Source organism: Xenopus laevis, chromosome 2S, assembly GCF_017654675.1.
Source record: "Xenopus laevis strain J_2021 chromosome 2S, Xenopus_laevis_v10.1, whole genome shotgun sequence".
Classification (NCBI taxonomy): domain Eukaryota; kingdom Metazoa; phylum Chordata; class Amphibia; order Anura; family Pipidae; genus Xenopus; species Xenopus laevis.
This window is the reverse complement of record NC_054374.1, coordinates 156381031-156669388: the sequence shown is the minus strand read 5'-3', so window position 1 is coordinate 156669388 and position 288358 is coordinate 156381031. Positions and strand designations below refer to the sequence as shown.

The 288358-nt window shown below is 41.2% G+C and overlaps 3 protein-coding genes across 6 annotated transcripts; all 3 read left to right on the top strand.

Annotated features, from left to right (window-relative positions):
* The first annotated feature begins 67319 nt into the window (after positions 1-67319).
* LOC108710013 (alpha-(1,3)-fucosyltransferase 4) lies at positions 67320-71311 on the top strand. Its single transcript, XM_018250354.2, has one exon. It carries the CDS (start codon positions 69983-69985, stop codon positions 71072-71074), a length of 1092 nt encoding a protein of 363 aa, XP_018105843.1. The 5' UTR covers positions 67320-69982; the 3' UTR covers positions 71075-71311.
* A 24776-nt stretch (positions 71312-96087) lies between these two features.
* piwil4.S (piwi-like RNA-mediated gene silencing 4 S homeolog) lies at positions 96088-177298 on the top strand. The gene is made up of 21 exons (XM_041584577.1): positions 96088-96192; positions 101601-101695; positions 102006-102090; positions 112997-113122; positions 118838-119049; positions 120664-120785; positions 121870-121950; positions 123193-123390; positions 123561-123672; positions 123970-124096; positions 139766-139883; positions 146925-147036; positions 147481-147665; positions 155352-155424; positions 162281-162481; positions 162562-162665; positions 164354-164424; positions 167084-167237; positions 170938-171063; positions 171765-171912; positions 176712-177298. Exons 2-21 carry the CDS (start codon positions 101606-101608, stop codon positions 176826-176828), a joined length of 2562 nt encoding a protein of 853 aa, XP_041440511.1. The 5' UTR covers positions 96088-96192; positions 101601-101605; the 3' UTR covers positions 176829-177298.
* Positions 177299-184925: 7627 nt separating this feature from the next.
* amotl1.S (angiomotin like 1 S homeolog) lies at positions 184926-277845 on the top strand. 4 transcript variants are annotated; one of them, XM_018250351.2, is made up of 14 exons: positions 184926-185043; positions 199105-199214; positions 207670-207720; positions 223478-224375; positions 230004-230292; positions 241241-241385; positions 243136-243225; positions 258082-258227; positions 260900-261049; positions 265436-265626; positions 266830-266952; positions 271915-272159; positions 273693-273953; positions 277424-277845. In XM_018250351.2, the coding sequence occupies exons 2-14, from the start codon at positions 199136-199138 to the stop codon at positions 277531-277533; spliced, it is 2778 nt and encodes a 925-aa protein (XP_018105840.1). In that variant the 5' UTR covers positions 184926-185043; positions 199105-199135; the 3' UTR covers positions 277534-277845. The 4 variants fall into 4 exon arrangements, with proteins under 4 accessions (XP_018105840.1, XP_018105842.1, XP_018105841.1 ...); XM_018250353.2 differs by lacking the exons at positions 184926-185043; positions 199105-199214; positions 207670-207720 and adding exons at positions 211622-211885; positions 223349-223377; XM_018250352.2 differs by lacking the exons at positions 184926-185043; positions 199105-199214; positions 207670-207720 and adding an exon at positions 211624-211885.
* The last annotated feature ends 10513 nt before the right edge of the window (positions 277846-288358 follow it).

Below are 288358 nucleotides of genomic sequence, written 5' to 3'. Positions count from 1 at the left end.
ATATAACAACATTAAGCAAACAATAGCATCAGTCCTTCCCAATATCTCACAGTTAATCTCGCTGAATGTCAGCTTCTAGACTCTCCATTAATTATTTCCTAGTGTATAAATGCCTCTTGGTGCTTATTCAGTGCCGGCTACTGTACATTGCACAGCCTTTCCCTTCAATAAGAAAAATATCGCAAGTAAGAGTCAGCGTAATCTCTATGCAGATATTGATTCATGCCTCACATATACAAATTGTAATACAGGAGACCGGAATTGGAAAACCTCAAGAAGATAAGTCATAACCAATTAAAATTAAGGGGTGCGTTTTCTGAAGCATGTGCTGTAAATCTGTTGCATGAGAGACGAATGATATTTCTTTCTTCTTTCTAATTTTGTCTGTATGTAATGGAAAAATTGCGCTCCACCACAGTATGTCAAAAATTCGAATTCTAAATGATGATCTGGAAAAATGGGATTGCTTAGCCCAACCAGATATGTTGTGAATGCTGATTTGCTAATCTAAACATACCTAGTGTCAAGAGCTTTGTAGCAGGAACCCTCGGACTAGTTGGAAGGTTGCACTCTTTAGTAAGTAGAAGAGCACTGCTGGGGCCGATCTACACCAAAATCATTTTCGGACCCTAGAACTTTCTGTTGTGAAATGACAAAAGAGAACCTGAAGCCAGTAGAATTTCATCCTAAGTGTGGTATAGATAAGGGTTAAACATCACAGTCAAGAAAGGCATTGATCAGCGATCAGAGTCTAAAAAAGGCACATTGAATAAGTAACAAGAACTGTAGAGCCAGCTTGGGCAATGAAGGAATGTCCTTTTAAAGGAGGATTATCACTCATACATAAAAACCTATAAAATAAAAATTCTTTGCAAGATAAACATGATGTCAGGTATTGCTGGGATTCGAGCCAGGGACCTTTGGGTTTCTGGCTTGATACCTTAACCTGTGTTACCTGGCCTCTACAGCCCCAACCCAACTGCTGCCTAGATGCAATCAGCCAATCAGGGCTGACTCTTCCCTATTTAAGGGCAGCACGTGGAACACTCCTTGCCAGAGCATTGCATTGTTTCTCCCTAGTATTGCGGCAGCGCCCTAACTAGGTAGTTCTAGCTCTTGCCCCTTTTCCCTTATTCCTCCTTGCCTTTGTCTGCCTGTCCTTGTCTTGTCTTGCTTTACCCTCTCTTGTACCTTCCCAGCCTTGACCTGACCCTTGCCTGTTCTCATTTCCTATTCCACCTTGTACCTTTCACTGACTTCATCTTGTACCTGCCTTGCCGGTTCTTGCTTCCTTACCTGCTCTGCCTTGTACCCTGTCTTGTTGTTTCCCTCTGCTCCAGTCTCCCTCTCCTGTCTTGCTATCTGCTCCAGTCCTGTCTTGCATCCTGCTCTCCAGTCCTCTCTCGCTATCCTGCTCTCCAGTCCTCTCTCGCTATCCTGCTCTCCAGTCCTCTCTCGCTATCCTGCGCTCCAGTCTCCCTCTCTCGCTATCCTGCTCTCCAGTCCTCTCCCGCTATCCACTCTAGTCTCCTTCTGCTCTAGTCTCCTTCTACACTCTATCCCCAGTTTGATCTGATCTACGCCCGCACTGTCCTGTCCCATCCAGTCTGTTCCTGTCCTGAGTCGTCGCCCTCTTCATCCAGCCTAGTCCTGATCTTCGCCCTCTCCGTCCTGTTCTGCTCTGCACCTGATCCAGACTGACTCTTCGCCCTCATCAACCTGTTCCTGCTTTTCCTTCAAGTGTTCCCTAGGCACATACAGCTCCTGCCTCAAGGACTCACCCTTGTATAGAGGCAGGCCAGTCAGTTACCTTCTCTTTCCATTCCAAAGAAGATGGGCTGCAGCATTGCCCGCATTGCGTTGTTTCTCTTTCCATTCAGTACTTTCTATATGCTGCTGCAATCCTCACCCCCCCCCCCACAGTCTATAATTGTGTAGCCTGTACATGGGCACGGTCCCCCATTTTGGGGAGATACTAAACTTACCTTAACTTGCACAAAATTGTGTCTGCTTGCTTGTTGTGATTGTGAATTCCGAAACTGAATAAGATTTAAATAATTTATATTGTGTAAGTAAAGTTTATTTTGCTCTATGCTTCAACAGTCCCAGCCAGCATCACACCTAGTAACCCAACCAGTTAGAGTAAAATATAAGTAAACATTAATATGTCCAAAATATTCTTAAAACTATAACAGTTAAACTACAGTTGGGCTGGTAATGCCCCATCTAGAAAATGCTGTGCGGTTTTGGTCTCCAGTGCTCAAACAGAATATTAATGAATCTCTGGAAGTCCAAAGAAGGGCAGCTAAGCTGATAACTGATATGAGATGTCTTAGTTTTGTGGAAAGGTTGGCCAAGCTGGGAATGTTAAACTAGTAAATACATGCTCTTGGGTGCTTTTTTGCCATAAAGTCCTTCCAGCTGTGAGTGTGTGAAGTTGTGGAATTATCTCCCTCTCTGTATTTGTACTGGTTGATACATTAGATAGCTTCAAGAAGTGCGAGTGAGAAAATATAAGATTGCTTAGAAGAACCCTTAGAACAAGGTTCACCCGGGGACAGTTCTGATTGCCCTAGGACTAGGCAATTAGGCTACAGTTAGGCAATTTTATCTTGGACAAGATGGCTGAACTTGATGGGCATGTGCCTTTTCTTTCAACCTACCATGTTACTTATGTGGGAATTCACTCAAATGTTAGCCCTAGCAATAACCTCTTAACATATTAATGCAACGACATTCAGGTAGCTTTAAACATAAATCTGTCTGTTTTTATTTCCAAAAGAATCACTTGTAACGCTGTGTAACAAAAGTAACAGTAACTCTCAGATTGTTCATTAACCAGAACAGCCTTGTTTACTATCAGACTGACCGCACAGGTCCTGCTGTTTACAGCAAGGCTGAAGCCCCACTTAGGGTAGTTAATCCATACCTTGTCCTTGGTTTTGCCAGAGTTTTCCGTAAACTTTTGCTTTAGGAAAATCTCACTGCCTTTCTCTCACCACACCTGCATTTATTACATGACATGCTGTGATTCACCAGCCTCTTTAATCCTTCTCATATGCTGCGTCTCATAGAGCATTCTGGGAGATACGTGTAGGTACCTTCCCTCTAGAGTTTTCCCAGCCACTGTGCCACACTTACAGCATTTATGAGTTGCTGCAGAGAAGAAACAGGAATATTTAGGGCGAGTAGTAAACTCTACCCTTATATTATTTTGCCTGTTTTGATGAAAATGAACTGAAACTTAATAAATATGGCACGTTGTACTTTCCCGCTGTTAAGAGAACATAAAGGCAAGGTGGGACATTCTACATGAAAATGACAACAGGGCTTCCAATTAATCAAACTGTGCCTTCCTGCTGTGAGACAGAGCATTATCAGCCTAGGAATTAAAGAACTGTTGTGCATAGAAGGCTGCCGACAGTTGCAGCCAGGATTAGCATACATTATAAAACAATGAATGGGGTCACAATGCACTCGAAGGCTTTTATGCTGTAGCTATTTCTAAAGTAAAACAGACAGAATAGCTAGAAGTTGATTTTTGCAATTGGTGCTTATACTGAGATAAAAAAAAAATAGGATAAACCACAATGTGAATGACAATGTAATGCTTAGCTTTGTTATGAAAGTTTTATGCTTTGTTGAAAAATGTCTAATCTTTGGAGAGCAACTGCATATGCATTTCTTTTCTAAATAATGAGAGGCAAAGCTCTGTGGACTTAATGCTGGAAAGTAGCAAAACAATAAATGTTTCTGAAATTCACTGACCTTAATTTGGGGTCATTTCATCCATGGGTGTCACTCTAAAACTTCCTTGAAAATGTTACTATACTGTGACCCTATTTCTGTTGATTTTTTTGCTTTTATAAAAAAAAGTGTTTCTAACAGCAAAGTCTACCTTGTCTACAAAGAGTTATTGATGTTGTTTCTTAGCCCTATAATCTTTATTACCACTCCCCAAAGCCCAATTGTAAATATAAGGTCTGTTGTTAATCTTTCATGTTGTGGCACATTGATAAGGTGGGTAAGGAACAGTCAGGTATAACTTCAGATAGAAACAGAACAAAAACAAATGGAAATGACAAGTAGGCACAGGCTATACAGGAGAAATATTTTGTTCCTTCAGATTTGAGGTTAGAACATCATCAAGTTATCATGTTTTTTTCATCTATCTTTTTGTCCATTCAAGGCCACTCTGATGCTAATTATGTTTATGCTTGGTTGGCCTAGTGCAAGGATCCCCAACCTTTTTTACCCATGAGCCACATACAAATGTAAAAAGAAGTTGGAGAGCAACACAAGCATGAAAAACGTTTGTGGGGATCCAATTATGGGCTGTGATTGGCTATTTGGTAGCCTCTATGTGGACTGGCATTCTACATGAGGCTCTTTTTGCAGTAAAGGTGGTTATACAAGGGCAGATAAAGCTGCCGATATCGGTCGTTTGGACCAATTTGACAACTTATCTGCCCGTGTATGGGGGCTTCCGACGGTCTTCCCGATGGATATCTGTCCACAATATTGATCGGGAAGGTTTGATTTTTAACCGACCAACCCGTCGGAGCCCCTTGGCGTATCGTAATTCGATCGTTCGGCCATACAGCCAAACGTTTGAATTACCCCAGATATAGCCATGTCGCCAAACGAGCGGATCTTTGAGTCTATGGCCAGCTTAAGTCTGTTTTTTATGCAACCAAAACTTCCTCCAAGCCTGGAATTTAAAAATAATCACCTTTTTTGAGGCCACTGAGGCCAACATCCAAGGGGTTGGTGAGCAGCATGTTGCTTGCAAGCCACTGTTTGGAGACCACTAGTTTAGAGATTAAATGATCAAACTTTGGGCCAGATTCAATTCAGTGAGGAAAAAGGTTTCTCACATGAAAACTCATGGAAAAGATTTTTCCATGAGATGCAATTCAATTAAAAAAAATATATCTTGTGAAAACTCTACTGAAATCTATGAGAAAAAAAACTTGGAAATAAATTAGAAGAAAAGTCTTTTCTCCTAACTGAATGTCATGCATGAGTTTTCACTTGATATACTGTTCTCATTGAATTGATTCTAGCCCTTTAATGTAAAATTACATGCTAGAGACCCTGGTTTGATTCCCTCCGGCAACTCCTTGAGACCCTAATTTAATCTCTTGGTGTCCGGGCATGAAGCACTGCGTAACTTGTCGGCAATATATAAATAAATAATGATAATAGTTAGTACACAATAAGGGCTACCTTGAGTGCTTTGAGTCCTACCGGAGAATGGTGCTATAGAAACAAGCAGCGTCGAACTGGAACACCAGGGGGCCAACAAAAAACCTTAGACCAGGGGCCCACTAATCTACTATTATTCTTCTTCTCCTCACTTAACCTGGTATCCCAGTGGGCAAGTCCATCACTGTAAACAATAATTTCCTGTCCTCAATAGCACAGTGAAAACCCCTTATAAGATAAAGACATAATGGAACCTTCATATAACGATACGTATACTTTAAGTGCTAATTCACCAACTGAATTAATAATATCCACTTTACTGTTCCTTTGATTAATGCAATATGATATAATGCTGCATTACAGTATATCAACAGGTTGACCACCTCTAAAGGTGTTTCTAAGCTAAAGAACCATCTATCCAAACTCGCTGACTTGATATAAATGTTTCACCCTGTCATCATTTATTCTCAATCATATAAGTTGACTATTATTTATAAGCCTATAGTAGTCTGGTATTTCTGGTTGCACAAGGATATACTTAGTTCCTACACCTATGCCCTACTACCTCTGTCCCAAATTATGATAGTTATATCTTGATTCCGGAGACACATCCAGCCAATGCAAGATCTCCTTGACACTTATTTGATATTTATTATACCCGAATACTGAAAAAAGCCAGAATCCAAAAATCCACTCATCTCAGACCTGTCAAGGTCCTGTATTACTCAATGGGAGAGGCACCTACTGTATCTCAAATTAAAGTTACGTGGGTCTTTGGGGGTTTTGGCCCGACTTTTTCAGGGATTTCTGGCGAGATCTCAAAAGTAATTCAGGAAAAAAAAACAGAAAGTTTCAAGCAATTTGAGAAAAAGCCAGAAAAATTTGAGCAATTCGGGTTTTCGCTTGATTTTTTTTTTTCCGTGATCCGATTAAATAGAGTTTTTTTTATTAATAAATAAAATCCAGCATGGGAGTTTGTGTTTTTTTTTTAATAAAATATGAGATAAATTTGTATTTTAGTAAATAACCCCCTTTGTATTTCCTGGTCTGTTGTTAAAGGAACAGTAACACCAAAAAATTTAAGTGTTTTAAAGTAATGAAAATATCATGTACTCCTGCACTGGTAAAACTGATCTGTTTGATTCAGAAACACTACTATAGTTCATATAAACAAGCTGCTGTGGAGCAATGGCGGAAATTGAAAAACGGCTATATGGCACAGGTTAACGAATGGATAACAGATAACACCATTAGACAGACAGAGCTTATTTGCTATCTGCTGTGTAACCTGAGCCTTTTCTCCTTTGAATGGCTGCCCCCATTGCTACACAGCAGCTTATTTATATAAACAATAGTAGTGTTTCTGAAGCAAACACAGCAGTTTTACCAGTGCAGGGCAACACTGCATTATATTTTCATTACTTTAAAACACTTTTATTTTTTGACGTTACTGTTCCTTTAAAAAACATTGCTCTGATGCTGAGGGTAAGCTTTGTGCCTTTAATTACATTCCTATGACTGGCTAGAGCTATAGAGTATGTGGTGGGAAGAACCTGCTGTTTTTAATACTTCATTTAAATCGAGGGCCCCAAAGTAAGGGTTACAAAGAGTCTCAGTACAAAAATATCCAATGATCTTAAATACGATGGACAGAACTGGAATCTAATGGGTTGATGTTGCTCAGCTGATGGTTCTGTTGTCAATATCTAAAGGCATTATAGACAAGATAAAGTTGGGGTTCTGACCTGACCCTTAGACACCAGTGGTGTAAAGATGGATTGATACAACAATACACACAGCACAATATTTATTTCCCAGAGAAAATGGGTGGTACTCTGGGTGCTAGATAATTTACTCCATCTGTAATTGGAATGTTCAGGACCCCATTTAAAATATTTTTCTGCCTGAATGTACAGTATGTGCCAGTTCAATAACATTTTGGTACTTTACAGTATGTTGACAAAATCAACACAAAACGAAGCAGAATTATAAATATATGATCATCAAATGTCTTTGGCAGGGGCACTGGGGGACAAGCGAAACACAGAGAAGAACATCTCTTTGAGGTCTTTGAATCCTGCTGCTCTCCCGAGGAACAGTCTTCTTGCCCAACCCGTTTATTATTCCCGTCATGGAGAAATCCAAGGTAAGAGACTGCTGGAAAAATGGCTACATCTATATTTTATAAGCCAAAGGTATACGATTTCATTAGGCAAACCCCCAACCTGCAATTGCCTGGTGCAGGCTGAAACCCGATTTCTCTGACTTTTGTGTTGGAAAACAAAAGAAAAGCAGCTATTCAAATGGTTGTGAGAGTTGAAATTTCAGCAGTTGGCAATGGTGAGCTTTATGTCCTTGATGTCACCTTAGCCCCAGTTGTATTGAAGGACTCAAACAATCTGATTGGTATGACTGATAAAAAAAACTGTTAATGAATACACAAAATGTGACTTTCAACTGCAGCTTTAGGCAAAGGGATGTTGGTCTTAATCTGACCTTGGGCTTAGGCTGAGCTTAGGCTGAGCTCTTCCAATAAACGCAGACCAAACAAACTATATATAGGTGTTATTTACTAAACTCCGAATGCAAAAATCCAAAAAATTCTTTATAAAATCGGACTTTTCAAAAATCACGAATTTGTGGGAATTTATTAAACCGAATCAGTATATCCGGCATCTCAGACCTGTCAAGGTTGCATATACAGGTAAGTCAGTGGGAGAAGTCCCAATGATTTGTAATGTGCACTGAATTTCGTGCAATGCCCCGAAGTTTTCAGGCAAAAATCTGAGTGATAAATCAGAAAATATCATGAAAATCGGATGAAAAATCTGAAAAAAGCAAATTATCGGGAAAATTTAATAATAAATAGGCGTAAAAAACACAAGCGGATTTGATCAGAGTTTGTAGCAGAAACATTGAGATAAATTTGGACATTGATAAATAACCCCTATAGTGTAAACTAAAGAACACTGCAATTAACACAGGGGTGTTTTCCGAGCACAACTGTCTAACTTACACAGACATAAAATATCTCCAGTGACAGTTCAAAGTCTATTAAGACAACTTCTGTGTTTCGGAGTGTCTGGCTTCATTCAATGCCAGTCTCAGAGTTGCTTCTTCTTTACATATCTTCACTTAATGAAGAGATCATGTAAGTGGTGCTAAGATGGGAATGTGGGCAAAGGCAAGTAAGAATTGAAACTTATCATCTTCTTTTATTCCATGTTTTCCATCACCTTGTTTCCTACTCTCCTACAGAGTCACCCACCACTGGTTCTTCTGCCTACTTATACCAGACAAAAGAAGTTATTGTTAACTAATCATGCCAAAACAGCTGTAACCTTCCTAACTATACTTACATGCAGTCTATTATTCCATGACCAGACCTGCTTCCTCCATGTCTCTAGATAAAAATAGGCTTAATGGAGAAATAAAGCCTAACTAAAGAAGTAGCTAGAAATGTTGTACATGATGTTTTGTGCTTCTGTACCAGCCCAAGGCAACCACAGCCCTTTAGCAGTAAAGATCTGTGTCTCCAAAGATGCCCCAGTAGCTCCCCATCTTCTTTTCTGCTGATTCACTGCACATGCTCTGTGCTGCTGTCACTTACTGAGCTTAGGGACCCACTCACAATATACAGTACACATAGAATAGAAATGTCACAATATAAGGCTGATTAGTAATTAATACAGATAATTACTACATGGCAGCACAGAAACCAGTGCAATTAGCATCAGAATTTAATAATCAGCAAACCTGTAGCATCATCTTATATTACAGGGGAAGCTCATTTTCTGCTGGATAATTAGTGACGAGCCCTAAGCTTAGCTTCTCAACAGCCAATCAGAGCCCACTGAGCATGTGAGTGTCACAGACACTTTCCAAGATGGTGACCCCCTGTGACAAGTTTGAAGTCCTGGATCATTGCTGTTATTGACAAGCTGAAACTTTAGCCTCGTGCAATAAGTTCACTATATAAAATACGGCATTTTTAACCATATTCATTTTTAGGGTTTAGTTCTCCTTTCACCTTAAAAGTTGTGTTTATTTCATGAAACAGTTTTACTTTACAGCTCTTATTGTCAGTCCCCATCTTAACCCAAGATACTGTTTAAAAATAATTGTATAATATTCTTCCAGCAGTCTCGGTTCCCTTACGCCTTTTCACACTAGTTTAGGGAGAAACAAGTCTTCACTTCTCCTCTAATATTTATTAAAGAGCTCTGTACTCTTGTATAGTCATTTTCCTTATCTTTTGAAGCTTTGAAGCTAGACTTTCATACTGCTCTTGGAAGAACTCTACTAAGTAAATAATTACCATCATTTTCTGTATCCCAGGACCTCTAACCTGCTCAGTCATCTCGATCTACCTTTATCTTTCAATGCGGTAGACCACCCTCAGCTCTTTTCTACACTCCATCAATTTGCTATTTAAAATAAAGCTGTATTCAACATATAGAACAATAGAAATTTCAGTAATAGGAGCTGCACAGATCAGTCTTGTGATTTCAAACGGCTATTAGCTCCTACGAGCTCATGTTACATTGTTATTGCTGCTCTAGCATAATAAAAGTAAACGTTTTTAGTGGTGGAGGTAGTTTCCTTTTAACTTAAAGGGGAAGTAAAGTAGAAATAGAATAAGGCTAGAAATGCTGTATTTTGTATACTAAACATAAACATGAACTTACTGCACCACAAGCCTAATCAAACAAATGATTTATGCTTTTAAAGTTGGCCTCATGGGGGTCACCATCTTGTAACTTTGTTATACATCTTTGCAAGACCAAGACTGTGCACATGCTCAGTGTGGTCTGGGCATCTTAGGGATCATCATAAATTATCAAAACAGCACAAGTCAAATAATATCTGCCAGAAGCCGATACAGCAAGACTGATTAATAATCAGAATATTCAGACTGTACTGGGTCCTGTGTTGTCATGTAATCTAATGTGGATTTTATAGTTTTTGTATTGTTTAATACAAACTTTCTCCAACTGTGCAGAACCAGTGGCTGCAGCAAAATAATCCTCCAAATAGAATCCCAGTTTATCTGTTTAAATCTGGCTCCATGATCTTTGTCCCTGCAGCTGGAGTTGGAAACAGTAAAGGGAATGTAAAGTCAAAATAAAATACAATACAAATCTCTACACAGTCGTCGACTGCTCTACAGGGAAACAAACAAAGCTGCATGAGTTCTGCATGGCTGGGAAGTAAGGCAGGTACTCCCCCTGCTGTACATAAGTATGATTGTTTCCCTGCAGAGCAGTTAGGGACCATCTGATAATTCCTATCCACAGGAGTAAATGAAGGGAAAATTTCACTGCATACAGTCAGGTTTCTTATACAAATGGTACACGTTTTTTAATTAAAGTCTATTTGAGATAGGTTTCTTTTTCATTAAAGTAAAAATGTGATTTTATTTGTTTGCCTTAAATGCCCTTTAATGGTGTCCCTAAGTCAGAACGCTGAGTACAGTGAGAATCCCTCCTCTGAAAAAGGAAACTAAATCACCACTTTGATGGAGCCATCAGGTGCGGAACCCCTACTGGGCTTATATCATTTGAAATTGCTTTCAGGTAGACCAGCTGTGAAAGCTAATCTCATTATATGGTAGTAATTGTTTCTAGAAAGATTCCAGATGAAGGCTTACAAAGTAAAGAAAGGTTCCATTAACTTAAAAGCATGTATACCGGAATCTCTCCTGTTTCTTCAGCGATGGTTCTGTACAGAACTTTCCAACTCGCTAGAATAAAGGAAAGGTTAAAAACACTAAATCAGAAAGACCTTTAACTGCATTTCAAATAGATTAATCAACAAAGATCATTTTACCCCTTCACCATTGTAAAAAAATCCCAACTTGGCCTTTCTCCATAACTAAAGGTGGCCATACACAGGGAGACAATCTAGCGGATCTCTCCCCAATATGCCCACATTGAGGTGGGCAATATCGGGCTGATTTGATCGTGGGCCCTAGGGCCCAATGATCGGATCAGAATGGAGGCCATACGGACGCCCGGATCACGAGACCGCATCAACTTTGACGCCGGTGCCCATTTCGATGCCGGCGAATTGTCGCCGGTGTCAGAATTGTCATTTTATGATTTTTTTGCCTGTTTCTCGAATTTCACAGGAAATTCGCAAATTTTGTGGCAAAGCGAAACGGACAAATTCGCCCATCACTACTGATGAAGCCTAATTGGAGAAATGTGTCAGGCGTGGACATCATCACAGGACACCAGGGAAGGAATTGTGGATGTGAAAGAAGAAATTGTGGATGTGAAGGAAGAAATTGTGGATGTGAAGGATAATGAAAGATAAAGATTTTTTTTTTATGGTCAATAATGTCAAATTCAACTAGGGAATTATCCAAACTCGATTTGAGCTTTTTAAAAAATGTGAATTTGATTTTCGAGATTTATCATACTCTGGCCCTTTAAGAATTTGAATTCTACTATACTATTCGTCACCTAAAACCCGCAGAATTCATGTATAAGTCAATGGTAGAGGTCCAGTGACCAATCTGGAGATGTTTGTAGCCTTCCTGTCAGTCGAGTTTTTATCAGAGAAAAAACTCGACTCGAGTTTGGTTGAATTCGAATCAAATTCAATTTGAGTTTTCGCATCGGTTTCATTTTTTTTATTAAATAACCCCCCAATTTAATTTTGAGTAAAATCTTATTCATTTGAGTTAAAAAAAAATCTCACATGAATTCGAAATTCAACCCTTGATAAATGTGGCTCTAAATCTTTATGGATGCTTGGTGTAATTGATTGGACTGCATCGCAAACGAAAAATACATTGTTTAGAATGCCCTCCCTGAAGTCATTCAAATAAAAAAAGTGGAAAAAATGGCAAACCCTAAGGGTAAGGGCACACCTGGAGATTCGGGGAGATTTAGTCACCCGGCGTCTAATCCCATCTTCTTTGGGGCGACTAATCTCTCACGAGGAAACTTTGGGCGACTTCGGAAATCGAAGTGCCGTGTGTGCATTGTTGCAGGCGTTTTTTCATTAAAGCAGGTGGAAGACACGGGGAAGCAGTTCGGGAGATTAGTCGCCCCAAAGAAGAGGCGATTAGTCACCAGGCGACTAAATCTCCCCAAATTTGCCCATGTGCCCCATGCCATAAGGCACCCCACTCCACTCTAACTTCATCATATAAACAAATTATATTTGTTTGACTTGATCTGTTGATTGGTTATAACTATGATTGCCACATCCTTTATTAGCTTAGTCTCTCTTCCCTGGACTTTTCTAGTTCAAAAAAGTTCCTTTTGAGCACCAGAATCCAAAAATGTACTGCATGTATACTCTATAGTGGAACGATTGCCCTCTCCTCCTGTGAACCTACATGCCTTTTAATACTATAGCAAAAGCTTTGACAAAGTCCCAGTAGATTCCATGTATTGCAAACCATTGCCTGAGTTCCTACATCAAACAATGCAAATGAATATGTCTGACACAATTTGTCTTGAATAAAGTCATGCTGATTATTTCTGAATATCACTCTTTAGATCTTTTATCTTAAAGGTTTAAATTTTGCAGAAGCTACAAGTCAGACTTACAGGCTTTTAATTGCCTGGTTGAGACATCAGAATTACATAAGCTTTTCTCCAGTTCATTGATACCATACCAGATGAAAGAAAACTAAAACTGAACTAGTCTTTGTGTCACAGAATGTTTACGTACATATTTACGTACCATATCAACTGAAAAATTTTTGAGCTAAGACTTTTGTTGAGCTAAGACATTACTACCCAACTGAAGGGCTTCTCTTGGTGGTGGGACTACAGCATGCTCACAATCCCAGAGGTGGAGTTAGCAGTCCTTCCTTCATTCTAGGCTAGATGGCTCTTGATCACTTATGCTCTAATACATTTGAGAACTAGTAATGTCTGCAAGAATGCTGTCCAACCTAATCTGCCACTCAGCATCCAACTCAAGCAGAGCAGAAATTTTGTTTCACAGGGATGCCAGTATCTTATCAGAGAAAGTGAATCAAACCAAAAACCCATCTCCTCTTCAGAAAAGGCCATCGGGTGATCCATCGATTTCTCCTCCCTGCCTTCCTTATAGGAGATAACCAGGGAGGAGAAATTGAGCGCCGCACAATGGATTGTCGCCCTGTCGCCTTTTCTGAAGAGGAGTGTAAGCAGAGAATCGGTAAGTTATTTCTAAATAAAGACTTTGCGAGTTTAAAGATTAATGTGTTGATGTTTTTTTTTCATATACAAACAATTTTTTTAAAAAAAATGTTGATGTTACTGGTCCTTTAAGGGGAAAAATCAGAATTTTAAGAGGAAAAAAAACTTGAATTTCTTGAGATTTAATATGCTCCAAAGCTGCCAAAAATACTCTAGCTCAAACCTGTCGCAAACAAGTCAATGGCAGATGTCCCTTTTACAATTGGAAGATATTTTTTTTGCCCCTTTGAGGGTTTTGGGCTGGTTTGTGTTCGTTTTTGGGGCACAATTTTGTCACGACTTTTCCCACACGTACAATTTTCATATAGATTTTTTAGTAACTTTAGCCAAATCGTGATTGGGAGTTAAGATTACTTTTTATTTTTAAAATAATGAGAAAAATTTGGGTTTTAATAAATGCCCCCATAAAAATGTATTAAATAATTGCATTTTTATAAATGCTACAAAGAACACTGTAACTGCCACAAAGAATATAACAGTAATCAAAGATACATTGCTTTGATAAAATTATAGCCGCTAACACTTTAGCCCAGCTTGCATCAACACACAGCACAACTGACTGATACTGTAGGCGTAAGATTAAGCAAATTTATATTTTTAGATTTTCCCCCTTGTCTTTAGAATTATTGTGCTGTGACACAAGTTTCATTTGAGTCTGCCTGTCAGAAGCCCATTGCCTAAAACAGTTGATTTAATCGGTTTCACGTGTGGCACTTTACAGATATAGGCTTAACCGCCAACTTCTTTTTATTGCTACAAACTTTTTAATTGTTTAATCTAACGTAACAAGGTTTATTATTCCTGTAAATTTTCAGACGGTGTTTCATGGTAAGTAACTTAAACTCTTTGGGTCCCGATCCTCCTTAATGATAATGCTATCTTTTGGGGCCATAGCAGCTTCCCATCTTGCTGCTCCCACGTCAACTCAGTCTTCCCAGCATCCCTTGTGGGGGGCACGCCCTGGAACAGTCACTCCATGTCCCTTCAGTAGTCCCACCACTAGTGTTTTGGTCATTTTGAGTTAACACACAGTAGGGCCCATTTACAATAGCTAGGTGAAGTGCTAGGTACTGATATCGGAACTAGTGATGTATGGGTTGACCCAAAACCCATGAGTTAGGCGTGTTCAGGTTTGCAATTTGGGTCACAGTTGGGAAGCTCTTCCTTTTGTGTAAGGGCACCTGGTTGTCCTGTGGTGCAGCAGGGACACTCGCCACACTCCCTAGAGGGACACCCTCATCGGCCGCCGCTTCTTCCTTGACATGTGCCGTCCTTTATTTCGGAACAGACGCGAGACGTTATCACTCGCGGCTCAAATTTTTAATATTTAAAGGGCCCTTTACCTACAACTTATTGCCCAACATAAGGTCTATTTTTTTAGTTTCTGGGTATGATTCCTAATGTTCTGATCTGTTCCTGACTTTGCCTGTCCCTGACCTTGTCTAGTCTGCTGCCTGTCCTGACTTTTGCCCGTGTTTTGATTACTATCTTGGAACCTGCTTTGTACTGCGATATTGGTGTGTTTGAACCGGCCTGTGACCTTGAATACGCTCTCATCTATCGAATCTGTGCTGCTTCTCCTGATGGTATTGATCTGGCCTGTCCTTTGACCAATCTTGTTCTCAGTTCCAGTTACAACATTCGGTTCCCTTGCCTGCCCAGAACACTCTCCCTGGTCCTTTCACAATAAGACCTGGTGGCACCCGTGTAGCGGAGGGCTCCTCCAGCAGCAAATGGTGGTTGTTATAGGTGGAAGAGTTAGCCACGACCTGGACATTGGAGCTAGTTCTGGGTTTGGGACTCTGTTCATAACATTTTGCCCCTGATACTGCCTTGGAACCAGAGGGTCACACAGAACTAGTGTATGTGGCAGGAATATGCAGGTATGGGTTAGATGCAAATACTCAAATGGCAACATATTATGGGTTAGGGTCAGGTGCAGGTTTAATTTTTCCTAGCCCTCTTATCACTAATTGGAACACATTTATGTCATTTAAGTGCTATACTGAAGTGTGCCTATTGATGCATGAGTTGTGAGGTGCATATCATAGCATGTCCTGGTTCAAAGGACAAATATACCTAACACCTGTCTTGGCCAGATGCTAAGGGTTTTTAGTTGCTACTTGGGTGCATGAGTTGCATGAAAGTCAAAGCATACTCTGTTGCAAGGGAGCACTATGCCTAACACATGCTTTGGCCAGATACCAGTCACAAGATTCCTTTGGCATATTGCGCCTATAGGTGTATTGAAGTGATGCCCCCTAACAGATCAACTAAAATGTATATGATTGAAGGGCATCTGACTGTACACCCATTTCTTGCCTGTCTACCAATGGAGTAAGCAAACAAAGTACTGGCACACAATAGCAGTTGCAATAAACACGTAGGGGTTACCCCCCGTTGCAACTGGTATTGTGTCTGCATAGAAAGGTGAGTTTCACTATTTTCAATACTGCCTCTCTACCACCCCTTCCATCAAAGGTGCAAGAGGTGTCCATTTACCCCAAGACACAGCTCCAAGGTGTATTAATTCACCAGCCTTTAACTTACATTGTAATTTCATTGTGTAAAATAGTGGTATAAATGTGTGTTATATTGACATACTCACTTTAAAAATAGAAGACAAGGAGCTTCAACATTTGAAATATACACTTAAGTACATGTTGTGTTATATTTAAGATGTTGGAGTTAATTTTGCACAATGTTTTTGCAGTTGAAGTTGCAGTTGGAGTTATTGGTAGGGTATGGATGGAAACTCTGTGCTACATCTGAAAATTTAGGATCACGATGCCCGAGTAATACTGTAGATGACGCACAATTTAACACTTTTACAGTCAGCCACTGGCTGGCATTCTTATACTGACTCCTGATATATTATTGGTGAAGAATAGTAACATAATAACATATTAAGTCTATGTATAACCTGCCTAACTGCCAGTTGATCCAGAGGAAGGCAAAAAACCCATCTGAAGTCTCTCCAATTTGCCTCAGAGGGGAAAAATTCCTTCCTGACTCCAAAATGGCAATCGGACCAGTCTCTGGATCATAAGGAATACGTTCTAGATGAAACATAATGCTGAATCCTTTTACTTCTTTGGACTGTAAGTTAGATTTGTTTGCATAGTTAATATCATCCCTTAAAAAAAACGTATAAAATCCCCTTTCAGAATAAACATGCTGCACATACTGTAGGTAAATCAGCCTACGAATCAAACCTTAAACATGTGTAATTTCTAGGTATCCAGTGATGATAACACAGGTGAGAAATTGCTATAAATGTATGTGGAATGGGTATGGAATGTAGGATGTACAATGAGTGTAAAATTAATATAATTCTGTTTTTTTTCTCAGCCCAACCAGCTATATCAAAGAACATCTCCAAAATGAATGTCAAGAAAGGTAATGTTGGACCTAAAACAATTTGGGTTCCTTGATAAGTGTCATTGGCTTGTTGACTTTGGCAGGTTCAGCAGTGGCTTCAGACTGAAATACACAATTATAGCTAACAAGATGGCAAGCTTAGAGGGATTCTGTCAAGATTTTTATGAAGTTGATTTTATTTCTAAATTACACTGTTTACACTGCAAATAATTCACTCTACAATATAAAATGAAATTCCTGAGCCAGGAAGTGTATTTTATTTTTATTTATAATATTGGTGTGTAGGTGCATCTCATTTGGTCATTTTGCCTGGTCATGTGCTTTCAGAAAGAGCCAGCACTTTAGGATGGAACTGCTTTCTGGCAGACTGTTGTTTCTCCCCCTCAATGTAACAATGTGTCTCAGTGGGACCTGAATTTTACTATTGAGTGTTGTTCTTAGATCTACCAGGCAACTGTTATCTTGTGTTAGGGAGCTGCTATCTGGTTACCTTTCCATTGTTTTGTTGTTAGACTGCTGGGGGGGGGATATCACTCCAACTTGCAGTACAGCAGTAAATATTGACTGAAGTTTATCAGAGCACATGACTGGCGGCAGCTGAGAAACTGACAATATGTGTATAATGCATTTTAAAAAAAAATCTTTCCAATAACAGTATCCCTTTAAACTAACAACCAATATAACATAAACCCCACAATGCGATTATGTATTCAGCACTTCACCACTTTACACCTACATAAGCTCTCAGCCACTGTTAAACTAGGAAATCCCAACCACCTACTGAAGTCTATTGGTTAACTTCTGATGTAAGTCATCACTAGGGGTTCCCAAATGCTGGATCCTATTCCCTAAACTCCTATTCTTTTTTTACCTGCTGGTCAGGAGTGCAACTTTCTAATGAAAGTCCATTGGTATCTTCATTATTGCTCACTAAGAGCCCTTTCCCTTGCTTGACCTGTGTATCCAGCAATGGTAAGACTGAAAGAATCAAAGGCAAAACTGATGGGCCCTAGAGCTACCTGCCTTCGTTTAACTGTTGTTTTATGAACCAGATGGGTCCGTTACAAATACGTGTGGGTGCTCTAGAATGGACTGAATGGAGACTGCATATTGATGCAATTCATGAAGATGATTTGGTCCAAACACGCTCCTGTGTTTCCACCTGGTCGCTAATACACGAGAAGTGTCCATCCTCTTCTGATTAGGGTTGCCACCTTGCCGGTATTTCACTGGCCTAGCCGGTAAAATACCAGCCAAGGCTGGGCCGGTATTACAAATCTAGGGGCAAATTCACCAAGGGTCGAATATCGAGGGTTAATTAACCCTTGATATTCGACTGGGAATTAAAATCCTTCGACTTCGAATATCGAAAAACTCAAAAATAATCCTTCGACCAAGGACCTTCCCCATAGGCTAACATTGAGTTCGGTAGGTTTTAGATGGCGAACTAGGGGGTCGAAGTTTTTTCTTAAAGAGACAGTACTTCGACTATCGAATGGTCGAATAGTCAAACGATTTTTAGTTTGAATCCTTCGATTCGAAGTCGAAGTCGTAGTCAAAGGTCGAAGTAGTCCATTCGATGGTCGAAGTAGCCCAAAAAACACTTCGAAATTCAAAGTTTTTTTTACTTCGAATCCTTCACTCAAGCTTGGTGAATTGGCCCCTTACTGTCAATTTATTAGCCGGTAAATTTGTAATCCCTATTGTTCCGCCTCAGATCTGCCCCTCTCAGCTCCCCTACTCACCTAAAGGTGGCCATACACTATTAGATCCGCTCGTTTGGTGAGGTCGCCAAACGAGCGGATCTTAACCCGCTATGCCCACTAACAACTGGGCGATATTGGGTGATTACAATGCTACGAATGGCCACCGACGGGTCACAGGACCACATCAACTAGCCGATGTGGTCGTGGATCATGGAAAAAATCAAATTTGACCAATTTATATCTGGCCGATTTTTGGACCCATCAGGAACCCCCGCACACGGAAAGATAAGATGCCGAATTAGTCTAAAGGGCCGATATTGCCATCTTTAATCTGCCCATGTATGGCCACCATAATCCAAGCGCTGTAGCGATGCAGCGCCTTCCTGGCCAAACCGGCATCAAAACTCCGTGACTCCACCCCTGAAACATCACAACCCCACCCCTGAAACGTCACAACCCGCCCATGAAACATCACAACCCCGCCCTTCTCTGGCCCACCCCCTACTCGCTACGTCACCGGCCGATAGGGCCAGAACTAAAAGGTGGTAACCCTACTTCTGATGAATGGTGCACAGATACTATGGGACCCTGAACCTGGTGGTAGTTTCAGGGTTCCCACAAGTCTTTGTTTTTCATTTTGTACAGAGTAGCATGTCAGTAAATTTAGATTTTGCAATGTTTCTACCTTAAATCAGATAAAGTAAATGTCACAATTTAGTTTGGCTTTTACACACTTTGTTTGCTAGCTATGGTCAAGCTAAGATTTGGCCACAGTAAGTTAGAGATCTGTGGTTATAATCATTGGCATTTGTGCCGCTTATTTCATACTGTATCCACTGCAGCAATTAGCTAGTGTGACATGCAGTAAAAAAAACCCATATAATTAGCCAAATGGATCTCTAAGTCCCAATTGCAGAAACATACATTTTGCTTTCACCTTTTCAACAGATGGCGTTGCTAGCAGGCGGTGGCCTTCAAAACCTTTGAAGAACAAAGCAGACCCATGTAACAGCAAGGAGGCTGAAGACAAGCTTCGTTCTTAGAACATTTTCTTCATGTATTTTATTTAAGATGTAAATGTGTTGTTTTTGTTGGCGTTACATCAGAAGCGAGGGAATCATTTTATAGAGAGAATATGATCAAGATAACAAATGCTTAAAGGAGAACTAAACCCTAAAAATTAATATGGTTAAAATTGCCATGTTTTATATAGTGAACTTATTGCACGAGGCTAAAGTTTCAGCTTGTCAATAGCAGCAATGATCCAGGACTTCAAACTTGTCACAGGGGGTCACCATCTTGGAAAGTGTCTGTGACTCGCACATGCTCAGTGGGCTCTGAGCAGCTGTTGAGAAGCTAAGCTTAGGGCTCGTCACTAATTATCCAGCAGAAAATGAGCTTCCCCTGTAATATAAGCTGATGCTACAGGTTTGCTGATTATTAAATTCTGTTGCTAATTGCACTGGTTTCTGTGCTGCCATGTAGTAATTATCTGTATTAATTACTAATCAGCCTTATATTGTGACATTTCTATTCGATGTGTACTGTATATTGTGAGTGGGTCCCTAAGCTCAGTAAGTGACAACAGCACAGAGCATGTGCAGTGAATCAGCAGAAAAGAAGATGGGGAGCTACTGGGGCATCTTTGGAGACACAGATCTTTACTGCTAAAGGGCTGTAGTTGCCTTAGGCTGGCACAGAAGCACAAAACATCATGTACAACATTTCTAGCTACCTCTTTAGTTAGGCTTTAGTTACCCTTTAAAGCAAATGCTAGAATACATTAAACTACACTGCCAGCTGCACTATATATTGGCACATCATAATAATTCAGGAATATGATCTATTTCAAGCAATAAATAAAACATTAATCAGAAAACCAACTTCCAACATACAATTTTGTGTTCATCATGAGGTACAAAAACAAATGGTAGCAGGAGACATTGCTAGCAGGAGATGCCCTCTGAAGAACAAAGGAGAACCCTTGGTGAACAGCAGACCTTCTTCTTCTTAGAATGTCCAGACTATAGAGACTATAATAGCATAAGCTTAAAGGAAATGTTATGTCATTCCTCATACCAAATGATACCGCTATTTTTACTATATCTATACACAGAGTAGCCGTGCAGGAATACAATGTCCTTCAAAAAAAAAAAAAAGAATTTAAAGGGTAAGCATTTCTTGAACATTCATTATGTTTATGTAAAATAAATGACTTTAAGGATAAGTAAACCTGAGGGTGATATGCTAAGCACTTTTGTCATTTACATTCATTCATAATTTTTTTTTAATTCCAAGATATTAAGGGATACGTGTACTGTTAATATAAATGAAGTTTTTTACAACAGCGCCACCTGCTTGTCAGTTTCTGACCATTCTAACCACCAAGTAGTCAAGGAAGTTTATCAGAAGAAAGAAAGAGGCCTGGTCTGATGATCTTCTTCTTTCCTAAGCAGAAGAACATCAGAGTAGCCTCTTTCTTTCTTGACTACTTTGTAAATTACAAAAGCCCCCTCATCAATTTTACATTCACTTATTTTAAAGGTTTACTTATCCTTTAAATCTGTCCTCTAATAAATGTTTAATTAGCACACCAGTGGACAAATTTGCTCCTACTTATCAACAGCTTGCATATGTCTATAAAGAGACTCAATGAATAGTTGAAGGGTGGGGAAAGGTTTTGGGGCAGGCATGTCCAAAGTGCGGCCCGGGGGCCAATTGCGGCCCGTTTTCAAATTTACACCGGCCCTCAGTCTCCATAATGAAATTAATAATAATGAGGCCCCCCAGCACAGTGCAATCAGGAATCCCATAGCAGTAATATTAAGGCACATTAGTTAAATGATCTGCCACTTAGTCTATACTGCTGCCTGTGTGCTGAAGGTGTTAGCAATAGACACGTACTGGCATTTAGAGACGCTCTGTTTTCACATACTTCTTTAGGGCTGAAGGTGTCAATAGACATACTGACGTGCCAGTAAACTATGGCTATAAAGTATGGCATCACTACGTTCCAGTACGTGTCTATTGCTAACACCTTCAGCACACAGGCAGCAGTATAGACTAAATGGCAGATCATTTCACTAATGTGCCCAAATATTACTGCTACGATTACTCGATTCCTGTAATTTAATGTTAATGGTTCAAAGAATGTCAGGCTGAATGGTCAGCCCCCACACATTTTCACCTCACCAAATCTGGCCCTCGTTGCAAAAAGTTTGGGCACCCCTGTTTTGGGGCATAACGTAGCAGAAAGGGCAATAGGGTTCAAGAGGGAAATTTGTAGACGTGTTTATCTAATGATGAATTCTCACTTTCACTCACTGTCAAAAATGACTCTAGAGCATCGACCAAACAAAAAGATGAGTCTTTCCAATAATCAGCAAAAAAGTTTAAAAATACAAAAACATTTATAAGGACATGAAGGACAAAAGCCTAACGCGTTTAGTGCCTACTGGGGCACTTACTCATACCCTATGACTTAGCCTAGAAATATCCTAGAATTCGCATTATTTTCCTATTTTTGTCTAAAAAATCAAGGAATAGAGAGTGGTAAAATTTCTCTTCCAAAATGTCTTCCAACCAATAAAATGTTCCATATAAGTCTCTGTATTTCACCCTTTGATCAATATCCCTCTATGAGATAACATACCTCCCAACATTTTGGAAATAGAAAGAGGGATAAAAAATATTTGCCACGCCTGTTTTTGTGGCCACACCCCCTAATTATAATGTTCATTTTACAAAATTTGCCAGGTTATGTAAGTTTGAACACATATCTGTGTTTTTTATGTCTTATTACAGGTTTGCTAATGAAGATGACTTGCCCGTTAAGTTGCAAATCACAGAGACGTTTATCTTAAATTGTTACAAAAGTATCTAAGTATGTATTCTGGGCTCTCTGCCAAAAGCCAATTAAGTTAGGAACTTTGTATCTTTTTCTGGCTGTTCAGTGAAGGAGATCAAAGAGAAAGTTGGGACATTTCAGTAACAAACCTGGGGCACCAGGTTGACTGCCCCGCTCAAAAGGGGACAGTTGGGAGGTATGAGATAAGCTGCTTTTCGATTCCAGTAAACTTAATGAAACATCCATCACTACTTTTACTTCACAATAAGATATTTATAATGTCAGGTAACTCATTAGTACTTAAATACTAATAATACTATGGTCAGTTGTTGTGAAACAAAATACAGTTGTTATGCATGTGTAGGAGACTGATAAATGTATCCCCCAATTTATAATGCATTGGTCATAAAGGGGACCCTTAGTCTATGGAAAGGGAACAATTTCTTACTTCCTGGGTCAAAGCATAACCCCTAGAGTTCCTAAGTTTAGCCACTAGATGGCACTGTGTTATGATATATAAGCTGATATATAAGCTGAGCACACATGCTAAGGGTCCATTTTGTAAGTCCCCTTACCTGAGCAGGCAGGAGGGGTTTCCAGTGGAACCTAGTCAAGTTCAAGACTAGCTAGTGATAAGCTACTCACTTTAATAGATCACTCTAGGATTGATAGACATGTTCAGGGCTTTTAAGCCAAGCAGCAAAAGCTTCACTGAGGCTCCACCGAGGGACTAGGATCCAGGATACTAAGTAGGGACTAAATATTGAGCCAGGGTTTAGTGAGATAACCCGGAGCTCTGCTTAGGGTACAGGCTGAAAGCTGGGGTACTTCTGTCTACTGTGTATTACCTCTCTTACCCTGCAGGGTTTATATGACCATTGGTGCTGTGAGTATATGCCTATCCACTGATGTTCTTTGTTCCTCCTTATCTCTTACTGAACTCCTATGTGGATTATGCTCTTTAATAAATAAGTTCTATGGTTAAGTCATAAGAATCACTGGCGCCCAATTATTGTGCACTACATATACTAACAGTTGTACTACAGCCTGCCTCCACACCGCTGTAATCGCTTACCCCCTGAGGATAGAAGGTCTCATCCAGAGTTGGGGTAAAGCTACTAGTTGGAGTAATGGTGCCACACATTTTACTATAGCCGCACTGTTAAATATCAGCAACATTCAATAGAATCACTTATATACTCCAAAATCAAATGGTCATCACAGTTTTATGTTTTCCAAGCCAGGCTATCACTGAAGGTACCTGAACGCAAGTGACCCTCAAAGAATCTGGCCTTAACACAATCATCTTATGCTGTCTCTTGTACTTGACTATTGATTATTGGAACACCCAGAAAAACAGGACGGGCCAGCAAAGGCAAAAAGAGGCTGGGTACTACAGCAGAGGAAAAAGGGAAAGTAAAGTTGGGAACGCTACACGCAAAACAAGGGACAAATATATTAAGAAAGAGCTATAGGCATGGGCCAGGGAATCACAAACTATAAATACAAGTGCAAAGAAAACAAGGATCAACAGGTTAGGTAAAATGCAGAGTAAAACAGAATTAGGAGCTACACAACATTTGGAAGAGGAAACAGGATCAGACAGGACAGAACAAATGATATAAATATAATAAACTATACTAAGAAGTGAATGAAAGCCTGGCTTAGGTTTATTTGGGACAGGCTTAATGAGAAATGTCAAAGAATAAATACAGGTGACCTGGGACCTGTTATCCAGAATGATCAAAACCTGGGGTTTTCCAGATAAAGGATCTTTCTGTAATTTGGATCTTTGTACCTCAAGTTTATTAGAAAATAATTTAAACATTAAATAAACCCAACTAGGCTGATTTTGCTTCCAATAAGGTTAATTATATCTTAGTTTAAAGCGTGCAGGGATGGGATCAGTTACCCAGAAATCTGTTATCCAGAATGTTCCAAAAGAAAGCTCCAAATTATGGGAAGGCCATCTCCCATAGACTTCATTTTAGCCAAATAATCCAATTTAAAAAAACAAATCGTATTTTTCTATAATAATAATAATAACAATAATAATAATAATAATAATAAAACAGTACCTTGTACTTGATCAAACTAAGGTAGCAGTAATTCTTATTGGAAGCAAAACCAGCCTATTAGGTTTATTTAATGTTTACATGGTTTTCTAGTAGACCTAAGGTGTGAAGATCTAAATTACGGAAAGATCCGTTATCTGGAAAACCCCAGGACCCAAGCATTCTGAATGTATCAAGGTGTTCAATATTGAGGGCTCTATTTAATTTTGGTTTAATTTATACTGTCGCCAAGGTACTTTTTATGTGGGTAATACAGGTATGGGGTCTGTTATCCGTAAATCCATTATCCAGAATGGTCCAAATTACGGAAAGGCCATCTCCCATAGACTCCATGATAATCAAATAATCCAAATAATCCAGGTTGACTGCCCCGCTCAAAAGGGGACAGTTGGGAGGTATGAGATAAGCTGCTTTTCGATTCCAGTAAACTTAATGAAACATCCATCACTACTTTTACTTCACAATAAGATATTTATAATGTCAGGTAACTCATTAGTACTTAAATACTAATAATACTATGGTCAGTTGTTGTGAAACAAAATACAGTTGTTATGCATGTGTAGGAGACTGATAAATGTATCCCCCAATTTATAATGCATTGGTCATAAAGGGGACCCTTAGTCTATGGAAAGGGAACAATTTCTTACTTCCTGGGTCAAAGCATAACCCCTAGAGTTCCTAAGTTTAGCCACTAGATGGCACTGTGTTATGATATATAAGCTGATATATAAGCTGAGCACACATGCTAAGGGTCCATTTTGTCAGTCCACTTACCTGAGCAGGCAGGAGGGGTTTCCAGTGGAACCTAGTCAAGTTCAAGACTAGCTAGTGATAAGCTACTCACTTTAATAGATCACTCTAGGATTGATAGACATGTTCAGGGCTTTTAAGCCAAGCAGCAAAAGCTTCACTGAGGCTCCACCGAGGGACTAGGATCCAGGATACTAAGTAGGGACTAAATATTGAGCCAGGGTTTAGTGAGATAACCCGGAGCTCTGCTTAGGGTACAGGCTGAAAGCTGGGGTACTTCTGTCTACTGTGTATTACCTCTCTTACCCTGCAGGGTTTATATGACCATTGGTGCTGTGAGTATATGCCTATCCACTGATGTTCTTTGTTCCTCCTTATCTCTTACTGAACTCCTATGTGGATTATGCTCTTTAATAAATAAGTTCTATGGTTAAGTCATAAGAATCACTGGCGCCCAATTATTGTGCACTACATATACTAACAGTTGTACTACAGCCTGCCTCCACACCGCTGTAATCGCTTACCCCCTGAGGATAGAAGGTCTCATCCAGAGTTGGGGTAAAGCTACTAGTTGGAGTAATGGTGCCACACATTTTACTATAGCCGCACTGTTAAATATCAGCAACATTCAATAGAATCACTTATATACTCCAAAATCAAATGGTCATCACAGTTTTATGTTTTCCAAGCCAGGCTATCACTGAAGGTACCTGAACGCAAGTGACCCTCAAAGAATCTGGCCTTAACACAATCATCTTATGCTGTCTCTTGTACTTGACTATTGATTATTGGAACACCCAGAAAAACAGGACGGGCCAGCAAAGGCAAAAAGAGGCTGGGTACTACAGCAGAGGAAAAAGGGAAAGTAAAGTTGGGAACGCTACACGCAAAACAAGGGACAAATATATTAAGAAAGAGCTATAGGCATGGGCCAGGGAATCACAAACTATAAATACAAGTGCAAAGAAAACAAGGATCAACAGGTTAGGTAAAATGCAGAGCAAAACAGAATTAGGAGCTACACAACATTTGGAAGAGGAAACAGGATCAGACAGGACAGAACAAATGATATAAAATATAATAAACTATACTAAGAAGTGAATGAAAGCCTGGCTTAGGTTTATTTGGGACAGGCTTAATGAGAAATGTCAAAGAATAAATACAGGTGACCTGGGACCTGTTATCCAGAATGATCAAAACCTGGGGTTTTCCAGATAAAGGATCTTTCTGTAATTTGGATCTTTGTACCTCAAGTTTATTAGAAAATAATTTAAACATTAAATAAACCCAACTAGGCTGATTTTGCTTCCAATAAGGTTAATTATATCTTAGTTTAAAGCGTGCAGGGATGGGATCAGTTACCCAGAAATCTGTTATCCAGAATGGTCCAAAAGAAAGCTCCAAATTATGGGAAGGCCATCTCCCATAGACTTCATTTTAGCCAAATAATCCAATTTAAAAAAACAAATCGTATTTTTCTATAATAATAATAATAACAATAATAATAATAATAATAATAATAAAACAGTACCTTGTACTTGATCAAACTAAGGTAGCAGTAATTCTTATTGGAAGCAAAACCAGCCTATTAGGTTTATTTAATGTTTACATGGTTTTCTAGTAGACCTAAGGTATGAAGATCTAAATTACGGAAAGATCCGTTATCTGGAAAACCCCAGGACCCAAGCATTCTGAATGTATCAAGGTGTTCAATATTGAGGGCTCTATTTAATTTTGGTTTAATTTATACTGTCGCCAAGGTACTTTTTATGTGGGTAATACAGGTATGGGGTCTGTTATCCGTAAATCCATTATCCAGAATGGTCCAAATTACGGAAAGGCCATCTCCCATAGACTCCATGATAATCAAATAATCCAAATTTTTATAAACGAATTCCTTTTTCTCTGTAATAATAAAACAGTACATTCTACTTTATCCCAACTAAAATATAATTAATCCTTATTGGAAGCAAAACCAGCCTATTGGTCTTATTTAATATTTACATGATTTTCTAGTAGACTTAAGGTATGAAGATCCATGTTACAGAGAGAACCATTATCCAGGTCCCAAGCATTCTGGATAACAGGTCCAATACTTGTAGTAAGTGTTTGAAGTTTACAGATTACTAATCTCAGCACTTTTCGTGCCCAAGTTTTTTTGCCCTTTAACATTAGGGAAGTAAGTCATATAACTTCAACTTTTGGGGTTCTGTCTTTCCTAGGGTTTAGTTCTGTGGTTTTGAATTTAGTTTCTTTGTGTTTTTCCACCATTCTATACCTTCCCATTTTCAGTCTATTTTCCATCACGCACTTTTCTGATTTAATTAATCGATAAATAAAATTAGTTTATTATGAGTTTGTGACACTTTAATTAACTTTCAGCTCTATAGCACTTTCACTCATTTCACTAATACCTACTGTATAAATAGAAATGGAGAACGTCTAACTCATTCCATATTAATAATGAATTTAAAGAGAACGGAATAATTGCACTTGACACTTTAATGTATTTATTCCGGCTTCTGTAAGTGATACGTCGGTGCCATTAGTCGGCTTGTCTTTCTGTCTATATAGATACCCTTGGTAGAAAGTACTGACTGGCTTCTTGGGTTAGTGAAATAACAAGCCATTTTTAGTATTGAAGAGGGAGGCTAATTGTGTGTTATAGTTAGCAACGAGGCTCTTATGTTTAGTATCTGATAAGCATATTATAAGTTGATTAATTAAAGGGGAACTCCATAAAAACATAATTTCAAGCAACTTTGCAATATACATCATTTAAAAAATATGCAGATTTTTCATGATTTTTAATGGATTCTGGCAGTTCCCTAAGCCTAATCTCTTGCTCTACTTCTGATCTGTCTGACTACTTTGCTGAGCTGGCTGACTACTGTTACTTTGTATCAACAGCCATCTATCCTCAGCCTGCATCCTCCAACCCCCACAATTCCCTGCACACGTGATTTCAATAAGGAAAGGGACATCACAGTGCAATGCATTGTGGGTTATGTAGTTCCTGCATGCTGTCTGTAAGCTGTGGAGAAGTTGTTACAATTTGTAACATCAGTGTTTAGTCCCTCCTTCCCTGCCAGGATTTCAAATAATGCAGAAAGAGAAGATTATTGTGAAAACCAAATAAAATATTTCAAACCATAAGAAAGAGAAGAACTGTTAAACAGCTGGATTGCAGCAGAGAAAATGGCACTTTTTTTTAAGGAACTGGCAACTGTGATGGGTATATTAGGGGTTTCTGTGTTATGTGGGCCTCTTTATCAAATTTTGGTTTGAAAGCCGGAGTTCCCCTTTAATGTTTATACTCCAGTTGACAATGCAAGGCAGGGAATCCCCTTGAAGAGGTTCTAGAGTGGGTTCTCCTCTCTATCACTCAGGAGATGATTCCTTTAGGCGGTCTAAATAAGGGATGGAACTGTTGGGCCATTTCCTTTCGACTAATGTGAGAAGATAAGAGTGGAGAGATATTTTACCTTAGAGAGTTGCCAAGGTGAGCCAAGGAGTTAAGCTGGCCATAGATGTTGAGATTTTTAAAAGATCCGGTCCTCATCGTGAGACCACGATTTTCTCGGAACGATCGTACGAATTGACCAGCAACTAAAAAGACCAATTTGCCAGGAAAACAAAGGGGAGCTGCCTGTTTGGCCCTACAGACATAGATAGATTGCACTGGGATCGATAAAGATTTTTTAACCTGGCCAATCAATTTCCTGACAGATGTCGGCCGAAAAATCGTAAGATGTACGATCGTTCGAAAGGGAAAAGAAAAAGAGAAAGACCATCTAGTTGAACAACTGAGGGTCTCGCCAGTCAGGGATCCAGTGAATGGGGAACAAGGGCTAGAAAGGTCCTGTTGCCAGATATAGGACACCCCTAGACACAAGCCAGAATCCTGGGCACAGTGTAGTAGAGTCCTGCGCGGAACCAATTTCTAAGACCCGAACCTGCAGCCCGTGATCCGAACCACAACCCGCATATTTACCCACTATGATCCGCCACCCGACTCAGACCCGCAACTGCCTTATCTGCATCCCGACCCGCAACCCGCTGACTACCATCAAACAGGAAGTGGTGTTGCTGCAAACCGGAAATGGCATCATCAAAAGTGGGTGGGGACAGAAACACGTTTTGTAAAATTTTAAAAGGACTAAAATATAGACAATATAAGATAAGAAATGAAGATGAGACCTGCAACCCGACCCGCAACCCGAAGACCTGCATCTACAGTATACCCTCATTCTGAACAGTACCCGCTTTTTTTGCCGGTAACCCTCGGGTACCCGACCCGCTGCAGGACTGGAAAACAGTGAGAAGTGGGGAAGCTGTGTTGGTGACTAAATAAAGCTGTGTTCATCTGTAAGACCAAATGGACCTAAATACCATGGTACACCATGTTACCAGCATATAAATAAACCGGTTTAAATAAACATATTATATGACCAACTGCAATTCCAGTGTTGCTTTTTCAATGTGTTACGAAAAAAAGGAATTTTACACCAGAACTAGTTCAGGTAGAAATAAAAAGAAGAAACGAAATGGGTTTTGTAAACACGTTTGCTTTGTTCCCACAACAGAACCATTTAAGTGTTTCAGGAGGGAGACTATCATACAGGTATTTGCTTGAGCGCAGCAATTTCTATTTAGATGATGCTCAATGCAAAGAGAATCATTTCTAGGGAACGTGGAACCGATCGCATGTTCTCTGTTCCGTTCTGATACAATGAGTGCTGCTGAATTCTTTTTCAAATAGCTGTTTTTCATTAGCTGAATCGATTTGCCACTGCGTCTTCAAAATGCAAAAAACAAATATTTCCTGGAATTACCTATTGTTTTTAACTTGACGCAATTCCTTTCAAAGGCTTGTAGTAAATCAGCAATGCACAGAGTAAGTCAACACAAGTGCTTCACAAAAGATCATTTACTTTCCTCCTGCTTTGCTTTTATTTCAGGTTTGAGAGCTGATCTTCCCAGACTCTTCCCACTGCTGCACTTGGAATTACAGCACGCGCTTTACACGTGTAACACTAATAATAGCACCGAGTGCCAACATGCCTTTTTTGGTTACTTCTTGGACAGAACACAGATACATTGCACTATTGTATACCTGGGGGCAGATTTACCAAAGGCGAAGTGGCTAACACTAGGGACAATTTGCTAGCGTTACTGCCCGCAGGGACATCGCCTATTTACTAATGGGTGCAGATGCCAATTCACTAGCGAAATAGACAGATGCTAGCGATCATTCGCACTGTATCGCCAGGCGACAATTCGCTTTGGCGAATGGACGTTACTCTGCAAATCCACTAAAGTGCGGATTTTATTGAGGGTTACCTCTTTCACCAGCGTTGACTTCGCCACCTCAGACCAGGTGAAGTGCATTAAAGGAGAAGGAAAGGCTAAAATTAAGTAAGCCTTATCAGAAAGGTCTATATAAATACACCAGTAAACCCTCAAAGTAATGCTGCTCTGAGTCCTCTGTCAAAAGAAACAGCATTTCTTTCCTTCTATTGTGTACTCATGGGCTTCTGTATCAGACTTCCTGTTTTCAGCTTAAATCTCCAGGGCTAGGGCTTGAGCATGCTCAGTTTGCTCCTCTTCCCTCTCTCCTCCCCTCCCTGCTGTAATCTCAGCCCAGAGCTATGAGTGAGCAGGGAGAGACTCGGGCAGGAAGTGATGTCACACCAAGCTAATATGGCAGCTGCTATCCTAAACAAACAGAGAGAGTTTCTAAAGCTGTTTACTCAGGTATGGTAAAGTATTCTACAGAATAAATATAGTGTTATAGCTTGCCGTATTGTGGCTAACCTATTGGCAATAAACTGCCTCAGCAGCTTTCCTTTAAAGTAGCTAGATGTTCCTCAATCTTCTGTCACTTATAGTGTCGGACTGGAATACAAGGAAAACGCCCGGTGGGTCCAGGTGTCAGTGGGCCCTCCTGCTTCACAACATTTGGCATATTTCATGGCCATTACCTATTAATATGAGAACATCAACTCTAAATAGATTATAGCATGTAAAGAAAAGAGACTAGTATAGAGTGAGGAATTATAATAGTACTGAGAGTGGGCCCCTGATCTAAGGTCTTTTGGTGGGCCACTGAGTATGACTGTATTCATGTCCTTTAATAGAATCCATGCTACTCTCTCTTCCATTTCTTCAATACTTACCAAACTGTCACCTTGCCCTATAATAGTTTGTACTAAACTATTTTTTCATCGCAACTGCCACCCTGTAATACTCTAATTCTCTGGAGCTACCCATGCTTGGCCATACACAAGCTGATATAAGCTACCAGCTTGGCCCTTCCTGACTTGATCAGTAAGATATTTATCTGTATATGGGCCCCTTTGGATGGCCTGCCCAAGAGACCTTTGGGAGAAAATCAAGCACTTTAGATAAACCCATCAGATGAGGGTCGCATTGGTAAGTCGATGCTGGTCTGATAGATCTGCATTAGGATGAGCCAATGATGGGCTGAATATGGCAAGAAATAGGGATCTTTATAGAAGGCTAAACATTTGGCCTATGTTATGCCCATTCCCTATTTCTATGAGAACAAAGAGGCTAAATAGATGGAATAAAAGATTATAGTATGTAAAGAAACTAGGAGAATATAGTGAGGAGTGGAAGAATAATAATACTGAGAGTGGGCCCCTGATCTAAGATTTTTTGGTGGGTCCCTGGTGTCCCAGTCCGACACTGGTCACTTACATTATATTCTGTGAGCCAATAATGCATTGCGTTTTTTTCCTTCTTTCAGCCTGATTGCCTGCAAATGACCTAACTTGAACTTTTTTGGGGTAACCGGTTTTCCCCATACATTTGCAAACATATGGAACATTTATTTTACAGTGGGCTCATGTGTAGGGCATTATATTAACTCTCTTGTCATTATTAAGGTTCCCTGGATGTGTATTTTAAAAAGTGTAATTTGTAAGTATATGCACCAACATTTAACATAAAGACGTCCATACAACTTTAAATTTCCCACCCTATGCAAATTGACCTGAGCGCAAGATCACTAGTGAAGTTTCACTAGGCAGAAGTGAACGCTAGCGCATCAACAAATGCTCGAATTGCCGAAGTAACGACAGTGATAAGTCGCCAGTGTTTGGCGCCCCCACGACGAAACTCTGCATTCTAGTGAATTTGCGTAGTCCGAGCAAATTATCGCCTGGCGAAGTGTTGCGCTGGGTACAAGGTGGACACTGGGGAATTTTCACCGCTTAGTAAATCTGCCCCCTGGACTGAACACTCAGGCGTGTATTCTGACAATAGTCACCAGGGCACTGACCTGACAAATATATTTTGATTCCAGGACACTGACCTGAGTAACAGAAGGAGAAAGTGAATTATTCAAATATATTTTCATTCCATTTATGTCCGTTTAGTCTTGATATTATTTAATTATTATTGACATTGGTGACAATTCTTGTGTAAAAGCAAATTAGTCTTCTGTATTGTGAGAGCCGTATCTGGGTATATAGAGTCAAATGTAATCCCTGATATTGTATGGAGTGGCTACTTATACACTAAGGGGTGGATTTATTAAGGTTCGAATGGTAAATTCGAAATTTTAACATTTTTTTGGGTCAAAAAAATCACAATTTTAAATTTTTATTTACCAACTCGAATTCGAAAGTGAGATTTATTACACCTCGACCCTGGAAACAATTCTAATTAGCATATTTGTCATCTAAAACATGCCAAGTTCATGTTACGAATCAATGGCAGAGATTCCTTGAACCATTTGAAGATGTTAATAGCCTCCCATAATAACGCACCAGTTAATAGTGCTGCTCCAGCAGAATTCTGCGCTGAAATCCATTTCTCAAAAGAGCAAACAGATTTTTTTATATTCAATTTTGAAATCTGACATGGGGCTAGACATTTTGTCAATTTCCCAGCTGCCCCAAGTCATGTGACTTGTGCCTGCACTTTAGGAGAGAAATGCTTTCTGGCAGGCTGCTGTTTTTCCTTCTCAATGTAACTGAATGTGTCTCAGTGGGACATGGGTTTTTACTATTGAGTGTTGTTCTTAGATCTACCAGGCAGCTGTTATCTTGTGTTAGGGAGCTGCTATCTGGTTACCTTCCCATTGTTCTTTTGTTTGGCTGCTGGGGGGAAAAGGGAGGGGGTAAATACAGGGGGAGGGGGTAAATAGTGATTGAAGTTTATCAGAGCACAAGTCACATGACTTGGGGCAGCTGGGAAATTGACAATATGTCTAGCCCCATGTCAGATTTCAAAATTGAATATAAAAAAATCTGTTTTCTCTTTTGAGAAATGGATTTCAGTGCAGAATTCTGCTGGAGCAGCACTATTAACTGATTCATTTTGAAAAAAAAAAAATTTTCTCATGACAGTATCCCTTTAACCATCATTGCTGCTAAACTCCATTCTGCAGAGCAAAGACCTGTAGTTACGGTGCTAAGTCTGGGGCAATGGCAAGTTGTTTTGCTCCAATTTGCCAACCAGGCTGTATATAGGGAAGGAGCACACCAACATAGACTCGGAATTGCCTTTATCACATTTTATTGCAGAAGCTGAAGCGCAAGCTTTTGGGCCCTTCCTCGGATGCAAGCTTGTACTTCAACTTCTGCAATAAAATGTGATAAAGGCAATTAGCAATCTATGGGGCAGATTCACTAACCGGCCAATATCACTAACGTGAGTTTCACCCCGGTGAATTTTCTCCGTCGTTCGTTTCACACCCATCGCAACACTTCGCCAGGCACAAATTCGCTCAGACTACGTTAATTCACTAATATGCGTCCTGGGCGCTGAACGCTTGCAACTTTTCGCTAGCGTTACTTTGGCTGTGCGAACATTTCAAAGCGAAGATGCGCTAGCGTTCATTTCTGCCTAGCGCAAAATTCGCTAGTGATCTTGCGCTCAGGTCAATTTGCATACGGCGGGTAATTTAAAGTTGTATGGACGTCTATATTATAAATTTTGCTGCAAATGGTTTAAGTTAGCGGTTTATATTACAAATGTCCAGGGAACCTTAATAAAGACAAGAGAGTTAATAAAATGCCCTACACATGAGCCCACTGTAAAATGAATGTTCCATATGTTAGGTAATGTCTGGTAAAAACGGTTCTCCAAAAAAAAGTTTGTTAGGACTTTTGCAGGAAATCACTGTGAAAATAGGAAAAGTCGCCAGCGTTTTTTGAACTTTAATGCATTTTCGGCTCACAGGATATGATGTAAGTGACAGAAGATTGAGGAAGATTTAGCTGCTTTATAGCACTTCGCCTGGTCTGAGGTGGCGAAGTTAACTCTCGTTACGTTCATTAAAATCCGCACTTTAGTGAATTTGCGGAGTAAGAATAGCGAAAAGTCGGCTGGCGACAGAGTGCGAATGACGGCTAGCAACGGTCCCTTTCGCTAGCGAATTTGCGCCTGCGCCTGTTGGCCTGTAAATTGGCGATGTCCCTATGGGCCCCTATGCTGGCAAATTGTCACTAGTGTTAGACACTTCACACCTTAGTAAATCTGCCCCTATGTTGGTGTGCGCCTTCCCTATATACAGCCTGGATGGTATATTTTGCCTGGAAGTGGTATGGGAAGTGAATGCTCCATATAGAGACAAGTATGTGGTGTGCTGGAATAAATGTCCTACATTTAGCACTTAGAAAATACAATTACATATACAAACACTGGAGCTGCTGATGCATCCAGTTTGCATCCATTTCCATACACATATAATACAGGTATGAGACCTGTTATCCAGAATGCTCGGGACCTGGATTTCCGGATAATGGATCTTTCAGTAATTTGGGTCTTCATACCTTAAATGTACTAGAAAATGTTTAAACATTAAGGTCGAAGTGAAAATTAGAATTTAAAAAATTCTAATTTCGAGCTAATTTTTGTGTACTTCCACTAGGGAATAGTCCAAATCTGATTCAAATTTGAAAAAAATTAGCAAATTCGATTATCGAAATTTATCATGTACTGTCTCTTTAAAAACTCGACTGACCATTCGCCATCTAAAACCTGCCGAGTTGCTGTTTTAGCCTATGGGGGCTTTGAGAAAAATCTTTGAAAAATCAAAGGTTTTTTTTGGAAAAACTTCCAATTTAATTAGATCGAATGCGCTATTCCTTCAATTCGTACGATTCGAATTCGATTGAAAAAGGACCTATTCAACCAAAAAAATCTGTGATTTAATTTCGGGTTGGTCTTTTTGAATTCAAATTTCGAAGTTTTTCAAATATGGAATTCGACCCTTGATAAATCTTCCCCTAAATAAACCCAATAGGCTGGTTTTGCCTCCAATAATGATTAATTATATCTTAGTTGGGATCAAGTACAAGGTACTGTTTTATTATTACAGAGAAAAAGGAAATCTTGTTTAAAAATTTGGATTATTTGATTATAATGGAGTCTATGGGAGACAACCCTTCCATAAATCGTAGCTTTCTGGATAACGGGTTTCTGGATAACGGATACCATACCTATATATATATATATGGAACATGGAGCACTCACCAAACAAAAACACAACATGCCTGGGTGCAGGTAAAACGAGTACAAAATAACAAAAAAACACCACCCTCAACAGGCTCAGCTAGAGTCAATAATTTCTTTTGATTGTCTATTAAAATCAGTTACTCTAACTGAGCCTGTTGAGTGCAGGATTTTGTTGTTATTTTATATATATATATACATATATATATATATATATATATATATACATATATATATATATATATATATATATATATATATATATATATATATATATATATATATATATATATATATATATTACTCTCTTGCATAGGGGCATATTTATCAAGGGTCAAATTTCGAATTGAAAAAAATTCGAAATTTGAATTCAAAAAGACCAACTGAAATTAAGTCAAAGGTTTGTTTGGGTCGAATAGGTACATTTTCAATTGAATAGGTCTGTATTCGGCCCAATTCGAATAGGAATAGCGTATTCGTTCAAATTCGATTCTAAGTTTTTCTCCAAAAAAAAACGTAGATTTTTTCAAAGTCCACCAATTGACTCCAAATAGGTTCTAGGAGGTCCCCCATAGGCTAAAACAGCAACTTTGCAGGTTTTAGAAAGCGAATAGTCAAAGTCGAATTTTTAAAGAGACAGTGCATGATAAATTTCAACTTTTTTTCAAATTCAAATCGAATTTGGACTATTGCCTAGTCGAAGTACACAAAATAGCTCAGAATTCTAATTTTTTTTAATTCAAAAATTCACCACGACCTTTGATAAATCTGCTCCCTAGTGTTGCAGTTGTGTTGCTCAGATTTTGGAAAATGTTAGGGAATTGTTCATCAACCAAATAGAAATATTTAATTCATGTTTTACTATTAAACCCCCATAAGGTGATATTGTAACCCGAGAGTCTACACTTGACAAAGAGGCCCATGTTATCGAATACAATAATTACAACTATTCTGGGGACAAAGGAATTCCGGCAGCTTGGGAAACCCAATACATAGATTCAATACTCAACTTGGTATTTGTTAAGGTGCTATTAATATTTTATTCCTATTTTCATTACTATCTGTTTTTTTGCTTTGGAAATATTGATAGGAATTTGTATTGTGAAACAAATGTCTCAATATCATATCTATTCATATAGAAGGTCTATGAAAAGGATCTGCTTGTCAATAATTCTAATTAATTATTATTTATTCATGTAGCAATTACCTGGCAGGTGATAGGTCTGATTCTCCCCACAACCTCAGGACACACCATCACTTATTCATTCCTTCTCCAGCTTTATACACTTTATATACGTTCCTACCCCCTTCGGTGATGTCAGCGATGGGTGGTTTTCTTTAGAATACTCCAACTCACACTTAAGTCTTCCTTGTAATTAGCTAAGTTAGTTTAACTAGAGACAACGAGCTCCATATAAACAACCCCCCTTCATCATTCATCCCTTGTTGTGACTGTTTTGGTTTACAGTCCATTATACAGAGGAGTTAATCTCATGAATTACTTTTCAAGAAAAAGGATATTAGAAACATTGAGTCGTTTTACTCTAGTATGAAAATAAATAAATATATATATATAAATATATATATATATATATATATATATATATATATATATCCATAACTATTTATTATTTCTAATAAGGGTGTAACGACCACGTTGTCAGGAACCTTGTTCGGTGACTGTATCTTGCGGACGCACAGGTGTTCACCGACGCCCTTTTGGGGCCCGGGCTTTCTGCTGCGGAATTCTGATAAGGAATTGCGTGGTACCGGCAGGGTTGAAGAAAAAAACGTAGTCAAAGTCGGGCGAAAGGTTCAAGGCAGGCAGCAGAAATCGTAGTCGAGAGTCAGGCAAAAGAGTCAAAAACCAGGAATTCAATAATAGTTACAAAGCTTCAGAAAACTGGAACCAGCTTGGGCATATTCAAAATGGAAAACTGGCACCAGAAATTCAGATCCTTGGGCAATTGTGAGTCCGTCAGGGCCATCAGTTAGTAGACTAGTGTGAACCCATGGGACTGCCAGTGAAGGTAGGTGAGATAATTTAGCTCAATATGATATTAAGAGGCAAACTAAAGGGGCGAAGTGACTAACGTTAGCGAAAATTAACTTGGCTAGTGAAGGAGATTGTAGCGCTACTTCGCACTCTTACGCCAGGCCAAGTTTCACTGTGGTAAAAGAGCGTTACTTTGCAAATTCACTAAGATGCGCATTTTCATGAATGTTACGTGTTCCGCCAGACTTCCCTTCGCCAGCTCAGACCAGGCCAAGTACAATGGAATATATAGGGCTTCTTCAACTTTTAGTTGAAAATTTTTCTAAGTCACAAAAAACGCTGATGTCTTTTACTTTTTCATGGTGATAGGCTGCAAAAGTCCGAAAAAATTATTTTTGGGTACCCGGCTCCCCCATACATTTTCTAACATATGGCACATAAACTATACACTGGGCTCATGTGTAGGGCAATATAACAATTTTATTACATATGGCACATAAACTATACACTGGGCTCATGTGTAGGGCAATATAACAATTTTATTTTATTTTATTAAGGTTCCCTGGGCTTGTGTAGTGTAATGTATTGGCTGCAACATATACGTCCATTCAACTTTAACTTCTCGCCGTATGCAAATTAGCCAACGTTAGCGCAACTTCGCCAGAGTTCGGCGCCCTGGACGCAACTTCGGACTTTAGTGAATTACCGTTGTCCTGGCGAATCTACGCCTGTTGCGATGTGAGCGAAGCTGTCGCTGGCGAATTTCCTGAGGTTCGTGAATTTGCCCCTTAAAATATAAATATTAACCCACGTGGCTTTTATGTTGTCAACAAGCAGCTCCTTCGGTTATGACTGAAGTCACTGATAATAAGAATAAGTGATAATGGTGCAAGTGAAGCAATATGTTACAGAATGACATTCTTATAAGAAGTTCTGATATGCGAGGAGTCAAAATGATTCCTTTCCTTTTTCAGACTCATCATATTGCATCTGCCAAGGGATATTTAAGGCAGGAAAATGTTCTGCAGGTCCCAAGGGACTGGCTATTTTTCTGTTCATGTGGCCCAGGAAGGATACAGTGGGGGTCATTTATCAACACTGGGCAAATTTGCCCATGGGCAGTAACCCATATCAACCAATCGGATTGCTGCAAACATTGTTCTACTTGCAGCTGGCTTTAAAAAGCTAATTACTGATTGGTTGCTATAGGCAACTGCCCGTGAGCAAATTTGCCCAGTGTTGATAAATGAACCCCAGTATATCTCTTTCACTTACAGTAAAAGCGGTGCTTATTAAAATTAAAGGGGCCATTCACCTGTAAGATTTTTTGTTTAAATAATTCAATCGTTTTCAAATATTACACCAGAAATGTTTTTCTTTTACTGTTAAAAATACCCAATGTGCATACCTCCCAACATTTTGGAAATAAAAAGAAGGACAAAAAAGCTGTCCAGTGTAGCGCAGCAAATTCTTTTGACCACGCCCATTGTTGTGGCGACACCCCCTAATTACCATGTTCATTTTACAAAATGTGGCAGGTTATGAAAGTCTGAACATATTTCTGTGTTTTTTTCCCCAGTTATTACAGTTTTGCTAATGAAGGTTAATTGCCCTTTAAACTGTGAGTCTAGCGTCTCCCAAGAGACCTGTTATCTTATATTGTTACAATTACTTATTTGCTTATCTAGAAATTGTTACAAAAGTATCATATAAGCAGCTGTGGCTGTTCTGGGCTCTCTGCCAAAAGCCAATTAAGTTAGAAACTTTGTTTCTTTTTCTGGCTGATCAGTGCAGAGAAAAACGAGACTTTCCAGTACAAACGAGGGACTGCAGGTTGAGCTGTCAAAAGAGGGACTGTCCCTCTAAAAACGGGACAGTTGGGAGGTATGCCAATGTGTTCCAGTAGCAGCTTGAGGTAAGAGGCGTCAGAAATTGAAATTATAAACTCAGAAAAATAGTTAAAAATAAAAAGCCAGCATAATTGTGACCATAGGGTCAGTAGGCAAACTTGCACACGATTGAGCAGAAGGAAAGGGCAGAGGCACTGAGATTTGGAAGAACAATAAGGTGTGTTTGGACCAGGTTCCTTGAATGAATAATGTCAATAAGTGCAACACTTGTGTCTATTTAGTGCAACCACCGGTTGGGTAATTAGCTTTCACTCTGCCCCCCTGCAAAAAAATCTTCAGAGGGGCCCAGTACACTCCGATCCCCCATCCTCCTGCCCACTTTCTGCCTCCACCAACTTCCCGCCCTGACTCCACCCACTCTCTGATGTAGGTAAGGGGTAGGGTTTTTTTAACTTTTGGGTTTGCCCAAAACCCACGTCAGTACAATGTGGTCTGGCCTTTCTTGCTTGCAGGCACCCACAACTCTACATCTACTACTGCCGCTACTTCTGTTGCTCACTCACTTGCTTCTTCACTTACCCATCACTCACTCAGAACTATGCCCCCCACACCAAGTGTGCCCTAGACCCATACATACTAGGGATGTGTTTGGTTGACTTGAAACCCTTGGTGACCTTGTGGCTTGAACACCAGTTGGGTGGGTTTGGGTTGAAATTTGGCCAACTATTACGGGTTAGGGTTGGGTGTGGGTCAGACCGGGGAAGTACACTCCTCCACCGCTTCCCCAATATTCACTGATTTGGAACTATAAGTGCGCACTGAAGTAGTGTACAGAGTAAAAAAAACATAGGTATGGGTCGGTGTGGATCCTACAATGGAAACATTGTAGGATCCACACACTGGCACATGTGGCAGGTGCAAGCAGGGTCAAGCCCTTGCGGTTTACTATAATGCACCTGCCATGTGTGCCATTGAATTGTTTGCCTGTTGAGTTTTTCTTGACCAGCACATCACTAGTATCTTCTCTGCCTACCCAAGTTCCAACCAAATTACAAACTATAAAAATATTATAAACCTGAATTTCACTTGACTAAGAAAATGTGTCCTGGATATTAATGAAGAATTCAATAAAGTGGTGTAGGAAAATGGAAACGGTACATTATAGAATGAATAAATATCTATATTCCAATAGTTCCAATAGGAACCTTTTGGGGAAAAATTATTATTAGTAGAAATGGCCGTTCCTGAGCGAAAGTATTAGGCATTCTGCATTCATTTGAAGCCAAGAGCATAATAATCATATTGTTCTCTTTGTCTGTCCATAGGCATTCAAAGTAACCGGAATACTAAACATATTATTATTCTATTCCGGCATTCATAGTGCAATTGGAACACAAAGCCTCGCTGGCAATGGGTTTATAACGGCCGCATTATGGGCTGCCACTGAGCTTTTAGACGTCACAGACGAAGCCTCCATAATACTTGAGTGGTAAAAAAGCAGCAATCTTATAGAATATTATAGAGAACGTTTTCTATAGACTTTGTTTGATTCTTCATTCCGGGCAAAGACCTCTTAGAAGTCAACGGCTTCCCATCTCATCATTGACAATGGAAAAAACAGGGAATCAGAACTGGATCCTGCCTTAATGCGCAGCTATACAAGCCTCCATCTGACGTGTCCTTCTGATGCTTCATACGCCTCAATGGTAGTTACTATTATAGGGCACATTCAGTGTCTTTGTGCAGCTGGGCTTTTCAATGTTTTGTTCCCCAAAAGCAGTTCAATGGAACGCCTTTATCACTCCCTGTAATTCTTACTTCTTAAAGGGAAACTCATCGAGATCAAGTATTTCTTTTTTTTTGTGCTTGAATAATAAATATAATAGTCAAGGAAAGGGATGCATCGAAACCACTAATTCATTGTAACTCTAGCCTCATGTTTAAATGAATATAAAAAAGGTTATAAAAGGCCAACGTTGATCTTATAACTTCAGGTCACTCTTGCTATAATAACAAGATGGCGGCACAGAGTAAATCTGAGTCTGGTTTCTGGTTGCCAGTGGTTTCTATAAGTAACCTGCCTTGGAACTCAATAAGGGAGACTCCTGGAAGAGAATTAGGCATCACTGTGTCTATTTATTCATAGTTACTCAGTTGGGTTGGGTTGAAAAATATACAAAAACAGGGGGTAGTGGGGTTTACCTTGACATAGTATGGCAGCTTCATGATCATAACTTTGTAACTAAAAACTAGGGATGCACCGAAACCAGGATTCGGTTTGGGATTCAGCCAGAATTCAGCCTTATTCATCAGGATTCGGATTTGGCCGAATCCTTCTGCCCGGCCGAACCGAATACTAATCTTAGTTTGCATATGAAAATTAGGGGCGGGGAGGGAAATCACATGACTTTTTGTCACAAAACAAGGAAGTAAAAAAATGTTTTCCCCTTCCCACCCCTAATTTACATATGCAATGTGTTCGGTATTCGGCCGAATCTTCCAAGAAGGATTCAGGGGTTCGGCCGAATCCAAAATAGTGGATTCGGTGCATCACTACTAAAAACCTGTTTCTGTAAACACATGCATATATTCTGATTTACTTATGAGACAGGGGACCAGGGAATGTGCATTCATTAATTGGCCAAGTAGCATTTCCATTGTACTTTAACATATTTTAACTTAGCCTTTGAGTGCTCCCACAACCCCCCTTTTTTGTATATTGGGTTGAAAAATAGACCGAAATCCATTAAGTTCAACCCATCCAAATCAACCTCAGTGCATATATATGTTCACAAACCTATACAGACATATATAAACGGTAAAAACAGATCTTGAATACCAGTTGGAAGGGACAAGCTGTCTGGGGCTTAGTAATTAAGTGCAAGTGCAAAAACAGGGGCAAACCACAATGTTTTTTGTACACTGGCCGTCTGCTCATTCTCATGGATTCCATGAATACAGTGATGCCTGTGTTTGTCAGCAATGTATTCACAAAGTGTGGATGGGAGGAGACAATAAGTCTTCCCTCTCCCACCCCCTAACTTACATGCCAGCCTGGACTGGGATTCGAAATAGACCCTAACATTTTAGGTACACAGATGCCCAAACAGCCCCCACAAGCCCAGTAAACAGTGACTGTCTATGCAGTGTCCACTGGCCCACCGGGATACCAGGAAAACTCCGGGTGGGCCCAGGTGTTAGTGGGCCCTTTTGCTTCTAACCATTTGACCAATTTCCAAGTCATTCCCTATTTCTTTGTGAGAAGTAGAAGTAATGGAAGAATAAGGTAAGTAGATATAATAAGAGGTGGAGTGAGGAGAGGAGAAATAACAGTTTGGAAAGTGGTCCCACATCTAAGGTTTTCTGGTGGGCCCCTGGCATCCCAATCCGACACTGTGTCCATGGCATCTTACAGCAGCCCCATGGAATTTGCCAGAATCCAAAGATGGAAGCTAGGAATCCCTATGGATCTGTTCCCTTATCTTCTGCCCTATAGCTGTGTTGTGTACACCCTCACTGGGCTCTGCACCCTACTGCTACTGTAATGAGTACAATTTCGCACCCCTTAGTCCTCTTGCATTTATATATGACCCCTTAGATCTCTAGATTTTCAGCTTTTTCAGGACCAAAAGGACTTTTTTTCTGAATCTCAAACTAGATGACTCGGCAGTAGTATAGCGCCAAGATGGCGTCAGCGTCATTTGAACTCCACTAATTTAAATATATTTGAAAAAGGGCTTTGCACAAAACATGTTGTGTAATTAAAACTTTTTGCAGTTAACCTGCTCGTGCCTGGCTCTACTCTCATGCTGATGCAGCTTTCTGTCAATCAAGCTTTTGTCAAGAAAATCCTAAAAATGTAAAATCCAATTAAAAAACTTCAAAAATATTTTTAAAAAAGTGAGTCCATGTCCACATTATTGTTTTGCTCCTGGACCTTCCACCAAATCTCCACACCCATTGCCATCTTTTATATGGTCTGTTTAAATGATCCCACTTTACTTTGACTTGTCTTTGCAACAAAAATCCTAAATCCCCTTCATTTGTTGTATATTCTGTTCCCATGAGCCAAGAATGTGTTGGACGTAGCAATGAGCACAGCCGTCCAGTCTTCTTTCTGTTAACCTGAAGAAAAGATTTTTTTTTTGTATTAGCTCTAGTTTTCTTTATCCTCCATAATCCTCTTACCTGTCTCGGTTTTCATAAACCCAATACGCTGCTTTATCTTCCTCTTCTGTATACACTTAAATGAAATCTCACTCATCCCTTTCAGAAGTTATTGCATTCTTAGTATATGAGAAATCGTTCCTCCTCTACTTACTGACCTGAGCAGTTTAGTTCCCCTTTTCTTTTTCCCTGTGGCTTTGGGTCTCTATTTGTCTTTTTTGTAGGGTATTGACTTACATGCCGAGTGATTAACCTGTTCATGTACAGGCTGATTGGAAGGACAAAGAGCTATGGAGCAGAGTGCAGGAGAGATGGAATACATTTGTGCGAGTTATAGGATAAGTAAACCTTTAAAATAATGTAATGTAAAATTGATGAGGGTGATATTCTAAGCACTTTTGTCATTTACATTCATTTATTTATTTATTTTAATTCCAAGATATTAAAGTATACATGTACTGTTAATATAAATGAATTTTGTTACAACGGCACCACCTGCTGGTCAGTTTCCCACCAGTCTGACCACCAAGTAGTCAAGGAAGTTGTCAGGAGAAAGAGGCTGCTCTGATGTTCTTCTGCTTAGGAAAGATTTGTGAAAGGTTTCTAATATTTTTCTTAAGCAGAAAAACATCAGAGCAGCTTCTTTCTTTCTCCTGACAACTTCCTTAAAAATAGTTCAGTTAATAGTGCTGCTCCAGCAGAATTGTGCACTGAAATCTATTTCTCAATAGAGCAAACAGATTTATATTCAATTTTGAAATCTGACATGGGGCTAGACATATTGTCAATTTCCCAGCTGCCCCAAGTCATGTGACTTGTGCTCTAATAACCTTCAATCACTCTTTACTGCTGTACTGCAAGTTGGAGTGATATCACCCCCCTCCCTTTCCCCCCCAGCAGCCAAACAAAAGAACAATGGGAAGGTAACCAGATAGCAGCTCCCTAACACAAGATAACAGCTGCCTGGTAGATCTAAGAACAACACTCAATAGTAAAAACCCATGTCTCACTGAGACACATTCAGTTACATTGAGAAGGAAAAACAGCAACCTGCCAGAAAGCATTTCTCTAATAAAGTGCAGGCACAAGTCACATGACCAGGGGCAGCTGGGAAATTGACAAAATGTCTAGCCCCATGTCAGATTTTAAAATTGAATATAAAAAAATCTGTTTGCTCTTTTGAGAAATGGATTTCAGTGCAGAATTCTGCTGGAGCAGCACTATTAACTGATGTTTAAAGAAAAAAACATGTTTTCCGATGACAGGATCCCTTTAAACAATTTACCAAATTCACCATCGTTTTGCACAATCTCCCAATGTTTATGGATAACAGACTTGATTTTCTTTGAATTGGCATTGTAAGTGGTCACAAACCCTACTGCAGATCCTCCCTTTTTTTTTCTGTGTCTCCACCTGGGACCTACTGTAACCCCGTTCTATGAAACTCATTGAGGCATTGAGTTCGTTCTTGTATTGCATAAATTATCATCCGACACAATGTACTGTATAGCAGGCTGCATTGTATGTGAATGGTGCAAAGAACACATTTCATCATGAGGCCCTATTGCAAAGTTTGCTAAACCCCCACACAGTTAAATCGCCCCATTGAGACCATTATACTAAATGTAAGCGTCTGAAGAAGTGCGCATTTGAATATATCAGCAATCAGCACATCTCCGATTGTATCTGAAATCATTTGAATTATTTATTTACCATTATTTTTCAGTCTTTTGCTTCTCCTCTGTAAGAGTGGCATTGGTTGGCACAGCAACATTCCCCCTCCAGGATTCGCAAGGAGCAAACTACTTGCATCTGATAGCTATTAAAACAGACGGCTTTACACAGATATTTGTTTGTCCAGATGGGCTTTGAGGGACAAAAATTTAGAACAGAATAGAATAGAGATGCTATACGTAGGGACCATAGGGTTAATGTGCCCCTATAGCTTTAAATCTCTACACTTCCTCATCTCCCTAGAGATTCAGGAAGCTGGGCAGATGCCCATGTATCTAGTTACTTTATTTACATGTTTCAATCATTGGTCTACTGGCCTATGACCACTTCCTGCCACACTGGAACATGCCTGTTAGGGGTGGATCTTCCTCTTTGGTTTCTGTTGCTGACCCATCCGGATGTTTCCAGGGAGCCTGGCTACAACAAGGCCCAGTACTCTAGATGGACCTGAACCTCTAGTGTGGAAGTCAGGGAGCAGTGACCCCATGAATGAGGCTAGTGAGTGGCAGGAATATAATTGTTATAGACTCTCTAGGAGAGTAAGACAGTGAGTCAAGAGAGAAAGAGCAGCTTTGTGCTCCATCAAGGAGGTGTAACAGGGAGTAGCTTCCCTGGCTGTAAGATTTGCCTACAGTGAAGGGACACAGTGGATAGGGTCAGGCTCCACTGGGTGAGATCCAGACCACATGTGAGGTATTTCTGCCTGGAGGTGCTGTACTGCCTTGACTACATCCTCAGGGAATGCACCTGCATCTGCCTCTGATATACTGTCTGAGCTGTGTGCCTATATATTCTGCAAATGCCTATGTACTGATGTAAGTAACCTGTGGATCGTTTGTCTCTGACAATTAAAGTTTATTCTGTTTGACTGCAAGAAGTTCCTGGCACCCATTTTTGGTTAAAGCACAGTGGCCTGTGGCAGTTGTAGTTGCACCTTCATTTCTTAAGGGCCAGGCTGAGCTCGCCACTCACGTGCACATGCGCAAGATGCCGCTCACGCACGCATACGCTAACCGAATCTGAATCCTAATTTGCATATGCAAATTAGTGGCGGGAGGAAGATCTTGTGATTTTTTGTCACAACACAAGGAAGTAAAAAATGTTTTCCCTTCCCACCCCTAATTTGCATATGCAAATTAGGATTTGGTTCAGTATTCACCCAAATCTGTCACGAAAGATTCAAGCGTTTGGCCCAATCCAACATAGTGGATTCAGTGCATCCCTACAAAAAAATGATCTAATGAAATGTCATTTATACCAATTTAAACCAATTTATCAATTTTGGTTTTTTTAAGGTGGCGTCTCTGAAGCAGGGCTTTGTGGGAAATGCCCTAAATCCAGTCCCGGCTTCATTATACAGATGGGTCACGGAATGTGACATTTTTAGCTTATCTCACCTACTCTATGGGATGTGCAGATAATGATAGCAGGCTGAAGAGCTCCTTCCTTTTCCTTTCAAGCAGGGCACTAAATCAGCTCATGTCTTTATATAGTGTCAGATTGTCTAAGCAGTTTGGATGCAGACATCTTGCAGGATTGGATGACCCACATCATGTATTATTAATGGAGCCACCTCTGCATGTGCTCTGAGCTTGTTATTCACTTCCATAAATCAGCATAACAGTGAGATAGAGGCAAGTCCTTATGCCACAGTTGAGTCTATTCTTTCCCTTTCATTTTTATTTTTTTACTTTGTTACAGCTTTTCTTGTTCTTCTCTTCTCATTTCTACTTTTCTTCTTCCTTTCCTCTCTAGCATCCTTCCTTGTCTTCCTTGTATACTCTCTCTTCCTATTCTGCCATCCTCTCTCCTTATTTTCTTCATCTTTTCTCCCATCCAACTCTTATTACATCTTTTGTATTCGTTTATTCTTCTCTTTCAACCTTCCTTTCTTCCTCCCTTTCTTTTGCTTCTTTCACTCACCCTTCCTTTCTTATTTTTCTTCCCTGCTCTATCCCATTGTTTGCCCCTTCTTCTCTTTCCTTTCAAAAGTCCTCTTTTCTACCTTTGTTGTACTTTTTCCTCCACTCAACTTATTAATCTTCCTCTGTTGCTCCTTTTTTATTTTTTTACTTTTTCTTTCCATTTTCTTTCCCATACAGTGCCCGTTCCTTTCTTTTTTCCTCTCTCCTTCTTCTCTTTCACTTCACCCTTTGCTTTCTTTTTTATATGATTGTTTAACCTTTCTTACCAATTGCAGGTAAAGCTGATTTGCCTTTTGGATCCAAAGTTCACCCACGAGTATGGAAATGCACTGGAAATATGTTAAAGCAGGTTTTATTTCTTAGATATCTTTTCAAATGATCACATTATTTTGTTTCTTATCTAACAGGTAAGTAATTATTTATTTATGTCATAATGAAACCAAAGCTTGGCAGACAAATATGTCACAATTATCCCACCTTCTGTTGATCAGCAGTAAATAATCAGTTCATGTAAGACAAATAAATCCGAATCAAGATATATATATATATAATACACAAAAGCCATGAATATCTTGTAAATTATATCCTTATAAACGGTGAGTTCTGATGTCATCAGTTATAAATGGTGAGTTCTGATGTCATTTCTGTCACATGACTCACTGAAATTTGTACCCCCAGTTGTAAAATATGAGGATATTAGAAGTTACCTCGGAGTTCCATGACCTGTATAAAAACACTCGGCCTTCGGCCTCGTGTTTTTATATGGTGATGAAACTCCTCGGTAACTTATAATATCCTTATATTTTACAAGAGGGGGTACTTTATTCACTATATATTGGCAGCTCAGATTCTGTCAGGAATAAATATTCAAACCTCTCCCATGTCTTATAAGTAGGAGCTAGAAATAATGACTTCAAACCACAGATACCAGATCTCAGACAGATCAGAGTCACAATCCACCCACCAGTGATACATGGCAGACAGATAAGAGCAACATAAATACCAAAAGCAGCAAATCAGCTGACAGTTTCTAAATGCCAGAAATAATAAACTTCTTAAAAGTAAATGCATCAATAAGTCTTGTGTGAGTGTGTGTCTAACGTTTATTTTCAAGCAGTGCTGTCTCATTTAACAGATGCAGCTCTCTGTCTGAAATAAAGATATATATATATATAGACATTTTCCATGAACAATTCAATCCATAACCTCACCAAGTGCAGAAATGTCCCCTTCTGCAACTGCCGCTCAGCAAGTGACCATAGGGCTCATTAACAGATGAACACACAAATTGACATTCTTGGATGGAAACCAACACAATTGTAAGTTTGTATAATCACTAAGGACAAAGGATTTGACAAGTTAAAAAACAAAAAAAGAATGTAAAACGATTCAGGGTGCTTTTCTAAGTACTTTTTTCCCACCAGTAACTGTACAATCAAAGACAGTCAAAGAGATATACCTTCAGAAGGAAAACAGCGGACTGGTCTGATGTTGCTCTGCTCAGGAAAGAGATCATTAGCCTCAGATGCCCTTTCTCATCTTCTCCCCTAAGATCTTTGGTTGGGTGGGATGTAAGCAAGGCCGGGCCAACTCACTGGCACGCCCAAGGAATTCCCGCAATTCTCTCTCATGACCCCATCAGCATTCATACAACCCCGCAGTGATGCACAGTGGGCTGGGGAAAGAGAAGTGACAGAGGTAGTGTGAATATCTTCTCCTGGTGGGCTAGAGATAGGCTGCCAGAAGAGGTATGTGCCTGCCACCCCCTTACCTTTGCACCCTAGGCACGTGCCTCTTCTGCCTACCCCTAGTTCAGACCCTGAGTGTGAGCCTGACCTTCTTTTACATTTATTTGGGGTGCCTATAGCAGTTTAATATACAAATGACTTTTAGAGTGAGCAGGTGTTTCATCCACCTGCAGCCAATGGGAGCATGACCTTGTTCATTGGGTTTGACCAATAGGTATGAGCCATTGATAACATTAGAATGTCTATACTTCCCAGTAAGTTACAACAAAAAAATATGGTGTTTCCCATAAAGAACCTCTTATACAGCTGATCTGCCTGCTCTTTATTCTAGGGGTAATAGTCTAGATCTGCACAGGAACCCTGTAATATATATATTTCCCAGTATTACAGGCAAATTGTGTTTACAGCCCCACTCCCGACACGCTACATAATCCAACCAAAGCTGATTTTTCTCTCTATCCAGATAATGAATATTTAATGTGCAGTGACCAAGTCAGTTGCAGCCTCACAGTAATTGCAGAACAAATGAGGTTGTTTTTGTACAGGAAATTCATGTTATTTATTTAATATTATTGTTATTATTATTAGGGCTGATTTCTAGAGGCCTTTCAGAAAGGTTGTGCGAAATCAATTTATTCAGATCCGTGCAACCTGCCAGGTCCTCTTACTTCAACTCCCAGCATCCCACTGACAGCAGAAGTTGGACAACTGTGATGTATACCATAACAAAATCTAATAATTGATCATCTCTTTTGCTTTTATTAATCCCCCCCCCAGGACTCTTTCTTATGCTACGGGCCCAAGGGCAAGTGGTCTCTCTCTTCACTACCCTAAAACCAGCCGTCATTATTATTCTAGGAACAGCACCGTTAATGGGGTCACTTTTACAACAAAAGTGCAGTAAATGTATTTGCCCTAATCTCCATAGGATTCAGGAGACCAGGCACCCTTCCAAAAGTGATGGCGGAGAAGCAAGACGAGGTGGGCCCTGCCAAACACTAGTTATCATTAATTACATTTTGTATCCATCAAGCGAGGCACATTTGCCTAATAAAGCTTCCCACGCTGCAGTCTGTAGGATACAATTTGTAGCTTTGGAGTTGGTAATTTTTCTGACTGAGTCTGTCTCAAGCCACTGATTATGAAATCTGTTCTATCACTGTAGAGGCCAGATGTTCTCATTATTTTCCTACCCTCACCTACCCTCAGAATTCTAGGCTCATACAAATACTAAATTTAGGAACCTGCACTGAAAAGGAAGGAAAGGAGCCAAGGAATGTGTGACTGAATAAACTGGTGAGCGGATGGATTCTGTACATCGAGGCTCAAAGCCTTTAGATATGAGGGCAAAAAGTCTCTTAGGCCCAATATATCAGTTTAATTATGGTTCTTAGAACTTCCATCATCTGCTGACTTCAGGGTACCTGCAGAAAAGGGTGCGCTTATCTCTTGGGATACAAGTACAAACTAAGATCTCACCGATTCTATTTATACCAGTAACTTATCTGAAACAGTTGGCCTTCCTTGTTCTTAATGGAAAAGAGGTAAAGAAGAAAAAATGTTTTGGGAAGCCCATAGAGAAGTGCTGTCCACTTGGAGGCTCCTGAGCTGAATATGGTTCCTTCAAGAGATTTTTATGACTGTTCAAGATCTCTATTGTCCTTTTTAGATGGCAAAAGAGTGGTTTAAGAGAAAAGTACCCCGCTTGTAACTAGCAAATATCAAGTAGTAATAGTCACTATGAAAACAGTTTAACACCTCTCAGTGGTTGAGAAAACATACAATTGTGTCTATATATTCAATATTCACTGAGATTATGGGGCCGATTCACTAAATTCGAGTGAAGGATTCGAAGTAAAAAAACTTCGAATTTCGAAGGTTTTTTTGGGCTACTTCGACCATCGAATGGGCTACTTCGACCTTCGACTACGACTTCGAATCGAAGGATTCGAAGTAAAAATCGTTCGACCATTCGATAGTCGAAGTACTGTCTCTTTAAAATAAACTTCGACCCCCTAGTTCGGCAGATAAAAGCTACCAAAGTCAATGTTAGCCTATGGGGAAGGTCCCTATAGGCTTGCCTTACTTTTTTTGATCGAAGGATATTCCTTCGATCGTTGGATTAAAATCCTTCGAATCGTTCGGTTCGAAGGATTTTATCGTTCGATCGAAGGAATTATCCTTCGATCGTTCGATCGAATTTTCTGCGCTAAATACTTCGATATTCGAAGTCGAAGGATTTCAATTCCTAGTCGAATATCGAGGGTTAATTAACCCTCGATATTCGACCCATAGTGAATCAGCCGCTAAAACTTCCTTCAAAATTCTTATCTTAGAGGAAATTAAGATTAAAGTGCAGTGCAATTAATATGATTCATTTAATAAATATGTGTGAGTGGAATTCATTTGCTAAAAAGATTTCTTTTTAAAAAATTATGACCAATGATTAGGATAAATTATTCAACCAAAGTGCTCAAATCTATTCGGTAGTTAGAAAAATTGGAAAATATAGATGGTGGAGTCCCAAAACGTACTGCCTATTAATTTACTAAACCTGGGACACCACAAAGTTGGAGACAGGGTAACCAGGACTGTGGCCTCATATTTTAAATTACCCTGATCTTTAAAAGTGGTTAAGCTACACCTAAAAGCCACAATGAAGTAGAAATGAAGGAAGTGTTGGAGAAATAAGAGAAAGAGGATTAGAGCAATGGTAACTTCTACCCACACCCGCAAAAGACCCTGGACCGAGCTGATAATTAAAAAGTTAAATAGGTTTAAAACAAGATAAGACAAGCAATCGCCAAGCAGGATAATATTATTTTTGTTAAATAAGTAAATAAGGTTATCCACCCATTTCTCATTTTACCGTATTAGATGACATTATGATTTTATAATTATCTAGTCCTTGAACATGTAATTGATTCAGCCCACTGTATTCACTATAAGTATAACAGTTGGGTAGCACTAATATAGAGCAACAACCACAAAACCAATGTGAAGCCTGAAGAAGACAAAAAATAGCAGCAATCTACACTTAGGGGCAGATTTATTAAGGGTCGAACTGAAAACTTGAGTTTGAATTTTCGATTTTTTTTATGGTCAAAACTGTTAAAATTGACTAGGGAATTATCCAAACTCGATTCAAGTTTTTTAAAAAATTTTAATTAGATTTTGGAGATTTATCATACTCTAGCCCTTAAAGAATTATTTGACTATTTGCCACCTAAAACCTGACGAATTACTGTTTAAGTAAATGGGAGAGGTCCAGAGATCAATTTGGAGATGTTTGCAGCCTTCCTGACAGTTTCAGTTTGATCTATTTCGAATTCGAGTTTTCAGGTTGTTTAAATTTGTCCGACTTTTACAGATTAGATTTTTTTAATAAATCTCCACAAGTCGAATTTCGAATTCATTTGAATTAAGGGAGTTTAAAAAAATTCCCATGAATTCGCAATTCTACCCTTGCTAAATGTGCCTCTTAATGTATGCCATGATGGAAAATGAGGGAGTGATCTTCTTTGATGGGTCTTCACTCTTGGAAGCCAGATGTAGAATGGTCCCAGCAAAAGATTATCTAGTAAGTAAGTGTTAACTATGGGGCAGGGTAATTAAAGAAGCCCAAGTCAGGTCAAGGGAATCCTGTGATCTTGGAACTATGAACTAGTGTTGTGGTTGATCTAATGATAAGCTGCACAAAGAAGAAATAGGGAGTTATTAAGCAGCCTATGGGCTATTCCAATGAGTGTGAGTGAGGTTAAGTAATTCACTAGTTTGGGGACTTCATTTAATAAATGGTGCAGATTTGCCTAGTAACTATAACAATTATAAAGACCCATTCCAAGACCTACTGGAGTTCATTAGTCAACTTTCTTGTTGTCTATCTAGATACACTATCTACTGCAAGCACCCTATCCAAGACCTACTAGAATGCAGTAGTCAATGTTCTTAGTTCTTAGTTCTAGATACGCCCTATCCACTGCAAGGGCCTATCCCGTGACCTACTGGAATGTTTTAGTCAGTTCCCTTGCTAATAGTCTAGAAACACCCTATCCACTGCAAGGACCGTAACCATGACCTGCTTGGATGAATAGTCAATGTTCTTGCTGCCTAGATATAGCCTATCTGCAATTGCAGGGCAGGAACTAGGGGTAGGCAGAGTAGGCACCTGCCTAGGGCGTAAAGCTGGGGGGGCCACCAGGCACCTTCTCTGACTCTCCTATCCCCTAGTCCGGTCCCTGATTGCCCCTCTGTCCTGTCCTTATTTTTGCGCCGCATCTTTTTTTTTTTTCAATCAGGGGTTTTGCGCATGCTCGGGCGGTCCCTAGTGCATGCGTTCTTCCGCACGCTCACGTGCACGTTTTTACGTACATGCACACCATTGTTGGGTGCTCGTACCGGCCAGGCTGCGTAGGGCGCCTGACTGGGCTGGTCCGGCACTGTGCAAGTGAGATATATCACTGCAAGATCCCTACCCAAGACCTACTGGAATGCATTAGTTAGCTTTCTTGCTACCAGTCTAGATACACTTTACCCTCTGCAAGGGACAAATCCAAACTCTATTGGGGTGCATTATTAATCTTTTTATATACCCTATCCACTGAAAGACCTGCTGGAGTACATTCCATACCCTATTTACTTTCAAGGCCCAACCTGCAAGACCTGCAGGACTGCATTAGTCAACTTTCTTGTTACCTACAGCTTCTGTTATGCAAAACTTCAGTTTGGGGTGGGGGGGGGGCAGGACAGTAGCCACCTGCTTTAGCAAATAAAGACATTGTTACTGGGTTTCATTATGGTATGGGCACAGGTTAGAGCAGGGTAAAAGGAGTTGGGGAGCAACACAAGCATGAAAAATGTTCTTGGGGTGCCAAATAAGGGCTGTGATTGGCCATTTAGTAGCCCCTATGTGGATTGTCAACCTACATTGAGACTCTTTTTGGCAGTGCACCTGGTTTTTATACAACTAAAACTTGCCTCCAAGCCTGGAATTCAAAAATAAGAACCTGCTTTGAGGCCACTGGGAGCAACATCCAAGGGATCGGAGAGCAACATGTTACTCATGAGCTACTGGTTGGGGATCACTGGGTTAGAGTGATCCCACAAGCTGTTTGTACAAATGAACTCTATAATATAGGTACAAAGTAAATCAGATGTCACTTACATGGTGGTATTGCAATGCAAGTAACAAAGGTAAACTTCACACAATCATATATGTAATTATTGTTGTAAAAAGAAAACTTGAGTCATTTTGCATTTTTATGACACAGAAACCACGGGAAACAGCAACCAGAGCATTCCCTGATGACGCTGACCTCTATGATCTTCTTATTTCTGCTAATGAGAACTGCTCTTTGCCTTTACTGCTTTGCCTTTGTAGAACTTTAAGGGGAACTCCACCAAAACAAAAATTTGCATAAGGAAAGAAAATATAATTATAAGCAAATTTCCAGTGTACAATCAATATAATTCTTCAACAGTTTTGAAGTTTTTTTTGTAAATGTAATGCAGCATTTGTCCCACTCTATTAACTGCACTGCTGGTCCTGACTATATGTACAACTGAAACCATGTGGCAGTAGCCAATTCTGCTCTAACGCAGACTCCAAAACCATTAAAGGAGTGGTTCACCTTTTAATTCTTAATTCTAAGAATGAAGTAGACTGTGATATTCAGAGACAATTTGCAACAGGTCTTTTTTTTGGGGTTTTGCAATTACTCAACAGTTCTCCAGTTTGGTAACTTGAAAAAGCGATTGGAAGACGATTAAAAAAAAAAAGGGTAAGTTACCCTACAGACAGGCCCAGATTTGTGGAAAGGCCACCATAGCCCAGGCTTAGGACAGCAGGATTTTAGGGGGCGGCATGATGCCCAACCACACCTACAGTATATTGGTTCAGAAACACTGGGGATGTGCAGGAGATACAATCGTTTTTTAAATGTTCCGCGCACCAATCCCCATTGCTCCGGTCCCGTAAACTTTGCCCAAATAAAGGGGAGGGGACCGACAAACGGGGGCGCCCACTATGTAAATCCGGCCCTGCCTACAGATGTTGCAGAACTACAACGTCTAGCGGGAGACTGTAAGTTGTAGGTAAACACTGTCTGGAGAACCTCCTGGACATGGTCAGGGGTACCATAACCAAATAATTGTAGATCCCAAAGGGCACCCCCTAAAGTTACCACCCTAGGCATGGGCCCTGCTGGTACCTATATCAAAAATATGGCTCTGTATGGTACCATTATTAAGACATGATAAAGTGTCAGAATCAGACAACAGACTGGGGCCAAAATCCTTCTGTTCTCAGACATCACAAGAAATGTCAGGTCTAATAACTCAGAACCAGAATATTAATGAGTCCTCTGAAGCCACAGGACCTCGGGCACAGCCAGTAACAGGAGGACGCGGAGCGACACTGCAGCTCAATTGCTTCAAATTCATTTTGTGCTGTCTTCATCTGAATGCGTGGGAATCACATACAATTTCACTCCACTCACAGCACTCTCTGTAGAACATATAAATATATTTATTAGGAATATATTAAAAGCTGGGAACTTCTGCAGGGACGGAAATGTTCATATCTTCCTCTTAAACTTGAATCGATTTTTTTTTATATAAGTTTGCCTTGTGTGGCCTGTCCGTGGATTCTCTCTTTTTCTTCTAGAAAGGTTTTGTGCCTTTACCTTGGGAGCTCAGCCTGAGATAGAGGAAAATGGAAAACTAAATCTTTTAATATAATGTTTTTAGATTTATTTAACTATTTAACCAGTTCTGAACAAATTTGCACCTGAGCAGTAACCAATCATCACTCAGGAAGGAGATGGGAAAGGGCATCTGAGGCTTCTGATCTCTTTCCTGAGCAGAGCAACACCAGAACATTTCTCTGTTATCCTTCTTGGAACGCAGATGCCACTGTTGTTGAAAAATGTATTCTATTGGCAGTTAATAAAAACTTAAATAGCTCTGAAACTGAAAAAATAATTAATGTAAATGTCAAACGTGATAAGAAAAGCCCCCGGAGCAATTTTCATTTTTTAAAAAGTTTATTCATCCTTTGAATTCCAATGGAAACTTCTACAAGTGTAGATGGAGGTCCAAATGCTTAGAACATGGTTGGGATAAAGGAGGAGTCTCATTAAGATCTTTGAAGGACATCAGGAACCAAGAGGTAGGTACTTCTTTCATAAGAGGCCCTGTGGGGGTAGATGGAACCTCTAGGTATGGCTAGCCAGCATGATAATGTATAATAATAATGAGTGCAGAGAACCTCCTGTCTTTGTCTGTATGAATTTTGCATTCACAGCTTCATTTGGCCAATAAAAGGGCAGCCATTTGGGAGTTATAACCTTGAAAGCAAGTAAGTTGCAGGTAAAAGTTAGTCCCTGTGTTAAATGTACAATGAAGAATAAGGGTAAGTCCACACGAGGAGATTCGTGGAGATTTTGTCGCCTGTGGACTAATTGCCTCGTCTTCTGACATAATCTCCCCCAATCTCCTCGTGTGGTCTTACCCTTAGAATGATGATGAAAGTGAGTTTGAGTTGGCCAGCTTGAATATATTGCAATATAAGGACATACAATGCCAGTTTTGTTTCAAAGGAGAGGGCATTTATATGTAGATCAATGCACAAAATGTCTCAATGTCCTTAATATATTGATAATGGGTTGAGTGCAGAGGACCTCCTTCTATCCACCCTATAAACAGACAGAATAATGAATACAGGTATGGGATCCATTATCCAGAAACCAATTTTCCAGAAAGCACCAAATTAAAGGGAAGGCCGTTTGCCATAGGCTCCATTTTATTCAACTAATTCAGAATTTTAAAAATGATTTCCTTTTTCTCTGTAATAATAAAACAGTAGCTTGTACTTGGTCCCAACCAAGATATAATTAATCCTCATTGGAGGCAAAACCAGCCTATTGGGTTTATTTAATGTTTACATTTTTTTTATTAGACAACATATGGAGATCTGACTTACAAAAAACCCATATATTCTGGATAGCAGGTCTCATACCTATACAAACGTCTGATTACCAGGTTGGCTGCACCATGCTTGTCGGATTTTTATTCTTGTCCCTGTTTAGTTCTCTAAGAACAAGTTGTAAAATAATTTGGGGCTGGTCACAGCGGCTAGTAGGATATTCCTCCCTGGTGTAATGAGTCACACACTGTCTCGCAACCTCTCTCTCGCGCGAATTTTGATGCCGGCCAGCAACAATTGTGACGCCAGAGACAATTCTGATGCCCAAGTCAATGGGCGTCTATTAATAGTCGCCGGCATCGGAATTGTCGACGGCGTCAAAATTTGATGCCGGCGACTTTCCGCTGTGATTTTTTTCTCAAATTCGCGCCTGGTGAATAAATTCGTCCATCACTACTTATTGGAAGCAAATGATCAAATTGATTTAATGTTTACATGATTTTTCAGTAGACTTTAAGTATATTGATCCAAGATTTCTTATCAGGGAAAACAGGTCCCCTACCTGTACAACTAGAGCTCAAACACAGTTTTGCACTTTTGAGCAATTGTGCTATTGATGCTGGGAACACTGGTTTTTATTCCAGGGTTCTTAGGGCAGAGACACATGTTCAGATTTGGGGAGATTAGTCGCCCAGCGACAACTCTCCTCTTCTTCGGGCGACAAATCTACCCAAACTGCCTCCCGTTGGCTCGAATCTAAATTGCCAGCGGGATGGCAATCGGTGCACTTGAATTTCCGAAGTCGCCCAAAATTGCCTCACGAGGAAACTTCGGGCGACTTCGTAAAACGAATCGATCCGAGTGCCATGCCATCGGTGATTTAGATTCTAGCCGACAGGAGGCAGTTCAGAGAGATTAGTTGCCCCCAAGAAATGTCGATTTATCACCAGGTGACTTAATCTCCCCAAATATGTGCCCTTACTCTTACAGGGTGCTGTGCCAATAATCACATTTACAACATAACTGCACCCAAAGAACAACATGCCAATACCAGTTTAATGGCACAACCCAGTCTCCGCCTTCCTAAATACTCCTTGTCATGGATTATTTGCGTGGCCACAATGCGTTGCCTAATGACCATCATGCAGCTTTTTAAATATTACCTACATGTCACACAAACTTTTATTGCGTGTATTGGAGATTAATTATTTTGCTGAGACAATTTGAAAATAGTTTTCATTTTTTTTAATCATGTGTGTTTTTGAGTTATTTAGCTTTTAATTCAGCAGCTCTCAAGTTTGAAATTTCAGCCATCTTGTTGCTAAGGTACAAATCACCCTAGCAACCATGCACTGATTTGAATACGAGACTGGAATATGAATAGGAGAGTCCTGAATAGAAAGATAAGCAAAAATAAATAAAGTTGTATTTTTACAGAGCATATTTTTTTTAGATGGGGTCACTGACCCCCCCCCCTCCATTTAAAAATTGGAAAAAACCAAAAGAAAAAGGCAAATAATTCAAAAGCTATTAAAAATAAATAATGAAGACCAAGTGAAAAGTTTTGACTTTTTGGCCATTCCATAACATACTAAAAGTAAACCTAAAGGTGAACCACATGTAGCACACTTAATATTTGCACCTGTAAGACTGCTGGGTAATGTAGTCCCCCCCGTGCCTTCCACTACAGTACAGAGGAACGAGTTAATGCTTCAGACTGCAGGAAGGAAGGGATTTTCTCCAGCCAATGATAAAGGAGACACTGTGCCCTGCCCTCACAGCCAGGAACAGGAAGAGGAAGCAGTGCCTGGAACAGGAGGAGGAGAGACCAGCCAGCATGGAGAGATGTGCTGAGAGATCTAGAGACTGGGTTTGTGTTCCAGCCTGCTGAGTGACCAGCCAGAGAGAGAGACTGCTATTAACCTGCAAGGGGAGAACACTGCAGTGTGCAGCCTGCTTGAAGCTGTTTGCTGCTGTTCCCTGGAGGAAGTTTTGTTGTCAGCACCATTGTGATCCAGGAGTACAACAGTCAGCCATCTTGATAAGGAGAAAGCCACAGTGTGGATAAAAGCAAGGTTCCTTGTCAACTGTAAGTTATTAACCCTTTGTGCTACCAGTTTAAGGAACTTTGGGAGTTCTAAAACAGACATTATCCTGCTAGTCCATTGGAGGGTGAGACATATTGTGCAAGGAGAGCTGACAGCATTGCACCATCTATACCCTTACCAAGGGACACATCACCAGTTCTTTTATTGTGGTTACATCCAGGGAGATAATTCAGTTGCACAGTTCAGCAGCAACCTAAGGTGGAATTTGCCATTCATTTAGACTGCTGTGCTATTTGCAGCCCATCCAGTTCTTTCAACTCAGTAAGGGGGCCCCCCATCGGTACACAACTGTTTCAGGACTTAGGTGTGCACACCAGGGTTTGAAGGGTCTTACAGGGGTTGTCTTTGTTAAATTGTCATATTTACTACAGTGTTAGCAGAGTACTAATTGTCATATTATTGTTTTATTTCTAACCAATCATCTCTTACAGCTGCAGCTGTTTAATAAAGTCAGGTTGTGCCTGTTGCACTGCCATCTTGTGTGCCTGGTTACTGGGGCCTTGGGGTGTCACCTGGTTAAGAAAAGCAGACTCATATAGACTACTGCCAACACCTACGGGTGCGCTACACTCTCCCCTTGCAGGTTAATAGCAGTCTCTCTCTCTGGCTGGTCACTCAGCAGGCTGGAACACAAACCCAGTCTCTAGATCTCTCAGCACATCTCTCCATGCTGGCTGGTCTCTCCTCCTCCTGTTCCAGGCACTGCTTCCTCTTCCTGTTCCTGGCTGAGAGGGCAGGGCACAGTGTCTCCTTTATCATTGGCTGGAGAAAATCCCTTCCTTCCTGCAGTCTGAAGCATTAACTCGTTCCTCTGTACTGTAGTGGAAGGCACGGGGGGACTACATTACCCAGCAGTCTTACAGGTGCAAATATTAAGTGTGCTACACACAACTTTATAGAAGAACCAAATACTGGGTCGGCTCCTAAGCACAAAACTATATTGGGAGCTATTGGGGTACATGCCCCCTGCTAAAGGTCCGTGTAGGGTCATTTGGCATGAGCCCAAAACATCATATGTAACATTTCTAATTTATGGCTTTGTTGAGCTTTAGTTCCCCTTTAATGGCAAGTTAAACAGCTTACCATAGGATAATCACATTTACAGTTTGCATTTCATTTCCCCAACAAGCAAACGCAGGGAAATATGAAGTGTATTATATGGAAACCTTCCTCTTCTTCACAAGCTCCATCTTCAGCCGATTCGGTAATCTTCGGGTCTTCTTTTGGCGCTTTTGCAATTTCCGTGAGTTTCAGCGCAGGCACAGTTGTCGCATGCGTCAATACGGCACTTACTTCCCGAAGATTACGAAAGAGAAGAAGATGGCGCCTCTGAACTCTGCTGGACAGAATCTGCACCGACGGGTAAGTAAAGACTTAGTGGCATTTGCCCGGGGTAACACTTAGGCTGAGGGGAGGAGGGAGGGGGTCTATGTAGGGTAGGGGTTTTTTAATTTAGGGTTTGCTTCTCCTTTAATGGGCCATCTATTGCTCAGTTTCTTGATATCTGACATTATACAGGTCCCACCCTGATATGAGAAGAGTCGATTGTAAGGGAGTAGTTGGTGATATGTTAAATTATTTAATATAAATGATTAGATACAAACATTGTACCAGCAGCTGGTTACTTATCCGTGTTGTGTCTGTGTGTGCATGATCAATAATAACATGGCATTACTGCTTTGATCTCATATATAATATATGAAAGTATTTCAGAGAACCATTCCCTGCCTCCTAGACTGGGTCCGTCTGCCAACATTTAGCACTTTCATTAGTGCCGTACGTGTGACAATATCATTTATGAAATATGAGCGTTTAGCGGCCTCATAAATCCTCACCTTCTCCCAAGGTTGAAACCTGTTTACTGGGTGCTAAACCTCCCATAGGGTGCTGTGACTTTCTCAATGTCATTTCACCTACAATCATTCTATAGAGATTTTCTACCTGGGCTCAGAGGAACGTGACGTGCGGACATGTTGCGCTGACATATGAACCCTTGGGTAACCCTTATCATATTCTATTGAGGTAACAGTGTAGTAAATAATATACACATTTATAAAGATGTATTGTTTAGAGGAGGAAAGCAACCCCTGCCCTGCAGAGCTTGCAATCCAAGTGGGTGGAAAACGTACTCAAATGTGTGGATAATTCATGCAGCCATTAATGATTGGGGCTTTGATCTCTAGAGGCAGATACACTGCTCCAAGTGGTAGGATATGAGGTTAGTTGTAAGGGTTGAGTAGATCAGCATCGCACTTGAGGGGGTCCAGATTCACTGGAGCAGCTGCATTAGGGGCCCGCACACCACCCCCCTAGGCCCCTAAGTGGGACATGACAGTCGATATGGGTGCATACCTCCCAACTGTCCTGTTTTCGTGGGACAGTCCCGAATTTGACAGCTCAACCCGCAGTCCTGGATTGTTACTGACATTTCCCCACTTTCTCTTCGATCTCCTGCACTGAACAGCCAGAAAAAGATACAACATTTCTAAAACGTAATTGGCTTTTGCCAGAGAGCTCAGAATACGTGAAAGGTGCACTTAGATACTTTTGTAACAATTTAAGATAAGCAAAGAAACAATTGCAACTATTTAAGATAAGCAGGTCACCTTCATCAGCAAAACTGTAATAACACATAAAACCTGAACACTAAAACCCCCAGAAATGTGTTCAAACTTTCCATAACCTGCCAAATTTTGTAAAAAAGGATGTGGTATTTAGGGGGTGTGACCATAAAACGGGCGTGGTCAAAACGGCTGTTTTTGTCCTTCTTTCTGTTTTCCAAATGTTGGGAGGTATGTGGGTGGTGTGAAGAGGTGACTCTGAAGGTGAGGTCAGGCCTAGATTTGTGCATGGCCCAAGGTGGGCTTAGGGTGGCCTGGCTTCTCTATACGGGGGACAGAAGATTTTGACAGTTTAAATCTCCCACTGTCCAGTTCAGGTTGAGAGCAGGGAGGGAGTGGGCTGGTGCTGTTGGGGGGGTGCACCCCTATGAAATGAGCCTGGATAACATCAGTATGTGTAGGAGAAGTTAGCAGCAGAGGGCACAGAAAGGCATAAAATGGGTTTATAATTTCAACATTCCATAAAGTATGACCAAATGCAACAAGAGTTTGCAGGAACTTCAACTTGCAATTAATTTAATGCAAAATCAGACCCTGCCCATCAGAACAGCAGCATTCCCTATTAACTTCGAACAACTCCGCGGAGCCGTCTGCCTTACTGACCAACCATAGTGATGGGCGAATTTGTTTGTGAAACGGCGAAAAATTTGCGAAATGCATTGAAGTCATCGGTCTTCAAAATTATTTTGATGTGCATCAATTTAGATGCCTTCAACAGTTTTTAGCCACGCGCCTATTTTGTCCAAATGCATTAAAGTCAATGGGTGATCGAATCATTTTGATGCACAAAATTTTTTTTGAAGCAGCGGTTTTTTTTTAGGCGAATTATCCCCACAGTTTTGCGAATTTATTCGCCAGTGGCAAAACGTGGAAATTCTGCTTGAATTTGCGCCTGGCAAGTTTATTCGCCCATCGCTAACCAACCGTATTGCAGCATTGTATAGTATTGGAGAACTTCAGAAGAGCAATGCAGAGGGCAACATGTAGCATGAAATTGCCCAGGTGCCCCAGCCTGTGATCATTGAAATGCACCTTGTATCTATGCCTCTTTACCCTATATATATATCTATATCTATATCTATATCTATATATTATATATATATATAAAGCAGCTCTTAGGTGTTCAGCCCTAGGCAACATAACAACTTGGGATAAACTTGGGACCTAACCAATGTTCCATCCAACTTCTTCTTGCAGTATGTACAGTAACTACACTGGGAACAGTTGTCACTGGGCTGAAGTCACTGCTCAGGAGAACAGAGGTGAAGCCCAATAGGAGGTAAGTTTGGGTTGGAGCAAAGAAAAGACCGGCACTCAGGACTCCATGCAAGCGGGCCAAGCCCTGCGTGTTTAATGCATTATCAAGGGCTGCTGATCCCTTTTAACTGAGCACCGGACCAACTGTTGTTTGAGAGGCCAGGGTGTGCTGGTGGGTTTTTGGAAATAAGATTGGGTTGGAGCACAGAAAAGAAAAAGTAATGGAGAAAGAGAAATACTGGTTATTGGGAGCTGGTCGGCCTCAGAACCCTATTCCAAATGTGGTTTAAAGGAGAAGTAAAGCCTAACTAAAGAAGTAGCTAGAAATGTTGCACATGATGTTTTGTGTTTCTGTACCAGCCCAAGGCAACCACAGCCCTTTAGCAGTAAAGATCTGTGTCTCCAAAGATGCCCCAGTAGCTCCCCATCTTCTTTTCTGCTGATTCACTGCACATGCTCTGTGCTGCTGTCACTTACTGAGCTTAGGGACCCACTCACAATATACAGTACACATAGAATAGAAATGTCACAATATAAGGCTGATTAGTAATTAATACACATAATTACTACATGGCAGCACAGAAACCAGTGCAATTAGCATCAGAATTTAATAATCAGCAAACCTGTAGCATCAGCTTATATTACAGGGGAAGCTCATTTTCTGCTGGATAATTAGTGACGAGCCCTAAGCTTAGCTTCTCAACAGCCAATCAGAGCCCACTGAGCATGTGAGTGTCACAGACACTTTCCAAGATGGTGACCCCCTGTGACAAGTTTGAAGTCCTGGATCATTGCTGCTATTGACAAGCTGAAACTTGAGGCTGGTGCTATGAGTTTGGTATATAAAATATGCCATTTTTAGTCATATTAATTTTTAGGGTTTAGTTCTCCTTTAAAATATTAAAACCTTTAGTGAATACATTTCTGGTGTCATCAGGCGTTTTCCTTTCTTTTACTATGCCCTCATAATGTATTCCTGAATATATTCTCACTCTGGCTGAAGTGGGATTTACAGCCCTGGGGAGCGGAGAGAAATAATCCTAAATTCAATACCTTTTTTTTCTGAGCCATCACTATGTTGAAGGATGAAAATCTGATATGGAGGCACAGCCTGAGATTGTTGGTATCTTAACATTCAATTTCAGGCCCGAAGCTGTGCCTCACAGGGCTTATTTACTATCAATATGGGATGTAATGCACAGAATGCCCAAGACTTGCCCGGATAAGGGGGTTTTCCGTAATGTGGAGCTCAAGGCACTACAGATAATAAACACATTTTCATATTTAAAAAAAAATTAAAAAATGATCAAAAATTAAGGATTGTTTGCTGGAAAGGACACTAAGGGGCAGATTTATCAAGGGCCGAAATAAAATCAACATTTTTATTGGCCAAATAGGTCAGTTTTCGATCGAATTCGAATCGGACGAATCAAAGTTTTCCCCCCAAAAAAAGTCCTCCAATTGACTCCAAAACAGCAATTCGGCAGGTTTTAGATGGCGAAAGGTCGAAGTTGAATTTTTAAAGAGACAGTACATTTTCGAATTTGGATTATTCCCTAGTCGAAGTACACAAAAATTAGCTCGAAATTTGAATTTTTTTAATTTGAATTTTACTTCGCACTTTGATAAATCTGCCCTAAAGGGAAATAGCAGTTGGAACCCCCTGGATAACTGGTTTTCAGATATTAGATTCCAAACCTTTATATTATTCCCTAGCTAACACCAGCATAACATAAAAGCAGGCTTTGTATATATACTAATTAAGTTTGATGTAGACGGTTTCCATTTTTTATTTATGGTTTTTGAGTTATTTCGTTTTTTATTCCGTAGAGCTCTGGTTTGAAATCTTATCAGTCTGGTTGCTAGGGCCAAAATTACCCTAGCAACCATGCAGAGATATGAATAAGAGACTGGAATATGAATAGGAGAGGCCTGAATAGAAAGATGAGTAATAAAAAGTAACAATAAAAATACATTTGTAGCCTTATAGATCATTTGTTTTATTGATGGGGTCAGTGACCCCCATTTGAAAGCTGTAAAGGGTCAGAAGAGGGCAAATCATTAAAAAACTATAAACATAAATAATGAAGACCAACTGAAAAGATGTTTAGATTTGGCCATTCTATAACAGACTAAAGGAGAACCAATCCTAGAGTTATACAGAGAGTGGCCCCTGGCAATACAGGAACAATGGGTGTTTATTGGGAAGTAGAATGACTTGAATCAATATGTTCAAACTACAGTCCTCCAGCTGTTATTGAACTACAACTCCACCCCTGCACCTTAAAGGGGTGATTCACCTTTAAGTTAACTTTTAATATGTTATAAAATGGCCAATTCTGTGCAACTTTTCGATTGGTCTTTTTTTTTTTTTATAGTTTTTGAATTATTTGCCTTCATCTTCTGACTCTTTCCAGCTTTCAAATGGGGGTCACTGACCCCATCTAAGAAACAAATGCCCTGTAAGGCTACACATTTATTGTTATTGCTACTTTTTATTACCCATCATTGTATTGAAGCCCTCTCCTATTCATATTCCAGTGTTTTGTTCATATCAGTGCATGGTTGCTAGGGTAATTTGGACCCTAACAACCAGATTGCTGAAATTGCAAATTGGAGAGCTGCTGAATAAAAAGTGAAATAACTCAAAAACCACAAATAATAAAAAATAAAAACCAATTACAAATTGTCTCAGAATATCCCTCTCTAGATCATACTAAACATTAATTTGAAGGTGAAAACCCCCATTGAAGGGGCTAAATGTTCAGGGAATAAAATTGTTTTTGGTCATGCTACATGCCAGAACTTCTTTTGTTGGCAATCCACAGGTACTGTTGGCTTTGGGTGCAGTGTCACTAGTGGAAAACCTCAAAAGCCCAATCATTATGATATTAGGTCTATGGCATTTCCCAGGCACAATTTCCATTGAATCCAACACAGAATCAGGCAGAAATCTTGTTCTTCAACAACCTGGTGAAACAATCAGATCTTCACATGTAAGGTCAGTGTTGGGTTACAAGTTCTGGGGAGGTCATGGCCACACCTCTGCCAAGGAGAGAGAGAGAAGATTAAATATTAGACCAGGTGCACTGCTACGTGAACAAAAAGAGAGATGACAGAAGTAGGGATTGTTAACTCAATATCTTGGTCTCACAGACTGAAATAAATAAGCATAAGCAGTTAAATCTGCAATTTGAGTGCTCTCCTTTTACTTTCTACTAAGATTTTGGAAGGCTGTTTCCATAGCCTCCATACTAGCTAAATTTAAATATGAAAAAAATCTGTAATAATAAAGCAGTTCATTGTACTTGATCCCAGCTGAGATAAAATTAGTACTTATTGTGTTTAACTTATGTTTAAATTACTTTTTACTAGATGTAAGGTATCAGAATCAAAATTGCAGGAAAATCCATTATTTGGAAAACCCCAGGTCCGGAGAATTCTGGGTATGTGTCCCCAGCACACAAATAAGACTCCAAACAACGGTACAAAGCAGCAATGAAAGGCAATGAGATAAATAAATAGGAAGGCCGGTATTTTTTTCCAGAAAAGGTGGCAACCCTACAGGCGAGTAGAGGGCTGGCATGTAGAAGGTAGGAGAGTAGAGGGAAGAGAGTAGAGGGCAGGAGACTAGAGGGCAGGAGACTAGAGGGCAGGCCAGTAGAAGGCAGGCCAGTAGAGGGGATGCGAGTAGAGGGCAGGAGAGTACACGGCAGGTGAGTAGAAGGCAGGAGAGTAGAAGGTAGGCAAGTAGAGGACAGGCGAGTAGAAGGCAGGCAAGTAGAGGGGATCCGAGTAGAGGGCAGGAGAGTAGTGGGCAGGAGAGTAGAGGGCAGGCGAGTAGAAGGCAGGCAAGTAGAGGGGATGCGAGTATAGGGCAGGAGAGTAGAGGGCAGGAGAGTAGAGGGCAGGTGAGTAGAGGGCAGGAGAGTAGAAGCCAGGTGAGTAGAAGCCAGGAGAGTAGAGTGCAGGTGAGTAGAGTGCAGGTGACTAGAAGCCAGGAGAGTAGAGTGCAGGTGAGTAGAGTGCAGTTGAGTAGAAGCCAGGAGAGTAGAGTGCAGGTGAGTAGAGTGCAGTTGAGTAGAAGCCAGGAGAGTAGAGTGCAGGTGAGTAGAGTGCAGGTGAGTAGAAGCCAGGAGAGTAGAGTGCAGGTGAGTAAAGGTAGCCATAGACGCAAAGATCCGCTCGTTTGGCAACATCGCCAAACTAGCGGATCTTTCCCCGATATGCCATTAACAAGCATGACTATATCGGGGTTAATCTGATTGTTCGGCCGTATGGCCGAACGATCCGATTACGATGTGCCATGGGCTCCGGCTGGATCGGTCGGGTCAAAATTATACCTGACCAATTGAACAAATCCAACAATCCGAAAATCGTACTAATCGAGGATAGGATCTGTGTGTCTATGGCCACCTTAAAAGGCAGGCAAGTAGAGGGCAGGCAAGTAGAGGGCAGGCGAGTAGAAGGCAGAAGTAGAGTACAAGGCAGGAGAGTAGAAGGCAGGTGAGTAGAAGGCAGGTGAGTAGAAGGCAGGAGAGCAGAGGGCAGTTGTGTTGAAGGCAGGTGAGTTGAAGGCAGGAGAGTAGTGGGCAGGGCAGGGTTAATACAGACAGGCTGCAGCTCGGGTTTCTCTTGGAACTGTTTGAGTGACAGATGACATCACGGAGGGGGCGGGACTGAGTGATGATGTGGAGCTGCAGTGTAAAGGCAGGAGAGTGCAGCACAAGTTCAGGGAAAGACCGTGGAGCTGCTGCTGCTGGTCGGGACTCCGGGGCTGGAACTGATGGAGGAATCGCGTGTGAGTGCCCGGGCCGTGCGACTGTCACATGCTGACACTTCTCCCTAATGTTTCTGCCGCCGGCTGCGAGGGCTGATGAGTTGCCTGAATGCGCTCCTGCCCCTCTCCTGAGCCGCTCACACTGTGCCGCCGACCCCGCTGCTGCCCTGACACCTAAATACTCCCTGTGCCACCGACCCCAGCCTCTCTCTGCTCCCAGACTAGTCCCACGTGTTCTGTACTGACTCCTACTGATCTTCTGTCATCCCTCTGTTCTACAGCTGCAACTGTCTGACCCACTTACCTGCTCATACTCTGCCAGTGACTCCTGCTTATATACCTGCCCCTCTACTGCCTCTGTCCTGTGATACCTACAGACTCTCTGTGCCCTGTGATACCTACAGACTCTCTGTGCCCAGGTGATACCTACAGACTCTCTGTGCCCAGGTGATACCTACAGACTCTCTGTGCCCAGGTGATACCTACAGTCTCTCTGTGCCCTGTGATACCTACAGACTCTCTGTGCCCTGTGATACCTACAGACTCTCTGTGCCCTGTGATACCTACAGACTCTCTGTGCCCTGTGATACCTACAGACTCTCTGTGCCCAGGTGATACCTACAGACTCTCTGTGCCCTGTGATACCTACAGTCTCTCTGTGCCCAGGTGATACCTACAGTCTCTCTGTGCCCAGGTGATACCTACAGACTCTCTGTGCCCTGTGATACCTACAGACTCTCTGTGCCCTGTGATACCTACAGACTCTCTGTGCCCAGGTGATACCTACAGTCTCTCTGTGCCCAGGTGATACCTACAGACTCTCTGTGCCCTGTGATACCTACAGACTCTCTGTGCCCTGTGATACCTACAGACTCTCTGTGCCCTGTGATACCTACAGACTCTCTGTGCCCAGGTGATACCTACAGACTCTCTGTGCCCTGTGATACCTACAGACTCTCTGTGCCCTGTGATACCTACAGACTCTCTGTGCCCTGTGATACCTACAGACTCTCTGTGCCCAGGTGATACCTACAGACTCTCTGTGCCCAGGTGATACCTACAGACTCTCTGTGCCCAGGTGATACCTACAGTCTCTCTGTGCCCAGGTGATACCTACAGACTCTCTGTGCCCAGGTGATACCTACAGACTCTCTGTGCCCAGGTGATACCTACAGTCTCTCTGTGCCCAGGTGATACCTACAGTCTCTCTGTGCCCTGTGATACCTACAGACTCTCTGTGCCCTGTGATACCTACAGACTCTCTGTGCCCAGGTGATACCTACAGACTCTCTGTGCCCTGTGATACCTACAGTCTCTCTGTGCCCAGGTGATACCTACAGTCTCTCTGTGCCCAGGTGATACCTACAGACTCTCTGTGCCCTGTGATACCTACAGACTCTCTGTGCCCTGTGATACCTACAGACTCTCTGTGCCCAGGTGATACCTACAGTCTCTCTGTGCCCAGGTGATACCTACAGACTCTCTGTGCCCTGTGATACCTACAGACTCTCTGTGCCCTGTGATACCTACAGACTCTCTGTGCCCTGTGATACCTACAGACTCTCTGTGCCCAGGTGATACCTACAGACTCTCTGTGCCCTGTGATACCTACAGACTCTCTGTGCCCTGTGATACCTACAGACTCTCTGTGCCCTGTGATACCTACAGACTCTCTGTGCCCAGGTGATACCTACAGACTCTCTGTGCCCAGGTGATACCTACAGACTCTCTGTGCCCAGGTGATACCTACAGACTCTCTGTGCCCAGGTGATACCTTCAGATAACCTACAATTGCTCGGTGTGCCCTGGATATCCCTACAACTGTTCTCTAGTTATTCTCAGAGCTGTACTGTGTGACCTGGCAATGCCTACTAACCTGAAGGAAATCTCATACACTCCTACAGTGACCCTATTATGAAATCAATTCCAGTATAGGCCAGTAAGTAAGTAGAGACCGTGAGCCACTCTGTCCCAAACAGACCACAGGAAATCCGTAAAGTGGCGAGTGTTGAACAGAAGGTGCAGTCATGTCTTGGGAAGGAGCCGTAGAGAGTCTCAGGCTGATGGGTTAAATCTCAGCTCAGTTTACATTCCTCCTGCTGCTGCACTGAAAAGTTCCATTGAGTCTCGTAGACACAGTGGAAGGACGGGAGAGCTGCAGTTCACTACAAGAGATGATGTGTAATAGCCGACACTAGGAAACAAGCTACAGGATGAGGGGGGACAGTTTGCTGTCGGTGGAGAGGCTGAGGTGCTGGAGACTTTGCAGGAGGAGCCGCTGGAGGTCTCTTAGGTCTCAACTACTGGCAGTCAGCTTGACTTGCACTGTCCTAGTGGTGTATGTCTGCTCTCAGGCTCTCATTGCTGGACCCATTAACTTCCCTTTACTTTGGGGGACCACTACCCCTCCCAAGCAAGTCACAGTCTTAATATGGCATGAGCCGTTTGGCAAACGCCGAAGGCTTGGGGATTGCCACATGCTCTTCAATGTCACGGGATGCCACATCACAACCAACAGGAGTCTTTACCAGGAAGCGAACGCCATCATGTTCCACCACCGGGACATTTCTGATTTCAGTGATTTTCCTTTCCGCAGGCGCCAGAGCTCCCAAAAGTGGATCTGGATGAACTTCGAATCTCCGTCCCATTCGCCCTGGCTGGCGAGTCTTGGGGGCATCTTCAACTGGACCATGTCCTACAGGGTGGACTCGGATATCTTCATGCCCTACGGATTCTTATTCTCCAAGAAACATGCCAAAATAGTCCTGCCCCGCAAGAGAAAGCTGGTGGCCTGGGTGATCAGCAACTGGAACGAGGACCACGAAAGGGTCCAGTATTACAACGAGCTGAGGAACTACGTCCAAATCGATATCTACGGCCGGTACGGGCTGGATTTAAAAGAGGACAACATTGTCAAGACCGTCTCCGAGTATAAATTTTACTTGGCTTTTGAGAATTCCTTGCACACGGATTACATCACGGAAAAGCTATGGAGGAACGCGTTGAAATCCAACGCCGTCCCCATCGTCATGGGGCCCAGTCGCTATAACTACGAGATGTTCATACCGCGCAACTCTTTTATTCACGTGGACGATTTCTCCAGCCCCAGGAAGCTGGCCATGTACCTGAAGCACCTGGATAAAAACATTCATTTGTACCGCAGATATTTCACGTGGAAGAAGCGATACGACGTGCATGTGACTTCTTTCTGGGACGAGCATTACTGCACCGCGTGCCGGAGCATCAAGGCAGCGGGGAATCAGCATCGGACTGCGTCGGACCTTGCAGGCTGGTTTGAAAGCTGACGAGAGCAAATCTCATCCCAATGAATAATAGAACAGACATTGTCACCCAGTTTTACGGTCACAGGGAGTGGTTCTGGCATAGCGAATAACAATATTTAATTTATTCAAACTTAATGGTTGCTTGTTGATCTCGTTATGACTGAAGTGAATTAATTTTTATTTAAATGAATGTGGCTAAAAATGCCATATTTTATATAGTGAACTTATTGCACGAGGCTAAAGTTTCAGCTTGTCAATAGCAGCAATGATCCAGGACTTCAAACTTGTCACAGGGGGTCACCATCTTGGAAAGTGTCTGTGACACTCACATGCTCAGTGGGCTCTGATTGGCTGTTGAGAAGCTAAGCTTAGGGCTCGTCACTAATTATCCAGCAGAAAATGAGCTTCCCTGGCTGTAATATAAGCTGATGCTACAGGTTTGCTGATTATTAAATTCTGATGCTAATTGCACTGGTTTCTGTGCTGCCATGTAGTAATTATCAGCCTTATATTGTGACATTTCTATTCTATCTGCAGTGTATATTGTGAGTGGGTCCCTAAGCTCAGTAAATGACAGTCGCACAGAGCATGTGCAGTGAATCAGCAGAAAAGAAGATGGGGAGCTACTGGGGCATCTTTGGAGACACAGATCTTTACTGCTAAAGGACTGTGGTTGCCTTGGGCTGGTACAGAAGCAAAAAACATAATGTGCAACATTTCTAGCCACTTTAGTTAAGCTTTAGTTCTCCTTTAACACAGGCTGTTTTTTTCTTTCTAACATACAGTTCTGTTTTTGCATATTTATAGATGAGATAAATGAAGAGGGTGCTGCCGTAGCCAACAAAGTGCCCCCAAACTGTAGCAAATTAATCTGATTCACTGTTATTATAAATTAATTTTGTTACAGTAGCACCACCTGCTGGTCAGTTTCCCACCAGTCTGACCACCAAGTAGTCAAGGAAGTTGTCAGGAGAAAGAAAGAGGCTGCTCTGATGTTCTTCTGCTTAGGAAAGATGTGAGAAAGGTTTCTAATTTATTCCTAAGCAGAAGAACATCAGAGCAGTCTCTTTCTCCTGACAACTTCCTTGACTACTTGGTGGTCAGACTGGTGGGAAACTGACCAGCAGGTGGCGCTGTTGGAACAAAACGCATTCATATTAACAGTACATGTATCCTTTAATATCTTGGAATTTAAAATAAATAAATAATGAATGTACATTGCAAAAGTGCTTAGAATAGCACTCTCATCAATTTTGTATTCATTTATTTTTAAAGGTTTACTTATCCTTGAAAGTTAGCTATACACTCGCCAATGTTTGGTCTGGGCTAGTGATGGCCGAATTTTTTCACCAGCCATGGATTTGTGGCGAAATTCTGCATTTCACCACCTGCAAATTTTTTGAAAAAATTTGCCATGGGAAAAAAAAAAGCCACAATGCAATGCATTTGGAGTGCGTCTAAAAAATTGTCGCGCTGAAATGTCTTTTTGACGCCCATTGACTTCAATGTGTTTCGCCAATTTTTCAGTTTGTCAATTTTTTTCGCAGTTTCGTGGAGGTGCAGCTTTGGGGTTATATTTGTCCCCTTATATCCAACCCTCAAGTCCGTGGGCCAATTACATACTATGCATTCTGTTCATCATGCACCTATTGCAACCAATTAATTCTGCTGTCTATCTGGGACTCACGGCATGAGTGCAGGGAAAAATATTGGGTTCAGCATCACTAATATGACATTAAATATTAAAAACCTGCAAGAAATAATTACAGAGACTAAACCGCTACAGTTTGGCACACGTTTGACTTCTAATGGCAGTTACCCTGTCGGTACTAATTAATAATATTTAATATTATTTTTATAATGATTTTATAAAATGATTGGACAGTTTTATGTTCACAGCACCAGCATTAGAATAAAATTGGAGTACGTTAGGTTGGGCTCTAATCATGCCATATCCCCATAGATTGTTTATTTCATTAATCTAATTAGGGGAGATTGATTTCCATCTGTTTAAAGGGGAACTTTTTCCAATTTTCAATCAATTTTTTTTTCAATCAATTTTCCCATATACATTCAGTACACATATTGAATGGCTTTAAAGTGATTTGCAAATGGATTTGCTATTGAAAGCAGCATCAGTCTGGTTGTTTACATTGCCTGCACTGCTGGCTCTTACTCCTGAAACAAGGTTGCAAACCATCTGATTTGGAGTAGAACTGACTCCTGTAACCACAAGGCAGAAAGGGGCAGACAGACACTGTTTTCAGCAGCAATTATATTTACAAATACTTTTTAAACCACTGGCAGATTGAAATGAATGTTTATGTATAAAGATGCTTATACTTTCATTATGCATAAAGCAAAATTAGTTTTTGGGTGGAGTTCCCCTTTAAAATAAAAAAAAGTGTTTTCTTAATGTATTTGAAATGGCAACACGTCGGCACATTTCTGCCTTTTGTATGTGTGTGTTTATTAGCATGGAACTGATATTCCAAGGGAATAATATCATTGAACTTGATGAGGTTTCCATAATGTTGCTGGGCTTTTATACAGAGCGGTTAAACTGCAACTCCCAGCGCAGCCTTCAGCTGTCATAAGGAATCTGGGAGTAGTATTTCTACAGCAGTTGGGGAAGGTCATGTGCTGATACAGAATATATGATTATTTTGTGAGTGCACCCAAATTTACAGTATTTCTGCTCCAAAGGGGCCGCATTTTCTGGCAGGTGATTTGCTGTTTTGGGATTTTTAGCAAATGTTTGGATTTGCACTCAAGGCATTGGGTATTGGCATAACAATGACGGTTCAGCTAATAATAAAGCAACATTCGGCCCGTTTGTGTGTTTTTTTTATTATTATTATTTTATTGTTATTATCATTATTTTTTATTATTATTTTATTATATATATTATTTATATTATTATATATTATTTTATTATTATTATTATATATTATTATTTCGTAATGTAAAGGGTTGCTTCACCTTTAACATTTAGTATATTATAGAATGGCAACTTCTAAGCAACTTTTCAATTGGTCTTCATTTTTTTTTATAGTTTTAGAATTAATTGCCTTTTTAGACCCCCATCTAAAAAAACAATGCTCTAAAAGGCAATTAAATGTATTACTAGTTTTTAATATCTTTCTATCCATTTTCTATTCATATTCCAGTCTCTTATTCAAATCAATGCATGGTTGCTAGGGTAATTTGGACCCTAGCAACCAGATTGCTAAAAATTGCAAACTGCTGAATAAAAAGCTAAATAACCCAAAATCCACAAATAATAAAAAAATGAAAACCAACTGCAAATTGTCTTAGAATATCCCTCTCTATAGCATACTAAAAGTTAATTCAAAGGTGAACAACGACCTTTAAATGATTTTATGACCAATAAATAGTTCATCACCCCACCCCAAAAAAAGCTTTTAGTATAATGAAAGAAAATACAGGGATGGGATCTGTTATCCAGAAACCGATTATCCAGAAAGAAGACTTAAGGTATGAAGATCCATATAATGAAAAGATCCGTTATCCGGAACACCTCAGGTTCCTTTTTTCTCTGTAATAACAAAACCGTATCTTGTACTTGATCCAAACTAAGATATAATTAATCCTTATTGGAAGCAAAACCAGCCTTTTGGGTTTATGTAATGTTTATATGATTTTCTAGTAGACTTAAGGTATGAAGATCCAAATTATGGAAAGATCCGTTATCTGGAAAGCCCCGAGCATTCTGGATAACAGGTCCCATACCTGTATCATTCTAAACAACTCTCCCACATACATTCATGAAACCTTTTCAGTTAGGTGTGAATGCTACTGTTAGCAGCATCTGTCTGCCTGTTTATGTTCTCTGCACTGCTGGTTCTAACTCCTGAAACAATGTAGCAGATGGGAACTGTTCAATAGAACCGGAGGTAAACTGACTTTTCGAGTCACAAGCCGAGAACAGAAAAGGATAAACAAAGATTGCTTTCGATAGCAGTGACATTACAAATAACTGTACCGCGGCTGACAATGTGGAATGTAGGTATATTTTGAAGTCGCTTAGAATTGCAGTTTCTTGCATAAAAGCATTTATTGTTTCTGGGTGGAGTTTCCCGTTAAGTGGCAGTTAAACCGTTAATGTGACAGCTAGGTGATGCCTATGCTGCGGTATCTTTTAGTATCTTATTGCAAATACATAATGAGCAAGTTTCGGAGTCACTGATCCTTTATGATGTTGCTTTGCTGTACGCTGAGAAATCCTGCTAAACAGGTAGTGCAGAAACGTCTGTTTGTCGTTTGTCTGGCATGTTTCCTATGAAAGATAAAAAACAATGAAAAAAACAGGGATTTCCAGCTTGCTGCTCTTTGGAGAACTACAGCTCCCTGATGCTCTCAGGGGATGCTGGGAGGTGTAGTACCTGCTGTATAGAGGGAGCCTGGAGCTTAAAGGGATGGTTCACCTTCATGTTAACTGTTAATATATTGTAGAATGGCCAATTCTAAGCAACTTGTCATTTGGTCTTCATTATTTCTTTTTTTTAGTTTTTTAATTATTTGCCTTCTTCTGACTTTCCAGCTTTCAAATGCAAATGCTCTGTAAGGCTACAAACTTATTGTTATTGCTACTTTTTATTATTCATCTTTCTATTCAGGCCTCTCCTATTCATATTCCAGTCTCATTATTCATAGCAAATCATGGTTGCTAGGGCAATTTGGACCCTAGCAACCAAATTGCTGACGTTGTAAACTGGAGAGCTGCTGAATAAAAAGCTAAATAACTCAAAAACCACAGATAATAAAAATACATCTGATTGGTTAATGTGGGTTAAAAGTATGGGGGGATGTAATAAAAGTCGTTAACTGAAAAACTATTCGCAATGCGAAAAGTTATGCTTTTGTCCAAATTTAATATGGCTTTTGTGAACTCGGAAACTGTTCCGACAGTGGACGAAAGTTTGCGCATTTTATAGTTTGCGCCAGAGCGTAGTAAATGTAATAAAACTTCTTAGTGAAAAAGTTATGTTTGCTCCAAAAGATTACGACACCTTCAAGCACTTCTTAATTGCAATTAAAATTTGCAATGCAATAACAGTTTAAAGGGATACTGTCATGTATCAGTTAATAGTGCTGCTCCAGCAGAATTCTGCACTGAAATCCATTTTTTTTATATTTAATTTTGAAATCTGACATGGGGCTAGACATATTGTCAGTTTCTCAGCTGCCCCCAGTCATGTGACTTGTGCTCTGATAAACTTCAGTCACTATTTACTGCAGTAAAAAAGTTGGAGTGATATCACCTCCTCCCCCCCCAGCAGCCTAACAACAGAACAATGGGAAGGTAACGAGATAGCAGCTCCCTAACACAAGATAACAGCTGTCTGGTAGCCAAGTCACACGGAGACAGTTACATTAAGTAGGAGAAGTAACAGCCTGCCATAAAGTAGTTCCATCCTAAAATGCAGGCACAAGTCACGGGACTGGGGCAGCTGGGAAACTGACAATATGTCTAGCCCCATGTCAGATTTCAAAATTGAATATAAAAAGATCTGTTTGCTCTTTTGAGAAATGGATTTCAGTGCAGAATTCTGCTGGAGCAGCACTATTAACTGATTACTGCCTAGGAGCAAATAAGTGCAGTTAGCACATGAACCTACACCTGCTGCCCTTGAGTGTAAAACAGAAGTCAGTGGGGCTTATTCATGAAAACTGGGCAAATTGGCACCTGGGTGAACCAATGAACCTGTAGTAAGTACCTGTGCTTGCATCAGTGGGAAACTGGAGGTGCAGTTTTGGGTGCCTCTCTGAAGGCTGAAACATGTAAGAGTTGGAGACGCCCCATGTGCCTTCAGCCGACATGTAGTGATGGGCAAATTTGTCCTGTTTGCTTTGCCAAAAAAATTGCGAAATTCACAAAAAACGAATTTTGACGCCCACGTCAATTTTGACACTCTCGTCAATTTTGCATCATTTGCGACGTTTTTGACGCGAGCAACTTTTCCGCCGCGCGTCCAGAATTTTTGACGCCGGCGGTGAAACTCAGAAATTCGCATGCGAATTCGAGCCTGGCTAATTTATTCGCCCATCACTACCTACATGTATTTTTGTGGTTGTTTTTATGAGATCGACTTGGATTTAAGATTTGGTGCCCACTTTGTGGTAATGGATGATGGGGAGATTTGTCACCTGCGATAGAAGCGCACAACTGTGGGCGATAAATATTCCGAAAGTGCTTCTCCACCTGGCAATAAATGAAAACTTTGTTAGTAAAACCTAAGCGTCACAAAATCGGCCAAAATTTCCTGGCGAGGCAACTTTGGAAGAAATTATGTGTGGCTTTGTGACACGTAGGTTTCACCATGAGATTTGTCGCCTGCAGTTGTGCATTTTTATCGGAGACAAATCTCCCTGTCGCCCTTGACTATAATATGCATGTTTATCACGCTATTGTATATGCTGCGCTGTTGCTTTTTACTGTACAGTAACAGTGCAAACGTTGCAGCACATACAAATAAATATTAACAATAGCAAAGATTAAGGGCCACAGGAGGAAGCTGCTCTGCCCCATAGAGCTTACACTCTTTCAGACTTAATACAGTAATATGAATTTAAAGGGACAGAACGCTGACTGATTAAGTATTAAGACACTTTGACCACTAGGGGCCACCGTTTCATCTTGAAGTCTATAAATGCAGTTCAGCATCTAAGCAATGGGCATGAGTAAGTGCAGGGAGATTGTTACCTAGTCAGTAAAACAATAGCTGCAGGGCATCATTTTTATACACTTAAATACATATATAATACATTATACATAGAAACGGTTCTATATTCCATTATATTCTTTTGTCTACATTTCCTTGCTCCCGGGGCTAATGCCTTCTCTCCCCTACCCTAAAGCCAGCTCTTTATATTCAACTCTCAATTATAAAAAATGTTTTAGACTCCTAAATACAACTCTAAATAAAACAAATTCATATTTTCTTAGAGCATCATTACAGAATCTCTAGGGGATTAACTGTGCTTAAAAATGTTCTTAACCCTTCTTCTATTCAGAGGTGAAGCGTACAATCAGGGGTGAGAGATGGAACCCATTACTTTCATTGGGGCTGACCTAAAAGGCATAGAAAGCAGCAGTGATCAGACAGAGGAAGCTTTGGTACAGCCCAGAAGGAGCCAGCTCATTTGGTATTAAGCTTCTATTATATTTATTAGGTAGAATAGTGCATGCCAGTCCCTCTGCTGCAAAAAGAACGGTTAAAATGTTATTTGTTATCAAAGGCACAATACCCATTCCCAAGCTGGGACGTTAATTTGTCTGCAACGTGTATTTAATTTCAAATAATCAATAGCCGCAGAATTGGCTGCCATGGGGGGATTCTCCACAGCATAAAAAAACATCACCTTTGGTTTAATTGAATTATTGGTGCAGAAGAGTTCTGTTGCATTTGAATCATTCTTCTTGTTTCAAGAGGCTAAGACCTTAAGTCAGTCCAGTGACCATAGCAATTAATTAGGTACTTGAAGATGTATGAGACAATTTAAAGCCACTTCCCTGTCCTTTTTGGCCATCCAAAAAACCCCACCCGCATTTAATATTTGATACTATTTATGTTGCTGGGGGTTATTTCTATGTCTCAAGCTATGGGAAGTGAGCACTAGGGTTGGGCAGAAAGGGCATTACTAGTGATGGGCGAATTTGTGACGTTTGCGAAATTCGCAAAATGGCGAAAAATTCGCGAAACGGCTTCCGTTTTTTACGCCGGCGTCAATTTTTTTCGGAAAAATTTCTTGGCGCCGGCGAATTTTTGCCGTGAATTTTCGCGGGTGTTTCGCAAATTTATTCGCTGGCGGCGAATTTCGCAAATTCGCCACGAATTCGCGCCTGGCGAATAAATTCGCCCATCACTAGGCATTACTCCTCTTCTGCCATAAAAGCCCCAGCCCAGGGTTCTGTTTGCTGAGCATTGTGCCACCATCATTTAGTGGCATTCTCGGCGTCCCTTGTTGGGCTTTGGCCAACAATGATTTTTTTTTAGAATTTCTGTACTTTGCAAGGACCCTGATAATAATTGCATTTTCATTTATTATGCAAAAGCACAGTTTCTGGTTGGAGGACCCCCCTTAATCAGTGTTGGACCAAAAAGGCAAGGGCATCCAAGTTAAGCCTTCGATCATCCCCCCAGCAAGGTGCTTGTCAAACACCTTGCCCCCACTCCTGGAGTTACAGAAGGACCTAAATTAGAGAAAAGCAAGCAGAAAAAGAATGTGCCTAATGCCCTTGCATTATTGCCCCTTAGTCACCTCTAGGGATGGGCGAATTTTTTCGCCTTGTTTCACCGAAAAAATGACACCCATAGACTTGTATGGCGGCGTGCGTCAAAAAAAAAAAAAGATGCTCGTCAAAACAGTTTCGCAATGCGACAAATTTTTTCTGATGCCCATAGACTTTAATGGGCGTCTGCGACATTCCGCTGGAGGCAAATTTTTGGCAAAACGAAACGGGTCAAATTCGCCCATCTCTGGTCACCTGCAGTGGCAGATTAATGTGTTGTGTGGCCCCTAGGCTACATCCCTTCTATGCTACTGCTGGGTCTGGATCCAGGCACATGTGCTCCCCAGCTGACTACAGAATGAGTTCGGTGTGCACCAATGATGTTACTGGATCCAGGCACACATCTGGGAATAAACCTGTTCCTTGACTGCCTTCTTCTCCCAGCAGGTGTCCCCAACCGGACCAAGCAGCACAAAAAAAGTAAATATTAAAAGAAAATAGAAATAATAATAATAAAACAACACCAGCTAGGGTTGACACCTTTTCTGGAAAAAATACATTATATATTATTGCCATTTTTTCCTATTAATTACATTGGCATCAAGCATCATTTTTACCAGCCAGGCTGGTAAAATATCGGCCAGGTGGCAACCCTAACACCAGCTAGACGCACCCCTGATCACACTAGGCCCAAAGGCTATAGCCTAGGGTTGCTTGTGCCTAGTTACAGCCCTGCCTTTGTTATTTATCAGTAGACACAAGCTTCCTTGTCACCCTTAACATGGGGCATCACCAGGTGGGCATAGTCTGATATCAGTGATCTTGTAGTTAATAGGGTAAGTTCCATAAATTGTGTGTGTGGTTCTTTACTCTTCTGTAAGATACTACCATACAGCCAGAGAATGTATGGTGAAAACTGTTTATTCTCTTCTGACTTTAGCCGGAGCCAATACAGCCGGTAATGGAGAAGTCTAGCCATAGCAGCGGGAGCTGAAACCACAAAGTTATATCCTGTATAGAGAAAAACCATAAACCTAGAGCAGATACGTGCATATTCTTCTATACTGAAAACAAATCAGCAGAAAGCCTTTGGTTTAAAGGAAAAAATCCACAAAATAGATCAACCTATTGAGCTAGTTAGGTTGTGGGCCAAACTGCCCAGTTATAGACTTGTTTGATCTTTAACAAATACGATCACAGGGGCCCCTTCTCTCAGCGTGGCCCTCACTGGAGTTACTGGAGGAAGAGATGGTGTTATTTATCTATAACTTTAATGCTGCAACTGAAGCACCAGTGGCTCTTAACCAGGAAATAGATGTTTATTTCACATAAATGAGATAAGTACTATGACTGAAGCTGTTCTGCCCCTAATACCTCATTCATGGGGTCTTTACTCTCAAACTTCAGTAAGTACAGGTATGGGACCTGTTATCCAGAATGCTTGGGACCTGTGGTTTTCCGGATAACGGATATTTCCGTAATTTGGGTCTTCATGCCTTAAATCTACTAGAAATTCATTTAAACATTAAATAAACCCAATACGCTGGTTTTGCTTCCAATAAGGATTAATTAGATCTTAGTTGGGATCAAGTACAAACTACTGTTTTATTATTACAGAGAAAAAGTAAATCATTTTTAAAAATTTGGATTATTTGGATAAAATGGAGTCTATGGGAGACAGCCATTCCGTAATTCTGAGCTTTCTGGATATCAGGTTTCTGGATACGGGATCTTATACCTGTAGTTGGTTCCTCTGGGACACAATTCAACTGAGGCCTTCTACACCAGGCTCCCCAGCAGCATCCAGCCCTGAGCATCCCGTCCTGGTGGAGTTCAATGAGTAAGAGCCATGTGCTCCCTCCCATTATATTAACTATAGACCCCTGGGCCAATAGGCACTTCCCTCCCAGAAGGCTTGGGTAATATTAACAGGGACTTTCTGAGACAACAGGGGAGTATTTTGTTGGTCGGAACCTGCTAGACCGGTATTTTGTGACTACCATGTCAGCCTCCCTTCGTACAAGAAGTGTTATAATGAATGTTATAAAACAAAAGGCATGCAAAGTTGAAACTGCATTAGGATTACAGGCTCTCAGAACATTCTTCAAGCTGGTTACGCAGAGATATGAACATCCATTGGGCCATTCCAGTGATTTTTTTGCCCATATATGTGACATGCCCCTTCCCCTTCTGCCCCAACCACACACATGGAAAAAATTTTAAGGTAAAAAAATTAAGGTATACGAGATCAGCGACTATGCAGCGGAGAGACAGACATAGATGTTTCTAGAAAAACTACAATACGTCTTATAATTTGGACTGCATAGACTTTCTAACAACAGTATGTGGATCGAAGTTGGGGCGGGAGACTACAGGCTAAATAATATCCCTTTACCTACTATACCTATAGTCTTTTTGCACTTGGTGGTGCTAAATGTTAGGCGCCCCCAAGTGATTGTATTTACTTATCTGAAACCCTGGGCCGGTGCTCCAATCAGCAGAAAACTCCACCGGCCTGGGGTTATACCAGTGAGCACCACGGAGCGATCCTCTTCTGTCTTCCTCTTTCTTCAAATATCCGGGGGCAGACGCATGCGTAGTCGAATGAATTAGCTGACTTTTAAGTTAAAGTTCGGCTTTTCGCTCTACTGCACAAGAGAAAAGCTCACTGGTATAACCCCAGGCTGGTGCAGTTTTCTGCTGATAGGAGCCCTGGTCCGGGGTTTCAGGTAAATCAATACAATCACTTGGGGGTGCCTAACATTCGGCACCCCCGAGTGCACGAACACTTTCCTTCTCCTTTAAATCATAATATAGGGTGTATTTTTCCTATAGAGGTTTAATGATGCTTTTGCTTTTGAAGGATAACTATACCCTAGAACATTGCAGGCTTATACAAATACAAAATTCCACTGCTTCATGTTAATAAATATTTTTCATGAAAATATATTTTACTAATGATATGTGCCACTAGATAATCTCATATTGATATACTGCCATTTTATGTGCTATAAGGGTTGTTCACCTTTGAGTTAACTTTTAGTTTAATGTAGAGAGTAATAATTTCCCATTGGTTTAAATGTTTTATTATTGATGGTTCTTGAGTTATTTAGCTTTTTATTCATCAGCTCTCCAGTTTGCAATTTCAGCTGGTTGCTAGGCTCCAAATTACCCTAGGCCAGCAAAAATTTAGGGGCGACATGCCGCCCAGCAGCATAGTGATGTACACTGGGGACGCACATGTGGGGCGCGGGCGTGCGTGAGATGCAGGCGGTGGGCACTAGGACCCAACGGCCTCAGGGCGCCACAGAGGAAAATCCTACCCTGTCAAGAAACCCATTATCCAGAAAGCTGTTTTATTACTACAAAGAAAAAGGAAATCATTTTTAAAAATATGGATTATTTGATTATAATGGAGTCGATGGGAGACAGCCTTTCCATAATTCGGAGCTTTCTAGATAACAGGTTTACGGATAACGGATCCCATACCTGTATAATTAGCAGCCTCTCTTGAATCTCCTGCTTATCCTGCTTACAGTCATTTCCCTGACCCCATCACAGACTCTTAAACAAAGTCTTCCCTATCTTTCTTACTGCTGGGAATAAATAAAACACAAGCAGAACCTGTAGAACGTAGGAAAGAATTCAGGACCCACCGGGACCAGGAAAAAACAGGACCCACCAGGAAAAATTTTCCTTTTTCACTAATATAAAATGTCTATTAACGCAGTCAGTGGTGTAACTAGATGATACTGGGCCCCAAAGCCAATTTATTTTAGGGCCCCCAACCTATCCAGAGGTTGTCATGTTTTATCAATTTATGTTGATATTCCTCATTAATTAAGGCTTTGTGAGCCCCCTATACCTCCTGGGTCCCCCTGCAGCTGCAAGGTCTGCTTCCTCTGTAGTTACACCCCTGAATGCTGTTGAGCATATGGCGTTTTCAGGGGAAAGTCATTGAGGGACATTGTAGTCACTTTTAGTAATTGCTTGGTACAGTGGGGCTCATTTACACACCAGTGCAGGGCCTAAGGTTGCGAAACCCAACTCCTAAACCCCAATCCACAACTCAGGGTCAGACTGGGCCAGCGATACACTGGGGAAAAAACCTGGCTCCCTGCACTCCCTCTCATTACTTCCCTCCCTGACCCCGGTCTCGCTGACACGCAGTAAAAAGTATGTGTGCACCTGTTTTACGCCCAGTGCGACACTTCCACACCTGATTGTCTCCATGGCTGAACTCAGAACACCCCTTCTCTGCACACAAATCCCCCAGACTTACAGACGGGAAGAGAGACAGAAGAGGTAGGTGCTTAGCCCCCTCCGATACCGACCAGTGCCTCTCTTGCCGACTCCTAATTCGGGCCTGTTACAAACACTGGTCTTAGCAACCAACACGCCCTGATTTGTGGAGAGGCCACCAAAGCCCAGGCTTAGGACAGCAGGACTTTAGGGGGCGGCATGCTGTCCAAAGACACCCATATTCGTTCAGAAACACTGGGGAGGTGCAGGAAATACAATCTTTTTTTCAATTTCCTGCACACCAATCCCCATTGCTCCGGTCCCGATGATGAAAATTTAAGCGAATGAACAGGGCAATGAACGTCAGTGGGCCTAGGGGTGTCCCCTATGTAATCCGGCCTTGCCAACCAATCAGCATTTTGTTTAGATAAGCCTCCTGCATGTACTGTAGAATAATGGCAGTGTAGGGACCCACCAGGTACCGGGAGTTGCACAGGTACACTGGGGTCCTGGGCACAAGTCAAGCAGTTTAGCCTGGTCACACACAGCCATAAAACACAGCACTAGGGATGTAGCGAACTGTTCGCCGGCGAACTAGTTCGCGCGAACTTCGACTGTTCGCGTCCGCCGAATGTTCGCGAACGTCGCGCGACGTTCGCCAATATGTGTTCGCGTTCGATTCGAACAAAAATCGTTTGACCATTCGACCATTCGATTCCTTCGACCGCTAAAATCGAAGGATTTTCGTTCGAATCGAACGATCAAAGCCATTCGATTGAATGAAATCATTCGATCGAATGGTTTCGATCGTTCGATTCGAACGAAAATCCTTCGATCGAACGATTAAAATCCTTCGATCGTTCGAATCGAACGATTTTGCGGATGTTCGAAGTTCGCGAACTGTTCGCGAACTGTTCGCATTTTTGCCGGTGTTCGCGAACGGCGTTCGCGAACACATAAACGGCAGTTCGCTACATCCCTACACAGCACAAGCACACTCAAGGGTGGGCTACAGCAGTATCTGAGTTCTGACTGGTTGCTATGGATTATGCACTGGTGCAAACATACTAAGCAATAATCAATAAGGCCGCAACTGTGTTACTTGGTATTCCCTACTGCTCCCATTTAATGCCTGGAAAAGCACAACATTCCATCTACAGATTCTTGATATAAAACCATGACATGATCAGTTACTATTTATCTCCCAGACCCAAGGGCTGCGATATTTACAAATGAATGGGGCTTTCATACATACATACATGTAGAGCAATAGACAAGATGAAAGAATAAGCTCCAGATTATCAGATAGGTCAGGTCTACTCGTTTGGCAATGTCGCTTGGCTGAGCAGAGCATTGTGGGTATCAATCTCACGGCATTCAAATGCAGGACTTCATTTCATTCATCTGCAATGGAAACATATTAATATGTGCATGATAACAATGAATTCCTTGTTACTTCAAATGAATTATTTACATGTTGTGATGTTACAGATCCTTTGGCAAATAACACGGCTACTTAGGTCTGTGCTCAAGATTCAGCGATAGTTATCACGGTGGAGGCTTAATGCAGTCTGCCGTGAGCACATTAGGCTGCTTGCCAAGAACATAAACCATATCCTCTGTTATTTATCCCAAGCACAGGCCTGGGAAGTTGTAAGGCTCATAATACAACCTCACATGAGCTCATTTTAAAGCTTTGTACCTGTTAAATGATCAGCATCTGCCTGCAGCGAGAAGAAGCAGAGAGTTGCACAGACTGATGTACACTATACACTGCATGGAAGGCAAGAATGCTGGAAATGTTTTATCATCTGGCACCGTGTTGTATTATTATAAATAATCATCTCTGTCCTTGCATGCAATTATTCCTATTGTTCACAATGTTGTACACAGAGTTTGTCAGAAAGGCCCTGTCCTACAGAAGACAATATCCTTTATTTGCACAGTGCTTTATAGAGATCATTCACACCTTCCCAGTGGAATTTACAGCTTAAAGGGATTCTGTCATGATTTTTATGATGTTGTTTTAATTTCTAAATGACACTGTTTACACTGCAAATAATTCACTCTACAATATAAAATTTAATTCCTGAACCTGCAAGTGTATTTATTTTAGTTGTAATATTGGTGTGTAGGTGCATCTCAGGTCATTGTGCCTGTCATGTGTGTAACACCCTCTTGGCGACTCCCCAGGTGCCAAGGTTGTACATCCTTACCAAACACCAGTGCAGATCCCGAGTCCCCTTTGCAAGGTGAAAGGGTACTGGGAAATTCTTCTCTGGCAGTGCCTCCACCTAATGGGATCTGGGAATACACCTAAGGGTGGCCCCATTATGAAAAACATTCAACAGACACTTTGCTTAATAAAATATCAACTTAATAATAACGAAAGTGCAGATTAAAGAGTAAGTAAAACTGTCATAGTACAATTATTTGCATTCAAATACCATGACCCACTACCCCGGGAACCCTGTAACAGTCCAGTCCTGGCACTTCCCTTCCAGTCAAAGTCCCGCACTGCTCCATTGGCAGATACAGAGTCTCAGTCCCTTATCCCCAATGAGCACAATTGGTCCCAGGTAGCACTAGTACCCAAATACAGTACCTCTCCTCGCGGGAACAGGTACTTACTCCCACGTGGCAGGCATCAACAAAGCCTGTGTCACAAACTGAAAACATGCTGTATCCTCTCTTTTTCTACCCTCCCAAGGGCACCACTCACCCTGGGATTCACTCAGATGGGTAGGCTCATGCAGAGCTGGAACAGTCATCCACAGCAATGAAATCCATTCCGTGAAGCACACGTGAATCACATGCAGCTTGCTTTATCCTCCAAACATAACTCCCAGCACTGTCCATAGCGTGAGCACACTGTTGCTAAATTCATAGCTGAACTGTAGCTCCCAGCACTGTCTAAAGCGCGATTCATTTGGGAATCAGGAGCCTCAAACCCTTCTGGTCTAGCTCCCAGGCATGGGGTTGCCGCACCCCAGCCTCAGAGGCAGGACTGAAGGGAATTAACAGACATGTGCTTTCAGAAAGAGCCAGCACTTTAGGATGGAGCTGTTTTCTGGCAGGCTGTTGTTTGTCCTACTCAATTTAACTGAAGGAGTCGCAGTGGGACCTGGATTTTAGGCACGTACCGCCTCTGTCACCTACCCCCAGTCCGTTCACATCTCTGCCTGACTCCCTCTGCCCTTTTCTTCATTCTGTGCTCCTGCGCATGCGCAAATTGGTACTTGCGTGCGGTCCCCTGTCTGCCAGATCATTTCTGGCCTTTTCTTCTATCTGCGCTACTGCGCGTGAACTTGTGTGCGCCAATTTGCGCATGCGCACTCATGCTGGCGCCCTAGGATGCTCGTGCGGTGCGGCCCTGGAGGGGGTTGATATCACTCCAACTTGCAGTACAGCAGTAAAGAGTGACTGAAGTTTATCAGAGCACAAGTCACATGACTAGGGGCAGCTGGGAATTACTCATGAAAAGCTTGGGGAGAACATACAAACTCTTACAGGTACAGGTATGGGATTCATTTCTGGAAACCCATTATCCAGAAAGCTCCATCTTCTATAGACTCCATTTTAAACAAGTAATTAAACATGATTTCACTTTTCTTTGTAATAATAAAACAGTGCCTTATACTGGATCCCAACTAAGATATAACGAATCCTTATTGGAAGCAAAACCAATCCAATTGGGGTATTTAATGTTTTAAATGATTTTTAGCAGAGTTAAGCTATGGTGATCCAAATTACTGAAAGACCCCTTGACAGGAAATCCCAACATCTCGAGCATTCTGGATAACAGGTCCCATACAGTAGTACCCTAGCTGGAATCAAATCCAGGCCCTAGAGATGCAAGGTAGCCATGATAACTATTCTGCCACCATTCTTATAGCTTTAAATAGTGTCGGACTGGCCCATTGGGTACCATGAAAACTCCCGGTGGGCCCAGGTGTCAGTGGACCCTCATACTGCAAAACATTTAGCCTATTCCATGGCCATTACCTATTTATGAGAACAAAGAGGCTAAATAGATGGAATAATAGATTATAGTATGTAAAGAAAAGAGACTAGGAGAAGAGAGATTCAGTGAGACGTGAAGACTAATAGTACTGAGAGTGGGCCCCTGGTCTCAGGTTTTTTGGTGGGTCCCTGGTCTAAGGGTTTTGGGTGGGCCCCTGGTCTAAAAGTTTTTTGGTGGGAACCTAGTCTAAGGTTTTTTGGTGGGCACCTAGTCTAAGGTTTTTGGGTGGGGCCCTGGTATAAGGTTTTTGAGTGGGGCTCTGGTCTAAGGTTTTTGGGTGGGCCCCTGGTCTAAGGTTTTTGAGTGGGACTCTGGTCTAAGGTTTTTGGGTGGGCCCCTGGTCTAAGACTTTAGAGTGGGCCCCTGGTCTATGGTTTTTGGGTGAGCCCCAGGTGTCCCAGTTCGACACTGGCTTCGATTGCTGGATTCTGCATGGCTTAATAAAGGTTCACGGATGCCCAATGCCTGTTTGGTTAAAAACTTTTAGCAGCTAAAACCTTCTCCTTACTGCACGTCCCTCACCACTGGCAGGTTGTTCTATAGAGTACTGCATGGATGTGCTTTGTTAGGCTGTGGCTCTATTCTCCAAGGAGCAGTCACACAGATAAATCTAATTAATGGTTTCTGATGAGCAAGTTCATGACTCACGTCACTGTGAAGAGTCTCTTCTTCCATTCTATCCATGAGGGATGTGGTCTCTTAGGATCTGCAGCTTGTACAGGATGACATGGATAAAGAATGGAAGGTTACTCGCCAGGTACATCTCCTCTGTGGGTTTCTAAAGGTTGCATAATTTCATTAACATTTAGAAGATCATTAAGCAGTTAAGTGCTGCCTGTGCTTTCGACTTTTGTTTCCTGGGAGAAGAAGGACTTTGTTGTTGTTTTGTTGGTTCCCATCTCCGTAACTGTCGGGGCATCAGTCATACATAGTTACAGTAGAAAACCCTATTTTACGTTGTTCAAGGGACCAGAATAAAACTATGTAAAATCAGGGAAAATGTAAAATCAGGGAAAGGTATTATGCATAATATATAGGTGGGACCACAGAAAGTGATGGAAAATTTAAAATCAGGGGATGTAAAATTGAGGTTTCACTGTATCTGGAATTAAAAGTTGCAGTATAAGTCCCTGTTCTTTTTTTTAAAAAAAAGGCAATTTTCCTATTACCGGTATATCCATATGCTGTATACGGTAACACAACCTCCAAATCATCAGAATCTAGTAGGTTTAAAAATAAGGGCACATTATGGAAATATCCCTTATCCAGAAAACCCCAGGCCCCAAGCATTCTGGATAACAGGTCCCATACTTGTATTATTTAATAGTATTGTGTTATTTTCAGTTACATTGGAGTTTATAAGATCGATGTTGAGCTCATGGTGCATTACCTCCAAATATGCTTACTAGTGTTGTGTGAGTCTAGAAATCCTCAACCCGCACCCAACCCTAACCCACCCCCTCCCAACCCAGACTCGGGTTTATTGACCTGCACCTGCCCTGTCCCACAGTGATGTCACCTGACGAAGGGGGAATGCCCCCGAAAACGTTGTGTCGCAATAAACGCACCAGGGGTATGACCCCGGTTTAACTCGCTGTGTGTGCTAGCCTGCTTTACTTGATTATTCGTTTTTTGGGGGTGCCGTCTCCCTAGGGCTTCTAAGCACCAAGCAGAATCACTACTGAAGGGCCTGAGTGTGCACGTGACCTTCCTTGTACAAAAGGGATGGGGGCAGGCACAATTCTATAAATTTAGACTCTGAAAGCCAGAAGCTGAAGACCTGAACATTTTGTGCAGTAGCCGGCCAGAACCGCCCAACTCGAGGGTAAACCCTCTGGTCCAGTGGGTTTCAGGCCGGCCCACACACACTAATGCTTACTCTGAGAACATATTTAGAACTAGATGCTGTAACGTATAGTATACCAAAACCAAGAACAAGCCCCAGGGTCCCATTAACAACCGCCTTTCACTGGTGGAGCCCTCTGCTATTTGGATGCTGCAAGGTCTTAAAGTGAGATGACCAAGGGGGGAGTTCTGGGCAGGCCAAGGAACTGTAACACATACAGAAGCAGAGAGTGCAGTCTTAGAACAGGCAGGCTTAATACCAGTCAGACAGGGCAGTGCAGGATCAGGAGCAAGGTGCGTAGTAAGAATAAACAAGCCAGGGTCAAAACCAAACAGACATCGCAGTACAGAATCAGGATCAGGCAAGGTCAGTTCAGGCAACAAATCAGCAAAGATCAAGGACAGGCAAAGAACAGTAAATCAGATCACAAGCACACCCAAAAACTATCTGAGAATAGACCTACATTGGTCAGCCTCGCCAGAAATCCGGGCCTTAGTGTAGGGGGTTTTATAGCCAGACTAATGGCTTACACAGATCACCTGTGGCAATAGGTTAAACAAGCCAAGCCTACTTGCAATTATAACTATAGAAATAGGAGTGAACCAGGGCCATAGCTGTCTCCTCACGTGGAGCAGAGGCAATGTAGACAGCCAGAAACCTCTAGGCCACTGGTTCTACTCCTGGCAGAATGTTACAGGTGCATTAAACAAGACATTTATGGAGGTCAAGTAGAAACAGGTGCAACATTTATACCAGCTCTAGGTTCATTGACCACAACAAATGGTACTGTTAAGAAAGAGAATTGCAAGGTTGAATTGAATTGCACATCATAGAACTTGAACATAAAGTTATGGACTTGTTGACTCCAGTTTTTGGAGAGAATTAACCTTCTTCTCATCTTTCTTTGATAGGATTCAGGGTGTGTAGCCTGCCTGGAAATCTTTAGAACCACCTTCTTGGGTACATTAAATAATTAAAACATGGAATATGTCTCAAAATCGAATTATATTGACACAATCCTCTTAGATGAGTATCATTTCTACTGGTTGTGGTTTGTATGGAAAGTTACTTTGTCTTTAAAAAAAAGGCATGAGTAATTCTAAACTGAAGGTTATTATTTATTCCAAACACAGTAATTTATAGACTGTAATTGTAATCTGTTTTCTTTGTATATTTGTGCTCTCTACATTCTGCCCCACACATGCTAAGTGCCCTGGGGTGAAGGCCCTTTACTATCAGTAGGAGAACTATGGAGACCATGAGTGGTTTTTGTTGAGCAGCCTTGATGTAGCTCAGCACTTATGCAACCTTCATAGTTTGTCTTCTCCTCTTATTACAATGGGAACACATATTTATGCATTTTGCCATTAAGTGGATTCTTTACATTGTGCAATTTGCAATTCTTGATGAAGCTGGGAGGTATCTGCATTGTTCTCTAATGGAAATGCCATGGGTGTGTCATGGAACGGTCAAAATAAGTGATTTAAAAGGGACAGCCCTAGACATGTTTCATTAATTGGTTACTAGCAAATGATCAAGCTCAACATTATTTAAAGAATAAGAACATATTTTATTTCATAACATGGAATATCATTTACTTCTATTATATGGACAGTATATAGACCAGGGGTCCCCCAACTGTGACTGCTGAGGGGCCCTTGAGAGGAATTCTGCTCCACCATCTGATGGTTCTGGTGATACAGAAACACTCAGTGTCCCAGTCTTTAGCAGTGGTGTAAGTTGTAGTTGCAAATATAAAAATGCAATAAATATGGCTGAACCTGTTTCATTGGGATTAAGGGGTCAATATGGAGTTTTGGTTACAGGAGATTAAAAAATGTGGTTCTGGAAAGGTTATAACCAAACATAGCGGGAATACAAATCTCCTATCTGAGCCCCTTTTGCCATCCCATATTGGATATTCTGGTCAATAACATGGTACTGTCCTGAAAAAGGAAAAAACTGTCAACACTCAGAACATTGGACTGTTAAGTAGCCCGTTCATACCTGCACTTCAAATACAAAAAGAATCAGCGCGGTTCCCTATGTTGAGTCCACGTGGAGCATATATACTGTTTGTAATTGATTTTTAATGCTAATTTAATAAAACAATATTTTTATGAAAACAAAAGCCTTGGGACAGCTATCTTTGGATAAAGGACTTTTTTATTTTTGAGCATATATACTGCCCCATATGTACAGGCAAAGTTTATTGTGGGTCAAGACGGGATCTATCTTTAATTCTAATGAAGTCTCTCTTGGGTCCATTTGTAATCTTTTTTGACTACAAGTGTTGTCTCTCTAAGATGCAGGTGGAGTCTCACTTGAGTCAAAGCTAACTATCTCTGCTGGTGGAGTTTCTCTTGAGTACCCATGCTGTGTCATTTTACATCCATGTGAAGTCTCCCATGGCTCCAGCTGTAGTCTTTTTTGAGGTCAGCTGGAAAAAAAATCTGAAGTTCCCGGGAAGGAAGGTAGGAAGTACAGTAACTAACTATAGAAATATTCAGTAATTATCTTAAACATTAAGATTAAAGATCTGGCACAAGGTGTGAGACAGGTAAATGGATATGGCTCCTTTGTACTCTATAATAATGCTCCCTAACATCTGAGTGATGGGGGACATCTCCATGCCTCCCCCCGGTGTCCTCCTCATGGATACAGCACTGCAAAATACAGTAAATAGGCACTGATGGTGGAGCAGGGTGCTAAAAACATGGCATCTTACATTTCTTCCTGTTCCAGCTGACAAGAGGTCACCCATTCTGATTAGAAGAAATATTTTGAAGGGGTTTGTTACAGTGAGAGCTGTGAAGATGTGGAATTCTCTCCCTGAATGAGAGGTACCGGCTGATACATTCGATCAGTCGGACTAGGGGTCCAAGGCCCACCAGGGCTGCTGTCTCAGGGCCCCGCACCTGCCACATGCTCCTTGCTTCCCCTCCCCCCCGATGTGGTGCTCAGTGCCGCGGTCTGGGCCCCCATGCCGTACCCTGCCCATTGCTCCGACCCCCCATGATGCGGTGCTCAGTGCTGCGATTGCACATGCTGGTGCGCACATACTTGTTTTTGTGGAGACTAGAACATGGTTTCTGCAGGGAGCGGGTCCACCAGGTTTTTCCCAGTGTCCCGCCGGCCCAGTCCGACCCTACATTAGATAGCTTTAAGAAGGGGGTTTGATGGCTTTTTAGCAAGTGAGGGAATACAGGGTTATGGGAGATAGCTCATAGTACTAGTTGATCCAGGGACTGGTCCCATTGCCATTTTGGAGTCAGGATGTAATTTTTCCCCCTTTAAGGCAAATTGGAGAGACTTCAAATGGTTTTTTTTTGCCTTCCTCTGGATTAACAGGCAGTTAGGCAGGTTATATATAGACTTAAAAAGTTGAACTTGATGGATGTGTCTTTTTTCAACCTAACTTACTATGTTACTTTAAATCAGTCCTACTACTGCCGCCATCTCGCCCAAATCTCCAACTGCAGAGAACCACTATGCACTGGCCACAAGTCCGTCACCCCTATTTGCCTCCCAAAAGACAGCTCTGGTAAAAGGAAAAAATGCAGATCATTTCAGGCCATTTTCTTCAAGGCTACATATACCTTATAGGGCTGCTGTATCGCTACTCACCTACAGCAGCCCCACTGCAAAAGCAAAAGGGTTGCTGCCCAAATTTTTCTCTATTCTTAAGTGCACATCACAGTGTTGACGTAATAAGCTCCACTGGCCCGAGACTTCTTATACCTGAACCATTCCGTGCAGATTGCCGTGTATAATTCCTACAGCTACTTGGGAATATTAGAACCATTTTGCGCAACAAAAACAATAACAAAATGTGTAATGTAGGAAAGTTGCACGGTTCCAGCAGAGAAGATGCCAGCGGCGCTCGGATGATGTTCCCTGGCACAATTAAATGCCTGCCAATTACAGAGCAGTAAGGAGCGCAATAAACCAGCTCGTCACACTAAATGGATTATAGATAAACAATAGATTCATCAGCCGCTGACGAGAAGGAGACACAGATCAGCGCATTCCTTCCTCTTCAACTGTCTCATTTGCTAAAGAGGCAGTTGCAGCAGGAACACAAATAAGGGGTAATTGAGGTCACTTATCTATTAAAGTGGATGATAAGATAATAACTGGCAGTCAGTATGATGCACACAATGGAAATCTAAGTCATTTGCAACTGGTCTTAAAGGAACAGTAACCATACCTCCCAACTGTCCCTTTTTCGGAGGGACAGTCCCTCTTTTGACTGCTCAACCCGCAGTCCCTCATTTGTACTGGAAAGTCCCTCTTTTCTCTGCACTGAACAACCAGAAAAAGAAACAAAGTTTCTCACTTAATTGGCTTTTAGCAGAGAGCCCAGAACAGCTAACAGGTGCAAATAAGATACTTTGTAACAATTTTGAGACACAAAAACACAGTTTAGATAAGGAGAAATATTTTCAAACTTTCATAACCTGCCAAATTTTGTAAAACAAACATGGTAATTAGGGGGTGTGGCCACAGAAAGGGGTGTGGTCAAAAAATTGGTGCGCTACGTGCGGAAAAAATTTTTTTGTCCCTCTTTTTACTTCCATAATGTTGGGAGGTATGCAGTAACACCAAAAAACACCAAAAAATTTAAGTGTTTTAAAGTAATGAAAATATCATGTAGTGTTGCCCTGCACTGGTAAAACTGATCTGTTTGCTTCAGAAACACTACAATACTTCATATAAACAAGCTGCTGTGGAGCAATTGCAGAAATTGAAAAACGGCTATATGGTACAGGTTAACTAATAGATAACAGATAACACCATTAGACAGACAGAGCTTATCTGATATCTGCTGTGTAACCTGAGCCTTTTCTCCTTTGAATGGCTGCCCCCATTGCTACACAGCAGCTTGTTTATATACAATAGTAGTGTTTCTTAAGCAAACACAGCAGTTTTACCAGTGCAGGGCAACACTGTATTATATTTTCATTACTTTTAAACACTTTTATTTTTTGACGTTCCTTTAAGATTTCTGGGTTGCAGCAGCCCCTTCTGCTTCCATTCACAGCACTGTGCGTCTCCCAGTGAGTGCCATCGGGGGGTGCCTTTTTTTTGGATTTAAAGTTTTCTGGGGATTCATGTAGCCTTTAATTTCTGATTAAATGAGCATGTAAGGAAAGAGTTAATCAGGACCATGCACGTGTGCCTTTACCCTATGGTAATGGCACATGGGGTGCTTTCAGGGCACTTTCCATTTTTAAATATCTGAATAACATGCTGGCAAATTGCCCAAAACCCCTATTTAATTGAACTGACATTGTCTGCAAGTGTTTGAACCAAGTGCCTGCACATAATTTCAGTGCAAGTCTATGGAGGGCACTTTCAGATGTTTGTGACGCCGGTGTCGGAATTGTTGGCCGCAAAAAAAAAAAAAATAAATAAAATCTTTTATGCCGGCGAATTTTCGCCAGCAAATTTTCGAGGCAACTTTGCAAATTTATTCACCGGCAGCGAAACGTGGAAATTGACCGTGAATTTGCCCTGAATAGAAATATGAGTAAATAAAAGTAGCCTTACAGAGCATTTGTTTTTTAGATGGGGTCAGTGACCCTGAAAAGCTGAAAAGCATCAGGCAAATAAAACAACTTTAAAAAAAAAAGAAAAATGAAGGCCAATCGAAAAGTTGCTTAGAATTAGCCATTCTATACGTGACACGTGTTAAAGTCAATGGGCGTCCACCTTTGAGATAACTTTTAGTATGATGTAGAGAGTGATATTCTGAGACCTTTTGCAATTGGTTTTCATTTTTTATCATTAGTATTTTTTGAGTTATTTAGCTTTTTATTCAGCAACTCTCCAGTTTGCATCTTAAACAATCTGGTAACTAGGGTCCAAATGACCCTAGTAACCATGCACGGATTTGAATAAGAGACTGGAATATGAATAGGAGGGGCCTGAATAGAAGGGTCAGTAATGAAAAGTAACAATAACAATACATTTGTAGCCTTACAGAGCATTTGTTTTTTTAGAAGGTGGTCAGCGACCCCACATTTGAAAGCTGCAAAGAGTCAGAAGAAAAAGGCAAATAACTATAAAACTATAAAAAATAAATGAAAACCAATTGAAAAGTTGCTGGGGCTGCCCAGGGCCTCACAGGGCCCCCAACACCATCCCCCGAGCCCCCCAGCCAAAAACAACTCAGTGCCGCCGTCATTGACACCGCCCCCTACCCGCGTGCATGCGTGGATGTGCGTATGCGAAAGTTTTGCCGGTACGGCAATTCGTAAGTTTTAACAGCATAACGACCAGAGAGGGAGTGCAGGATCAGGTCTAAGCAAGCAGGGCCCCAAAAGAGCCGGGGCCCACCGTGTATTTTCAGCCCCCCAGCCCTGTCCGACCCTGGAATTGGCCATTCTATAACATAATAAAAGTTACTTTAAAGGTGAAGCATCCCTCTAACTCCCTGTGATATATCAGCCTCTGCTCTGGCACAAAATGCAATAAAACTTGTTCCAAAGTCCACCATCAATTCCTCAAGGAATTAAAATTCCCACAAAATGTTCTTTTTTTTATTCTCAAATGTTGGTCAAATTAGCCTCTAGGGGGCGTTTATGTTACTTAGCCCTCTAATTAGTTTATTACACGCGGAGGTGGGCGTGGTTGGGGCGTTGGGTGTGACCTGGAACCGCGTGGGTGTATATAATTAGTGCGTAGACGTGGGCGTGGTTAGTGGCGGAGCTCTTCTTGGCTGGAGTAACAAACGCTGGTGCTGAAGTGGAGAAGCGTTGAAGCAGGTATGACTTGGTGATTATTCTGGGGGGATAGAATTAGGATGGGAATAGATCCCATTAAACTGCAGCTCTCAGTATCCCGAGACATCGGTGAGTTATCAGGGCGGGTGTTTAGTAGTTTGAGGGCAATGGGCAGGCGGAGGAGGGGAAACAAATCTGCCCTTTGCTTAAGCGGAGACTCTATTATGTGGAGCACTTTGATAAATGGCGCATATTTAATATAATAACCCCGGGGATGTGTTGGGGGATGTGTCCTATGTTTAATTGCAAAATCCTGGAAAGGCTGCGGCATTAGGAAAGGTGCGGATGTAGAGGGCGCTAAGTACAACGTGTATAAATTCCGCGGGGGAGGGTGTGGTCGGCTCCGCGTTGAGGTTCTGCTGCAGGTAACTGCGCAATTGCTTGTCTTTTATATAACGCATCCTATCTATGTGATTAAGGGCCCTTTTTTGGGTGACTGGTCCTTGTCTTCATTTAAGAGAATTTACATGATATTGTAGTTAGTGATGGGCGAATAAATTCAAGGCGAATTTCCGCTTTTCGCCGCCAGCGAATAAATCTGGGCGCCTGTCAGAATAGTCACGCACATAGAAATTGCTGCGCATAAAAATTATTCGGACACCCATTGACTTTAATGCATTTGGACAAAAAAGGTGTGCGTATAAAAATTGTCGCGGGCATCAAAATTGACTTGACCTCAATGCGTTTCACCCATCACTACTTATGGTATGAAGATCCAAATTACAAAAATATATGTTATACGGAAAACCCCATTTCCCGACCATTCTGGATAACAGGTCCCATACCAGTATGAATTATTACATTTAGGCAGGGCAATAGTTAAGGAGGGGAGGGCAAAGCATTACAGGAAGGTTGGGGCCCCAGTCTGAGTAGGAATGTTTAAATTAAGGATGTGCAACTTTCCCTGACTCAGTATTAGTGATGGGCGAATTTCTCCCGTTTTGCTTCGCTGAAAAATTCGGGAATTTTCCATGAAAAATTGGCAAAACTCGAATTTTGATGCCCACGTCAATTTTCGTCAATTTTGACGCCGGTTTTAAAGTCCATGGGCATCCGAATAATGTTGACACGCTGCGGTTTTAGCGCAAGCGACTTTTCTGACGTGCGTCCAAATCTTTTTGGACGCCGGCCGAATTTTCGCGGGAGTTTCGCGCCTGGCGAATTTATTCACCCATTACTACTCAGTATAACAAGGAAATCCCGTGTATCACTGAGGTTCAGTTATCTCTATATGAAAGTTATTGTTCAGTAGAACTAAGCAAGTATTGTGCCCAGAGCCAAGCAATTAAGCAAAATTATATTTTATTATAATATAATGACTAGAACCATATGATGGAAGTACAATCAGACCCAGACCCATCCATATACTGTAACTGTATGATACTTGCACTTACAGAGCCATGAAAAGACATTTACAAATGAGATGCAGTGTGAAGTGCCATTTTTGGATGGAAATCGTCATGTCTTTTGCCAATGGAGAATTTTCTCCCGGAATTCTAATATAATTGCACCTGCACCCAGTTAAATCAGAAAGAAATCTGCTCCTTTGTAGAAATTTCCAAAGCAGTTTCTCAAGGTGTGTGGCTTTAAAGGGTTCTTTGCCATAAAATGGGATGTCGACCCAAATAATTATTTTTTGCTAAGCACTATCTGACTTTTGCTTTTATTAGTTATGGGGGAATTTATTCCCCAGGCCCAAATTCACAACGAAACACTGGGAATAAATTCTCGAAATTGGTGCGAATTTTTGCGGGCGTCAAAATTTTTCAGATGCCAATTCCGGTGGCTGGCGTCAGAATTGTCGTCGGCGGCAGAAACATTTTGACACCCGCAAACATTTTCGCTGCAATTTCGATTTAGAAATGTCTAATTGACGTCAAAACTCGCTTTTCGCTACTTTTTCACAGTTTCCCGAATTTCGTGGGAAATTTGCAAAATTTTCGGCAAAGCAAAACAGGGCAAATTCACCCATCACTGGCTATCATCACTGATGGTTCCGACTGCTTAAATAATGTAGCAGAATCCAGGTGACAGACCTGTGGAGAAGAATACAAGGTGACCTGCCTTCTGTTTCAAAAGTCAGAACCAAGAGTGCAGAAGGAGACAGACACTGGTTTGATTTGCAGTTACAAATAAATGTATAATTTTGGGAAGACACAGAGGAGCCTGCACAGACCCACACAGAAAAGATGGATGAGGCAGGAATAATGGGCTCATTTGTGATAATGATCTGGAGGAAAGAACAAATGAAATGTTATTACAGATTCCTTTGTTTCTTTATTATGTACTTTATGGCACATTTAGTCGCTGCCCATAAACATTACACACAGTCGCTATTATTTGTTTATGATGATGATAAATACAATATCATTTATCACAATCCATAAATGTGCAGGGGAGTGAAAAAAGTAGGGGATTCGGGAATAAAATGAGAGTAATGAGCAGTCAGAGAGAGAATGAAGTGTTACAGAAACACGTTGCTGCAGAAGAAACCCCCCCCCACACCAGGTTTTTAATTTATCTTCCCAGATCCCACTTGGATCCCACTGAACAACTCTGCAGTCATAGAGTCAGCACAGGGGGCACAGGGATTTTTAGGGGTAGGCACCAATGCAGTTGGGAAAGGGGCAGGGGGAGTCTCAATGGGGGGATTAGTTAACACGGAGGGTGTAAGGTGAATAATTGGAGGCACATGAGTAAAATCCAGCTACAGGGGCTGTGCTAATGGGATTATATTGAAAATAAATGCAATATATTTTAGTAGTGTTCATTTCTTAGAGGTGAATTTTCAAGCAATCTGGTAGCCTTATGGGCATGCGGGTGCAAACACTAGAACTGCCACTTGGCACCCCAGGGTGACACATTGTGTATGTGCGAAGGAGCAGACTAATCTGTTAAAGGGGTTGTTCAATTAATTTTAGGGGTGCATCGAATCCAGGATTCAGCCTTTTTCAGGAGGTTTCGGATTCAGCCGAATCCTTCTGCCTGGCCGAAACAAATCCGAATTTGCATATGCAAATTAGGGCGGGAGGGAAATCACGTGACTTTTTGTCACAAAACAAGGAAGTAAAACAGTTTTCCCCTACCCAGCCCTAATTTGCATATGCAAATTCGGATTCGGTTCGGTATTCCGCCAAATCTTTCATGAAGGATTCGGGGGTTCGGCCAAATCCAAAAAAGTGGATTCGGTGCATCCCTAATTCATTTAAAGGGGGTTATTTACTAAACTCCAAATGCCAAAAATCCGAAAAATTCTTGTTTTTTTTTTAATATAAAATCCACGTTTTTAGTGAAAGAAAAAATCCAGAATTTTTCAGAATTTAATAAACCCAGAGGATGGAAAATCTGAAAATCCGGCATCTCAGACCTGTCGAGGTTGCATATAAGTCAATGAGAGAAGTCTCAATCATTTTTTGATGTGCGCTGGGTTTTGTGCAATACCCTAACGTTTATGGAGTTTTCAGGCAAAAAACACAAGAATTCAGAGTTTTCGGGTGCAAAATCCAAAAAAATCATAAAATCAGATTTTTTCCTGCAAAGGAAATTTTCTGGAAATTGTAATAATAAATAAGGGTAAAAAACCTGAGCGGATTTGATCGGAGTTTGCAGCAGAAAATGTTAAGATAAAATCGGACTTTGATAAATAACCCCCTAAGTGTGATATAGAGAGTGATATTCTGAGAGGTTTTCATTTTTTACTATTTGAGTTATTTAGCTTTTTATGTAGCAGCTCTCCAGTTTGCACTTTTAGCAATCTGGTTGCTAGGGTCCACATTGCCCTAGCAACAGTGCAGTAAATTGAGTAAGAGGCTGGAATATGAATAGCAGTGGCCCTGATTAGAAAGACGAGTAATACAAAGTAGCAATAACAATAACTAGTGTTAGCATCTTGATAAGGCAGCTTGCTTGTCTCTGTACAATATTGGGCCAAATATCTTCAAGGTGTATGTTGGGCAGTTTATGTACAGTATGTTGGTGGCCAAATTGGGTAACATGAATGTTTCGTAAAGTGTATTCCCACCTTTACTTGCCTTGTTACCAAATTTCTAATTCATGGTCTTCTGGTTTAGAGTAGAGAGTAGCAGTTCTGTCCCCAGAAGAATAACTATAGAGTCAGCAGTAGGGTTGCCACCTGTCCGGTTTTGACCCGGACAGCCCGGTATTTTGGCTGCCCGGGTCAAAACTTCCTACCCGGTTTTCCAAATATTGCCAATCGCTGTGTCATAGTCCTGCCCCTTGATGTCACACACCCGCCCAGCCACATCATGGCCCTGCCCCTCTACATCACAGCCTGTTGCTCTGGGGGGCCCCAGAGCAACAGGAGTCCTGGGAGGAGGGTTTACATGATTACATGCGAGCCAGTATCCTGGAATTATATACTTTATATAATGCCAGCATATTATGGAGAGCCCTGCTTATAGTGCCCTGCTAGGTCATTTAGTAGTTATAGTAGTTGCTCTGCTAGATATACCTGAAAGCCCAACTTGAAGGTCCAGCCGTTGCTGCCCTACATATGCGTGTATTCTGATTCACCCGTATTTTCTCATATTAGTAACCATTATCAGATAAGGGGGCCCTGACCAAAGGTTGGACCTCCAAACTAGGGTTGCCACCTTTTCTGGGGCCGGAAAACAGACAGGGGTTGGGCCTATGACAACGGAGGAGGGGTGGGGCAAGTGATGATGGGGACGAGGTGGATGATGTTGGAGACGAGAACGGTGACATCAGGGGTGGGACTGATGACGTTACCATCAGTGATTGGCTGATCGTCATGTTATTATTTTCAATGTATGTGCAAAAATACAAGGTAATGGGGAAAGGTAATGGGACTGGCCTCCTCCACCGCCAGTTATACGTATAGCAAAATAATGAAAAGCCAATAACTTGATCAAATGTGGGGTGTTCCCAAATTTATTGTAGTGCTCCAGACACGTGAGTCATCATGACTCACGTGTCTGGAGCACTACAATAAATTTGGGAGCACCCCAAATTTGATTAAGGCATTGGTTTTTCATTTTTTTGCTATTATTTTCAATGTTCTGTCTGGATTTCCTAATTTAGAAATCGGGACAGGAAGGTTCTACCAAATACGGAGCTGTCTGGGTGAAATCTGGACAGGTGGCAACCCTACTCCAAACTGGTTGTGGACTGAAAGGTCTGACAACCACCGCCTTACACTGTAGGCCCTGTGACTTCATGTCTACGTGACATTCCATTGGACGGCACTGCTGAGTATGTCAGGCAAGAAAAGTAGGGTGCAATAAAAGTGACATCGGGATGAGTATAATAGAGCAAAAATTGAGGTTTATTAGACCTGGGGCAAAGTTTTAGATATTTTACCCCACAACAGACTTTTTTTTTTAAGAAATATTTTTTTATTTGTGTTAAAGGATAAATGGCTCTCCAGGAAAAGCCAGCTGACTTCTCTCTGAAGAACAAAGAGCCAGGCTTGTCCCGTGATTCCCTTGGCCAGACGTCAAAAATGGTAACTCTTTGTCTCCCACATTTAATTTATTGTTACAATGTACTGGGCCAAAAACAGGATTACGGCGACATCTTATCGAAGGAGAAATGTGCCCGGTCAGTAGATAGTGTTTAACGTTTATTGGTTTCCTCTAATTAGACAGTAAATATTGGAGGTTTATGAGCCCATAGTAAACACTGCTGTGTATCTGTATTTACACATACGGCGTGGGGAGGATATTGCTGGTTACTTGGCTCTGCTCTGTGTATATATTAGTAAGGCAATGGCCTATTATTAATAGTTGTGCATTTCATTCTTTCCATTATGACAGGGCAGTCCTGGTTCTGTCTCAGGCGGCTTCAAAGATCTACAGGGAATCGGCAGAGGCAATGGCAGCGAAAGAGACAATGGAATGTGTATGTATTCCTTCTATCAATGTTATTCAGTTCATAGATGGGTGAAATAAGGGCCTAAAGGTGGTCATACACTGAGAGATCCGCTCGTTTGGCGATGTCGAGCGGATCTCTCTCCGATATGCTGATCCGGCGGTCGGGTCGCGGGACTGCATCAACGAATAGATGCGCCCGCGATCCAACGGGATTTTTCGTCCCATCTGATCTCGATCGGTGAAGCCCGTCAGGGGCCCCATGCAAGGGCCAATAAGCTGCCGACATGGTCTGTCGGCAGCTTTTATCGGCCCGTGTATGGCCACATTTAATCATCATAGTCTTCCCCTGGGCAATGTTAGAGGCAATTGACATTATGGGGGTTATTTATTAAAGTAAACCTTTAAAATAAATGAATGTAAAATTGATGAGAGTGCTGTTTTAAGCAATTTTGTCATTCATTATTTATTTTATTTTTATTCCAAGATATTAAGGGATACATGTACTGTTAATATGAATGAATTTTGTTACAACAGCGCCACCTGCTGGTCAGTTTCCCACCAGTCTGACCACCAAGTAGTCAAGGAAGTTGTCAGGAGAAAGAAAGAGGCTGCTCTGATGTTGTTCTACTTAGGAAAAATATTTGAAACCTTTCTTAAATCTTTCCTAAGCAAAAGAACATCAGAGCAGCCTCTTTCTTTCTCCTGACAACTTCCTTGACTACTTGGTGGTCAGACTGGTGGGAAAATGACCAGCAGGTGGAGCTGTTATAACAAAATTCATTCATATTAACAGTTCATGTATCCCTTAATACCTTGGAATAAAAAAATAATGAATGTAAATGGCAAACGTGCTTAGAATAACACCCTCATCCATTTTACATTTACTTATTTTAAAGGTTTACTTATCCTTTAAAATCCGATTTTTTTTTTTGTGGTCAGACTTTAAAAGGGAAAAAAACACGATTTTTTTCGTAGAAAAAAACTGATATTTATTAAACCCTGATGGTGTTAAAAGCCTGAATAAAAAAGTACTCCATCTCAGACCTGTCGAGATCATGTAGAAGTCAATGGCAGATGTCGCCTTGACATTTTGAACATATTCTTATCTGCGCTGGGTTTAGTTCAATAATCCCAAGATTTCAGGATTTCGGGCGTCAAATTGAAAATGTTGCAGGTTTTCACAATTTTCGCAGTCTTTTCATGCACAAGAAATTTTCGTGAACATGTATTAATACAGGGACAAAGTCTTTCTGCATCTCCTGGGGATCCCATGTTCTCTTACTCCATTATTTGCTATTGTTTTGGAGAGACAGGCCTGTAAAAAAAGAAGCTACCAGAGGTGATTATTATCTGTACGGAGGTATCATTTAGCGAAGAAGCAAACCGTGGAGAGGCGTCCATTGTTTTATGAGATCAGTTTCCAGTTTATGATGCGAGTTATATACCGGAGCTGTCAGGAGTCCCACCGGCAGACAGATCATTGCAGTATTTGATTTACACGTGTCGCTGTAATATAAAAAGCAGGCAAGGATAAACAACCTTGAAGTGTTTCGTTATGTACTGAGCTCCGTATATCTGTTCCATTAAAAACATTCAAACCGGTTCTCAAAGGAAACAGAGCAGAACCATAAAGGCCCATCTAGATGGACTGAATTTGTGTAGGTTGTGTGCTGAATAGAAACAAGTTGTGTTTAGGTATTATCTGGAAACCCATTATATAGAGAGTTCTAAATTACGTGTAGGGACCCTGAGATTTGGGTTAAATTATGCAGGCAGTTCCCCTTTAGTATTTGGACACCTAAGGGTCCTTTAGTTAACTCAGGCAGCTATGTCCCTTGCTGGGTCCAAATTAGTTCACGGAGATTGTCCACTAGATGGCACTGTTTGTCAATATAAAGGGGTTTAGCACCATGCGGACTGGGTCTGTCCTGGGACTTTGCCTCACTGTGAGGTACTACAGGTCCAGGTTTGCCGGTGAAGTTAGTTAAGTGTGAGTTAGTGATAGTGAATACAGTAATAGTCACTCTAGGAGTGAGAGTCAGCACAGGGTAGCTAGTGAGCAGATGTGGCTCCAAGGAGGAGAAATAGTGGGGTTAGGACCCTGTGGTATTTGAACCACTAGAGCAGGGACTACAGTGGGTGAGTTGAGGACCAGAAAGGGTACCAAGACCAAAGACCCCAGGCTGAATACAGTGGGTGAGGACCAAGTCCGGTGCCAAGATACAAGACCCCAGGCTGAGAAACCCAAGCCTTAGTGTTCACCAGAGGGAAAGTGCCGAGTGAGAGCGGTAACTATTCCCCAAGTCTGTTGTTGCTGTAACTTTGATACATATTGAATATTAGCCCGTCTGCTGTACCTTGTACCCCCTGGAGGGAATATTGCTGTTTGAAGCTATTCTATGACTGCTGTGAACATCAAAGTGCTTGTGAACTACTACCTTGCCACTGTTCTCTGTAAATAAACCAGTTATAGTTTACTGCAAAGGAACTGGCTGAATATCCTGCTGCATTTATCCACACCGCAGGGAGTTGCACGGTTACACTGGGGGTCTGGGCATACTACAAGCAGTTTTAACCTGGTCACACATCGCCTTAATACACAGCAAAAGTACACTCAAGGGTGTGCTACATACAGGAAGGCAGTCTCCCATAGTCTCCATTTTAATCAAATAATTTTGATTTTTAAAAATGATTTTCTTTTTCTCTGTAATAATAAAACAGTAGCTTGTACTTGATCCTAACTAAGATAGAATTAATCCTTATTGAGGGCTAAACAATCTTATTGGGTTTAATTACTATTAAAATTATTTTTTAATAGAATTAAGGTATGTAGATCTAAATTACAGAAAGATCCATTATCTGGAAAACAACAGATCCGTGAGTATTCTGGATAACAGGTCCCATACTTATAATACCAAGGAGTATTTAAAGCAGTAGCATATGTGAGGAGTTGTCCAAGTTCCCCACACTTACTTCGGGGAAGTGGTCCTCTAGTGTAGGGTGGTGGGACCCTGGTGACTGCTACTGGAGGCCACTGATGTGTTGACATGGCTGACTGAGCACCAATCACAGAAAGGCTAGAGCTGTTTGGGAGGAACCCAAGGTTGGCTGGGGAGCAAGAAGAGAAGAAGTGTTGACCCAAGTGTGTCGTGGGGTGCAGAACAAAATGGTGGAGAACATTTAGAGAAGACTTGATCAGAAGAAACCTGTTGAGAGAAGCTTGGCTTGTCTGTTATCTTTTGACCAAATATATGAGAATACATACTACATTCTCTAAATACTAGGGTACTTTGCTGTTCCTGGAAGTGCATCACAGATCCAACAACTGCATTAAAGTTGCAAAATGTATCTAAATATTAGCCCGAAAGAAGAATGCTCAACTATACAGTAATGTTTAAAGGACAAGTCAACTCAAATTTACATAGGGGTGCCCATATGAATATAATCACTTACTTTAGACCCTAGGCTTGCTCTCTTATTTGCTGAAAAGTGCACCTGCCTGGGGTAATATCCATAGAGTGTCTTACCACCATCTTTGCTGATGTCCCAGCAATCATCTGCACTTTCCTGGATAACGTTAACGTTCTGGTTCTACTGCACATGTGGGCTGTCCTGGGACAGTGGAGAGGATCGCAGATAGTGATAGGCGAATCTGTGCGAAACGGCAAAAAATTCGCAAAATGCATTGAAGTCAATGGGCGTCAAAAGAATTTTGACGCGAGTGTCAATGTTTATACGCGAGACTATTTAATCCAAATGCATTAAAGTAAATGGGTGTCCGAATAATTTTGACGCAAGACAATTTTTTACAAATTAATTCGCTGGCGGCGAAACGCGTAAATTTGCCGCAAATTACTGCCTGGAGAATTTGTTTGCCCATCACTAATCGCAGGGTCATTGGCAGAGATGGTGGCACGGCACTAACAGGACAGTACCCCGGTGATTGTCCTTATGAGTGAAGAGGAGCATTGGCCCACATTGGCACCCCCCAGTGAATTTGATTTGATTTGATTTGTCCTTTATTAATATGCCTAGCCAATATGTATGTACAGTGCAGCTCAGAAAGTTAATTTGGGGCAGATACACATGAGATATATAACAAGGGCTGGTAAAAGGATGGATTTGGCTGTGTCTAGACTTGCCCCAGCAGGGTCGGACTGGACCTGCAGGAAACCAGGAAAAAACCCGCTGGGTCCCCCGCTAGCATCGGTGACCATCAGAGCATCCGTTCACTGTGTCTTTTGCGAGTTTGCGCATGAATGCGGTGCATCTTGAGTGCATGCATGCGGTGTGTTTGGAGGTTGGGAGGGGGCCCCTGTTAACTACCACTGGGCCCCATATGCGCCAGTCAGACCCTGTGCCCAGTGCCATTTTTGCCAGTATAAATATGTATATTTTATTTTCCTGTGTGTTTATACCTTGGAACTCAGACTGTCTCAATGAAGCATCAAAGGGATGATATAATCTACTGCATAAAAGTAAATCAATTCCCTAAACATCACTTAACACTGCTCTTTGTTTGCAAGCAGAAGTAACCCCATTTTGCTTACATTGATTATACTGTTCCTTCAGGGTTTCTGTCTGCTCGACAGTCTTCCCCGCTTTGGATGAGAGAGGAGAGGCACAACACTGAGATATCTGTATTTAATATTCCAGCATCACAGGGCTGTGCTACACAGGCAAAGAAAAACACTCGTGGCACAGAAACCAAGTGTATTATCTGGGTATCTTTTGTTGGGAAACCCTTTTCCAAATCCTTTAGTTCACATTATTATTATTACTATTATTTGAATTTAGGAGAAATGTAATTTTTTTGTAACAATGTGTTTCAGTTGTGCCACATTTTGCAACTAATCCTTTTTGAATAATGAGTATGAAAATATAATTCCAAGCAACTTTTTAATACACCTTAAAGGGGTTGTTCACCTTTGCATTCAACTTAAGTATGACGTAGAGAGTGGGACCCTGAGATCATTTGCAATTGGTTTTCATTTTTTATAATTTATGGTTATTGAGTTATTTTGTTTTTTATTCAGCCGCTCTCCAGTTTGCAATATTAGCCATTTGCTATGGTCCAAATTCCCTTAGCAACCATGCATTGATTTGAATAAGAGACTGGAACACGAATAGGAGAGGCCTGAATGAAACTTAATAAAAGTTGCAATAGGAGGGTGACAGGAGGGAGGGATGGATGACAGAGGGAAGGAAGGGGAGTAAGACTGAGGGGTGCGGACTAGGGGTAGGCAGAAGACAATTTTAGAGGTAGCTTCCCAGCGCCTCCCTATCATTGCGCCCTAGGTAGCTGCCTCTTCTGCCTACCCCTAGTTCCGTCCCTGGGGTCAGTGACCCCCATTTGACATTTATAAATAATCAGAAGAAAAAGGTAAATAATTTAAAAACGATAAAAAATAAATAATGAAGACCAATTGAAATTGGACATTCTATAACATACTAAAAGTTAGCTTAAAGGTGACCCACTCCTTTAATTCATCATTTCAATGAATTTAAAGTTATGTATGAATATAAAGCAATGTAGCAAGGGTCAGCTCCCCTCTAACTAAAGGGGTCATTTGTAAAATACTTAAACTGCAGTCGTGCCGCAATGGAGGCAAATGTTGAGCTTGTTGTCGCCATTTATTAGAAATACGTTTGTGCAAATGGGCTCCATGCACTTCCATATAGTTGTGCCAAGTGTCTTTGCCTTCATCCGGCCTCGGCTGCAGAATCTCGCACAAGTTTGCCTGTTTACACAAGGGTGTCAGTAATTCCAGGCTTCCCAGAGAGGGATGTGTCAATAGGCGCAACAGACTTGCCCCAAAATAATTAAATGCTAGCATCATTTTAACACTGAGAGCTGTAAGTGATGCAGTCCCAACAATGTTGCCTCCTACGCAGCCATGTGCAAGTGCAATTGTGTGACAAATCAGAAGCAGCTCCCCATACAGCAGAAAAAACATGGCAATTTGTGTCCAGAATTGCACTTTCACACTGAACTTGCAATCATAAATTACTTCTTTACATAGTAACATAGAAAGTTTGGTTGAAAGAAGACACACGTCCATCAAGTTCAACCTTTTAGGTCTATATATAACCTGCTTAACTGCCAGTTGATCCAAAGGAAGGCAAAAAACTCCATTTGAAGCCTCTCCAATTTGCCTCAGAGGGAGAAAATTCCTTCCTGACTCCAAAATCAGACTAGTCCCTGGATCAACTTGTACTATGAGCTATCTCCCATAACCCTGTATTCCCTCACTTGCTAAACACCATCCAACCCCTTCTTATACCTATCTAATGTATCAGCCTGTACCACTGATTCAGGGAGACAATTCCACATCTTCACAGCTCTCACTGTAACAAACCCCTTCCCAATATTTAGCTGGAACCTCTTTTCTTCTAATTGGAATGGGTGAGAACTAAATTAAATTAAAGGAGAACTAAACCCCTCCCCCGTACCAAAACTTCCTGGCATTGCCCCCTCTCCCTCCCTGCAATGTGCATTAGTAAAAAAAGAAACCTTTAAAAATCTGGCTCTTAAATGCAGAGAAGTGCAACGGAGCTCCCACTCACCATCTTCCATCACTTCGTATTGTCTTTGGATCTCTTTTCTGACACGAAGCTGGCGGGAGCATGCACAGTTGGGCCAAGTCAGGAATCAGCTTCAGCTGCACATTGGTCAGCTTTTTTTTAAAGTTTTTTTTTTTTTTTTTTACTAACGCACATGGGGACAGGGGCAATTCCAGGATGTTTTGGGCTTTTGGCACTGGAGGCGACTAATCTCCCCGAACTGCCTTTCCACGGGCTAGAATGTAAATCGCCAGCAGGATGGCACTCGGATTGATTAGTTTTCCAAAGTCACGTTCAAAGTTGCCTCACGAGAAAACTTCGGGCGACTTCGGAAAATGAAACGGTCCCAGTGCCATCCCGCCAGCGATTTACATTCTAGCCGGCGGGAAGGCAGTTTGGGGGGATTTATCTCCCCGAATCTGACCGTGTGTCTCTGCCCTTACTGAAATGTCCAGAGTTTCGCTTTGACCTCGTGCACTGACACCAGAAAAAGTTTCTGAAACGTAATTAAAATACGAGGCTTTCTGGCAGAGAGCCCAGAACACTGAGCAGCTGCACTTCGATACATTTGTAATAATTTAAGACGAGCAAAGAAACAATTGTAACTATTTAAGATAAGCAGGTCTCTTGGGAAACTGTGACTCACGGCTTAAACGATTTCTGCTCCATTAGCAAAACTGTTATAACACATAAAACATGACTCTAAAATTCCCAGAAATGTGTTCAAACTTTCATAACCTGCCAAATTTTGTAAAACGGACATGGTTAGTAGGGGGTGTGGTCAAAAAATGGGTTTTTGAGATGATGTTTTTGTCCCCCTTTAGATAATTTCAAATGTTGGGAGGTAATGCAATGTTTCAGTGGTATCAGTAGTCAGGACAAGCACTGGGGGTGGCTATAAATATCCACATTCCTACACTAAAGTCACTAAGGGGGCTTTTGGCATCTAAGGCAAGATCTGAGTTTGCCGCTAGACTGAAATGGCACTGGCTTCCAGAATTTTTTAGCTCAAGCCAGTTTTAGGTTCAGCAGTTAGTCAGGGCCCAGTCTAAAAGGTTTACAGTCATATAAAAAGAATACAGTATCAGTTAAAAATTGCATGTGTTCACCCCCTTTAAAATGGACTTCCATGAATATCGAGGACCTACTGTACCTACTTTAAATGTTATTCAGGTCTGACTGATTAATTGGCCTTCACCCTGGATTAATCCACCATACCCAAAGCTCTGGATACTTGCAAATTATTTAAATGTACATATTAAGGGGAACTGCCCCTTTAATTGTAAGAAGAATTGTTCCACTTCTGTTGGATAAATATTTCTTGGTGTATTTTGTTGCCGGCCCTGCATCTACGGAACTGTGTGATATGTACCCAACCGATATTGCTACAGAATCCTAGCAAGGAAATACCATTCATCATTGATTCATCTTGGGACAAGACTGTCATATAAATATAGCTGTTGTTTATTGCCTGGAGGGATCGGAGAAGGAAATGGATTTTCCCGTCAGAACAGTGTTATATCAAAATATAATTGAAATGCATTCTTCTAGCAAATAAATTATAACTGCAGGATTCTTTGCACAGTTTGTTTCTGTGCAAAACTTTATGTAGTAGAGAATGCAGGGTATTGCCTTTGTAATTACATATATATATAAATATAAATGTGTGTATGTGTATTTGTCACACTGTCCTTTATATGGGATTACCGTATATACTCGAGTATAAGCCGAGTTTTTCAGCCCCCAAAATATGCTGAAAAACTCTACCTCGGCTTATACTCGGGTCAAGCGCAAAAACGGTCGCCGGCGTCCAAGAATAGTCGCCAGCACCTAAGAATAGTTGCCGGCGCCTAAGAGTAGTCTCCAAGAATATTCGCCAGCGTCCAAGAATGGTCGCCGGCATCCAAAAAAGAGACGCCGGAACCTCCAATGGGAGCAGAAATCCTCAATTTTTTGATTGAAACTTACCAGAAGCTGCTGCATTTCTCACCCTAGGCGTATACTCGAGTCAATAAGCTTTCCCAGTTTTTGGAGGTAAAATTAGGTACCTCGGCTTATACTCGGGACGGCTTATACTCGAGTATATACGGTACTCAAACATACAACGAATTCTAGCTCTGCTGCTCATGTATTTACCAAGGTTGCTAGGAATCAATCCCAAGCCCCCAAGACATAGGGGGAGCACACAATAGGCTGTGCTTTGGACGAGTGACAGGTTTTTATTTAAAGAGCACCTATAGGCCCACGATTAAATGTCTGAGATACGAAATGTTTGTGAGATACTAATTGTTTGTCTGTCTGGAAGATTGGTCTTTGAGTGCCTGCTCTACTACAATCCGGTGCTTACTAGGACAATTGATGGTGGCCCAAGCTTCTGTGGAACTAACTACTTAATTCCCAGCCAGAACCATGGCATTTCTCTCTAAACCTGGGACACTGACGGAGCCTCATGTCCACCATTTACAGTCACCATCAGAAACCAAGTTAGCCGTCTAGGGCCCTGTACAAGTAGTGCACCAGGGGCCCCATGATGGATTGGACTAGTGGCTGATTTTATTCTGAGAGAGCTATGTAGTCAAGGGAGCAAAAAGAAGAAAAATATAGTGTGTGAAATAGAAGGGACATGAATAAATAGATGTTAGATGTATAGAAAAGGAAGGAATGAGGTTGAGAGCAATAAGAAGAACTGTACGAGAGAAGTGTTGGGATTAGGGAGAATGAGATGATGTTAGAAGAAGAGGAGATGATGTAAGGAAAGAGAGGAAGGGAAGAGGGAAGTACAGGTGGACAAGGGTTAATAGATTCAACAGGAACCCGTATAATTCACTTTGGGGCCCAACTAAGGAAAATAGTTGTGGTTTTTTGCAGGTCTGCCTGTACACTCTTCACGAGAAGCAAATGCCATGCCAGGACTTTCAATGGCCTTAGTTGTCCCTGAGTAAATTACAGACACCAAAATGATGTTCTGTTGCCTTTTAAAGTCTATTGAGTCACTAATTAGCACTTAATTTTCATTAATAAAAAAAATGAAGGTGAGAATTTGCTAAACCCATCATAGCCATGTCAGCTAGTATATTTATGTGTTGCTTCATAGGGACTTGGTGGTCAGTGCACTGAATTCCCCTTATGTCCCAGTGCTTTCATTGCATTCTTACTGGTAAATTGCTTATGTTATAATACTGCAGCATATGCTGACCCTTTATAAATGTAGGTGTAGCATTTATAGCTGTCCATCTGGGCTAATAAATGCTCCGTGTGGACCAAGGCTAGAATAAACTGTACAGCTGATTCTGTAAAAGCATGGCATCATTATTTTTTATTTTTTGCTCTCTGTAAATAAGTAAATATAATCATAGATATTTTATATCTTTATGTGACTCTGGTGTGTGTACTGCTCCTGGGTGGGTGGCAAGATTGTGGTCTACAAAGACTGGTGCGTAAGGTTCAACGTTGATAAATGCAAGGTTATGCACTTTGGCAAAAATAATATAAATGCAAGTTATACACTAAATGGCAGTGTGTTGGGAGTTTCCTTAAATGAAAAGGATCTAGGGGTCTTTGTAGATAACACGTTGTCTAATTCTGGGCAGTGTCATTCTGTGACTACTAAAGCAAATAAAGTTCTGTCTTGCATAAAAAAGGGCATTAACTCAAGGGATGAAAACATAATTATGCCTCTTTATAGGTCCTTGGTGAGGCCTCATCTGGAGTATGCAGTTCAGTTTTGGACTCCAGTCCTTAAGAGGGATATAAATGAGCTGGAGAGAGTGCAGAGACTAAGTGCAACTAAATTGGTTAGAGGGACGGAAGACTTAAATTATGAGGGTAGACTGTCAAGGTTGGCGTTGTTTTCTCTGGAAAAAAGGCGCTTGCGAGGGGACATGATTACACTTTACAAGTACATTAGAGGACATTATAGACAAATAGCAGGTGATCTTTTTACCCATAAAGTGGATCACTGTACCAGAGGCCTCCCCTTTAGACTAGAAGAAAAGAACTTTCATTTGAAGCAACGTAGGGGGTTCTTCACAGTCAGGACAGTGAGGTTGTGGAATGCACTGCCGGGTGATGTTGTGATGGCTGATTCAGTTAATGCCTTTAAGAATGGCTTGGATGATTTTTTGGACAGACATAATATCCAAGGCTATTGTGATACTAAACTCTATAGTTAGTATAGGTATGGGTATATAGAATTTTAATTAAAAGTAGGGAGGGGTGTGTGTATGGATGATGGGTTTTCATTTGGAGGGGTTGAACTTGATGGACTTTGTCTTTTTTCAACCCAATTTAACTATGTAACTATGTACCCACACAGCTTTCAGGCCTCCATGAGGACAGAGCTCTATAATCATCACTTTTGGTCATTGCAGGCACCATCTCAGTTGGAGAGAATAGATATGTCCTTGCAGAGAGAGGACGTCGGAATGGCCGGAACCTACAAGATTTGGGGATCAACACCAGACAGACTATGGCTCACGTTAAGGATAAAAAAACAGGTACCCTCTCTCCAACATGTAGGGTTGCCAGCTTTTTCTTCTGGCCCGACTGGCCGGTGACGTAGATCGTGAGGGTTATGATGATTACGGGACAAGGTCTTTATTTTTTGGGGACGCAGTTGTGAAGTTTTAGCAGCTGAGAGAGGCCTGTGTGGGTGGATCTGAGAGGACCAGGGGTGGGCCGGGGGCAGATCAATAGGGTTTACAAATTTACCGGCTAATATCATACCTGTAAGTTTGTCATTCTGGCCATGGCTTGCTTTGACTGGCTAGGCTGGTGAAATACTGGCCACGTGGCAACCCTACCAACATGTTTTATTCTACTCCTGTCCAGTGAAATTGAAAAAGAAAGAAAACTTTTCTAAATAACTTAATATATATACCTTGCCAGTAAATTTGTAATACTGCCCTCCAGCCTTGGCAGCTGTTTACCGGTTAGGCCAGTAAAATACTGGCCGGGTGGCAAGCCCTAGATTGGGAAACTATGTCTTATTCTAAGCACATTCCCCATTATAACATATAAGGATATGAGGATTAGAGAGGGGACACAAGTCTGCAGGATTATACAGGTCATGGAATGCATTTTAAAGTAGGGCGCACATTATTTTTTTATAATACGTCAGTGAGTCATGTGACCTCACTATTACCATTTCTGAAGCCCTATGATAAATCGTGTTGCGGCCCTTTAACTGATCGCGTCACCCTTCCAAATGCATCAATAATAAAGCCGTGCTCTATTTTAAAAAGCTTATTCTTCAGCTTCTATTTGCACTCCTTTTATTTATACTGAGGTCAACAAGAGCCAAACCAGAGGAACATGCATTTGTTTTGCTGTGAATGTTGTTCCCTGCCTTTGACAGATAAAAACTCTTTAAATGAGCATAGTCCAGAGGTCACAGTAATAATGTAAAAAACAGCATAATAAGCAATATCTTCCCGCTGCCTGTACCTTTTGCAAACCCCGGCATCCTGCTGTCTTAATTGCTGAGCCATGTGGCCAGACCATTCTAAGCATCCAAAATAGTTATTTTCAAAAGGCATTTCCTCGGGTGCACTTACCCAGTCCTTGTTATTTCTTCAGAAGGGAATAGGAAATAAAGAGCCATGGGTAACCTGGGTCTTTTAAATGTCTCTCCATCTATTCTACAGTAGAGCACAGGTTACAATAAGACCCCCTTCTAGGAGGTGGGGCTGGAAAATGAAATAAAAGTTGCTTTATCCTTTGTAAGATCAGTATCTACTATACATGTATTTAAAGTACAAAAGATGTAATATATATATATATATATATATATAGTGAATAAAATACCCCCTCTCATAAATTATAATGATATTATAAGTCACCGAGGAGTTTCATGACCATACCAATACACAGTGTCGGACTGGGATACCAGGGGCCCACTCAAAAACCTTTGACTAGGGGCCCACCAATTAATCTTAGACCAGGGCCCCACTCTCAGTACTATTATTCTTCCTCTCCTCACTCAACCTCTATTCTCCTAGTCTCTTTCTTTTTCATACTATAATCTATTATTCCATCTATTTAGCCTCTTTGTTCTCATAGAATTTGGGAAAAGCCATGAAATAGGCCAAATGTTTAGCAGCATGAGGGCCCACTGACACCTGGGCCCACCGGGACTTTTCCTGGTATCCTGGTGGGCCAGTCCGACACTGCCAATACACACGTTTCAGCGAGTCATGTGACAGAAATGACATCAGAACTCAACATTTATAACTGATGACATCAGAAAGGATATAATCTACAGGCTATTCATGGCTTTTGTGTATTATATATATATATATATATATATATATATATATATATATATATATATATATATATATATATATATATATATATATATATATATAATCATAAGGTTCCTGCCCCCCCCTTGGGGGTCCCTGAAAATGTTACCAGCCCCAGAGACAATTCAGCCTTACCCCAATATAGATATTTCTACAGGTCTCCTATTCTGTGAACACTCTTCACCAGCCACAGATCCCAGGTGTATATAGGGATTTTTATTAAATTTAAATGCTTACAATAAAGAAACAAAACATAGTACAATTCTTAAACTAACATAGCAAAATTAACGGCAGGTTAAATAAACTTTAGGTACCCACCACCAGAAGACTCCCTCTCCATTCCATTTTGACCACCTCTCCTCCCCACAACCCTCAATGGAAAGCCAGCTTCAAAGTCTTATCTCTGTCCAAATTGGCTTCCATTCCTCTCCACCAAAATGTACACAGCCCACACCCTCCCTAAACCCCTTACCCCAACCAAAAGATGAAGAAGACCCCAAACTCAAAACAAGGCATCTGCCATAATAATAAACACAAAAAGGCTTGAAATCCATTGAAAACAGATGACAAACAAAAATACAAAAAGAAACTCACTATAAAAACTGCCTTGGCCCAGGGCTGCAGAGTAAATCCCGTCCATAATGCAGAGGTATACAGGAATGAGCTGATGGGCTGATGGGGAGGCAGTAGGGTAATATCAGTCCAACTTTCAGTGCAGCAATAAAGAGTGACGTTTATCAGATCACAAGTCACATAACTAAGGTCACCAGGGAAACTAACAACATTTCCAACCTCAATGTCAGATTTCAAAATTAAATATTAAAAATAAAACCTGTTTTGAGGTCCATGAGGGGGTTTCAATACTAGAGATTTCAAATCATTCGAAGGAATGGAAGACACCATAGCAAGAATTATATCAGTAGGTTTCCTTCTGGACAGCTTGCTAATCACTCTTGGCTTAAGTATAGGCATGGAGTACTGATTTGATAGATCTAGCCAAATCATCAGTTTATTTGATGCAATACACTAATTAGTACCAGTTTTAAATTGTGTTTTTATTTTAACAGTCAGCTCTGTTTGGCATTAAAAGAACATGAGGACAAGTAGACACATCACCTGACGCGTTTCAGACAGTCAGGACCGGACAGAAACAGTCATGTGATTTTATTGTTTTGTATTTATTACGGCTTTGAAGATCAAAGCCGTAATAAATACAACACAATAAAATCACCTGACTGTTTCTGTCCGAAATGCGTCGGGTGACGTGTCTACTTGTCCTTGCGTTCTTTTAATAGCCACAAATAAAATACATTTTTAAATTTTCGTATATGTGCGGTCCATTTTCCACTTTTGTCTTGCTGATTTTGGTGGGAGCAGCATTCCTATACACAGAACCACTAATACTGATGTAAGAAGGGGACTGAATCCAGAGTGGTCTAAATTTCTAAATGCGGTCTGGTCTGTTCGGCAGTATTTCACATTATTACACATCTGTCTTAAAGAAGGTGAATAAATTGCCTGCGCAATTTTCAGATTAATTTGGAAGTGGCAGGATAAAAGCTCCGTTGGGTTCTCTGAGGCACAGTGACATGACAATGGAACCAGAATAATGATTCCTGATTATCCAAAATGATCATTACCAGGCAAAGTAAGGGATAATTGCTGAAGGATTTTCTTTTTATGTCTTATGGATTTTGTTCTCATAAAATTCACACTTTCCCTCCACAAATTAGAGGTATTTTTTTGATGATGATGATGATTTTGACACCATTAATAATGCTTCACTGGTTATTAAAACATTACTTCTCTGCTGCCGAGTTCCGGGGATAATAAAGACTAGTAACAGGCACAAATCAATGTTCATAGGGCGTGCAGTCGCTGTATTAATGATAGGAAAATGAACTTTAAATGCTTCCAAAAGATATTCCTAAAAGCTTAATTACCTGCATGGGTCGTCTTTGGTTTAAAGTAGGAGATTTCCCAGTTATGCCCTAATCCACCCTGATCCTCCCCAATCCTACCCCCTGGCCAGCCTGTTCTAAACTCTATCCTGTGCCCATCCACAATTCATCTTCTTACATCCTACCAAGTACAGGTATGGGATCTGTTATGTGGAAACCAATTATCCAGAAATCCCCGAATTATGGGATGTCCATCTCCCAGACTCCAATTTAATCAAATGATTCTAATTTTAAAAAATAATTTCCTTTTTCTCAGTACCTTCTACAGGTATGGGACCTGTTATCCAGAATGCTTGGGACCTGGGGTGTTTACCTTTCTGAATCTTTATAACTTAAGTCTACTAGAAAACCATGTAAACATCAAATAAACCCGAAAGGCTGGTTTTGCTTCCAATAAAGAACCTTAGTTTGGATCAAGTTCAAGGTACTGTTTTATGAATACACAGAAAAAGGAAATCATTTTTAAAAGTTTGGAATATTTGGAAAAAAACTCGTCTATGGAAGACAGCCTTTCCGTAATTCGGAACTTTCTGGATAATGGGTTTCTGGATAACGTATCCAATACCTGTACTTGATCCCAACGTAGATATAATTAATCCCTATTGGAAGCAAACTGTATTGGGTTAATGCTAATGTTTACTTGATTTTTTAGAAGTCTTAAAAGTAAGGAGATCCAAATTACAGAAAGATCCCTTATTCAGAAAACAGGTTTCGGGCATTCTGGATAACAGGTCCCATACCTGTATATTTCAAAAGTAATTGTGGAAACCCTTCCCCCCCGCCAATCTTACCGAATCCCACCAAAATTCTGCTAAACCCTCCACTTATTCTGTCCCAGAAATGGGGACCGTTTTGTTTAATCAGAGATGGGGGTGATATTCAAAACAACATGATCACATTTCCAATTAAACACCAATAGGGATAATTTACTTTGACCCCAGATGCAAGAGCATTGTGGGGCACAAAAGCCCCTTGGTGTTAATTTAAAAATCACTTGTTTTGGGGGTCTGGCTGCCCTCTGCCTGCTGGATTCAAATCCAACTCTACCCCAAAATTGCAGGCACCTTACACACCCATTCATTTGCTATTGCTTTAAAAGTCTTTATAATATATAATGTGTGTGTGGGTGTATGTATATATATATATATATATATATATATATATATATATATATATATATATATACACATATATATATATATATACACAGTATATATTATATTATATCTATACAGCGTATGTAAGCTTATTATGAGCTAATGAGTCCCCATACTAAACGTCAGACAATCACTGTTTTATAGAAAGAGCAGGACACACAAACATAAATTTAGCTTTTTGAAAAGTAAACATAATTTCAAGCAACTTTGCAAATTACATCAAATTAAAAAATATGCAGACTTTTCATGATTTGTAATGGTTTCTGACAATTCCCTAAGCCTAGCCCCCTTCTCTCCTGCTGATCTGTCTGACTACTTTGCTGAGCTGTATGACTACTGTTACTTTGTATAAACAGCCATCTGTCCTCCGCCTGCATCCTCCAAACCCCACAATTCCCTGCAAACGTGATTTCAATAAGGAAAGGGACATCACAGTGCAATGCATTGTGGGTTATGTAGTTCCTGCATGCTGTCTGTAAGCTGTGGAGAAGTTGTTACAATTTGTAACATCAGTGTTTAGTCCCTCCTTCCCTGCCAGGATTTCAAATGATGCAGAAAGAGAAGAACAGCTGGATTTCAGCATAGAAAATAGCATTTATTCATACTTTTTGAAGAAACAGATAACTGTGTTGGGTATATTAGGGGTTTCTGTGATATGTGGGCCTCTTTATCAAATTTTGGTTTGGAAGCCTGAGTTCCCCTTTAAAGATGTATTTTATTTCTCTACCAAATGTGATTACAGTGGCATCTATAGATCAGATTTATAATACACATACACTGATTTTCAGGTACCAGCGGGATGCCAGTGAAGCTCATGACCAATCTCTTTGGTTTGACTTTGTCAATGGATTGGCGCCTGTACCAGTACCATGTGGATTTCTCCCCTGAAATGACTTCTAGGAAACTGAAGACTGCTCTGCTCTATACTCACGGCGAGACCTTAGGGAGAGCCAGAGCATTTGATGGAGAGACCCTCTTTCTTTCTGATAATATAGGCAAGGTAAATGTCGTGCCCCTGTATTCTTATGTCTGACATTTCCCCCGGGAAGGGATGCACATTAAAGGATAAGTAAACCTTTAAATTAAGTGAATGTAAAATTGATAAGGGTGATATTCTAAGCACTTTTGTCATTTACATTAATTCTTTTTTTTTTAATTCCAAGATATTAAAGGATACATGTACTGTTAATATAAATTCATTTTGTTACAACAGCGCCACCTGCTGGTAGTTTCCCACCAGTCTGACCACCAGCACATTACACAACCCTTTTGTACTACTGCTCCAGCACTGCATTACCCAACTCCTGGTGCCAGTGCAGCAGCAGCTCTTCCAGTTAATCTGAAGAATTAGATAAAAATGTTACCTTGCAGCACTATGACAACAAGATTAAACATGCAATATATACACAGAGGCCCCATGGTTTTTGTAGCAGTATTTAATACAGGTCCCACTGATGTATTGTAAAGTGCACAGCCCATCAGCTGCAATAATATGTTACATGGCTTCAAGTGCTTGGTTTCTCCAGTGAGCTGGGCAGATCCAGGAGACAATATCACTGCTGATATAGTGGATGGGCTCAGTGTAATAAAAAGACTTGCACATAACCTACCACTCAAGTCATATCCAGTCTGCAGATCTGTAATACTATTTGCTGACTGTGCTAATAATAAGCTACTCAGCAGTTGTATTCTTGATCTGCTGATCCTTGCTCATGTGGCCTGACAGGTAGAGGCCAATTAATTTAATTTCATGCAACATTCTCACCTGTCCAGAAAGCTTGGAAGCAATCACTTGATGCATAATGACTTGGCATAATAAAAGTAATTTTTAGCTCTCACACATGCGGCGTCACAGAATATAAATGCTTTCAGCAATGTTACCGCTGGGTTTTATCACCTACTGAGGTCCAGACTGTTTGAAAGGATTCTTCACCATGAAAAAGTCATTCTTAGCAACTTTCAAATAAGCGTCCATTATGTATTTCCATGGATTTAAAGTTATGTGCAAAGGCGATTGCAATTAAAAGCAGGATTTCTTTATGTTTTTTTATTCTCTGAATTCACTTCTGGTTCAGAGCATAAAACCAATGTAGTAGAAGCAGGGTCGGACTGGGCTGCTGGGACAGCGGGCAAAAACCCGGTGGGCCCCACCAACCCAGACACATTCCCTACTGAAAACTGTAGGCACTTGCCACACTCCCCCTGACCTCCCTTCTGAAAATGGCTACAAAAAGACAGCAGTGAAAAGGTACAAATGGCTGGGGAGGAAGAGGAGGGTTGCGGCCTCTGGAAGAGTCAAGACTGGGATGGGGGCCCCTGAGTTGTTAGCCCCAGTGGGTCCCAGTCCAACCCTGAGCAGAAGTCTGGTCTGCTAATTAGTTAGCTTTTGCTACATTGTTTCAAGCGCCAGAAGCAGCAGTGCAAATAATGTAAAACGCCAAGGAAACACTGCAGATATACTCCCCTGTCTGGAATTCCTCTTACTTCCCTGTAAACCCCTCTGCCCTTTTTGGGGGGTCTCTCCCCCAGCCAGTGGGACCGTAGGAAGGTAAACGTATGTCCTATCAAGTGTCACTATATGAGCTCACCCAGATCTCTGTGGATTTATCTTTAGCTTAAGCATCTGGAAAGTACAACTAAAAGAGGGGAAACTGTGAAAATAACAATCACTCTGACCAACCAGCTGCCGGCCGACTCCCCCGTGTGCATACAGTTTTTTGGCGTCCTGTTCAAGAAGTAAGTCACGTTTGATATGGGTCTGGGAAGAACTCTGGAGCCTGAACAGCCTGAATAATTCTTTGTGTGGTTTTATTTTTTATATCGTGTATCATTAGGGTTGCCACCTGTCCTGATTTCACCCAGACAGCCAGGTTTTTGGAAGGGCTGCCTGGGTTAAAAGTGTCTGTTTTTAAATGATTTAATCCGGTCAGGACATCTAAATGAATGACATGGCGATCAGCCAATAGCCGATTGCTACCTATAGAGGAAGATCTAACTGTGTGGCTAATTGGTAGGCAAAATAATAAAGCATTGCACATTTGCCTTCATTACACACGATATTAAAAAACAAGTCTAATTTAATATAACCTTTCTAAACTTCTGCAACGTCTCTCCCCAAAATGGTCCGGCTTCCCTCTTCTTCCTAAGGAGAGTTGCCCAGAGGGGTAGACACCATATCCAGCCACTGGCATCTTCTTCCTTGGTGCTGATGCTAAAAAAAAAGGCTTGCGTGCTGGAAGTCAATCAGGTCTTGGCTACTAGCGTTTATGCTCCTGGTCAACATTTGCCACCAGGGAGAAGAAGTGAAACAATGGAACATGATGGCCACCAACCCAGCTATGCAACTTTGCTGTAAAAAGTCTGGTATGAGGGAGCAGAACCGTTTTGGAGAGTAGGTTGCAGCTGAGGCAGTTAAGTGGGAGGGTAATCGGTGCAATGTCCTTGTGTTGGATAAGTGAGTTTAGTTGTCAGTTAAAATATATTTGTTGCCCAGATCTGTAGTAAGACATAAAATGATCTGTAAACTTGAAAGGAACATCAATGATTATTTTTTATATCTGCCCCTCGGTTTTACTAGGAAAATAAGTCTGTCTCGATATGGGATCCAGGATCAGGTATGGGATCCGTTATCCGGAAACCCCAGCTAAGATACAATGAAGCAAAACCAGCCTGTTTGGTTTATTTAATGTTAGATCCAAATGACAGAACTGTCCATTATCCGGAAAGCCCCAGGTCCCGAGCTTCCTGGAGACGAGTCCCATACCTGTATATAAATATTAGCTTTTTCTTTTCAGCTAATGTTACTTTGTTATTTTCTTAGGGTCCTCAAAAGCCTTAATATGTACCAAGTGGGGCGCAATTACTATAATCCTGCAGAACCGGTGAACATTCCCCAGCACAGGTAAAAAAGTGAATACATGCTGTATAATTTGTATGAATAAATATATTTGTCATTTGTTAGGCCCTTGGATCATTATTGGGGTTATGTGTATGATTTCTAGTCAGGGAACTTTGGGGGACCAAGGACAGACAGCTAAACACATCATGCAAGTCCGGTCCTAGTGCCTCTTTAAATAAGACTTTTAATTCATATACAAGTTTATACAGAGAAACTGATACAGATTTTTTTATGTATTATCTCTACAGTTATTATTTTAGTCCTATTTTAGTGAACCTGTTAAGACTACACTATATTTGCATATGTATATATCTGTACCATATACTTTTTCAGTTGAACCAATAGGTCATTATATTCCATATTTAATGAGCAGGTAGAGCTAACAGTCTCAATTAAAAGGTCTTAAAGGAGAACCAAACCCTTAATTATAAAAAAAAACCCTACTCCCCTACCCTACATAGTCCCCCCCCTCCGTGTCACCCCCTGCCTAGGTGTTACTCCCGGTAAATGCCCCTAACTCTTTACTTACCCCTCGGTGAAGATTATGAGCAGTGGAGTTCATGGGCGACATCCTCTTATCTTCGGTAATCTTCGGGAAGAGAGTGCATGCGCAGTTGGAGCAATCTTCCGGTTCGCGGCAACTGCGCATGCGCCAAAAGTGATGGAAATTGCCAAAGCGCTGGAAGAAGACCTGAAGATTACCGAAGAGAAGATAGCACCCGTGAACTCCGCTGCACAGAATCAGCACAGAGGGGTTAGTAAAGAGGTAGAGGCATTTAACGGGGGTAACACCTAGGCTGGGGGGGAGCAGGGAGGAAGGTCTATCTAGGGTAGGGGGGTAGGGTTTTTTTAATTAAAGTTTTGCTTCTCCTTAAAGGTGGCCATTCATGCAGAGATCAACTCGTTTGGCGAGTTCACCAAACAAAAGGCCCACATTGAGATGGAAGATATGGCCCTAGAGCTCAATGATCAGATCACAACGCTGAAAGTACAGGCAGTCGAACCAAGGACAGCATTAACAAACCGACGCGGTCCTCGAGCAAACAGGGTTTTTAAACCTGCCTGATTGACAATTTGCAGATTTTCAGCCAGATATCGATCGATAAGGGGAGCTCATTTTAGGGCCTTAAAAAAAGCCTGTCAGCAGCTTAGATTGGACTGTGTATGGCACCTTTATTGTCACCTTTATTGAATAATGCTTTCCTTACCATTGTAGCCACCACCAACATTTTTATCTCTTTTTAGGTTAATGCTGTGGCCTGGGTTTGTCCTCTCTATAATGAAACTTGAATCCCAGCTGACTCTTTGTGCCGATGTGAGCCACAAAGTCCTGCGGAATGAAACTGTTCTTGGCTCCATGAATGCTCTTTATTCCAAAGTTCCCAAAGAGAGATTTACGGACATGTGTGAAAAAGAGCTTCTTGGGCTTGTTGTGTTAACCAGGTATATTGCACTCAACAATGCAGATGGGAATGGGACAGAACAGAGAAGGCAGAGTATGCAGGGAGGATAATTACACCAATGGGGTGTCCAATCTGCAGTACACAAGCTGTTTCACTGCAACTTCAAGAGTCCCACCAACTCATATACTCATGCCATTGTATTTTGCTTAGGTACAACAATAAAACCTACAGAGTTGATGATATTGACTGGTCTACCAAACCGACAGACTCCTTTCAGAAGAAGGATGGATCAGAGATTACGTACATAGACTACTACAGTCAGGTACGTACATGAGGTTTTATTTTAACAGATCTGCTTAATTCCCTGCATGCAGGATTGTGCACTGGTCACTTTAAATTACCGGTCTCTACATTTTCTGTGTCCATAGCACTCCCATAGTTCCCCATTTTTACAAACCCAGCACCCACTGTACTTTCACCCACATCTATGTTTATAGGTATATTGATGACACCTTCCATTGTCTCTGATAGTGTATTTGGCAATATTGTGCAGTATTATATGTTGCTATGAACAATGTTCACTGACTTCCTGAAGACTAAACTTCCTGTTGTTATGCAGCAATATGACATAAACATCACCGAATTACAGCAGCCCATATTGGTGAGCACCTTGAAGGCTAAAAAGAGCGACAGTCTAGATGCACCTCGTGCCGTCCACCTTATTCCTGAACTGTGTTATCTCACAGGTAGGATTTATTCAAAGCCATGTTATTGCCATTAAGTCTTCAACCATGTTAAACCTCTCACTATGACCTTTTTTCAAAGTGGGTATATAGCATGAAGGAATGATCAGTAACAAAAAAAGGCATATGAATGTTGTCATGAACTGAATGGGCAGTTAAGACAATAGGATATAGTGCCTGAAATATTTCTTGACTCACTTATTGGCCACATGGAGCTTAAGAAGGCTTGGTATTGATTATGAATGAATAGTTGCCCACTCTGCCGGTGGCTTAAGTAAGAGGATCCTGCTTCATCTGTTTTAGGATTTTGCCATGTACTGTATCTCATTGAAAACTATGAGACCCTGGGCCACATTGCCGACAATAGGCTTTTTTCATTAAATAATAAAAATCATGACATTAGAAGTTGCCTCTAAAGAAATTTCCTTTTCCTGTTTCATCTGGTGTTTTGGATTAACATCTCCCGAAATCTATAAAGCCCAAGCTTTAGTTATCTTAGGCTGTGGCTTTAAAGTTAGAAGAATAATTGGTTCCTCAGTATGAGACCTGGATGTCAATCAAGGTAAGTCTCTAGTAGCCGAAGGGCTTAATCGGTAACAGCCAGTCATTACCTAAGGATGCCTTAAAGGTGAGATGGCAGGTGCTCCTATCAGAAGAAAACTGCACCAGCCTGGGTTTCTTCTATAGAGCACCACGGAGCGATCCTCTTCCGGCTTCTTCTGTCTGCTTGCGGCTACTTATGTGCAATAGAGTGAAAATCCAACTTTGACGAAAATGTCAGCTATTTCATTCTACTGTGTATGAGTCTGCCAAGGGAAATTTGAAAGGGAAATTTAGCCAGCACTCACCAAGTATTTCAATTTCTTATTGGTAATCTGGTGCACATCATTCGGTGTCCACTCCAACCGACTTCAAATATCCAAACAAAATGTAGCAGACACCACCATCAAGCTTGATAAAGGGCCATTGTTTGGCTTGAAACCCTGTAACAGTCCAGATTGTAGAGCCAAAAAGTAGCAAATTAAGGCTTTTCTAATTGAATTCCTTGACGGTGATGTCTGCTACATTTTGAAGGGAAATTTGATACCCAAAAAAGCAGGAAGAGGATTGCTCCGTGGTGCTCGCTGGCAGAATTCCCAGACCAGTGCAATTTTCTGATAGGAGCACCGGCTCGGGGTGTCAGGTAAGTAAATATAAGCACTTGGGGGTGCCTAACTAAGTGTAAATTGCCTTTCCTTCTTCTTTAAGTCCTTGTAGGTTGACATTGGTTTTACACGACTTCCCGGGGGGGGGGGGTTCGTTCCCGGTGGCCATTATTAATGGCTCCGTTGGAAAAGTTTAACCCTTATCTAAAAGAGTTGAATTGTTTGCTGAACTGCCCATTGGCGTGTAAAGGTGCAGAGGGTGAGCGATGTATAACACATTTATATCTGAAAGGTTCCGTATGCTCCTGTATTTTACCGCTTCTCGGTCTTTTACAGTATATTATTCTATGTATGTGCTCACTGTCTGTGTCATTTCCAAGTACAATTTCAATATCATTCTGACCACCAATATTTATGATGCCAGCTTGCTCAGTTCTCTGTATTCTCTGCACGTTATAATTAGGACTGAGCTTTAGAACTGCCGGTAAATAAAAAACACATTTTTTGGGAGAACATTGCCAGGTCTCAAACTGTTAAACATAAAAGTTTTCATATGAATCATGCAATGTCTCCAGCTTGCACAGTCGCTAGGGGTATCGTTTAATTGAACTGATGCTTTTTAATGGTTCGGGCCTTCTTTTTTCCCCAGAATAAGTAAATAAAAAGGTGAATTGATTAAGGAATTTAGAACCATTAAAGGGCACCTATCACAGCCAAAATCAAACACATATTAACAATCTGATCAGTACAAGCTAAACACGTTTAATCAAACTACATATATCGTTTTTTTTTTTAAAACTGCAGGTTTTAAAAAAATCCCTTACTTTGTCAAATGGGTTATTTCACTGAGGGAGGCCATACTGAGACTATAACTGAGACTCTAATATGCAAATTTCAGGAGCATGCTCAGATTGTAACACTGCTTTGAGTATTCTACCCAGATTGCCTTGTTTTAGTAAACTCCTCCACTAGAAGTATCAGGAGCTTTCCCTATCTTGTCCCCTGCTGGTAAAGTCATTATGCAAATGAAGGACACACAGTAACTTCCAGCAGGTGGCAGCACTACTGAACAGCAGCTAACACACAGGTTTGGTTGAATTGAAAATAGCTTAGAAGGGTTGATAAGCAACAAGGAATTTCAACTGAGCATGTGCGAGATTTCAGAGCTACAGTTGGCTGGGAAGATATAGGTAGGAGGAGCCAGTGAAATCCAAGATGGCTGCCTCAGCTAGAACTGCAGGGGAGATAGGGGAGATCTTGCAGAAGGAATAGTGAGCTGATCATTTACATTATACAAACAATTCTTACTGTAAAAATCGGATTTCTTGAACTTTCACATAGTGTATTTACTTAGTAAATGATTTTGGTCATGATTGGTGCCCTTTAAGCAGCGCAACAACTTGTTGCAAAGATCATTTTTCTGACCACACACCTAAAGCAAATACTGACAAAGCATTGTGTTCCTTGGCAAAGGCAATCTGTGTATAGAAAATCTCATTATGATAAGGCAAATATTCATATCCACATATTGTAACCTTCAGGATCATGTAGGGTTACCACCTTTTTCTTGAAAAAAAAAACAACCTTCTTATATATTTATCTTTTTTCCCCTATTAATAACATTGGGATCAACCATAATCTATACCAGCCAGGTGGCAACCCTAAGATCATGCAATATCCATATACAGCCCATCTAAAGATGTGTGAGCTGCACATTTAATCTGTGAGAACAATATTTAACCTGCCTTAAAGGCAAAGTCCTGGGTGGAACCAATTTTTGAGACCTGGACCCAAACCTGCAACCTGTAGCCCACCACCCAAGCAGCAATCCGCATATTTACTCACTTGGATCTATTACCTGACTTTGCCCGCAACTGCCTTATCTGCAACCCAATTCGCAACCCGCCTACCACCATTAACAGGAAGTGCTGTTGCGGCAAACCAGAGTAAAATATAGACAATATAACATAAGATAAGAAATATAGATGAGACTTGCAACCCACAGAACCACGACCCCCTAATCAACTTAAATTGGCCATAGACATTAAATGGATACTGTCACGGGAAACCATGTTTTTTCAAAAGGCATCAGGCAGACTTCTGCCCTGAAATCCATTTTTTTTTTAAACTCATTTTTTATATTTAATTTTGAAATCTGACATGGGGCTAGACATATTGTCGGTTTCCCAGGTGGCCCCAGTCATGTGACTTGTGCTCTGATAAACTTCAATCACTCTTTACTGCTGTACTGCAAGTTGGAGTGATATCACCCCCTGCCTTCCCCCCTCAGCAGCCAAACAAAAGAACAATGGGAAGGTGGTCTAGCGGCAGCGAGGTCCACGCCGCGTCCTCGGTGTGGACGCCCGTCACGCTGCTTCCTTCTCCTGTGCCGGCTTCCACTAGGGCGCGCGCCGCGCGCACGTTCATTATTTACAGGCGCAGTCGCGCTGGCGTCATCACCCCAGCGCGCAATTGGCGGGAAGTTCTAAGGTATATAAAGCCCATTTTGATTACAGGACCTTGCCCGTTGTTAGGTTCAATTAGCTTGTTCCTGGGTGTTTATTGTGATTCCTGTCTTGATCTACTGTGTTTGACCCTTGCCTGCCTGCTACTACTCTGATCTCTCCAATCCTGAAACCTTGCCTGTTCTCCGACTATTCTACGATCTCTAATCCTGATTCTGGCCTGTCTGACTATTCTACTGCTTGTGCTGGCCTGGCCTGCCTGTCCCTGGTGTCTTCCTATCTTCCAGCATCCTTGTAAACGATCGTGCCCCTTTGCTCGTCCAGAACCGTTAGCTTTGCTCCTCTCTCTGTTAAGACCTGGCGGCATCCAATTAGCCGAGGGCTCCTCCCGAGGTGAAAGGCGGCGGTTAAAGGCAGAAGTGAGAGCCGAGACCAAGGAGCTTAGCTTGGGTTCTGGATATAGGGTGCCGAACGTGACAGAAGGTAACCAGATAGCAGCTCCCTAACACAAGATAACAGCTGCCTGGTAGATCTAAGAACAGCACTCAATAGTAAAATCCAGGTCCCACTGAGACACATTCAGTTACATTGAGTAGGAGAAACAACAGCCTGCCAGAAAGCAGTTCCATTCTAAAGTGCTGGCTCTTTCTGAAAGCACATGACCAGGCAAAATGACCTGAGATGCACCTACACACCAATATCACAACTAAAAAAATACACTTGCTGGTTCAGGAATGAAATTTTATATTGTAGAGTGAATTATTTGCAGTGAAAACAGTGTAATTTATAAATAGAACTACACCATAAAAATCATGACATAGATTTAAGATTTTTCTCTCCCTATCGTCGGATGAATCTGTCAAATTATCGTGAGTAAGATAATCGATCGGTCAGGTTAAACATTTTCATCACACACAGTGAAATTTATCCTTTGTCCAATTGTTTGCAGGGCCAAGCAGGCAGCTCCCCACAGTTTTCCTGACTTCAACTAGACAATATCACTTGAAATGGTCTTTTTAGTTGACAGACAAATCGTACATTTAAACGATCATTTCAGAAGAAGCTTGGTCTTATTATGATAACGAAAAGATTTTTTAAAAATCTTAACATCGTTACTTTCTGGATGGGTGATAAATGTGCTCTTCGGAATTTTCTAAGGGTATTTAGAGTTAGTGAATAAGGTTTGCTTCAATGGCGTCATACTTTGAGTCTGGAAAAGTATTAGGACTGGTAATGGTATTCATAAAGGCATTTAACATTTAGGGGCAGATTTATCAAGGGTCAAAGTGAAAATTTGAACTAAAAAAATTCCAATTTCGAGCTATTTTTGTGTACTTAGGCTATCGGAAAGGCCAAAATTAGATTTGAAAAAAATCTGACTATTCGAATATTGAAATTTATCATGTACTGTCTCTTTATATCTTTGCCATCTAAAACCTGTGGAATTGCCATTTTAGTCTTTGGAGTCATTTGGTGGACTTTGAAAAATCAAAGTTTTTTGGGGCAAATTCAAATTCGATCGAATGCGCTAAAACTTCAATTCGAATACAGCCTATTCACCCCAAGTTAAAAACTTCGATTTTTTAAAATAGATTTCGATTGGTCTTTTTTTATTCGAATTTCGAAGTTATGGGAGTTCAAAAAATATAAAAAAAATGATAAATCTGACCCTTAATAATAGTTTTAGGCTTGGTGCATAGGGTCTCACTTATCTGTTCTAGGGTTTGTCTTGAAGGCATTTTTCCAGAGATTTTTTCCAGGTATTTTCAAAAGAGTTGATGGGTTTGCATTAAGGGATTTGTCTCCATAACACGAGAAAACATCTAAGAATTTTGCCTGAAACACTGCTTTGCTATTGGTCATATTTTATAGTGAGGTCACAAACTCATGGGCAGATTGGAGGCCACATGGCTTGGTAGAACCCCTTACAAATGAATTTCTGTTGTCTGAGGGCTTCATGGACATGTTTTCAGGTGGCCTCAGCATTGTAGTAACAGGTAATGCAAATGTTGAAATAGGTAAATACACCGTTTTCATTTAAAGGAGAACTAAACCCTAAGATTGAATGTGGCTAAAAATACCATATTTTATATAGTGAACTTATTGCACCAGCCTAAAGTTTGAGCTTGTCAATAGCAGCAATGATCCAGGACTTCAAACTTGTCACAGGAGGGTCACCATCTTGGAAAGTGTCTGTGACACTCACATGCTCAGTGGGCTCTGATTGGCTGTTGAGAAGCTAAGCTTAGGGCTCGTCACTAATTATCCAGCAGAAAATGAGCTTCCCTGGCTGTAATATAAGCTGATGCTACAGGTTTGCTGATTATTAAATTCTGATGCTAATTGCACTGGTTTCTGTGCTGCCATGTAGTAATTATCTGTATTAATTACTAATCAGCCTTATATTGTGACATTTCTATTCTATGTGTACTGTATATTGTGAGTGGGTCCCTAAGCTCAGTAAGTGACAGCAGCACAGAGCATGTGCAGTGAATCAGCAGAAAAGAAGATGGGGAGCTACTGGGGCATCTTTGGAGACACAGATCTTTACTGCTAAAGGGCTGTGGTTGCCTTGGGCTGGTACAGAAGCACAAAACATAATGTACAAAATGTCTAGCTACTTCATAGGCTTTAGTTCTCCTTTAAATCCTATTAAGAACATCTATCTCTTTATGTGGCATGTGTTCATTATTGTATTGTGATATATACACTATAGATGAGGGTATTTCTTGGAACCAGTAATACTTAATGATCCTCGATGAAGGACACACTTTTCTTGCAGACAGACGAAGGTGTTTGTTAAACTCCTCCCAGCCTTTAATTAAAAAGGTTTTAATGATGGCTAACAATACAAATCAGCGATCACGCAAAGTAAAACAGCTTTCAGCAAGAACAGATGCAGTTTCCTTGAGTGTACACTATTGTTAACATAAATACAGTTATTCCATCTGATTACACCCCTTCATTTGATCATTCTATAATAGGCTGGCTTCACAGATGGAAGAATTATTTTGAAACAGATAAATCGGGCTCCATTCCACCCATGGATGAACTCTTTTACTTTGATTTTCCTACAGAAACATGACTATATTCCCCAAGCCTCGCTCATTTTATCACCCCCCTCTGTTCCCAAATTTGGAACAGGAAGGTTGTCAGGCAGTTATTATATAACATATATAAATATGTTGAATCGCTCAAATCACAAAGATAAAGGAGATTATTTTAATTAGACTTGGTGCCAAGTCCAAGTTCCCAACGTATTCAGGGATTTAATTCGACACCATTAAAACAATGGGAAAATACTGAGTTTGGTTAAGTTAAAACGTTGTTGCAGTTCTACCAGTGATATAATAAATATTCTTTGTTTGAGGACCATTAGTAGTTGAAGTTTGCACAGCAATTTATATTAGAATATAGTAGGGATGCACCAAATCCACTATTTTGGATTCGGCCGAACCTCTAAATCCTTTGCGAAAGATTTGGTCGAATAACAAACCGAATTTGAATCCTAATTTGCATATGCAAATTAGGGTGGGAAGGGGAAAACATTTTTACTTCCTTGTTTTGTGACAAAAAGTCACATGCTTTCTCTCCCCACCCCTAATTTGCATATGCAAATTAGGATTCAGTTCGGCTGAATCCTGGTGAAAAAAAAGCAGAATCCCAAACTGAATCGTGGATTCGGTGCATCCATAAAAAGTAGCAATAACAACAAGGGGCAGATTTATCAAGGATTGAATTGAAAATTCGAAATTTGAATTTTCAAATTTTTTTATGATCAAAACTGTCAAATTTGACTAGGGAGTTAAAAATTAGAATTCGATTTTTCGAGATTTATCATACTCTGGCCCTTTAAGAACTCAAATTTGACTATTCACCACCTAAAACCTGCCAAATTGTTGTTTAAGTGAATGGGAGAGGTCCAGGGATCAATTTGGAGTTGTTTGCAGCCTTCCTGACATTCAAGTTTTTTCAGAGAAAAAAATCTAGAATTGAGTTTTTAAAATTTGAATCGATTCGAGTTTTTGGATCGATTCCATTCAGCCTAATTTAAAAAATTTGATTCTATTAATAAATTTCGATTTATGGGGGAATTTTTAAAAGCTCATTTGAATTCGAAATTCGACCTTTGTTAAATGTGCCTCTAAATTTATAGTTTTACAGAGCTATTGTTTTATATGGGGTATATATATAAGAGTCAGAAGAGAAAGGCTTCAAAACTATAAAATATAAATCATGAAAATCAATTGCAAAGATGCTAGGAATTTGACATTCTATAACATATTGAAAGTTACTGCAAAGGTGAACCACGACATTTAAAAAGTCAGATGCTAGATATTTGTATTGGTTTAATCCAGTTCTTGTAATGTGCAAAAAGAGGCCCGACAGAGAAGACAGTAACACAGTGGACTGGAACATGGGCCAGTGATGGAGTAAGGTACTTGACCGATCCTTTGGAAGTGGTTAAAGGAGAAGGAAACCTAGTCGGCGCAAAAACCCTCCTCCCCTCCCATGTGTTGCCCCCCCTCCCTCCTCCCCCCTGGCCTACCTGTCCCGCTGGGCAAATGCCCCTAACTTGTTACTTACCCTTCTGCGCAGGTCCAGTCTACGGAGTTCACAGGCACCATCTTCTTCCACGAGATCTTCTTCCTGCTTTGACTGGCGTTTTGGCGCATGCGCAGTAGGAGCATTTCGCCGGTACGGATCTACTGCGCATGCGGCGAATGTCACAAAGTTTTCCGACTTCGTGACTTTTGGCAAATGCGCAGTAGATCGTACCGGTGAAATGCGCCTACTGCGCATGCGCCGGTCAAAGCAGGAAGAAGATCGATTGGAAGAAGATGGCGGCGGTGAACTCCGTAGACTGGACCTTCGCAGAAGGGTAAGGAACAAGTTAGGGGCATTTGCCCAGCAGGACGGGTAGGCCAGGGGGGAGGAGGGAGGGTGGGCAACACACGGGAGGGGGGGAGGGTTTTTGCGCCGACTAGGTTTCCTTCTCCTTTAAAAGGAGCCTGGCAGTTGCACAAGAGGAAGAACTGAAGGGGAAGCTAACTGCAATCATTTGTAGAAAGTGGACAGATCTGGTTTAGCAGCCCCCGCCCTACATGTCTGGTAATTAATGGGCGGTGTGAGCTGATAAGTTCGTAGTCGCAGCAGTGGAAGTCTGGAATTTGGGTAGGGGATGAATAAAGGGGTTTATAGATTTGTTGGTGGTGCCCAGGGCAAGTTGGGGAGAAAGCTCCCTCTAAATGATTAGTAGGGCTGTGTTCCTAATGGAACTATCTGTGGTGGCCGTCAAGCGGTTGTGTGGTTTAACGTTATACAAATGATACTAATACAAATATGTGTTGCTTCGGTTCATTTGTGCATTTTAGTTGTTAGTATACATAGCTACCAGGGCCGCTCCAGCCATGAGGCAAGCTGAGAATCTTGCCTCAGGCGGCACGGAGCGGGCAGTTACCAAGGTCGGCAAAAAGTCGCCTCCGATAACTTCAAGGGACGAATTTCTGTTTTTTAAAATGGAAATTCGGCTCTTCTAGTGCAGCGAGCGCAATATTGCTCACTGCACTAGCGATGTGGCCCCTCCTCCACCCGCTCCGACGCTGGATGTTAAAAGAGCGGAGCAGGAGGGGGGGCGGCATTGGGGCTTCTGCCTCAGGCAGCAGCAGCCCCTGAAACGTGCCTGATAGTTACATAGTAAATTAGGTTGATAAAAGACACACGTCCATCAAGTTTAACCTTTTAAGTCTATATATAACCTGCCTAACTGCCAGTTGATCCAGAGGAAGGCAAAAAAACATCTGAAGTCTCTCCAATTTGCCTCAGAGGGGAAAAAATTCCTTCCTGACTCCAAAATGGCAATGGGACTAGTCCCTGGATCAACTTGTACTATGAGCTATCTCCCATATCCCTGTATTCCCTCACTTGCTAAACACCATCCAACCCCTTCTTAAAGCTATCTAATGTATCAGCCTGTACCACTGATTCAGGGAGACAATTCCACATCTTCACAGCTCTCACTGTAACAAACCCCTTTCCAATATTTAGGCGGAACCTCTTTTCTTCTAATTGGAATGGGTGACCTTGTGTCAGCTGGAAAGACCTACTGGTAAATAAAGCATTAGAGAGATTATTATATGATCCCCTTATATATTTATACATAGTTATCACATCACCCCTTAAGCGCCTCTTCTCCAGCGTGAACATCCCCAATTTGGCCAGTCTTTCCTCATAGCTAAGATTTTCAATACCTTTTACCAGCTTAGTTGCTCTTCTCTGTACCCTCTCTAATACAATAATGTCCTGTTTGAGTGATTGAGACCAAAACTGTACGGCATATTCTAGATGGGGCCTTACTAGTGCTCTATACAGTGGAAGAATGACCCTCACCTCCCGTGAATCAATGAGTGAGAGGGTTTTTTTAGGGAGAGGTATTGGAAAAAGATTGTGGGGTGGTCAGTTATGAGGACGGTGGTCAGTATTGGTGCTGTGAGTCAAGTGCTGCCTGCTCTGTATCTATGAAACAAGCCTTTGGATTGGATGATTACCAGGCATTTCCCCATGATCCCTCAGTGTTGTTGCTGCCAAAGACCATGGGGTCTGATTCTGCCAAGACCGGAGCCGGAGGGAAAAAAATATGTATTTTTCTTGACACTGGTTCAGAACGCTGCAGAAGCATGTTTTATATCCAGCTTTTGGAGAAGAGGCAGATGATGCGTCTTGTTCTGAACAGCCTCCCTCTGAGAAGTGCCGATGAATGAAGTCTTGTAGGTTTTTCTTCAATACACAGATGATGTTGACACGCCGTGCAGCTTAAAGAACTGTGTCGTTAAATATTTATCTAGAGCTCAGAAACAAACACAGCTTGCATTTTGCCAGGCTTTCTGTCACTCGCCCACTCGGCCTGTATCAGAACGTGCCAGTGTAGAAAAAATACATTCAGCTTTTATTAACACCACTTTGGTGCTGTGCTTCATGGCGCCAGAGCTATACTCTACTGTACAGCTGGAAGGTCACGGCTGCTTAGTTTACATCATGGGGGCAATTTTCGCCAGCGACCGCTTCGCCACACTATGCGCCACTGTGCCAGGCGCAAATTCATTACAACTATGCTAATTCACTAATATGTTAATAAGTTACGTCTCAGCAGCTGAACGCTGGCAAATTTTCACTAGTGTTACATCGGCTGGGCATTTCATAGCGAATTTTTGCTAGCGTTCATTTCTGCCTAGCGAAACCTTGCTAGCACTGTTACGATTGGTTAATTTGAATAGGACGGGTACCTAAAAGTCATACGGACGTCTTTATTAGTAATGTTGGTGCAAATGCTTGAAGCGCCCACTTTTTCAAACACATGTCCAATGAGTCATAATAAAGACAAAATAGATCCTCTAATGCCCTAGACATGAGCCCACCCTTAAACAAATGTGGCGTGCCCCTCAAATCAGTTTAAAAAAACTGTTCACACATAAATCTTTAATAGTTCGGACTTTTGAAGGCAATCCCGCTTTAAAAAAAGAAAAGTCTCCAGCATTTTTTACAACTTTAATGAATTTCCGGCATACAGGATATGATCTATAACTAGGTTATTGGCGATAGATATATTAGCATGCTGGGCTCCTCTAGTGACCAATCAGAGGTGCAACATCATTGTTTCCAAAAAAAAATCCCACAAGCATGCTTAAAAGATATAAAGTGTGATTTTATTAAGTCATTTTAAAATTTCAAAAACTCCCCACATGGAGCCTAACGCATTTCATGCATAGGCAATCTCTGAAATGTCAGTTATTTCTGATACTTAAATACCATCTCTTATAGTGCCCATGTATCATACTTAGGATTGCCACCTGTCTGGTTTTGACCCAGACAGACCAGATTTAGAAGGGCTGCCCCGGTCAAGACTGCCTGCCTGGTTTTCCAAATTAGGAAAACCGGGCAGGATTACCTATGATTGATGCCGTGATCTGCCAATCGCAGATAACCACATCATATCCCTGCCCCTGAAATCACAACACTCCCCCCGCATTGTCACAAACCTGCCCCCATTGTGTCAGGGCCCTGCTCGGATTCAATCGGGCCAAAAGGTGGTGTAGTGACCCTGAGGTTCAGGTTATTTACTTAGGGTGGGACCACCTTAAGTGGTTCTGCGTCTCCCCCAGGGCAGCGATGTCTATGGGTCCTTAGGAGTTAAGCCACCACTAGATGGCAGTGTGTAACAACATAAATAGAAAAGAGCACATCTGCTCCAGGTCTTTCCCTGGGACCATGCCTCCCAGTGAGGTGCCACAGGGCCAGGGCTCTGGTTCTGGAAAGATCAGGCATTAGACAGTTGTAGTAGAAATACTGTGATAGTCACTCTAGGAGTGAAAGAGAGTTCAGTTATTGAGCAGTCGTGGCTCCACGGAGGAGCATTAGTGGGGTTATGACCCACTAGATTAGGGATACCGAAGGGTCAGTTGAGGACCAGATAGGAGACCAAGACCCCAGGCTGAGCACAGTGGGTGAGGTGAGGACCATATTGGGCACCAAGAGACCAGACCCCAGGCTGGGATTTCTAAGATCTAGTGCTCTCCATCAATAGTGGATGCTACCTAGTGAGAGGGGAGTTATTCATTGTAACTGTGAAATGTACTGTTCATTATCTGTATCGCATATTGAGTGTTTTGAAGCAACTACTATCCCACTGGAGGGATTATTGCAGTGTTCTACTACCCTGTTCACCCAAATAAATAAGTTGAAGTTTACTGCAAAGAACTGTGTTGGACTGCCTTTCCTATTGCAAGGAGCTACAGAAGGTACTGGGAGTTGCAGGGAGTTGCATGGGCACACTGGGGTCCTGGACATATTACAGGCAGTTTAGCTTGGTCACACTATTCCACAAATCCACGGCAGAAGTACACTGACGGGTGTGCTACAGTGGCAACCCTAATCATACTGCACCTATAGTATAATATAGTAGCCCTTTAGTGACTTTGGAAGCCAGGACCAGATCAGATTCCAGCATACATACTCCGTGCCAGAGATTTGGCTAAATGTATTCACTACCAACCCAATGCATAGCTTTTGCCTTTCGAGTTCAGCTATAGAGGAGAAGGGGAGTTTTGAGAAGCCGTATGCTGTATGAATGCCTTTGCTTCTCCTTTAAGAACATCTTCCGAAGGAAAGAATACGGAAGAAGAGAGAATAATCTGCCACTGAAATAATGTTATAAAACGACAGAGTAAATTGTGCTTTCCGAACGACACAGACCTCCTTTCTCTTCCTCGCGGTTTGCATGATAATCAGCCAATTACCTGTATCTCCCAACAGCATTGCACATATAATAACAAACGGTCTCTCTTGAGCGGCTTTTCAATATTTTCTTCTTGTTCATCACAGCACCATTGCATTCTTTTACTCTCAGTCACTTTGTTTGTATTTTGTCCTTTTTTCCTTCAGCATTAAAGTCATTATAAATGTAAAGGTCTCATCCCCAGTCCCATCTCCCTTTGGAGAAGAGCACAGTCAGGAAACCTCCCGGCCTAGAGATTCACAGGCTGATAAACCAGCTCCCTGCCCAAGATAGAAGCAGAATATTTATAGAACAGGATTTAATGGCAGATAATAAGCTTTTGACCGCTCTCTTTGTATAATTCTCCAGGTACAAGGCTTTCAGAGCATTTGACAGCTGCCTCAGATTATTCAATGACACTTCCACTCCCCCTACCAACCTGCCTCCTTTCACATACAAATTCGGACCCACTGGAAAAATATCATAGAAACCCGTCCCATTTATATCTTTATTTCCTAGTCTTTTCAACTATGTATGTCGTAAGGTCTCCCACCAAGGTCATATAACTGCCCGTTGTAGTTGAGTTGCAACTAGTGATGGGCAAATTTCTCCCGTTTCACTAGGCCGAAAAATTCCGCAAATTTTTTTTTTACCCCAGCCATAATTCCGACAATTTGATCTGCTTTATTAAAGTCAATGGGCGCCTTTGACGTCGGAATTGTCGCCAGCGTCAAAAAGATTTTGATTTTCGCTGGTGAATTTTCGCAGCAATTTCACCAATTGATTCGCCGCCGGCAAACCGCAGAAAATCGCCGCAAATTGGCACCTGGCAAATAAATTTGCCAATCACTAGTTGCAACATATAAAGGAAGTAGTAGTTCATCTAGTTTAAACTCAATGGGAAAACTACCTTTATGGCTTCATAACAAAACCGCTTCACTCACAATTAATTATTCCAAAAACGATCTGTGGTTATGCCATTACTTTCACCAGTAAATCTTCTTTGATCTCCTATCTGCATAGGGCGTGCCATATATAGATTCTCCTTCTAGGCAAGAAACCTTATGATAATACTGACATTTTCATGAGTCTTAGGAGGTTATTTATCAAAATCCGAAATTTTGTCACTATTTTCTGAAAACCACTCCGACCAAATCTGCATGAACTCCACCCCCCGCCCCCTATTTATCAATACATCTTTCCGAAAATTTGTGCGGGTAAAAACTTGGTAAAATCGTGAAAAAATACTAATTGTAATGGATCTTTCTGTAATTTGTATCTTCATACCGTAAGTCTACTAGAAAACCATGTCGATATTAAAAAAAACTCAACAGGATGGTTTTGCTTCCAATAAGTATTAATTATATCTTATAAATCAAGCCAATTAAACTCGGTATCGTTCCTCATCCATAAACAGAGAGCGCTACCATTAAACCATCTTTTTAAATGGATGCAATGCCCCTCTAAACTAATATTGGACTATTGATCGAATTTCTAAATTATTTAGCGTATTCCGCTCACGCCTGTTACACAATGACCCGTGACTACGACCTATGACTACGTATCGTGGATACGAAACGCGTCAGGACGTTTGATGTTTTTAACTTGTTGGAATAAAGTTCATCGTTTTAACTTTACGAGTGGATTCGGAGTGCTTGCCGACTTCATCTTTAATTCTATCTTAGTTTGGATCAAGTATAAGGTACTGTTTTATTATTACAGAGAAAAAGAAAATCATTTTTAAAAATCTGGATGATTTGGACAAAATGGGTTCTATTGCAGATGGCCTTTCCGTAATTTGGCGATTTCTGGATAATGAGTTTCCAGATAACGGATCCCATACCGCTACTAAAAAATTGTTTATTTTCCTTAAAAATCAAGTATGCTGACGATCTTGGAGTCAGGAAGGATTTTTTTCTCCATCTGAGGATTTCTGAGGCTTCAGATGGGGTTTTTCACCTTCCTCTGGATCCACTAGGCAGGTTTATTCCAGACAAAAATGTTAAACTCAATGGACATGTCTTTTTCTACAACCAAAATCACAATGTTGCTAATAAGTTACTATGTTACTATGTTGCGATTTAAAATAATCTTTTATTACTTTAATGCATTTGGACCAAAAAGAGTTGCGCGTGTAAAAATTGTCACGCACATAAAAATGTTCACGCTTCAAAATTATTTTGACGCCCATTGACTTTAATGCATTTGGACAAAAAAGTTGTGCGTGTAAAATTTGTTGCGCGTATAGAATTTGTTGCGTCAAAATTATTTAGACGCCCATTGACTTCAAATACGTTGATTAATCACTATTCTGTAGTTAATGCTCTATTAATACTATAGTACAGGTATTTGACCTATTATCCGGAATCATCGGGACCTGGGGCTTTCCGGATAACGGGTCTGTCCGTAATTTGGATCTTCAAACCTTAAGACTACTAGAGAATCATGTAAACAATAAAAAACCCCAATAGTCTGGTTTTGCTTCCAATAAGGATTAATTATATCTTAGTTGGGATCAAGTACAAGTTACTGTTTTATTATTACAGAGTAAAAGGAAATAATTTTTAAGATCTTGGATTATTTGATTATAATGGAGTCTATGGGAGACAGCCTTTCCATAATTCGGAACTTTCTGGATAATGGGTTTCCGGATAACGGATCCCATACCTATATTAATAAAGATGTTGACATTTATTTTCCCTATTGAGAACAAGATACATTTCCATAATGGAACAAGTGTGATCTGGGGATTATCTTCATTCATTTAATTTATGTATATGATCCTTTTTAGGTTTGAGCAGCCGTGCACTTGCGGATTTCCGTTTGATGAAGGATCTGTCTATGGAAACCCAGTTAGACCCTGAGAGGAGGCAGCAGAGGCTGATGAAACTGGTGACCAACATTCAGAGGTAATTCATTGAGTCACCAGGGACCAAAGTACTTCTGAGATATTCTACCAGGATCAGAATTCACAGCTATGAAATTCCTTAGGTGGGAAATCAAGAAGAGTCTGAGAGTCTAATGCTAGAAATATAGCCACCAACATTTCCCTATTAATATGCACTGCTCTGGGAAGAGCTTAAAGGAGAACTAAACCCTAAAAATGAATGTGGCTAAAAATGCCATATTTTATAAAGTGAACTTATTGCACGAGGCTAAAGTTTCAGCTTGTCAATAGCAGCAATGATCCAGGACTTCAAACTTGTCACAGGGGGTCACCATCTTGGAAAGTGTCTGTGACACTCACATGCTCAGTGGGCTCTGATTGGCTGTTGAGAAGCTAAGCTTAGGGCTCGTCACTAATTATCCAGCAGAAAATGAGCTTCCCCTGTAATACAAGCTGATGCTACAGGTTTGCTGATTATTAAATTCTGATGCTAATTGCACTGGTTTCTGTGCTGCCATGTAGTAATTATCTGTATTAATTACTAATCAGCCTTATATTGTGACATTTCTATTCTATGTGTACTGTATATTGTGAGTGGGTCCCTAAGCTCAGTAAGTGACAGCAGCACAGAGCATGTGCAGTGAATCAGCAGAAAAGAAGATGGGGAGCTACTGGGGCATCTTTGGAGACACAGATCTTTACTGCTAAAGGGCTGTGGTTGCCTTGGGCTGGTACAGAAGCACAAAACAATGTACAACATTTCTAGCTAATCTTTAGTTAGGCTTTAGTTCCCCTTTAAATGGGTGGTTCGCCTTTAAGTTACCTTTTACTATGTTATATAATACCTAATTCTAAGCAACTCTTAAACTGGTCTTCATTATTTTTTATAGCTTTTTCTGCCTTTTGCTTTTCAGCTTTCACATAGGGGTCACTGACCCCATCTTAAAAAAAAAACAAATGTTCTGTTAAGCTACAAATGTATTGCTATTTCTACTTTGTACTACTCAACTTTTTACTCAATCCTCTTCCATCCATATTTCAGTCTCTTATTCAAATGAATGCATGATTGGTAGGGTAATTTGGACCCTAGCAACCCGATTAATGAAACTGCAAACGGGAGAGCTGCTGAATAAAAAGCTAAATAACTCAAAAACCAAAAATAATAAAAAATGAAAACCAATTGCAAATAGTCTGAAAATAACACTCTCTAATCATACTGAAAGTTAGCTCAAAATTGAACAACCCCTTTAAATCAGTATAGTCCCTTCTTCAATGTATTGGTGCCATTCCATTTCCATTTGCATACTCCTGGCTTCTTGGTGTCACCACCAGTCTTATTAAATACAACATTGCCTAAGCCATAGTAGCAGCTATTGTGAACGTGGTTCCCAACTGCCTGGTAATTATACCGGCTTTTAAAAATAATTCTTGATGTAGATGGCAACTCTATTGTAAATAAGGGATGAAGCACAACCGTATTTTATTAACACTGGGCAGATTTGCCCATGGGCGGTCACCCATAGAAACCAATCAGTGATTAGCTTTTTTTTAAAGCCAGCTGCAAGTAGAACAAGTGGGGGCACATTTACTTAGTTCGAGTGAAGGATTCGAAGTTAAAATGCTTTGAATTTGAAGGTTTTTTTTGGGTACTTCGACCATCGAATCGAACGATCCGAACAATTGTTCGACTATTCGACCAATCGATAGTCGAAGTACTGTCTTTTTAAAAAAACTTCGACTACCTACTTCGGCACTTTAAACCTGCCGAGCATCAATGTTAGCCTATGGGGACCTTCCCCATAAGCGTTTTAAGTTTTTTTTATCGAAGGAAAATCCTTCGATCGATTGATTAAAATCCTTTGAATCGTTCAATTCGAAGGATTTAATCGTTCGAGCGAGCGATTTTTCCTTCGATCAAAAAAAGCTGAGAAAGCTTATTTGATCGAAGTATTTTCGTTAAACCTTCGACTTCAATATTCGAAGTCGAAGGATTTTACTTTGATGGTCGAATATCGACGGTTAATTAACCCTCAATATTCGACCCTTAGTAAATGTGCCCCTTAATGTAGCAATTTGATTGGTTGCCATGTGTTACTGCCCATGGACAAATTTGTCCAGTGTTGATAAATGACCCCCAATGTCACCCGTATTCTATCAGCTGCTATTGAGAGCTCATTAAATCCAGGGTGAATGGTCTATCCCCCATATGTAATATAAGACGCTAAGTTTGCCCAGCAACAGTAACTCGTAACAACCAATAAGATTCTTGCATTTAAACAGGTGACTAGTAAATGCTACCTGCTGATTGGTTGCTATGGGTTACTGCCCCTGGGCAAACTTCTATTTGATGCCTTTTATTACATAACTCCATGTGACAACGCTGCTCATATTCACCTCCATGCACCATTTACATGTGATTTACAATGAGAAGTAAATATTCCAGCGTTATTATTGCATCTTGCACCTAGCCACCAGTGCAACATTTCTTGGTCTGCACAAGAATCCTCTATTTTGGATTCGGCTGAACCCTTCATGAAAGATTCAGCGGAATACAGAATCCTAATTTGCATATGCAAATTAGGGGTGGGAAGGGAAAAACATGTTTTACTTTCTTGTTTTGTGACAAAAAGTCAAGCGATTTCCCTCTCCGCCTTTGGCTTTGGTTCAGCAGGGCAGAAGGATTTGGTCGAATCCGAATCCTGCTGAATAAGGCCGAATCCAGAATCGAATCCTGGATTTGGTGCAGCCATCACCATAAACCATAGCTAATTGCCCCATTTCAGTGGGGTAACAAGGTGTTACTGGACCCCACAGAAAGTTAATTTTAGGGCCCCCCGACATATCCAGCGGTTGTCCTGTTTTACCGATAGATGTTGAAGCTGCTCTTTATTTGGCTCATGGGGCCTCCTATACCTCCTGGGGCCCCCTGCAGACGCTGGGTCTGCTGGGTCTATCTCTGAATGTTTCCTACTGCTAATAAATAGAAAACTAGAGTTTACAGTATATAGAGTATAAATCAATGAAGTATCAGAAGGTCACTGTGCACATGAATCCAACCTGAATTCAACTCGTCATGTGACGCAGCAGACACATACGTGGACCAGCCTATGAGAAAATGATTTCATGGAAGTCACTTGCATTTACAATGAGATTTTTTGCTGTGCTCACTCACTATGGCATTAAAAGGAACAGTTTCAAATTAAAAAGACATTTGATCCATCTGCCCCAAGTACAGAACATTTCCCACATAGGAAAGAAAGAGGCCTTTTCATTGGAGTCATGAAAGCATGAGAGAGAAATTGGCATGGCAGAGGTGTTCTGGCCAGGGAAAACCCAAGGTGAGGTTTCTAAGTGTAGCTTGGACTGTTGCATACAGAGGGTTGCTCAAAAAACAATTCTCGTTTGCAACATGCATTGAAACTGATTGCTAGTGATGAGCACATTTTTTCACCAGGCATGGAAATGTGGCAAAAATCTGCCGCAGCAAAAAAGTCACCAAGACAAAATTGTTGCCAAGACAAAAAAGTCACCATAAAAAAAGCAAAAAAGGTGCCAACCCTAAAATTATTACAGCTCACTCTTTTAATATAAACTTCTCTGATGAAAACCCTGTTTTTTATTGCATGTAAGGTGTTTTTTATTTTGTTAGCTTTTGTTTGGTTACTGGAACGAGCTCTAAAACATCTGCTTGGAAAGGGAGCCCCACTAAAATATGTATTAGACCCACCTGTCAATCAAAATCTGACCCAGACCTCTGCATGAAGAGAGCCTTACGAGAGACAGGTTACAGAGAGTGACAAGTTGCAGAGAGAGACAAGTTGCTGAGAGAGACAGGTTGCTGAGAGTGACAGATTGCTGAGAGGGACAGGTTGCTGAGAGAGACAGGCTGCCTGAGAAACAGATTGCCGAGAGACAGGTTGCTGAGTAATACAGGTTGCTGAGAGAGACAGATTGCAGAGAGACAGGTTGCTGAGAGTGAGCTAATGAAGATTAACTTGATTATTTCATGAATTGCATAGAATTTTTAATTGATTATATTTAGAAAAATATAATATGGTCTTATATTAGTGAGATACAGATCATATTAAACGTTCATTTTCGCGATAGATCCGTCTAATAAGGTCAGAGTGTGCAAATGCTCTGCATGGCACAAGTCCTTTTATATCAGGCACAGTCTAATAGATCTCCAGCAGGGGCACTTTGGGTATAAATATATATATGGTTTGAACTGTTTCATGGTGGCCTTAGCTTTATGAGTAAGAAGGCATGATTTCCAATCATGGAACACTCCCCACACTGCCTTTTGTTCTGCACTTATTCCTACAGCCCCTCCTCGGCAATAGGCCACCGTCATGGGGCCTTCACGTGTGTCTTTGCTTGGTTTTTCTGCTCATTGGCTCCTGGTGTAACTCATCCTTCTGGAATTTACCTCATATCTGCAGCAAATAACTTTTTCTCTTACCATGGGGATTCCAAGGGAAGATCTGTTTAGTGATGTTGGTTGCAGCTGTAAATAGGAATTGATAAAGGTCTGGACTTTCTTAGAAGTTGTTACTGTTGCAGCCCAATTTTCTTCTCCATATAAGAGAAATGTTAACCCAATTTTGGTATTTTCCTTTCTGTTTGTCAAGACTAACTTGTGCTGATGTAGTTGCAACTGTGTTAGCCCTAAGTTTCTTCTTGTATCTGTTGGTGGATATGCGACAGTAATGCTAATTATCTGCTGAATCCAGGGCATTATGTAGGCCACCAAGCCAGGTTGTTGGTCTCGTAGATTTGACCTGTCTGGTCAACATTGTCCCATTTAACACTTTTCCAGGTATGGATAATTCTAGTATGAAATGAATTATATGGCCACCCTAAATACACAGATACTCAGGCCCATACCTACAACACTGCTCTTTAAATGGTTTTGTGATGAAATTAAGGGTAATATTGCAGGAAAATACACTACATACTGGGCTGTTTTAAAGGTTAGATCATTGTTCTGTGTTATTGTGGTTAAGTGTTATATGGCAACACAGGGAACGAAAAGTAACAGAAGCGATATTCAACTTCATTGAATATCTATGATGATAACCATAGCTAACTGTCTTAACAGTTCCTTTGTAAACAATAGGAATGATGTGCCAATAAAGCTATCACTTTTACTCCACTTTTGTTCTTAAACATCAAATGTTTTATCCTGTAACAAAGGTAAAGGCTGGTAGTTAAGCAGTTTTCAATGTAATAAGCTCAACATTGGGTGGAATGGGATCTTGTTTAGCCTCCTGCCTTTCTACACCTTGTAAAGCGATTGTTTTATATATAGAACAAATGTTGCTCCTGTGAGACATTTTCTACACCTGCCTACGATCATTTCTCTGGTTACAAGCATGCGGATAATAGAAATACACAAATATGAGCAAGTACAAACTTTGCACTTTGTTGGGCTGATTTTGAAAAGCCAACTGATCTTGTTGTTCTCATTCAGATATCCTTGACTTGCTTTCAACATCTCTTACATGTAGAGGGTTTGAAACCAAAACAAGGGTTTCAGCTCCAATTACTCATTTCACACTGAACCTTTTCTTCCTGCTCCTTATAGTTGATTGTCCCAGATATGTATTGACTCATCAGGTAACTAGCTTCCGTGGCCCTCACTGAGGCAATCTCCCTACCTTAGGGCACATCGGCCTACATTGCCTTAAACTGAAGGCACATTTGAACCTCCTCCAGCAAATGGAGTCCAAAGTCACTGAAGCCCAGGATCCTCTGATTTAGAGACTAGGGGACTCATTTGAAACCCCTGGTCAATGGAGCTTTCCACCTTTCCTCAGGGTATGCCTTAACAATGAATGGGGACCTACTCCCCACTTCCAAATCTCTCACCCAGCCTCCTGCTTGAAATGAACCCTAATGGGTAAAAGAAAGTTTGAAACCTTATTACCCTAAACAAATTTCAAGTAGGGACACACCAAATCAAGAAATAGGGTCAATCTTTAGACAGACAACTGCATTCTTTACAGGATACACATTGGGTTGAATAAGTGTGAGGCCAAAATAAGTCCAAACCGTTTTATTTATGAGACTTTATTATTTAGCTCAGATTTGAATAGGCAAAATGATTGTTCGGATTCAGATCAGTATTCGGTTGTGAATGATCATCGAGGATTTAGTATTTGTCTAAATCTTATCCCTCCAGCGCTGTGTTAATATAAAAGTGATAGCGTTCAATTTCAAATGAAGCAAAAGGGCCAAATAAAAACATAAATTTAAAGGTATTAAGAATAGACCAGATGTGCGTCAGATGATATTGTCCAAAAATGCCCGTTTTCATTACTAAGTAAAACTGATCAATATTAATCAACCAGTTCAGCAAAGATACTGCTCTTTGTTTAACCGCTTGTTCAAGTCCATTGACCGCAGAGTGACCATAGAAGTAAATGTCTTTTATTGGGTCCTGCTAATTGGAAGAGTTTCTGTACGGCTGTTTCAATAAATCCTTTCAGTAATGCAATTTATTACTGTAAAGAAACAAGTCTTGGGAAATAGAAATGGTACTCATATAATTGCTTGGGAATCAAAAGAGTCGGAGTAATAGAGGGAGTTTAAAAACCTTGCCTTGCTTTTATAATGATCTATAAAATTATCAGTATTGTGCACTGAAGGAACCGTAGAGGTCAACAAGCCTGATTTATAAAAACAACTTGGTTTCTGCAGGAAAATGCATGGTGTATGGACTGCCTTGATAGGCAGATAGCTAATGGTACGTTGACTGGGTGAAGCAGAACCCATATATTTGTGGTTGAATACGTTGGATTTGAATGGCAGGTCTTAAAGACCATTTGATGAACCCACCTTGTGTAACAGATATAAACAGCCAAGGTGGGAGGTGTAAACAAGGTATCATACACGCAATGGGGCTCCTGTTCAGCCCTACTCATTGGAGAGATGAGACCACTGCATGGTGTAAATGTGTTGCATCCATGGGGATGGATGTGCCTCCTCCCTATGCTACACTTATCTCAGTGCCACCAGTTACATAAAACTGTTAATTTGTTGACTGATGTCGTTTCCACAGACACCCGGAAGCCAGTGCAGAGTTGGAGAAATGGGGCATGCGGATGGATAAGCAGATATCTGTCACGGGTCGTATTATCCCACCAGAGAAAATCTTTATGAGGGACAACGTAGTAAGTGCATTTCATGCTGTAATCTGGTTTACTTTTACTCAGTTCTTTTTTTGTTTTTATAACGTCTAAGCTTGACTTATCTCTATTCCTGGTCACCATTTTGGAATGCTCTGGGTTTTGGCACTTGAGCCTATGTCTGGTACAATGCAAGTGCATTCTGCAAACTGGAGTTGGTTGCACTCAAATGCAAGGTAGACCTTTACTGAATTCTTCTTATAGTGCTTTCAAATGGTGCACTAGTGGAATGGGGGGGGGGGTTATTGAAGGCACTAGAGCTCCTTCCACTGTCAAGTGTCTCTGTAATAGGGTCAGCAGTGGTTGGAAATACAATTGTGGGAAAGAAATACATAGGGCTTTGCATTGTTTTCTTTAGTAAATTAACCCTGTGGTTGCGTGAAAATACGTTAGACACCTTCGCATTTATATAAGTATATGTTTTTTCAGTGCACCCCTGGATCTCCTGCTGACTGGTCCAGGGATACCAGAAACGAGAAGATGATCTGTGTCCAACCCTTGCAGAACTGGCTGATGCTTTTCAGTTACCGCAATGCCGACATGGCTGAGAATCTCCTGCAGTGCCTGATGAAAGTCGGTTCTGGAATGGGATTCCACATTGAAGAGCCCAGAACGTAAGAAACAAGATTATTTTTTCCTACAAACAGGTCATACACCAGGTCATGTAAAATTATTGTTATAGAAGCACTAGGCAATGTATCCTTGTGTCATACACTTTCTGTTGTACAATAGTCTGGCCTTCGATAGGTCAGGCACCCAACTTTCCATATTGAGAGGTGCACAAGATCTCTGGAAAACAAAGGAACTTCATGTTCCAGAATCCAGTATTTCACAATGGAACAAGGTGAGGGAGAAGTTGGATCAATTGGGGGGGGTTGGTCTGGTCCCCGCAACTATCGCACCTTTTCTACTTAAGTCCAACTAAATGTCTGACTCATGACAAAAAATGGTTATGGTTTCCTTTTAAATAGCGATTGACACAAAAGTTTGATATATATGCCATTAAAACTAGTTGCATTGTTATAACCAGGCAGGGCAAATGTTGGGGGGAAAAGTAGAATTTCTATCAAGGGACCAGTCAATAAAGTGGGCCCAAGTCTTCTATAAAAGGACAAGGGCTTCCCGTTAAACGAGTGAAGTTTGGGCAGATCAAGCAAACTAGCAACAAGGTCCAACCTCAGATATTGTAGGAGTCCATTTTGGTGAAGCCATCTGTTTTTTTAAGGGACTCACACCTATATGTCTGCAAATAACAGAAGAGGAATGTTCTGTGTAGTAGTTCACTGTCCATTTAAGGGAATGTATATGGATGATAAACCCTACTTAAAAATAAAAGGTGTTGCCTGTGTGGAAGCAGCCCAGCTTTGGGTTCTGATAGGATCTGTGTATCCAGCCTAACTAAGCGTAAAGTATTTCTGAACTGAGTAAATCCAGAAGGTTGTTGATATAATTGCTGGCTTGGCACAAACACACGCACTGTTATGGGCGCAAGCTCCAACAAGAAATTATTTTAAGCTTCAGATATTTTTCTGCTTGTTTGCAGAGGTGCAGAATTCCTCCTCCGTCTCATGCCTATTTAATTGACAACAAGGAATGCATGGAAAAAAAAGGTGGCCCCTGGCAAAGCTGCTGGTTAGGGTCCTATGTGAGGGTTGTAAAATTACACGAATCAGGGATGTACCAACTTTATACCTGCAGCTGAGTTAAATTACAGCACTGTGTCAGCAGTCAGAACCACCAGTGTGGAAAGGTACAGACAAAACCTTTCAAATCTGGGGCTCTGACTAGAGTCCGACTGGGCTGGTGGGACACTGGGGAAAGTCCTGGAAGGCCCCAGCCTTTATGGCCTCCACTGGCCCAGACCTGCCCCCTGTACAAGTGACTGCAAGTTTTTAGGCAAGTAAGGGGAAGCACAAGATACAGACAGGCAGGTGGAGTATTGCAGAGTGGGCATTGGAGCATTGGGGATAGGCTTGCAGGGCATTGGGTTTGGTGCATTGGGCAGGCGGCTGGATGTGTGCAAGAGAGTTTTGTCATAGGGATAGGGCATAGGCCTTTATAGTTGGGACCTGGTGGGCCTGGACCCCAAGTCCAACCCTGGCTCTGACAATATATATTTACCACAGCTCCGTCTGTTTCAGGGGTCTTGTGGTATCCAATTTGTACTGGGCCCCAGAAGTGCAAGTAAGTGTATGTCACCCCAACCCAAGGCTGAGCAAAAGACCCACATGTACCATGTTTGTGTCTAATTAGCATATAGTCAGTTTTGCTGCATCACATACATGCCAAAAAACAGTTAAAACACCATCAGTTTAATAGTGCCGAAAGGCTGGTTGAAGGATTAGTAGTAGATAATGGGAGCTGTTGTCAAAAATGCCCGGGACCTGGAGTTTTCAGGTTAATGGATCTTTCCATAATTTGCATCTTCTTACTAGAAAATCATGTAAACATTAAATAAACCCAATAGGCTGGTTTTGCCTTCAAGAAGGATTAATTATATCTTAGTTGAGATGAAGTACAAGCAACTGTTTAACTATTACAGAGAAAAAGGAAATCATTGCTAAAAATTTGGATTATTTGGATAAAAGGGAGTCTATGGGAGACAGCCATTGGGCAATTTGGAGCTTTCTGGATAACAGGTTTCCGGATAACGGATCCCATAACTGTAGTAGTAGTAGTGAATCATTTGGCCCAAATCACAGATCTCTCTGCAAATCCTGGGAAAAATTGGTTGTTGCAAACTGATATCATTGGCCTGATCTTGTTTTAGGGCAGAGACACCCGTGGAGATTAGGAGAGATTAGGAGAGATTTAGTTGCCCGGCGACAAATTGCCTCTTCTTCAGGTGATTAATCTCCCCAAACTGCCTTCCCACCAGCTGGAATCTAAATCGCCGGCGGGATGGCACTCGGAGCACTTCGTTTTCCGTAGTCACCCTAAGTTGGAATTCCACTTTGGAAAAGGAAGCACTCCGAGTGCCATCCCTCCGGCGGTTTAGATTCTAGCTGGTGGGAAGGCAGTTCGGGTAGAATAGTGGCCTGAAGAAGAGGCGATTTGACGCCGGGAGACGAATCGCCACGCGTGTCTCTGCCCTTAAGGTTCTTTGCTTTATCTGGACTGGGGGAAGTTTCCATTCAAATAGTCCAATGCACATTTAAAGGGAACACAAAGAAAGAGTAAACTTTCTTTTTGGCCAACAGAGTTAAATTTCTCTGGGTGTCAAGTGACCTTTGCGACCAATTGCATTCTAGTGCCTTTGTTGCCTTAAAGGAGAACTAAAGCTTAACTAGAAGTAGGTAGGTAGGTAAATGTGCATTGTGTTTTGTGATTCTGTATCAGCCCAGGAAAATACAATATATTTGTTTGTAGTCAATACTCCTTGATTTAGATCATTTTCCGATTTAGGCTGTCTGCTTAAAGGACAAGGAAAGTCTAACTAAAGAATTAGCTAGAAATGTCGTACATGATGTTTTGTGCTTCTGTACCAGCCTGAGGCAACTACAGCCCTTTAGCAGTAAAGATCTGTGTCTCCAAAGATGCCCCAGTAGCTCCCCATCTTCTTTTCTGCTGATTCACTGCACATGCTCTGTGCTGCTGTCACTTACTGAGCTTAGGGACCCACTCACAATATACAGTACACATAGAATAGAAATGTCACAATATAAGGCTGATTAGTAATTAATACAGATAATTACTACATGGCAGCACAGAAACCAGTGCAATTAGCATCAGAATTTAATAATCAGCAAACCTGTAGCATCAGCTTATATTACAGACCAACCTCAGTGAAATGTACAGTGTGAGTACAACTGCATTATCTGTGTCTGTGCCGAGAGTGCAGGGCCCTACCCACAGGAATGATATGTTTTCCAACAAAAGGGAATTCACATAACAAGAAGCTATTTCACTCTCTACTGATCAGCCAGTCGTAACGCAACAGTTTCCCTAGGGATGACTATATTCTCTAGCTTGTTATTGGGAATAAGTTTCCAGATGGCAAAATCCTGCTGGTTTAAAAATAATGAGATGTGGTATTACCATTAGGACACCCTAATATAGGCACGGTTACTAACAATTAGTAGCTATTAGGGTTTCCACTTGTCCTTCCTACAGCTGAAATTAAAAAACAAATAGCAAGTGAACACGAGATCTTTTGTGAACCAGATCCAGGAGGTTATTGGCCATGTCCTGGAATGCAAGAACTAATCTTGTTAAACCTGAGCCAGTAAGTCCAGCCATGCCCAGTCGCTCCCTAACCACGTCCCAGCTCTGCCTCTCATATAAAATCTGGGTGCCTGTTTTCCAGTGGACAGGCTCAACCAATCATGTCATGTATTTTTTTTTAAAGGATAAGTAAACCTTAACATGTTACATTGCATAAAATAGTGTAAAATTGCTCAGGGTGCTTTTCTAAGCAATATCGATAACTTATATTTTTGTTTCCAGTTTAAGCGCTATTTACAATTTTATTAACTGCCAATACTATGAATTTTAGACCACCTGCTGGTCAGTTACTGTAACTATACAGTCAAAAATATATACTTGAGTAGGTGATACCTTTTAATGGCTAATTTAGTAGAATACAAAATGTGAGCTATTGGGAATAGAGCAGAGTAACATCAAAAACTTATTTTTTTCCTTATATCCTTATCCTTTCCTTATCTCCTTGGCTGTCTTTGACTGCACAGTTAAGGTCAGGGCACACTGGCAGATTCAGGGAGATTAGTCGCCAAATCACCTCTTCTTCAGGGCGACAATTTCCCTGAACTGCCTTCCCCTACCTTCCCGTCGGCTATAATGAAACACCGCCAGTGGGATGGCATTCGCGGCCCTTCGTTTTCCAAAGTCGCCCGAAGTTTCTTCGTGCAGAGTGCCATCCCGTCAGCAATTTACATTTTAGCCAGCGGGGAGGCAGTTCGGGGAAATTAGTCGCCCCGAAGAAGAGGAGATTTGTCATGGGGCCACTAATCTCCCTTAATCTGCCTGTGTGCCCTGACCCTTACAGGAATTGACCAACAGGTGGCGATGTTGTTACAAAATATATCATATTGGCAGTTAATAAAAACTTAGATAGCTCTGAAAGTGAAAAAAAAATATGTAAAATGCAAAAGTGCTTTGAAAAGCATCCTAAACAATTTGACATTCAGATTATTTTAAGGTTTACTTGCCATTTAACATCTGCACCCTGCGCCATGCCTTGTGCTGCATTCTGCAATTTACAGCTGTTTAGTGAATGAGCATTAAAGAGTGTCATTTTGCAAGATTTATTGCTCTAGCAATATTGTCAGGGCCTTTTCTTTTTCCTATTTCACATTCTTATTGAATGCCCCTAGTGTGTAGTTCAGCCCTTCTCTGAATTACCATAAAGATAATGTCATGTCTGTGTTTTTCCATAACCTCTTGTCACATTTCGTCTGCTCTAGTGAGGGAATAGCTAAACACATGCATCAGCTGAGCCCATCCATCCAACAAGTTCTGCTTATCCCAACAGGGAGTTGTACACTGTGCCTCCCTTGTACTGCCCATAGAAATCTTCACCGCTGCCCATTTATTCCAAGTACAAGGTTCAGTAACACACCCTTCAGCCAGGAAAATTTGAACCATCTCTGCTTTGAATTTTTTTCCTAATTTTTTTTTTTTTACGCCTTGCAGAGCGTTCCCATGAAAAAGTTAACCCCAGCCAACCTCAGTATGGCTACGTTTCCCTTCCAAAATAAAGGAACCTTAAGTAAATGCAGGTATATGATCCACCATCCAGTGGTTATCCTGAAAGCTCTAAATCACAGAAAAACATCTATAGACTAAATTTTAATCAAATAATTCTTATTTTTAATATTGTTTTCCTTTTTCTTTGTAATGATAAAACAGTACCTTGAATTTGATCCCAACTAAAATGGAATTAATCCTTATTGGGTTTAATTAATATTTCAATATTTTTTTTGTAGACTTATGGAGATTGGAGAAATGATGGATCTATAAAACCCCAGGTCCCGAGCAGTCTGTATAACAGGTCCCATACCTGTACAGGGGTATAATAAAAACTTTTGTATATGTTCTTCAGTTTCCTAATTTCTGCAATTGGAGCCAATAGGCTACAGCAGGGGTGCCCAAAAGGTAGATCGTGATCTATAGACCTTTAGCTGGTGGCCTGTAGATCTCAAGACACTGTCAACAAACAACTTGTTTAAACCACCCTCCTATTTCATGCTTTTGAATCAGATATTTATTATCTTAAGGTAACATGAGAAATAGTTGTTTCTTAAATATAACAATATACATTTTCCCATAAATAAATATTTAGGTAATATTTTCCATGGAACAGAATGCTAAAAATGCTTTTATGGATGTAGATCATAATGGGAGAACATCACTAAAAGTAGACGTCACGTTAGTAAAGTATGGCCACTCTTAGGCTACAGACTAGTTGGTTTTTATCTATTCTCATATCTACGTGAACTCTATTTTGCTTGCAGTAACCTGGGATATTGTGGGCACATCAACTAAAAACAAGTATTTAATGTAATGTTATTTCATGAGCAAGTTGGATGTAAATGGGGCTACAGTAGCCTCTCTTAACAGTGCCATTGTCACACCATGGGCCTCCAGTAAGGCAAATACTAGTGCAGTTCCACTCAGAACTTCCCATAGTCAGAAGGTACAGGTTCCCAAGACGGGTTCCTGCTCAATGAGCCCTGACCCAGTCTTCAACAACATTCCTGCACAACCCAGTCCCACAACTCACAAAAATCACCCCCCAGCTGTACCTGACCCCTCACACCTCGCCCACTGTCCCCCTGCTATGCAGAGACATGTCTAAAGCTGGCCATAGACGCAACTTGTAGGGGCCCTGGCCACCAATTTTTATTTTATATAACTTATAGGGGCCCTTGCCACCAGTTTTTATAATATAACTTGTAGGGGCCTCGTCCAGGAATTTCATTTATATCACTTTTTATACTATGTTTTTATTTTTTTAAATAATTTATAGGGGCACAGGCACTAATGTTTTTTTTTTATAACTTGTAGGGGGGTCCTGGCCACTAATGTTTTAATAACCTTTAGGGGGTGCTCCATGGCCACCAATTTTTTAACTTGTAGGTGGGCCTTAAATATTTTAGCACTTGTACCTGTGTAGCCTTTGTACCGATGGGGCCCCGCAATTTCTCATGGCAGCCCTGCTCATGGTACTGGTGGAAGTAGGCACTTGCAGTTTGCCCATCTGGAAACTTGAAGTTTTCCATCATTTGGTAGAAGCTCTCTTGGTTGTCCTGGATATTGAGTTGTGCTCTGATAGCAGTAAGTAGATGTGAAATATCCATTATTCCTGCAGACGTGGGAAGTGGCAGCAGAGCCAAAACCTAACCTTATACCCACGGCTAAGAACCAGAGCTCTGTTAGTCAGTTACCACTTGAAAAAATGAATTAATTTCTTTTTCCCAGGCATCTGGTAAAACTGGTGGCCTCCACTCTTTTCCAGCTGATTGAATGGAAAGCTCTTTATAGATCTGAGGGCTCTGTGTTATTCTGGCAGCTGGAAGTGGGTGCTTTGTTCTTATAACTGTCGACTTGCCACCCCCTGTCCTCTTTGTAAATCGTCAGCTCTCAGTCTCGCAGCCAACGGAAAGTTCCAGTATTCTAGTAACAGAAGCAGCAGAATTGCCGATTTCTTTGTGAATTTCTACTTTGCATGGAAATATCCGTCACACCCCCATGCCCAAATCTTTTCCTCAAAGTATAGAACCTGATGATTAAGGCAACTTATTCCCCTGGAATTCCATGTTTGTGTGTTTTGGGTGAGTGGGTGGGGGCACGTGGTGCAACTGCAGCGCAAGGGAGACATAAGAAAACACCTGTAAGTTAAACGGCAAGTCAATTTTGAAGGGGCAGGTAGTTCAACTTAAAATTAACTTGTACAAGGTAGTATTTAAAATATAATAATATATTTAAGTTATATATACAAGTTGGTCATTTTAGCCTCTATCTGTTTTTTTTTTTTGGGGTCGTATTATCCAGCCAGCAACTTTAAAGTCAACATGGAAGATGAATAATCAAGGGCTAGAGAATAAAAATAGGATAATATATAGTGAATAAAGTACCCCCTATTGTAAAATATAAGGATATCATAAGTCACAGAGGAGTTCCATTCGTCCTCGTGCTTTTATACAGGTCATGGAACTCCTAGGTTACTTCCAAGATCCTCATATTTTCCAACTAGGGGTACTTTATTATAATACACAAGTTTTAGTGAGTCATGTGACAAAAATGACATCACTACTCACCGTTTATAATTTGTCCTACAGTGTCCAGGTGGAGGACAATCCGGTTTCATTCTTACGTTCGCTGCAGAAAAACGTAAAGCCCGAACTTCAGCTGGTAAGATATTACTTTTAGGTGGGGAAGGTAAATGCTGATTAATGATGAAGCGAAGCCAAAATACAGGGTGCAGAATGACAATGATGAGAGCTGCTGTTATAAACATGGGTGTTGACTTGATTTATTTGATTTAGGGATGCACCGAATCCACTATTTTCGAATTCAGCCAAACCCCTGAATCCTTTGCAAGGATTTGGCCGAATCTGAATCCTAATTTGAATATGCAAATTAGGGGTGGGAAAGGGAAAACATTGTAACTTCCTTGTTTTGTGACAAAAAATCACGCAATTTCCCATATGCAAATTAGGGTCTCCGGCTGGTCAGAAGGAAAGTGGCAGAATCCTGGTCGAATCCTGGATTCGGTGTGTCCCTAATTTGATTTGATTTTATTATAAATTATTTTATATTTGGTATATCAGTCTGTCATCTGCTCTTGGGGGGGGGGCTGCGCTCGGCAGATGGCAGGCTCTAGGACCTGGTGGCCTGTCCCACAGACAGCTGAAGGCCTGGACTTTTGTGTGATATTTGAATGAACTATGGCTTTCACCTATGACTGGCAAGTTAATTCTCCTATCTAGGAACATCTATAGAAAGCAAAGGAAGTCCCACCCTGATAAATTACAGAACAGAAAGCTCACCCTGAACGGAGAAGGGTCAGATCCAGTGGTGTAACTAGAGTGCGCCAGGTCCCCCTGAAAAAAAAAATCTTCAGAGGTGGCCGCACACTCCGATCCCCATCCTCCCGCCAACTTCCCATTCCGTCTCTGCCCCACCCACATCCCATCTCTGCCACGCCCACATCCCACCCCCAGGCCGCCCTGCAACTGCAGGGCCTGCTTCCTCTATGGTTACACCACTGGTCCGATCTGTAGAAACCTTATGAAAATATTTACTGAAAATACAGGTTTCAATTCTATATAAACAACTTGTTATCATTGCAACGTCTGTAAAAAAGAAATCATCTCATATCTGTGAACAGTGAAAGTTGCAGCGACAGGCAAATGTAAAATAGGAGAGTCTGGGGAGTCAGCAGATGTTACTGTAGCAATTTGTGTATTTATAAAGCTACGGACAAGTTTTCATTGTAAAATATCACTCCCAGAGCCACTGATTATGCAAAGGTTCCTCTGGAGTCACATTCGCTTCAGGCTTCCTCAGCCATTTAACTTACATCATGGCTTTTCCCTTGCCAACTGCAAGCTACAGAGCGGGTCATGGCATATTAATAACAGAAATAGGCCTAAAACTTGCTGTAAATTGCTCTTTTACATGGTTATTTTAAGCCATAAAACTTTAAAAATATATTTTATATGTATTGATGGAAACATCGAAGAATTAAAGCTCGACTGTAACGCAGTGGAGATTTTGATGCATGAAAGTCAACGCTGCAAATAATTCAAATAAACCCATTGAGGTTTGTGAGTCTCACATGTCAATCCAGAAAGTGATGAGTAAGGGCAATGGAAGATAGTGATAGGGTTCCCTAACATGTTATTCACATAGCACCAAATTATAGAAAGGACATCCCCATTTTAAGCAATCATTCTAATTTTTAAAAATGATTTCATCTGTAATATTAAAACAGCACCTTGTACTTGATTCGGCACAAATCTATATTGCTAAATTGGTAGTAAAAACTTCCTATTGGGTGTATTTAATGTTTAACTGATTTTTAGCAGACTTAAAGTATAAAAAATTCCCAGGTCCCGAGATTGTGGCATAATAAAGCCTCTACCCTCTAGTAGCAGTGGAGATAATAGTCTCTGGGAAGGGAGTGTGACTGTGGGATAGCAGATATAGTAGGGAGAGATGGTGCCTATAGTAACAGTGGGATAATAGTCTCTGGGAAGGGAGTGTGACTGTGGGATAGCAGGTATAGTAGGGAGAGATGGTGTCTATAGTAACAGTGGATAATAGTCTCTGGGAAGGGAGTGTGACTGTGGGATAGCAGGTATAGTAGGGAGAGATGGTGCCTATAGTAACAGTGGATAATAGTCTCTGGGAAGGGAGTGTGACTGTGGGATAGCAGGTATAGTAGGGAGAGATGGTGTCTATAGTAACAGTGGATAATAGTCTCTGGGAAGGGAGTGTGACTGTGGGATAGCAGGTATAGTAGGGAGAGATGGTGCCTATAGTAACAGTGGGATAATAGTCTCTGGGAAGGGAGTGTGACTGTGGGATAGCAGGTATAGTAGGGAGAGATGGTGTCTATAGTAACAGTGGATAATAGTCTCTGGGAAGGGAGTGTGACTGTGGGATAGCAGGTATAGTAGGGAGAGATGGTGTCTATAGTAACAGTGGATAATAGTCTCTGGGAAGGGAGTGTGACTGTGGGATAGCAGGTATAGTAGGGAGAGATGGTGTCTATAGTAACAGTGGATAACAGTCTCTGGGAAGGGAGTGTGACTGTGGGATAGCAGGAATAGTAGGGAGAGATGGTGCCTATAGTAACAGTGGATAATAGTCTCTGGGAAGGGAGTGTGACTGTGGGATAGCAGGAATAGTAGGGAGAGATGGTGCCTATAGTAACAGTGACCATGACATAATTCTTAGGGAAAGAGAAATCATTAATTAATCAATCTGCCTCTGCAGAATCTGGAGGAGGCATGGACACTTGCTCACTAAATTGCATATTGATATTTCTAGTAACTAGCAAATATTACTATGAAGTTACAGATGGCAGGGTTACAAAGGACTGACTTAACATTCAGTTAAGGGCCTTGTGCCCAAACGCTCATAGATAAACAGCAACTGTACAGCATTAATAAAGGGCAAGGCAAAGTTGGGCAAAATATGAAGATTAGCCTATATGTTCAAGACCCTTAAGGGTAAAGAGATTGAACACCCGGTTACCTCTTATGACACTCACCAGCAGACAAAGCCTTCATACATCTCCCTTACTATAGCAGAAAAATCTGCATTATTGAAAAGAAACAGGAAAAAAGGTGTTTCTAATAATTACATAGCAGACCCCCTACTTTCCACACAGACATATGATTATTCCCAGGCCGTGCCATAAAATAAAATACTCAACAGGAAAAACACGGTTATATTGCAAGTGCATCAGGAAATATTCGGGTCCCTGTAGGCAGAAAGCATGACTGATATTAGGTCAAATAGCATAGGACGGGCTGTTTTGCTATATTGGTTGTATGTATGTGTGTGTATGTGTTGTCACATTTGTCTCCCCCCTGATTATTATTTACAAACCCCTGGCTCCCCGTGGTGTCTCATTGCAACAGGAACCATAAATACATATAAATAGGGCAAATAATGGATTATACATTGCAGTCAGGAAGGTGAAATGCATTGTTTATTGGAGGAATATTAAAAGGTATGAAAAGGTTATGGTACCTTGCTCCAATAACCAACAGCAACCTATCAAATATTTGCTTTCTTTATTTGTAACTTCAGAAGACCAGTAAATGCTAAATATTGATTGGTTGCTGCGGTTGAGTACAAAGTTTTACTGTATTCCACCCCTGATCCATAAAGGAAAAGGCCATTGCTATGGATACTGGAAGCAGGTCATCCAGATTGTCAATAGATCAACAGCAGGTAGTCATCCCAGGTGCTCCACTAGAATAAATGACTAGTACACAAACTACTTTTTGCCAAGAGAATTCTTTGGAATATCTCCATTTTTTTAACTAGTGACCATCTAGGTTCAACAAATTGTCCCATGGGATTTTCTATAAGCAACTCAGAATCCTTCCACCTCCATGTTCTCAATGGCAGGCAGACACTAGTGCCCATGAATAATGAACATGCACCCCTCCCCTTAAATAAATAGGGAACCGACCAGTAGCAACTTCTGGTAAAATCTTTAAAGGATAAGTAAACCTTTACAATACGTGAATGTAAAATTAATGAGGGGGCTATTCTAAGAAATTTTGCAATATACATTCATTGTTTATTTTGTTTTTATTCCAAGATATTAAGGGATACATGTACTGTTAATATGAATGAATTTGTTCACAAACAGCGCCACCTGCTGGTCAGTTTCCCACCAGTCTGACCACCAAGTAGTCAAGGAAGTTGTCAGGAGAAAGAAAGAGGCTGCTCTGATGTTCTTCTGCTTAGGAAAGATGTGAGAAAGGTTTCTAATATTTTTCCTAAGCAGAAGAACATCAGAGCAGCTTCTTTTTAGTTGAGGTTCATAGCATCAGCCATGGGATGTTCTGCAATCAAAACCCTGCTTTTTGGAACCTTATCAATGGGGCTTGTGATGTGGGAGTCAGGAAAAACTGAAGATATACTCGGCCCTAAACCACTAAACCTTAACCCGCAAAATGTTGCCGTTGTACGACCAGCACCCAAACCTGTACCTGCATTAACTCACTGTGTAAGCTACTTCTGTGCATGTCTTCTAGTTCCAAGACAAGGAATTTTCAGTAGGAGTGTAGCCCTAACTAACAATGGTTAGCCAAATTTTAACTTGAACCCTCCGTAGGTCACCCCAGGTTTGAGGACAACCTGCCCATCATTGAATGGGGCATCTCAGTAAATGTTGTCAGTTCTGCGCCAACCCACTTGCAGTGACATGATGGATGAGCAATAATTATTTGGTGAGGACAATAACTGCAGATGTAGAAAATGCTTTCAGTGTAGAAACTGAGGAATACAGGTATGGGACCTATAATCCAGAATGCTCACGACCTGGGATTTTCCAGATAACGGATATTTCTGTAATTTGGATCTTCATACCTTAAGTCTACTATAAAATCATAGAAACATTAAATAAACCCAATAGGCTGGTTCTGCTTCCAATAAGGATTAATTATATCTTAGTTGGGATCAAGTATAAGCTACTGTTTTATTATTACAGAGAAAAAGGAAATTATTTTTAAAAATTTGGATTATTTGGATAAAATGGAGTTTATAGGAGACGGCCTTTCTGGATAATGGGGTTCCGGATAATGGATCTGATACCTGTATCTGGAATATCATGAATTTGTTACATGTGAAACAATTGCTGATGGGTTATGATGCCGTAGGCAGAGCAAAAGAGGAAAACCTGGAGGGACAATAGGAAGGAGATGGATGGGGGTGGAGGGGCAAACAATAAAAATGAGATAGGCAGTGTTTGATGTTTTGGAGGCAGAGAGCTAAAAAATATAAATTCAGAATATCAGATGTCATTTTTTATTGACACTATTATTGTGAAGTGGATGAGAAGAACATGCTGTCACCAAGTAGCATTGTGGAAAAAACCTCCAAAAAAAGTAGTAAAGGGCATTTCTAATTCTACACATACCCCCCTACAGAATGTTTTCATTCTCTGTGCTCTTCAAAAATAAAAGATTATCTTTATTGTGACAAGTTCTGGAGCCTTGCTGAAAAGCAAGAACCTGACGGTGGGTTATTTTATTTTAGCTCATCTAAATGAAACATAGATTTTAGTGGAGTTGAAGTATGTACATCAGCTTGCAGGCTTCTTACTATAGACAGTATGATGATGTATTCATTTCTACACAGCTAGAAACATTTAGGATTTCCAGACAGGGATAAACATTTTATGTTTTACCATTTGCTATAATATAGACATCATTATTCTGAGACAATGGGCAATAGACCTTAAATTCCATACCTCCCAACATTTGAAAAACGAAATGAGGGACAAAAACTTGTGCTGTGCTATGTTCCGGTGAAATGGTTGACCACTCCCATTTATGGTGACACCCCCTAATTGCCATCTCCGTTTTACAGAATTAGACAGGTAATGAAAGTTTTAACACATTTCTTGGAGTTTTAGTGCAATGTTTTATGTGTTATAACACTTTTGCTAATGAAAGTGAATTTCCCTTTAAGCTGAGTCTCAGTTCTCCCAAGTGACCTGCTCATCTTAAATAGTTACACTTGTTTCTCTGCTTATCTTAAATTGTTACAAAAGTATCTAAGTGCCCCTGCTCGCTGTTCTGGGCTCTCTGCCAAAAAGCCTCTAATTTTAATTAAGTTTAATAAACTTTGTATCTTTTCGAGTAAGTGCAGGAGATCAAAGGGAAAGTTGGGACATTTCAGCAAACAAACTGCGCACTGAGCTGTCAAAATCAGTTGAGGAGGTATGAAATTCCTGTATGATAAATGGCTCTGTAACGAATCGGCACCCTAAATCCAGAACCCAAGCTAAACTCCCTGGTTTCGGCTCTCACTTTCGTCTATAACCGCCGCCTTTCACCTCGGTAGGAGCCCTCGGCTAATTGAATGCCGCCAGGTCTTATTTGAGAGATGAGCAAAGCTAACGGTTCTGGACGAGCAAAGGGGCACGATCGTCTCCCCAGGATACTGGAATGGAAGAACACCTCAGGAGGGCAGACCAGACAACACAGCGTGGAATAGGCAGAAGCAGATTAGAATAGTCAGACAGGCCAGAATCAGGATTGGAGAGCGTAGAATAGTCGGTGGACAGGCAAAGGTTAGATTGGAGAGTTCAGAGTTAAACAGGCAGGCTATGGTCAGGAATGAAGATATCAGAGTATTCAGGCAGGCAAGGGTCAGGACTGGAGAGATCAGAGAAGTCAAGAAGGCAGACAAGGTCAAACACAGAATATCAATCAGGATTCACGAGGAATAAACACCCAGGAACTTGCTAATAGAACCTAACAACGGGCAATGTGTAAAACTACAAGGCCCCTTTAAATAATTAGAATTTTGCGCTGTTGCGCGATGACGTCATCACGCAGGCGCATAACCATGGGAGCGCGTGGCCCCGTGCGCGACATAGAGAAACCGATGCTGCAAGAAGAAAGATGTGGCAGGTGTCCCAGCCAGAGACATGACGGGGGACAGGTGTCCCCACCGCCCACTAGAACACCACGGTAAGGTTTCCTTACAGGCTCTATCTCTTTGCCTCTAGGTATTTTGTGTGATTCCCAACAATCAGAAAGACAGCTACGACTCCATAAAGAAGTTCCTGAGTCTGGATCACCCCGTCCCCAGCCAGTGTGTACAGGCCCGCACTCTGGGCAAACAGCAAATGATGATGAGTGTTGCCAACAAAATCGCCATGCAAATGATCTGTAAGCTCGGAGGGGAGCTGTGGGCCGTGGAGATCCCTGTGAGTAGCAATTCCTTAGGACTGTTGTCTTCATTACCGAGTATTTTATTTCTAACCTTTGCTGTTGTGTCTTTCCAAAGCTGAAGTCCCTGATGGTGGTTGGAATCGACGTCAACAAAGACGCAATAAACAAGTCCATGTCTGTAGTTGGATTTGTAGCCAGTACCAATGCCAGGCTCACTAAGTAAGAGCATATTGTACCATAGCCATTGAGCTTTGTTTCAGATATTCTAAGTGTAGCTTTGTTTTTATTTAATGGATATAGAATTGGATGACAGTTTAGAAAACAGAAAAGATGGAAAACTGCAGTAGAACCGGTGGCAAATACACTACAATGAACCCCAGAACATAAGCTTGAAAGTTAATATTTTTATACACACCATAGGAATAGGGCCACCGGACCCCCCACAAAAAAAAAATCTTAAGAGGGGACCAGCACACTTAGCCCTGCTAAGCACCCACCCGCTGCTTTCTGACGCTGCCCGCCAGCTCTCAATTAGGAAAGTGGCTGAAGAGGGGAGATTTACACAGAACTTTAGGGGAAGCAATTCTGGTACATTAAAAGGGCTGCCTGTAAACACGGTCTCTCTTCTTCTAGTAGCTGCAACTTTTAGTAATGCACAGTAATGCTGTGTATTACCAAATGAACGGTTTCCCCATGGGTCGTAGGGTAAATGAACACTAAGGGTAAGGTCACACTGGGAAATTCGGGGAGATTTAGTCACCAGGGACGACTAATCGTTTTTGGGACGACTAATCTCCCCGAACTGCTTCCGCCTGCTAGAAAGAAAAATTGACTGTTACATGGCACTCGCGGCACTCCCCCAAAGTTGCCTCACGAGGAAACTTCAGGTGACTTCGGAAAACAAAGCAAAGCAAGTGCCATGCCGCAGGCGATTTCTCATTCTAACAGGGGGAAGCAGTTTGGGGAGATTAATCGTCCCAAAGAAGAGGCGACTAAATCTCCCCAAATCTCCCAGTGTGACCTTAACCTTAGTGTTCATTTACCCGACGACCCATGGGGAAACCATTCATTTGGTAATTAGTGTCTGGTCTAACTAACATCGGACTGAGGGGTTTAGGCCCCATTGGGAGGGGTGTTGCCTCAGTGGCCCCCTTAGGGCCCCTTTCTCGAATCAGAAGCTGATACCACATGCCTGCTGCCCTCACAATAATAATTATGTCGATTAAGCTGGCCATAGACGCAAAGATCCGATTGTACGAATCTAGTATTCGTACGATATTCGGACCGTGTGTGGAGAGTCTCGACATTTTTCGTCCGGCAGAGATCGGTCGTTTGGTCGATCGGACAGGTTAAAAGATTTCTGTCGGCTGCCGATAATATCTCTGCGTGTATTGCCGATCGTACGATTTTCAGAGGGAGACTGTCACTAGCTTTTGTCGGACATAACTTTCTTACGATTGCTGTCAGGGGCAGAACATCGGCTGATCTGTTCTTTTACTCCTTTATTTAAACTGAAGGTTAGCGGCAGGTCGGGAGATGGGGAAGTCCGATGGTTTGAGGATTCGGATCAGATCTTTGCATCTATGGCCAGCTTTAGACCGTTCCAATATGGCTGCAATTGGGGGGAGCCACAGCAGTTTGCAGCAGGGAGTGGGTTTGGACCAGCAGGATTCACGAAGGCCGGGGCCCATCAGCATATTTCCTAGTGAACTGCCGGCCCAAAGCGACCGTGGATCTAACCCAGACTCTCTAGCATCAATATATCTGTATATCTCTCTCACACATGCATACCTGGCTCCTGTGCCATTAACCTCATGAGATTCTGCTATATCAGGTCCATTTCTGGCTGTGTAACTGCACAGATCATTCACCGCATGCTGAGAGACCATTGCGCTTCTTTATTCCAGGTGGCATTCTCGCTGCATTATTCAGAAAACGACGTCGGATTTTGCCGATTGCCTGAAAATGTGCATGAAAGGTAATTTCTCCAGTCAGCCCCTGGGCAGTGAGATAGCAGGGAAAGAACATTCGGCCACGCAGCATTTATCCTTTTTATGTCCCCTTAAAATATCAGGTGGCGGCTGGCAGTAAAAGCCCATTTAGGATGAATCTGCTTAATGTTTTCTTTGTGTGATGACTGGTATTTGAGCACTGAAATAAAACCTTTATGTATCATAAAGAATGAAAGTGTGGAGGTTACATTTCTAGAGCAGCTAGGATGCTTTTAGTAGTTAATAGGGCTGGGGGTTGTTTGCTTCTGGGCCCCTGCCAGGATCAAGTAATATTATATAATTACAACAAATTATATCATTTATATTAGCAGCTTTCCATCTGTTTTTGAAAGGGGTTGTTCGCCATTGAAATAACTTTTAGTATGATGTAGAGACAATTTGCCATTGGTTTTCATTTTTTATTTATTTGTGTTTTTTGACTTATTTAGCTTTTTATTCAGCCGCTCTCCAGTTTGCAGTTTCAGCCAACTGGTTGCTAGGGTCGAAACTCCCCCAGCAGCCATGCACTGATTTGAATAAGAGACTGGAATATGAATAGGAGAGGCCTGAATAGAAAAGATGAGTAATAAAAAGTAACAATAACAATACATTTGTAGCCTTACAGAGCGTTTGTTTTTAGAAGGGGTCAGTGGCCCCCATTGGAAAGATTTAGAAAAAAAAGGCAAATAATTAAAAAAAACTATAAAAAAAATAAATAATCTAAACCAATTTAAAAGTTGCGTAGAATTGGCCATTCTATAACTAAAAGTTAACTTAAAGGTGAACCGCCCCTTTAATTGCAAGTCCCAGAATGTGATCTGATCAGGATCTAGCCAAGGTTAGGATAGTTTGGGGGCACCTTAAAGGAATAGTTCCGCGTGAAAATAAAAACTGGGTAAATAGATAGGCTGTGCAAAATAAAAAATGTTTCTAATATAGATAGTTAGCCAAAAATGTAATGTATAAAGGCTGGAGTGACTGGATGTATAACATAATAGCCAGAATTCTACTTCCTGCTTTTCAGCTCTCTAACTCTGAGTTAGTCAGTGACTTGAAGGGGGGCCACATGGTACATTTCTGTTCAGTGAGTTTGCAATTGACCCTCAGCATTCAGCTTAGATTCAAAAGCAACAGATATGACCCATGTGGCCTCCCTTCAAGTTTCTGATTGGTTACTGCCTGGTAACCAGGGTAACCAGTCTGTGTAAACCAAGAGAGCTGAAAAGCAGGAAGTTGGGCTATGTTCTGTTATGTTAGACATCCAGTCACTCCAGCCTTTATACATTACATTTTTGTAACTATATTAGAAATATTTTTTATTTTGCACAGCCTATCTATTTACCCAGTTTTTATTTTTACACTGAACAATTCCTTTAAGCAGTGGTGTAACTAGATACTGGGCCCCACAGCAAATTAATTTTAGGGCCCCCAACATATCCACAGATTGACCTATTTTACCAATATATGTAGAAATTGCTAATTAATTATGGCCTCATTGGGCCCCCTGTACCTCCTGGACCCCCCTGCAGCCGCAGGGTCTGCTTTCTCTGTAGTTACACCACTAACCGTAGGGTAGGGTAAAAAAAATATAGCAGTAGAGAAGTAGAAGAGGAAATTATATACTGGGAATAGTAGGGGTTACATTTTGTATATGACATGGTCGTGTCCATTACCCATTTTTAAGGCACTAAATATGGGAGACATTAATGTGACTGGGTGCAGGGTCATCAAGTAATCTCCATCCCTTTAGAAAGATCCGCACTCACAGGTCTTAAAATTAAACAACTTACTTTATTGTAAAGCAAAAAAACAAACTATTCCATATATAAGATATATTTGTCCCGTCAATTCATATTTTGTTCGCCCGTGTCCACACCTGATGTCTTCTTCACCTTTTTTATATTGTAAGTCCAAAGTAGGTCTGATGCCTCCTATATTCATCAGTTTATGTCCTTTGTCTGTTTAATGTTTGTTTAGATCCTTTCTATTGTACGGCGATTTGAAATAGGTTTATATTGCTTTATAAACAATAGATTGGAATGGTGTGTGGATAGTCCCCATGGATGAAAGGGTCTTGGCGTTTTATTGCACTGTACTGCTCGCATGGAGTCAAAGAGGTTAGGGATGACTGTACATTGTTTAATTGTGTTTAGCCTGGTGGCAAGCATATGCATCTTTGTCCAGTCTGGCCACCCAAGCGTTGGCCAATATCAACAACCAACAGTCGGGTCCATTTTAGGACCTCAATAGACCTGTGAGTTTATACGAACCAAAGCAGTCCTGAGTTGATAGGATTTTCTTCCCAACCCAATCAATACCTGTTCAGGGTACAATCTGATATTTATAAGAAGAAGAGATTGTTGGGAGCCCTACTTATATCATTGATCTACTGATATACTAAAGTCTGATATCTGAAATAAATTATCATGAGGCAACTTCGCGCCTTTGGAAAACAAAGCGCTCTGAGTGCCATCAGTGGAGGCATTTAGGGGAGATTAGTCGCCCAAAGAAGAGGTGATTTGTCGCTGGGCGACTAATCTCCCCAGAATCTTAGTATGTGTCACCACCCTTAAAGCAGCTGTTTTCTGACTGCCACCCTCATTGTGCCGGTAAACACTATGTGTGATTTGTATGTTTGCTTTCCAGGAGCCATCCAGACATGGCAAAAATGCAACAGTGACCTCCCAAACCGAATCATTGTCTACAGAGACGGCGTAGGAGATGGGCAGCTGAGGATGGTGGTGGACTATGAGATTCCTCAGCTTCTCAGTAGCTTCAGAGAGACCAGGACAAGCTACAGGTAGGTGTATGATTGTAGTCAACCAGCCGGCCTTACCTATAGCATTGTATGACTGATAAGTCCGGCAGTGTTTGCTGAGCTGGACATTTCCACCCCAAGTTTACTCATACAGTGTGAGAAGAAATGAAAAACCTTCTTCTGCAGAGGGCTGGCTTCCTTATCAAAAATGACAAAATCCAGCGTCAAATTGGGGTGTCCAAGCACATTGAGACTGCGGCCTGGCTCCCAGCCGCAACCCCTTCTTTGTCCCCCCCCCGGGGCCCCCCACCACAACTTTAACCCCTCTCCATCCAGTCTCATGTATCTTTTTGAAGCTGAGCAGTGCTTCTTGGTCACCGAGGCCCACTGGCCAAGTACGACCCTGATAAAATGAGAGAGCTAAACCAGGTCAAAATCATTACACCCCATATCTGCTTTGCATAAACTGGGCAGTAACCCCAAGTTAGAACTTTAAGGGCCACATTAACTATTAGCCAGCACAGGGATATAGCTTGAAATCCACCCAAACCCCATGCACCAGAAGCAATTGAGGGGACACAATGGGACATATTATGGTCAGGGCAGCCTACCCACCACTGGCAGGTGCTGCACTAGACAAAATCAGGGAGTATAGTCTTGTTATAAGTGGTGTAACCAGATGTTACTGGGCCCCACAGCAAATTAAATTTTTGGGCTCCCAACATATCCAGAGGTTGGCCTGTTTTACCAGTATACGTTGAAATTGCTCTTTATTTGGGACACATGGGGCCCCCTATACCCATTTATATGGCGGGCGCCCATAGGCCCACTGATGTTTGTCCCCCTTATCCCCTCCCCCTCCTTTGTGCACATGCACAAATTTTCATTATCAGGTCAGGAGCACTGGGGACTGGCGCATGGGAAATTTTAAAAAACTATTGTTTCTCATGATCAGCCCCAGAGCTTCCGAACCAAAGCTGGTGTTTTTGGGCTTCATGCTGCCCACTAAAATCCTGCTGCCCTAGGCCTGGGCCTTGGTGGCCTCTCCACAAATCCGGGCCTGCCTATACCTCCTAGGCCCCCTGCAGCCGTAGGGTCTGCTTCCTTTTTAGGTATTTAGGTAAAGGAACATTAACATCAAAGAATAAAAGTGTTTCAAGTAATAAAAATATAATGCAGTGATGCCCTGCACTGGTAAAACTGCTGTGTTTGCTTCAGAAACACTACTATAATTAATATAAACAAGCTGCTGTGTAACCATGGGGGCAGCCATTCAAGCACAGGATACACAGTAAATAACAGATAAGTACTACTATAGTTTATATAAACAAGCTGCTGTGTAACCATGGGGCAGCCATTCAAGCACAGGATACACAGTAGATAACAGATAAGTACTACTATAGTTTATATAAACAAGCTGCTGTGTAGCCATGGGGGCAGTCATTCAAGCACAGGATACACAGTAGATAACAGATAAGTACTACTATAGTTTATATAAACAAGCTGCTGTGTAGCCATGGGGGCAGCCATTCAAGCACAGGATACACAGTAGATAACAGATAAGTACTACTACAGTTTATATAAACAAGCTACTGTGTAGCCATGGGGGCAGCCATTCAAGCACAGGATACACAGTAGATAACAGATAAATACTACTACAGTTTATATAAACAAGCTGCTGTGTAGCCATGGGGGCAGCCATTCAAGCACAGGATACACAGTAGATAACAGATAAGTACTACTATAGTTAATATAAACAAGCTGCTGTGTAGCCATGGGGGCAGCCATTCAAGCACAGGATACACAGTAGATAACAGATAAGTACTATTATAGTTAATATAAACAAGCTGCTGTGTAGCCATGGGGGCAGCCATTCAAGCACAGGATACACAGTAGATAACAGATAAGTACTACTATAGTTAATATAAACAAGCTGCTGTGTAGCCATGGGGGCAGCCATTCAAGCACAGGATACACAGTAGATAACAGATAAGTACTACTATAGTTAATATAAACAAGCTGCTGTGTAGCCATGGGGGCAGCCATTCAAGCACAGGATACACAGTAGATAGCTGATAAGCTCTGTAGAACATAATGTTATCTGTTATCCACTGTTAATCCTGTGCCATATAGACTTTTTTCAGTCTCCACCATTGATATTCAGCAGCTTGTTTATATGAACTATAGTAGTGTTTCTGAAGCAAACACACCAGTTTTACCAGTGCAGGGCAACAGTACATGATATTTTCATTACTTTAAACCACTTTCAGTTTTTGGCGTTACTGTTCCTTTCACATATATTTTAAGATCACTTCATTTAATTATGAAGAGGCTCTCTTCACACACAGGATTTATACCCACAGATTGGCACTGGATGTGGCATCATGTACATCTTTATATCCTATTGCAGTTCTGCTTTATCTTTTAGTGGGGGGCTAGGCTTGATGTATGAGCAGCGCTGGGGCCATTAGGTTCATAATCAGAGGAGTAGCTGCCTTACTGCCTTTGCTGCTTCATAAAAATCCTCATCTCCAAGAACATCTGCTGAGAATTTATAGACCCAGATCCAGGGTGTAATATAAATAAGGTTGCACCACTTTAATGGTGGAAAGAATTGATCTGCATAATATAGAGATGGGACAAGCTTGAAGGCAAAGTAAATAAAGTCTTGGTTTATTGATCTTATGGCAGATAGTTACTGTGTTGTATCAAAGTACAAAGAGCATTGCTCCAATAATGTCCTTGCAATGCATTGCATTCCTTCTCCTGTCCTTCTGAGCTTACTATCACTAGTGAGACATAATGCATAGTGCACTAGCATACCTCCCAACTGTCCCATTTTTCGCGGGACAGTTTCAATTTTGACTGCTCAGCCCGCAGTCCTGTGTTTGTTACTGAAATGTCCCGCCTTTCTCTTTGATCTCCTGCACTGAATAGCCAGAAAAGGATACACAGTTTCTAACAAAATTGGCTATTGGCAGAGAGCCCAGAATAGATACTTAGATACTTTTGTTAGGGCTCTTACAGACGAGTGTTTTTACCTGCGCTCCCCTGCGTTCCGGTTTCATGCGTTCAGGCACAAGGAGTAGAGGCACTGAATTCTTTTCAATGTGGCTGTACTCACACAGACGCATATAAGTGCTGACGCAGGTAAAATGCAACATGCTGCGTCCCAACCTGCGTTCGGCGCTAACATGCGTCCGTGTGAGTACACCCATATTGAAAAGAATTCAGTGAGTATACTCTCTGCGCCTGAACGCATGAAACCGGAACGCAGGGGAGCGCAGGTAAAAACACTTGTCTGTAAGAGCCCTAACAAAAGTATCTAAGTATCTATTCTGGGCTCTCTGCCAATAGCCAATTAAGTTAGAAACTGTGTATCTTTTTCTGGCTATTCAGTGCAGGAGATCAAAGAGAAAGGCGGGACATTTCAGTAACAAACACAGGACTGCGGGCTGAGCGGTCAAAATTTAAACTGTCCTGCGAAAAATGGGACAGTTGGGAGGTTTGCTAGTGCACTATGCATTATGTCCAGGTATAAAAGGGCGGGGCTGTGCCTAAGGAACCAGTCTGATTGGTGGGTCATTAAATTGACAAGCATTGCAGTTCCACTAGAACCCTGTACCATTATTATTGCAGACCAAATATTTACTTGGGAGGTCGCTTGCCCTTGATCACAAAAGCATCATCCGTCTGTATTAAAAAGAGAATTTTGCGTGTGCCCATTATTTGTTCACCTTAGCCCCAGACTGTCGGTAATTGTGGTGCGGAAGAAGTGCATCTCGAGATTCTACAAGCAGACCGACAGAGGCATCCAGAACCCGGTGCTGGGGACTATTGTCGACTCTGAGGCCACAAGACCTGAATGGCAAGTAGCAGCATCATGGGGACAACAGTGTAGATAACTAAAGGGGAAGTAAAATGTCTGGACTGCTAGGGTAGAGTCCTGCAGCGGGTCGGGTACACACGGGTTACGCGCAAAAACCGCGGGTAGAATTTATGGTTGCGGGTATAGACGCGGGTCTTCTCAATAGAGATTTTTACTCCTTTTTTATGATCACTCCTTCTTCTGATGATGTCACTCCGGTTTACAATGACAGCGTTTCCTGACTCTTGATGGTCAGCGGGTCTGGGTTGCGGATAAGGTACTTGCTGGTTGGGTAGCGGGTCTAAGCGGGTAAGAATGCGGGTCCGAGTTACGGATTGCAGGTTGCAGGTACAGGTCGGGAACGGGTTCCAAACAATGGACCGCGCAGGACTCTATGCTAGGGTAGAACTCCATGGGCGATTTGCTTTGACGCACAACGGTTTTGATGAGATCGACTTTTCCAACGCGCTTCTATTTGCCTGCGAATTTTCGTGGAAATTTGTTCGCCGGCGGCAAAACGTGCAAATTGGCTGCGAATTTGCGATTGCCGAATTTATTCACCCATCACTACTGTACATTATTCTCTATAGAAATGATACATCTAATTTTTTTATTCTATCATCGTGTATTTTACTCCTCGATGTACTCGTGCCTAAGACTTAATTGCAGAGCCTTACCGACTACCCGCGCTTGTTACACAGGTACGACTTCTACCTGATCAGCCAAAACGCACGGCAAGGGACGGTCAATCCAACGTACTACAATGTGCTGCTAGATGAGAACAGCTTGAAACCGGACCATATGCAAAGACTGACCTACAAACTGTGTCACCTCTATTATAACTGGCCTGTGAGTATCACATTTGCCCTTACACTGCCACTGTCATTGAATTGAATATCTATATATAATCTAACAAGCTGTCTAGGCTCCATTTCTGTCAGGCTTTTATGGTGACTGGGGTCAGTGACCCCTCAGCTGTTCTGTTAAAATGTCACTCTCTGTTCCCATTAATATTACAGGTATGGGACCTGTTATCCAGAATGCCTGGGGTTTTCTGGAGAAGGGGTCTTTCTGTAATTTGGATCTCCATACCTACCTTACTAAAAATAATTTAAACAAACACAATAGGATTGTTTTGCTTCCAATTAGTAATGCACCGAATCCACTATTTTTGATCGAACCCCCGAATCCTTTGCGAAAGGTTCAGCCGAATAACAAACCAAATCCTAATTTGCATATGCAAATTAGGGGTGGGAAGGTGAAAACATTTATACTTCCTTGTTTTTTGACAAAAAGTCAAACAATTTCCCACCCCTAATTTGCATATGCAAATTCGGTTCGGCCGGACAGAAGGATTTGGCCTAATCCGAATCCTGCTGAAAAAGGTCAAATCCCAAACCAAATCCTGGATTCCCTACTTCCAAAAAGGATTAATTATATCTTAGTTGGGATAAAGTACAAGGTCCTCTTCAGTTGAGAAACTGCTCCTGGTAATTAAAGGGGAACTATCGTGAAAATGAAAAAAAGCTTCATCATACTGAAATAAGAAACTTTCTACGTACAATTGCATTGTTTATGAAATAATCAAGTTTATCTTCACTATCGCTCTCACAGCATCTGTTTCTCTTCATTCTGTCTTCATGCATCAGTTGGGTGTCAGATATTCATTGACATTTAGATCCAATATATCTTATAGGGGGGCTCCTTTCCTATCAGATATATTAGAACTCACTCAAATAAGTGATTCCAGTACAAAGAAAATCTACAAAATAACTGCCTTTTACACAAATTCTGCATGTAGAGAGACATGATGTCTGGTGATTTTAATAGAATGACCTCTAATACATCTTCTAGGGCCGCCCCCCTATAAGATATATTGGATCTAACTGTCAATGAATATCTCACACCCAACTGCTGCATGAAGACACAATGAAGAGAAACAGATGCTGAGAGAGGAATAGTGAAGATGAACTTGATTATTTCAGAAATGGTACAGAATCTTTAATTTATTATATTTAGAAAACTTCATATTTCAGTATGCTGAAGCTCATATTAAATTTTTGGGATAGTTCCCCTTTAAAGAGCCGGAATTCCACTTTTTAATTCTGAATTTTTGGCTCTTCTATCGATTCGACCTCCCCTTCGTCCCACTCCGGTGCTCGGAGAGATAACCGCCGGGTGTGAGGGGGCCGGCGTCTCAAAGTAGCGAAGATCCCTGAAACGCCCCCTGACTGATTTTTTAATACATAGAAAAGGGAAATATTTTTTTAAAAATCAAAATAACGGGTTTCCGGATAACGGATCCCATACCTGTACTACAAACAGTGAATCTGCTTCTCCCCCCTAGCAGAGCAAACTTAGAAGCACATTGTTGAGAAAGAAAGTAGGCTTCAGTCATTGCTTGGGTGCTGCTGTCTCCCCTTCGTATTATTATTAAAGAAACGCATTAATATCGAGTGAATATAAGACAAATTAGAAGACACCGTCTCAGAATATTTCGCATGCAGGGAGAACTTGAGCAGAAAACCTGGGATCTGATAACAAAATGTCATTTAGCCTGAGTTTCTTCACGCCGGCGATTCTGTACAAGGCCTTACGACTGCCGACAGCGTGAAATATTTTAATTTAAAAACAAAGATGGATCTTCGATGGGATAAGAAATCTCGTTAATATCAAATGAGTGCAGATTGTATTTCTGTATTCAGTATGCTGTGCTGCAGAGCCCCCTGCTGGCGGAGGACATACAATGCAGGGGAGTGCTGAAGGGGAACCTTTAAAGGAGAAGGAAAGCTACCGAAGCAGTTTGTTGACAATAGGTTAGCCACAATAGTGAAGCCATAAAACTATCAGGGTCGGACTGGAGCACAGGGGGCCCACCGGGTTCCACATTTCCGGGACCCCTTGTGTGCATGTGCGAACACCGGCATAAAAGCTGGTGCATACCGCACATATTTTTCTTGGGTCTTTGCAGATTAGGAGAGAGGGCCTGGGCCAGCAGGAGCCCATGAGGGCCAGGGCCCACTGGGTTTTTTCCCAGTGTCTCGCCAGCCCAGTCCGACCCTAAACACTATATTGATTCTGCAGAATGCTTCACCATACCTGAGTAGACAGCTCTAGAAGCTCTCTGTTTGTTTAGGAAAGCAGCTGCCATATTAGCTAGGTGTGACATCACAGAGAGAGAGGAGCAAACTGAGCATGCGCAAGCCCTAGCCCTGGAGGTTTAAGCTGAAAACAGGAAGTCAGATACAGAAGCCAATGAGTACACAATAGAAGGAAAGAAATGAGGTGTTTATTTTGATAGAGTACTCAGAGCAGCATTACTTTGAGGGTAATAAGGGAAAGTTTTGCTCACCAGTAATTTCTAAAACCATTAGGCGGGGTTGCAATGAGGCTGTGACCACAAAATACACAAATACAGAGATGCTGCTGAGAAATGGATCAACTAAATGTTGCAGAATTGTAACAGTTCAGAATCTGCACCTGAATTACTGAGCTGCCAGACTCAAACACCAGAGACACAAACATTCACCGCTTAGGGGGTTATTTATCAAAGGCCGAATTTATCTCAATATTTTCTGAAAAAAATTCAGACCAAATCTGCACGGGTTTTTTTTTATTAATACACTTTCCCGAAAATTTTGTTTTCGGGGAAAAAATCCTGAAAAATCAGTTTTTCATGATTGTTTCATCTGATTTTCATGATTTTTCACCCGAAAATTCTGCATTTTCCCTGAAAACTTCGGGGTATTGCCAAAAAATCAGCACACATCAAAAAATCATTGGGACTTCTCCCATTAACTTATATGGAACCTCAACAGGTCTGAGATGCCGGATTTTCAGATTCTGACTTTTCCCTCTCTGAGTTTAATAAATTCCGAAAAACTAGTGATTTTTTTTAAAAGTCCCATTTTATTAAAAAAAATAAAAAAAAAATCGTGATTTTTGCATTCGAAGTTTAGTAAATAACCCCCGTAAAAACGGTAAAAAATAAATATTGGAAAGTAACTGAAAAAAGTCTTTATTTCTGGGGAACAATTAGGGTTGCCACCTTTTCTAAAAAATTTTACTAGCCGGTGGGGCGGGAACAAAAGGGGGTGGTCTGTGACGTAAAAGGGGCCGATTCACGCACAGTGATGTAAAAGGGGGCGGAGCAACATGTGCGATGGCCAGAAGCCTGAAAAAAAAGGTTTTGGAAAAAGAAAAAAGTGTTTGGAAGGTGAACAACCCCTTTAAGGACATTAAGGGGCCGATTCATAAAGCTCGAGTGAAGGATTCGAATTAAAAAAACTTCGAATTTCGAAGTGTTTTTTGGGCTACTTCGACCATCGAATGGGCTACTTCGACCTTCGACTACTACTTCGACTTCGAATCGAACGATTCGAAGTAAAAATCGTTCGACTATTCGACCATTCGATAGTCGAAGTACTGTCTCTTTAAGAAAAACTTCGACCCCCTACTTCGGCAGCTAAAAGCTACCGAAGTCAATGTTAGCCTATGGGGAAGGTCCCCATAGGCTTGCCTGAGATTTTTTGATCGAAGGATATTCCTTCGATCGTTGGATTAAAATCCTTCGAATCGTTTGATTCGAAGGATTTAATCGTTCGATCGAACGAATAATCCTTCGATCGTTCGATCGCAGGATTTGCGCTAAATCGTTCGACTTCGATATTCGAAGTCGAACGATTTTAGTTCCTAGTCGAATATCGAGGGTTAATTAACCCTCTATATTCGACCCTTCGTACATCTGCCCCTAAGACATTTTATGTATTAAATATATGTATAATGAAGCAATCAAATTCTATATAATGAATCAGATGAAAATTGAGTGTAGGACTGGCCAGATATGGGATGACTTTGACGTAGTTGACCAGCTTAAATATATTGCAATATAGGGACCAACAATCCCTGTTTTGTTTAAGACATTTTTTAGTAGCTGAATGCACAAAATGTCTCTCTTAAATACTGTATATTGATAATGGGTTGAGTGCAGAGTGCTTGGGGCTCATTTATCAATGCTGGGCAAATTTGCCCATGGGCAGTTACCTTTAGTAACCAATCAGTGATTAGCTTTTTAAAGCCAGCTGCAAGTAGAACAATGAATGCAGAAAATGGATTGGTTGCCATGGGTTACTGCCCATGGGCAAATTTGCCCGGTATTGATAAATGACCCCCCTGTATTTGAACATGCTTGACCACCCCTCCCTCACTCCCACATGTCATTCATTGTTTATTCTTTTCACCATACTCGCTTCCTCCATTCCCATTCTGGTAACACTGGTATTAGGGCTCTTACACACGGCGGTTTTTCCTGCGTTCCCCAGTGTTGCGCTTTCTTCCGTTCAGCCGCAGGGGAGCTCAGGATTAGACGCACTTAATTATTGTGAAGGGGGCTGTACTCACACAGACGCATGTAAGCGCACGAATGCAGGTGGGACGCAGCTTGTTGCATTTCATTTTTTCAAATTCGAATCAAATTTGGACTATTCCCTAGTCGAAGTACACAAAAATTAGCTTGAAATTTTTTTTATTTTAATTAAAATTTTCACTTTGATAAATCTGCCCCTTAATAACATTGAGATTTTGGGGGAATGCATTACTATGATGGATATTGATGATTTCTAATACTAGAATTGTATTTTTCCTTGCAGGGAGTGATCCGTGTGCCAGCGCCGTGCCAATATGCTCACAAACTCACTTTCCTCGTAGGTCAGAGCATCCACAGGGAACCCAGCCCTGAGCTCTCCCACAAGCTCTTTTACCTGTGAAAAATCCAGAAACGCCTGTCATTAGTGCGGAAATCTAACATTTGCCTACAGATATGTTATTGTATTGCTCCTTGTTCATCTGCAGTATTTATACAGTTTTTTTTAAAAAAAAATATAGCTATTTTTTTATTTTATTCTATTTAATTTATTTATAAAGAAAATTTTGGCCGATAAAACTGACGAATGTTCAGAATTTATACAGTTTTTATAAAGAATATTGCTATTTTTTTTATTTTATTCTGTTTTATTTATTTATAAGGAAATTTCGGCCGATAAAACTGACGAATGTTCAAGTGAACGTCTCAGTCCACAAAAGCTTCGCTGCCAGAAAGCATGATGGTTCCTTCCCACTGGGTGGGGTGAATCCAACGTTTATACTCTTGCTGTTAGTCTGTTGTTATTATGTTATCATGGCTGATTTGTACTTTTCTGCTCTTTCAACATATTGAATAAAACTAAATTACACTTTCTGTCAGTGTCTGAGGAGCCTTCCATTTGCTACAAATATTTCACTGTAGTATGTAAGTTTTAGATACAGCTAAGGGATCCGTTATGTGGAAACCCGTCATCCAGGAAATCCGAATTACAGTTTGCCATAGATTCCATTTTATGCAAATAATCCAAATTTTTAAGAAAAATTATTTCCTTTTTCTCTGTAATAATAAAACAGTACCTTGTACTGGATCCCAACTAAGATATAATTAATCTTTATTGGGGGCAAAACCTTCCAATTGGGGTTATGTAATGGGGAACTCCACAAAAACATATCTTATTGAAAAGTAAACATAATTTCAAGCAACTTTGCAAATTACATCAATTAAAAAATATGCAGACTTTTCATGATTTGTAATGGTTTCTGACAATTCCCTAAGCCCTAGCCCCCTGCTCTACTTCTGATCTGTCTGACTACTTTGCTGAGCTGTCTGACTACTGTTACTTTGTATCAACAGCCATCTGTCCTCAGCCTGCATCCTCCAAACACCACAATTCCCTGCACATGTGATTTCAATAAGGAAAGGGACATCACAGTGCAATGCATTGTGGGTTACGTAGTTCCTGCATGTTGTCTGTAAGCTGTGGAGAAGTTGTTACAATTTGTAACATCAGTGTTTAGTCCCTCCTTCCCTGCCAGGATTTCAAATGATGCAGAAGAGAAGAACTGTTAAACAGCTGGATTTCAGCATAGAAAATGGCATTTATTCATACTTTTTGAAGATACAGGTAACTGTGATGGGTATATTAGGGGTTTCTGTGTTATGTGGGCCTCTTTATCAAATTTTGGTTTTGGTTTGGAGTTCCCCTTTAATGTTCAAATTATTTGTTAGTAGACTTAAGGTATAAAGATCCAAATTACAGAAAGATCCCTTATCCAGTAAACCCCCGATTCCGCAAGCATTCTGGAAAATAGGTCCCATACCTGTATTAAAAAGCATCCACAGAGCGGCAATTTTTAGTCTCCTCTTTTGTGAACATGGGGGCAACAGTCTCCTCTCAAGATACTCGGATTTTGTCCTGACAGTCACTTCTAAAGGTAAGTCATTCAAGCTTTCCACCTAGAGTCTCATCTAGAAGTGAGCCAGTCACAGCTTTGCTCCAGCAGCCTCATCTCAGCAGGTTGAATCTCGTTGGTGGCACTGACTAGCAGATGGCGCTGTTGTTTTAAATACATTATATACCCCTACCCCTAGTTCTGGCCCTGTTCAGAAGGTATACATATATGTACTGTAGGAAGAGCAGGACAAGCATGTTTTATAACCATGTTGCATTGGAGTCTATGAATGACACTGCATTCTTGTAAACAGTATGGCTGCCTCCAGTATCGGATTGGGACAACCAGGGGCCCACTTAAAAACCTTAGACCAGGGGCCCACTCTCAGTACTATTATTCTTCCTTTCCTCACTCAACCTCTATTCCCCTAGCCTCTTTTCTTTATATTCTATAATCTATTATTCCATCTATTTAGCCTTTTGTTTAGAAATAGGGAAAGGCCATGAAATAGGCCAAATGTTTAGCAGCATGAGGGCCACTGACACCTGGGCCCACCTGCACTTTTCCTGGTATCCCAGTGGGCCAGTCTGACACTGGCTGCTTCCTCTTACTTTGGCAAATAAAAATGCAAGAAAAACATATAAATGTTGTATTAAACATTCTGTCTGCTACACTGCTGCATGCAATTTCTGAGACTGAATTAACAAAACAGTAGAGGAGGTGCAAGAGTGTGGCCCTTGGTGCTCAGATCAATTTTGCCTGAGGTCTGGCTGCAGTGACACGGCACCGGATACAAAACAGGTGGAGAGCTACAGAATACGGGCAATAAATACAGGTTCCACTGCGGCCTGCATCTGCCACCACACCCTAATTTTTTATTGTGAATGACGTGCAAGTTAGGGGATTGTTAAGGGGATTGATGGAGGATGTCTATGTGCCACCCCCTCTCATTCCCTGTATGAATACAGCTTTGCCAAACACAGTCAGCACTGTATTCATGGGGCACCCACAGGCCTCCGAACTCCAAAATGGTTCCAACTGAACATATAAACTACATTATACAAATATAACATTTTAACGATGAAGGTGACAGAAAATAAAAGAACAAAAAGCTCATGTAATAAATTAGTAGCATAATTAAACAAGATAATTATGTTGACAGTATTCCCTTCAAAACGTATTCAATCTACCTGGGCAGTGTGTGTGGCCAGTTATAGAGAGTGACCGGAGTTAATGGGATACAGGCCCCAGTATCCACGGCAAATCATACAGAAGAGCACACAGTTAACCCGTAACTCAAAAACTTCCGAAAATGTTGTAAAAAGTTTTATTCCAAATTCCATATTAAAAGAATATACTATATATATATATATATATATATATATATATATAATATACTGTAAATATTAATATATATTTATTTTTTAAACGTATATTTGATATAAATTCATTGTTTACCCTTATTTTAATAGGTTGATTCACCAATACCAATCAGTATTTGAATTACTTAAATGGGAAGCAGCTTTTATGTTCCGTGGCTGCCACTAGGCCGTGCTCTAGAGCTAAATTACGTAGTTAAACAAGAATTAAGTGTTCTGATGGTAAGTACTGTACATATATATGGAAGGGTTTCCTCTATTAAGCAACCAATAAATGGTATGAAATTCTACTCTTTTTGTGAAATTGTCCAAGAAAAGACCTACATGATATTGCCTGATAACATTTAAGAGGAAGCAGGTGATTTGCTGGTAGTTTGGGCATTGGTAACACATGACTAAACTTTTGACTTGTGCCTTGACTGGATGAAGAATCTTTGATATTCTATAAATTAGGGGGAGAAGCATATGGAGAGAAGGGGTGCAGTAGGGCTTGGAGTGAGAAGGTGAGTACTACTTGTAGTAAGATGGAATCAGGTGAGTAAAGCTGGTGATACTCTGCACTAGTGCACTTTGGAAATTGATGCCGACCACTGTGAGAACCCTGGAGGGAGGTGTCAGTTTGGAGCAGGGGGAAATCAACGGCACCAAATATATAGAAGTACAGCCTTTAATGAACTGGATTTTCACACAACTGTGTGTGGCCAATTAAAGGAGAAGAAAGGCTTTTTTGCACTTGACATAAACATAAATTCATAGGAATAAAATTCATTAGCTTTTCGGCATCATGCATTTAAACTTTTCCCCGTCTCTGGGGTTCTCACCATTTGAGAGCTCTTAACTTTTTTGCGCAGGAGCAGGTCCAGGGGGACCACATCGCTAGTTCAGAGAGCACAATTGCACCCATTTACTGTGGACTACTTATAATTTCAGGCTAAATTTTGTGTACTTCGACAAGGGAAATAGTCCAAATTTGATTAAAATTTGAAAAAATTAAATGCAACAAGTTGCGTCCCACCTGTGTTCGTACGCTTACATGTGTCTGTGTGAGTATAGCCCAATAATTGAGTGCGTCTACTCCTGAAGATCACCTCTACACTCTTGGCCCCCTGGCTCCATATTCTTCATAATGACAAGATAATTAACCATGAATAATATTGCAAATAAAAATATTATTAGTTAGGCATAAGCACTGGCAAAGGTTTAAAGTAGGGCAGTTGGCAAAATATGTAAAAGGACAATGTAAAACAACTGACGTTTTTTTGTAGGAGCTGATTCCATATTGTCCAAGAAGACATCCAGTTGGGGGTAAGAAGACTGAATTATCAACAGAGCAAATATTGCATTACATGTAAGAGTGATCAGGTTATTGAACTCCCTTAGAAAAGTTGTTAGAGAGTCAATGGTTGATTAAACATGTGTTGGAATATCCTGCAAGTTTAGGGCCAAGAACGAGACTATCCTCCCTATTCAATGTTCAAAAGAGACATCCAGAATGACTTCTAGATTATAAATATGATCCACCCACCCCTTATTGATCTTGTGATGTGGATTCCACATCTCCCAGTCTGTGAAATAATGATGATTATAAGATAAAAACCCTTTTCCCTTCTTATACGAAAAGCAAATGTTTTCTTAAACTCGGGAGTGTGTGTTATTTAATGAACCATTCATGCAAAGCTGAACAAGCGGTGACATGTTTTACTTTGATCCATTGTAAGAAGCACATGTTAAGAAGCCTTTCGAATCTAGGCATAAGATATGTGTAATAGACACACCAGGCTTCATATTTTCTACCCTTCAGACAGATAAATATCTCAAAATGCTGATGTAAACTTGCAGTCAATAATATGGTTTTAAAGACAACTATAGACAAATATACAAATATTTTTATATTGGGCTGGGACAGAGCTGGGGACATGTATGGGGCATAGCTGGGTATGATCAACATGTAACAAAAAGGTTTTTGCTGGAAGTTAGAGATGGTGGTCAAAAACCTCCTAGAGGTTACCTCCATCTCTGCTGTCTCAACACTATCAACAATACAATACAAAATCACCAATAGCCAGGTCAACTGCCCTACATATTATTCAGCAGCTAAAACTAAAAATGTGTGTTGTCTTTTATCTGAAGAAGGGAACCACTCCAACTACCCCTGGAACTTAGTGAGTGTGTCCTGTCCTGAAAAAAGCCAAGAGAGTTGACATTTCTGTGTTGGGTTTTATTGTTGCACAGATATGATTTCTGAGACAAGGCTCTGATTTGTTTCCAGAACCACTTTATACTATTGAAAACCAGCAATCAATCTTACTAATGCCAAGCTTAGGGCTGGGTTTTAGGGGTGAGATCCTATGAGGGTACAGAGTTCCTTGGGTAGAAACTTCCTTAGGTATAGAGGTTCTTGGGTCGAAAGGCCCTTGCGAGTAGAGGACCTTGGGAAGAAAGACCCTTAGGTAAAGAGATCCTTTGGTATAAAGGTCATTGAGTCATGGGGCTTATAAGTATAGATGTCATCTATACCCAAGAGGACCTTGGTTAGAGAGACCATTGGGTAGAGATGCCATTGGGTAGAGAGGCCCTTGGATAGAGAGGTTCTTTGGTAGAGAGGAGCTTTGTTACGGAGGAGCTTGGGTAGAGAGGTTTTTTAGTAGAGATGAGCTTGGCTACACAGGCTCTTTGATAGAGAGGACCTTGGGTGGGTGGGGACCTTTGGGCAGAGAGGTCCCTGGGTAGGGTAGCAAGTACAAAAAAGTTTATATCAAAAAAGATATATATCCCAAGGCCTTTTAGAGTAAAAATAAGAATAATTTATTGAATTTCACATTTAAAAAGTATTCAGTACATACCACCCCACATATCCCACCTTACGCGTTTCGCACCTTCCGGCGCTTAGTCACAGGTGTGTCATAGGTGTGTCTTAGGGTAGCAAGTAGGCAAATGGTCTATGTCTGTTCATTGTTTTTATATGCCTTAGCTATAGCTATGGTTCCAATAAACAGACCAGGGAGGGATATGCATATCTCGAACAATGGGCATGTCTTTGTATCAAAATTGTTTGGGTGCTTCACAGAACTTTACCAAGCTGCTTTCCAAGAGGTAAAAGGAACAACAAGTTAGAACAGGGCAACGGTGGTATAAATAATTAATAGCGATGTTTGGAGAAGAACTAACACAGAACTGATCTAAAGGGAATATGGGAACCTGTCTGGGAGGGAAATATATTAGAGATGTCCACCCCAACACTAAAATCAGCCCTGACAAGGAACTGTCATAGTGTGGGAAAAAAAACCGCCAACATGGTTTCTCTAGTCTTGTTTGTGCCACTGGGAGTGTATTTTTTAATTTTGGCTTCCTGCTAACAAATAAAATACAAGGCATCTCCCACAATGCAATGCTCTTACTTTCCCAACTCCTGGAGGCAACTGAATAGTGTGTTTTTATTAGAGAAGGACGTCTCTCACCTGGCACGCCCTTTGCTAATTTCTAATTCTCACAACCTTCAACTTCAGTTCATTTATTTGACCTGCTCCTCCACCTCACACTGATAATATACAGTTGTACAGTGCTATATACAGTAATACTGTGCATACAATTTATTTTTATATCTAGCAAGTTGAACGTACTGGCTGTGTCTCAGGTCGAGGGGAGGCCATACTGACCATATTGTTAGACAAGTAATCAGTAGCCTCCTTCTATCACTAGAGCAAATGACTATAGTTTTTAGGAAAGCATGCCACCAATAGGGGTGTGACAACATATAACAGTTTCAGGTATTACATTATTGTTTGTATTGTGTTTCTGAAAGAAAGATTCCACATGATTTTTGTTGGATCATGCACGAATTCCAATGTACTGACCTTCACTAGATTTCCATAGTGAGTATCTCCCTACAGCATATTGACAGGAGGTGAGGGAACCCACCAGCAAGATGTTATTGGAACTTAATCCAACCTGTTAGACTTCTCTCCTCTCAGGGTGCCTGGAACAGTGATTGGAGGTTCAAAGTCAGTTTGGGGAGGATGCCTGTTGTCTTTTCAAAATATACAAGATATACCTGGAAGCCAAGTTTGAAGGCCAGCAAGAAGGAGGTTTGAGGTGATATTTGCTGCCCTAGATATTCCCGAAGCTGTAAAGTTATTATGATCTAAGGGGACCCTGACCATTTGTTGGATCACAATGGGGTTAAAACACAAACATTCAGATATTCCAGTCGATGAATGGACATTTTTCTTTCTTTCAATATGTGTACATCCACTGGCTTAGTCAATTTTCGTTAATTTTAGTTAGTTGTCAGTCTCTTAAAATGGTATTTAGTTTTTAATAATACTATGCCACTGAATCGATTACAACATGTCTTTCTTCATCTGCATATTTGCTGTCATACTGTTATTCTTTTTTTAACATGAAAATCAAATAAAATATTTTCAAACAAAACACAAACATTAACACACCACTGCTCTAGAGTAGCCCCACTAGTAAAGCAATTCCTGCCTGGGTGTTACCCATGAAACCAGACAGGACCTTGTGAATCTCAACAGAAAATCCCACTCCTGAATGGCATGTGTGTTACGGATAACATCGGTTGTATTCTACATTTCCAAGGGTCTCAGTCTCTAGGCAGGTTTTAAACGGGTCAACTATTTGGAATCAAGCAACACAAAAGGAGAGCTAAGGGTTTCGTCCAAATGATACATAGACCCATTCTTGTGCAGAGGTGCAGTAATTAGGGGTTCCACCAGCACAGAATCATGCTGCATCTAGCAACAATAAACAGTGTTTTATGCAATACAAGTGTAGCACCTTATCCAGAATGCTTGGGACCTGGGGCTTTCCGGATAACAGTTCTTTCTGTAGGTAATGTTTTATTATTATAGAGAAAAAAAGGAAATCATTTTTTAAAATTTAGGTAATCTGGAAAAAATGTGCAGCATTCTGGATAATGGGTTTCCGGGTAACAGATTCAATACCTATACTAAATAATCATTGTTTCCCTGCAGGATGCATCAAAATCAAAAGTGACCACGTCTAAAAGGATAGGTCTATTCTTTTTAATAAAATCAGTGCACTGTCTGAGTCTATTCGACTCATGTGGATGAAATGGTTTATAAAACACAAGCAAAATATTTTGGCACCCACCGAGTTGACTGCATGTTAGAGCATGGCGAGCCTCTTTTCATATTCAGAGCAATCGGCTGATTTGCAGAGGTGACGTAGTGAATAGGGAGCAAGCCCAGGCAATGGCTCCATGCATATTTCTAAATGTTAGCATTACTCACAAACCCACATTTCACTTCCAGTCTCTGCTGAAAGCTACAAGCCCAACAGATTTCTAGAACAAGCAACTAAAGAGGTAATTTAAAATGTTTTTTCAGCCCTAATACTAAAAATGACATTGAATTGAGAACAGGAACCTCTATCTATTTAAGCATTTGAAACATAGATCCTTTGTTCTCGTGTGTTTAAAGAGATATACTGTATGTAAGAAGTTTGAGTTTCTGCTTTGTCTAATGACTAGAGGACCGTATTTAGCAAGTTCTGTAGGCACCACCTCTAGTCCGTAGGTTTTAGTTTTATATGGCAAGGCTTTATGGAATGGGTGTTAATTTACTTTGTATATAAGACCGATGACTAAGGGCAGAGACGCACGTGGAGTTTCAGGGAGATTAGTCGCCTCTTCTTCGGGTCGACTAATGTTCCCGCAATGCCTTCCCGCTGGCTAGAATCGAAATCGCCGTTGGGATGGCACTTGGTGGATTTCGTTTTCCAAAGTCACCTGAAGTTTCCTTTTGAGGCAACTTCGGGCGACTTTGGAATATGAAGTTCTCCGAGTGCCATGCGTCGGCGATTTCGATTCTAGCCGGCGGGAAGGCAGTTCGGGGAGATTAGTTGCCCGAAGAAGAGGCGATTTGTCGCCGGGCAACTAAATCTCCACGTGTGTCTCTGCCCTAATCCATTATTAAACTATGCAATGGAGGCAAAAAACAACTTCCTTGCAGTTCTGGAAAGTAAATTTTAAGGTCATGTAGCATGCTGGTGTTAATTGTTCCCAAAATAGTGAGGGATTATGCACTACAGGTATGGGATCCCTTATCCGGAAACCCATTATCCAGAAAGTTCCGAATTACGGAAAGGCCGTCTCCCATAGACCCCATTATAATCAAATAATACAAATGTTTAAAAATTATTTCCTTTTTCTCTATAGTAATAAAACAGTACCTTATACTTGATCCAAACTAAGATATAATTCATTCTTATTGGAAGCAAAACCAGCCTATTGGGTTTATTGAATGTTTACGTGATTTTCTAGTAGACTTAAGGTGTGAAGATCTAAATTACGGAAAGATCCGTTATCTGGAAAGACCCAGGTCCCAAGCATTCTGGATAATAGGTCCCATACCTGTACAATGAAACTGAAAGGATAAATAATGTATCCTAATGCTACAAATGTATCATTAAACAGATAGCAGATAAGGAAGAAGTTAGTGAGAAATATGCAGGACTCTTGCTTATAGGGTTGGTTCACCTTGAAGTTAACTCTTAGTATGTTATACAATGACCAGTGCTTCATTATGTATTTTTTATAGTTTTTTGAATTATTTGCCTTCTTCTTTTGACTCTTTCCAGCTTTCACTGACCCCATCTAAAATCAAATGCTCTATAAGGCTACAACTGTATTGTTATTTCTGCTTGTTATTACTTATATTTCTATTCAGGACTCTCCTATTCATATTCCAGTCTCTAATACAATCAATGCATGGTTGCTAAGGTAATTTGGACCCTAGTAACCAGACTGGTGAAATTGCAAACTGGAGAGCAGCTGAATAAAAAGCGAAATAACTCAAAAACCACAGATAATAAAAAATGAGAACCAATTGCAAGTAATTGTCTCAGAATATCACTCTCTCTACATCATACTAAAAGTGTGCTAAGGTGAACAACCCCTTTGAGGAACCTTAGGTTGCTTTAAAAAAAACTAGTACAAACACACTGCTTTGGTGCGGTTGTCTTGGCGTGGAGTCATGGATGTAGCCAAGATGATGTTTTTGTGTAGTCGGAAGGGTAGTCATTGAAGGCATTCCATAGCCACCCCCTTTCTTCCACATCCAACACCATTATTATATCTTAGAGGGCATAGCCTGCGCCCGGAATTAAGTAGGGTGCAGCAGTTAGAATAGGAAAACCTGCCAGCTATTAGTCCAGTGGGCTGCTGGAAAGTTTCCATATACAAGCTAATAGGCTAATAAAGTTATTAAAGCCAGTGGATAACCTCCTTTTGACTGTAAGCTGATAAAGGAGAACTAAACCCTAAAAATGAATGTGGCTAAAAATGGCATATTTTATATACTGAACGTATTGCACGAGGCTAAAGTTTGAGCTTGTCAATAGCAGCAATGATCCAGGACTTCAAACTTGTCACAGGGGGTCACCATCTTGGAAAGTGTCTGTGACACTCACATGCTCAGTGGGCTCTGATTGGCTGTTGAGAAGCTAAGCTTAGGGCTTATAATTGACTATGAAGATTTTCATTCATCCAGGTCATGGTATACAGTATCTATTATAGGTCAATCTAAAAACAACTTGACTAATCTCATTTAATCTTCCACCATTGTAAATGGATTAGTGGAAGAGTTTATATGCCGAGAACTTCCCACACCAGTCAGTTGAACTGAAGAAGCTGCTCGGATGAGTAGTGAAACGTCTTCATTGATTACTCAGCAAGTCCAGTTGTTTTTAGATTGACCTATACTAGATATCTGTATTAATTACTAATCAGCCTTATATTGTGACATTTGTATTCTATGTGTACTGTATATTGTGAGTGGGTCCCTAAGCTCAGTAAGTGACAGCAGCACAGAGCATGTGCAGTGAATCAGCAGAAAAGAAGATGGGGAGCTACTGGGGCATCTTTAAAGACACAGATCTTTACTGCTAAAGGGTTGTGGTTGCCTTGGGCTGGTACAGAAGTACAAAACATAATGTACAACATTTCTACCTACTTCTTTAGTTAAGCTTTAGTTCTCCTTTAAAGACAGGGAAACTTGACCCTTAAGAGTAGCAAGAGTAACAAAGGTAGGAAAAATCTGATCTTTCAGGCCAGAGGAGGCATCAGAGGAGCCAAAGTGAAGGTTGGGGAAGGCAACAGGTCAAGAGTCAGACAGGAGGGACACATTGATGAAATGGTAGAAGGCTGGAAGGGTAGAATAAATAGCTAGAGAAAGTAAATCTCGATGAAAACAAGATAATATATCTATAGATATGGAGTTGCCTTCTAATTTACCTTTATTACATGAATTTTAGTTTAAAAAATTCTGAAACTGCCGGTTACTTTGTGTTCAGGGAAGTTCATTACTCCCCCTCACTGTTATTCCTGAAATTATGCCTATTTTTATAGCAAGGTATTCAGATCACCCTTTCTAAACCCCCCCCCATTCATATCAATTAGAGTCAGTGCGATAAGAAGGTTTAGCAAGATTAAGCAGTCAACCTAGTTACAGTATGTGTTCTGAAATAACTTAGGAAAACCAGAAATATGTTTACTTATTCATGTAGGATCTTTTATCTGGAAATCCATATCCAGAGTCCTCCAAAATATATCAATAACAATGCTTGTTGCATGTTAGCAGACAATTCTTTTTCTTTGAGTTCTCTTATTAAAATGTAGAATTAAACCATCCTCCTTTGAATTATTCCATCATTCATAGATTTAGGATTAGGATTCCTTTAGCTGTTTCTTTTAGTGGATTTGCTCTACATGTTTTGACCAGTTCCAGGTTAAAAATAGAAGTATAATATTACAGGTTAACAAATACTTAGAAGTGGAAAGAAGAATGAATATGTCCTCATATGGTGTCACATAAGGATTTGATCACACCGTAATAATAAATGATTCAATGACTAAGGGGCACATTTACTAACGGTCGAATTTCGAAAGTGGTAAAACTTCGAAATTCGACCATCGAATTGTAGAAATTCGAAAGTCAAAGTTTTTTTTTTGATTAAATTTAGCCATTTTCGATCGAATTCAAATCGCTTGATCGAACGTAGAAATCGTTCGAATCAAACGATTCGAATGATTTAATCGATCGATCAAACGATTTTCAAAAAAAAAAAACGTAGCCAAATACTGGCTATAGGTTCTAGGAGGTCCCTATAGGCTAACATAGCAATTCGGCAGGTTTAAGGTGGTGAAGTGTCGAAGTTTTTTAAAGAGAAAGTACTTCGAATGTACGATTTTCGAATGGTTGAATATTCGAAGTTTTTGCAATTCAAATCAAATTTTGGCCTATTCGATGGTCGAAGTACCCAAAAATTACTTTGAAATCCAAAGTTTTTGAATTCGAAAATTCACTTCGAATTCACTTCGACCCTTAGTAAATGGACCCCTATATGTTAAACATATTGTTTATTTGCCTTTACTATATGCCTGGCCTAGACATTGCTTTCATTGCTGTTTTAGGAAATGATAAGATCATTTTCCCAAGCCCCTACTTCAGCCCCTACTTCAGGAGTGCCCATACTTTACTAATGTGAGGTCTACTTTTAGTGATGTTTTCCCACCCATTGTGATCGACATCCATAAAACCGTTGTTGGCATTCTGTTCCATGTTACTTAAACTGATTTATGGGAAAATGTATATTGTTATATTTAACTATTTCTTATGTAACCTTAACATAATAAATATCTGAATGAAATAGGAGGGAGATTTAGGCAAGCTGTTTGTTGACAGTGTCTTGAGATCTACTGATCACCAACTACTGGTAGATCCCGATCTACCTTCTGGTAACCCCTGCCCTACTTTATAGGCTTCTTGGGGGAAAGCTCAAAGGACATGCAGATACGTTTGTGTCAGTCAAGTAACCTATCAGCAGGTGACATTTATTTGTCAGCTGTATGTAAGGAAACATCTGATTGGTCGCTATCTGCTCCTAGATACTACTATGGGGTCATTTATTTGGACCCAAGGTGGAAATGCAAACAGGGGTAATTCTGGCCCTTAAAGGGGATGTAAAGGCAAAAAAATAAAATCCCATTTTTACTTTCTTTAAAGTAAAAGAAATCTATCTCCAATATACTTTAATTGTGGGCCCCATGGACCCCATCTATCCAGATCCACAACCTACTAAAGATGCTGTGTGCTCCCCCAACTCCCTCTATCCCTCCACAAAGAACAAAGTTGTGACATTGGGCACTGCCAGGGGGGCCTGATTGGGTGTGGGAGCCCCTGAGGTGGCAGCTTCTGTGTGTCCTGGACCCCAGTCTGACCAGCAGGCACAGGGTACTAAGGAGCCCTGTCCTTACAACTTGCGCTATGGAAGGTGGTAACCACAGGATTGCTCTCACCAGCACCGCACTCTCCACCTAATGTCAGTGTTATTAATCCAGCACAATGCTCACTCTACATCAAGTCTCTGAATACAAGTGCTTATTAGTGGTCTAACACTCGCATCCAGGGCCTTTATAAATGACCCCTTAAAATGTGACTAGACTATACATATATATATGTATATATACACTATAATATATTTCAGCTAAATTTTAAAAAGTGCTCAGAAGAGCAGAGAATTGGGGCGATTTACTAAAGCTTGAGCCCTTCAGCTTGACCAATCATAAAGGAAATCCTGTGGGAGCAGGGCTTTGGCGGGGACCTCATTAGTTGATGTATTTTACCCCCAACAGGCTTTTAGGTGGGCTTGAGCATTTGAAAATCACCCGCTCTTGCAAGGAAAAAAGGATAAGTAAATTAGCTCATTACTTTCTGAGATCAAGTGAGTGTAGGAAACAATCACCTTCGCCCTTACATGAAAATGCCGTCATTGTTCATTATAACATAAGCCATATTGACCGAATGCAGAGGCTGAGCTCATAAGTATTAAAATCATGTATCGCTGCCAACCTGTATAAATAAATGACATGTTTGAAGCTGCAGGGTGCAACGAGCAGACAATGAGGGGTGTGCATCACTCAGATGCTGGCTAGTGGCCCAATGCCAGGGGCAATATAAAGTGTAACTCGCTCCCATGGCCTGTGGGATTCCATTCATATGACCCAATGAGCTGTTCATTCCCAGTCTGCCATAATCATTTATATGAACTGAACAGAACACTTCTTTTATTATATGTGGGGGCAGTAGCTGCTTAAAACTCTCTGCAACAAAACTGCACTTTTTGTAGGTTGTCCCCTTAAATGGGCTGAAAAAAAAAAGTTCTGACTTTAGCATTTGTGTGTTTATCATATAGATGCCTCTATGACAGCAGTCTGCCTTAAAGGGGTTGTTCACCTTCAATCTAACTTTCAGTAGAATGTAGAGAGTGATATTCTGATACAATTTGCAATTGGTTTTCATTTTTTATTATTTGTGGTTTTTGAGTTATTTAGCTTTTTATTCAGCAGCTCTCCAGTTTGCAGTTTCAGCCATCAGGTTGCTAGGGTCCAAATTCCCCCTAGCAACCACACACTGATTTGAATAAAAGGCTGGAATATGAATAGGAGAGGCCTGAATAGAAAGATGAGTAATAAAAAGTAGCAATAACGATACATTTGTAGCCTTACAGAGCATTTGTTATTTAGATGGGGTCAGTGACCCCCGTTTGAAAGCTGGAAAGAGGCAAATAATTCTAAAATAATTCTAAAACTATAAAAAAAAGAAGAAATGAAGGCTAATAGAAAAGTTGCTTATAATCTGCCATTCTATAACATACTAAAACTGAACTGAAAGGTGAACCACCCCTTTAAAGATGCAGTAACACTGCAAAGTGAACATATTTTTGCAACATTGAAAGTTTGCGTGTGTTTGTGTCTTAATTTGTATGAAAAATAAGCATTGACCCCTGTTTATATTCACTTTATAATTAAAACCCTTGTGTTTTCATTTGCTTTACTGTTCTGCTCAGTAAATGTGGTCCCTACTAGGGAGCCACATCGGGGGATGGACAGTATCAGCACATTTATGTGGTCCTCTCCAGAATGGTCTCTGTAGGCCCCATTGGGATCTAATCATTGAGTTTTCTTCATTTGCCCAAGCGCTTTGGTCAGGTAAATACCCCCTCATTTGGTGACGTCTAACTGAATCATATAGTGTATTCCCAGCTTTACTTTTAGCTCTCTAATTCTCTTCATGGTTGATAATTCTCATCTCATAGATATCGGACTCATTTCATTTGTCAAAGACTTAATTGCAAGACTTTCTAAGTAAGATTACAAAAACATTACTGATTTTGTTTAATAACTCCATATACCCTTTCCTCCATTACCCTTTCTTCTTAAATAATTCACTAAAACCAAAATTTGATCCCCACCTCTCTTCACTTGTCTCCTTTCATATTAGAGATCCAATACTTGACTGCCCCTAGCAACTACGACAACCTTACTATGCAAAAATCTCCTTCCCTCCAGTCTCAGTGGATGGTGTCTTGTCATGAGCACTTTCCTAAAGAATGTCATAATCAGCACCCAAAATCAGTGGGGAACACAGAGACCTTGGGCACTCTTCTGTCTTCAACTTCCCCATGGCTTGAGCCTAGCTCCATCATATGATAGAGAATGACACTACAGTAGAGAGCTTGAAGATCAAAGGGGGCCTGGAATATGTTTTAAGTGACCTCCTAACATAGTATTCAGGTCAAAAAACATGGCATATTAAGTTTTAAGTATTTTGTTTCTTTCACAATTGTGTTTTTTGGTCATGGGATAGTATTTCTAAGAAGCTTTAATTATTGCCAATAGCAGTAGACTACAAGTATTAAAATACTGGCACTTGTGTCGGTTATTGCCTATGTCTATATCAGTGATCCCCAACCAGTAGCTCGTGAGTAACATGTTGCTCTTCGACCCCTTGGATGTTGCTCCCAGTGGCCTCAAAGCAGGTGCTTCTTTTTGGATTCCTGGCTTAAAGGCAAGCTTTAGTTGCATAAAAAACATGCATACTGCCAAACAGAGCCTCCTGTTGGCTGCAATAGTCCAAATAGGGGTTACCAATACCCAATCACAACCTTATTTGGAAGCCCTGGGAACTTTTTGCATGCTTGTGTTGCTCTCCAACATTATTTTATACTTGAGTGGGGTTCATGGGTAAACAAATTTGGGGACTCCTGATCTACATGGTCCAGCATATGCCTCAACCTCTGTTGCAATATATTTGTCTTTCCTCCTCTTTGTCAAAAAGATGTTCAGCTTTCATGCACGTTTGGGATCTAAATAATGACTTCCAAGAGCAAGAGAAATGATGACCTATAAAGTACCTAGTGTTAGGTTCCCTTATCTTAAAACCATTACAACTGACAATTATAATTCTGTAGCACGAAGAGTGCAATGTGCACTTTACAAAAGATTAAATTAAAATTGAATCTTACAGTCTAGGACGGTGCTCATCTGACCGATGTGGTTGAGCCTCATCTTGAAGGTCTCACTTTTGGTCAAGGCCTCCCTGCAGTTCATAGCAAGATAATAATGTTGGTGTATGGGAGACTTTTTCCAAAAATATCTAGGACATCATATAACTATTCATTTAAATCATACCCAAATAATCAAGATGGGATTTTACTTGTATCAAAAGAAGAACAGCATCTAGACTTACTCTTCCCTAATCTGACCCAAATGAGCCTTCAAGTTGGGCTCCCTCCATCACCGCTCCAGGACCAGGCACACAGTCTGGGCAAATACGATGCAGATCAGGGTCCCAAAACAAACTGCATACAATGAACTGCTTTAATTTCTGAGTCAGTCTAAAGACATTTCTCCATCTTTTAATAACCCTCTTAGGAACAAATAGAATTATAATGATGCGTTTATTAATATGCCCAAAGAGAGAACAGTGATTATAAAAAAGCACAGGCTGCAGCTTGTTATATCAGAATTCTATTAAACCAAGCAAATAAAAAAATTGCATTTACATTTAAGCTATTTCAGCATTTAGCCCTGAAGCTTAATAACAGCTTTGCCCCATGTAATCTACAGCAATAATGTCCTTGAAACAAAACTTGAATAAAACAAGTTCCATACTGGAGGGATGAAAGACAACATCACTAATGATATGGGTATAGGTATTTTATAGCTGACAGTTTGTTGGCAACCCTAGTGGAATTGTGAAACTCTAATTCTACTTTCTCTAGCCCCTGAAAGTTCTTATATTCTGACTGGTATTCAAACTTTTCCACCCTTAGAGAGCCAACATTTGTACAGCGGAGGATCATACCATGTTTAAGTTGGGGGAGATAGGAATTGTCCTTTAGCTAGCAAAAGCTAGGGAGTGCTAGGGGTTTTGGGCTTCATTGAAGCTGACAACACTTTACTGTGCACTTTGCATTACATTTTAATTGCACCTCATAAGACTCCAGCACATTCTGTACAATACTATTAGGACTTAGCTCTTATGCCTTGATACCATCCTCCTTTCAGAGCAGGGTAAAATAGTATTGGTGCCTAAGGTAATACTAATAATCCCATCCACCACCATTTACTCCCCTCTGATTGTGCCCATCAGCCTGTTTTGCCTGAGCAATGTGCCTCTGTTGCCTACCCCTGGTTCCTGCCCTGCTGAACTCATAACTATCCCTTATGTTCTTGTTCATTGGGCATATGTAAAGAAAATTTTATACAAAGTCTGATTTTCTATGCTAAAAATATATGCTATCATGGCTCGATTTTGCCCTCAACCAGACCAAGCAAGGATACTGTAGCTCTCTTATATACAATAATAATTACAATCAGTCACTCTTATGTCCTTCCATTCCCTTCAACAATAGGATCAGTTACTTCTCTGCACTCTCAGGATATACCAAGTTCTGAAAAAGCAGATTGCATCCACCGACAGAACTCCATCCTTAAGGCCTCAAGACTATGGACACACAGTGTCGGACTGGGATACCAGGGGCCCACCAGAAAACCTTAGGCTGAGGGCCCACTTTCCAAAATTTTATACCTCCTCTCCTCACTTAACCTCTTTATTCTCCTAGTCTCTTTTCTCTACATACTATACTCTATTCTTCCATTATTAAACCTCTTTGTTCCCTTAAAGAAATAGAGAATGACCATGAAATAGGCCAAAAGTTTAGAAGCAGGAGGGCCCACTGACACCTTGGCCCACCGGGAGTTTTCCTGGTATCCTGGTGGACCAGTCCGACACTGGACACACAGGCTTAACTGTTGTCACAAAAACACTTCTCTCACCAGTGTGAAGCTCCCCAATTGGCTCCCGACCATCACGTGTCCAAAATCCAGCTCCCTGGCAACAGAGCGTCCTCACAACTTTCAAAAACGGATTTCCATGGCTCGTTTTTCGTGATATAATAAAAGCTTCTTTATTTAATGTTATATTATTTGCATGTCAGCCTTGACACAGTGCACATTATCGTTACTACTGACCGGTTTCGAGAAGCAGATCTGCTCCATGCCCCTGCTCCATTGATTTGAATCTGATCAGCCTGTGTGCGATCACACACAGTGGAGCTAGGGTTGCTACCTGTCTGGTATTTTACTGGCCTGGCCGGTAAAAATGTTAGTTGATCCCAATGTTATTAATATGGAAAAAAGATAAATATATAGGAAGGCCGGTATTTTTTCCAGTAATGGTGGCAACCCTAAGTGGAGCTGAAGATGAGGTCAGTCCAAATACATGAAAGGAGGCATCTCTGGAGGTCAGCCCTGACCTCAGCTTCAGCTCCACTGTGTGTGATCGCACAATGGCTGATCGAATTCAAATCAATGGAGCAGGAGCACTGAGCAAGAGCCAACAGCCTTAAAGGAGAAACAAACCCTTAATAAGAAAAAACCCTACCCTGCTACCCTACATAGACCCCCATCCCCCCCAGCCTAGCTGCCCCCCCCAGGCAAATGCCCCTAACTCTTTACCTACCCCTCCGTGCAGATTCTGTCCAGCGGAGTTTATGGGCGCCATCTTTAACTGCTTTGGCAATATTCGAAATGAGACCAGCGAAGCGCTGCAAGTCTTAAAGCTTCTGCTTTCCCCTCAATCACAATTTTCTCCAATTCTCACCCACATTTTGTTGTTTTCTAGTCTCAAGACTAGAGCTTCCCCCTCTTCATTCATACAGTCCTGCCTCAAGCTCATTATCATAAAGGCCAAACTGACTTATCCTTCCTTTCTATCAGCCCTCTCACTTCTATCTTTATCCCCTATATTCCTGGAACATATTCCTAACTTCCTTCTTGTCTCCAATACATGTTTACCAATATCAGATCCAGACATTGCTTTAAATTGTTCCCTATTAGTGTGAATGGAATTAGGAGAAAACCCAAAAATAGCTGGGGAAGCATTCATTTTTAACATATTCTTATTATTCTCATTCACTATAATTGGAAGTAAGTCCAAGAGGAATTGTTATGTCTTCTAGCCATGTATTTTGCAATTTTTTTTATTGAGCATAATGAGAAACCATTTTACACCAATATATTTATACATTGTACAGAATGTTAGATTATAACAGAGAAATAAAATGTTTTAAACAAACTGAAAACGGTGTCTTTATTGCCTTCCTAACACTCCTTAAAGGATAAGTAAACCTTTCAAACAAGTGAATGTCTAATTGATAAGATTGATATTCTAGGCACTTTTGTCATTTACATTCATTATTTATATGTTTTAATTCCAAGATATTAAGGGATACAGGTACTGTTAATATAAGTTCATTTTGTTACAACAGCGCCACCTGCTGGTCAGTTTCCCACCAGTCTGACCACCAAGTAGTCGATGAAGTTGTCAGGAGAAAGAAAGAGGTTTCTTCTGGTTAGGAAAAAAAATTAGAAACCTTTCTCAAATCTTTCCTAAGCAGAAGAACATCAGAGCAGCCTCTTTCTTTCACCTGACAACTTCCTTGACTACTTGGTGGTCAGACTGGTGGGAAACTGACCAGCAGGTGGAGCTGTTGTAACAAAATTCATTCATATTAACAGTACATGTATCACTTAATATCTTGGAATAAAAAATAAATAAATAATGAATGTACATTGCAAAATTTCTTAGAATAGCCCCCTCATCAATTTTACAATCACTTATTTTAAAGGATCTTTGAAGGTATTCCAATATCCTCCAGGGTTCGATGTTGGTGCCAAATGGTAATACTATCATAAGCTAGGTCTTGTCTTAACATGGGCGAATTTTGTATACATAGGAGAGGCGCCAGTTGGCGATCTGTCTGATTCTATGTCGGGGGATTGGGAGGAATTCAGAGATCGTTGGGGGTCATCTCTGCCCACTGTCCCAAGACCTTCTCATATTTTTTAGGGCAGCCTCTCCTGAGATATGCAATTAGTTTACAGAGATACTGCTTTGTTGATCATATTTTCCCATATTGTTAGGGTTGGTCCTCTGCCTGATTTCCAATGCAGTGCGATTGTTGCACAGTGTTTTTATGTTGTGCTTTATGGGGTGATACTTCCACAACCTGGTTAAGTAAAGTCACTATGGGGTCCAGTGGGAGTGTAATATCTGTTCTGTATTATATATATCTTTCTAGCCATGCTTTTATCCTTGGGCTAATGGTAACAACAAAGCTCAACTGATTAAAATCCCACATGTGCTATTGCCCTCCTATAACCCCAAACTGCAAAGCCAACATTTTCTGAAATACCCTATTTTTAGGCTGAACAAGATTATTCCTGTCTCTTCAGAAAATGTTTTCCCTTTATCTCACGGAGGAACAAATGTAACTTTGTTACTGATTCACATTGCTTTTCTCTGACTATATTTATTCTTTTTCAGCTTCTGTGGCTTCTGTTCTCTCTATAAAAGTACTTTATTGTCATAGGAATCTGGCCTCCACCTCGTTAGCTTTTTGACTTTTCAAAATGAGGTCACGCCTCCAGCTCACTTCCTGATCAATTAGTCACACCTAATTAGTTACTGTATGATTAACATTAGGAAGCTAGGAGTTGTGGAATGGGAATTATACACATTTAAAGAAAACAACTGTCTTGTCTTATATATATACTACTGCACAAAAAGTAGGCACTCACATGTTTTCAGTTCAGCTTGTATGGGTGCAGTTCCAGTGAATAATATGGTCTCGTTGTCGAAGGCTGTTATTTCTCCTACTTAATGTAACTGAATGTGTCTCAGTGGGACTTGGCTTTTACTATTGAGTGTTGTTTTTAGATCTACTAGGGAGCTGTTATCTTGTGTTAGGGAGATGTTATCTGGTTACCTTAACATTGTTGTTAGGCTGCTGGGGGGGTGATATCGCTCCAACTTGCAGTACAGCACTAAAGAAAAACTGAAGTTTATCAGAGCACAAGTCACATGACAGGGGGCAGCTGGGAAACTGACAATATGTCTAGCACCATGTCAGATTCAAAATTGAATATAAAAAATCTGTTTGTTCTTTTGAGAAATGGATTTCAGTGCAGAATTCTGCTGGAGCAGCACTATTAACTGACGTGTTTTTAAAAAAAACATGTTTTTCCCATGACAGTATCCCTTTAATGACAATTCAAATTTCTTTATTATGGGGAGACTAACATTTCGGCTACCTCCGTAGCCTTTTTCAAAGAGAGAAAAATACCAATTAGAAAAATACCAATAAATTACTGGCATCAGCCATGTTTCTGATTTTTTTTTTCATATTAGCTCTGTAAGGTAATTTTGGTCTTTTAACAAGAATGCTGGTTATGTAATAATAACACGGGCAAATGTTTGCTCATCTCTCAGTAGGTTTTATTGGCCTAATGCAGTCAGAATAGTGCAGGGATATATCTGATTGGCCAGTTTAGCACACTGGGATGGTACAAACCTTTCCTTGTTATAACATAAACCTCACTGTAAAGTGCCTTTTTAATAGGGATGCACCGAATCCACTATTTTGGATTCGGCCAAACCACTGAATCCTTTGCGAAAGATTCGGCCGAATACCGAACCGAATCCTAATTTGCATATGCAAATTAGGGAAAGGGAAGGGGAAAACATTTACTTCCTTTTTTTGTGACAAAATGTCACGAGATTTCCCTCACCGCCCCTAATTTGCATATGCAAATTGGGATTCAGATTCGGTTTGGCCAGGCAGAAGGATTCAGCCGAATCCTAATCCTGCTGAAAAAGGCCGAATCCTGGCCGAATCCCTAACCGAATCCTGGATTCGGTGCATCCCTACTTTTTAATGCAGTTAAAACTTTCACCAAGCCTATTTATGACAGTGCATATGGTTGCTATGCATTTTACCATGTGTAGTAGCCAATGAGCAGAATTTTTGCCCTGACCTAACTTGCTTGCCTACCAAGTCCCCTAATCCTATACTGGGCTGTTGTTAGGGTCCAGAAATACCAGGAGCACAGAAGCACACCCAAATTCCTTCAAGGAATGTCTCACTGTCTACATGGTTTTTGCAAAACAGACATTTATGTTACATAAAAGAAAAGCTGGAACTTGCAAAAGTGATGTGTAACAAGTTGTTATTCGTTTAGATCTCAGGTCCATACGGAGCTGCTAGGGACAATGGAGGAGAGATGGACATTGGATGAAAGGACAAGGTTGCCTTATACAGGGCAGCATCACCATCTTGGTGCTCGAAGAGGTAAGACCACTAGGATTTCTTTTAAAGGATTTTTTGTGCTTTTTGTGCCCTGCTATACCTGCTATCCCACAGTCACACTCCCTTCCCAGAGACTATTATCCACTGTTACTATAGACACCATCTCTCCCTACTATACCTGCTATCCCACAGTCACACTCCCTTCCCAGAGACTATTATCCCACTGTTACTATAGACACCATCTCTCCCTACTATACCTGCTATCCCACAGTCACACTCCCTTCCCAGAGACTATTATCCCACTGTACTATAGACACCATCTCTCCCTACTATACCTGCTATCCCACAGTCACACTCCCTTCCCAGAGACTATTATCCCTCTGTTACTATAGGCACCATCTCTCCCTACTATACCTGCTATCCCACAGTCACACTCCCTTCCCAGAGACTATTATCCCACTGTTACTATAGAAACCATCTCTCCCTACTATACCTGCTATCCCACAGTCACACTCCCTTCCCAGAGACTATTATCCCACTGTTACTATTAGAAACCATCTCTCCCTACTATACCTGCTATCCCACAGTCACACTCCCTTCCCAGAGACTATTATCCCTCTGTTACTATAGGCACCATCTCTCCCTACTATACCTGCTATCCCACAGTCACACTCCCTTCCCAGAGACTATTATCCACTGTTACTATAGCACCATCTCTCCCTACTATACCTGCTATCCCACAGTCACACTCCCTTCCCAGAGACTATTATCCACTGTTACTGTATTAGACACCATCTTCTCCCTACTATACTGCTATCCCACAGTCACACTCCCTTCCCAGAGACTATTATCCACTGTTACTATAGACACCATCTCTCCCTACTATACCTGCTATCCCACAGTCACACTCCCTTCCCAGAGACTATTATCCACTGTTACTATAGGCACCATCTCTCCCTACTATACCTGCTATCACACAACCACAGACCCTCCTATCTCCAATCCCAACCTGCAGTCCACCTGCAGCACTAAAGTAGGTAGTTAACTACAATTCCCAGCAGTCCTTGGCAGCCATTAATTTTAGGGCTTGTAGCAGACATGGAAGCACTGTTCTTAGCAGAGAGGGAGATGTTCTTTTTGTTATTCTTTAAACTCAGAGCACCTGGATCTAATTATTCTGTCTTTCTTTGCCTCGGGCTTCACATTATACAGTCATCCTACTGTGTTCAGTGCTGCCTGTATTGCATTACCAGTGACTGGGGGCCAGGCAGGCCTGATAGAACTTCACTGGTTAAACAGAATCTTATATATTGTTTTGTGTTTGGGGCAAGTCAGTTTGAATTACAAGCACATATCTCTAATATGGTTTATTTTTTTGCTAAAATTGCACATTTTACAAAAACAATGGTGTTTCTTGTTATTGATTTCTTAAAGGGGTAAAACACATTGTATTCAAAAGTAGTGTTTGCCTTCTGTTGTTTCCTTAACAGTTAAAGGATGAAAGATCTCTGTGTTTATGGAACATTCCCTCTGTGTATGTATTGCTAGGTTTCCCATGGATCTGGGACATAGACCCACCACTGGTGATGGGGAATAAATTCGTCAGGCATGGATTTGCGATGAATTTCCGTGAAAATCCACCACAACAAAAAAAATGTTGTGCCTTTAAAATTGGTGCACGTCATAATTTTTCGGACGCCCATTGACTTTAAAGCATTTCGCCCATCACTGCCCACTACTTTAGTTTATTCATTCGCTGCTCTTCAAGCCTAATGTATAAGTGGGATCAGCCATAGTGTTTGCCTCAACAGACACGATCTATTGCTGATAATAAGACAGGGATGTTCTATAGCTGGATAACAAATAGTAGCCCCCCAAAGGCTCAGACCTATAACCTCTATTACACTATCAATAGCATATTACAATTTAGTTGTAGTTAAACAAGATCCAGTTGTTGAATTATGTTCTATACAGGCCTATAGAAGGCCTTAGACAAGATAATAGAAGCTTAGATCCATATCCATAAAAACTATGCAGACATGGGATATATAGTTTATCAGTTTATATAGCAGTCTGTAATGCCATGGTTTATATGGATTCCTTACTCTTCCACTAGTGAATCAGTCAGGGTCACCTTGTTGCAAATATTAGAATGCAGAGGTCCTTAGAAACCATACTCTTACCAGTTATGCCTTCTTTCTCTACAGATATATTCATGACATCATTCCTATCTTGTTCAACTTAAAGGAAAACTATACCCCCGAAATGAACACTTCAACAGATAGTTTATATCATATTCAGTGGCATATTAAAGAATATTACCAAATTGGAATATATATTTAAGTAAATATTGCCATTTTACATCTCTTGCCTTGAACCCCGATTTCGTGATGGTCTGTGTGCTGCCTCCGAAATCACCTGACCACAAATACTGCAGCTCTAACGGTAACAGGAAGAAGTGTGGAAGCAAATGACAGAACTCTGTCTGTTAATTGGGTCATGTGACCTAACAAGTATGGTTTGTTTGGTATGTTTGTGTGCACCGTGAATCGTACATTCTCAGGGGGTGGCCCTTATTTTTTAAAATGGAAGTTTTCTATTCATGATTAACTAATGGCACACAGTACTAAAAAGTATATTATTACGAAAATGGGTTATTTACATGAAGCAGGGTTTTACATATGAGCTGTTTTATGCAATATCTTTTTATAGAGACCTACATTGTTTGAGGGGTATAGTTTTCCTTTAAAGAAGATGAAGCTCTTAAACACTCCGGTGGGGATGACAATTTGGCACCCCCAGTGACTAGCATCACTAACTTTTTAACACCAGCCTTCTTTTACACCTCTTTCTTAGAGTAACCCAGAGTACTTTTTCCACAAGTGCCTTGTTGTAATTTTCTCCCCATTATATGTCCTTCTTCCCACCCGACAATTCTGCACTAGTGATACTCAACCAGTAGCTCGTGAGTAACATGTTGCACTCCAACCCCTTGGATGTTGCTCTCAGTGGCCTCAAAGAAAGCAGGTGCTTATTTTTGAATTCCAGGCTTGGAAGCAAGTTTTAATTACATAAAAACAAAGTATCAAGCAAAGTAGAGCCTCCTGTAGGTTGCCAGTCCACATAGGGGCTACTAAATAGCCAATCACAGCCCTTATTTGGCACCCCAAGGGACTTGCTTGTATTGCTCTCAACCTTACTTATATGTGAATGTGGCTCATGGGTTAAAAATGTTGGGGACCCCTGCCCTAGATGAATATGAAGAGAAACATTATTCCACTGTTCAATGCTCTGTCGCCAAATAAAACCAGGTGATAAACCTTTTCTGCGACAAGCTGTTCATGTGGTTCCTATGTTGCAAATTGAGTTTGCTTTCCTGTTCGTCCATCATTAGGGCAGGAAAGCAAATAGGAAAACAGAAAACATGGATGCTATTGATATGAAGAACTGAAGCTTCCTTAGGACAAAAATTCGAAGGTAGACGGATAAATGTTGAAAGTTTTTTCAATATCAAAAATGGGTGTTCAATAAATATGGCCTTCCTTAAAGGGGTTGTTCACCTTTAAATTAACTGTTAGTATGATGTAGAGAGTAATATTCTGAGAAAATCTGCTATTGGTTTTCATTTTTTTAATTTGTGGGTTTTAAAGGACCAGTAACATCAAAAAAATTTTTTAAAAAATTCGTTAGTACACAACGAAAAAAAACACATACACAAATTATACTTTAAAAAAGCAAAGTCTTTATTAAGAAATAACTTACAGAAACTCTGCTTCCTGTCTTCTACAGAAACGGCGAAAGGGCGACCATCCATTGAGCGGTGCTTGATTTCTCCTCCCTGGCTCTCTGCTGCTGGATCCTTCAGCTGCCACATTCTGTGCTTTCTGTAGTGCAGCGGCGCTTCCAGCAGGAACTTGAGGCGGATCTGCGGTGCCGGTGTTCCTGTGGGCCATGATCTCTCTATCACTGCTGTAACAGCTCAGGCCCTACAAGATCCCCCTCCGCCGGGGGAGGTGAGTCCTGGTCAGTTCCCTGTAGGGCGGCTGTGTGGCAAGGGACAGTTTGCTGGGACAACCGGTAGTGCGCCCTCGCAGCTGCGCACACCCGCTGCAACTGTTTCTCTCTGGCGCTTCGCAGCTACCGACAAAACTACAAGTCCCACCATGCATCCGTCCCATCTGCTTCTCCGAAAGCGTTACCGGCAGTGGGACGCAGGGACTTGTAGTCAGCTGGATGCAGAGCCCCGCAGCTCAGCAGTGCCTGAGCTGTTACAGCAATGAGAGTTTTGTCGGGAACTGACCAGGACTCACCTCCCCCGGCGGAGGGGGATCTTGTAGGGCCTGAGCTGTTACAGCAGTGATAGAGAGATCATGGTCCACAGGAACACCGGCACCGCAGATCCGCCTCAAGTTCCTGCTGGAAGCGCCGCTGCACTACAGAAAGCACAGAATGTGGCAGCTGAAGGATCCAGCAGCAGAGAGCCAGGGAGGAGAAATCAAGCACCGCTCAATGGATGGTCGCCCTTTCGCCGTTTCTGTAGAAGACAGGAAGCAGAGTTTCTGTAAGTTATTTCTTAATAAAGACTTTGCTTTTTTAAAGTATAATTTGTGTATGTGTTTTTTTTCGTTGTGTACTAACTAATTTTTTAAAAAAAATTTTTTGATGTTACTGGTCCTTTAAGTTATTTAGCTTTTTGTTAAGATACTCTCCAGTTTGCAGTTTCAGCAATATGGTTGCTAGGGTCAAATTTACCCTAGCAACCATGCATTGACTTGAATAAGTGATTGGAACATGAATAGGAGAGGTCTGAATAGAAAGATAACTAATAAAAAGTAGCAATAAAAATACATTTGTAGCAGCTTTAAGGATCATTTATTTTTTAGATGGGGTCAGTGACCCCAATTTGAAAGCTGGAAAGAGTCAGAAGACGTAGGTAAATAATTAAAAAACTATAAAAAAATAACCTTGTCAACAAAATCCTTCCTGCCATCAGACTTACCTATGAAAGCAGAGGCTGCCCAGCCAAATTTGAAAAGCTATGGTCCCCTTGGTTAGATAGCCACCCAACAGATAACGATAATCATCAGTAAATCATAAACGATCCCTGGCAATCTGTGAAATGCAGAATAGAAATTCTGATTAACTCTGTATTCAATGTATTGGCTGATGTGATAACTATTGCTGTACGATACGTTTACCAGATGTACACCATCCTTCTTACTCTTGTCAATGTCATCTTGTTATTGTTAAGAACATTCAATACAATAAAACCTTTAAAAAAAACTATAAAAAAAAAGAAAAAACGAAGACCAAATGAAAGGTAACTTAGATTTAGCCATTCTATAACATATTAAAAGTTAACTTAAAGGTGAACCAGCCCTTTAAGTTTATGGTGTCTTCTTTTACATTAATGACAAGAGCATCCAATGGTTCAAAATAATGTCTGAAAACTATAGTGAGATCCCAGCATAGAACCACCCAATTATTCAAAGGTCTTTAAAGTAAAAACATTTTTATAAACCTTTTGACCAAGTCTAAGACTTGTAGCAGAACATTGATTTAAGAAGATGCCTCTCTATAGGTCCCTGGTGAGGCCTCATCTGGAGTATGGGGGCAGTTTTGGACTCCAGTCCTTAAGAGGGATATAAATGAGCTGGAGAGAGTGCAGAGACTAAGTGCAACTAAATTGGTTAGAGGGAGGGAAGACTTAAATTATGAGGGGAGACTGTCAAGGTTGGGATTGTTTTCTCTGGAAAAAAGGTGCTTGTGAGGGGACATGATTACACTTTACAAGTACATTAGAGGACATTATAGACAAATAGCAGGGGACCTTTTTACCCATAAAGTGGATCACCGTACCAGAGGCCTCCCCTTCAGACTAGAAGAAAAGAACTTTCATTTGAAGCAACGTAGGGGGTTCTTCACAGTCAGGACAGTGAGGTTGTGGAATGCACTGCCGGGTGATGTTGTGATGCTGATTCAGTTAATGACTATAAGAGGGACTTGGATGATTTCTTGGACAGACATAATATCAAAGGCTATTGTGATACTAAACTCTATAGTGAGTATAGATATGGGTATATATAATTTGTGTGAAAGTAGGGAGGGGTGTGTGTATGGGGCTGGGTTTTCATTTGGAGGGGTTGAACTTGATGGACTTTGTCTTTTTTCAACCCAATTTAACTATGTAACTATGTAACTATTGGCCTTCAATAAGCTTTGATTGAGGAAATTTAGCACATAAACTGGGGGCAGATCTTTGGAGCTACACAAAGTACAAAGAAAACCTTCTATGTGTATAGGTAGATTGGGGTCTCTGCTACTTTGTAAGAGGATCTGCACCACTGTTTCAAAAGGATGCATTTGTGAAATTAGATCCCTCACAGTCTATAGGCCAGTGATCTCCAACCAGTGGCTCCTGAGCAAAGTGTTTCTCGACAACCTATTGGATGTTGCCCTTAGTGACCTCAAAGCAGGTGCTTCTTTTTGAATTCCTAGCTTGAAGGTGCCCTTTACTTCCATAAAATCCATGTGTACTGCCAAACAGAGCCACCCATATGCTATCAATCCACATAAGAGCTATCTTTAGCTAATTACAGGTAATTTTTGGCAACTCCAGGAACTTTTTGCATGCTTAGGTTGCTTTCCAACTTTTCAAAAAGTTTGGATCAGAGATGAAATCTCGGGTTTGCAATAACATATCATAAGTGGCAAGAGAGGCTGGATCAGTCAGATGACTATTTCCATAAACCAGGCTTTTCTTGGCCAGTAGAAGGCTTATAGAATTATAGAGCAAGTGAAACAGAAGAGAGGGTCTTCACTCAATTCACACCCTGAATCTGGTGTACAAAGGAAGCAGGCATAGAAGGTTTTTCTTCTTTAAACCATGTCAGAAAGATTCTTCTTTGTGAGCCAACTTGTCGAAGGTCCTTCACAATAGTCTTCGCTATATCTTACAAGACAAGACTCACAAGAACTTTGTTTAAAAAAAAAAAAGAAGTAGCAAATGGCAAAGGCTTCCAGATTTAAGCAAGAATCTTGGACAAATAACAAGCCATCATGGTAAAAGCATTGGAGGTGGAAAATTCCCTCAAACCTCCTTCAGGATCCAACTAGATGATGACCTATGTATCCCCTGAGAAAGCCCAGAGAAAAACAAACCGTTAGGATAAAAAACACTGTAGTCTATATGAGTATGCTCCTTAGATATGGAGAAAATACTTCTTATATATAGAATTTATTTTCTTATTAAGCTGAATAAGGTTTCCTCCATAAATGTAACTGACAACACGGACTTTAATTGTAGGCTGTTTTTGATGGCAGCCGGCATATATTCAACAATACTTTAAGCCCACCCTTCCAACATCATAGCAACAGAACAAAAATATTGAAGATGTTTAAAAGAAAGCAAAGAATGCATAACAATTGATTGGATTGTAAATGTGTGTTGGAATAGCATCTGTTGCTAGGTAACCGGCAGTCAGAAAATTGCAGTAATTTTTGTGCCTCTCGTGAACAGCAGTTATTTCCTGGCAGCAGAAAAACTTGGGTGCAAGTTGGTTATCCAGCGCCATGGCTTTGTAGGTACTAGTGTCTCTTAATTCATACAACACATTAATCAGTAACGTAACTGGAGGGGGGCGGGCCCTGGTGCGGGACGTGCAGCCTCACCCCCACTCCCCTCCGTACCTGATTATCTGCCCCGAAATCGGCCGATGTGGCCGGAAATCAGCAGTGCGCGAGCTGCCGGGTTGCCCTGAGGGGTGGGGGCCCTGGCCCAATTGCACCCCCTGCTCCCCCGGTAGTTCCGCCACTGACATTAATCTCCCACTGAAAGCCCAAACCTACAGTAAGGGGCAGATTTACAAAATTCGAGTGAAGAATTCGAATGTAAAAAACTTCGAATTTCGAAGTATTTTTTGGGTACTTCGACCATCGAATTGGTTAAATTCGTTCGAATTCGAACGATTTGAACGATTCGAAGTAAAAATCGTTCGACTATTCGACCATTCGATAATCAAAGTACTGTCTCTTTAAAAAATACTTCGACCACCTACTTCGGTAGATAAAACCTACCGAAGTCAATGTTAGCCTATGGGGAAGGTCCCCATAGGCTTGCCTGTGATTTTTTGATCGAAGGATTTTCCTTCGATCGTTGGATTAAAATCCTTCGAAACGTTCGATTCGAAGGATTTAATCGTTCGATCGAACGAAAAATCCTTCGATCGTACGATCGCAGGATTTGCGCAAAATCGTTCGACTTCGATATTCGAAGTCGAACGATTTTAGTTCCCAGTCGAATATCGAGGGTTAATTAACCCGCATCGGAGCTCACAGGGCCATATCAGCGCATGCGCAGTTGGAGCAGTTTTCCAGTTTGTTACAACTGTGCATGCGCCGAAAGTGGCGAAAATGACCAATCGCCAGAATAAGACAGCAACAATCTGTATATAATGACTAGATGGCCTATAATATTGTTTGTTATTTCAATTAACAGGAAGTGATACCTCCAATCCCATGTCACCGGAGTTTTGGCAAGATCCGTCTGGTAAGTCATTGTTAGGGGCTGACACTCTAATATATACTGCATTTTATTTCATTAGAAATCCTTAAGTTAAGAGGGAGAGGAGCTGAATCCATATATATATATATATATATATATATATATATATATATATATATATATATATATATATATATATATAAATATATATATTTCACTGGATTCAGCTCCTCTCCCTCTCTTGCCATGTTGGGCAATGTAGGCACACATTAAGTGTACTGATCTGCTAACCATCTGTCAGAAAGTATTTTAAGGAAAACTAAAACACTTTGGGATAAATATGCCGCCCTGTTCCGCACATTTTTTATTGTGTATAGACAGCTGTTCCCCCCATGAGTTAATCTCAGCTGGAACAACTCCAGACAGACAGTAACTGTGCTGGGCCCAGGGGCTGCCAATCAGTGCTGGGACAAAGAAAAGCTGGTTCTGTTATTATTATTATGAAGCAACCGGCGCAGATAGAAAAACCAGATGTGCTGAGATGCCACTGATTTTTCCAGCAAACTGTCATCTGAGTGCCTTGCCCTCCAGGGCTTGAAATAATATGTACATTTGTCTCCATGGCAAATCCTGCGCCAGCCATAGAGCTGCTGACTAGAACATGCAGAGAGCACTTTATTTGACATTCGGTTGCTCGCTGATGGACCATCTGCTGGGCCCGCTATGTGCCACTTTATATTCAGTAACTGCCGCTAAATATCTCTCTGCAGTAATAAGGCACCCTTGGTAGTCCGCCTGCGATTCCACACGACCTTCGTTTAAGGTTACTAGTTAGCTGGAAGTGAAAAGGATTTTTCTGAAAGTTTAATATTTCCACATGATGAAAAATGTCAATTTCTTTGTTAAAGTGGAAGTTAATTTCTAAAATGTTACAAAATGTTCTAAAACAATTGCATCGGTATCACTAAAAACAATGTATCTCAACACGTGAAAATCAAAAAGTCAGCATATGTTGCCCACGTGGAGGCCCATAGGCCGGATGTGGTCCTACATTAAAGGGATTCTGTCATGATTTTTAAGGTGTTGTTTTTATTTCTAAATTAAGCTGTTTACATTGCAAATAATTCTTTCTACCATATAAAATGTAATTCCTGAAGCAACAAGTGTATTTTTTTTTATTTGTGATATTGGTGTGTAGGCGCCATCTCAGGTCATTTTGCCTGGTCATGTTCTTTCAGAAAGAGCCAGAACTTCATAATGGAATTGCTTTCAAATAGGCTATTGTTTCTCCTACTAAATGTAGTCACAGCGGGACATGGATTTTTACCATTGAGTTCTATTCATATATCTACCAAGGAGCTGTTATCTTATGTCTGGGGGCTATTGTCCTGCCCCCTTCTCATTGTTCTGTTGAGGAGGAAAGGGATGGGTGTGATATCACTCCACTTTGCAGTGCAGCTGTAAAGTGTGGCTGAAGTTTGTTCGAGCACATGACTGAGGGCACCTGGGAAACTAACAACTAGCCTCATGTCAGATTTCAAAATTAAATATAAAAAAAATCTCTTTTGAAAAGCAGATTTCAGTGCTGGAAAGAGTATAATAGATCTCTTTGGACAACATGATCATTCTTTTTATAATCTGGCCCCTAAACATGTAGTATAGTAAATACAGTAAGTGGCCCTTTATATGCAGCCATGTCAATTCCCCCATATTTGTCGGGAGTCTGACGATTTTAAGCCCCTCCCCCAGGTTTCCCGCGGTAAAAGATCCACCTATTGCTGTCAGTAATTTGCCCACGAAACCTAAATTATCTGCTCCATTGAAATGCATAGACCTGTCACCAAAAGTCCACCAATATGGTTGGGAGCAGTGGTTCAGAGAGAGCAGGGGTGGGGTGTGGGAAGCACAGGGTAGGAATAAGTGGAACAGGTGTGGGGCTAGAGGATAGCAGGCATATTCCAGATTCCCCAGATCATGTTGGATCCAGTTTGGCATCTTTCTATATGGATGCATTTGAGTATCATTGTACTAGAACGCCAGGTATCCCTTATTATAGCCTACTCATACCCAGGCACAACCCAAGTCCATCCAAAGTCCTCCCCCTTTCCAGTAAACCATTCTTGTTTCTGGGCACACTACTAAAAAATGAGTCCTAAATTGAGCACAATGATCATACAGCTATGGTTTTTTTATTGTATATTTTTCTTAAGTGCAACTTATTTGCCCCTGGCCACAGGCTGCTTTATACAGAGCTTCAAGCAACAAAAGGTCCATGCACCAAAGGATTTAGTGAATAAATAGCTCTTGGGCAGGAGTGAGTTTAAGCAAGAGATCCAGTCATGTTTACATTGCCTCTATACTACTCTCTTTGCGTGTTGGTGCTATGTACAAATGTTGATGTTGGTGATATTCTTGAGAAGAACAAATACAGATTTTTGGTTTATTAGAGAGCTCAGTTCTTATATATTCAAAAAAATAAATTGAAACGTTGCTTAGACATGGCAATGCTATAATGTACTAAAAGTTAACTTAAAGGGGAACAACGCCTTTGAGGGAGCCTGTTGAATGTAGAAGAAGACTGTAGGAGCCAGTTGTGGATTGGGACCTCTGAGACAATGACTATAGAAAAGCAATAGGAAAATTGTGGTGACAGCTGTAGTTTTAGGACTATGGAGCATTCAGCCCAAAGCACCCCTGTCCATCTGTCTTCTTCACTCCTGATAGTAATAAATAAAAGGGCCATACTGGATGCACACAGAGCAGTGACTGGTGAACCTTGGTGCCAAAGTGTGGGCAGAGGGGTATTTTGACTGGCATTGATCTCCACTAGAGGGCAGTAGCAATCAAAATGCCTGTGCGACAAGCCTTAAATGATCGCTATAGGCAGGACTCTAGGGTAGTTGACTGTTGGTAGAGCATTGGCTCCTGAGCTCTGGGGCTGGAATCAATAGGGGGTCCAGAGCATCTGAAAGGGGGCCCAAACTAAAGGCCACTTGGCTTCAAAAGGCTATTTTGTATATACTATTTTGGATTCCCTGGAACTAGTAGAGTCACTGTTTTGACAGGTGACAGGGTTTTATTCTATCTGTAACCTGGTTCTAAGCTAAGGGACCCAACCGTACGTTAGATCAGAATCTAAATTGTATGAAGTGCTGTCCACTGGTATAAAAATAAATACAGATGTGCTGTGGGACCTTGAGGAAACCAGGTGTATACGGTATCTATAATATAAGGTAGTTGGACCCTAAGGGTCATGACTGCAAGTAACTTGTAGGCAGAGTAGCAGAGAGTAGGAGGCAATGGGACCCAGGGGAAGCTGTTTGTGACAGAGTTGTAGGCAGCAGGACCCTGGAGAAGCCAACTGTAAATAAAGTGGTAGACAGTAGGACCCTGGGGAAGCCCACTGTAGATCAAGTTATAGGCAGTAGAACCCCATGGAAGCTGATGTATAAAGGGCAGCAGTAGATAGATGTAGAGTTTTAGGTTGTATATAGGGGTAGCAGTAGATAAATGTAGCTAGAGTTTTAGGTTGTATATAAAGGTAGCAGTAGATAGATGTAGATAGAGTTTTAGGTTGTATATAGGGGTAGCAGTATATAGATGTAAATAGAGTTTTAGACAATAGGACCCTGGGGAGCCGAATGTAGATAGAGTTGTAAGCAGAAGGACACTGGAGAAGCCGGTGTATGTAGAGTTCTAGGCTGTAGGACTCGGGGAAAAGACGACGGTAAGAGTTTTGGGCAATTGGACCCCAGGGACACTGGCTGTTGATTGAAATGAGGGCAATAGGACCCTGAAATGAGGGCAATAGAAGCCGGCTGTAGGTAGAGGGTAGGCGGTAGGACCCCGGGTAAGCCGGCTGTAGGTAGAGGGTAGATGGTAGGCAGTAGGACCCCGGGGAAGCCGGCTGTAGGTAGAGGGTAGGCAGTAGGACCCCGGGGAAGCCGGCTCTAGGTAGAGGGTAGGCAGTAGGACCCCGGGGAAGCCGGCTGTAGGTATAGGGTAGGCAGTAGGACCCCGGGGAAGCCGGCTGTAGGTAGAGCGCTGCACATTCCTCCTGTTCCTGCTGCTGCTGTTGGTGGCGGTTCTGGGCGGTGAGTCGGTGCAGCGCATTATGATGTCCCACACACGGGGCTCCTGCTCCTCCTGCAGCTCAGTGACGGGCTCTCCGGCCGGACCGTAGGAAGTTAGAGCAGGAGTCGCGCTGTAGGTGAGTGAGTTGTGTGTCTGTGTGTGTGTGTGTCTGTGTCTGTGTGTGTGTGTGAGTGTGGAATGAGTCGCACTGTGCGGGGAGTCAGACTGGGGTAATGTAGCGGCACTCAGGGCTCTAACAACCCGGGGATCCGGCCGAACTCACTCGCTACAGGGTCACCCGCTCCTACATCCTCCCTCCCCGCATGTCACTGACACTGACCCGGCTCTCAGCTCGTTATTGTCCCCTCACTGCTCCTACTACTACTGGGCTACAGCTGCGCAACATCTGGAGAGATACAACATCCCAGAGCCAATGAGAAGCTTCCATTGGGAATAGCTACTTACCTGCACACTGGGTGACTTCCACTAGACACTTACCTCTCCCACCAACCTGTCACCCCCACAACTACCATATCCTCTGATACCTGAAGGCTGCTGAGACTTGTAGTTCAGCAATAGCTTGGGGTAAGCGGCTTCTATTTAATTCTAGAGGGAGCTTTAATGAAAAGAAGTGGCAACTCTAAAAGGCAATAAAGTGTGTGTTTAGGAGTCTTTAGGGGTGCGCTTTATCTTTTTTTATTTATATATTTATGGGCTTGGATACTTAACTATTCCACTGCCTTATAAAACTACAATCTGGGCCATGTATTCAGTCTCCTCTGAGTTACAGGAGGTTTCCCAGTGGCCCCTGGATTTGTGCTGTTAGGGCCCATAGTCACTTAGCCCGAATGTAGAATGGGGGCAGCTGTCGGGACGTGTAGGCTTGTGGCCAATAGTTATACACGATTGTAGGTTATTTAATGTGTTTATATTGGGCAGCTTTTGGCTGCCACTCTGTGACCCTGCAACTGTTGTTATCCCTTACTCCAGGTATAAAGACAGGGGGGGCTTCACATTTCGTTATCCATGCTTTCATTTGTATCACAGGTAAAATAAATGTCACATAAAAGTCTATAGTACATCTATCCGGAGACCCCTTATCCAGAAAGTTCCGAATTACAGAATGGTCCTCTACCATAGACTCCATTTTATCCAAATAATCCAAATTTTTTAAAATGATTTCCTTTTTCTCTGTAATAATAAAACAGTAGTTTGTACTTGATCCCAACTAAGATATAATTAATCCTTATTGGAAGCAAAACCAGCCTATTGGGTTTATTTCATGTTTACATGATTTTCTAGTAGACTTAAGGTATGAAGATCCAAATTACAGAAAACCCCAGGTCCCGAGCATTCTTGATAACAGGTCCCATACCTGTAGTACTAATAGTACAAGCAGTGGATTGTTACTGAGGGACGCTAGATTGCTAGAGCACACATCATTTATTATGAACAGATGCTGTTTGGAGGGTGCTGGGTAATGTTGGAGGGTGCTGGGTAATGTTAAAGGGTGTTGGGTAATGTTGGAGGGTGCTGGGTAATGTTGGAGGGTGCTGGGTGATGTTGGAGGGTGCTAGGTAATGGTGGAGTGTGATGGATGATGTTGGAGGGTGATGGTGGAGGATGATGGGTGATGGTGGAGGGTGCTGGGTAATGTTGGAGGGTGCTGGGTAATGTTGGAGGGTGCTGGGTAATGTTGGAGGATGCTGGGTAATGGTGGAGGGTGCTGGGTAATGGTGGAGGGTGATGGGTGATGTAGGAGGGTGCTGGGTAATGTTGGAGGGTGCTGGGTAATGTTAGAGGGTGCTGGGTAATGGTGGAGGTGCTGGGTAATGGTGGAGGATGATGGGTGATGTTGGAGGGTGCTGGGTGATGGAGGGTGCTGGGTGATGTTGGAGGGTGCTGGGTGATGTTGGAGGGTGCTGGGTGATGTTGGAGGGTGCTGGGTAATGTTGGAGGGTGATGAGTGATGTTGGAGGGTGCTGGATAATGTTGGAGGGTGCTGGGTAATGGTGGAGGGTGATGGGTTATGTTGGAGGATGCTGGGTAATGTAAGGGTGCTGGGGACTCTGCGAGGGGGGTTGTGTGTCTGTACTTGTAGGAACACAGGAAGGAAGGGAGAGGCAGGAGGGGGCAGGATGTGAAAGTGGAGGGGGGGGGACATTGTAAAATTACCCTTCAGTGTTGGCTTGGCACTGGTGGGATCTATCGGAGGGGGGGGGGGATAAAGAAACCACAACAAGCAGTTTTTAAAGGGAAACTGGTATTTTTCAGGTTTATTTTCTCTCCATAAAAACTAAATTGGGCAGTGTTGTACTGTATAAAGGTTATACCTGAAAACATTGTAACTTCAATGGGAAGCTTGCTCTGGTCCAGTTTCCCCTTAGTAACAAGCCATTGGCTGCATTTTACATTTAGAATATTTGGTTGGTTGGTACATGGTACTGAGTTCAGCCACTGCTATCTTGTGGCAGATAATGCGGCTGATTTCATCCAATAATGGTGGCATCTGCCTTCAAATGGTAAATTTGGTGAATTGCTTTGGTGCCGAACCGTCCAGATAGCCCCCCTCATGATTCCAAAATCATCCCAGTAGATGGCTAAAAGAACTTTGGAGAGACAACAGCATGAAAGATTTTCATGGGTCTGGCAGGTAGGAGTGATATGATATTGAATACCTGGGTGGGGGAAGGGGACTTACAAGTATTAAGGCTAGAACTACACGGTGTACGTCCTTCCGATCCGACGCAGTGAGAGTAAGAGCAATGCGTCACGTCGGATGCGCCGAATCTAATGTAAGTAATACAAATATCGCATCTACAAATGCGAACTCTGCACGTTGCGTCTTCATCCAACAGTCGTGTCAGATGCAATCAGTTTATAGGTGTGACATTTGTTTAATATTAGATTTGGCGCATCTGACGTGACGCCTGCACTTCCTCTCATCGCGTCGGATCAGAAGGACGCGCACCGTGTTGTTCCAGCCTTAGAAGCAGCATGTGGGCAAGATACCCAAAAATTTATGTGCCGGTTCTTAATCACTGCAACAAAATCGGCTCTCGCACACCCTAACTTAAATTAAGGTAAAGATACCTGGTGCACAGAGTTAGAGGTTTGGCCACCTCACGTATATTGCTCCATAAAAAGAGATCCAAAGGCACATGGGATTTAATGCATTTGATTGCCTTGTGTGTTTAATTTTTGTTGTAGTGATTAAGAACTGGCACATCACTTTTGGGGTATTTTGCTCATCGTCTAAGGCTGAAACGACACGGTGCGCGTCCTTCCGAACCGATGCGACGAGAGGAAGGGCAGGCATCACGTTGGATGCACTGAATCTAATATAGGTAATACAAATGTCGCATCTACAAACGGATTGCATCCGACACGACTGTCGACTGAAGACGCAACATGCAGAGTTCGCATCCGACAGTCGTGTCGGATGCAATCAGTTTGTAGATGCGACATTTGTATTACCTATATTAGATTCAGTGCATCCAACGTGATGCCTGCGATTCCTCTCATTGCGCGGATCAGAAGGAGCGCACTGTGTTGTTCCAGCCTTAGAGGCAGCATGTTAAACCCGTGGGCAAAATATCCAAAAATTTATGTGCCAGTTCTTAATCACTGCAACAAAATCGGCTCTCGCACACCCTAACTTAAATTAAGGTAAAGATACCTGGTGCACAGAGGTAGAGGTTTGACCACCTCACGTATAATGCTCCATAAAAAGAGATCCAAAGGCACACAGGATTTAATGCATTTGATTGCCTTGTGTGTTTAATTTTTGTTGCAGTGATTAAGAACTGGCACATCACTTTTTGGGTATTTTGCTCATCGTTTAACATGCTGCCTCTAAGGCTGAAACGGCGCTGTGCCATTGATATTGTGTTGTTGGTTTTTGGCATTGGTGTAAGTAATACATTGACTTTAAGGTGCCCATACCTGGCCAACCTGAGGTTTAACCAGCTGGTGAAGGGGTGGATATTAACTTTGCCGCATGCACCCAGAGGGCAAATAAAATCTTCTATGCAGAACGACTGCCACCAAGGTGCCACGTTTGCCCAGACATTCAGGGAATAAGGTGAAAAATAAACATTTTCTTTTGCTTTGCTGGTGCTTTAAAGTCAGCTGGGAGGTGGGCAAGTGGTGCTGCCTGGCATTGGCCCCCTCCTGTTGGTATGTAAGTGCATTTTATGCATATGAGACTAATGGGGCCAGACGCATTCCACTGGAGAGCTCATTAGCATGTCTGCAGTGCAAATGTCCCTACATGTCTGAAAGAAAGCGGCTCCTCATTATTTCCACTGGAGAAGCTTCTTTGTGCAACTATTCCAGTGCACTGCCCTTAGAGTGTTTGCCTTGGGGGGGGAACAATTGAATTTTTGGGAGAAAAAAAATACACTCTGGTAGAGTCCTGTTACATGTTTAAGAGCAGCATGTTGGTTTTTGTCATTTTAGAAATCCAGTTTTCAGATATTGAGGCAATGCTGCCCCATTGCAAGCTCTAATCTCTCTTATTTCCAAAGTGAAATAAAATCCCCTCCCCCTCCCCAAGGATTGCTTAGCCTTTGGGATATAGGTGTTCCCCACTTAAAACATCTCTGATTCACATGACTTGGGGCAGCTGGGAAATTGACAAAATGTCTAGCCCCATGTCAGATTTCAAAAAAAAATCTGTTTGCTCTTTTGAGAAATGGATTTCAGTGCAGAGCAGCACTATCAACTGATTCATTTTGAATTTTTTTTTTTCCCCATGACAGTATCCCTTAAATCACCTTAATGCACTCATTCTCACTTCTGAATGACACCAATTCATTAGCCCAGACTGTGAATGTGCAAGGTAATTTCATTGTGCATGAAATGAGCAAGGTGGGGAATGAGCAAGGTTTGAAATGCGTCCGTTGATTTTCTCATTACCTGTTGTCTGCTTGCTATATGTGCTGGAGATCAGAGTCAGGTAATGTTTTAATTTTAGAGAGACCACACCATTATGTTTTACACTGTGCCTACACATCTACGGGTTTCAGAAGCTCTGACCCTCAGGCTCCATCAGGGGTCCTTCCAGGTTATACATTGTTTGTTTTTCTTTGCTGAAACCCATTCTACACTGCCGCCATTTACTGGGAGATAAAGGGGAAGTTATGTATGTAATTAAATTAGTGGAACATTTTGTGACTTAAAGGAACAATAACATCAAAAAATGAAAGTGTTTTAAAGTAATACAAATATAATACAGTGTTGCCCTGCACTGGTAAAACTGCTGTTTTTGCTTCAGAAACACTACTATAGTTGATATAAATAAGCTGATGTGTAGCAATGGGGGCAGCCATTCAAAGGAGAAAAGGCTCAGGTTACAAAGCAGATAGCAGATAAGCTCTGTTATCCACTATTTACCTTTGCCATATAGACTTTTTTTTCTATTTCCACCATTGCCACACAGCAGCTTGTTTGTATGAACTATAGTAGCTACTTTAAAGGGCAACTAAAGACTAGAGGTAAAACACCAACATGACAGTGATGATCCATGCCAAGCATAATCTTCCTCTATTTATGCATTCTTTGCCAGGGAAAGGGTTATATATTCAATATATATAGTCAAGGCATTCTGTATACATTCTTTTTCTTGCCTATAAATTTGAGATCTCATGGGAAATCATTTTGCGATCAGCGAATGTTCAGAGGCATTTGTGCTGTGCATGGGTCCTACTGTTCCTTTAAAAATGCCTTTGGAGCCTGAGAAAATGCTTTCGGGGATATTTTTAGTATCCTGGGAGCAGCTAGAAAAAGAAAGTGCAAAGTGTGAGTCAGTAGAATAAGAGATATGTGCCCCAGGCCTGTATGAAGTATCTCTGGAAAGCTTTATCTCACTTAAAGGGGAAGTAGCACTTTACTAAACTATTTTGTCATGTTTTTAGAAAGCTCCCTGAGTCTGTGTGTGTAGTAATTACACGAATGACCCCTCATCATCATTTACTCAGAAGCAGCCTGATATAAAAATAAACAGTACTAATAACAAAGCTTCCGCCATATCAGCCAATCAGCAGAGAGTGTTTAGCAGAAATCTAATGGGTAGTTGACTTCCCTGTGAGGTCTGCAGGAATGAGTGATGGGCCTTCTGACCTTTCCTTCCAGTTGACCTCTAGAGCATTGATAATGGAAACATGCATCAGCTCAGCCTCTGGCATATCTCTCAGTTTGCTCAAACACTAAATCCCATTGTTTGGCTTGACTAGAAACGTGGCTTTGAATGGTCCTGAAATGTAATGTTGAAATGTAATTAGCTGATATTAAAGTGTGTTCAGGTGATTGCTCACACGTTCTTCCCCATTATTCTGGGATCTCTTTTGTGGGAAAAATCAGACTTCTGGCCATTAAATGCTTCCTACTGGTAAGTAACTGTGGATTAGTAGACCAGCTGAAATACACACGTGGAGTAAATTATTATTGTGCCATCAGCCTTATGCACGTTACTGAACTCCTATGCCTCCCCTAATGACCATAACATTTGTGCTTTCCTGCAGTCCCTATCCTGAGGATAATACACCCAGTGTTACTATAGGCACCATCTCTCCCTACTATACCTGCTATCCCACAGTCACACTCCCTTCCCAGAGACTATTATCCACTGTTACTATAGACACCATCTCTCCCTACTATACCTGCTATCCCACAGTCACACTCCCTTCCCAGAGACTATTATCCACTGTTACTATAGGCACCATCTCTCCCTACTATACCTGCTATCCCACAGTCACACTCCCTTCCCAGAGACTACATCCCCACTGTTACTATAGGCACCATCTCTCCCTACTATACCTGCTATCCCACAGTCACACTCCCTTCCCAGAGACTATTATCCACTGGTACTATAGACACCATCTCTCCCTACTATACCTGTAATGCAACAGTCACACTCCCTTCCCAGAGACTATTATCCCACTGTTACTATAGGCACCATCTCTACCTACTATACCTGCTATCCCACAGTCACACTCCCTTCCCAGAGACTATTATCCCACTGTTACTATAGGCACCATCTCTCCCTACTATACCTGCTATCCCACAGTCACACTCCCTTCCCAGAGACTATTATCCCACTGTAACTATAGACACCATCTCTCCCTACTATACCTGCTATCCTACAGTCACACTCCCTTCCCAGAGACTATTATCCCACTGTTACTATAGGCACCATCTCTCCCTACTATACCTGCTATCTCACAGTCACACTCCCTTCCCAGAGACTATTATCCACTGTTACTATAGACACCATCTCTCCCTACTATACCTGCTATCCCACAGTCATACTCCCTTCCCAGAGACTATTATCCACTGTTACTATAGGCACCATCTCTCCCTACTATACCTGCTATCCCACAGTCACACTCCCTTCCCAGAGACTATTATCCACTGTTACTATCGGCACCATCTCTCCCTACTATACCTGCTATCCCACAGTCACACTCCCTTCCCAGAGACTATTATCCCCCCACTGTTACTATCGGCACCATCTCTCCCTACTATACCTGCTATCCCACAGTCACACTCCCTTCCCAGAGACTATTATCCACTGGTACTATAGACACCATCTCTCCCTACTATACCTGTAATGCAACAGTCACACTCCCTTCCCAGAGACTATTATCCACTGTTACTATAGGCACCATCTCTCCCTACTATACCTGCTATCCCACAGTCACACTCCCTTCCCAGAGACTATTATCCCACTGTTACTATAGGCACCATCTCTCCCTACTATACCTGCTATCCCACAGTCACACTCCCTTCCCAGAGACTATTATCCACTGTTACTATAGACACCATCTCTCCCTACTATACCTGTTATCCCACAGTCACACTCCCTTCCCAGAGACTATTATCCACTGTTACTATAGGCACCATCTCTACCTACTATACCTGCTATCCCACAGTCACACTCCCTTCCCAGAGACTATTATCCACTGTTACTATAGACACCATCTCTCCCTACTATACCTGCTATCCCACAGTCACACTCCCTTCCTAGAGACTATTATCCCACTGTTACTATAAGGAACATTGTGCTAAAATGCCCCTGTGATTATTGCATTCCATACAGAAATGTCCTTCAGATGCAGACAAAACAAAACTAATGGGAAAGAAAAAATACATTAAATATGTTTGGGTTTCACTTATTACCAGGGAAGTTCTAGTGCTGTAACTGGCTTAAACTAAAGTTAAACTAAAGTTGTGCTAAAAATATACATCCCCCCCCCCCAACAGTGTCTGATTGATCTTGCTGCAAATGGATTTTGGGAAGTAATTAATGTGGTTTGTGCAGAGGAAGTTGTTTCCAGCTGAGCCACAATCCGGCTGAGAATTTACTTGCAAATACTAAAGGGGCAAATTGGCCTATTTGTAATCCGGGTTTCACGTGAATGCCTTCTCTTATGTAAATACAGTGCAAGGATATAGCTCTGTGCTGTACATCTTTTCTAACATATCCGATTATCTGATGGATCACAGGGTTTTGGCCAAATTATACAGGTATGGGATCTGTTATCTGGAAACCTGTTATTCAGAAAGCTCCTTATTACAGAAAGCCATCTCCAAATAATCCGATTTTAAAAAAATGATTTTCTTTTTCACTGTAATAGTAAGGGCAGAGACACACGGTCAGATTCGGGAGATTAGTCGCCCGGCGACAAATCTCCTCTTCTTCGGGGTGATTAATCTCGCTAGAATGAAAATCGCCGGTGGGATGGCAATTGGAGCACAATTAGTGTAGAACTTGCATTTATATTATTTTTGCCAAAGTGCAGAACCTGCATTTATCAATATTGATCCTCATTTTCCAGTTTGCATGTTTCTGCACCAGTAACTGTGCACCTGTACCCTATAAGTCAAACTTAGCCCCCGACCCAGGACCCGTGAAACCCGTGACTTCACTCCACAGCCCATTCATCTGGAAAGATTCCTTGCAGAACCAGAAAGGGTGGGAGAGACCAGCCCCGCACATTTGCCATGCACCCAGGCAGGTTACCCGCAAACTACCCCCATGGTCAGGGAATTAGGAATGTTATACCCACAACCCGACCGCTTACTCCGCTGATACCCGACCTGGTGCCATTGTTCTATATGGAAAACATTGGTAAAAGTTTGAACCTTTTGGTTCCTTAAACCCCCAGTAATCTCTGCAACATCTGCAAATTGGGGGACACAACAGTAAAGGAAGGGGAGGGGTGTTAGACATTTTAAATGTTAGCCAGGAATGACAGCAATTTTAGGCAAAGTGGGATATGGAAATTCACAGTGACAGTATCAGTTCACATATTCTTTTACGAGTCTGATCTCTCTGGTTCAGATCTGCTGATTATATACTGTACGTTCCATTTTAATTGATTCATCTGTCTGCTAAGCACGCTGTGTGCTAGAATCAAAGCTATCTGTACCCCGAGGGGCATCATTAAAACGGTGTGTAATATATTTTATGCCAAGAATACAGTGTTAAAGAAACTGTGTACTTATAAAGCTCCATGATTGTCCCTATTACACTTTTATAACACTTTATATTCCCTGGTCTCTGGTAACAAGATTTATTTTTGAAGGCTCCAAAGTACTTGGTGGCTCTAGGTCAGGGGTTCCCAGTCTTTTTTTTTTTATCCATGAACCACATTCAAATGTGAAAAGAGTTGGGGAGCAACACAAGCATGAAAAAAAGTCCCAGGGGTGCAAACAAAGGGCTGTGATTGGCCATTTGGTAGACCCTTTGTGGACTGACAGCCTACAGAAAGCCCTGTTTAGCTGTACAATTGGTTTTATGCAACCAAAACTTGCCTCCAAGTCTGGAATTCAAAAATAAGCACCTGCTTTGAGACAACTGGGAGCAACATCCAAGGGGTTGGTGAGTAACACCAACCCCTGCTCTAAGTCATTAAAAAGTCAATACAAATCTAGAGGAGGGATGGAGAGTTGCTACTAAACTTCAGTTCCTACAACTGGCCGATTATCATGGGCAGGGGTTGGTCATGAAAGCCAATAAGGAGTCTACATGACTTCAAGGGTAATGGCCTAGGGTTGGGTGTGGCTCCTACAATGGCAAAATTTTGCTGGTTAGGATTGGGTACAGGTTAATTTTTCCCTGATCTGCACATCACTTTTGCTAGCTCCTTGCAGTTTTGATGGAAATGATGGCCCCTCATTACCTTTTCCATTATAGTATTGTCACATGAGATTCTTGCCACTTTCATATGTTGGTAGTAGCTCCTCCCTATTTTGCTAGAATTGAGGGGTCTCATAGTCTTCTCCACCATAGTATTGTCTGTGTGATCTTCTTGCTCAGTAGGTTTTTGCCAGCTGACTGGTTGCATTGTGAGTCTTTTTGAGGGACCTCTACATACAGGAATTATAAACTGAGGACCAAAGTTTTAATCAATTGAAAATGTTAATTTGAGGGTGAAAAGTTCTTGGTTTAATGTGATGTTTTTAAAGGTGAAACAACATTAACTGGCTTAATCTTTTTTCATCTCCTTGTTAATAAAAGAAACCTCAGTGAAAGATGCGACAAACATAATAGGTTTGCATTTCATGATCGTAATGAGTCTAATTACAAAGGTTTTATCTTCACAGACATTGTAGCGGGAGTAATTCCTACTCCCGCACTAGCTCCAAATATAATTGCCTGTTATGTAATGGTCAAATTTAGATGCCTGTCCATTGTTTAGGCTGTGCTGTGACAAAATGAGATAAAAACTGTGTTTTTAATGGTAATTCTCTTTATAAAGCATGCACAGAGCAAGTTTGTAGGTTGCATGCCCGACCGATGAAGAAGACACTATAACCCAGGCCTTTATGAGTTTAAAGGGATACTGTCATGGGAAAAAAACATTTTTTCAAAATGAATCTGTTAATAGTGCTGCTCCAGCAGAATTCTGTACTAAAACCTATTTCTCAAAAGAGCAAACAGATTTTTCTATATTCAATTTTGAAATCTGACATGGGGTTAGACATATTGTCAATTTCCCAGCTGCCCCAAGTCGTGTGACTTGTGCTCTGATAAACTTCAATCACTTTTTACTGCTGTACTGCAAGTTGGAGTGATATCACCCCCCTCCCTTTTCCCCCCAGCAGCCAAACAAAAGAACAATGGGAAGGTAACCAGATAGCAGCTCTCTAACACAAGAGAACAGCCGCCTGGTAGATCTAAGAACAACACTCAATAGTAAAAACCCATGTCCCACTGAGACACATTCAGTTACATTGAGAAGGAAAAACAGCCGCCTGCCAGAAAGCATTTCTCTCCTAAAGTGCAGGCACAAGTCACATGACCAGGGGCAGCTGGGAAATTGACAAAATGTCTAGCCCCGTGTCAGATTTCAAAATTGAATATAAAAACATCTGTTTGCTCTTTTAAGAAGTGGATTTAAGTGCAGAATTCTGCTGGAGCAGCACTATTAACTGATTCATTTTGAAAAAACATTTTTTCCCATGGCAGTATCCCTTTAAGCACCGCTTCTCTCTGTGTTATGCCTGTGTTTGGTTTCCTGATTAGCAGCTACATTGCATGTTGGCTTTGCATGAACCTCCCCTTAATTGACAGTTTTTTTCTTGCATACAGGACATACAGACTGAGAGTCATTAATAAGGGTATTTACAGCCTATAAACATATATTTATACACATACATTAATGCTGAAGTTGTAGTAAAGAGAGGATGCTGATATTTCCCTCTTTTGCTTCTTTTACAGAAGAGCCATTGCCTGGATTCCTACCTCAGGATTTACTCAGGATATCAGAGGTGGAAATGCGAGGATCTGAAGATGTGGCTACAGGAACAGTGCTACAAAGGTTAATCCAAGAGCAGCTACGATATGGCAACCGAAACGAGAATATGAACCTCCTGGCTATACAGCACCAGGCCACAGGGAGTGCAGGACCAACAAATATTGTCACCAATACTGTTTCATCCACAGAGAATACCCCTCAAGAAGACCCACAAATGGTCAACCAGTCAGCAAGGCAAGAACCTCAGGGGCAAGAACATCACGTAGACAATACCGTGATGGAGAAGACGATGAGGACCCCTCAGCTCCAGCAAAACAGTGAGGAACTACCAACATATGAAGAAGCCAAGGCTCAATCCCAGTTTTTCAGGGGCCAACAGCTGGTACCTGGTACCTCTGGTTATTGTGTTGCAGGACTAGTGGCTAATCACAAATCCAAAACCGAGGGGAGGCCAACTTTAAGCCGAGCGAGCAGCGGGCAGGCTCACCAAGATGAAGCACTTAAAGAGCTCAAGCAGGGTCACGTTCGCTCTATGAGTGAGAGGATTATGCTGTCCCTGGAGAGGAACGGAGCAAAGCAGCACCCTTCTACCTCAGGTAGCATCAAGGGGCTTAAAAATGGAGCTCCATCACCGGTCCAGCCCCCGGCAAAAGAGATGGAGCAGAGAGGGCCTCCTCCAGACTATCCCTCCAAGGTTAAGCAGATAGTCAGTCCCATGAGCAAAATGCAAGAACAGGGGCATTATTACAATGAACAGCAACATTCTGGGGCTCAGGATGTTATTAAACCTTTTCCAGCCATACAGCCAGCCAGGAGTGAGATTCTACGATACCAGCACCCTCCTGAGTATAATATAACCAGGTAACTCAATTTGTCTGCTTGTTCTTTTGATTATTTGAATATTTCATTTAGTTTTCCTTCACTCGCAGGTATTATTACTGCTACACTGGGCTGCTGTATGCGGTGACATGTTGAGCACCCCCTTCTTATAGCCAAGGCTCAGACATGAGTAAGGGCTGCTGATCCAAATATAACTCTGTGTACGTAAAACTCAATTGGTGCAGCCATTTAACATATGCTAGTTACATGGGGAACACTTGGCATTAGGGTTGCTACCTTTTCTGTAAAAAAACGGCCTTCCTCTTTTTTCCCTATTAATAACATTGGGATCATCCCTCGTTTTTACCGGCCAGGCCGGTAAAATACCGGCCAGGTGGCAACCCTACTTGGCATGTATGACAGACCAGTGTGGTGCTGTTGTCATGTTAACTCAGTAGAAAATACATATGGGTTCCTTTAATTACATTACACTGTAATAGATGGTAGATTACAACAAAATGAACACCTATGTTGTGTAGATTGGGCCCTAATTGTGATATGATGTGGCGGATGTTGGCTTGCAAGCACCCTGTGGGAATGGCTATAGTGTGTATTTCATTATTTTTAGTAGGGCTTCAGATTGTGCACTCAAATAGGTGATTTTAAAAATACAACTTAAAAACACCCTGTGTGACCTTCCACTTAAAATGAATTACATTTTAATGTATTTCCCAAGTGTCTGAAAAATGTGTTCTCATGCTTTGAAATTGCTCTATCTAATATATATATATATATATATATATATATATATATATATATATATATATATATATATATATATATATACAGGTATGGGATCTCTTATCCAGAATGCTTGGGACCTGGGCTTTTCCGGATAACGGATCTTTCTGTAATTTGGGTCTTCATGCCTTAAGTCTACTAGAAATTCTTTTAAACATGAAATAAACCCAATAGGCTGGTTTTGCTTCCAATAAGGATTAATTATATCTTAGTTGGGATCATGTATAAGCTACTGTTTTATTATTAAAGAGAAAAAGGAAATATTTTTTAAAAAATTTGGATTATTTGGATAAAATGGAGTCACAGTATATATACAATTGGGATAGATATGTTTTTGGGAACTATGAGTTTTTTCAGTCTTCCAAGGAAGCTCAGCCAAAACTGCAGGAGTTGTACCTTTGGGATTATTTAATTGGAGCTGCCATGAGAAAAATTACAGGAGGAAAACAGAAGAGAGAAATATTTGATTGCTCCAAAGGAGATGAATATATAGTGGAAATGTGTCTGCTGATGTGGAAGCCATTTGTTTTCTCAAGGTGATGTGTCACTTGCTCTGCAGAAAGGACAACTAGCAATGTTATTGACTCTAAATAGACAGGATTTGTAATTATTTAGCATCTGTAGTTAAAGGACTGGTAATACACAAAAAGCAGTACCAGAAGGCACCACAGGGTCCTAACACTTGTTTGTATAATCCGTCAAGTTGTGGAAACAAAATGCTGTAGAAACATGGTTCCCAAACTGTGGGGTAAGTCCTCCTTTTGGCGTTTGCAGAAGGGGCAGTTGGTGAGGATGTCTATTTGCTTTTCTAGATATGCTAGAAAGCCCAGCATGATGGCGGCTACTTAGGACTAGCTATGGGCTGATTTTCTTTGCTATCCTAGATATTCTTAGACCTGTAGCTGAATTTCCAATATACAATATGAGCTTGTTATAAGCTAAGAGGGGGCCTGACCAAATGTTTGTCCTCTATGTCAGGTTTAAAGGAACAAGGTCCAACAAGCATGTCATTAGAAGTATGAGGTTCGTAAGTTAAGTGAGAATTTTAAGGCATGCGAGTTGGGTTAGTGCCCTGGGTACTAGTGAGTGTAGCTAATCAGCATTAGGCACATGTCCCCAAACCTTTTTACCCGTGAGCCACATTCGATTGTAATAAGAGTTGGAGAGTAACACAATCAATAAAGGTTGTGATTGGCTATTTTGTAGCCCCACTGTGGACAGACAGCCTACCGGAGACTCAGTTTGGCATAACACTGGGTTGTTATACAACCAAGCCTGGAATTCGAAAATAAGCACCTGCTTTGAGGCCACTGGGAGCAACATCCAAGGCTTTGCTGGTTGGGGATCACTAGTATTAGGGATCACTGAGATAGAAATCCCTGTATGAAAAGAGCTCACCTGCTGGTTGAGTTGGCCACATTATGTAAAAAAGTGTCCTAGTCCCATAATAAGAGACTGCTCGGGCAATTCTGTATAACTGAAAGCCCATGGACATGTGCTTGCAACCTGAAGACTTTCTGCATATTTTAGGGATGCACCGAATCCACTATTTTGGATTCGGCCGAACCCCTTGACTTCTTTCCAGCTGGGCTGAGGCTAAGAGGCAAGATCTCTGGTCTTCCAGACCAGAAGTCACAGAGAGGCCTTTGGATAATGGTAGCAGGGGGCTTAATATTACGCCTCCGATCGTTTTAGTTGTCTGTCAAAATGCCCCACGTGCCACAGGCCAAGGAGTAACACTTACCTTATGGCAGACACTTGTATCAATAAGCCAGTAAGTACAGTATATTTGTATAGCATAATAATTTATAGCATCAAGGCTTGATATTATGTAGTATTTTATACTTCTTCATTGACTTGTGCAACAAAGCGTTGCATTCATTGTTTATCCAGTGAGTGTCTTTTATGTTTAATTTGATGAAAAATGAATTGTGGATAAAGGTTAATATTGAACATATATTTCCTTTAGATCTTGCTTCTTGTTAGTTATGTTTGCTGGAATTCTTGCCTATGATTCTGATTCTGGAATTGCCTGACGAATGGGCCTGGGTGCTCCGAAAGCTTGCACTTTTTGCTTATTCAGCCAATAAAAGGTATCGCCAAACTTTACATTTTAAGGAAAGGGCAGTCTTTCAGCATTTTAGTGGGTTAAAGAGGGAGTAAAGTAATGCAAGGTAGCCATTCATATCACACAAAAACAGCCTATTGGGTTTATTTAATGATTACATGATTTTCTAGTAGACTTAAGGTATGAAGATCCAAATATCCGGAAACCCTCAGGTCTCAAGAATTCTGAATAACAGATCCCACACCTGTACTGCATAAATGTTAAAGGGCACTAAAGTCTCAGTGAACAAGTGTTTCATTTGTCTGTACAATTGTGTAATGGTGCTGTATTGGTTGCCATTGAGGACAGAGCTTTGCAGATCTTATTCTGATAACAATGTTGTGCTTGGACTTCCCCAGGCCGAAGTTTGCAAACCCCGCTGCTAGGTTTTTTTCATCTGGTTCCATAGACCCCCTGAGAAGACAATGGAGGCATCCTGTGTTAAAGTATTGCTGATTAAGAACTGAGCTTCCAAAATTGTGAGGCTGCCATCCTTTCCCCCTGGGGAGCAGAGGAATGGTGTGAGATTTAGTGCGGGTGATCATTTTACACCCTGGCAGGGTAATTGCTACAATAATACATTTTCTACCTTTTCAGCCAGGGGCCCTGGACAAATGTTGGATGGCAGTGGGTGGCTATAAAAATCATAGGAACGTGTCCATATCAAGGAGGTGCTGCACGCCGAATAGTTTGCTCTAAAAGTTCCCCAGCCCCGCGAACCTACGTTAAGCCGACCCTCCGACACTGTTAACGGATATTCTCCTGTTGTTTCAGTGACGCTGGGCTGGGGGAGGTGCGGTCCTTAGGCTAATTACTAGGGATGCACCGAATCCAGGAGGATTCTGATTCGGCCGAATCCTTCTGCCCGGCCGAACCGATTCCTAATTTGCATATGCAAATTAGGGGCGGGGAGGGAAATCGTGTGATTTTTTGTCACAAAACAAGGAAGTAAAAATGTTTTCCCCTTCCCATCCCTAATTTGCAGTATTTGGATTCGGTTCGGTATTCAGCGAATCTTTTGCAAAGGATTCGGGGGTTTGGCGCATCCCTACTAATTACAAATGAAAACAGGACTTCAGCCTAAGGAAGGATCGCTCCGCCCCAGCCTAGCGTCACTGAAACAACGCAGAGGATCCGTTAGCAGTGTCAGAGGGTCGGCTTCACAAAAGTTCGTGGGCCGGGGGCTAGTGGAAAATATTCCTTGATTTGGACACTTTCCTATGATTTTTATAGGAACGTGTCGTTATCGCTTTAAATATAAATCCAAAACCCAATCATCTAGAGGGGGAGGGAATAAAACTGATAAAAGAAAGGGCTACCGCAAATGATGCCCGGAGCCTTTGCAACAATTCTATATTACCGTTGCAGCTAGTTTTAGTTGAATGCGCCATCTGGTAGCAGAACAAAGTGGCAGTCAAGGGGGAACTCCACAAAAACATAATTAAAGCTTTTTGAAAAGTAAACATAATTGCAAGCAACTTTGCAATATATATTAGTTAAAAATATTTCATGATTTTTAATGGTTTCTGACAATTCCCTAAACCTAGCCCCCTGCTCTCCTGCTGATCTATCTGACTACTTTGCTGAGCTGGCTGACTATTGTTACTTTGTATCAACAGCCATCTGTCCTCAGCCTGCATCTTCCAAACCCCACAATTCCCTGCACACGTGATTTCAATAAGGAAAGGGACATCCCAGTGCAATGCATTGTGGGTTATGTAGTTCCTGCATGCTGTCTGTAAGCTGTGGAGAAGTTGTTACAATTTGTAACATCAGTGTTTAGTCCCTCCTTCCCTGCCAGGATTTCAAATGATGCAGAAAGAGAAGAAATATTAACTAGTGATGGGCGAATTTGTCCCGACAATTCGCCGGCATCAAAATGAGTGCCGGCGTTAAAGTTGACGTCAGCCCCCATTAAAGGCAATGGGGGTCCGTTAACCGGTGACGACGGCAAAATTGGTGTTGGAACCGTGGCCGCGTCAAAAACACTTTGACGCCGGCGGCAAATTTTTTCAACGCCGGTGAATTTTCGCCAGTGCATTTTTGCGGCAAAGTCACAAATTTATTCGTGGACGGCGAAACGCACAAAATCGCCCCAAATTCGCCCATCAAAACTGTTAACCAGCTGGATTTCAGCATAGAAAATGGCAATTATTCATACTTTTTGAAGAAATGGGTAACTGTGATGGGTATATTAGGGGTTTCTCTGTTATGTGAACCTCTTTATAAAATTTTGGTTTGGAAGCCGGAGTTCCCCTTTAATAAATGATGATAGTACCTCTTTATGCCTCAAAACATCTCCCATTCTCACGATTCAGATGCCTCTGATCTGACCTGCCTCCTCAAGGTACCCTGGTGCAATATGCCTGTACCCCATGTTCCAGTAGTTGTGCATGATGACGCCAGGGCTGAAACTACAGATCAGATCTTTTGAAATCAGTGCACCATCCCTGTGCAGTAACGCTTACAACATAAACAAATAGGCCACGTGGCCCTTCACAAACTGTGCCATTGAACACACACACAAGGAAACTTGGAGGATAAGAACAAATTGGGAAGAGTGGTGCATATGGCAGTGCATTCTGTTCAGCTGCAGCCAAAGAGGCGCAGGCTTCCAACATGTGCATGCGTCATACAGCAATTAAAAAGTACTGGTTTTATTGATTCCCAGGTTTGTTCATCTCGCCTTCATCTAAATATATTTTTCCCGACTCCCACTATACTACAGGCAGCCCCTTTATCATTTGCTGTTTTATTTTCAGCCGACAATGTCAGCAGCTTCCGTTCCCTTTGGTACCTCTGCAGCATCACAGCCCCATGTCCTCGCAGGCCTCGTCCATCAGTGGCTCCTTGCACTCTACTACTCCCCTGCCGCTGTTACCGATGAACATGCCACCCCACCCTTCTCCATCGCCCAGCCAACAGCTGCCCCCCGAAGCCTTTGCCATGGTGGAGAGGGCCCAGCAGATGGTGGAGATGGTGTCCAAAGAGAACAACACCCTGCGCCATCATTTGCAGAATTGTTATGAGAAGACGGACAAACTCCAAAAGGTACGTTACAGAGTATCTCCTGAGTTTGAGTGATGTTGTTTCCATTCTTATGATGTAGAAGGCCCCGTTGTCTTAAAGGAGACAGAAAGCTACCAAAGCAGTTTATTGGCAGTGGATTAGCCACAATAGTGCAAGCTATAACACTATATTTGTTCTGCAAGATGCTTTACCATACCTGAGTAAACGGCTCTAGAAACTATATTTGTTTAGGATAGCAGCTGCCATATTAGCTTGGTGTGACATCACTTCCTGCCTGAGTCTCTCCCTGCTCACTCATAGCTCTGGGCTCAGATTACAACAGGGGAGGGGAGAGGGAGCAAACTGAGCATGCTCAAGCCCTAGCCCTGGAGGTTTAAGATGAAAACAGGAAGTCTGATACAGACAATCGTACGAATTGTCCATCAACTAAAAATACCAATTTGCCAGGAAAACAAAGGGGAGCTGCCTGCTCGGCCCTTCAGACATAGATAGATTGCACTGGGACCGACAAAGATTTTTTTGACCTGGCCGATCAATTTCCTGACAGATGTCGGCCGAAAAATCGTAGAATGGTCGATCGTTCGAATCCCACTAACCGCACGATAATTTCGAAGGATTGGTCGGATTTCGCTAAAATCGCCCGTTCGGCAAGAAGAATCGTTGCGTCTATGGGGAGTTTAACCGAAAGTAAACTGCTCATTAGATATAGCCTAGCTTTATTGGTGTTAAAGCACAGGGCTGCCATACTGCTTTGCACAACCTATTGGCAGTCCTCTGATCAGACCTAACATACTAGTCTGCTTTCCTACTTCTCCATGGCCTATGCATAGGGCGTATAGGGACTGGTAGTATCACTGTGTTTATTCTGGGGTTTGCTTGCCCTTTGTTAAATTAAAATAAATAGAGGATAATCTTCAATAATATACAGTGAAACCTCGATTTTAAGTGTCCTGGTTTTAAGTTTTCCCACATTTTACATTTTTTTTATTTGTGGCCTTAACAATTTATAATGCTTTTCCCTGATTTTAAGTAATGTTTTCCCGGATTTTACATCAAAATTGTGTACTGATGTTCCTAAAAATTACCGTTTGTTCCCTGTGAATATTATTATTAGTGAAATAAAGAGGTTTAAAATACTAACCAGATTTATATTTTGCCATGATTCTGCCTGTAAATGGTCAGTTGCAGTTAGTCTGCCCCTTAAACAGTCCTGCACCAATCACTTATTGCTTTAGGTTTAGGTTGTAATTTCTTACCTTCTAAAGCAGCTCTGGAGGGGGGGGGGGTCGCCGACCCTGTAAACTGATCTAAATTGATACATTTAGTTGATCCATTTCTTATCTTTGTCCCTGCTGAGCAAAATCTCTGGGTTTCATTACAGGCAGCTGTTAGAATTGATACAATAGTAGCTAATACTCCAGAGATGCTGTTGAGAAATCAATTTGGGGCAGATTTATCAAGGGTCAAATTTCGAATTTGAAAAACGTCAAATTTGAATTCAAAAAGACCAACAGAAATGTAATTGAAGGTTTTTTTGGCAGAATATGTTTTCGATCGAATAGGTCCATTTTCGATCGAATTTGAATCATACGAATTGAAGTATTGGCGCATTTGAATCGTACATTCGAAATTTTTCCCAAAAAAACCCTTGATTTTTCAAAGTCCACCAATTGACTCAAATTAGGTTCTAGGAGGTCCCCCATAGGCTAAAACAGCAATTTGGCAGGTTTTAGATGGCGAATGGTCGAAGTCGAATTTTGAAAGAGAAAGTACATGATAAATTTCGAAATTCTAATTTTTTTCAAATTTGAATCTAATTTGGACTATTCCCTAGTCGAATTAGCTCGAAATTTGAATTTTTTAATTCGAATTTTCACTTCGGCCATGGATAAATCTGCCCTTTAATGTTGCAAAATTGTAACAGTTCAGAGTCTACCTGAATTACTGAGCTGCCAGACTCAAACACCAGAGACAGGGACACTAAACGTTAAATTTAGATTTTGGAAAAATGGTAAAAAAGAAAAAAATAGAAAGAAATTGGCAAAAGTCTTTATTTCTGGGGAACAATCTGAAAACAGCTGAACTGAAAAAAGTGTTGGAAGGTGAACCACCCCTTTCACAAATTTCCCTGATTTTAGATTTTCCCAGATTTTACATAATTTTTTCCTGGTCCCATGAAAAATGTAAAATGGGGGTTCTACTGTAGTATATTTTGGCCAAACGGATGATGCCACTTTCACTACAGCACCCCCCTCGTGAGTGAAACATTCCTTTTGTTGGCATGCAAGTTCATTTTGTTCATCCCTTAGTCATCACCTACATTTCTAGCTGGCAGAGCGATTGGGACAAGGCCAAGCAAAATAAGGAAACGCTAACAAATTGCCCACATGTGCGGAAAGGGTCTCTCCCCGCCTTCCCCGTGTTACCGAACATGCCCTTTTGACTTCTACGAGTCACTGATGCAAACGGCCTGAGTAAATAGTCAAACAAACTGTGAAGCTGGTGTCGCTTTCCCCGAAAATAATGTTCCGCAGATGTGGCTTCTGTTGGGCGTTGATTCTAAAGGAAACCCCCCTGCTCTGTAATGCTGACTCCATTTAGGGCTCGTCCAAGCATTGGGCCTTTTTTATTAAAGGAAAACTTTACCCCCAAAATGAGTATTTAAGCAACAGAGATAGTTTATATCATATTAAGTGTCATATTAAAGAATCTTATCAAACTGGAATATATTTAAAGGAACAGTTCAGTGTGAAAATAAAAACTGTGTAAATAGATAGGCTGTGCAAAATAAAAAATGTTTCTAATATAGTTAGTTAGCCAGAAATGTAATGTATAAAGGCTGGAGTGAACAGATGTCTAATAAAACAGCCAGAATCCAACTTCCTGCTTTTCAGCTCTATAGTTATAGACTATAGTTAGTCAGCGACTTGAAGGGGGGCCCACATGGTATATTTCTGTTCAGTGAGTTTGTAATTGACCCTCAGCATTCAGCTCAGATTCAAAAGCAACAGAAATGACCCATGTGCCCCTCCCTCAAGTCTCTGATTGGTTACTGCCTGGTAGCCAGGGTAACCAGTCAGTGTAAACCAAGAGAGCTGAAAAGCAGGAAGTAGTGTTCAGACTGATGTGTTATACATCAAATCACTCCAGCCTTTATACATTACATTTTTGGCTAACTAACTATAATAGAAACATTTTTTATTTTGCACAGTCTATCTATTTACCCAGTTTTTATTTTTACACTGAACAATTCCTTTAAGTAAATATTGTCCTTTGACATTGTTTATCTTGAGCCACCATTTCGTGATGGTCTGTGTGCTGCCTCAGAGATCACCTGACCAGAAATACTGCAGCTCTAACTGTAACAGGAAGAGATCACTTGACCAGAAATACTACAACTCTAACTGTAACAGGAAGTAGTGTGGAAGCAAAAGACAGAACTCTGTCTGTTAATTGGCTCATGTGACCTAACATGTTTGGTTTGTTTGTGTGCACCGTGAATGGTACGATCCCAGGGGGCGGCCCTTGTTTTTATGATTACCCAATGGCACATACTACTAGAAAAGTATATTATTATGAAAATGGTTTATTTACATGAAGCCGGGATTTCACATTAGCTGTTTTATGTGATATATTTTTTATAGAGACCTACATTGTTTGGGGGACATAGCTTTCCTTTAATGGGGATTAGTGCAAACAGCATAGTCGCAACTCAGCAGTGCAGAGAGATCCAGTTGCATTGCATTTGCTGTAGGTGGGCACCCTGTATCTATGTCACATTCAGTGTCAAAACTCACGAGGATCAGAATAATACAGAGTACAATTTAGGTCCAGATCAGCTTGTGACGACTCGAAGAAGCCAATGACCAGATGGGGCCGACTATGGCGGACGCAACCTCACTGCCCAATTCTGCACTGGCTGACCAGGTACAGGAACCCATGGTGTTCTACACTGAGGGAGCTGTGTGCTTGAGGAAGAGGAGATAACGCAAAGTACAAAGTAGGGTGAGGGGGTTCTGTTTTCCTTTAACATGAACAAAAGGTGCCAGTCTGTATTATCCCGATGGCATTGGTTGTAATAATGTAAATGCCACCGGCTTCAGAAAATAGAAATTTCCATTTCAGGCGATTATGTCCTGGGGCACTGGGTAAAACCTGGCATTGCTTCCACCGATCGGTTTCATTTACTGAATCAAATGTGCCTGACAGAGGCTTCTGCTGGTGTTGGGGACAGGAAGGTGCAGTATTAGCAGGGCATTTTCTAAACATTTCAGCTCCTGAACTTCATCTCCAAGCATGCTGGGAGTTGTCGCCCGATAACTGGTAATGAGTCTGTATGTTGAACATCTCAATGAAGGAGTATTTTTTCAAGCCATCAATAAATGTTGAGGGTAGCCACATCCATATAGTATGTGATCCGTTATCCGGAAACCTGCTATCCAGAAAGCTCTGAATTGCGAAACGACCGTCTCCCCTAGACTCCATATTATCTGAATAATCCAAATTTTTAAAAATGATTTCCTTTTTCTCTGTAATAATAAAACCGTATCTTGTACTTGATCTAAGCTAAGATATAATTAATTTGTATTGGGTTTATTTAATGTTTACATGATTTTCTAGTAGACATAAGGCATGAAGATCCAAATAATGGGAAGATCCCTTATCCGAAATACCCCAGGTCCAGAGCATTCTGGATAACAGGTCCCATACCTGTAAATACACGTTTTTGGTGTGCTGAACTACTTTACTATATATATATATATATATATATATATATATATATATATATATATATATATATATATAGTAAAGTATATAGTAACTACTATATATATTTATATATATATATATATATATATATATATATATATGGGTATAGGATCCGTTATCTGGAAACCTGATATCCAGAAAGCTCCGAATTAAGGAATGGCTGTCTCCCATAGACTCCATTTTATCCAAATAATCCAAATTTTTAAAAATGATTTTCTTTTTCTCTGTAATTATAAAACAGTAGCTTGTACTTGATCCCAACTAAGATATAATTAATCCTTATTGGAAGCAAAACCAGCCTTAATGTTTAAATGAATTTCTAGTAGACTTAAGGCATGAAGACCCAAATTATGGAAAGATCCGTTATCCGGAATACTCCAGGTCCGGAGCATTCTGGATAACAGGTCCCATACGTGAGTGTGTGTTACAGAAAGGCCGCCTTTCCATAGACTTCATTATAATGAAATAATTCATAATCAAATGATTTTCCTTGTTCTGTATAATAATAAAGCAGTGCCTTATACTTAATACCAGCTAAGATGTAATTATTCCTTACTGGGGGCAAAACAACCCTATTGGGTTAACAGAAAGACCCCTTATTAGGAAAACCCCAGGAACCAAGCAATTCTGGATAACAGGTCCCATACCGGAGCATTTCGAGGGTCCCCATTAACACATTCCCCTGTGCCCCTTGCCTGACTTTCACCCTTATAATGAATACCTTGGCCTGGTTTTCCCTTGTGCCTGGCGTAGGCAGAGTGAGTGGGTTGGCACCAGGATCCATCAATGAAAAGCCGCCTGAAAGGGAAATTGCAAAGCCGCTGGGAAACATGAACATGTTCAAACAGTCTCCAGCCTCCCCTCACATGTCGCTGGGAACAAAAGCAGCTTTCAGGGGTAGAGTCCCCGGCAGGGAAGGGGTCTGATCTGTAAGCTCACGTGCCTCTCTGTTTGTGCAGGGGGGAGAGAAGGAAGACGGGATTAGGGTTATGTTACTGGAAAAAAATGGTTCATTTTGCAGCACAGGAAACTGTACAATCGACTGCAAAGGCAAATTTGTTCATTATGGGGCCTGCACAGTCCCCTGGCTCCCACCACTGCAATGTCTTAACTAAAGGAATATATATATATATATATATATATATATATATATATATATATATATATATATATATATATATATATATATTACACAAAAGCTATGAATATCTTGGAAATGTTATCCTTATAAACGGAGAGTTCTGATGTCATCGGTTATAAACGGTGAGTTCTGATGTCATTTCTGTCACATGACTCACTGAGACTTGTGTATTATAATAAATAAAGTACCCCCAGTTGTAAAATATAAGGATATTAGAAGTTACCTCGGAGTTTCATGACCTGTAATTTTTTATATGGTCATGAAACTCCTCGGTGACTTATAATATCCTTATATTTTACAAGAGGGGGTACTTTATTCACTATATATATGTGTGTGTGTGTAACACTGTTACTTGGGACAGTCTTTTCCTTTAGTTCACAAGCCAATTTATTACTAATAAGGGTCCTGGTGAGTTGCAACTCCCAGTAGTGCATGCATTAAGTAAGACTCTCTCACATGGGCAATTGAGCTGAACTGCAACTCTCACATGCAGCATCAATAGAATATAGAAGGAATTGGGTGCCAGTTGTTCTTCACCATGAACAATAGATTTAATGAAGAATAAAGAACATGGGGGGCTAGGAAAATACTCAATACACTGGGATCAATGAGAATACCACCCTCCAGCAGGGCACGGGTTACCTCTGTGTGACTGCAAGGTAGTGGAATGTTAACAGATCCCCTACAAATATAAATATATGTATATACAGTATTTATAAGGCCAGTTAGGGTAAGATTTGGTGGTGAGCACTGTGAAATAATGGCTGATTAGAGATGCACCGAATTTGGGATTCGCCCTTTTTCAGCAGGATTCAGCTGAATCCTTCTGCCAAGCTGAACCGAATCCTAATTTGCATATGTAAATTAGGGGTGGGAAGGGAAATTGCCTGACTTTTTGACAGAAAATAATGAAGTAAATATGTTTTCCCCCTTCCCACCCATGCATATGCAAATTAGGATTCAGATTTGGTTCGGTATTCAGCCGAATCTTTCGTGAAGGATTCAGGGAATCTAAAATAGTGTATTTGTTGCATCCCTATGGCTGATTCACTAATGTATCATCTGTAACCTTGTTATAAGCCCTGACCAAAGGTTGTCTCTCCATAGAGGACTTTGAATGGGAAAAAGACCAACAACCACTGACGTAGACATTGTCTCAGTGATCCTATTGGCACAGATGTGACTGTGTACCTTGGACCTTTATAAATGCCCTGGGCCTGCAGTGTGACTTACAGGGTGTTTACATTATCCCCTATAGACAGAGGATAATATTGGTGTGTAGTTTACATATGGTCAGTCCAAAGAATGTGAAGAATTGAGAAGCAACAAGGCTGGATAATTATCACAGGCTACACCCGGTACAGATTAATTACTGTACAACCTACTGTAAATGAACTCAAATATCAATAGAGCAACAACAGATTCCAAGAGTGAGAGATCACTGTGCCGTGAACTGTTCCATGTGGGCCCACGGAGAGATGCCGAGTGCATAACGTCATTGTGATGCATCCGGGGTACCAAGTTTAACCTTGTCTGACCTTCACTAGGGTCATGCTAGCCTGCTGGGCTCTCCTTGTTTAGCCATTTAAAGGACCAGTAACATCAAAAAAATTTTTACAAAAATTCATTAGTATACATCAAAGAAATATAAACACCAAGACAAATTAAACTTTAAAATGGCAAAGTCTTCATTAAGAAATAACTTACCAAAACTCGGCTTGCACTCCTCTTCAGAAAAGGCGACACAGCCACGATCTATCATGCGGCGCTCGATTTCTCCTCCCTGACTATCTCCTATAAGCACGATGGATCGCTTTCTGAAGAGTAGCGCAAGCGGAGTTTCGGTAAGTTATTTCTTAATAAAGACTTTGCAATTTTAAAGTTTAATTTGTCTTAGTGTTTTTCTTCTATGTATACTAAGTATTTTTTTTTTTTATATATAAATGTTTGTTATTGGTCCTTTAAGTTCCCCTATGTCTGTGTCTATCTGCACAGTACAGCTTAGAGCTCAGTGTTCATTTGCTACCAATGTATATCTGGAGAGAAGCTGCGGTACATCCAGGCTGGGCTTGTGGAAAGGACTTCAGGCCACCAGATATCATTTGCCAAAGATTTGTTACATTTGTCACCGATTTGCCAGTGAGGGAGGTTTATTCTGTATGTGTGCGGCATGAAGACAATGCAGAGGCTTCCATTGTAGCCAGGGTGCGAAGTCCTACAAAATGTGTGATTGGGGTCTGCTGAGTTTTATTTACACAAAATCGCTGTGAGTTCCTTTGTACCAGACTGTTACTGCACACTGGACACACACACACACATCATTTCTGTATCATTTGATAAACTGCCTGCCCAACTGTACAGTCGTCACGTGGCCCTTATGCATTGTAAGTTTGTGATGCCAACAGATGAGTAGGGGTTACTGCTTCTCTTGTACCCCACAGGTACTCCACAATCTGTATGTATCATGCCTGTTGATTGGCTAATGCAGTGCTGTCCAATTTATGTGGTACCAAGGGCCAAAATTTTACTGGCCTATGTGGCGGAGGGCCGATAATGGAAGTCAGACTTGGCCACTCCCCCTTTTAAACCACACCCACTGTAAACCACACCCATATTACCACAATAACTTTTAAGATCATATCCACATTAATGGTGGTAGCACACCAAATACCAAATGGTTTGTGCTCACTGCAGGGAAATCCCTCATCACTCATATGTGAAAAATTGAAGTCATGTTAAAACATACCCTTAAATCCATATGCCTCATCCTCCCCTGTGGATAATAGAGCAACCCACACGATGACAGTATCCCTTTAAGGGCCCCTAAGGTGTTTACCTTAGGGGCCCTTAAAGGGATACTGTCATGGAAAAACATGTTTTTTCCAAAACACATCAGTTAATAGTGCTGCTCCAACAGAATTTGATACTGAAATCCATTTCTCAAAAGAGCAAACTGATTTTTTTTTATTCAATTTTGAAATCTGACATGGGGCTAGACATTTTGTCAGTTTCCCAGCTGTCCCAGTCATGTGACTTGTGCCTGCACTTTAGGATGGAATTACTTTCTGGCAGGCTGTTATTTCTCCTACTTAAAGTAACTGAAGGCGTCTCAGTGGGACTTGGCTTTTACTATTGAGTGCTGTTCTTAGACCTTCCAGGGAGCTGTTATCTTGTGTTAGGGAGCTGTTATCTCATTACCTTCCAATTGTTCTGTTGTTAGGCTGCTGGGGGGAGGGGAAGGGAGGGGGTGATATCTCTCCAACTTGCAGTACAGCAGTAAAGAGTGATTGAAGTTTATCAGAGCTCAAGTCACATGACTGGAGGCAGCTGGGAAATTGACAATATGTCTAGCCCCATGTCAGATTTCAAAATTGAATATAAAAAAATCTGTTTGCTCTTTTGAGAAATGGATTTCAGTGCAGAATTCTGCTGGAGCAGCACTATTAACTGATGAGTTTTGGAAAAAAACATGTTTTCCCATGACAGTATCTTTTTAACAACAATTTCGAAATGCTAACAAACTCCAATAACAAACCCCTAACAGGCTTACATCCCACAGGTAGTGTAGGGCAAGCAGAGAATGGCACACACAAGCAGCACTGGGCAAGCAGAGAATGGTACATACAGGGAGGGAAGGCACAACAGAGCAGGAGATAGGGAAAGCTATCATTCTAATATGTACTACATGGCATAGTGCTGGTGCCCCATTAGCATTCTGAATAAGGTGTGAACAATGTGGGCAGGTTCAGTCTGGGTCTCAGGTGGAACAGTACAGGCTTTAGGATGTGAACAAGAGAGGTTTCACAAGTGTGAACAATACAGGGGGAACACAGGTGTGAACAATACAGGGGATTAGTATGAATTTGTGGGGGATTGCGGGCCGCCAGTTGTACAGCCCTGGGCTAAGGGGACAGTCCATCAGATTGGTACCTCTTGTTAACAAATACAGTGCAAATTTTGGACTTGCTTTTTGCCGACATTGCATTGTTTTATTCAAGCAGGTTCATGCTCAGTTGTGTCCATCACAATGTTACACCGATATAGAGGCAAATCGGTGACCTTTTGGTAAAAAAATTCCCCTGCATATGTGATGGAATTTTGACTTCTGACACAAAGCATTAAGTATGGCTTTAGTTGCAAAGGATAATTACCTGGGAGCACACCGGTATAACTCTACCTCCACCGTGTGCATCACGTAAAGAGCTGCCCCGGTAAGCTTAATAGTCCAACACCATACAAAAGATCACGGTTCACAACGGAAGGAGAAACTTAAATACTCTATTTATAAATTCAAGGTTTTATTCGTCAAGGTTTTATAACGTCAAGCTAATGGTTCCTCGATGTTTAGGCGATTCAGTGCCAATTTTAATGGACGAATAAAACCTTTGAATTAATTATGGCTTTAGTGCCTGATTCACATGTCACAAGAAAGTTGCAACTAATGCGCAGCCTGCTCCGAGAACCTTGGAAGTACCAGCCAGGACTAGGCTGATGGCAATTCCATGGGTCCTTTGCATCAGTGGGTGCACTTGTGTGTACAGCAATTCATCAGAGGAGGCTGAAGAGGTGCATTGGTGTTCAGGAATCATAGAGCCCCCAGGGCCGTACCCCCATGGGGGTCACAGTTATTAGGCCAATATCACACGCAGAGACAAGCTGGTCCTATACATCTGCCTGTAAAGAAATGCCTGGTGGAAAGAGATGTTTCTGAAGGCAGGGAAGCCATTATATATGCCACAAGATAGAAAGACTGTTCATTTTTTTACATCCTTGTTTTAATGTCTGTGTGCCCAGCACTTCACATTGATAGACTGCTTTTTCAATTAAACGGAAAGTAAAGGCTTCCCAGAAACTTAAAAATAGAAACCAATATTTTGGGGTTTACTGTATGGCCTCCAGTGCTTCCAACCAGATCCGCCCCCCCCCCCCATTGTAGATCCTCTTGGGATCCAAGTCCTAATTGAATCCATAACTTCTTGAAAGGCTTCCTCTTTAAATTCCCTGGGTTGCGATACAGTCAATTCAGTACATATCTAATCTCGATGGCTTCTTTTTTAGTTTGAAACAGAAATTCAGAAGATTTCTGAGGCTTATGAGAGTCTGGTGAAGTCGTCTACCAAGAGAGAATCGTTGGACAAAGCCATGAAAAACAGATTGGAGGGCGAGATTCGGAGGCTGCATGATTTTAATCGGGATTTAAGAGGTATGTCTTAAAAGGATTTCTTCATCCTAATTCCTTTTCATCTAGTGTGTTAAACTGGCCAATTGGGGGAAGTACCATTAATTTACAGAGTTTACCACATGAGCAGATCTTTGCCTGGTTCTCACCCCAACTGGTTGGCCAAATTGACCTGATAAAATTGTTTAGAACTATAATTTGGAGGGTGCACAACCTAAGTAATGTTGAGGTGCTAATCCCATGGAGACTGCCCAAATGAAACCTCCTTATACATAAATCCAAAAACAAAACATGAGGATTTCACACTCGATTATAAAAAGTCAAAAATGTATTTTGTCAAAACACTCACATATCAGCAATTTATCCAGTGATTGGCCCTACGTGTTTCGACCACAGGAGTGGTCTTCATCAGGGGCAAAATCCATAAAGTACATTTGCCTGCCTTTTTATCTCTTTATGTACTTGGATTTTGCCCCTGATGAAGACCACTCCTGTGGTCGAAACGCGTAGGGCCAATCACTGGACCAATTGCTGATATGTGAGTGTTTCGATGAAATACATTTTTGACTTTTTATAATTGAATGTGCATTCCTCTTGTTTGTTTCTGATACAATTGTTTGGCTGAAAGGCTAGCTATCAGATCACACAAGGGGCTTGTGCCTGTTGGAAGAGTAACATTCTGCTTCTCATTTAATGGACATTTCCGGCCTTCTCTAGTAACATAGTAAGTTATGTTGAAAAATGAAACATGTCCATCAAGTTCAACATTTTAAGTCTATATATATATATAACCTGCTTAACTGCTAGTTGATCCAAAGGAAGGAAAAAACCCCATTTGAAACCTAAACACCATCCAACCCCTTCTTAAAGCTATCTAATGTATCAGCCTGTACCACTGATTCAGGGAGAGAATTCCACATCTTCACAGCTCTCACTGTAACAAACCTCTTCCCAATATTTAAGCGGAACCTCTTTTCTTCTAATCGGAATGGGTAACCTTGTGTCAACTGTAAAGACCTATTGGTAAAAGATTATTATATGATCCCCTTATATATTTATACATAGTTATCATATTACCCCTCAGTAGTATATGGCTCAGCTCTAATTAGATAATTATAGAGGCCATTGTTTTAGACCCATACACAGGCCAACTGCCGAATTCAGAAGCTCATAAATGTGCCAATAAAATGTCAGCTGTATTCTAACCAGATAATCCCAACCAGTATTTTATGTACGAGGGATATCAGGTGGTTCTTTGATCAGGTAAGTTTGAAAGATGTCAAAAGGCAATGCCACATGCCAGCCAATACACAAATACATAGGTGGCCATACTGTGTATTGTATCCATCCTTGATCAGTTGGATACAGTGCAAGATCAGTCCATGTATGGCTAATGTCAGTCTGTGTATGGCCAGTTATAGGCTTAAGCTACACAGAGATATCCATAGGGGCTATTTGTTTTACTGCCATGCCTACAATTCACTATTTTTACCATGATTCCATCTTGGAAGCAATGTGTCAATATTTTTAGCCTTACCAACACTATGGCTTCAGCTCGATATCCTTGAATAAAGATTTGTGGCTTATAAAAGGCCCGGCAGGGCATGGGTTTCTAATTCTCTGTGATGAATGTCTTTAGGGAAGCATCTGTTTCACATAACCGATAAGAGAAAGAATAGGCACAAGCAGATCAGCGGCTGCTCTTTTCTTCTCGTCCTATAATATGTGCCGTGCTTTCTCTGCTTTCTAAATGGACTTTCCTGTGTTTGTGCAGACCGCCTGGAGACCGCCAACAGGCAGCTGGCCAGCAGGGAGTATAATGGGCCGGAGGAAGCGCTGGAAGAGGGGAATTATGCATTAAAAAGTGAGTTTATTTTCATTTTGGCTAGAGGGCCCTTCATTCTCCGTTACATGAAATTGCCGTTGTTACAAGGGAGAAGGAAACCCTGTATTAAATCGCACTGTTCTTGGCTGGACATGGAAATACCAAAATACAGCAAACGTGGAGATTAAAGAGGCAGCTGACCTTAGATTTAACTTTAATTGTTAACTTTAGAAAATCATATGCTGCTTAAGTTTATTTTCAGACCCTCTCCAATTCATCTCCCAGTTTATCAGTCAAACTACTGCCTCGTTTTTTATGTTAAAGTGGACCTGTCACCCAGACACAAACATCTGTATAATAAAAGTCCTTTTCAAATTAAACATGAAATCCAATTTCTATTTTTTATTAAAGCATTCATTAATCTCAGCTGTCAATCAAATATTGTCTGCCCCTCCTCTATACCTGAGGCATAGAGATGGGGCAGACAATTACTTTCACTTTCCATTCAGCACTTCCCAGATGTCACTGCTCTCCCCACATTCCACCGTTCTCTTCACCATTTAATTGTGTAGCCAGGACATGGGGATGGACATCAGGTCCCCCATTCTGGTGCACAAACAAGATTCTGAGATGATACAAGGCTTGTCTTAATAACAGTGTCCACAAAATGGTTGCTGCCTGCTTGCAATCATTTTGAAATCCCAGACTGAAGGAAGCAAGATTCAAATAATTTATATTGTGTAATTAAAGTTAATTTTGCTTGACTAATGTGATAAAATAGGATTTTGAATATTTTTTCTGGGTGACGGGTCCCCTTTAAGTCAGACCATAGCAACCAACTGGAGAGTTTTAGAACTCATTTACTACCTTCCAGGCAGGGTGCAAAGTGCAAAAAACAGGCAGAATCCTCCATCTTTTTTTGCACTTTTCTTCCTGGCCTTTTGTATTCAGACGTTGATATAGATGTGCAAGTGAGGGGCGCAGGCGACTTCAAGCTCTGTATTCACTGTCTCTGTGGCTCTGTGGCAGTAAACACGTGGCTGCCTGGCACCTTCTGCATCCCTTTGTGCTCTTGCAGTTCTCTCAAGGGTGTACAGTATATGCATGACCCCTTATGTCAAAATAAGGGTTAATATTTTAGAATATAGTTGAATTTCCACGTTTTGCTGCCGGCTAATAAATTTGCGAATTTGCCGCTAAAAGTCGCTGTCACCAACGTTTTTTTTGACGCCAACGACAATTTAGACCCCATCGCTGATTAACGGACATCCATTGACTTTAATAGGCGCCGGTGTCGGCTTTGACACCGGCGCCAATTTTGACGCCGGTGAATTGTCGCCGGTGCCAAAATCTGCATTTCGCAAATTTTTTGCCTGTCTTCGTGAATTTTGTGGCAAAGCAAAACGGGACAAATTTGCCCATCACTAGTTACGACATGTCCCCTTTAAATGTGTCAGGACACTGCAACCCACTTTAGCTTCCATCTCGCTGATGGACTTCACTTGAGGGTACTGTAGTCCTTTTCTCTCCAACATTTGATGACGAATCTCTCCATCATAGTGATGGGCAATGCGAAACTGCTGCAAAAATTTGCCACCGAAAAATTGTACGCGTAAAAATTATTTTGACGCCCATTGACTTTTTAATGCATTTGGCGCGCGTTAAAATTGTCGCACATCAAAATTATTTTGAAGCCCGTTGACTTCAATACGTTTCACAAATGTTTTCGGAGCTTTGCAAATTTTTCCGGTGAAGCGAAATGGGACAGAATCGGCAATCACTATTGAGGACTACAACTCCCAGCATCCCTGGAAAGTCTTAGGCTATAGGCCACTATTCTAGGTTCTATTCCTTGGCATTATACAATGGCTTTATTTGCATTTATCATGTCCTACATACTGTATGGTTGGGCATCTTTAGCATTACCAAAACATATTTGATATTTTAACCCTCCTTTATCTTTATATTTCCCCCTGTATTGACTTCTCTTTTCACTTAAATTTTTGGATTTACCATGACACACAAGGGATTTTCATTACTTTTAGACACTGTTACTCCCAGCAATCAGCAGAGCCTCCGAGAAGCACGGGATGTGCCGCAGGTCAGGTTATTGCTATTGCTTGAGGGGTAAAATTACAGTCATTACAGTCAAATTGCCTGGTGCTAGGAACAATTATGGGAGCGCTGATGTGCAGAGAGTAAGGATTACAGAAAGGTCCTCATAATTGGGGCTTAACAGTAAAAGCATAAAAGTGTCAGATCGTGAGCGAAATTCTGTAAGTTTTCCACTATATGATCAAATTAGGGAAAGGAATTTAACGAATCTCTTCCGTTATTAGTATAGCTGAGCATATTTTGCAGTGCTGCACATAATAACTGACAGATACAGTAGGCATTAAGGGTCCTGCATGCAAAATGGTCCTACTCACGGGGCCCTAAGGATAAGTCACATTTTCAACCATGTTGACCCACACAAGTGACTTTAGTTTATTGTTGGCTGCGTTGTACAGTCCCGCAGTCCTACCTCAGCCTAGATATAGAGCTTATGCGGCCTGTTTATGGTCTAGTAATTCTGCCTATCTGCTGTCTTGACAGGCTCCATTTTTACAGGGAATTAAAATGAATTTAGTATGATGTAGCGAGTGATATTCTGAGACAATTTGTAATCATCTTTCATTTTTTTATTTGTGGTTTTTGAGTTATTTAGCTTTTTATTCAGCAGCTCTCCAGTTTGCAATTTCCGCAGTCTGGTTGCTAGGGTCTTAATTATCGTAGCAGCCATGCATTGATTTGGAGAGGCCTAAATAGAAAGATAAGGAATAAAAAGTAGCAATAATAATAAAGGATGCACCGAATCCAGGATTCGAATCCTTCTGCCCAGCCGAACCGAATCTGAATCCTAATTTGCAAAAGCAAATTAGGGGCGGAGAGGTGAATCGTGTGAGTTTTTGTCACAAAACAAGGAAGTAAAAAAAGATTTTCTTTCCCATCCCTAATTTGTATATGCAAATTAGGATTTGGTTTGGTATTCGGCCAAATCTTTCGCTAAGGATTCAGGGGATCAGCCGAGTCCAAAATAGTGGATTTGGCGCATCCCTAATAACAATACGCTTGTAGCTTTACAGAGCATTTGTTTTTTAGATGGGGTCAGTGACCTTTTTGAAAGTTGGAAAGAGTCAGAAGAAGAAGGCAAATAGTTAAAAAACAATAAAAAAGAAAAAACAAAGGCCAATTGAAAGTTATTTAGAATTGTGCATGCTATAACATACTAACATTTAACTTAAAGGTGAACCACCCTTTTAGGGCACGGGCACATGTGAAGATTCGGGGAGATTTAGTCACCCGGCGACTAATCGCTTCTTCTTTGGATGACTAATCTCCCCGAATAGCCTTCCTGACGGCTAGAATCTAAATCGCCTGTGGGGTGGCACACGCAGCACTTTGTTTTCCAAAATTGCCTCACAAGAAAACTTCGGGCGACTTCGGAAAACGAAGCCATCTGAGTGCCATCACGCGGGAGATTTAGATTCTAGCCGGCGGGAAGACTTTTCAGGGAGATTAGTCGCCCGAAGAAGAGGCGATTAGTCACCAGGCGAATAAATCTCCCCGAATCTCAGCCTGTGCACTTACCCTAAATGTCCCCTTTAAAGTCGATGCTATTTATAAACAGTTCTATAACTTGAAAGCTGTTACGAGGGTGCTGATATAAAGAGGATGACATATAAATAGGGCGGCATCGAATCTAGGATACAGCCTTTTTCAGCAGGATTCGGGCAAATCCTTCTGCCCGGCCAAACCGAATCCGAATCCTAATTTGCATATGCGGGGAGGGAAATTGTGTGACTTTTTGTCACAAAACAAGGAAGTAAAAAATGTTTTCTCTCTTCCCACCCCTAATTTGCATATGCAAATTAGGATTCGGTTCGGTATTTGCCCGAATCTTTCTGGAAGGATTCGGGGGTTCGGCCGAATCCAAAATAGTGGATTTGGTGCATCCCTAAATAGATATCATAGTACTGGCCCGAATCAGCCCTGATAACCCCAGGGTGAACACACAGGCAGCAGCTACAGTGCAAATAGATGGGTTTTTAACCTGCGCTGCCTTCACCTTTAGTCATATGAATAATATGTGCATTCCCCATGCCATTCCTTTGCTCATCATCCAGATTCCGACACTTTAATTGTTTCCGTTACCGCCTGATGAGTTATCTTCATTGTTGGAAGTAGCGCAGCCCCATGGGGTGACCTTTACTTATTTACGACAGAATTCCATTTTTCCTTTCTCCAGAAAAAGACATCTTTGCATATTCCGCCCACTCTTATATGTCAGCGCTTTTGTTCCTCGCTGCAGTCTCTGTGCGTGTGTACGAGTGCGTGTGCGACACGGGGGGGCTGCTACACACAAAGGTTAAATGATTGTGTTTATGGAATATTCCTTCTTTCAGTATGTGACGTTATACATAGGAGTGGGAGCCAGTGGAGTGACAATATTGGATGTTAATATATAGAGAAGGAATGTTTTAGACAATAATCTGGTGGAAAGGGATATAGATATTTATTTTCCGTGCTGCTTGCCAAGCTGGATCTTATTCTCTGTAACTGGCTAATGTAATGAAAGAAAGAAAATGGGGAAAAAAAGGACAATATTTGGACGTAGAGGGAATTGTTGGAAAGCCACATGTTCCATTGTTGGGAGGTGGCAGTCCACCATTGTTTCTCCACATATTTTAATAAACAAATCTCTTTTATGAATGGGTTTCCAAGACGTGCATCTTTGTGATCTCTTCCCATGTGTCACCAAAGCTGTCGTGCTGTTACTGCAATGTTAGAAGCCAAGATAAACTGGGATGGGGGTCCCCAATTAAAGTATCGTTTTCACTCACCACATTTTGGAAGTGGCCCAAGTGCACCGCCCTGAGCCTTCAGCACGGGGAGCGGACAAAACGAAAATTTCAATGGAGCAGGCACTCAGAATAATGGCAGTCTTCCAGCAGGTTGTTCAAAAAAAGAGTAGAAAAAAGTTTATTGTGTCCTCAGCCTTACACGTTTCTTGTTTACAAACACTTGTTTGTAAGTGTTCGTAAACACAAAACGCGTAAGGCTGAGGACACAATTAACTTTTTCTACTCTTTTTTTTTTTTTTTGAACAACCTGGTGGAATATTACCGTTATTCTGAGTGCCTGCTCCCAAAATATTATGCTGGCAATGACCCCCAGCATCTATAGCAATACATTTAAATGCCTTCAATCACAGCCCTCTTAAAGGGGCTAATTAATAAATAGTTTTTATGAGAATGTGTAATATTTTTAAAGCTCAATATTAAATTGCACTCCATTTATTAACTCACCCACCCCACGGGGCACATTTACTATGGGTCGAATATTGAGGGTTAATTAACCCTCGACTCCGAATATTGAAGTTGAAGGATTTACCGCATTTCCTTCGATCAAAGGAAAAATCGTTCGAACGTTTCGAAGGATTTTAATCCATCGATCAAACGAAATTCCTTTGATCAAAAAAACCTAGAAAAGCCTATGGGGACCTTCCCTATAGGCTAACATTGATGCTCGGTAGGTTTTAGGTGGCGAAGTAGGGGGTCGAAGTTTTTTTTAAAGAGACAGTACTTCGACTATCGAATGGTTGAATAGTCGAACGATTTTTAGTTCGAATTGTTCGATTCGTAGTCAAAGGTCGAAGTAGCCAATTCGATGGTCGAAGTAGCCAAAAAAACACTTCGAAATTCGAAGTATTTTTCATTCTCTTCACTCAAGCTAAGTAAGTGTGCCCCCACGTGTTTCCAGTCCTTGCAGTGCTATGGGATTGTATTATGCCACCCTGTGAATTGGAGTGGTAGCTGTCGATAAAAGCAGACCCCCACTTCGGAAGAGTGTGGTTACACCTGCTTTACTTGGTACAGTTGATTGCTCCTGCAGTCAGTCTTGGGTGAATTTTTTGGCAGCAGGAAAAATAAAAGTACTGGGGTGCTCACTTGATGTGAAACATAGGCCTAAATTGGTCAAATAGAACAAATGGGGCTATCCGGCACTCAAAGGAGCCCAAAATATAGCGTCATTGATGGTGGTTGGGTGGCATTAAAGGATAAGTAAACCTTTAAAATAAGTGAATGTAAAATTGATGAGGGTGATATTTTAAGCACTTTTGTCATTTACATTCATTATTTATTTATTTATTCCAGGATATTAAGGGATACATGTCCTGTTAATATGAATGAATTTTGTTTCAACAGCGCCACCTGCTGGTTAGTTTCCCACCAGTCTGACCACCAAGTAGTCAGGGAAGTTGTCAGATGAAAGAACGAGGCTGCTCTGATGTTCTTCTGCTTAGGAAAGATTTCAAAGAGGTTTCTAATTTCTTTTCCTATGCAGAAGAACATCAGAGCAGCCTCTTTCTTTCATCTGACAACTTCCTTGACTACTTGGTGGTCAGACTGGTGGGAAACTGACCAGCAGATGGCGATGTTGTAACAAAATTCATTCATATTAACAGTACATGTATCTGATGGACCGATAGAGATGTCGGACACCACTCTCGAAAAATACTTACGCAGGGAAGGTCTTGTCAAACCACTGCAATACTGTGGCAAGCCTCCCCTGACCCACCCAAGGTTTTAGGGAATGGCTCTTATATGCATATATTCTGGCATTGCCCACTAATCCAACGCTTCTGGAAGGACATTGAACACTACTCCTCGGAGGCCCTGGACCTCCCACCAATTCTATTACCCCCGACCTGCCTACTAGGAGTGGCAGAAGACATGGGACTTAATAAACACACCAGACTCTGCTATCTGCAACTGCTTTACTTTGGAAAGAAAGCCATTCTCCTGAATTGGAAATCAGCAACCCCCCCCCCCCCCCCCCGTCCTGTTCCTTCTGGCAAAACTTAGTTAACAGCTCCCAGCCAAACCAAAAACTGACGTACCTCACCCGAGGTTGCCCGCAGAAGTTTGATGCCATTTGGGGCTCATGGCTGTCCCTTAAGGACAACCCTGCCAATGCTACGGGAAATGTGATGTGATAAGATGTAAAGCTTTCCCCTGAATGTTTTTATACCCCTCTCTGCTCCCACTCTACTCAATCTTTACTTCTCTTCTTTCTCTCTTTCACTTTCTACACTATTATTAAAAATGAAAAAAAAAAAATTAAAAAAAAAAACAGTACATTGTATCAGGCACATGTCACCCCTGTACCTAATATGTGCCAAAGGGGCTCCAAATAACCCACTTACTAACCCCTATTTGCTACTCTTGCATACAGTGCTATGTACTTGAGAGGTGCTGGAATTGGGTGTCAGATTTTCATGGACAGTTAGATCTAGGGATGCACCGATTCCACTATTTTGGATTCGGCCGAACCCCTGAATCCTTCACGAAAGATTCGGCCGGATACCGAATCCGAATCCTAATTTGCATATGCAAAAAGTCAAGCAATTTCACAATTTTTGTGACAAAAAGTCAAGCAATTTCCGTCCCCACCCGGGCAGAAGGATTTGGCCAAATCCGAATACTGCTGAAAAAGGCCGAATCCTGGATTCGGTGCATCCGTAGTTAGATCCCAAATATCCTTTTGAGGGGGGGCTCTTTTCCTAGCAGATGAATTAGAGCTCATTCAAATAACTGATTCCAGCACAAACAAAATCTAACAAAATAACTCCCTTTTGCACAAATCTTGCATGTAGAGAGACATGATGTCTGGTGATTTTAATAGAGTGAGCTCTAATACATCTGCTAGGCCCCCCTCTAAAAGATATATTGGATCTATTTGTCAATAAATATGTGACTCCAAACTCCTGCACGAAGAGAGAATGAAGAGAAACAGATGGGGAGTGAAAAGTAACATGATTATTTCAGAAAAGGTTCAGAATTTTTAATTGATTATATTTAGAAAATGTATTATTTCAGTATGGCAAAGCTTAGATTATATTTTTATTTTTGGATAGTTCCCCTTTAATGGATGAGTTCAGGGGTAGCAGTGCGCTATATAAGATCACATGATATATGCTGCTTTTTAAATGCAATGTTTATTTTACACTTTACATTTTTATTCTTTTGTAAATCATTTTACACATCGTATTATTTATATATTTATAGAAATATATATTAACTCTACGCTGCCTTTTGGTGACCATTCTCAATAGCAGAGTTCCAGAGGGATTATAGGTAGGGATGCACCGAATCCAGGATTCGGATTGGTATTCGGCCAGGCTTCGTTATTCGGCAGCTCTATTTTTTCCCTCCCCCTCACTAATTTGCATATGCAAATTAGGGTTAGAATTCAGTTCAGTATTGGGCCGAATCTTTCACAAGAAGTGGTCGTCGCTACCGAAAATTCACCAAAAACGGCAATTTGCCGGGACTTTGCCAATTTACTAACAGGCTTAAAGGACAATTCGCTAGCAAAAGAGTTCATTGCTGACAAAGTTTCACACCCTTTTGCCAGCGAGCTTTACAATATGTTACCCTTTTAGCCAGAGTTTTCTTCTCCAGCTTAGACCTGGAGAACTGATAAGATAAGGCTACATCCTCCTCAATCTTATGTCAGTGACATCATATCCTGTACGAGCAAATAAAGGTATACTGTAGCCAGGGTCGGACTTGGGGGCCACTGGCCTCTCCGGCATTCCGGTGCCGGGTATGTGTATGCCCGTCAGTGCGCAACGCTAGTGCGCACGCGTGAAATTTTGATTTTGCCATGACCCCCTACAAAGAGGGGCCGCAGGCCACTGGGAAGCGGATCTGGGCCGGCGGGGCCCACAAGAGACTGGGCCCCACTGGGTTTTTTCCCGGTGTCCCACCGGCCCAGTCCAACACTGACTGTAGCTCAACCTTTTTAATAGTAGGTGGATTTTCCTGCAGGGGTATCCTGTGTCCACACCCCAAAATGCCACATTTGAGTATAATTGTAAGGAGTAGGACAAATCCAGAGCAGTAGCTGTGACTGCAAGTGCTTTTATTGGGGAAAATTGCAACATCATATCCTGTATGCCGGAAACTCATAAAAAAATATTTTAAAGTGGGATAATGTTTTGAAAGATGTTAAATACATATATTTTTTTAAAATTTTTTCAACCGTTTGAGGGGCATGCCACATTTGTTTTAGGGTTGGCTCAAGTCTAGGACATTAGAGGATCTCTTTTGTCTTTATTTTGCTTCCTTGGACATTTGTAATAATAAGTGGCCTCTTCAAACATTTGCACCAACATCTCCAATAAAGACTATGACCTATATGTACCCGCCATGTTCAAATTGACCTTAGTGTAAGTGTGTTAATGAAGTTTCGCTAGGCAGAAAGTTCGCTATGAAATGCCCATGCTGATGAATTTTCCTTGGCGAAGCTTCGCCAGCATTCATCCGCTGTGAAGTAACTTCACATTTTGATAAATAAGCATATGCACTGTGAATTAACATCTGACGAACTTGCGCGAAGTGCAGCACAGCCTTCCGAAGCAAAATTCACCCCTTTAGTAAATTTGCCCCTATGTAGATCTCAGCCTGCAGAGAAACCAGGCCAAGAATCTGCTGCTCTGCCGGCACCTGGAAGCATTGCCATTATTTGGTGCAGGCAGAGTTCGGTTCAAATAAAAATGTCACTTTTCGGCACCAATGTTTCTGGGTGCAGGTCAGGCAGAAGGGCAGTGGCAGAGGAGTGGATTCTCCACTTGTGTTTCTTCGCAGGCCAAGATCTGCACAGTGTGGCACTTGCCTTAAAAGTCAAATAAATTTCTTTGCTGTCACTGTCCAGGATTAGCCCCCTCAGCCAGGCAGTTTCTTCAGTCGATTCTCCAGTTAGTAGTGACAGGAGCAGAACTGAAGGGTTGTTAGCCCATTCCTGAAATACCAGTTAGTTTAATGACAATGAAGTCACCTCCAGCGCAGTTAATTGCTTCACATTTCACAGTGTTGACGGGATAGAAGAGAGCGCTAAACAATACGAGACATCAGCACTTAATTAGACTTGACAAAAAGAGAGCTAGGGCAATGGAAGCCTTTCTCTCTTATCTGGAGCCAAATTGCTCCGCTGCTTTCAGTGCTGGGTTCAGAGGCCACAGTGAGATGCTTGCCCAGCGGCTACAAAGCTTTCGCTCAATTCAACAGGAGCTGGAGTGCGTGAGCTGGGCAAACGCCGAGCCGGAGAGGAATGCTCCCATTGTGACATCAGCTCCTGGCAACACAAAACTGACAGGCCTGAAATTATAGTTAAAGGGGAAGTTTACTGTCATATTCATGTTTAGTATGCTGGAGGCAGTGTAAGCAACTCTGCTGTTAAACAGGTATTGAATCTGTTATCTGGAAACAGAGGTGGGCCACGCTGGCTGGGCGCCCTAGGCAACCCAGCTGGCCAGCTCGCCCCCTCCTTCCCCTGTAGCTCGTTCGCAGATGCGTACTGACGCTGGCGAATGCACTTGTGTGGTGACGCTGGCGCACGCATAGGCGACGACGCGTTTGTGTACATGCACGGCAACGCTGGCACGCATAAGTGCTGTTAGAGGAGCGCAGCCAGGTCTAGGGGCAGGCAGAAGAGGTAGCTGCCCAGCGCCCCTCAATCGTTGCGCCCTAGGCAGCTGCCTCTTCTGCCTGCCCCTAGTTCCGGCCCTGTCTGGAAACCCGTTATCGAGAAAGCTTCAATTTACAGGAAGGCTGTCTCCCATAGACTCCATTCTAATAAAATAATTCAAAATGTTAAAAACAATTTCCTTTTTGTCTGTTATAATAAAACAGTAGCTTGTACTTGATCCAAGCTAATATATAATTAATCCAAAAATCGTGTTGGGTTTATTTAATGATTAAAATTTTTTTTTTTATTAGAGTTAAGGTATAGAGATCCCTTATCTAGGAAAAATCCAGGTCTCAAGTATTCTGTATAATTGGATCCCATACCTATACATGCATATTTTTGCATTAAAGGGGTTGTTCGCATGTTCACCAGAAATAAAGACTTTCAAATTACTTTCTATTTTCTAATATTGAAGTGTAAAGTTAAATGTTTTACCTTCTAAAGCAGCACTGGGAGGGGGGCGGGTTGCCGCCTCTTTAACTGTTCTAAATTGATACATTTAGTTAATACATCTGTTTTCTTTGTCCCTACTGAGCAGAATCCCTGAATTTCATTAAAGGAGAAGGAAAGCTACCAAAGCAGTTTATTGCCAATAGATTAGCCACAATAGTGCAAGCTATAACACTATATTTATTCTGCAGAATGCTTTATCATACCTGAGTAAACCGCTCTAGAAGCTCTCTCTGATTGTTTAGGATAGCAGCTGCCATATTAGCTTGGTGTGACATCACTTCCTGCCTGAGTCTCTCCCTGCTCACTCATAGGAGGGGAGGAGGGAGGGGCAGTGGGAGAGAGGAGCAAACTGAGCATGCTCAAGCCCTAGCCCTGGAGGTTTAACCTGAAAACAGGAAGTCTGATACAGAAGCCCATGAGTACACAATAGAAGGAAAGAAATGCTGTGTTTCTTTTGACAGAGGACTCAGAGCAGCATTACTTTGAGGGTTTACTGGTATATTTATAAATTCATTTCTGATAACGCTTACTTAGTTTTAGCCTTTCAGTCGCCTGTTAGAATTGATACAATAGTTGCTAATATTCCCTATAGATTCCACTAAGAAATGGATCAACTAAATGGACCAAATTGTAACAGTTCTGATGCTTCTGGATCACTGAGCTGCCAGACTGAGACACAAGAGACGCCGACATTAAACTTTAACCTTACTTTTTGGGAAAACGTTAAAAAATAAAAGGTGGAAAGCAATTGAAAAAAGTCTGTTTATGGTGAACAATCTGAAATCAACTGAAATGAAAAAAGCGTTTGGAAGGTGAAGAACCCCTTTAAGATGAAAGTCTCCCTGTTCATTTTTATTTACTATTTACACCAAGCACTATCCAATCAATCGGCCAGTGAGGCAAATGGACAGGTATACTATGAGGTGTTCTTCAAGGCACCTTTCTATTGTTCTAAAGGTTCTGGCTGCCGCTGATAGATCTGGTGCATCGGCTGATTAGAATGACATACCTGTCCAGTTCCTGATATTACCCTTATAAATAGGAAATGGATATCAGTAGGGGTCTGTGAGCCACTCTACACATAATGTAAATCTTTTCCACGATTAATATTGGTGTGGGCAGCTTTAAGGTAGAAACATAGTCATTCAATGAACAGAAGAGGAAAGTTAGAGGAATGAGCTGATTATATTTTTCACACAATTCATACAGTAATACCAGAAACCAGCATTATTTATTTGTTTTGTCAGTTTTATGGTATCCACTTACAAATATATATATATATATTTCTCAAAGCACGATAACAGCACAAGTGCAGTGCCAACTTCATATATAATGTCCCAGAACCTAAAGCAGAGCAAATGCACTTCAAACTTCATGTTTAATGCCGCAGAAAATAAAAATCTGGTACAGACTCCATGTTTAAAGGAGAAGTAAAGTAAAGCTTAACTAAAGAAGTAGGGTAGAAATGTTGTACATTATGTTTTGGGCTTCTGTACCAGCCCAAGGCAACCACAGCCCTTTAGCAGTAAAGATCTGTGTCTCCAAAGATGCCCCAGTAGCTCCCCATCTCCTTTTCTTCACTGCACATGCTCTGTGCTGCTGAGCTTAGGGACCCACTCACAATATACAGTACACATAGAAATGTCACAATATAAGGCTGATTAGTAATTAATACACATTATTACTACATGGCAGCACAGAAACCAGTGCAATTAGCATCAGAATTTAATAATCAGTCCTGTAGCATCAGCTTATATTACAGGGGAAGCTCATTTTCTGCTGGATAATAAGTGACGAGCCCTAAGCTTAGCTTCTCAACAGCCAATCAGAGCCCACTGAGCATGTGAGTGTCACAGACACTTTCCAAGATGGTGACCCCCTGTGACAAGTTTGAAGTCCTGGATCATTGCTGCTATTGACCAGCTGAAACTTTAGCCTCGTGCAATAAGTTCACTATATAAAATATGGCATGCTTAGCCATATTAATTTTTAGTGTTTAGTTCTCCTTTAAAGAGCCTTAGAATACCTTGCAATATAAATGCAATGCCAACATCATGTTTAATTTCCCCCAAATATATTGTCCCCTTTAGCAGACGTGTCTAATTGATGCACAGAATTCTTGTATGATGATGATTATCTCAAGGTTTGAGAGATGGGGGGAAGTGTATCCATATCCTTGTTTGTGTTTTTTTAGTTATTTAGTTTTTTTCAGCAGCACTCCAGTTTGGGTTTTTTGCAGCTGTCTATTTGCTAGGGTCCAAATTACCCTAGCAACCAGGCAGTGGTTTAAATTAGAAATTAGAATAAGAATTGACCTGGATAGAACAAAAATAAATAAAAAGGTAACTAAAATTGTAGCCTCTACAATACAGTACAATAGTTTTTTTGGCTGACAGTCAGTGAACCCCCCCATTTGAAAGAGTCCGGAGAACAAGGCAATTAATTCAAAAACAAGAATGAAGACCAGGTGAAACATTGCTAGGAATTGGCCGTTATATAGCATAATAAAAGTAAATTAAAAGGGATTCGGTCATGATTTTTATGGTGTCGTTTTTATTTTTAAATTACACTGTTTACACTGCAAATAATTCACTCTACAATATAAAATGTCATTCCTGAACCAGCAAGTATATTTTTTAGTGGTAATATTGGTGTGTAGGTGCATCTCAGGTCATTTTGCCTGGTCATGTGCTTTCAGAAAGAGCCAGCACTTTAGGATGGAACTGCTTTCTGGCAGGCTGTTGTTTTTCCTACTCAATGTAACTGAATGTGTCGCAGTGGGACATGGATTTTACTGCTGAGTGCTGTTCTTAGATCTACCAGGGAGCTGTTATCTTGTGTTAGGGAGCTGCGATCTGGTTACCTTCCCATTGTACTGTTGTTAGGCTGCTGGGGGGGGGTGGAGGGGGGATATCACTCCCACTTGCAGTACAGCAGTAAAGAGTGACTGACGTTTATCAGAGCACAAGTCACATGACTGAGGGCAGCTGAAAAACTGACAATATGTCTAACCCCATGTCAGATTTCAAAATTAAATTTAAATTACTCTTTTAAGAAATGGATTTCAGTGCAGAATTCTGCTGGAGCAGCACTATTAACTGATGTAGTTTGAAAAATACATGTTTTCCCATGGCCGTATCCCTTTAAAGGTAAACTGCCCATTTAAATTCCTTTTCCGTTACAGTTCAGTTAGTGCATTTGTATTAAAAATATCCGGAAAGAAGGCGCACAACCTTATAAGTATAGTGCGAGGTGCTAATCCATAGGAGGCTCCCCATAAGGGTCTCCAAGTCTAACATGTAAGTAATTAAGGAAGAATTGCACACTCAGTTTGCAAAAACTAAAGTGAAAAAGTATTAACAAAAATTACAAAATAATAAGTAAACCCAACGCATTCCGACCATAGTGGTCTTCCTCAGGGGCACAAATAATGCAAAATCAAAAAGATTTCCCTGAAGAAGACCACTGTGGTCGAAACGCGTTGGGCTCACTTATTGTTTTGTCATTTTTGTGCATTGGTATTACACTTGTGCAAGTTCAAGGGCCTTTCATGGGCTGCTGTTCTCTAAGTAATAATTAGAAATTATTCTTAGGACTGGAGAATCTTGTTCCAATAATAATGTACTGAATGGTGAATAGGTTTGTCCGCCTCTCTCACGGCAGCCTTAACTTTGTGGTTCTGCTGTTCTATAAAACAAAGGGCTGGGCCGAGGGCTTGTTATTGCTGATGCTCAGCAGAGGACGGGTCGGTGAAACAGAGAGGTTCTGTAGTCACCTTCACATCTGCTGCTGAACTGGCCGCGTTCCCAGATTCCGTGAGACGTTCCGATAGATCGACTTGTGTTCTTAATTTCTTTTCCTTTCTAGACAAAGAGCACTTGAAGGAAAAGGAAAGGCTGGAGAGGGAATTGGCAGCTCTGCGCACGACCAGCGAGGATCAGAGGAGACACATTGAAATCCTAGACCAGGCGCTCAACAATGCCCAGGCCAAGGTGATCAAACTGGAAGAAGAGGTGAGACTGGTCGTGTTCAACTGCTGAAAGCTAAAAAGCTTCACTTCCCATCCTAATAAAGTGCCTTTAGGATTATTCTTTGTTCTGCTCTTTGTGCAGCTCTCTTATCTCTACTACACTGCATCCCTGTCTATTTCCATTAGTATGAATGGGTGCTACCTTTAAATTCACCTTTTAGTATGTTATAGAATGGCTAATTCCTAGCATCTTTTCAATTGGCCTGCATTTAATATTTTTTTTTATAGCTTTTGATTTATTTGCCCTCTTCTTCTAAATCTTTCAAATGGGGGGGTCACTGACCCCATCTAAAAAACAAATGCTCTGTAAGGCTACAAATTTATTGTTATTGCTAATTCTATTACTCATCTTTCTATTCAGGCCTCTCCTATTCATATCCCAGTCCCTTACTCAAATCAGTGCATGGTTGCTAGGGTCATTTGGACACTAGCAATCCAAACTGGAGACCTGCGGAATAAAAAGCTAAATAACTCAAAAACCAGAAATGATAAAAAATGAAAACCAATTGCAAATAGTCTCAGAATATCCCTCTCTACATCATACTAAAAGTTATTTTAAAGGTGAACAGCCCCTTTAATAGTATCATCCAGTAGTGATAAATAAAATCTATGGTGAATGCTTCATCCAACAGACATTAACATGTATAAAATGTATAAAAAAAATAAATATAAATATATATATATATATATATATATATATATACACATACAATATAAAATATATATACTGTACCCTTACAAAATGGAAGGAATGATATTTTTTTCTTAAAGTAGTTGTTCACCTTTAAATTAACCTTTAATATGATGTAGACATTGATTTTCTGAGACAATGTGCACTTGGCCTTCGTTTTTTTATAGATTTCAGTTATTTATCTTTCTTCTCAGTATCTCTCCAGTTTGATATTTCAGCAGCTATCAGGTTGCTGGGGTTTTATTTACCCTAACAAACAGGCAGTGGTTTGAATGAGAGATGTGATTATGAACAGGAGAGAGCCCTGAATAGAAAGATAAGCAATGAAAGTAGCAATAACAGCAAAATTGTAGCCTCGCAGAGCAACAGTTTTTGGCTGCCGGGGTCAGTGACCCCTTTTGAAATCTGGAAAGAGATTTGGAAGGCAAATAATTTGTAATCTATAAAAGATAGATAATTAAAATGAATTGCTAGGAATGGGGCATTCTATAACATACTAAAAGTTAACTTTAAAAACCACCCTTTTAATGTTGTCTTTACACCAGTGTCCCCCCCCCCCCCCGATGGGGCTTAGGGTGAGAATTAAAGGAGAATTAAAGGAGAACTAAACCCTAAAAATGAATAGGGCTAGAAATGCAATATTTAATACACTGAGCTTATTGCACCAGCCTAAAGTTTCAGCTTGTCAATAGCAGCAATGATCCAGGACTTCAAACTTGTCACAGGGGGTCACCATCTTGGAAAGTGTCTGTGACACTCACATGCTCAGTGGGCTCTGATTGGCTGTTGAGAAGCTAAGCTTAGGGCTCGTCACTAATTATCCAGCAGAAAATGAGCTTCTCCTGTAATATAAGCTGATGCTACAGGTTTGCTGATTATTAAATTCTGATGCTAATTGCACTGGTTTCTGTGCTGCCATGTAGTAATTATCAGCCTTATATTGTGACATTTCTATTCTATGTGTACTGTATATTGTGAGTGGGTCCCTAAGCTCAGTAAGTGACAGCAGCACAGAGCATGTGCAGTGAATCAGCAGAAAAGAAGAGGGGGAGCTACTGGGGTATCTTTGGAGACACAGATATTTACTGCTAAAGGGCTGTAGTTGCCTTGGGCTGGTACAGAAGCACAAAACAAAATGTACAACATTTCTACCTACTTCTTTAGTTTAAATTTCATTGTCCTTTAAGGAGAATGGGCATTTGCTGTCCTAGGTTCACCTGAAAGCCCAGCTTAAAGGTCAGTTAGACTGTGATGTCCAGTATATATATATATATATATATATAAGGGGACACATCAGGGGGACAATTGTCCCGGGCCCAATGGCTTCTATATGTTAAGGGGGGCCCAGCCGTGCTGTGTTTCCCTGATTAGCCTGGAACTACTTGAACTACCGAAATAGTAGCCGAGTTGCGCCAAAGTAACACCGGATTGGAGTCAAACACCAATTTATTTTTTTAAACCTTTGGGCATTCGTTTTTTGTTTTTTTTTTAACTTGGGGAGGCCCTGGTGGCTGATGTTTTTATTTAAATTGGGGGGGAGTGGCGGCTGATGTTTTTTTTAACTTGGGGGGAGACTGGCCACCAAGGTTTTTTTTTAACTCGTACCGGTCCCTGGCGCCCTTGTAGAGGGCTCCAGAAAATGTTGTATGGGGCCCTGTGAATTCTGATGGTGGCCCTGATTGTATATATTCTGTGGCTCGATAACCAGTACAACAATGTTTTCCTGAATCTGTACCCTTTTCATTAGCTAAGGGGGGCCTGGCCAAAGGCTGGACCTTCACAGGGGGTTTGAATTGAAAAATTCTGACAACCACTGCATTAGGCCGATGCCAAGGGAAAGTAAAAAGAATGTCCAGGAGAATGTTCCTTTATCCTTGCTTGAAGCTGGCTGGTGGGCATTGTTCCATCAGGATACTCCATATTCACCAACAGGGGGCTCAATTCATTGCTTGTTGTCTCCTTAGCTACGCAAGAAACAAGTTTATGTAGAAGAGGTGGAAAAACTGCAGCAAGCCCTGACCCAGCTACAGGCTGCGGGGGAGAAGCGAGAACAACTGGAGATGCGACTTCGAACCCGGCTAGAGAGGGAGTTGGAGTCGCTAAGGATGCAGCAGGTACTGAGATTCTCTGTATATCCGTGTGATGATAGGCTCCTTAGCCTTCTCCATTGTTGGAAACTATACAAATATAAAACCAGTATATGCTATGTTTAGATGCGTTAAGTGAGCTTACCTTTATACATAGTGGGCCCGGGTGCACACGCCCCAGACCTTCAGCAAGCAGAACAAATACCCTGCCAAAACAATACATAGGTTGCCTTAACTTAAGTGTCCCTGGTAGACACGAAACGCGTCAAGCCTTGGTTCTTAAATTATGGAAAATAAAATGTAATCTTTTTTAACCTTTTACCATCTGACTCTGGCTCTACTACTTTGTGGATCCAGGCTTGTGCCAGCCTCCTTTGAATTTTTCTGGTATTTTCTCTATTGTTGAAGGTATCTCACGTCTCACCTTAAAGGGATACTGTCATGGGAAAAAAAACATTTTTCAAAATGAATCAGTTAATAGTGCTGCTCCAACAGAATTCTGCACTGAAATCCATTTCTCAAAAGAGCAAACAGATTATTTGAAATCTGACATAGGGCTAGACATATTGTCAATTTCCCAGCTACCCCGAATCATGTGACTTGTGCTCTGATAAACTTCAATCACTCTTTACTGCTGTACTGCAAGTTAGAGTGATATCACCCCCTCCCTTTCCCCCCCAGCAGCCAAACAAAAGAACAATGGGAAGGTAACCATATAGCAGCTCCCTAACACAAGATAACAGCTGCCTGGTAGATCTAAGAACAACACTCAATAGTAAAAACCCAGGTCCCACTGAGACACATTCAGTTACATTGAGAAGGAAAAACAGCAGCCTGCCAGAAATCATTTCTCTCCTAAAGTGCAGGCACAAGTCACATGACCAGGGGCAGCTGGGAAATTAACAAAATGTCTAGTCCCATGTCAGTTTTCAAAATTGAATATAAAAAAATCTGTTTGCTCTTTTGAAAAATGGATTTCAGTGCAGATGTCTGCTGGAGTAGCACTATTAACTGATGCGTTTTGAAAAAAAAACATGTTTTCTGATGACAGGATCCCTTTAAGCTGTCGATTCTCTGGCACTGCAGGTGGCAGTTGACTCATGCCATTGGAGCACTCCCATATTGTTGTAAGTGGACACTATGTTCTGCTGGTGGTACTCTGGGGACAAATAAAATTGGAGTAATGTAATAAAAGTGACAGTTTGCATCTGGTCCTGTAACCAATAGCAACCAGCCAATTTTTTAATAAATCCAGTGCAAACTATAAGTGCATTACATAAATAAGCTGTAATGTCAACAAAAACATTCTATTGTAAGAGTATATAACAAAGTCTCTAGTTTGCCCACTTGGTAGTAAGTAACCCATAGCAACCAACCAGATGCTTGTTTTCACACAGCTAATCGGTAAATGCTGCCGGCTGATTGGTTGCTAGACATGTAGCAAACGTAAGACCAGATCTGCTCGTTTGGCGAGTGGAGTTTTTGCCTGATTTGGCCACCCGTGTGCTTGTATGGAATCTATAACTATAACTGGTGTGAATAAAGTCTGCTTAAAAAGTGTCAGTAAAATAAAAAAAAGCTGAAAAAAACAAAAAGCAAAATGTAACAAATGGTCTCACTACATAAAGCCCTGTCCAGAGGGTTGCCGGTAATGACCCTAAACAACTGAGGACCATCAGAAGTGAAAACATTAGTAGAAGTAATTGAATAATAACAACCGTGTTCTGTGGGGCACTTACTCATAGGTGCATGAAGCGCGTTAGGCTGCTTATGTCCTAATTAATAATTTTTATTACTTCTACTTCTGTTTTCACTTCTAATGGTCCTCACATTTCAGGGTGCTCTGTATTCATGAGACTGGGTGCTCTGTATTCATAAGGCTGGGTGCTCTGTATTCATGAGGCTGGGTGCTCAGAAACAGTGCAGAGACCTACGGCCATTCAGGCAGGGTGCAAAGTAAAAAAAACTGTTGAATTGGACCAGTTCTTTGCACTATGTGCCCTGTCTTCCATGCTGAAAATTATGATTATTATTAATAATAACTAGGGATGCACCGAATCCACTATTTTGGATTCAGCCGAATTGTTCACCAAAGATTTGTTTGAATCCTAATTTGCATATGTAAATTAGAGGTGGGAAGGGGGAACATTTTTTACTTCCTTGTTTTGTGCCAAAAAGTCACATTATTTTCCTCCCGACCCCTAATTTGCATATGCAAATTCAGATTCGGTTCAGCCGGGCAGAAGCATTCGGCCGAATCCAAATCCTGCTGAAAAAGGCCGAATCCTGGCCTAATCCCGAACCGAATCCTGGATTCAGTGCATTCCTAATAATAACATGTATTTTTAGAGTGCCAGCATATTCCACAGCACTGGACAATTAATGGGTTTATACAAAGAACATACAGAATTACATACAAAAGGCGAAGAGGGCCCTGCCAAAAAGAGCTTACACTCTAAAAGGTCCCTAATAAGGTCTGTACTGTACCAAATCCATACAATATATATATATATAGGGCAGAGAAAAATTGGACAGACAGAATAAGAAGTTGGGATGATAGTTAATACAGTATATTTAACTTTTTCAAACAGGGTAAAAAAGTCCCTAAGATGATTTCTGTACAGGCTGGGGATAATCTTGATTGGTGTTGGTACCGCAAAGCCCATGCCAGATAATTCTGCTTTTCAGAGAATAAAAAAGTAAGGGGGGGGGGGTGGAGTGGAGATGTTAAGAGTAACCTAAAACCAACATTAAATGCTGAGGAATAACCGGGTTTCTATGGCAACGACAGTGGAGTTATATTTAGAAGGAGATCATCTGTAGCAAGCTAAGGATTTGAAAATGGAGCTATTAGTCGAACGGCGCTGCAGCCGAAAGCCTATTATTTCTGCTGTACCCTAGTTCTGAATATGGGTTGGTTACGGAAAACTTTTTTTTTAAAGGGGTTGTTCACCTTTAAATTAACTTTTAGTATGACATATAGAGTGATATTCTGAGAAAATTTGCAATTGGTTTTCATTTTTTATGATTAGTGGTTTTTGAGTTATTTAGCTTTTTATTCAGCAGCTCTCCAGTTTTTAATTTCAGCTGTCTGGTTGCTAGGCTCCTCATTGCCCTACCAACCATGCACTGATTTCAATAAGGGAAAATAAGAATTGGAGAGGCCTGAACAGCAAGATACAAAGTAGCAATAACAATACATTTGTAGCCTTACAGAGCATTTGTTTTTTTTAAATGGGGTCAGTGAGCGCCATCTGAAAGCTGGAAAGAGTCGGAAAAAGACAAAGGAAAATAATTCAAAAAAACTATAAAAAAGGAAGGCCAATTGAAAAGTTGCTTAAAATTAGCCATTCTATAGCATATTATGGAGCAAATTCACGAAAGAAAGAATTTTCGCCAGCGAACAATCCGCCACACTCGATTTGTCAAAACTGTAAACTCATTACTACTACGCTTATTCGCTAAAATGCGAAGTTGCGTCTCTGTAGCTGAACGCTGGTGAAGTTTCGCTAGAGTTAATTCGCCAGCGCCACCATTTAATAGCGATCTTTCACTAGCGTTCATTTCGGCCAAGCGTAACTACGTTAGTACTCTTATGCCTATGTCAATTTGAATATGGCAGGTACATGTAGGTCATATATATGTCTTTATTAGAGATGTTGGTGCAAATGCTTGAAATTGCCACTTATTATTACAAATGTCCAAGGAAGCAAAATAAAGACAAAAGATCCTCTAATGTCCTAGACATGAGCCCACCCTAAAACTAATGTGGCATGCCCCTCAAACGGTTGAAAAAAAATGTTAACACAATAATCTTTAGTAATTAAGACTTTTAAAGGCAATCCTGCTTTTAAAAATTAAAAACAGCAGCGTTTTTTAGAACTTTTGTAACTTTCCGGCATACAGGATATGATGTCACTGACATAAGATTGAGGCGGATGTGGCTTCATCTTATCAGTTCTCCGGGTCTAAGCAGGCGAAGGAAACTCTGGCGAAAGAGGTAACATTCTGTAAAATTCACACTTTAGTGAATTTGGGGAGTAACGGCCGTTCGCCTGAGCGAAAATTCGCCTTGCGATAGGGCACGTAACTACACTACATCCTCTACGTCTGTTAGTAAATTGGCGATGTCCCTGCAAATTAAATTTCTAGCGATTTTTCGCTAGCATTGGCTACTTTGCCCTTTAGTAAATCTGCCCCTAAAAGTTAACTTAAAGGTGAACCAGCCCTTTAAAGGAGAACTAAAACATACGGCTGGAAGTGCTGCATTTTATTTACTGAAGGTGCAGCAGCTGTATAACAGTCCATAGCAGCTCCCCATCTTGGATCAGGAACCCCAGGTTATTTGATAACCAGGACTTGCTCTCTGCTCTAACTAAATTCCTTTGAAAATCTTTCCCTTCCCTGTCACAGCGCCAGACAAACTGTCAGACGTCCGGCAGCCCAGAGTACAATGCCCCCATGCTGATGGATCTGCTGCGCAAGAAGGAAGAAACTATCTTAGCCCTGGAAGCTGATATGACCAAGTGGGAGCAGAAGTATTTGGAGGAGAGCGCAATGAGACACTTTGCTATGGATGCCGCGGCCTCGGCAGCTGCTCAGAGGTAAAACGCAGGAGGTATATGGTTTTATACCCATGACTTATGGAAATGGGTAAAAGTCACCCTCATGAGCAGGACACTCGTTTAATATGCCCCAGCGTGGCCACCCACATAGTAGGTGCCCTTTAAAGGTGAAATCCATATAAACATAACGTAAAGGGATACTGTCATGGGGAATTATTTTTTTTCAAAATATACCAGTTAATAGTGCTGCTCCAGGAGAATTCTGCACTGACATTCATTTCTCAAATGAGCAAACAGATTTTTTTTATATTTCATTTTGAAATCTGACATGGGGCTAGACACATTGTCAGTTTCCCAGCTGCCCCCAGTCATGTGACTTGTGCTTTGATAAACTTCAGTCACTCTTTACTGCTGCACTGCAAGTTGGAGTGATATCACCCCTCCCCCCCATCTAAGAACAGCACTAATAGTAAAATCCAGGTCCCACTGAGACACATTCAGTTACATTGAGTAGGAGAAACAATATCTTGCCAGAAAGCAGTTCCATCCTAAAGTGCTGGCTCTTTCTGAAAGCACATGACCAGGCAAAATGACCTGAGATGCACCTACACACCAATATTACAGCTAAAAAATGTGAGAAGTTGTTACAATTTGTAACATCAGTGTTTAGTCCCTCCTTCCCTGCCAGGATTTCAAATGATGCAAAAAGAGAAGAACTGTTAAACAGCTGGATTTCAACATAGAAAATGGCATTTATTCATACTTTTTGAATGGGTATATTAGGGGTTTCTGTGTTATGTGGGCCTCTTTATCAAATTTTGGTTTGGAAGCTGGAGTTCCCCTTTAGCAGTTTTGCCTAATGTATTTCCAGGAAACCTATCAGCCCCTACACTATAGTGATGTGCAGGTCGAGAATTTCTCGACCCGCACCCGACCCTGACCCGCCCGCTCTCTACCCGCATCCGACCCGGGCCCACTGCTCCCCTTTATTTATAGACCCGTGTCCGACACACCCCGCAGTGACTGCCCCGGGGCAGGCGGAAGTCTATAAATTCCGGCGCCGGAAGCCGACCCGCGGATTTCGTCCAGGGGTTGGCCCCAACCCGCGGGTCCTCGGGTCGGCCCGCACATCACTACTACACTACTTATGGATATGAGATCTTAGCAAAGCCCATTGGTGCTGTCCAACCCGTACTCTGAACTTATTAAATCCTAACAAAACTTTATTTCCCCTTGTTCCAGGGACACAACCATCATAAACCACTCAAGGAGCGGCAGCCACAACGATAGCTCACTGGAGGTGCGGACATGGCAGGAGGAAGAGATCATTCAGGCCAACCGGAAATTCCAAGATATGGAGCACACGTAAGGTTCAACTGCCTCTGATACAAACAGAGTATTTACTAAGGATGCACCCAATCCAGGATTCAGCTCAGGATTTGGCCTTTTTCAGCAGGAGCGGAATTCAGCCGAATAGAAGGGTCTAGCTGAACCGCATCTGAAAAACCATGGGACTTTTTATCGCACAAACAAGGGGGTGAAAGCATTTGTAACCCTTCCTTTCATGATCTGTAATGAAGGAGTTGGTGCAATCCCAAAATAGTGGATTTGGTGCATCCCTAGTATTTGCATATACTAACCCTATTTCCTATTGCAAATTCCTATTGGACATTGTCCTACAATACGGCTCTCATAATGATGGGAATGTTATGGTTGAATACAAGTTATGCCCGAGATTTGCCCAATCCCCTGCATCTCTCTGTTCAGTACAATATTGAGCCCTTGCTAAGTACTCTACCTCTTCCAGGACCTCCCCCCCCACAGCAGCCGAAAAATTGGCAAATGGAGTGTAATTGGCTCCCACAATTCCCGTAATAACCTGAGTGGGATTAAACAAATGACTTCATTGCGGGGCGAGAGAACTGCTCAGCTCAAGTATCAAATGACAGACTTTATTGAATTTTCCTGATGAATTATAAATAAACCTGAAACGGTACGGACTGTGAAATGTTGCTTTTTAAAATTGAAAGTGCCAATTCGTTTGGGTAAAAAAAAAATCTATACTTTTAATATTGTGTATAAATGTGTAAAAAAAAATATTGTTTTATAGTTTGCCTGGGGATTGTATTTCCTGGTACACAGTGATTGTCTCTGCTTCCTCTCAGGCAGAGAACGGCAGAACTGCCTTGCTTTATGGTAACCATTCTAGATATACACATGTGCAGCCACATTGCACCGGGCAAGTGATAGCTGCTCAACAAACACCCAGGCTTTCAGAATGTCACCACATCTCCGGCCTTTGCCCTCTCCACGCTCTCCTCCTCCTCCTCCTCTTGAAGTAACAGCACCTGGTCCTTCATACGGATTAATATCTACTGGGAAGTTGCCTAGAGGGATATTAATCTTACCGGATATTCTGTTACATGAAGGCAGGCGGTATTTAACCCCAGCGTCCCTTTAACCAAAAGAAATGTTTCTTTTCTGGGAATTCCAGGCCTCAATGAACAAAATAAACTTAAAGGGGTTGTTTGAGATAACTTTTTATATAATATAGAGAGTAAAATTCTGAGACAATTTGCAATTGGTTTTAATTTTTTATTATTTAAGGTTTATGAGTTATTTGGCTTTTTATTCAGCAGCTCTTCAGTTTGCATTTTAAGCAGTCTGGTAGCTAGGGTCCTAATTCCCCTAGCAACCATGCATTGATTTGAATAAGAGACTGGAATATGAATAGGAGAGGCCTGAATAGAAAGATGAGTAATAAAAAGTAGCAATAACAATTAAAGTGGACCTGTCACCCAGACACAAAAATCTGTATAATAAAAGTCCTTTTCAAATTAAACATGAAATCCAATTTCTATTTTTTATTAAAGCATTCATAGCTGTTGTAAGCTCATTTAAAAATCTCAGCTGCCAATCAAATATTGTGTGCCCCTCCTCTATGCCCTGGGCATAGAGGCGGGGCAGACAATTACTTTCACTTTCCATTCAGCACTTCCTACATGTCACTGCTCTCCCCACATTCCCCAGTTCTCTTCACCATTTAATTGTGTAGCCAGGGCATGGGGATGGACATCAGGTCCCCCATTCTGGTTCACAAACAAGATTCTGAGATGATACAAGACTTGTCTTAATAACAGTGTCCACAAAATGCCTACTGCCTGCTTGTTATAATTATGAATTCCCAGACTGATGGAAACAAGATTCAAATAATTTATATAGTGTAATTAAAGTTCATTTTGCTTGACTAATGTGATAAAATAGGATTTTGAATAATTTTTTTAGGGTGACGGGTCCCCTTTAATGTGTAGCCTTACAGAGCATTTGCTTTTTAGAAGGGGTCAGCGACGCCCATTTGAAGGCTGCATAGAGTCAGAAGAAAAAGGCAATTAACTATAAAACTATAAATAATGAAAACTTTATAACATACTAAAATTTACCTTAAAGGTGAACCACCACTTTGATTAACATTTCATATCTTCCCACCCAGCGTTCTGCATGGGAACGAGTGCATACCTTTATCAGTTTGACCTTTAAATAACGGATGCTGAGTGACAGCGGATACTGTAGCTACGTGCCAGCAGATATTCCGGGAGTTAAGCATTCCGTATGAAGGATTTCTAGTAGCGAAGCAATGCAAAGGCTATTTTCATTTTGTGGGTATGCAAGGAGTAATTATGTGGTCCAAGTGCCCCTTTAATGTATAAAGTATTCTATAAAGCACCCACTGTTCCCAGCATCCTCAGCAAGTACGACATAACTGATCGCAATATTTAACATTATAATGTCTTAACCCGCAGCCCTCCAGCTGATTGTGGGAGCTGTAATTCCGCAACGACTTGAGGGTTGCAGGTTGGCCATGCTTGGTATAAGGTCTGATTACTGATTCCCTGTATAGAATTATAGATTTGTAGTAAAATTATGCTAATTAATTCTATGCAGTAACCTATAGCAACCAGTCAGGTATTTCCTTTCTTTATTCTAACTGCCCGTGGTAGAATAAAGCTTATTGTTGATTGGTTGTTTTTGGTTACTGGCCTAAAGCAGATTTGGGCGGTATCATTACATTAACCTATCGGCAAACATGATAAGGAACTAACACCACCCATAAATATGCACTATGGGAGAGCTTCAGTGGGTGCAGGGATTAGCAGCTATGGATATGTACTAACACTGTTCAGAATTTATTGGTGTTTATTTATTGGTGAAGTAGCACTTCAGTCCATTGGAAATAGCATTTCTCGTGCTTCCTTAAACAGAATATAAATCCAATAGCTTCTCTGAGCACTTTTACAGTTTACATTAATATTTACATTGATGGGGAAGTAAAGTCTAAAATAGAATAAGGCTAGAAATGCTGTATTTTGTATACTAAACATAAACATGAACTTACTGCTCCACAAGCCTAATCAAACAAATGATTTATGCTTTTAAAGTTGGCCACATGGGGGTCACCATCTTGTAACTTTGTTAAACATCTTTGCAAGACCAAGACTGTGCACATGCTCAGTGTGGTCTGCGCTGCTTAGGGATCGTCATAAATGATCAAAACAGCACAAGTCAAATAATATCTGCCAGAAGCCGATACAGCAAGACTGATTAATAATCAGAATATACAGACTGCACTGGGTCCTGTGTTGTCATGTAATCTAATGTGGATTTTATAGTTATTGTATTGTTTAATACAAACTTTCTCCAACCCTCCAGAACCAGTGGCTGCAGCAAAATAATCCTCCAAATAGAATCCCAGTTTATCTGTTTAAATCTGGCTCCATGATCTTTGTCCCTGCAGCTGGAGTTGGAAACTTTTTTTCTTGTTCTTGGCCCTCTGCTGTTCTCGCTCTATACAACTTTGCTAGGAAAACATATTCAGTCGTTTGGACTTCAGTATCACCTTTATGCTGATGACACCCAACTCTACTTGTCTACTCCCGATCTTTCAAATTCTGTCCTTTCCCAAGTCACAGACGGTCTCTCTGCGGTCTCCTCCTGGATGTCACAGCGCCACCTGAAACTGAACCTTTCAAAAACAGAACTCATTATATTTCCTCCAAGATCTTCCCCTGTCCCTCAGATATCACTCACCGTAAACAACACCACCTTTCACTCCACCACACAGGCACGCTGCATAGGAGTCATCTTAGACTCTCATCTGTCTTTTTCACCACACATTCAAACACTTGCAAAATCTTGTCGTATTCAACTGCGCAACATTGCCTGAATACGACCCTATCTCAGTTCAGAATCGACTAAAATACTGATTCTCTCATCATCTCCCGCCTTGATTACTGCAACTTACTCCTCGAAAGTATTCCAACAAGTCGCCTTTCACAACTCCAATCTGTTCTAAACGCGGCCGCTAGACTCATTCATCTATCTCACCGCTCAACATCAGCTGCTCCCATATGTATGTCCCGTCACTGGCTCCCAATCTCCTCTAGAATCAAATTCAAATTACTAACACTCACTTTCAAGGCCCTTAATAATGAAACCCCTCCCTATATTTCATCTCTAATCTCCAAATACACTCCTTCACGAAACCTTCTCTCTGCTTCTGATCTTCGCCTCGCTTCTCCTCTGATCACTTCTGCCCATTCTCGTCTACAAGACATCTCTCAGGCTTCTGCTTTTCTCTGGAACTCTCTGCCTCGAGCTGTCAAGACTTTCCCCTTCTTTCCAAACTTTCAAATGCTCCTTAAAGACCCACCTGTTTAATGAAGCTTATTCAATGTACCTTAATTAATCAATCATTGCTGTATCAAAATCACAAAATTGTTTCTAAAATCTAATTCTCTTCATCTGCATTGAAACTCTTTGTTTCCATGTACACTAAAAGCAGCCATATCATGTCTTAATTATATAATTAAAGGGGGTGTTCCTCTTTAAATTAACTTTTAGTATGATATAGAGAGTGATATTCCAAGACAGTTTGCAATTGGTTTTCATTTTTTATTACTTGCAGTTTTTAAATTATTTCGCATTTTATTCAGCAGCTCTCCAGTTTGCAGTTTCAGCCATGTGGTTGCTAGGGTCCAAATTCACAACCATTCATTGATTTGAATAAGAGACTGGAATATGAATAGGAGAGGGACTGAATAGAAAGAGGAATAATAAAAAGTAGCAATAACAATACATTTGTAGCCTTTGTTTTTTTAGATGGGGTCAGGGACCCCATTTGAAAGCTGGAAAGGGTCAGAAAAAAAAGGCAAATAATTCAAAAACTGTAAAAAAGAAGCCCAACTGAAAACTTTCTTAGAATTGGTCATTTTATAACAAGTAACTTAAATGTGAACCGTCCCTTTAATGGGGCTAATTTTGTTTCAACAGGATCAAAAATCTGCATGCGCAAATAATTGAGCAGGATGCTATGATTAAAGTGCTCCATCAACGCTCTCGGAAGGATCCGCTAAAAAGTGACAGCTCCAGTTTACGCCCGGCCCGCTCAGTACCTTCAATAGCCGCAGTGACTCTGTCGACCGCAAGCACCGGAGTCCATTCGAGACAGACATCACTGAGCAGCAATCAGGCGGCCGAGGAGAAGAAGGAAGAGAAAACCCGCAAGGGAAGTATAGGTAAGCTCTTTAACCTTAGTGATTGGCTAGAAATGTTATCCCTGATATTGACTCTAAATCTACCAAGGTCCGAGCTGTCAAAGTTCTTAGAAGTGTCTGCTCTACAATGATAGTTACTGCAGGCCAAGCTCCACTGTATTTTGCATCTATGGCTTTTTCTGGAGCAGCATAAGAGGGCGAGTTTTATCATAAAGGGGAACTATCACAAAAATTTAAATCTAATATAAGCTTCAGCATAAGGAAATAGGAAACTTTGTAAATATAATCAATTAAATATTCTGATTTTCTGATTGAAATAATCGAGTTTATCTTCACTATTTCTCTCTCAGCATCTGTTTCTCTTTATTCTGTCTTCATGCAGCAGTTGCGTGTCAGAAAGCGACAGTTAGATCCAATATATCTTTTAGAGGGGGCTGACAGGGCCGGAACTAGGGGTAGGCAGAAGAGGCGACTGCCTAGGGCGAATAAAAAGGGGGTGCTGGGCAGCTTCCTCTAAAACTGTCTTCTGCCTACTTCTAGTCTACGCATCTCAGCCTTACCTTCCACTCTCTTGTCACTCTCCCTCCCCTCCGTTGCTGTTTCCTCCATCGATCATCCCTTCCCTCCCCGCCTGTCTCTTCATTCTCCGTCGCCCGCCCATACGTGCGCCAGGGGGCGGGGCTTGCCGGCCGGGTTGCCTAGGGCGCCTGGACCTGGGGTCTGCTTTTTGCCTAGAAGATGAATTATAGCTCACTCAAATAACCGACTCCAGCACAAATGAAATCTAACAAATCATCTGCCTTTTGCACAAATTCTTCATGTAGAGAGACATGATATCTGGTGATTTTAATTAGGCATGCACCGAATCAAGGATTCGGTTCGGAATTCGGGCATGTTTCGGCCTTTTTCAGCAGGATTCGGATTCGGCCGAATCCTTCTATCTAAATTAGGATTGGGTTAGGTATTCGGCCAAATATTTCTAAATGGATTCGGGGGTTTGAATCCAAAATGGATTTGGTGCCTCCATTATTTCAATAAAGTGAGCTTTAATACATCTTCTAGGCAAAATGAGCCCCCCTATAAGGTATATTGGATCTAACTGCTGCATAAAGACAGAATGAAGAGAAACAGATGCTGAGAGAGGAATAGTGAAGCTAAACTTGATTATTTCAGAACCAGTACAGATTTTTTTAATTGATTGTATTTAGAAAGTTTCTTATTTCAGTATGCTGAAGATTATATCAAATTATCATTTTCGCGATAGTTCCCCTTTAATGGGTGGACAGTCAACAATCTCCTAAATTGGCTTATTATGGTCGCTGTGCTACCGGTGTTTGCCATACAGTAAATAATAAGTGGCTGGAAGGACGGTTAAAGTTCAGTTTAAAACGGTCTCTTATCATGATGGAAATATCAGTATCTTCAGAAATATAATATAAGCAGTGATATAATCAGAAAAACACGTTACACAAATGGGGATCAATAAAGCTGACCTTTTTGTCTCCGTTGAACCCTCATTTCTTGGATGTGGATGTATCTGTTTCTCATTTGTAGGACTGCACCAGGGCAAGGACCATCATGAAATCCCATCACCTTCCTTGCTGCTTCCCCCGCCATCTTTGTTTCTGCCGCCCCCAACTCCACCAGTAACAGCATCTCATTCCAAAACGGGAAGCAAAGACAACAGCACCCAGACGGACAAGAGCCCTGAGCTGTTCTGGCCAAACAGTGCTTCGTTCCCAGGCAGGGGGCGGATAAACATGACTCCCTCGAGCAGCCCCTTGCTACGGCACAACAAAGCATGTGAGAAGCCAGGTAGGCATAAGAATGGCCAGAGTGGAAACCATGTAGAAATAAAGAGATACCCTTAAAGAGATTCTGTCACGATTTTTTTGGTGTAGTTTTTATTTCTAAATGACACTGTTTACACTGCAAATAACTCATGCTACCATGTAAAATTTCATTCTTGAACCAACAAGTGTATTTTTTAGTTGAAATAGTGGTGTGTAGGTCAGGTCATTTTGCCTGGTCATGTGCTTTCAGAAAGAGCCAGCACTTTAGGATGGAACTGCTTTCTGGCAGGTGTTGTTTCTCTTACTCATTGTAACTGAAATGTCACATTGGGACCTGGATTTTACTATTGAGTGCTGTTCTTAGATCTACCAGGCAGCTGTTATCTTGTATTAGGGAGCTACTATCTTGTTACCTTCCCATTGTTCTGTTGTTAGGCTGCTGGGGGAGGGAGGGGGTGATATGACTCCAACTTGCAGTACAGCAGTAAAGAATGACTGAAGTTTATCAGAGCGCAAGTCACATGACTGAGGGCACCTGGGAAACTGATATGTCTAGCCCCATGTCTGATTTCAAAATTAAATATAAAAAAAATCAGTTTGCTCTTTTGAAAAACGTATTTCAGTGCAGCAGTCTGCTGGAGCAGCACTATTAACTGATGTATGTTAAAAATAAAAAAAAAATTAAAAAGAAATTGATTTGAATCTCAAAGCCTGTGTAGCCCCAGTCCAGCGATCCAATAAGGCCCTCTTTCACCTCCAGGCAGGGCTGCCATCAGAAATCACGGGGCCCCGCACAACAAAATTTCTGGGCCCCCCCCTCGCCACCCCTCCCTCAGTATGAAGACCACACAGGCATTAAAAGATGAAGTGCCCCCCTACAAGTTAAAAAAATAACTTTGGTGCCCAGACCCCTCCTACAAGTTTTGGTGGTCAGGTGGTGGTTAAAGAAAAAAAACATTGGTGGCCATGGCCCCACACATTAAAAAAAACAAAAAACAATTAGCCAGGGCCCCCACACATTTTTTACAAAAAAAAACAATTAGCCAGGGCCCCCAGACATTTTTTACAAAAAAAAAACAATTACCCAGGGCCCCCAGACATTTTTTACAAAAAAAAAACAATTACCCAGGGCCCCCACACATTTTTTACAAAAAAAAAAACAATTAGCCAGGGCCCCCACACATCTTAAAAAAAAAAATAGCAAAGGGCCCCAACACATTTAAAAAAAAAATAGCAAAGGGCCCCAACACATTTAAAAAAAAAAAATAGCAAAGGGCCCCCACACATTTAAAAAAAAACAATTAGCCAGGGCCCCCACATATTTTTTTTAAAAAAACTATTAGCCAGGGCCCCCACACATCTTTAAAAAAAAAAAATAGCAAAGGGCCCCCACACATTTAAAAAAAAAACAATTAGCCAGGGCCCCCACATATTTTTTTAAAAAAAACTATTAGCCAGGGCCCCCACACATCTTTAAAAAAAAAAAAAATAGCAAAGGGCCCCCACACATTTGAAAAAAAAAATAGCAAAGGGCCCCCGCACATTTAAAAAAAAAAAAATAGCAAAGGGCCCCCGCACATTTAAAAAAAAAAAAAATAGCAAAGGGCCCCCACACATTTAAAAAAAAAAATAGCAAAGGGCCCCCGCACATTTAAAAAAAAAAAAAATAGCAAAGGGCCCCCACACATTTAAAAAAAAAAATAGCAAAGGGCCCCCGCACATTTAAAAAAAAAAAAATTAGCCAGGGCCCCCACACATTTTTTTTTTTAAAAAAACTATTAGCCAGGGTGCCCACACATCTTAAAAAAAAAAAAAAATAGCAAAGGGCCCCCACACATTTAAAAAAAAAACAATTATCTAGGGCCCCCACACATATTTTAAAAAAAAACTATTAGCCAGGGCCCCCACACATCTTAAAAAAAACCAAAAAAACTAGCAAAGGGCCCCCACACATTTAAAAAAACAATTGGTCAGGGCTCCCACAAGTTAAAAGAAAAAAAAACTGCACGTACCTTAGCCAGGGAGTTCAGATGCCGGTATCTTCGGTTTCTTGTGCTCTGATTCGCCAGTGAAATGTAAGTCCCGGTAAAGGCGCATGGTGATTGGATAAAGTAGAGGGGAGGTTCAAACGTCTCCCAACCAATCAGAATGTGGCTTTACCGGGACTTACATTTCACTGGCGAATCAGAACACAAGAAGAAGTCATCGGAGCTCGGATGCAGGGGACCGGCTGTGCAAGTAAATGCAAGTAAGTGCAGCACGGCCGGGCCCCCCTTAACTCCCCAAAACATCCGGGCCCGGGACAACAGTCCCCCCTGTCCCCCCCTGATGGCGGCCCTGCCTCCAGGTAACAGTTTTCAGTAAGAATCGCTGTATTTCTCAATAACAAACCATTATTGAGAAAGGGAAAAAAACAGGAAATAGAAAAAATATAGTGTAATATGTAAAATAATTGACATTTAAAAATCTGAATCAGTGTACACCAACTAATACATACAGCTAGAGTTCCGCCTTAGCGTCTCTTAGAACCTACATGCGCATATCTCTACTTCCGTGTACCATGCTTCTGAACCTCCGTGTAAAAAAAACATAATTTTCCCCTGAAAGTATCCCCTTTAATGATACCTAAGTTGGTCTCTCCATATAACTTTGTCCTAGCCAATCAGAACACATAGTTGTCCAGGTGTGTGCATGGTACCTTGGGCTAGGTGGCTGCTATGGTATTTATTAAAAGTTACGTTGTAACACATGCCATGTATATACACATGACTGAGTTTCTGGACTAGGGGGGATGGGAAGGTCATTTCTTTTTCTTTTCAAATAGTGGGGTAAATGTATCTGTAGAACCCAGTGGTGGCACAGAACAGTCGCACTCCCATGGTAAGACAAACTGGGCCGGGAACACTATAGCGGTTGGCAAGGGATATTGTTGTCAGTTTGGCAATAAGAAGTCCTCAGTTTATGCCACAAAGATGAACCAGTGCTGTGCCACTTGACTCCAGGAATTTGTTGGCCCACTTTGCTTGAGGTTATGGTAATTATTATTTTTTTCTTGGACTGAAGAGGGACAGGATGGAAGCCATTGTCAGGAGCCTGTCATGGACTTTTTACACCAGTTCCACAGAAAATGGCCTGTTTTTACTTCCTATTGACGACTTAAAGAAATAAGAAATCGGTGTGAAAACTTTCATCCCATTGCCCTAGATCAGTGGTTCCCAAACTGTGGGGCTGGTGCCCCTGGGGTGACATGGAGCAGTGGCAGTTGGGTGGTGCTCATCCTGGAGGCCAGTTAGGGAGAGATGTCAAGCTTGAAGATTATGGTGATATGTGTGGTGACTAATTATCTGCTATCCTTGGTATTCCTGGATCCAATGTTTTATCTAAGGGGACTTAATTCTAAAAAGTTCAGCAACCATTGCCCTCAATAAATGGCATTTTGGTTGGATGAGGGTTAATATCTAATGATCTTCTCAAATTGTTGATTTCTCCTAGATAATTCCCCTGTCTTTGGTAAGACTCCAGATCACAGAGGGCGAGCCGGCAACACTGCCCACAAAACGGACTTCCCAGAAGTGGAAAACACAATGGAAGTCCTTATTTAAAGACATTTATTGTACAGATGCCCTCTCCCTTAATGACTGAGCCCTATGGACTATCGACAGCCAATGGGAAGGCCAAGGTTTGGCAAGTGGATAAATAGATGGTGGAAAATGAAAAAGCATCGGATGGAAGCCACAGGTTTCCTTTGATGGGTCTTGGAATGTCATTGGCTGGAGTCAAGGAGAAGGCAAAGACTTATCCCCATTGTATGGGTTTTAATAATTTGCATGAAATTTTATATTTCTGTCCTGCAGCTACATTTCACATTTGTATTGAGTTGCCCATTAAATAAGGCACAGCAGCCTTTGAATTAAGAAATTGTCACTGTCTCTCTCACATACTTTGATTGCTTGTACCTTGCCTGTCTCAGACTGGCCCTTTAAGGGCCCACCCAAGAGCCTAAAATCCAGGGGTTGCTGGGAAAGTGCTGGCATTGGTACTACCCCATTGGTCAATGATTCCCAGATCTGTGGGGCTGCCCCTCCTCCATGGCATCTTGGAGCAGTGGTGGTAAGAAAGGGGAGGAGGGGGGGGGCTCATCCTAAAATCCCCATAAAGTCACCTTTTAGGGGTTCACCCGCCTCTTGTTAGGCATGAGCACTTGTACTAGTCCTGTAAGGGGCGGTTTGACCAATAACCTAGTGCCGTGTGCAAGTCTTAACATACAATCCAATCTGATTTGACACAACGGTGTATAATTGGTCTGTGGTTGGGGGGCTCCCAGCATGGGTTTTAAAGGAACAGTACAGCGCTGCGAAATATGCTGGCGCTATATAAATATATGTTAATATAACAGTAAAAAAGCTAGCAACTTAAATGGAATGGCCTTAGCGCGTTGCAGAATTGATGGGGTTAATGATGCAGTGAATACGTATGGGGAGGTGGGGTTTGTTGCCCTTTTTAACACTGTCGGGTTGTATTGTGAAGTGTGTACTTGATCACTGACGAAAGAGGCGTGAGGCATCTGAAACGTTTGATCCTTTTTGTATTCCGCACCAGTAAAAGTTTGGAGGTACGTTTTGTACGCCGAAATGATCGTCTGCGTGCATCTTCCTTTCTCTCCATATTGAATAATAACAGTAACACCAAAAAACTCAAGTGTTTTAAAATAATGAAAATATCATGTAGTGTTGCCCTGCACTGGTAAAACTGGTGAGTTTGTTTCAGAAAAACTACTATAGTTTATATAAACAAGCTGCTGTGTAGCCATGGGGGCAGCCATTCAAGCACAGGATACACAGTAGATAACAGATAAGTACTACTATAGTTTATATAAACAAGCTGCTGTGTAGCCATGGGGGCAGCCATTCAAGCACAGGATACACAGTAGATAACAGAGAAGTACTACTATAGTTTATATAAACAAGCTGCTGTGTAGCCATGGGGGCAGCCATTCAAGCACAGGATACACAGTAGATAACAGTTAAGTACTACTATAGTTTATATAAACAAGCTGCTGTGTAGCCATGGGGGCAGCCATTCAAGCACAGGATACACAGTAGATAACAGATAAGTACTACTATAGTTTATATAAACAAGCTGCTGTGTAGCCATGGGGGCAGCCATTCAAGCACAGGATACACCGTAGATAACATAAGTACTACTATAGTTTATATAAACAAGCTGCTGTGTAGCCATGGGAGCAGCCATTCAAGCACAGGATACACAGTAGATAACAGATAAGTACTACTATAGTTTATATAAACAAGCTGCTGTGTAGCCATGGGGGCAGCCATTCAAGCACAGGATACACAGTAGATAACAGATAAGTACTACTATAGTTTATATAAACAAGCTGCTGTGTAGCCATGGGGGCAGCCATTCAAGCACAGGATACACCGTAGATAACATAAGTACTACTATAGTTTATATAAACAAGCTGCTGTGTAGCCATGGGAGCAGCCATTCAAGCACAGGATACACAGTAGATAACAGATAAGTACTACTATAGTTTATATAAACAAGCTGCTGTGTAGCCATGGGGGCAGCCATTCAAGCACAGGATACACAGTAGATAACAGATAAGTACTACTATAGTTTATATAAACAAGCTGCTGTGTAGCCATGGGGGCAGCCATTCAAGCACAGGATACACAGTAGATAACAGAGAAGTACTACTATAGTTTATATAAACAAGCTGCTGTGTAGCCATGGGGGCAGCCATTCAAGCACAGGATACACAGTAGATAACAGATAAGTACTACTATAGTTTATATAAACAAGCTGCTGTGTAGCCATGGGGGCAGCCATTCAAGCACAGGATACACAGTAGATAACAGATAAGTACTACTATAGTTTATATAAACAAGCTGCTGTGTAGCCATGGGGGCAGCCATTCAAGCACAGGATACACAGTAGATAACAGATAAGTACTACTATAGTTTATATAAACAAGCTGCTGTGTAGCCATGGGGGCAGCCATTCAAGCACAGGATACACCGTAGATAACATAAGTACTACTATAGTTTATATAAACAAGCTGCTGTGTAGCCATGGGGGCAGCCATTCAAGCACAGGATACACAGTAGATAACAGAGAAGTACTACTATAGTTTATATAAACAAGCTGCTGTGTAGCAATGGCGGAAAATTGAAAAAAGTCTATATGGCACAGGTTTAATAGTGGATAACAGATAACACCATTATGTTTTACAGAGCTTATCTTCTGTGTAACCTGAGCCTTTTCTCCTTTGAATGGCTGCCCTCATGGCTACACAGCAGTTTCTTCACTACGCCCAGAGTGATAACAAAAATAAAATAGGCCTAATAGGATCATGTGTCTCTGGCTGACCAATGGGAGCCAAGGGATGGCCATGACGTCACAGTTCCCACCAGTGGTGTAACTTGATATTACTGGGCCAAACTATTTATCAGCCCCCCAAAATATCTAGAGGTTTATTTGTTTTATGAATATTTATTGAATTTGCATATGAACTAAGGCCTCATGGGGCCCCTACACTGCAGCCGCAGGGTCTGCTTCCTCTGTAGTTACATCTCTGGTTCCCAACAGGGTGATCAGGTTGTGTTGAGAGGTAAGTTTGTGTATTTAGGAAGAGCGAACACAGGAATTTTCTTCTGAGGGTTCCCACCCCCATACTAGTCACACTCCAATGATTCCTTTACTGCACACGGATTAAAGGGAAAGTTTCATATATTGGGTTACTTTAAATTCAGTGAAAACCTGTGGCCTTGGGTTATTGTTTGCAACTTGACAAATTAAATGAATGACACATTGTCAATTATTTAAAAGCTACGTGTAAATGTCATTTCTATCAAAAGCAGCATCTTTGTTATTGTTCTTACTGCTGGTTCTGACTACACGTCCCATTGAGACTATATAGCAATAGTCCTCTCTCCCTCCAACCAAGGGGTATAAGATTGAAGTTTTTATCAATGGGTGAAAGTGAAAGTTCTATCCTTTGATAAATACACCTTTCAAAATGACATAGAAATGAATGGAGAGTGGTGGAATTTGACTCTAGAGGACTGTGACGATCTCTAACTTCATTCAACAATCCTGTGGTTCATTATCGTGTCTTGATGTGGCAGAAAGAGTATTTCATTGCAGCTCTAAGGGAATCTGTGACTCTGTGCAACATGCAGTGGCATGAGACCACTATTGGAGCCATAAGGGTTAAAGGAGTTGTACATCTTTAAATTAACTATTAGTATGACGTAGAGAGTGATACTCTGAGACCATTTGTAATTGGATTTTATTGTTTATTATTTGTGGTTTTTAAGTTATTTAGCTTTTTATTCTACAGCTCCCCAGTTTGCAATTTAAGCCATCTGGTTGCCAGGGTCTAAATTACCCTAGCAACCATGAACTGATTTGAATGAGAGACTGGCATATGAATAGGAAAGGCCTCAATAGAAAGATGAGTTATAAAAAAGTAACAATAACAATAAATTTGTAGCCTGATAGAGTATTTGTTTTTTGAAAGCTGGAAAGAGTCAGAAACAATTGCAAACAATGAAGTCCCATTGAAAAGTTGTTTAGAATTAGCCATTCTATTACATATCAAAGGTTAACTTAAAGGGGAACTATCGTGCAAATGAAAATTTAAAAAAACTTCATTATACAGAAATAATAAACTTTCTAAATACAAACAATTAAAAATTCTGCAATGTTTTGGATATAATCAAGTTTATGTTCACTATCACTATACAGGTATAGGATCCCTTATCCGGAAACCCAATATACAGAAAGCTCCGAATTGCGGAATGGATGTCTCCCATATCCAAATAATCCGAATTTTTAAAAATTATTTCCTTTTTCTCTGTCATAATAAAACAGTAGCTTGTACTGGATCCCAACTAAGATATAATTGATCCTTATTGGAAGCAAAACCAGCCTATTGGGTTTATTTAATGTTTAAATGAATTTCTAGTAGACTTAAGGCATGAAGACCCAAATTACAGAAAGATCCGTTATCCGGAAAACCCCAGGTCCCGAGCATACCTGTATATGAATAGGAGAGGCCTAAATAGAACAATGAGTAATAAAAAGCAATAACAATAAATGTGTAGCCTTACAGATGCATGTGTTTTTCGATGGGTCAGTGACCCCCTTTTGAAAGCTGTAAAGAATCAGAAGAAGAAGGCAAATAATTAAAATACTATAAGAAAATAAATAACGAAGACCAATTGAAAAGTTGTTTAGAATTAGCCATTCTATAACATACTTTGGGGCACATTTATCAAAGGTCGCGTGATAGAGGTTTTTTTATTACCTTGAATGACCTTGAAACTCAAGTAGTATCTTATTTATAAAAAAAATTGAACGTCTAAAACTTGAACAAATTTTATCAACCCAAAAACTTGAATCGAATTCGACAGAACTCAAATCGCGTTTTTTTCTCGGAAAAAAAACTTGAAAATCGGGAAGGCTATTAACATCTGCAAATGAGTCGCTGGACCTTTGCCATTGACTTCCATATCTTCTACATGAACTCGCCAGGTGTTAGTCGGCATACTATCGAATTCATGTTGTTCCCAGGGTCCAGGTATGATAAATCTCAAATTCGAGTTTGGATTATTCCCAACGTGAATTTGTGAGTTTTGACCAAAAATCCAACTCAAAAATTCAAATTTAGAATCTTAATGAATCTGTTCCGTATCCTCAGCCATCATTGCAGACTAAGGTTCCACTATGTCGTACAGTGATTTTCTTGTGCTTTCTGTGATATCAGAAGTTTGGGGAAGGCCCTTTCCTGTTTATCAGAATTACGTTCGTTTGTACATAGCAAGGTCATTACAGAAAGGTTTTGCAGAGATGAACTTATGTTGCTCAGAGACCTCACCTTGACCCAATTGATCATCTGTGGGATGAATTGAAACTCTGATGTGAGCCAGGCCTGATCCCCAACACCCGTGGCCTTTCTTTTATGTTTGAGCAGCAGCAAATCTCATAACAATGTTCCAACCTCTTTCCTAGTAGAGTAGGTTTTGGAATGAGCAGAACAGGCAGATGTCCATGTACTGTTGACCATGTAGCGTAATTGGCCTTTAAATAACTCAACTCTGTACAGTACAAATACTTTATATAAGATGTAACCAATATATATTTCACTGAAACAGTCTCCACCCAAATACAGTCCTACTGCACTTAAACAGCGATCATTCATATTCAGGCATCTACTGTATGTAATATTCTGTCCCTAACAACCTTATGCTTCAGGAACATTCATTTGTCTTCCTCTCAGAACCGGGCCAACCTGGCCAGGCGCCCTAGGCAACCTGGTGGGCCACGGCGCCGGCTCTGTGCGCGCTCGTCTGCGCATGCACGTAATTTCGCTCCAGTGCGCATGCATGAAATGTGTGTGCACATGCGCAGAAGAGCATTTATGCGCAAGGCACCAGCGGCAGTCGAGGAGAGACGTGACCGGACACGGGGTAGGTGACAGAGCAGGTATGTGCCTGGCGCCCCCTCAGCTTTGCACCCTAGGCACGTGCCTACTCTGCTTCCCCTAGTTCCGGCCCTGCTTCCTCTTCTTCAGTTAATACAATTATATACTTGGGGGCAAATTTACTAAAGGGCGAAGTGGCTAACGCTAGTGAAAATTCGGCAGCGTGACGTCATTTTGCCACTTTGCCGAGTACTGGTGTAAATTCGCTAGTGAAGTGGACCAACTCTAGCGCTACTTTGCTTCCTAATGCCAGATGAAGTTGCGCTCTGACGAAGGGACATAACTACGCTAATTTCCTAAGTTGCGGATTTTCATGAACGTTACCTCTTGCGCCAGACTTTAATTCACCACCTCAGACCAGGCGAAGTGCAATAGAGTAGATGGGACTTGCTTAAAAGAAAGTTGAAATTTTTTCTAAGTCCCAAAAAAGGCTGGCATCTTTTACTTTTTTAAGGGTGATAGGCTGAAAAAGATCGTAATTTTTTATTTTTTTTGGGGGGGTACCCTCCTTCCCCCCTACATTTCCTAACATATGGCACATAAACTATACACTGGGCTCTTGTGTAGGGCAATATAACAACTCTATTTTATTTCATGAAGGTTTCCCTGGGCTTGTGTAGTGTAGTGTATTTGCTGCAACATATACGTCCATTGTACTTAAACTGCACGCTGTATGCAAATTTGAGAGCGCTAACGTAACTTCGAACCGATGATCGTAACATCGCTAGCGCAACTTCGCAAATGATCGGTAACTTGTGGGCAACTTTGGATCATCGTGTATTTGTGCAGCCCTGGCGAAGTGCGGTGAAGTGCGGGCCTGTGCGGCGAAGCAAATGCTGGCGCTACTTCGAAGGTAAGTAAATTTGCCCCTTGGTATGCATTCTAACAATGGAATTAATGTACTGGAGTACAAGTGTGTGGCACTAGCAGCCCTCTAGCTCCCACAATGCTAACATTCAGTTCTTATTCATATACCTTCACACAATACATCCCTCCCTACAATTAAAAAGCAAATTGGACCTTCTGCTCCAACATATAGAAATATTAGGTTTTATCTTGAAGATCCATGCCCTGTATCAAGTCAAGTCCAATTTATTTTACAATGTATTTTTGTATGGTTATGGATATCCTTGCTGACGTCTAATATCCATTTATTTTAGGTCACATGCCGTCATATGTATGTCTGACGTTTGTGACATGTTAAGACTAATCTCCATCTTGTTTCTGTGTTACAGCTGGGACTAATTAGCCGTTTATTCTTTGGAATCATCTCCATTCACTGTATGAACATATTGTTATGATGCAGCCACTTTTTATGCCATTGGATACTTAAATATTTATATTATATCTTCACTTTTATTCTTAGTCATGACATACACTAAAGGAGGAATATCACCTGTAGGTCTCTTCTAGCTATTGAAAACAAAGGATCCATTGTTAAAGCTTTTGAACCAAGCACCAAATATAAATTGCATTCTTTTATTTTAACTGGTGAAAGATTTCTGCAGCATATGTAGGACATGCCATCTTTAGATAACACTTTTGACTTCCCTTTAAAGGGAAAATTTACTTTTATGTAAGCTTCAGGCAAAGTGTGCGATTGGTGACTTTACCTTGTGCCATACGTACAAATTGCCCCTTGTTTAACTTGGTCAACTGTATAAATGGTGGACTTAACCCACATCAAGATAAGGTGTCAGGTGCTTATCGGTGGATCTTTGTCTTGTCTTGTATTTACCATCTAGCAAGGGCTGTGATAGGCGTTTGACTATGGGTTAAGGCCTAATAAATTTATGGCTGCCATTCAAAATCATGTGGCCCCATACAACAACATTTTCTGGGCCCCGCCACATCCCCCAATCCCCACCCCAGAGTCTGCCTACCCCATACCACAGTAAAAAGGCCACACAGACATCAGCGCTAAAAATGGTAACCCCCCACTCACAAGTTATAAAAAAAACATTGATGGTCAGTGCCAAAAACATTGGTGCCAGCCTCCCCATAAAAGTTTAAAAAAAAATTGGTGGCCATACAAGTTAAAAAGAAACATTGGGGCCCCAGAGAATATTATTATTTAAAAAAAACATTGGTGGCAGGGTTTATAGAGTATTAAAATAATACATTGATGGCCAGGTATTTAATAAAATTAAAAAAAACGCATTGGTGTTCAGTAGAACTGAACTCGTAGCTTCGGATCTTTAGCTCTGGCTCCTTTTGTGGCTTTGGACTTCAACTTCAGCTTCTTTCATGGCATTCGGGTCTTTTCGGGTCTTCCAGGCCTGGATTTGTGGCGAGGCGGCAAAGATCCGGGCCTAGGAAGGCAAGATTTCAGGGACGGCATGCCCAGCCGCACCACCTGCTGAAGCACCGAGGACTGTGTGTATGGCAAATTTCCTAGTCTCTTACCTGGTGCACACAAGTCCTCAGTGCAGATAGGACTATAATTTGGAAGGCGCACACCCTAATTGATATTGAGGTGCTAACCCAATGGAGACCGCCCAAATAAGGCCTCCTTGTACATATAATCAGAATCAAAACATACGGATTGCTTTTAGTGTTTAAAAAGTCAAAATTTTTATACAATCAAACACTTACATATTGGCAATTGGCCCAGTGATTGGCCCTACGTGTTTTGACCACAAGCGTGGTCTTCCTCAAGGGCAAAAATCCTTATTATACAAAAGGAATAAAAAGGCAGAACGATTGCATTTAATTCAGAGATTTAAATACCTTTAGAATCCCCACGTCTCTAGTCTAAAGCATAGAGTGTGACATCACATCCGCCCATTGCCTCTGCGATATCCGAAAGCAGAATGTACGTAATTCTTGGATGGAACGCTTATGCGCTTCACCCACATACTTTCGTTCAAATGACCTGCGCACACTATTATATCAGCGATGCAGAAGTCTTGTCTGCTCTATGGCTGGAACACACAAGCGTTCCACCACATCTTTATACCGTCTATCCTCCTTCTTACTGGTGGACCCAAGTGAAATACATTCCCCAAAATTAGAAACCTTCTGTTAACATAGCATAATGCCAACAAAAGCAAAATTAAAGATAAAAAGGAAAAAGATTATAACATCAATTTCCTAGCAAGATCTGTCTTGTGCTGTGTAAACTTGTAATAATCAGATATCTTCTTGAAGTCCCTCTAGGTGCCAATTGGTGCAAATAGGGACAGGGGGAAGAGTGTGCGGATTTCTGTTTGTGAATATGGAGAAAGTATTTTACACCAGTTTACCACCACTTTTACTCCAAAAATGGACTCTCTCCACTTTTGTGAATTCTCCCCATAGAGAATAATGGCAGGCCAAGCACAATATACAATAAAACAAAGTGGGTATAAGTACAAGAATGCATTATATAGTAAGAATCAGTGAGTACAGGCACTTCAAGCCTATTATAAGTTCTAGCACCTCTCCATGCACTGCCTCATTCTCAGGCCCGGATTTGCGGCAAGGCCGCATAGGCCCGGGCCTAGGGCAGCAAAAAAATAGGGGCGGCATGCCGCCCAGCCGCATTATGGGGACAGCAGCTGCGTCTGCGTTTTTTCGCTGGCGCGCTGGGAAGGGGAGGTGAGGTGGGCGCGGCCGCCTGGTCGGCCTAGGGGCGCCCGTCATCGAAATCCGGCGCTGCTCATTCTATTGCTTGGCCAAAAAGCAACGTATGAGGAGCTGTAGGCCTGGAGCAGTGTGTAACCTGTAGTAGGGAAAGCCATGTAGTGACTGCATTAGTAATGTGAAAAATGTAAATATCTCTCACTATATGGATCCCTTTTCTGCTAGTTAGACAGCAATGTTATATTATAATAGGGCAGTTGTACAAATTCTCCAATCCCACTGCAACAGCATAATAATTATATATAGACATAATTAGTGATGGGCGAATTTGCGCCCATCACTAATTTGCGAAACGGCGCTTGGTTTTTGACGCCGGCGTCCGTTTTTAAAGCCAGCTAATTTTCGCGGGCGCTTTGCGAATTTATTCGCCGGAGGCGAATCGCACAAATAAGCCTGGCGAATAAATTTGTGCCTGGCGAATAAATTTGCCCATCACTAGACATAATAATTTAGGTTAAAAAAGGATGTCTAGCCTTTGGGCCTAAGTAAAACCTGGATATATTGTTTTGGTAGGTAGCACCATCCATTGGTAGAGATTTGAAACGAAAAAGTTGGTGTGCAAGGAAGTAAAGCAAGTAAAACCTGTCTAACTTGTAGCTGATGTCTCTTCCTGGCTCCAAGATGCATTTGGACCATTTTCTGGATTAACTTTGTACTAAGATCTTTAAACCTGTGTTCTCTGTATACACTTACCCTCAGAACTCATAGCAGGATGGCACAGTAGAAATGTCATGCATAAATACCCCTAGAACTCAGCCCTTTTAAAGCAGAAGCAAATCACCGTGGCCCCCCTGGTTCCGATGCCTATGCACGGATGTTATGTGTAGTGGAAACATTCCAAGCTCCTATCAACTCAACACACGTAGCCTCAGTGTCATGATTGCTGCTAGTGTGTGTATGTGATGGAACCCTCTCTCTCTAGGAACTGTCTATGGGATCACCCAATCAGGCATATATATATATCTCAGCACATTAACAGAGTAACCAGAGCTCTGATCATGTAACCGCCAGGCCTGTGATTTCATCATTATTGATAAATACAAAGAGCAATCAAACAAAAAAGTGATCCCTTATCAAATTTATTTATCCTGCGGTAGAAGCAGAGGGCTGACCTAGGTCAGTAAGGACTATTAAAATAATAAGGAAGAAAAAAAGTACCCCACTAGCTTCAAACTCGCTCAGCAGTCTCACAATTAAAACAACTAGTTATTAGATGATATCTATATTAACGTGCAATATTACTGATTACCTTATGGTAATCACAGAAATTAATTAAGGTAAAAAGTGCTTGTGCT

Bases quoted from the DNA above. Each gene is read 5' to 3' on its own strand.
- LOC108710013 (XM_018250354.2), top strand. From the start codon at position 69,983: ATGAGGGGGGACAGTTTGCTGTCGGTGGAGAGGCTGAGGTGCTGGAGA.
- piwil4.S (XM_041584577.1), top strand. From the start codon at position 101,606: ATGGCTCTCCAGGAAAAGCCAGCTGACTTCTCTCTGAAGAACAAAGAG. The intron at 124,097-139,765 runs GTAGGATTTATT...GATCCTTTTTAG, and splicing joins TGAACTGTGTTATCTCACAG to GTTTGAGCAGCCGTGCACTT. The intron at 171,913-176,711 runs GTGAGTATCACA...TTTTCCTTGCAG, and splicing joins ACCTCTATTATAACTGGCCT to GGAGTGATCCGTGTGCCAGC.
- amotl1.S (XM_018250351.2), top strand. From the start codon at position 199,136: ATGGAGGAGAGATGGACATTGGATGAAAGGACAAGGTTGCCTTATACA. The intron at 207,721-223,477 runs GTAAGTCATTGT...CTTCTTTTACAG, and splicing joins GTTTTGGCAAGATCCGTCTG to AAGAGCCATTGCCTGGATTC. The intron at 273,954-277,423 runs GTAGGCATAAGA...GATTTCTCCTAG, and splicing joins CAAAGCATGTGAGAAGCCAG to ATAATTCCCCTGTCTTTGGT.